The 288,358-nt window shown below is 39.2% G+C and overlaps 1 protein-coding gene, 1 long non-coding RNA gene and 1 other non-coding gene across 8 annotated transcripts; all 3 read right to left on the bottom strand.

Moving 5' to 3' along the window:
* Window positions 1-48,573: 48,573 nt before the first annotated feature.
* On the bottom strand, window positions 48,574-71,650 carry LOC143662932 (uncharacterized). Its single transcript, XR_013165674.1, has 4 exons — window positions 71,320-71,650; window positions 50,383-50,477; window positions 49,027-49,106; window positions 48,574-48,859 (listed from the first exon to the last, which is right to left on the bottom strand). It is a non-coding gene; the product is annotated as an uncharacterized LOC143662932 (long non-coding RNA).
* Window positions 71,651-143,174: 71,524 nt separating this feature from the next.
* TRNAK-UUU (transfer RNA lysine (anticodon UUU)) lies at window positions 143,175-143,246 on the bottom strand. The gene has a single exon. It is a non-coding gene; the product is annotated as a tRNA-Lys (tRNA).
* Window positions 143,247-153,808: 10,562 nt separating this feature from the next.
* On the bottom strand, window positions 153,809-269,259 carry OMA1 (OMA1 zinc metallopeptidase). Of its 6 annotated transcripts, none has more exons than XM_077149507.1 (9): window positions 269,216-269,259; window positions 258,891-259,418; window positions 256,636-256,864; window positions 254,019-254,192; window positions 253,813-253,920; window positions 250,638-250,766; window positions 247,851-247,925; window positions 182,904-183,053; window positions 153,809-154,255 (listed from the first exon to the last, which is right to left on the bottom strand). In XM_077149507.1, exons 2-9 carry the CDS (start codon window positions 259,397-259,399, stop codon window positions 154,043-154,045), a joined length of 1,587 nt encoding a protein of 528 aa, XP_077005622.1. In that variant the 5' UTR covers window positions 259,400-259,418; window positions 269,216-269,259; the 3' UTR covers window positions 153,809-154,042. The 6 variants fall into 6 exon arrangements, with proteins under 6 accessions (XP_077005622.1, XP_077005619.1, XP_077005620.1 ...); XM_077149504.1 differs by lacking the exon at window positions 269,216-269,259 and adding an exon at window positions 269,061-269,209; XM_077149505.1 differs by lacking the exon at window positions 269,216-269,259 and adding an exon at window positions 269,066-269,209.
* Window positions 269,260-288,358: the final 19,099 nt, after the last annotated feature.

Here is a 288,358-nt window from a genome sequence, read left to right as displayed (position 1 = left end):
ATAATAGATATGCAAATATTGGTCTTTTCTTAAAGGTCTTTCGGCCTACTCACACGTGTCTCTTATGTGTCTGAGAGGGTGGATTCAACCTGCATTTATAATCCAGGAGGACCTAGAGGAGAAGGAAGAAAAGGGAGGAGGGGGAATTGTCAAACAATCATAGAGGTTAGAGTACAGGAATATTGCACTTGAGTCCACAGCTGCAAAAACTCGTTTTGGGATAAGTACTAGGTACTCAACCCAATCATCCATGCCATCTCATTTGATCCCCACAACAATCTGTGACCCAGTCATGTTCATTGCTACATACGAGTGAGAATATCAAGGCTCAGAAAAGCCCATCATGCCCAAATTCACACAGCTGGAAATTAACAACATTGGAATCTGGGCCCTAGACTTCCCATCTTAAGTTAGTTAATTTTTTTCAACAAAAACTCACCTTGTTGGGCCACGGTGGCTCAGTAGGCAGAGTTCTCACCTGTCATGCTGGAGGCCTGGGTTCATTTCCCAGTGCCTGCTCATGTTATAAAAAAAAGAAACCCTTGTCAAGGTCTAGTTCTAATAATCCAATTGAATTGATTAATTAATTTTGTCATTAACTCAGTAGATAGTTATTGGTTTTCTCCTGAGTGCTGGGTCATGTCCTAGATGTTATTAAGAATTTTTAAATAACCAAAAAATGGTCTCTGCTCTAAAGTGTTCACGTGTCATTGGGGAGATATCACACAGACTTCAAAGAGACTCAAAAATGAAAATGAGGGAAGCAAACCCACAACTCAACTCACCTTAAGAAAAAAACCCACCAAAAGCCTTTACCCCAACTCACCAGCCAGTCTCCATCTATAACATGGGGCAGTTCTATTTCAGAGTTTTCATACAATGCTGTGTGTGAAATAGAAGGCTTGATTTTTCAATTCCTAATTACCTTTGGATAGACTGTACACTTTGTGGTCTGTCAGTGAAATGTGTAGCTGTTTCATTGACCTGATTAAACTTGATGAGATACAAACACAGGATTTTTCTTTTTCTCCCATCGTTATCTTCTCCCAACCTCTGCTGTGTCTATTCTTTAAATAAAATTTCTGGCAGATCCCTGAACTTTCTGGCATTTTCATGAATAAAAATATCCAGTACAGTTTTGTTCAGTGAAAACTTCAACTTCATTTCAGTTAGGTGCTTACTTCTCTCTCTCACTCCAGTACTAACCAAGGCTAGCCCTGAGGGACACGTGAGTGAAAAAGAGTCTCTACACTCAAAGATCCCTTTGTTTCCCTCAATCCCTTTGTCTTCTAGGATAGTGGGGTAGAGGTAGAGATAGTATGGGATAAGCACCTCTTCCCTGGGGCTGTTTTCTTCTTTTCTCAACTAACACTAAGTTGCCCACCTGTGTTGTAAGACTCCAAGTGATGACTTTATCATACATTTTGTATGATAATATTAATTTAAACTAATATTGTGAAATATTAAGAGTACCATACGTGAATAACCATGGGTCAGATCAGCTAATCCACTGTATTAATAAACAGTCCACCCATAAGTGTTAATCTTCCCTTCTTCAAAGCACCCTGATCTTTGTAATTCTCTTGGGAATCACCCTCACTCCCTTTGGGGAAATAACAAGAAACCTCCTTCCAAGTCGACAACTTCTGATCTTGGCCATCTTCTTCTCTTAGTAGTCTTCTAATTATACATTCTTTGGAGATGGGGAAAGAACTAAAATGATGGTTGTGGGTTCTAGAGTCCTCAAAGTAGTGCCTGTCCCTCCTTCATTTGGTACTAGATTTCTCTTTGTCCTCTAGTTGCCAATCTTGAGTAATCAGAAGTTCTATTCAATAACCTGTATGCAAGATGATAGTATTGACTTCATGTATCATCTAAAATCCTCAAAAATCTTGCCCATTCATTTATGGCTCTTTCCTTGAGAGTTAGAACATGATAGTTGATACAATCAGGCAAGGTCTGCTCATGAGAGCTTATATTCTAGGGAAGATGGACAAATATATGCATACATACATAGCAACAAATGAACAATACAGTGACATGTGTTAGGCAGATGATGGTCATAGAAAGTAATTGGAGAAAACTTTAGACTATGTGATGATGAAAGACAATTCTAAGGATGGGACATTTGATCAGGAAAGACCATTCCAGATGGAGAGAATGGTTTATGCAAAGACCCTAATGTGAAAGCCAGTGGAGTAAAACAGAAAATGGCGCAAGTGACACATTTGGGTCAAACAGGTAGGTAGGAGATAGATCCTGTGGGATTTTCCCACTAAAGCAAAGATTTTTATTGTATTCTAAATTAAATGTGAAGTCATTGGAGGATTTTAAGCAGAAAAGTGGCATAGGTAGATTGTACAGGGAAAGAAATTTAATTTTAATTTGTTTGGTAATTGAAACAAAAAATTATGACTGCTTAGGCTAGATTTATAGCAATGAGAGTATAGAGAAATGGGAGAATTTGGTATATGCTTAGAGGGATGCATAGGACCAGCTGATAAATTGAATGCTGGGTGAGAGGAAAGGGGGAAAATAAAATATAGGATGTATATTTCTGGCTTGAGGAACTTTGTAGATGGTGGTGCCATTTATGGGGAAGAGGGAGAATAAAGGAGTAGTTTGGAGTAGCTGTCAAGAGTTGTTTTTCAATCATGCAAAGTTTGAAATAATCTATTGACTTCCAAATAAGAAAATCCGGTAGGCAGAAGGCAGTTAGATATCTGAATTTAAAGTTCCTGGGAAGAATCAAAGCTTGAGATACATTTCAGAGACATCAGTATTTATTTGGCATTTGAAACTTTGAGAATGGATGAGGTTGTCTAAATAAGTGTGTTAATGGGCATTTGAATGCCTGGAGATCTTGTTAACATGAAGATTCTGCTTTAGTGGGTATGGGATAGGGCCTGACAGTGTGCATACCTAATAAACCCCTTATGCTGCTGGCCTTGGACCACATTTTGAGTAGCTCTTGGTAGAAAGAATGGGTAGATGGAGAACAGAAACCCGTGCAATCCAATATCTACAACAGGTGAGGAGGAATCAGTAAAGGAAAAAGTTCTTTGCTCCCTTCCTCCCTCCTTTCCATCCTCCACCCCTCCTTCCAGCCTCTTCCATTTCCTTCCACCCATAAACATTTATGAGACCAATTAGGTGTCAGAAACTATGTTAAACAGTATCTTATGTTCCTCTGTATACTAAAATTTGCGAAAACTTAATCCAGTCTCCTATTCTGCTGGTAAATTTCTCAGTTCCTGCTGCTAAGACCTTTCTGCTGAACTCAAAATCGCTGATTACCTGTTTCCAAAAATAACCAGATCAGAAATTTAAGAATGTAAACACCTGTTTGATAGGCTCCCCTCAGGAGCCTTAACTACCTCTGTGCAGATGGGGCATTGGGGCAGGAAAGTGGGAAGGTAGGAAGCTTTAACTAAATTTGACCTTGGGGATTAGAAGAGCAGGTCTTTTAGAAGTTCTAGGGTAAAACCCAAACATCTGGAAAATCAGTTGATTTTTTTACTTATTCAGCCATTGTCCAAACGCAGCCAAGTACCCCTTCTAATTTTAGGAAAGAAGAGTGTTTCCAAAGCCCAGCTTATACTCCATCAGAGACAATACTGACTGTGCTTGGCAAAAAAAAAGAAGAAATACAACAAGAAAAGATTGAGCACCACCAGCAACTAGTTAAGGGAAAACAACCCAGACTGAATATGACTCATCCAAAAGCAAACAAGTCAATTAAGCCAATGATGTCTCTGAAGCAACGTGGTCGGTCCCCCTCCAGCCCTGTTCGTAAATTGCATCTTGCTTACTTCTCAGCTCAAAGACAGAAAGCAAGCAGAAGGTGGGTATGCAGCCTGGATTTATGTATGAAGAAAACGATGGTGATAAAAAGACAGGGCTTTGAAAAGCAATCAGAGCTGCCAGCCTCCCAACTGAGAAATGTTTAAAATAGCACCATCAAATAAGAGCTGCACATATACCAGTCAAGTCCTAAGATCCCCTTTGGACATGCTTTGCTGAATTCCAGAATAATGTGGCTATCTCCCTGTATTATCTTTTCTCCCTCTCTCTCTCTCCATCTCTCTCTCTCTGTCTCTCTCTATCTCTCTGTCTCTCTCTATCTCTCTGTCTCTCTCTATCTCTCTGTCTCTCTCACACACACATACAGAGTCAAAGGATACTGGTGCTCTGAGACGGTTCTGTAGAGAGGAAAATGAGATTGAAATCTATGATTTTGCAAAAAATTGGGTAGGGTGAAAAGAGAAGACGATATATCATTTCAGTAACCCATGACTCCATTCCTCCTAATTTTAATAACATGAATGTTTTTCCCATGTGGAGGACTTACCAGAATGAAAAGCAATTTAATACACATGATCTTTTAAGTCTTCATACCACACCTTTGAAGGAAGTAAAAAATAGTATCCCTCGTGTTTTCACATATGAAGAAACTAAGAAATTTAAAAGTATAAAAGGATTTGTCTAACATTACTTAGCAAGTCAATGAAGAAGAAAAAAGGCAAATCAGTGGACTTTGAATCTCAAGTTCATGGTTTTTTCCACCATCCCTCACTAACTTTAAATTTTATTTGGGGAGATAAGAAGAGTGACAGCTTGGTCCTTGAAATATGGCCATGTTTATGCACCCACTTCCTTGAAGTGCAATGAGTACTCAGTTATCAGACTTTTTCTCATTCTAGATCTCTAATACCAGTGAGTCAAGTCAAGAAGTCTATTGCTTATGTTGATACACCAGAAGTGTGCTGACTCCCACTGGAGATACAGAGGAACATGAGATGCACCTAGCACACAAGCCAGTATGTTTTGGTAGTCAATATATGCTATGGAAGGAAGTATGAGAAAAGTTGTGTTAAGAAGGAGAAGGGGGAAATGAAATTAATAATAATATCAGTAGTACATTTATTCATTCAACCAATATTTGTTATGCTCCAGGCTCAGCACTGACACTGGGAAGATGATGATGATGACATTGATGGTTGTCAATCATGGCATTGAAAGAGCACAAGCTTGGGAATCAAACTTATCTACAACCAAATCCCAACTCCATCACTTACTACCTGGGGGATTTTAGGCAAGGTGACTCACCCCCTCAAATGGAGGTGATATTAACTGCCTTGTTTGCCTTTACTGAGTTGTTTATTTCATGTCAATCAAATTGAGAAACTTACATGTTCAAAAAAAGATGCTAACTAATGAGCACATAGAGATGCATAAGACACCTTTCCTGCCCTTGCAGAGACCATGTTCTAGTGATCTTACTCGGTGAAGGAGAGAAAACAGTGAATGCAAAGCCACAGGAGTTTGAAATAGTGGCTTATTGTGGGAAAAGCAAGCTGCTGTTGTGACTGTATGTTGTGAAGGTATGCTGTAAGCCATAAAGCACAATCCCTACACACTTAGGAGCGCATTACATTTATACAGATCCACAACTATCATGAATCACCGAAGCTAAGTCCTGTCTTACAGGCTTTTCACCTTTATATCTGCCTTTGGCTTACTCTTTGCTGCAGTTTCTGGAAAAAAACAGCCTCCTTTCCACAGCCACAGGACTGAACGCCTTCAAAGAAGGAGAGGAGGACAAAGAAGCAAAGAAGACAGAACACTTCAGGTTTTGTAAAAAGGATGCAAAGGAATGACTTAGAGACCGTAAAGAAGGTGGGCTGCTCAAATTGTCAACAGTAGCAATCAAGTATATTTGTGGAAAATCAAAAACTGCACCAATGAGAGCACATCAAGTTTATGAGTCATCACCTGAGGACCTATCATAATGTGTTTTTTAATTATAAAATAATACATCTTCTTTATAGAATATTTGGAAATATAGCAAAAATATACAACCTTATCACTTAGATAAATTATTTTGATTTTTTTTGTTTTTACAAAATTAGAATTATTCTAAATAAATTGCTTTTCTCCCCAATCTTATGTCAAGTAGTACTATTTTTTTATTTTTATTAATAAAACCAATTAACATACAACACAAACATTCTTAACGTGTGAACATCCCATACTTGGTGTGCAATCAATGACTCACAATATCATCACATAGTGGTATATTCATCACCATGCTCATTTCTCAGAACATTTACATCACTCCAGAAAAAGAAATAAAAAGAGAAAAGAAAAAACTCATATATCCCATATCCCTTACCCCTCCCTCTCATTGACCACTAGTATTTCCCTCTACCCAATTTATTTTAGCACTTGTTCCCCCATTATTTATTTATTCTTAATCCATATGTTTTAGTCATCTATCAATACCATAGATAAAGGAGCATCAGAACAAGATTTCAATAATCACACAGTCACTTTGTGAAAGCTATATCATTATACAGTCATCTTAAAGAAACATGGCTACTAGAACACAGTTCTACAGTTTCAAGCACTTCTCTCTAAGGAAATACTATTTTGCAAGCATTTTCCCATATTATGAAGTTACACTACAATGTGGTTTTGTAAATATTGAAATATTGCAGATATGAAAATATGGCTTAGGAAATAACATAATGAATGTCCACATACCCACCACCCAGTCCAAGAAATGAAATAGTGCAGACTCTGTTGAAGGTCCAAGTGTCTGTCATGACTGTTACAGCTATTGAGCTGTAAAGAAAACAGGCCATGATCCCATCCAACATACCACAGTCTCAGCCTTTGGTTTGGTCTTTTGGGGCTTGTTTACTCCTTCAATTCTGGGCAGCTCTCAGGCTGGTGCACAGTCAAGATATGTGATCATAGAGATAATAACTCTAAGGCTCACTCCAACAAGCTAGGTTGGGGGATGCCTCCATTAAGTGGTTTCTGATCATCTACAGACCACCAGGGAAAAGATTTCTTGGAAACTGCCCCTCCCCCATGTCTTGATGGATACTAAATAAGCTTTGTTTTATTTTTTTAATTCCATCCCCCACCCCATCCGCCTACCACCACCATCATAACTCGTTGGTCTAGAGATGACAACTGAGCCAAACTGGAATAATAACTCTCTTTCCTGAGATTTTGAAATTTAAACTCAGAAAATCAAGGTTGGTCTCTCCTGGTGGCAAATGCTCTAAGATGTGAAACCCATATTTCCCAAAATGTTTCCCACCTTGTGAATAAAAGCTGACCTATTATGAGATCAAGTGAAATGAACACAAGGAAAGCAGCAGAAGTGAGAGGTAGATAATCCTAGCTTTTGAGTACTTTTCTAAGTATTCCTGAGACCCAGTTGCATCTATAGTCTTCATGAATGTTAGTCCTTCAATCTTTATTGGATTATCTGGGCCAATAAATTTCCCTCTTTTCTTAGGTTCATGTTTGTTTTCTGTAAATTATAGTGAGAGAGAGACACACACACTTTAGTCCTAAAGAATTATTTCAATTCTTTAAATTAAAAGTACTCCTAAAAGGGGCAATGCACTCTGTCAGTGACATCTTAGATAAATTAGAATCAGAGAACTTCAAATGAGGAAAGGATCTCAAATCTAATATAATCCAACTCAATCTGCTCATTTACCAGTGAGAAAACTGCAATCCAAGAAGGGGATAAAACTTGCCAGGATTACTCTGTGGGAAAAGGCAGAACTTCATTAGAATTATAGGGCTGTGTTCTAGTTTGAAAGCTGCTAGAATGCAATATACAAGAAACAGAACAGCTTTTAAAAAGGAGAATTTCTGAAGTTGCTTGTTTACAGCTCTAAGGCTTTGAAAATATACAAATTAAGGCAAGGCTATAAAAATGTCCAATCTAAGGCATCCAAGGAAAGATATCTTGGTTCAAGGCTGATGAAGTTCAGGGTTTCTCTCTCAGCTGGGAGGACACATGGTGACATCAGCTAGTTTTCTTTCCAGGAATCTTCAACAGCTTCCCTGGGCCACTGTCCATTCTGTTGACTCTGTTCAGGTGGCCCTTGTGGCTCTAACGCTTTTTCCAAAATGGTTCCCTCTTAAACAGTTCCACTGAGCAACCCCATGTTGAATGGGGGGAGACACAGCTCTATGGAAACCATCTAATCAAAGTTACCACCCACAATTGGGCGGGTCACATCACTATGGAAACAATTTAAAAAGCGCCCACCCAGTAATATTGATTGAGGATTAAAGAACTTGGCTTCTCTGGGATACACAACAGATTCAAATGGGCACAGAGTGGAAATATCTTTTAAGTCCATCTAGACCAAATTCTTCATTGGTAAATGGGAAAATTGAAGTCCAGGGAGATATGGAGATTTACCAAGGTCCTATGGTGACCCAGTGGCATGTTTTGCCAAGAAAATCTAGGGGTGGCAAGATGTATGTAAAGCTTCAGGAAGACTACTAGTGTGGCCTGGAAATGGGGTGAGAGTAATGGTAAAGAAGTAAAGACAACTGAATACAACCAATTCTGCAAATTTCATGGTTTTTGAAATTTGGGTTGGTTGGTCAACACAAATTATTATACAAGCTAGAATACTTTGCAGGTCTTGCCCTTTTATTTCATCCTTATGCAACCAACCACTGGGCAGCAATTATTCCTTTGCTCCATGGCCCTGAGTATTTGGATACACAAATCAACTATGTCCATGCATAATTAAGATAGAAACTGTGCAAAGTTTCCTTTTCCAGGGGAAAGTCTGCCAGAAGGCTTGAAAGAAAAGTCAGCATGGATTGTCACCTTACTCTCTGGTCTCAGACTATGGGTTGAGGATAATGGCCTCCTTTCTCCCGCAATTTGTTATTTTCTGTTATCTGAATTGGAAGCCTCAGGGGTAGCCCTTGTCTCCATCCTAGGCTTGGTGAGACTCTGGGGCTCTCCATAAACCAGGCTGGAAGGGAAGATTTTATGCCTAAAATAGGAGCAAAAGGTAGGTAACTATATGCTTAGAAGCAGAAGTTACCTTCTTTCTGGAGTCAGCAGGCTCACTTTATGACCCAGGAGAAAGGAGTTATTTCTAAAGGACAAATACTTAGGGAGTATTTTTAGATTGCAAACTGTGAAGGTTATTAAGCTATTCACTCCCAATTCCAAGTAAACATTTAAAACTCTCTTCTGTGATGCTGGAATTGAGATTCAAATCTCTGAGAAAGGAAGCACCATCCATCTAGAGTTGGTACTTCTGAGAAGTTGTGAAATGGTTGCCTGTGAGAGTACGGAAAGTGTCTCAAAAGTGAAACCACTTTTCATTACTGAAGTCAATAGCTACTTCCATGATAATGAGTCATTGCTGGGGCAACGACGAGAAGAGTAAATACATTGAGAGGAGAAAGTCTTTCCCTCTCACTCAGTCTTCCAGATTGGCAGAAACTGGACTATAGAGAAATGCAGTTTGCATGGCCCAGGTCTTAGCATCGCAAAACAGAGTTAAAGATGGTAGATTTGGAGCATGAGGGATAATAATTGTTTAATCTCTGACACAGACCACTTTTTAGATACTCAACATATATTCCAATTTCCCAAGCTCTGTAACAGTTGCTCCTGGATGTTCTATAAATTAAAGACTACCTTGTAATGTTAACCACCAACATCAAACCTTATGTAAATTATTAAAAGGAAAGGAGAACAAGAAAAAGAAAGAGTGTGTGTGTGTGTGTGTGTGTGTGTGTGTATTCATAACAAACAAGGAAGAAAATTCTCATAGCCGCTACCATCCTTGTTTCTACAACAGGTGAAAGGCCATGTTGGCATTCGTTCCACTTTCATTTCTGTTACTCCTTGTTTCCTTTGCCCTCAGTCAGGACCTCAGATGGTTGGGTTTCTTACCTTACAGTGTGACCTAGATCCTCAATAATGAGGGGTCTGAATCATGGTCCTGTCTTACTTTGATGGCTGTCATTCCCCATTAGCTTTCAATATTGCATATGCAATTACCAGAAGGTGTTCCAGAGAATTTCCTGGCTTCTTTCACATCATTCTCCCTATCCTCATTTTGTAGCAGCTACCCAATTTCCCCTTGAAAATTAGGTTCAATCACCCCAATCAATGCATTGCCCTCTTCTTTTCCTTGTTCAGTGGTATGAGAAGACTAAAATAGACAAATGGCAGTTTCAACTTCCAAATCATAAGGTTATTATTTTGTCCTCTGGTAGAAGTGTTTCCGCAATAGGAACTATGACATCCCAACCAACAGAATGTGAAGTTACACAGACAAGAAGCACAAAGTACACAAGATAGCTATGGGAAACACGAAGATGTGTCACCCAGAGCCTCTTCAAGGAAGACTTGCTGCCCAGCTGTGAGGAATGTCATCTGCAGAGAATCTCAGGCTGTCATCTCCTCTAGAACCCACTGCAGCTTCAGAAAAGTCACAAGGTAACACTTCACAAGGTTACATCCTTCATGGGACAGCCTATATCTGGTGACAGAATGAAACATGACTAAAAAGACTTGGACACTTCTGCCCAACATAGGACAACTCAGATGAGCAATATTTGCTTTAGAATTCCCTGCCTGATTGGCTGAGGCTTTTTCAGGTCTGCACTGCCATTTAAATTCTCCCTCTGCCCAATTCTGCTCCCTCTATTTGTTTTTTGTTTTGTTTTGTTTTTCCCACAGGTATTGATCTTGCAACACAAACTCCATCTCAACATCAGCTTGCGGAAAACCCAACTTGCTAGGATCAGGACAAGGAGGAAGCAGGAAAAGTGTCTAGGGCAGAAAAGTTAAGGAGGCACTGACTTTCCAGTGCTAACCCTGCACTTGTCCAAACCTGAGAAAAAACCCTCACATTTTTTGCCCTAGGTACCTCACTTGCCTTACCATAGTCCTGGCCCTGCAATTTGTGACATCTGGTACTGAGAATAGCCCAAGAGAGTGGGAGATAAGATGGGTTTTGAAGCCAGCTCACTCACTGCCTGGCTGGTGGTAGATGGAGCAGATAGCCCCTGGCAAAAGACAGCAGACCAATTCTTTAAACTTTCACTGGAGATAAATTGGAATGGTGTTTCTTGAAATGAAATGCATTAGCAGTTGTTGAGAGATAAGGGAGATTTAGTATTTATAAAAACAAGAGCTTTAGATGGTTGCTAATTGCCCTACAAGACCATAATAAAAAGCTAAAGGTAACTAACAGGCAATTGAAAGCCAGGTGTGAGATCCAAAGGGCCTCTTTGTTATAGACAAAGAATACCGCATTGCCTGTGGCAGGCAGGGGAAGAAAGCTAAGGACCAAGTCGAGGTCTCAATGGTCCAGTAGGTCCTACTATGCCAAGATCAGAGTCCTAGTTGGAAAAACCTGGGACCTTAACATATGAGAAAAAAAAATCTGTGGGGATTCTCCAAAATATGTTGACTCCCAATATTTCCCTAGGTCTTCCGAGCCTACAGAAGTGACCCATTCCCCCCTAGTAAGAGTTACCAATAACTCTTGGTTATACGCCCCCCCACCCCCCACCCCCACCTTATGCTGGGAAACAATGCAGAGAGGCCTCTTTTCTCACAGAGCAATAAATCCTCCCTTTAGGGACTTCAGTTCTCCTCTTGGCTACTAGGCCTGTGATTACATTAAATCATAGGATAAGCTAGCTGGGGATGGCTAGGCCTGATAAGAGAGGAAAGGAACCATACCCCAAAGGAACTATAGGACTTTGCATGGACAAGAGCTGGGAGAAGATGCATGGAACTAGACTCTGAGGGGTCTGGTGGATAAAATGGGATAGGGAAGAGTTTATGGAACTGGAAGCATTCTCCTGAGATGTAGAATTTACACTTATTCAACCATCATCCAAATGCTGCCAAGTGTGAAGTAGAGGCAGTGAAAAAATGATGGCTTATGATGAGTAAAGCTGAAATACCAAGGTTGTCATGGCAGATAGTAAGAGAAAGTATTGAAAAGCTCAGGAAAGTGGACCTGCTAAAATAGACATACAATGAATGGCTAAAAGTTTCAGAAGATAAGTTTTCAGATGAAAGCCCAGAGAAGGCACACCGTTTACTGAGACCTTATGGAACGTACTAGTCAGAAGGGAATCAGCATCACCAAAACTTCAGTGAAGGTCTTTTTCTGTAGGCTAGAGGTAATGATAAGAGAGGTTTTACAAGTAATTGATTCTCTGATAGCAATGAGGATAAGACCCTGAAATAATAAATTCATGTGTCAACGTTACGCTGTCAGAAGCTGGGGATTAGAAACATATAAAGAGAAGGATTGAAAGATTGGGTGCAAGGAGTCTGGGGTATAGGCCTATGAATGGATATGTGGGAATAGGCATGAAGTATGAAGATCTTTGTATCACCACAGAAGAGGCATTGAATTACCAGGTAGAAAAAATGACCCAGACAATTGATGTCAGTCAATCTCTCTCTGCCACTGACCACCCACTTTTGGCCCAACAGGCACATGAACAAAGTGCCAATATGGCAGAGATGGCAGATATACATGTGTCCAACAGCATGGGTTCCCACTTATCAAGGCCTATCTCTAGTTATTGCTGCTGAAAAATGTCTAACTGATTATGACAGAGATCAATGCTGAGCTCCCAATATAGCACTATTCCTTAAGACCAACTGAATACTTTGGTAGCAAATGGACTATATTGGGCCGCTTCCTTTCTGGAACAGTTTTATCCTCACAGTGATTTATTCTGTGTATGTGTTTGCCTTTCTTTCTTGCAGGGCCTCAGCCAACTCCATTACCCAAGGGCTGAGTGTGTGATACCCCAGTATGGGATTCCACATCACACCACACCAGATCAGATAGCTATTTTATAGTAAGGAAGGTTCAGGACTGGGCCCATGATTAAAGGATCCACTAATCATATCACATAGCCAGAAGCTTCTGGCCACACAGAGCATTGGAATTACCTCCTAAAGACATAGCTAAAGTACCAGCTCAGAGGAAATACCTGGGAGGATAGTGTGCCATCTCCCAGAAGGTGGTATATGTATAAATCAATACTTTATATGGCTCTATGTCCCCAACAGGAAAAATACATGGATTCAGAAACCACAGAATGGAACAGAAGTGGCCCCACTTAACATTTCTCTCAGTGACTCAATGGGGATTTGTGCTTCCATCCCCATAATTTTAGGCTCTGAGGCTTAGAGGTCCTGGTCCCCAAATGAGCCACACCATTGCCAGGGGATGCAGCATAATGGCTAGTATAAGTTCAAGCTGCTGCTTGGGCATTTTGGATTTCTTGTGAGCAGGGACCAGCAAACAAGATGCAGAGTCACTGTCTTGGTAAAGGTAATTCATTTGAAACAGACAGTAGTATATTCATACAATTGCCCCAAGTTATGTTAGTTCTCCTCTTTGACATTATGTAGCCTGAAGGAAACTTGATCTTCTGTACCTTCCACTGAGTATCACACTGGTTCACTATATTGATAACCTTTTGTTAATCAGAATTCAGGAGTAGGAAATGCAAGTAATCTAGATGCCTTCATATGACACATGTATACCAGAGGGTAGAAGATAAACCTTGAAAATATTCTGGGCCTGTCACATCACTGAAGTTCTTAGAGGTACTGTTGGTTCTGCTGTAATGCTTCTTTTGAACCATGAATTTGTTCCAATGCAATTGATACATTAGGGAACAATGTGAGCATAACAGAAATTTCATGTTTGCTTATGCATGATTTCATATAGCAAGAAACACTAGATGAATGCAGAAAACTGCACCCAACTGAACCAGCCACATAGTGATAAACAAAATGCACACAAACACAAAACCTCAAATATGTAGCATGTGTCTTATTTCACTGCATGTACTATCAGCCACACCTATCCACATATGCAAACAACTCTGCATCCAATTTCCAATAACCTTCTACCACTTCACAATAATTCATAAGCTACACCTTTCCACTATTCATATCCATGAGCAAACGTAAAGTCTTTTTCAAAACAAGGTGTCATATTTTTTTTAGTAATTATGTCATCCCCCTCTGTATACCATATAGTATAATGAAAAACTTGGCTGGTCTTTGTCCCCAGTTCCTGGAGAGGTAACTTTGGAATTTCCCAATAAGAATGTCTTGTTATTTTTTGGTGGGCTTCGTAACACACCTGATAGTTCATATGCTATCAAGATGACAGGTGGGGGACAGCCATATCTGTAATCTTAGGGTGGGGACCGACTGCACCAGAAAGACCAACAATGTGATTAGAGGGTTAGGATTTTGAGCTATATCATTGCAGCCCAACTTTCCAGACAACTAGGGTGGGAGTGGGGGTAAGAGCCTGGGACCAAGTTCAACTATGTGGGCATGGATTCTACCAGTCATGCTTACATGATGGAACTCCATAGACAGTCAGGACACTCCAAGCTCCAGTGAGCTTCCATGATTAGGAAAACACATCACTGTGCCTGGAGGGTGACACGTTCTGACTCCATGTGGAAAGGACATGGAAAAAGCTTGCATTTGAGACCCTGCCAGATCGCACCCTATGTGTGTCTTCTTTTGGCTTCTTATTTGTTTCCTTTTATTATATGTATTAGTTTATTAAGCTGCTGGAACGCAATATGCCAAAATCAGAACAGCTTTTAAAAAGCAGATTTTCAAAGTTGTGAGTTTACAGTTCTGAGGCCATAAAAACATCCAAATTAAGGCACCAACAAGAGGTTACCTTCATTCAAGGAAGGCTAATGCTGTCCGGAACACTTCTGTCAGCTGGAAAGCACGTGACTGGTGTCTGCTGGTCCTGGGTCCCAATTCCATTGATTCCAGCTTCTGATGCCAAAGGTTTCCTCTCTAAGCATCTGTGTATATTCATTTACCTTCTCCAGGATGAAGCTCTGGTTTCATCTCTTAGCTTAGCATCTGCCAGGGCCAGAGAGTTCTTTTCTTCAGGTTCCGGCTATTTCTGTGAGTCCTTGCTTAGCACTTGGGTTATTTCTATCTTGATCTCCAAACGTCTACATCAGCCCTGTGGGCTCTGTCAGCTCTGTTCTTCAAAGGTCTGTATCTGCTTAGCTGTGAACTCTCTCCAAAATGTTTTCTCTTTTAAACGACTCCAGTAAACTAATAAAGACCCACCCTGAATGGATGGAGTAACATTTCCTTCTAATCAAAAGGTCACAATCACAATTGGACATGCCACATCTCTGCAGAGATAATCTAATCAAAAGTTTCTGCCCTATGCTATTGAATCAGCATCTAAAGAAACAGCTGCCCACACAAGATCTGATCAAACTTAAAACATGGCTTTTCTGGGGTACATAATAGATTCAAACTTGCACACTATAACTATAAATATAGCCCTTTCAGTGAGTTCTGTGAGTAGTTCTCAGCAATTGTTGAAACTGAGAGGGTGGAGGGAATCCCCAAATGTGTAGCCAGTTGGTCAGTAGTGCAGGTAGCTTTAGTCTGAACTTGCACCTGCTGCCTGAAATCCTGGAGTTGGAATCAGAGTTGAAATGAGTTAAAGTGGTCTTTGCAGTTGCTGATGGAACATCTGTACTTTTGTAGTTGATATCAGACACTATTGTAGAATTTGTAGAATTTTTTGATACGCACATGCACCAACACTTCTTTCTCAGCTCACATGTTTGGCTGCTTGGGGGATTCCCTATGCCCAACTGACAATTGGTAAATAAGAGTAGGTAAAGAACTAGACCTATTAGAAGAATGGATCAATTTCATATACTGGTGCAGGCTAGAAGATGCATTATTCCTGCTCTATAGAACTATCTGGGAGTCACATCAGTGCCCACCAGAAAGCATCCACCATAGAGAATTACTGCACAACCAGTTAGATAGGACAATTCATCCCAAGAGAGCAACCAGTTTCTGTTCTCAACCACCGTAGTGCTTGCCCAAAGAACCAATGTCAGGAGTAGAAGGCATGCCCGTAGCATAGGTTTCTCTCACCAGGCCTGATATAGCTACTGCCACTGCTGAATAACCAACCGATAAACAACAGAAACTAAATTTGAGCATTCAATGATGACACCATCCCTTGAGTAGACTAACCAGCCACTTAATTATGGCAAGTTAATTATATTAGACCTCTTCCATCCTGGAGAGATCAGTGATTTGTTCTAATTGGGATTGATTCATATTCCAGGTATAAGTTTGTCTTTCTTTCTGATAGAACCTCAGCCAGCCCCACTATTCAAGGGATGTATGAGGTCCTGCAAAATGTTATCTAGGAATAGAGGATATGATTTATGTCACAGAAGTAAGACAGTGATCATGTGCCCATGGGATTCACTGATACCACTATAATCAAATCACCCAAAGCTGCTGGCTTTATAGAATAGTGAAATACCCTCTTAAAGGCACAGATTTGGCATCAGCTTGGGGATGACACCTTATGGAATTGGAGCGGTGTCCTAGATGTAAAATATACTTTGAAACAATGCCTATTACATGGTGCTTTATGCCTGATAGGTAGAATACATAAGTCCAAAAACAAAGGAATAGAAGAAGGAGAAGCCCCTCTTAACATTACTCCCAGTGACGCACAGGCAATTTGTATAAGATGTCTGCTCTCTGGATATTTCTAACTCCTAGTGCCAGTAGATGAACAGATTTTAGAAAGAAGTTACTATTATGGCAGGGGTGATTTTCATAAAGAGACAGGGTTGGTGTAACATATTAGTGGCACGGAAAAGTATGTCTGGAACTCATAGGATTTACTGGGACATCTCTTAGTACTTCCATGCTTTTTGATAACTATGGATTAGCAATTGCAGCAGCTCAGCTTGAGAAAACCATGGTAACCAGACTCTCATTTTGACCTCTCAAAGATGAGAGTAGATGTCTCCAATGGGCAAACAACCTAGAATAGCAGATCCCCTTCCAGTGAGGGATTCTTGTCTGTTTTTAGAATTTCGACTGGCCACAATCTTGAAGAATCGGTGAAAAAATGTGGTGAACTTTGGGCAAAAGTGCACCTGAGCCATCCAAGGGGTGGATTTAACAGACAATGTTTGTGCCCTACTCCTATGTCTTCAGACTTATCATGTCCACTTCTATCAGCCTGAGTGCTACCACTTGCAACTCTGCTTGAGGGTTCGCTTTTACCATGGGAAACTTCTCTTTCCATACATGGGAAGGCTGGAAGTACCAAGGAATTAACAGCCCTCCCTTCCTAGAGGACTTCTCAACCAAGGACTATCAGAAGCTGATGCACAAGTACCCCAGCTTCCTGTATATTCAGCAGAATAAATCTGTGGTGCATAGTCAACACTGGCTCTTAGAATTTCCCAATGAAACTATGCACTCTTTTTCCACAAAGTAATTTGCTTGACTTCCTTCCCTTCCTTGTTTCGTATTACCTCTTCCCTATCAGTGTGCCCTGATACCATTTCCCAATTAAAGTATTAGTCTCTGAATTTCTGTCTCCGAGTTTACTTCTGGAGGAATGCAAACTAAGAAAATACTGTATTTGATTATAAGACACACATTTTTAAGTAACATTTAACATTTCTGAAATCTGGGTGAACCTTACAATTAAGGGCACTTCATAGATCAATTGGCAGCATCTTTTTCTATTTCTTAAAGGTACAAAAAAATGTACATCTTGTGACCCATTACATCTTAGAGTCAATGAATAACAGATAGTACTACATGTTCCAAAACCTCTAATATTATTTAGACAATTATAAAAAAAGAACAAACGTTTAGCTATCTTGTCACATGCCAAGCATGGGCCAGGTGCTTTCACATTTCATTTAGCCTTCTGAAATGACTTTGCTGAGATAGTAATATTTCTATTTTACAGAGTTAAAAGCTAAGGAAAAGAAATTAAGTACTTACCCAAACATTTGATGATATTAAAGTTCTTTCCAGTATACTGAAATGCCTTAAAGTGCATTGGTGAAAAGAAATAGAAAACTTTCTTCTGGTTAAGCAGAATTACTACTAATAACAAATGTGCAAAAATATTAAAAACCGATTATGATAAGTATTGTAAAGATGTGGAAAACAGGTATTATCATACAGTTAGCAAAAGTATAAACTGTTACAGCCTCTTAGGAAAGCAATTGGCAGCATTCAGGAAAATAAAAAAATGTGCATACTCTAGGACATGCTATTGCTAATTCCACTTTTAGGGGATATACCCTAGCTAAATATTGGCATATATACACAGCAGCAGCGTCAATAAAAGCAAAACACTGAAAACCCTTGAATGTCCATCAATGGGAGACTAGATTTTTAAAGGATGGCATAATCTTATAAAAGAGCAGTATACTAAAATTAAAAGTAATTTTAAAAATCCATACAAATCAATCTTGATAGGTCCCAAAACATAATGATGAGTGAATAAGGAGAGTAAAGTAGCATTTACACAAAATTTTACAACATAAAAGGATACTGTATGTTTACAACATAAAAGGATATACATGCATGTAAATGTATAAGATGGACTGGTAGGATCTATACCAATCTCATGTCGTCACTGCCTCTGGAGAGGAGGAGATGAAAATGGGGCTGATGGGGAAGGTCAAAAGTAACTGGCTGGGATGGAAGCATTATCTACTGTGCTTTGTCTCTCTCGCGCTCTCTTTTTTTTCGTTTCAGTGATAATCTATTCAAGTATCCTTTGTGTAAACACACACATACATGTAAGGAAAAAGCAACTGAAAGCAAAATTGAAAAAATATTAGCTCAATTCTCTGTGAAAGGAATAGCAGTATTTGTTATTAATTTTTGTACTTCTCAGTATTTTTAAGTTTCTTAAAATAATAAAGTTTACTAATACTTTCCACCTAAAGTATTTTCTTCCATAGCCATGGCTATCTGGGAAGTAGCAGTAACATGCTAGATCATACATGAATGCAATCAAATACTTAAATAAATATTTTTGAAATTGTCTTGTACTAGTTCTATGACTGAACAAGTCACTTACCCCCTTTTAACCTCAGTTTCCTCTTTTGTAAAATAAAAAGCATGATGTTAGACCTGCATGACACAGAGTGATCCATACTCTTCCTTCAAAGGTTGCAATGAACATCATGGGATTGCAAAGGCCTTTGAGACCAAAAGGGGAAAGAGAGAAGTGAGACACAATAAAGTTTCAGAGGCTGAGAGATTTCACACAGTCGAGAGGTTATCCTGGAGGTTATTATTTGCATTATATAGACATCCCTTTTTAGTTTATGGTGTGTTGACTGCTGGAGGAGAGTACCTGAAATTGTTGAACTATGTGCCAGAAGCCTTGATTCTTGAAGATGATTGTATGACTGTGTAACTTCTACAATGTGACTGTGTGATTGTGTAAACCTTGCATCTGATGCTCCTTTTGTCCAGAGTATGGATAGATGAGTAAAAAAACAAGTATAATAAGTAAATAAATAATGGGGGGGGGGGAATATAGGGTAAAAAAAATTAAGTAGATTGAAATACTAATGGTCAATGAGAGGGAGGGTAAGGGGTATGAGATGTATGATTTCTTTTCTTTTTTCCTATTATGTCTTTTTGTGGAGTGATGTAAATGTTCTAAAAATGATCATGGTGATGAATATACAAAACTATGTGATGATATGGTGAGTGATTATACTATGGATGGACTGTATATGCGTGAAGATTTCTCAATAAAAATATTTTTTTAAATGCCAAGTGGGAAAACCAATATAATTTTGCTTAAATAGAGAAAAAATTGCCAGGGAGAGTAAAAGTATAATGCACATGAAACTTTTTTGGAAAAGCAAAAGCCTGGATCAATGTAAGGGAATGTTAAGGTTGTTACTACACAGCCCAGTGCAAATTGGTGGCAGACACTGCTAGCTCCTGCCAATGTCCATTTTCCTTGTTTCTTTATCATGTGAACAGATTTTGTTTTAAGAGTCAATGTGTCTAGTTAAAAATACTCACATCCCAGTTTCCCTTATAGCCAAGTGTAGCCGTGTGACCATTGAGTGGGGTTTCCAGAAAATCTATTGCTTCTCTGATAAAAGGAGACAGACTCTGCTGTCATGTGCCTTTTATCCTGCACCCGTCTTCCTGCCTGGAGTGCAGACTTGATGCTTGGCAATAGGACAGCCATCTTGCAAACAAAGACATGTTTTAGAATGTCAGAGCAGGAGGCGCAACAGAGCCTGAGCTTTTGAGAACTTGCTCTAGCATTTGTGCTAGCTCTAGATTATTTGCTTGACTTCTTGTTCACTGAGAAAAATAAACCTCTAATTTATTAATCTACTGTGCTCAGTTTTCTATTGCATGCAGCCAAATACAATCCTAGTCGACAGCAAGTGTTGATTAGAACAACAAGTGCTAAAATTCATGCTCAGACTTTTTACTACAGTTTTTACCTTCAGAGTCATTAAAGAATGAGATGCAGTTTGACACAGTAAGAAGAGACAGATCTTTTTGAAGTAACCTTTAGCCCTGCATAAACCCGAGTATGGATTCTGCAACTGTTATTTACTTATTGTATAATCATAAGCAGGATATTTTGTAAAATTATGATAGTAAGATCCATTTCACAAAGAATTCTAGATGAAAAAGGCATGGTGCATACATATAAGCATTTAACAAATGTTTAGGGTGCTGTCCAAAGTTCTGATCTGGGCTGCAGAGTCAAGTGTTCCTAAAGCAAGAATGTGTTTTCTGTTTGTATGGTCAAATCCTATTTTGATGCAGTAATATAAAACAGTAAAAGTTCATTATTAGGCCAACAGGCCAGAACTTCAGGGCCCAAATTAGCACTGACTACTTAAGAGGCAGTGTGGCATAGGATTATGAACTCTCACTTTGGAATCAGGCATGTCTGGGTTTGAATCCTGACTCTACCACTGAGAACTCATCTAATCTGGGATGGATGACTTCATCACTCCAGGAGACTCAGTTTCCTTCTCATGTAGTACATTTACCTCACAGAGGTTGTCAAATGGTCCAATAACCTTGAAAATATACTGAATGAAAAAAGTCAGTCACAAAAGACCACATATTATTCTATTAATATGAAGACCAGAATAGGTAACTCTAAGGAGCCAAAAAAATAGATGAGTGGTTGCATAGGGCTGGAGGTGGGGTGGGGGTGGTGGTGGGGGAAGATAGAGGATAAAGCTAAGGGGTATAGGGTTTCTTTCTGAGGTGATGAAAATATTATAAATTTGATTATGGTGATGATTGCACATATCTGAGAATTTACCAAAACCATTAAACTATATACTTCAAATGGGTGAATTGCATGGTATGTGAATTAGATCTCAATAAAGTTATTTTTATAATGTGTTAAAACCAATAAAAAGTTTTACTAGTTTCACATTAAGAAAAAAAAAAGAGGCTTAAATGAGATAACAGCCATGAGCATGTTCAACCCACAAAAGCTCCTTATTATTATGGTTTGTATTATCCACTCTGGCTGATAGAGTAGTAAGCTCAGAGCTGGCAAGAAAGGGAGGAGAGGGCAGGGGAGAGAAGGAGTTGCTTACAGTTTTAAACTGAATGCCAAAGATGCGGAAACCTTAATCTGCAAAGAACCATGGAGCAAGTAATTTAGGTTAATGCCAGCCTTGACCACAAAGCTTGTGAGGTAGCAGCTGCCTGTCAGGCAGCAGCACTGGAAAGTATGTGGGAAAGCCATAAGGAGAGGGGTTCGAAGCCCTGCATAGCTCCCTGGCTCTTCTCCATGGTAGCCATTTCCCTGAGGGCCCCAGAAGGGCTGAAAACACATTCTTACTCCAATCCAGCTCAATATATTTTGGGCTACGAAGGGGGTGGGGGAAGAGACAGCTGAGCTGAGAGCTGCCTGTTCATAATGAAAGCTCTAGAATGAATGTACCTCCTCAAGGCAGAAATGAAAGGAAATTGCCTAGCAGGGGACAACCCTCTGGCTAGTGGCTGCTCACCTCTGTCAGGTGTTAGCCAAGGCCTTTCAGGGGGAACATATTTTTCAGGATCAAATCCATAGCACTCTCAGGGCACTGGTATCACTTGGGTTTAAATATAGATGCTATAGAAGGGAAAGGGAGAGAGAGTGAAGAAGCCAAGAGCTGCTTGATGCAGCCAACACTGGATCCACCCAAGTGAACATTCCCTCCATTGCCTAGGGTAGCAGTGCAAAGAGAACAATTTTAGAATCAGGGGAACCTGGGATCAAATCATAATTTATTGCCTCTGAGACTGAGAAAGTTGTATCACCTCACTGATCATCAGTTTCTTCAAGTTTTTTTTGTGAAATAGTAATAAAAGTAGAATCTAACAGCTAAAATGTATAATAATTAAAGCTAAGACAGAGTAGTTGGCATGTTCCAGACTGTTCCAAGCCCTTTGCATCCACTACCTTGTTCCATTCTCCCAACATTCCTATAAGATAGGCATTCTACTGTCCCCATTTATAGGTGGGGAAACTGAGGCACAGAGAGATTAAAATCAGCCATCGAGGTCCATATGGATAGTGAGACTTAACAAATAGTGGATGAAGCGTCTGCATGTAGTGGGGCTCAACCCCATGGTGGTTATCCCAGGGAGGAGGCCTAAGTGCATTGAGCAGGTCTGACTTGCATTGATTTCTCTTGCCTTCTTTTCCCTATAACCTTACTCTACCAATGCTGCTATGATAGACCCATCCTCTCACAATAACCCTGGGAGTTAGGTCATATCAGTCCCACTGTATAAATAAGTGTATCAGTCAGAAAAACAAAATCCACTCTAGCATCTCAGACAGAGGGAATTTCATACAAGGACCCCATTTCAGGCCACTGAAGAGCTGAAGTGGTAGCTCCGGGTAGCAATGGCAGGAAATCGATACCACTTCTAGGCCTTTTGTCTGGAACAAGGACCATGAAGGGAGCTACCAGCCAGCCAGAACCTGGGAGCGCTGAGGAAGAAGTTGTTCAGAGACAATCAGAGTCTTGGAGAAGATGTGGTGGGACAACAGGTAGAGCAGATAGCCTGGCTTTCTCTCTTTTCCTTCCTCCAGTCTTCTCTGTACCATGCATTGACCAGCTTCTTTGGAAGCCAATTGGCCTGGGAGCTTAAGAAATGTAGTTTCCTAAAATATGGAGTAAAGCAGAGGAGGGGTGAAAACAAATAGGCAAATGACTGACAGAGGGAAATACGTGACTTATCCAAAGCCACAGAGCTAATGTAGAATCAGAATTTCAATCTAGTCTCCTACCTTTTTCACTCCTCCAAGCTGCCTTCCCAATCCCTTGACTTATCCAACAAAAGGTTTTCTCAATTTTCAATTCTGTCTATTATAGCATATTTTCTAGAACTTTTCCAACAATGTCAAGCCCCTTACTCTACCCTAACCCCAGGCTTTTTCTGTAATTGACCTAGTTCCTTTCATCATATGACCTCAAAACTATGTGGCCTAAATTCCTTTTGATCACCTCCTATTCCTTCTCTGCACCTACTCTTACATTCTTCTCCCGATTCTGAATAAAACTGCCTCCAATAGTAGCCAGTGTTCAATCAGGGCAGCCAAAGCAATGTGTATCATAGAATAAAGGGTTTATCACAAGAATAACATATTATGTAATTATGGGTGAAACTGGAGAACTAAGGGCCCAACAGGGGGAGTTGGAGTATCAAATAAAAGTCACTAACCAGTCCTCCCGAAATACTGGAATGGGTAGGCAAGCTGGAGTTTGCAAAGGAATATGGGTAGCCAGGCATGTCCCACTAGAAGGGAGAGATCTTTGGGAGACTGTTGCTCCTGCATCTGGCTATGGGCCTGAGGTAGATGTTGGTTAGGGCAGGTGGGCATGAAAAAGAGGGAAGCACAGAGTGGAAGACAGTGAAAGTAAGCTGGAACTTTTCTGGCATTTCTGCATCTATCTTTACCACCAAAGAGAGCGAAGGCAAGTTGGAGTATGATTGCATCTCTGCATAAACTTCTCATTGCATTTACCCACATAACCTTTAGAAAGTAATGGCTTCTGCTTCACTTTCACCTTCCAAGTCTCACGCAAATTTCTCTTTTGACCAACCTGGAATTCTAAAGGAAACCATTGTTCCAGCATAGCCAGGTTGACGAAGGATAAAGCTACCACCCTCCCCTACCCCAGTGTGATCCCCCAACCTAGGATCTGGTTCCCATCCCTTCCCGCTACCTCAGGGGATTAACTCAATTATCCCCTTTCCTCTCCCTTCAAGGCATTCACTCTCATTATTTTTCCCTCCATCTGTTTAGGAACATGCTTCAGTTTCCCCCAAATTAAAAAAAAAAGAAAGAAAGAAAACTGCTACCTTCAAAAGAAGGCTACCACATCCTCTTCTCTCCTTTCCATGTCTACCAAAATTTGGGGGAAACTGGAATATACCATTGATGCTTCTAACACTTGACCATCTGCTTGCCTTTTAGCCTCTTTAATTGGATTTCTATCCACATCTCTCCACTGCAAGCGCAGGCTCATTGGGTAGTAATGCCTGCTCTTGGGCAATCCAAAGTACCCTACTTCAGTGCTCAGTACCTCTATTGTATTCGTCATTGATAACAGTTCCTTCCACCTTGGGTATTGTTCCTTCCTTCGCCTCTGTCTTAGTTTGCCAGGGCATCACAGCAGAGTACCACATATTAGTTGGCTTAAAAAACAGAAATGCATTATCTCATGGCTCTGGAGGCTGGAAGTCCAAAATTAAGGTGTCAGCAGGGTCATGACTCCTCTTAAAGAGAGTTCACTCCAGGCCCATCCCCGGCTTCTGGTGGGTGACTGGCAATCTGGGATATTCCTTGGCTGGTGGCATAACTCAATCTTTGCCTCTGTCATGTGGCCATGACTCTCTTTGTCTCTGTCTTACTGTATCCAAATGTCCTCAGTTTGTAAGGATTCCAGTCAAATTGGATTAAGGGCCCACCCTAATCTAGTTTGGCCTTAATTACAGGTATTTATTGGAGATACTGCGAGTTTTGTTACAGGCCACTGCAATAAAGGGAATTTCAAAATAAATCAGGTCACATGAATTTTTAAATTTCCCAGTGTATGTGTATGTTTACATTTACAGTATGTTTACACCTTGCTGTAGTCTATTCAGTGAGCAATAGCATTATGTCTAAAAAAAAAGTACATACCCTAAATAAAAAATACTTTATTGCTAAAAAATGTTAACCGTCATCTGAGTCTTCAGTGAGTCTGAATCCTTCAAAGTCATCCATTAGAGTTGGAATCAAGTTCTTCCAAACTCCTCTTAATATTGCTATTTTGACCTCCTCCCATGAATACCAAATGTTCTTAATGGCATCTAGAGTGGTGAATCCTTTCCAGAAGGTTTTCAATTGACTCTGCCCAGACCCATCAGAGGAATCACTATCTGTCACCTATGGCCTTATGAAATGCATTTCTTAAATAGTAAGACATTGAAGTTGAAATTATTCCTTGATCCATGGTTGCAGAATAGATGCTGTGTTATCAAGTATGAAAACATTAATTTTATTGTACATTGCCATCAGAGCTCTTGGGGGACCAGGTGCCTTGTCAGTATGCAGTAATATTTTGAAAGGAATCTTTTTTTTTTCAGAGCAGTAGATCTCAAAAGACCTGAATTGCTAAATATTCAATAAACCACGCTATAAACAAATGTGTTGTCATCCAGGCTTTGTTGTTCCATGTATGAAGCACAAGCAGAGTAGATTTAACATAACTCTTAAGGGCCCTAGGATTTTCAGAATAATAAATGAGCATCAGCTGGCACTTAAAGTTACCAGCTGCATTAGATCATAACAAGTGAGTCAGCCTATCCTTTGAAGCTTTGACTTCTCCTCTCTAGCTATGAAAGTACGAGATGATATCTTCTTCCAATAGAAGGTTATTTAGTCAAATAACATCAAAAATCTGTTGTTTAGTGTAGCTACTTTCATCAATTATCTTAGTTAGATCTTCTAGGGATAACTTGTTGCAGCTTTTATATCAGTATGTACTGCTTCACCTTGCATTTTTATGTGATAGAATCAGCCTAGTTCCTTAAATCTCATGAACAAGCACTGCTAGTTTCAATTTTTCTTCTTCAGCTTCCTCACCTCTTTCAGCCTTCAAAAAAAATTGAGGAGAGTTAGGACCTTCCTCTAGATTAGGCTTTGGTTTAAGGAAATGTTGTGGCTGGTTTGATCTTTTATCCAAACAACTAAAACTTTCTTCAAATAAGCAATAAAATTGTTTCTCTTTCTTATCACTTGTGTGTAGCACTTTTAATTTCCTTCAAAAACTTTTTCTTTGTATTCACAACTTGGCTAACCACTTAGTGCAAGAGGCCTAGTTTTCAGTTTATCATGTCCTTTGACATGCCTTCCTCACTAAGCTTAATCATTTCTCGCTTTTTGATTTAAAGTAAGAAATGTGAGACTCTTCCTTTTGCATGAACACTTAGAAGAAATTGTAGGGTTATTAACTGGCCTAATTTCAATATAGTTGTGTCTCAGGGAATAGGGAGGCCCAAGAAGAGGAAAAGAGATGGGGGAATAGCTGGCCAGTGGAACAATTAGAACATACACAACAGATAATTTCACTGGCATATGGGCACAGTACATGGCACCACAAAACAATTGAAATAGCAACATCAAAGGATACTGATCACAGATCACTGTAACCAATATAATAATAAGGAAAATGTCTGAAATGTTGTGATAATTACCAAAATGTGACACAGAAAATTGACATGAACAAATGCTATTGGAAAAATGGCACCGAAAGACTTGCTCAACACAGGGTTGCCACAAACCTTCAACTTGTAAAAAAAAAAACACACACACACAAGAAAACCAGAATCTGTGAATCACAATAAAGCAAAGGCACAACAAAACAAAGTATCCCTATAATAACATCTTCAAAGATCCTATTTACAAATATATTCATGTTTACAGGACCAAGGACTAGGATTTGAACATGCTTTTTCAAATGTTTTTTGGGGTACCCTGTTTATTCTGTAACAGCTTCTATGACTTATTCTCTCCTGGTTTTCCTCCTACCTCTCAGGCCATACTATCTAATTTCCTCCATGATCCTCTCTTCTTTTGCCCAGCCTTTAATTTTGATATTTATGGAAGTTCTAGCTGTGGCCATTTTACTATATACACACTTATTTAGTGAGCTCACCCAGGCTTCAAATGATATCTCTAATGGCATCGATTTAATAACAATAATTAGCAAATAATTTTTAAGCTCTCATTAATTTCCAGGTAGTATGCTAACAGTTTTATGTGGATTATCCCACTGAATCCTTACAACTCTAAAATGTAGATACATTTTAACACCATTTTAAAGATTAGATAACTGCATCTCAGAGGAATAATAATCAAACCTTAAGAATGACCATGATAAAATAGATGGTATTAGACTTTCCCTCTTGCTATACGTAACTATAAAAATTGGGCAAAAATATATGAGGCAACTCTTTTCAGGCATTGCAAAATAAAGGCAATATAGTACCATTAGCCTTTTAAAAGAGAAACCTACCAGCTGAGCCCTGGTTTTTCTGCCTTGGGGTACTTTCTGGACTGTGGTAAAGGAAATGGAGCCAAAGCAAAGCCCAGAAGTCTTGGTGAGTTGATGAGCAAAGATGTTATTTTTCAACTGCTAAGTAACTGGAATTTGTAGAGCACAATAATAGAGAGTAGAAAACTGTGTACATTTCTATGTAAGGATTTCTGTGAGTTCATAGTTGAGAATGACTCCTTATGCAAAGGGAAAGAATCTGTAAGTCCTTGAAGAGAATAGTTTCTGTGATGCTAAGAGCTGAATGAAGATGCCAGAGGTCTCAGAGTGCTGGGAGATTTGGAACTTTCAACACAGTAAAAGGGGAAAGCACTCTGGGCATTCAGTTGAGAACTCAGAAAAGCTATACTTTAGAAGTAAAGGTCAAGAAACAATAACAACTAAACTAAGTCTGAAAGGATCAAAACAACTCCAAAGAAATGTAACTGCTTGCCTGATGAAATTCAATATACTTTGAATGAAAAGAACATAATCCAAATTCCCTATAGCCCATCCTTTTTAGTATTCATTAGAAGTTCAGCATTCAATAAAAAAATTACTAGACATGTGAAGAAGTAGGAAAGCATTACTCATTATTTAGGAAAAAAAAAAAAAGGACAAACACAAAAAGATAACCCAGATATTGAATATCTCAGGCAAGGACTTTAAAAGAGCTATTATAATTTTCAAGGACCTAAAGAAAAAGATAAACACAATGTGTGAATGTACAGAAAATCTTGGCAAAGAAATGTGTTCTAGTTTGCTAGCTGCCGGAATGCAATATACCAGAAACAGAACAGCTTCTAAAGAGGCAAATTTAATAAGTTTACAGTTCTAAGGCCAAGATAATGTCCCAATTAAAGCAAGTCTATAGAAATGTCCAATCAAAGGCATCATGGAAAGATACCTTGATTCAAGAAGGCCACTGAAGTTCAGGGTCTCTCTCTCTCACGTGAAAAGGCACATGGAGAACAAGTCAGAGTTTCTCTCTCATCCAGAAAGGCATGTGGAGAAAATGGCATCATGTGCTAACTTTCTCTCTTGGCTTCCTTTCGTGAAGCTCCCCGGGAGGCGTTTTCTTTCTTCGTTTCCAATAGTCGCTGGCTGGTGGGCTCTCTGCTTCTTGTGGCTACGTCATTCTGCTCTCTCAGAATCTCTCACTTTCCCCAAAGTGTTTCCTTTTTTATAAGATTCCAATAAACTAATCAAGACTCATCCGAATGGGTGGAGACATGTTTCCACCTAATTCAACTTAACAACCACTCTTGATTGAGTCTCATCTCCAGGGAAATGATCTAATTACAGTTTCAAATATACAGTACTGAATAGGGATTAAAATAAATGGCTGCCTTTACAAAATGGGATTAGGATTAAAACATGGCTTTTCTAGGGTACATATATTGTTTCAACCTGGCACAAAATGGAAATAGTAAAAAGAAACAAAATGGAAACTAAAAAACTGAAAACTTCCATGTCACAATTTTAAAAGTCTAGAATGTTATAATGGATACCTTTGGAGAAAATATCAGTCAACATAGAGACCAATAAATATAAATTATTCAATCTGAAGAATACAGAGAACAGAGATTAGATAAAAATGAACAGATCCTCAGTAACACATAGAAAAATATCAGGTGATACAGCATATACATATAGAAGCAGGAAGGCAGGAGGGAGGGAGAGAATAGGGCAGAAAAAGTATTTAAAGAAAAAATGGTTGAAATTTTCCCAAATTTGGTGAAAAACATCCACCTATAAATCCAAGTTCAATGAACCCCAAAATACCCCAAAGAAATCTCAACTTGGCAAATAACAGCTGAAAAACAAAGATGAGAGAAAAAAACTCACCCCATCCCAAAAGAACATCAAAGAAGTGAGTGATGGCTGAATTCTTATCCAAATCAGTGGAAAGCCAAAGACAATGTAATAATGCTGAAAGAAAAACTATCACCCATTATTCTATATTTTGCAAAACCATCTTTGCAAAGTTGGGGTGAAATAAAGACACTTTCAGAGAAATGAAACAATTATAAAGTACTTTTTAAGAAGTGGAATATTTACCAAGATAGACCATATGCTAGGCCATAAAATGAGTCTCAATAAATTCACAAGGCTAAATAAACTCTTACAGAAACTGATAATGGCCATGTACCAAAAAAAATACAGATAACATCATTCTAGATAGTGAAAGGGTTAATACTTTCTACCTAAAATCAGGAATAAGACATGGATGTTTGCTCTCAGCACTTCTATTCAGTCTTGTACTTGAGGTCCTGGTCAATGCAATAAGGCAAAAAAAAAAAAGAAAAAAAAAAAAGAAACAATCAAAATGCATACAAATTTAAAAGGAAAAAGCAAAACTGTCTTTATTCACATATAATATGAATATCTGCATGGAAAACCCAGAGAAATTTACCAAACAAGTGCTAAAACTAATAAGTTTAGAAAAATCACAAAATATAAGCTTACTATGACAATATTCTGTGTAACAGCAATAAACAATGGGAGATTTGGATAAAAAATAGAATACCAGTTGTAATGCATAAAATTATGAAATATTTAGATATCAATTTAACAAAATATGTGCAAAATGTATATTCTAACACCTTCAAAACTTTGCTGAAATTAAAGATTTAAATAGAAAGACATATCATGCCCATTGATTAGAAGACTTCCCCAGTGAAATCTCAATTTTTGTAGAAACTGTAACCTAATTCTAAAATTTATTTAGAAATGCAAAGGATCTTAAATATCTAAAATAATTTGAAAAGAAGAACAAAGTTGGAGGACACACATTACCTGATTGCCAGACTTATTGTAAAACAACAGTAATCAACACAGTGTTTTGTGAACAGAAAGAAAGGTGTTTAGATCTACAAATCACAAGAAAGAGTTCAGAAAATGGACCCACAAATATATGACCAATTTATTTTCAAGAAAATACCAAGGTAAATCAATATGGCAAAGGATAGTCTTTTCAACAAATAAGGCTGAAACAATTCGATGCCCATATGGAAAATAATGAAACTTACTCCTTTCCACACATGGCATAAAAAAATGAATTTCAAATTAATCACAGAATACAATGTTAGAACTAAAACTATAAAACTTTATGACCTTGGGTTGGGCAAAGATTTCTTAAGATACACAAAGAACAAATCATATGAGAAAAGAACTAATGTTGGATTTCATTCAAATAAAAAAAAATCTTTTGTTCCTCAAAAGATTCCAAAAGCAAATGAAAAGGCAAGTCTTACATGGGGAAATATTTTTATCATAAAGAACTTGGATCACGAATAGGGAAAGACAACTCTATAAGAATGCAACAACCTGATAAAAATGGGCAAAAGATTTGAATAAATACCTTACAAAAAAAAAGATGCTCAAAATCTTTAGGCAATAAAGAAATGCAAATCAAAACTATAATGAGATACCACTGCACACTAGAGTGGTTAAAAATAAAAAGATTGACAAAGTCAAGTGTTAGGAGAGATGTGAAACAACTGGGACTCCCAAGCATTGCTACTGCTAACAGAAAATGATACAGTACTTTGGAAAATTATTTGGTATTTGGAAAATTATTTGGTATTTTCTTATAAAGTTAAACATACACTTACCATATGACCAAGCCATCTTAGTTCTGAGTATTTACTCAAGAGAAATGAATATGTATGTTCACACAAAGAACTGTACGTGAATGTTCTTAGTAGCTTTTTTTGTAAGAACCCAAAACTGGAAACGATTCAAATGCCTATCATCTGATGAATGCTTAAATAAATTGTCTTTATCCATACAAAGGAGAAAGGACAGAATTTTAATTAAATGGGACTGGAACAATTGGATACCCATTTTAATACAATAAAAGGAAGAAATTATTGATACATGTAACAACATTGATGAATCACAAAAACATCATGCTAAGTGAAAGCAACCAGATACAAAAGATTACCTACTGTATGATTCTAATTATATGAACTTCTAGAAAAGACAAAACTATAACAGTCAAAATCAAATCAGTAATTGCCTGGAGCTGACTATGGGTAGGTAATTCCCTAGAAAAGAATTTGAAGTTATTTGGGGGGCAAATGAAAATATTCTGTATCTTGATTGTTGTATATACATTATTGAATATATTTGACAAAATTCAATGGATTACACATAAAACTGGTGAACTTTAATGTATGCAAATTTTGTCAATAAATTTGATTTTTAAAATACTGGGAAATCAAAGAAAAGAAATGTACAGCATATAGAGGGAGCAAAAAATAGGTGCATATTACCCAGGATGTGAGGTGCCACAGAATATCTATGATAGTCTAGCTGAACTTGAAAGAATTAGTAGTCACAAGTCAGGCAGGAAACAATTCCTTGCAGATGGTCCTTTACAAATGGATAACCACGTCTTTTCCTACTGGGCAAGGGATGGAATGGCCCCATCATTAGATTGCAATTAGGAGGATGGGGGAGGATTGGTGGGTTCCATTCTTAAGAATAAAATGGAGAATGGGGATCAATGGAGCTTGTATTTGCCAATGGATAAAGTGTGCAGAAATAGAGACCAACGATGATATTTAAGGAACTTGGAGAGAGTTCAGAAGCCTTGTCTATTCTGATCTATTGTTTTGCTACTCTCCTCTGTAACACCATAGAAACTTAAAAATGTAAAGATTATGTGAGGATGGGACAGATCATGAACACGTCTCAGCTCCATTCATAGGTATGTGGTGTGACACAAGATGAGATCCTGCAAGCCAGGCTGTGTTTAGTGGGAAGACTGCTCTGGCATCCTAAGGCTTCATCCCCCAGTGAGTTCAGATGGGGAACCAGGAGAGGTGGTTTGAAGAATTTCATCCAGAAGGGACCAGATGGAGGTTCCAAAGAAGGGTCTGCAATCCAGATCAGCAAACTCAAAAGGGTGAATCTCAAAGGGATGAAGGCAGAAGGCCCTGGCACACAGTGAGGGTAGTCAATCCCTCCCACACTGAATCATGGTTGGTCTGTGTAACCTATAGAATAGGTCAGAAGTGATGGTATCTGACTTCTGAGGCTAGGTCTAAAAAACATTGCACTTCTGTCTTCCTCTCTGTTCCACTCTAACAAATCATGAGAACAGCCTGGCAGTCTTATGGAGAGGTCCACGTGGTAAAAGACTGAGGCTTCCTGCCAACAAGCAGCACCATCACGTGAGTGAGCCATGCTGAGAGCAGATCTGTCAGTACCAGTCAAGCCTTCACAGGACTGAAGCCTCAACTGATGTCTTGATTGCAGCCTCATGAGACCAGACACCAGCAATGCTACGTGTGAATTCCTGATCCACAGAAACTATGAGAGATGATAATGTTTATTGTGGTTAGTGTTGCTTTAAACCGTTGGGTTTGGATAATTTGTTTGGGGTAATTTGTAACACAGCAGATAGATAACATTACCAGGGAGAGGGACTCTCCTCTGGAGGGTCAGTGGCCCTACACAAGGGTGGGGAGGAACTCTTGAAAGGTTCAGGCAGGACCATCTGCTGACTAGATGTTTTCTCCCCCTGCAGGCAATCAGATACACCAAAGTGTTAGGTCAGGGGAATGGGGAAGGGCACTGCAACTGGAGCTGTGGAGGCTGTGTTGCCCCTCCCAACATGACTTCTGGAACTAATGAACTGCCTCTTCTGGACGTCACCTGACCTCCATCTTTAAAAGCTGCCCATGCCAAAGCCCACATGCACACTCACCTCCCACCATCTTGGGTTCGGTGAGTTCTGCCCGGGAGTGCAGAAATCACCCCTCTCCCCTGCTTTAAATTTCCTGGTATACCTTTCTTCTTTCTCACCCTTTCGCCTCCTAAACCTTTCATCTGGTGCCGGAAACCCGGGCGAGGAGCACGGGTGCCGCCTGCCTGGCCAGAGGTGCCCTGGCTTCCTCTCTCCTCCTTTCTCCACATAGCCAGCGACAAGGAATCCTTCGGCCTGCTGCTACATCCACCACAGATTGGGTAAGTCCCTTCCCTCCTAGCCCTGCTGCCGGGTCTCACAGTTCCAAGAGAGCCTGTCTGTTAATTACTCTCTGAAATCGTGAATTCATGTCAGGTTCTCTTCCAAGGGCTGAGGTGAACGGGGACACCCACAAGCCTCATACCCTTTTACAGGGACTCAAAAGGCTGTGGGGATGCCCCACTTCTCGTTTCCCTCCCAAATTCAGGTCCAGGACCTGAAAAGGCCTCAAACCAGGGTGAGACGTCCCCTGGGGAGACGAGCCCCCGCTCGTAAGAGCTCCGAGGACTCTCTCAGGGCGTTGGCACACCGACACCCCCTGGGCCAGTCCTTTCTCCTTTGAGACCTGTCAGTATGGGCAGTAGGTCCTCTCTCATGGGCCTGAGGATGGGACTTTCAATTTTAATATCCTTATGAACCTCCACAACTTTTGCCAGAGGAATGATAAATGGGCCAAAATTCCTTATGTCCAGGCTTTTTTCCTTCTGCGCTCCCGCCCCTCCCTTTGTATCGCTCTCCCCTCCCCTCCCTCCAGCGGCGCTCCAGCCACCATCTTGCCTTCCCCTCCCCCCTTCTGCTTCAGCGGCATCTCAGTCACCATCTTCTCTTTCTCTTCCTCCTTCTGTTCCGGTGACGTCCCAGCCACCATCTTGCCCTCCTCTCTCCTCTTCCATGCCGGTGGCACTCCCGCCGCCATTTTGCCTTTCTTTCCCTCCTTCTCCAATGACTCAACTGCCTATAGTAAAGAATTCCAGTATCTAGCTAATGCTTACGACCTCACCTGGCATGACATTCATGTAATCTGCTCTTCTTCCCTCACTACAGATGAAATGGACCACATTTTCAATGCAGCCAGGGCTCATGTTAACCAGGTGCATATAACTGACCACACCATGCTGGTAGGGGCTGAGGCAGTGCCACAGCAAGAGCCAGGTGGGAATATCAGGTTGACACTCCAGCGGGGAGGAATGGGCAGGCTAGATGGGACAAAATGCTTACATGCCTCATAGCCGGCATGCAGAAAGCTTCACATAAAGTAGTAAACTTTCATAAGCCAAGGGAAATTGCCCAGGGTCCTGATGAAAACCCAGCCGCTTTTCTACACCGGCTCACAGATGCCCTCTCCCAGTATACCTGCCTAGACCCCGACTCAGAGGCTGGTAAAACTGTTTTAGCCACACACTTTATATCCCAATCAGCTCCAGATATAAGGTGTAAGCTAAGAAAAATTGAGGATGGTCCTCAGGCCCTTATCTGTGACCTGGTAAACACGGCCTTTTTTTCATGATGAACTAGAGAGGGCAGAAAAGGAATCCCAGGACCGCCGAAAGGTGAATTTACAAACCCAATCCCTGATTGTGGCTCTGCGGCTCACATCAATGGAGAAGATGTCGGCTACGACTAATCCACCACCAGGAAAGTGCTTCAAATGTGGCCTTGACAGACACTGTTCCTGCCAGTGCCCCAATCCTCGACAGCCCAGGGACCATGCCCTCTCTGTGGTACAAAGGGACATTGGAAAAGTGACTGCCCCTCGGCCCCTGGCCATGGAGGGGCTGTCCTTCCAGCCCCTAACTCACCGCTGGCAGTCCTGGGCCTGGCCACCGACGACTGACGACTCCCGGTCTCAGCGAGCCCAGTCACCCTTGTCGAGCCCAGGGTAACAATCAAGGTAATGGGTAAGTCCACCTCCTTTTTAGTGGACACAGGGGCTACCTTTTCTGTCCTCCCCTCTTACTCAGGTCAACTCCTTCCTTCCCAGGTCATGGTTATGGGCATAGATGGCCGTCCTTCGTGCCCCTTAACTACTGGACCTCTTACGTGTTTAATAGAAGGGTACCCCATTACACATTCTTTCTTAGTAATGCCTTCTTGCCCCAGCCCGCTAATGGGGCAAGATCTTCTTGCCAAATTAGGAGCCTCACAACACTGGATAAAAAACCCTCAAACAAAACTTCATAGCAAGTGCCAGACTAACGTCACTATCCACAACACCACCCATGCCCCCAAAGGACAATATTTCTGCTGTAATGGAACTCTTACCAAGTGCCTTAACTCCACTGCCCCAGGACCATGCTTCCTGGTAACTACTGTTCCTCAATTGACCCTCTATGGGGAGTCCAAACTAACTTGGCTACTGCCCTCTCCTCGCTCAAAAAGGGCTCCTTTCTTCCTATCCTCGTAGGCATCAGCCTGACTGCTTCAGTGGCAGCCTCACCCACAGCAGGAGGGGCACTGGGACACAATATTTTAACCTCTCAAAACTTCGAAACTCGACTACAGGTAGCCCTGGAATCAACATCAGAATCCCTCTCCTCTCTACAATGCCAACTCACCTCACTAGCCCAGGTAACTCTTCAAAATCGACAGGCCTTAGACCTGCTGACAGCCGAAAAAAGGAGGAACGTGTATATTCTCCTAGAGGAATGCTGCTGTACGTCAACAAGTCAGGTCTGGTGGAACAAAATATTCACACCTTAAACAAACTAAGAGACGATCTCTACCACAGAAAACAAGGAACCAACTCTTCCTTAAGCTGGTTTTCTTCTCCCCTGGTGACATGGCTCCTCTCGCTACTAGGACCAATTATCCTAATCTGTCTCTTTTTCCTCCTAGCTCCCTGCCTCCTCAACTTCCTTCAGGAACACATGAAGGAACTATCCCGGGTAACAGTCAACCAAATGCTCCTGCATCATTATCATCACCTGCCTTCCTCACCAGATTCCTACAGCCAGCCTCCCCACTCCCCTGGCCATGACGGTTCCGGCCTATGACCCCACGCCACCCCATTACAGCAGGAAGTAGCCAGAAAGATCTCGGTGCCCTATTATCACAAAAAGGCTGGAATATTAGGTCGGGAGAACAGGGAAGGGCACTGCAACTGGAGCTGTGGAGGCTGTGTCGCCTCTCCCAACATGGCTTCTGGAACAAATGAACCACCTCTTCCAGACGTCACCTGACCTTCATCTTTAAAAGCCGCCCATGCCGAAGCCCACGTGTGCACTCACCTCCCACCATCTTGGGTTCGGTGAGTTCTGCCCGGGAGCGCAGAAATCACCCCTCCCCCCGCTTTAAATTTCCTGGTGTACCTTTCTTCTTTCTCACCCTTTCGCCTCCTAAACCTTTCACAAAGTCTCTAACATCTCTACATAGCAACATTCTGCCCTAGTTCACGTCTTACTAATCTGTCATCTGAATTCTTGCTATTGAGTTGTAACCAGCCTCCCTGATTCTGGTGTCAATTCCTCTGGTACATCCTTCTCTCTGGATTCAAGAGTGAGTTTTCTAACGTACAAATCCAAACATGTCATGTTAGTGCTTCACTCTCTTCCGTAGCTCCTGTTCCTTCCATAAGGGTCACCAAGTCCCAGGACCCATCACCTCTCCAGCACATCCACCCTCACCCCTTACTACCACCACGTTCGTACACTCAGTTCTCCAACCATGCCAAATTGTTCACCATTGCCTAGACCCCCATGCTTTGCCACACCTTCTGTTTCTCTATGTTTCTGCACATTCCTCTCTGTGGAATGTCATTCGTTGCCTAGGAAAAAAAAATGTCTTATGAACCCTTACTCTAATGTCTCCTTTCTCCATAAAAGGAGTTTTTGTTACATTTAGTGACCTGGGAAGTTCTTTGAATGATCTTTTCCCCTACTGCCTGATTCTGGGACTGCTGTAGCCAAAACATCCTGCCTTTTGGCTGCAAAAAGCAGGGTCAAGCAGCCTAAACCTGAAGACCTGATTCTAACCCATCACTGACACAGGGGCATGTTTGGGCAAGTCCTTTCCTCTGGGTACAATTTGATCACGAATGAAAGGGAAGGGGTAGACTTGATCTCGAAAGTCCTTTCGTTCTTTAACTTTCCATGCTACAGTTAGGGGCACTTTTTCAGTTGGTTTTCTTTTGTCCAGGAGGCCAGTGCTCTTAATTCCCACCTGTGCCACTCATCGTCTTTTCTCTTCATCCTTATAACATCAGATTGTCACAAGCATCTTTCCTGGGAAGGAAAGTAAAAAATAAACAAGTAGCAACAACAAAAACACGCAAAGAATAGAGGATATGACCAGCCAGGAAGGACAATGATCTGGACTCCAGTCTGGGGCTTAAGTTTTGGGAAATCAGAGGCGCGAGAAGCCAGCTGGGTATGACAGGTCTAGAAGCAGGTCGTTCCTTTCATTCGACATCTACTGTGTACGATATCACACAAACTTAAGCATCCCCTGTGTTCTTAGTTCAATGCAAGGTGCTGGGGATTGAGCAGTAAAAAAGGCAGACATCATCCATGCCCTGGAGGTTTAAGCAGGGCAGGCAGCGATCATATTTGCTGTTTAAGAAAGAAAGCAGGCTGCCTTGCCTAGAATGGATTGTAGGTATTAGTCTCCCTAATTTACACATGCAGAAATTGGGGCTTAGATTCATAGGGTTCATCCATCCAGAGCCCAATTCTTGCTCACCCCCCACAATATACCGGCTATCATCTGTGGCCTGTCCATTTTGGAGTCTCTTTCTATTCATGATATTGGTGAAGTAATGCCAAGGGGGAGGAGGGGAGGGGAGGGAGGGGAAAGAAAGTGATGGAAATGAGATGCCCCTGGGTCAGGATGTGCTGGGCTCACACTTCAAGTCTGCTCTGCTGTGATACACTCTGTTACAGCCTGGTCCAGAGGCCAGCCATTCCCAGGGGCTCTGGTCAGAGGGAACTGTCAGCTACAGGCTGCCCAACAAAGATGTCTCATTGCATCTTGTTCCTATCGATTACCCACCAAAGTGTCTCTCATTGTTAGGTGTTCCCCAGGGGCAAGCAGGAGAAAAGAAGTCCTTTCTCCTTTTTTGCGTTTAATGACATCCAATTGTACCCAGTGATCTCTGCCCTCTTCCTAGAGGCAGAAGAGGGGGTGGGGGTAGCAGAGGAGAGAAAGAAAACACGGAGACAGTGAGAAGGAGTCACAGGCACAAAGGCAAGGATAGAGAAGGAGAGACACTGAGAGAGACAAATGGAGTAACAGGAGCCGTATAGAAAGAGCTACAAGAAGAGACAGAGAGAGAGAGAGAGAGAAACAGGCACACAGAGACAAAGAGACATGCAGGCAGAGAAACCCAAAGAGACTGAGGAAGAGAGAGAGAGGAAAACAAATAGAGACAAAACAGGGTCAGAGGCAGGGAGACAGGGAGCGACAGAAGGAGACCCAAATAGAAAGAGAGAGAGAGAAAAAAAAGTAGACAGAACCATGGTAGGATGGAAACAAGAGGCAGGCAGAAACAAAGCAGTGAGGAAAGAAAAAACTGCAGATGACAAGAGAGAAATGTATTAAAAAAGGAAAAAAAAAAGGAGAAAGGAAGGAAGAAGGGAAGGAAGCTGTCAGGTTGGTGTTCAAACTCCTCAGCTGCATTAAAAGGTACTGAATGATGCAGCCTTTGCTACATCTCCCCTCTTAATTCCTGCCCCTCCTCACCTCTCTTCAAGATATACCTAAGCACCCTAGTCTGTTTCCAACCTGTTTGCTATTGCTGCTGCAAGCACTTTATATGTACCTGTATGTATGTGTATGTATACATATGTGCATATGTATGGATATAGATATGGATATGGATGAAATGTAGATATAGATAAATATTCTAATCTTCCCAAGATAGGCATTGTCAACTCTACTTTACAGAAGGAAAGGAAGCTCCGTGACTTACCCAAGTGACATGATCATAAGAGGCAGAACCTCGATTTAATCCCAGAGCCCTCTGCTTCCATGTCAGTACCCACTGCACTGCATCCTCAGCTCTTTGCAGGCGGTGAAAAATAACAACCAACACTTAGGGAACAATGACAGAGCTTTCAGCAGATGCAAAGCATTGCACTCATTACCTCGTTTAATCCTCCTGACCACCCCACGCGGTAGGTGCTATATAACAGAGGTAATCTTTCTGCTTTGTAGTTGAGGAAACTGAGGCACAGAGATACTGAGTAATTTGCCCAGGTGAATAAGTTAGTCAGTGGGCGGGTGGGATAATGAATGTAGGCAAGCTGAGTGCACAGCATTTTCCTTTGCCTGCTATAAAGGAGTGAAGGAAACACAGGCTTCCAGTTCTACCTCTACCACTGTTGTACAACTTCAATATCTCAGAGCCTGAACTTCATCAGCTATGAAATGAAGACACTGCCACACTACCCCAACTTCTAGACGAGGCTCAAGACCAAGTTAAAAAAAATAGCAGTGAAACTTCTTTTACAAAATCTGAAGGAGTTAGGAAGCCTGCCATGTACTGAGCTACCCCTAAATGCCGGGCACTGAATTGTGTTTTCACAGATCATTCTCATTTCAACCTCATCATATGTGTGTAATGTCAGCAGTATTAGTCCCATTTTACAAATGGAGATAGTCCTGACTGAATATTTGAAGGATATTTAATGAGCACTCCGTAAGTGCTTCACATTCATAAAGGATATTACAGTGCACAAAATGATGCATCATCTCTTTTGGACCCTTGGTGACCTTGTGACACAGGCTAAAAGACGTTAGTTCTTGTTTTGCAGATGAGCACTTACTTAAATCTTAGGCACACAGGAGCTTCGGGAGTTACTCCTAGTTGCACAGCCAGGGGCCGAGCCAGGGCTGGACTCCACCTCTTTGGCAAAGGCCATTGTCTTTATTTTCAGATGGGGAAACTAAACCCTTTCATTGGCAAATAGCTAGCAAATGGTCGGTCTGGAAATTAAATCGCTGCTGTCAGGCTCTGAAGCTCAAGCTCTACAATTAGCATATTATCCAGGTCATCTCTGGGTCAAGGAGGTCAGTAAGAATTCGTTAATTCTGTGATATACATCATAATAAGCAACTGTCAATTACTGAGCAACTCATTCATGCCAAACCTTTTATCTCTAATCCTGCAATAATCCTATGAAAAAGGTTTAAATATCCCTATTTTATAGATGAGGAGAGAGAGGCTCAAACTGTTGAAAGCAATCTCTCAAGTTAAGATTTGAACCCACATCTGCAAAATGATAGAACCCAAGAACTCTTGTGCCTGGGTCTGGAGTTATAAAAATGAACTAGACATAGAATTTTCTTGTACTCTTTGATTGTAAGTAACAGAAACCAACTCAATCCAGTTTAAGCCAAAATGAATTTATCATTAGATTACAGCATGTTTCATGGACCCTAAAAGCAGGAGTGCAGCCAGCCTTTCGAAAGGCTGAATGAAGGAAGTGGAGTTCTGTCTGCAATCCAGATGGAGCTTTCTCTCATTTCTGGTCTCTACCTTTCTCTGCATCTCACTTTTTTCTCTACAAACCATGTTCCCAGGTCCATGTGGCAGGCAGGAGATGGCAGTTTCAATGCTCTTGAAATTACACCTCCTTTGTTAAGAGTGCAGTCTAGACAGTCAGAATCACTGGGGCCACCACCAAGTTGCAGGACATTATCTGAAAGTCCCAGCTTGGATCAAGCACCCATCCCTGGTCCAAGCAACTGAGGACATTAGAAGGAAGACAAATTCTCAGTATTAGCCAGGGTTCTCCAGAGAAACAGAATGGGAACAGATAGAAATGATACGTACACATGTACATATAATGTGTTCATATATACAGAGTGATTTACTGTAAGAAATTGGCTCATGCAATTGTGGGGGCTGGTAAGTCCAAATTCTGTAGGGCAGGTTGAAGGCTGGAAATTCCTGGGGGAGTGCGCTGTTGAGTCTATGGTCCAAGTCTGCCAGGGAGCCCAGGTGGAATGAGGGGTGTAGTCTTGAGGCAGAATACTGTTCTTGCATTTAAGACCACCAAAAGATTGGTTGAGGCTTGCCCACATGGCCAGGAAAATTTACTTTACTTAAAGTCAGTTTACTGCTTGTAAATTTACTGTGCCCTTTTGAATCTGTTGTGTACCCCAGAAAAGCCATGTCCTTTAATCCTCATTCAATATTGCTGGGTGGGATCTTTTTTATTGCTTCCGTGGAGATGTGACCCACCCAATTGTAGGTGGTAACTTTTGATTAGATAGTTTCCATGGAGCTGTGTCTCTACCCATTCAAGGTGGGGTTGCTTACTGGAGCCCTTTAAGAGGCAACCATTTTGGGAAGAGCCGTCAGAATTGGCAGAACCAACAGAACAGACAGAGTCCCTGAGAAACCTGCTAACTTTCTGATGAGAAAGTTAGCAGATTTCACTATGTGCCTTTCCAGTTGAGAGAGAAACCCTAAACGTCATCAGCCATGTTGAACCAAGGTATCTTTCCCCGGATGCTTTAGATTGGACAGGTTCATAGCCTTGCCTTAATTTGTACATCTTCACAGCCTTAGAGCTGTAAACTTGCAACTTAATAAATAAATTATTAATAAATTCCCCTTTTTAAAAGCCATTCTGTTTCTGGTATATCACATTCTGGCAGCTTTCAAACTAAAACACCATCTATGAAATCCCTCCACAGTAACAACTAGACCAAGCAACTGGATACCATTGCCTAGACAAGTTGACACACATTAACCATTGCATTATTCAAACACAGCAGAGTTAGGGAACAGTCCCCAGAGTAAGGGAAAGGAATCATTAGGTCATGGGCTGTACAGATACCACATGAGCATTGACCACGGATGTGATCCAGGCCCTAAGAAACTGGAGTTTGTAAGGGAGACAGGCAGATACACAGGAAATCCCAGTCTAGCCTTGTAAGGACTCTAAGAGGGATGGTACATGTGTGAATGTATAACAAAAGCTATAAAGCAAGTTTTATTATGACTGCAATTTTAGATTATGAAATATTTATACATACAATTCTTTGAAAATCACAACTGAAGATTATTATTTGGGTATTTCAAGATAAGCACTGTAATGGTTTGCTATAACAAAACATTACTATATAAAATTTTAAAAGAAGACAGAAAAGTGCATCTTTTAATATTTAACCATGACAAAATAAGAGTGCAAGGACTTAGGGAGGTCTCATGGAAAGAGCATTGCTATCACAGATAAACTGCATTTGAAACCTGGCTCTAAAGTTTTCTAGCAGTGGGATGCTGGGGAAGTCATTCATCCTCTCTGATATAACTCATCACAAACTGGAGCCAATAGGACCAGACTGTTGGGTAACTACTGAATGACACGACTTATGAGTTAAATATGAACTCCTCAAAAGCCACCAAGCAAAGGCCAAAGTCCTTTCCCAGTAGAGCAAGGCCCAGTATGCTCTGCCCTGCCCCTGCCGTGTGTCCATTTCATATCTGCTTATCTTCTGCTCCCTCTACCTTTCCTTGCTGACTCCCCCCTCCCCCAGCTGTACAGGATTCCTTATTGTCTTGCAAAACTCAGGGGTTTGCACCTGCTGTTCCCTCTGTCTGGAATGTTCCACCCCTTGACATCTTTAAGGCTCATATCTCACCTACAATTCTTTGCTAGAGTGTCGTCTCCCCTGACCATCCTATTTAAAACTGCAACCCCTCTGCCCACACTCTCTATCCCCTACTCCTGCTTTTTCTCTATTATACTTATCGCCTTTAATCAACTATATAATTTACTTATTTTACTTATTGTCTGTCTTTCCCTATCAGACTGTAGCCTTCACAAAGATGTGGATTTTTATGTTTAGTTCACTGCTGTATCTCAGCACATAAAACAGCATCTGACACATAGAAGGCAATTCAATAGATATGTATACAATGAATGACTATGTGAAAGCATCTACAACAAAACTCAGCACATAGTAGGTATTCAATATTTATTCCTTCCTTCCTTCCATGCTATGCTGATTTGAGAGTATTATGTACCCCAGAAAAGCCATTTTTTAATCCTGAGTTCATCTTGTGGAGGCAGCCTTTCTTTTAATCCTGATTCAATAATATAGGTTGGAATCTTTTAATTAGATTATCTCCATGGAGATGTGACACATCCAGTTGTGAGCATGAACATTTGATTAAATGGAGATGTGGCTCCCCCTATTCCAAGTGGGTCTTGATTAGTTTACCGGAATCCTTTAAAAGAATAAACATTTTGGAGAGAGTGAGAAATGAGAGAAATGACAGAAGCCTCAGAGCCAACAAAAATGTGGACATGTGGAGAACAGAGACATGGATATTTGGAGATGCTTGAAGCCCAGCAGACATTGCCGTGAGATGTTAAGCAATTCAGAACCTGAAGAGAGCCATAGGAAATGAAGATACGAAAGCTGGAAGTAAAGTGAGAAACTCCCATAGGAACAGAGGCTGAAAGCAATGGAACCCAGGAGCAAGAGCCAGCATGTCTTCCAGCTGGCAGAGGTATTCCAGATGCATCAGCCTTCCTTGAATTAAGGTATCTTTCCCTGGATGCCTTAGTTTGGACATTTCCATATGCATATAACTGTAAAATTATAACTTATTAAATTCCTCTTTATAAAAGCCATTCCATTTCTGGTGTACTACATTCTGGCAGCTAACAAACTAACACACAGGCTTCTAAAATTATTGCTTTTCCTCAGGCTTAAGTTAGATATTAGTTGCATATTTTCTTTAATATGTAACATATCTCACATTCAGGCTAACCATATGTCAGGTTTCTTTCCTCTATTTCTATCCTTGCTTTTTTTTTTATATGCAACATGTACACAGAAGGCACTCCATAAATATCTGCTGAGTTGACTTATTTATCCAAGTCCTAGGAAAGCAAATAATATAAATATTCTGCCACAGCTGGCAATACTTGTAATTATCAATTCTTGATAAAGTCTTGATTATTACACTGAGGAATCCAAGCACCAAAAGAGTGAAGATGAGCGTGTAATCTGGCATCAAGCATGAGAAAGACCCTGTATTCATATATTCCCTAAGTGGACATCTGTTGGTTTTATCTGTCCAATTTTCTTAGAAGAGCTACTACTCTCCACTCTAGAAAAGTCCTTCTAGCAGAGCTGCCAATCTTCGGACCAGCACTGCCCCTGCCTTTAGCTCTGGTACTCAGGCCAGTCAGTCACAGTGTCCCTTTCCTCTGGCTCCACAGTGACCCAATTAAAGTCCCCTACCTCTTCTCCCCACCCCTTTTTTGGGGCTGGAGGGGGTGCATAGTCCGGGAATTGAACCTGGGTCTCCCGCATGGAAGGTGAGCATTCAACCACTGAACCACGCATGTACTCTCCTCATTTTTTTTTTTAGCTACCAGAGAAAGTTTCTTTTTTTTTTTTAAGTAATGAGATGGAAAGTTCTGCATCTATGGCCAATGGTAGCCATCTTTCTTGCTCCAGGGAGAAAGTCTGTCAGCAATAGAAAAGAGAGAGAAACACACAGAGGGAGGCAAGGACAAAAGATGGACAAGGAGAGAGGAAGAGAGGGAATATGAGCAAAAAGAAGACCTGCTATATCCCCCACACAGTTGCTGACACATAGCAGGCATTCAAAAAAATAGTTGCTGAATGAATTTGTTGAAAGGGAGAAGGGGAGAGAGAAAGAGAACTGGTAACTTTATTTGCATCCAAATGCAAACACTTACTTATTCATTTTTTCTTCATTTATTTTTGGAGTGCGCATCCTCTACTAGGCACTGTGCTAGGAGTTGATGCATATAATTTTCCCTGCATCACTTCCTTTTTAACAGCTGAGCATCCCAGGAAGAAAGCAGCATTGTTTACTCCCATTCATAGATGGATAATCCAACCCTCAACAATGTTAACTGTTAATTTACAGTTTTGAGGTTAGAGACGACTCATCTTAGATTCAAACTCTATCACTTATTACCTGCGTGATTTGGGAAAATTGTTTAACCTCTCTGAGTTTCCTTGTGGCAAAATGGGGAGGAGCAGTTACATCCCTCATAAAGTGTTGTGAGGATGAAATTGGATCTTGGACATGAGATTCTGAGCATAGACTTGGCCCTCCACAGCTGTCCAGGTGCTCAGGGTCCTCTCTTATTACCTTCCCACTTTCTGTGCAGTAGGTATGCTCACATAAGTGTGGTGCGTGAACACACCACACGCACACACATATTCAAGTGACTTGGACAGGGTTAAGTAACTGAACAGGGTGTTGAACGTCCACCTCTGACTCTAAAGTTGTTCTCTTTTTACTACACCCAAGTTGCAAACAGGATGGTGGGGACACTCAAATCTGCGTTGTGGGAAAAACCTGGACTTATTTGGTCTGGAGAAGACTCAAAGGACCATGTGAAAGGTCATTACAAGGAAGAGAAAGCAGACTTGCTCTGTGAGTTCTCAGTGGCAGAACTACAGCCTGGAGGAGGTAATTACCAGAAGTCAGAATTTTGCCTAGTAAATAGAATTTCCTGAGGGCCACCATGTGCAGCCTTCCAGAGAGGTGGTGAAATCCCTGTCACTGGTGCTAAGCAAGCAGGTCAGTGACCTCCCTGGAAGGCACGTCCGCAGGAATGCAGGCATGGGCGGTGCAATGGTGGCTTAGTGGTAGAGTTCTCGCCTGCCATGCTGGAGACCCGGGTTCCATTCCTGGAGCCTGGCCATGCCAAAAAAAAAGAAAAAGAAAAAAAGAATGCAGCCCTGAGGTGTAAGTTCCTTCAGACCGTGAGATTCTAAGGGCTTTTTTGGATACAATGTGTATATTTGAGATTGTCCGGCTAGACACCACTTCTGGAGGAACCAGATTTCATAAACATCAAGTTTCTGTTGAAGGGCCCAGGCCTTAAGGGACTGCTACATAGTGGAGTAGAGAGGCCAGGCCATTTGTTGTCCTTGACATGAGTCCTCGGTTTGTCATGTCTTATCTCTCTAACCATCAGGACTGTTTCAGTTTGCTAAAGTTGCTGAAATGCAATATACCTGAAATGGGCTGGCTTTCACAAAGGGAATTTATCAGCTTACACATTTACAGTTTTAAGATGTGAAAATATCCAAATTAAGGCATCAACAGAACGATGCCTCCTCTGAAGAAAGGCTGCTGGGACACCTCTGGCCACATGGGAAGGCACGTGGCCAGCCTCTGCTGGTACTTCTTTCCCAGGTTTTATTGTTTTCAGCCCCTTGTTCCAGTGCTTCCCCTCTGAGCTTCTGCGGGTTCTCTCAGCGTTCTAGGGCTCTTCTCTCTGAGCTCTCTCTAAACTTCTCTGGGTGTTGCTCTCTGAGCTCTCTGGGCTTTTTCTGTCTTTTATCCTCATAAAGACCCCACTAAAGGATTAAGACGCACATTGAAATCTAATACTCATCAAAAGTATCTAGGTTTATAGCAGCGTTATTTACAATTGCAAAGAGATGGAAACAGCCAAAATGTCCATCAACAGACGAGTGGCTAAACAAACTGTGGTATATACATACGATGGAATATTATGCAGCTTTAAGACAGGATAAACTTATGAAGCATGTAATAACATGGATGGACCTAGAGAACATTATGCTGAGTGAGTCTAGCCAAAAACTAAAAGACAAATACTGTATGGTCCCAATGATGTGAATCCACACTTGAGAATAAACTTGGAATATGTCATTGGTAACAGAGTCCAGCAGGAGTTAGAAACAGGGTAAGATAATGGGTAATTGGAGCTGATGGGATACAGACTGTGCAACAGGACTAGATACAAAAACTCAAAAATGGACAGCACAATAATACCTAATTGTAAAGTAATCATGTTAAAACACTGAATGAAGCTGCATCTGAGCTATAGGGTTTTGTTTTGTTTTGTTTTGTTTTTACTATTATGACTTTTATTTTTTTCTCTATATTAACATTCTATATCTTTTTCGGTTGTGTTGCTAGTTCTTCTAAACCGATGCAAATGTACTAAGAAACGATGATCATGCATCTATGTGATGATGTTAAGAATTACTGATTGCATATGTAGAATGGTATGGTTTCTAAATGTTGGGTTAATTTCTTTTTTTCCGTTAATTAATAAAAAAAAAAAAAGAAGAAGATAAGAAGAAGAAAAAAAAAAGTATCTAGGTTTAAATCAAACTTATAAATCCATGACCCAAACAAGTCACTAATCCTCTCCACACCTCAAGTTCTTCATCACTAACGTTCCAAGTTGTCACAAAGATGAAATAGAAGAAACACTCTTAGGACAATGCCTAAAGAACAGCGAGTGTGCAGTAAGTGGTGGCATATGTTATTGAGGCCTGTGCACCCTTATGAACCCCCTCCCTGCTACCTTCCCCCACTTTTCCTTCCTCCCCTACTTTTCATGATCCCTCAATCCTTATTAATCACCTAATTAGCTGGTGGTCCCAAACTAGGCCCAGATGCTCTCGCCATACTGCTCATCCTAACTCCCTGTGTCAGTGCTTTACAGTCTGCAAAGCACAATCCACAAGTCATACCTTTGAATCCTACAGGATCATTGACACTGTGTCCCTTCCCCTCACTCACTAACTCCCAGAAGCACCTTGATCATCTATTCTTCGGGCACAACAAGCCCTCTTATCACCTCAGGCCTTTGCACTTTGGTTCCTTCACCCTGGAATACTATTCCTCACCCTACTTTCTCCCAGTTGGCTTCTTATCATAGGGTTCTCACTCAAATGTCATGCCTCAAAGAGGTCCCCATGACCACCCATGTCAAACACATCCTGCCCAGTTCTCCCTGGTCACATCATCCTATTTTAATTGTTTCTGAGCCCTAATCACCCCCAAAAGTATTTTCTGTGCTTACTTGTTTATCTTAAAGCTGCCCTTTTAGAGTGCAAAATCCATGGAGAAAGGCCATCAACTCTCTGGCTCATTGTTGCATCCCAAAGTGTAGCAGAGTATGAGCACTCAGTATTTGATGAATGAATAAGTGTCTGAATGAACAAATGAACATCATCACCCTATTTTATTGATGAGGATATCGAAGCACAGGGAGAAACTTGCCCTATCTCTCTCATTGACCATGGCTCTATTCTAACCCTCTTTCCTTTGTTCTAGGACCCTGGGGACTGACCATGACCCGGGGAAAGAACAGATCAGACCTCTGGAGAGCCATTGCTGGACCAGGCCCTTTGAGGGGTGCCACATGGCCTGGCACAGTGCTACACACTTGATGTGCTTTATTTCACTTAATTCCCATGGTGGAAATTTTCTAATCATCTCAGAAAAGAAAATGAGGCCCCAAAAGTTTAAGTGGCTCGTTTAACGGCATAGCAGAGAAGTACTGCAAACCCAAGACCACGCACAGGGTGTCAGTGAGACATAGTGCCTCCTTTCCCAAATGTCTGCTCCCTCCTTTCTCCTCTCTCAGCTCCAGCTTTTGTGACCTGCAGGCCTGCGACAGATGAGATGAGACACAGGATTGCCTTTGAGTTTAAATAGAGATGGAAATTTTAAAATCTATAAAAGAAAAAAAAAAAGAGCAACCTCCTTTGAGAGGCACCCACCTGTAATTGGCACGGTCCAGTCACATCTCTCTCAATTTGTAACAAGGCAGAAATCCTGTTGAATTGTCAGGAAGGCCATCCCTGCTTAATGAGAACAGGATCCAGCCCTGGGCGTTTCCCGCCGCTTTCAAAGGCGAAGCCCAGAGCCAGTTTTAATGATCACGGAAGGAACTTCTGAGACAGTTGTAAGAGGGGGACAGGATAATTGCACTAGAAATCTATGCCACCATCACAATGGTCCGTTGGCCCCGGGCTCTTCAGGAAATGTGGCCTTCGAGGTCAGCTCCTCTGGCACCTTCTCTGATTCTCTCTGACTCTCTGCTCCAAGATAATTACAGAAGATGCTAGACTGCCTCCCCCACCACCACTTTCACAGTCCTCTCCCTCCCACCCTGAAAAAGCTGCGGAAAAGAAGGATTGTTAGTGGTGGAGTTAAATGAAAACACGATGGGTCTGGCAGGGGGTAGTTTGACTCTGCCCCTTACCGGCTGTCTGATCTTGACCAAGTTTCTTAGCTTCTAGGTACCCATTTTCTCAGCTGGAGATAGAGCTGGCTGGAGTTGGACTGAAAAGAGGAATTTTCAGGCTTAGCACTATTGACAATTCTTTGTTGTCAGGCTGTCCTGTGCATTGTGGCACATTTAGCACCTTCTCGTCTGGACATTTTCCCAGCCTCAAACTCATGAGTAAATAAATTCCCACTGTTTAAGCCAAACCACTTCATGGTATTTGTTTGAGCACATAGGAAGCTAAAAACACCATCTAATCTAGCACTCTAAACTATGCAGTGATGTGCTCTATCACATCGATATTCCCCAGGTCTCTGAGTAATTCCAGTGATGAGGAACCCATCACTCCCTCCTTATTCCATTCCTCCTTTGATTCACTTAACTTCTTTTATCTGTACAGCAGACAATTACTGGACAGGCATGGTGTTAAGCCTGGGAATACAATCCTAATCATCACATACTCAAACAATAGTGACTAAGAGAATGAAATCTGGAACCAGCTTGACTGTGTTCAGATTCCAGCTCCACTACATAGCTGCTGCATAATCTTGGTTAATTACATACTCTCTCTTGACTCATTTTCTGTATCCATAAAATGGGGTTAAGAATATTATCACCCTTGTGCATTGTAAGCACTAAACACATATGATACAGTACTATAGGTAAGTAAACAAGCATTTACAGTTCAGCAAAGTTATGTGCACAGAATTCTGTGAAACCATATAATTCATTTGGGGGGTGATAATCAGGGAAGACTTCTTAGAGGCAGTAACCTCTGAGACATTACAGCTAAGCAGGAGTTGTCTAAGCAAAGAGGGGCAAAAGTGTTTCTGGAGGAGGAAAGTGAACTGCAGACACTGTCCTGGAGTAGTGAGAAAACACAGAATTCTTTTAAGAATTCTAAAAGTTCATTATAGCTGTAGTAGAGTGGGTAAGGCAGGGAGATGAGCTAGCCATTTGCTTTTCAGAGAGCCTGATTATGCAAAAATTCTTTCTATGTCTGGAATCCCAGCATGGCACTTAAAGACCTCTGCAATTTGGCCCCAATCTACTTTTGCAAATTTACCTCTCAGTTCTGTACCACTCACATATCTATCGACAAGTATGAAACTTGTCCATGTCTAGCCCTTGGCTTATGCTGTGCTTCCTCTCAGAAATATTCCTATAGTGGACATTCGGAGTTCGGATATACTCAGTTCCCCTTCACACTATCTTTTGGTAACAGAATTATTCTTTCTTATGGTGGACTCATTCAGTGTGATTCAGGTTCACGCTAATCTACCTTCCCCGCCCCCCAGATCATGTCCCACAAAGAACAGCCCATTCTCTTACCATAGGGATGGGTTCAGAGATGGGTACACTATTCCTTCAGTGTTGCTTAGCTGGAAGGATCAGACCAGCTCACCTTCCCTGCAGAAGGAGTCATTCTAAGGAACAATGCAAAGTAGGGGTAAGCAGAACCTTTAGATGGCAAGAGACAAAGGCAAGATAATGTCATTGAGCCCCTGAATTGAGATGAACTTAAAAATCATCTGCATTCCTGGACTTTCCTGTTATGGTAAACCAATAATTTTTTTTTCTCATTCTCTTAAACTGCTTTGAATTAGTTTTTTGTCTAAAAGGGTCCTGACTAATACACCTTCTGACCCCTTCTTCATCTGGTATATGTTAGCACAATTATCAACTCTTCTATTACCATCTTAGCCAAAAGAATCACCCCACCCCACCTCCACTGCCTTCTTGTGACTCGTGGAATGCTCAGATTTGCAACAGCCAAAGGGCATTTATCACATCCTGCCCTTGATGTTAGAAATTGGAACATATGTCCTGTCTAGCATCTGAGAGGAAATCTTGCAGGCAGTCATCCTTATATCCCGTGGTGTGTGTTAGAGGCCACTATGAGCAGATGCTCATTGAATGTGTGCAGCATAAAAGAAAAAGAATATGGAGGAAGAGCACTGGACTTGAAGCTAGGACTGGATTCAAACCCCAGGCCTAATGTTTCCTAAAAGGGTATCCTCCGAAAAGCCATTTATCTCCCCTGAGACTCAGTTTCTTTATCTGTAAAGATAATATTTATTGAAGTCATTCCAGAATGAAATAAGAGAAGGCATGTTACATGCTTTTTTTAAAATGTAGAGAGAGACCTACATATGCAAATAAAAGCTTTGGTCCCTAGCCCTGGCCAAGGAGTAGGCGACTTGGATTCTGAGTTCATGTTATCTCTGAGTCTTTTGAGTTATTTGACAAGTCAAATATCTTCTCTGAGTCTCAGTTTACTCGTCTATAAAATAAGGTCAGGGAGGAAAGGATTAGGATAGATTTAGGAACATCCTATGATTCTGTGGCATTATTCTTGATAGCTTAGCACTTAGGATATTAGATTCCCCCTCACCCTGATTCAATGAAGGCAGCAAGGAGTCAGTCCAGGAATCTGAAAATAGGCAGGTCCTCCCTTTTGTTGACCCTTCCCATCAGTATAACCTTCCATCAAGGGCTTAAATTTGGCAGGCACCATGCTAGGTAATTGGCAACTATTATTTCATTTATTCTTAAAAATAACCCTGTGAGGTTATCCCCTCTCTAAAAACAGAGAAACTGAGGCATAGAAACGTTAAGCAACTTGCCTAAGCCCCCACGGCTAATAAGCGCTAATATTGTCATTCAAACATGGACAGCTAGTTTCCAAACCCGTGTTCTTAACCACTGAGCTGCACTGCCTCCCTATGGTTCCCACTGTATCACTCCGCAAAGGCTGGGAAAGAGAGACCCTAGCCAGCTCAGGGTGGCCTCTGCAGTCCTAACCATGTTAACAGTCTTGGATGTTGGGGGCCTGCCTTGAGCAGGAATGCCATGCTGCTAATAGAAGAAAATGTAATTATAGAGCATAATTACAGTGTATCATATTCTGTAATTACACTGATGGTATTTAATATAAAACATATTCTGAAGCTAAACGGAATGGAAACACCCCCCAAACAGAACAGAGTAGGAACTGCTAAGAACCTGTTTCCTTGCTGATATGAAGTCAGAGGACCTCTATATTGTATTTCCAAACCTTAATGGATAATACTGTCATCCACCCGGTGTCCCAAGCTCCAAACCTGATTCTCACCAGCCCTTCGTCCCCCAACATTCCCTCTCAAATCTCCCCTCCCTCTCCTACTCCTCTACTTCTTTCCTAGTTCAAGACCTCTCATCTCTTCCCAGGATTATTTTTTACAACTTTCCTCCAGGACTTTTTGCTTCCAGAGATGCTCTATGAGTCATCCTTCACTATGTAGGTAAGAAAATCATCCCAGAACACAGATCTGACCATGTCACTTCCTTCCTTAAAATATTGCCATTGGCTGCCCATTGCTGAGTCCAAAAGCCTTTGCTCAGCAAGCTGGCTCCTTTGTGGTCTGACTTGTTTGCCATCCCAGCCTTGCCTCTTGACACTTGCCCCCACACCCCTGCACTGGGGCCATTCTGAACTGTTCACGTGGATTCAGAATCTCTTGTTTCTCCACACATTTGCACATGTTTTCCTCTGCCTAAAAACCCTTCCCTTCATCTCTTTGCCTAACATGTCTTCATCCTTCAGGAGCAGTTCACATGCCGTCATCACCTGCAGGACTTCCTTGACCCCCTAAACTGGGTTAGACACACTGATGTGGACTCCCCTAGCATCTTCTAGCACAGAACTCACCCCATTGTGCTGTAATTTTTTTTCTCAGTCCCCCATCTACACTGGGAGCAATTTGAGGACAAAAACTATTATGTTTTACTTTGTTTTGTTATGTTTTACTTTGTTTTTTTTATTATTTCTGTATCTTCAATGCGTAGAATGATGCCTGGCAAGTGTTCCACAAATGAATGAATGAAAAGCATATTCAAAGAATCATGTGTAGGCAGTAATATTTTATTGCTATGATAAGCTACAGGAAAGATGTAGAATTATAAAGGGTCACAGACTGAGAAGCATTTTAGCTCTTTCTTTCATTTTAAAGATGAGGGGAAAAAAGGAAGTAAAAAACTTGTCCAAAGTCACACAGCATGTATGTGCCAAAGTCTAGGAAAGAAAAGAGGTCTTTCAATTCCCAGTTTAGTGCTATTCCACACTATGGTAAAATGTTTACCTATTTATAGCTAAAGATCTGAAAGAAAAAAATGCAAGTGTTAGAAAACATTCAGGTCCCAAATTTGACACAAAGCTGTGGGGGTTGTAAAACGTGGCTTCACAACTTTTATGACTTTGCTTATCCAAGTTTCAGTAAAAGAAATCTATACTTTCCACTTAGGTACAGGCTCCACTGGGCTTTTTTACAATCACTGTTAATAAATGTCACTGTACTTGGGGCATATGGTTGTCTAGAAAGGAGACAAAAATGTATTAATCAGACTCAGAAATCATGTCTTCAGTTCATCTGCAAATATGAACACATTAAGGAATTTATTTATTCAGAATATCAAACACCTGTTTGTACTTGTGAAACACCCCAGAGACTGAAAAATTCAAGACCTAAAATTGGACTAAGCATTGAACCCTCTCTTCCACCCTCCTTATTCATTTGTTTAGTCATTCAACTATTATTTGAGTACTAACTTTGTGCTAGGCACTAGGATCACAGCACTGAACAAAATCGACATTGAGTCTCCATTCCAGAGGCCGTGGTGCCTGCTAATAAAGCACCTGCCTCTGCAGCCACACTGCCTTGTTTTAATCTCAGCTCTGCCATCAATGGCCTGTTGAATTGGGGCGAGTCTCTAAGCACCAGTTTCTTAATCAATTAAATGGGTATATAATTAGTCTCCTCCTCATAGTGTTATTGTCAGGATCAATTAGGGCAACAAAAGTGAATTCTATAAAAGTACTTTGCATGTGGTAAACCTCAATCAACCATAGTTTGCCTTACATTCTGTTCCCACCTCTATTCCTTCAGAGACAGAGAGAACGCTAAAGCTACTAGGGACCTGCAAAAGGATGCAGGGCCACCCTCTTGTTTTACAGCTAGGAAAAAGAATTCACAGAAAAGTCAAGAGTGGATCTCAGGTCCCACAGTGTATTCAGGTCAGAGCCTCAGTTGTCCTCTGATCCGAGGTGATCCCTTAGGTGGATGATTTGAGAGAAATGCTGGCTGGGCACTGCTGGTCAGGCAGACCTGGGTTCAAGCTCCAAACCTATGCAGGCTTTTCCAGCTCTGCCATCCTGGTCAGGTTATATACCTCTACTTTCCCATCTGGAGAATGAATATGACAATGCTGCTGCTTGTTACTGGATTAATAATAGAAATAATTCTTCCCATCTACTTGGCAGGTTCAAATGAAGTACCAGATGTGACAAGGGTATAGTAACTGTGAAGCCATCATTGCAGGTAGTCATAAGACTTGGAATGTAGCTAGTGTGACTGAAGGACAGATGCTTTAATGTCATTTAATTCTTTTTTTGTTTTGGTTTGTTTTGGCATGAGCAGGCTCCTGGAATCAAACCCAGGTCTCCTGCATGGCAGGCTAGAATTCTGCAACTGAGTCACCATTGCACTGCCCAATTTTATTTAATTCTAATTAACATTTTTAACGGATACTCAATTCAGTTATTAGAAAACTCACGAGTATTCACTATGTAGGTATGTGAATTTACTTTAACTGTCTATTTTATGAACTCTTAATGTAGGTCAAGTGTTTGATGAAGATTTAGCATCCAAATTGAAATGTAAAAGTGTAAAATACATACAGGACTTTGAAGGCAGGATTAAAGAAAGAATGTAAAGTAACTAATTTTTTACTGGCTGAAGTTGAAATAATAATCTTTGGGATATATTGGGTTAAATGCATTTTATTTTTAAAATTAATTTCACCTGTTTCTTTTTAGTTTTTTGATGCGTCTACTGGAAAATGTTAAATTACCTGTGGTCTCACATGATAAGTCTATTGGACAGTACTGGTAAAACGCCGTGCACATGGGAGAGGATCCTTTTGCTCCTCTTTTCCTTCTGGCTGCTTTTAAGGGTATTGGTTGGGAGAGCAGATCTCTAGGGTTCTTTTGTCACAACCAATAAAAATCAACTCTGATATTCGTAACCAAATGAAGAAGGATATGAGGGTGGCCTTCTGAGGAAAAGTGGAAGAGGAAGGCGTGGGAGAGGACCCAGGGCGGGCCAGCTCCGGGGAGCTAGGGAGCAGGGTAGAAAGTTTATCCCTGCCTCCAGGATGTTTGGTATAATTATATTCAGTCTTTGTGCCACAAAACTCCAAATCCCAGCCAAAGAGAATCTGATTGCCTAGCTTGGCTTACTTTTTAGCTTCTAGCTGGAGGTGGTTGGGGTAAAGGGACATTTTTTTTCTTTTTGTCCTTTTCTTTTTTTTAAATTTGTTTATAATTTTATTTTTTTAATACCAAAAAACACCAAACAAATGCAAACATTCCTATTTTGATCATTCTGTTCTATATATATAATCAGTAATTCACAATACATAGCTGCATATTCATCATCATGATCATTTCTTAGAACATTTGCATCTATTCAGACAAAGAAATAAAACGAAAACATGAAAAAAATTTATGCATACCATACCCCTTACCCCTCTCTTTCACTGATCACTAGCATTTCAAACTAAATTTATTTTAACATTGTTCCCCCTATTATTTATTTTGATTCCATATGTTCTACTCGTCTGTTGACGTGATAGATAAAAAGAGCATCAGACACAAGGTTTTCACAATCACACAGTCACATTGCAGAAGCTCTATCTTTATACAATCATCTTCAAGAAACATGGCTACTGGAACACAGCTCTGCATTTTCAGTCAGTTCCCTCCAGCCTCTTCATTACATCTTGAATAGCAAGGTGATATCTATTTAATGCATAAGAATAAACTCCAGGATAACCCCTCAACTCTGTTTGGAATGTCTCAGCCATTGACACTTTGTCTCATTTCACTCTTCCCCCTTTTGGTGGAGAAGGTTTTCTCAATCCCTTGATGCTGAGTCTCTGCTCATTCTAGGATTTCTGTCCCACGTTGCCAGGAAGGTCCACACCCCTGGGAGTCATGTCCCACGTAGACAGGGGGAGGGTGTTGAGTTTGCTTGATGTGTTGGCTGGAGAGAGAGGCCACATCTGAGCAACCAAAGAGGTTCTCTTGGGGGTGACTCTTAGGCCTAATTTTAAGTAGGTTTGACCTATTCTTTGTGGGGTTAAGTTTCATATGAGCACACCCCAGCCTATAGCCTTGGTTGTCCACACTGCTTGTGAGAATATCAAGAATTCAACTTGGGAAGTTGAATTTTCTCCCATTCTCACCATTCCTTGAAAGGGACCTTACAAATACCTTTTTATTCACTGTTCAAATCACTCTGGGATTTATCGGGGCATCACTCTGGACAAACCAACAAAATCTCATGTCCTATTCAAGGTTCCATGTAGTAAAGGGACATTTTGATTGACAGACCCACTAAAACTGTATCTTGTGCAGAATAATCAATTCCCCAGAGAAGAATCAGAATAGTGCTGATAGAAGAAAGAAAATGGATCTAGGGCAGGCAAGAGCCACAGATGCTGGTACTTAAAGCATGACCTGGACACAGGTAAACGTTTAAGAGAGGTAACAAGGAATGGGAGTGTGTAATGCTGATTCAGTGCACCCTCAGAAGAATTACTCTGCCTCTCTGGTCTTCCTTTCCACAACTAGAAAGTGAAAGAAGAGTGTACATGGGTTCCATCCTCGATGCCCAACCTCACTGTGAAATTGTCACCATTGTTTAAACTCTTGTTCTTGTCCTTCTCGGGGCTTCATCCCACCTGGAGAAATTAGGTGGATTCTTCTCTTTTGGGAAGGAGAAGACTCAATTCTGAGTAACTGAGCTCAGCTGCAGCCCACCCCCAACCCCCAACCCCCACTCCTCACCATGGCACTGTGCTATATGCAATTCTCCCACTTGTGCCTAAGACCCTTCCTTTGCCATCTCCATGCTCTCTTGCCCTCTTTCATAGCTTTTATTGCAAAATAAAAATCAAGAGCTGGCATGTACAGGGAAAGCTCTTTAGTCTAATTGATCAGGAATTGTTAATTCAGCAAATCTAGAGTCCTGGGAAGAGAACTTAATTCCCTACATGATCTTTCCTGTTAAAGGGGAAAGAAAAGATGGTTTAAAGCTTTAAACAAACCCATTGTATCAGCCCCAATTACATTTCTTGATCAACAGCTTCCTTCTCTGCTTGCACAAGTGCTACTCCCGTATAAAGGTTAAAGGCAAGAAGGACTGGTTTTGCATCTTGGTTATATATCCATTCATTTATTCATCTTAGTGTTAGGAAAACAGATAATTAAGACCTAGTCTTTCTCATAAAGGAACATTCAGTCTACTAGAGGGGTTTGATAAGTAAACAATACAGCAGAGGCAAGAGCAAATCATTATAGGAGCAAGAGGATAAACCAACTAACTCAACCTGGACAAGTTCTTTAAGGAAGAATATCATTGTCGTAGTTACCACACAATGGGTTGTCTTAAGTAATAAGAGTTTATTGGCTACCAGTTTTGGAGACTGGAAGTCTAACATCAAGGATTTGGCAGGACTAACTTTCTTCCAGAATCTATAGAATTCTGGGAATCCTCTGTCACATGGCAATCTCTTTCTTCTTGTGTCTGCAATTCTGATTCCACTAACTTTAGGCTTCCACTGATTTCTGGCATCTCCTTCTTTGTCCAATTTCCTTTGCTTATAAGTATTTAAGTCATATGGATTAAGGCCCATCCTAATTCAACTTGGCCTCATCTAAATAGAATCATCAAAGATCCTACTGACAAATAATCCACACCTTAACTAATAATGACATCTTCAAAGGTTCTATTTACAGATGGGTTCACACTCTTGGAAACATGGATGAAGACCTGAACATGTCTTCTGTGGGGTACATGATTTAATCTGCAACAATCATTCTAAGCAGAAGAAACAACAAATGCAAAGTCACAGAGGCCATTATTTGTTTGGAGTCTGCTAATAAATTTGGCTGGAATGTAAGCTGCATGAGAGGATAGTAAGTGCTGTAGGATAAGTTACTTCCTCTCTCTAAGCCTGATTCACCACCTGTCAGAAAGGGACAATAGTCCCCAAAATGAAGTGTACTTGTGTTCAAGCATTCTTTGAAAATTGCAGTGTGCTGTGCAGATGGGATTAATATGAATTAAGAGTTGGCGTATCAGTCTGGAAGCCACCGCATCCTAACGGCCCCATGTAAACATGAGAAGAACATCAGTCATGCAGAGAATTTCCTTCGGCCAGAATTTGTCTTTACCAGCTCAGCTTATATTCCCACATTTTTGAAAATTCAGGGACCCCTGGATTTGACCATTCTCCTCCATCCTCTCCATGAGCTCCTTGAATTAGAGTTAAGATTTATCCAGAGTCAAATCCTCGTGCTGCCACTTGCCAGGTATGAAGCCATAAGACTCTTTAAGCTTCTATTTCCTCATCTATAATATAGGACTAATAATGTCTATCACAAAATGTGTAAGGATTACATGAAATGTTCTATGTGAAAATTCTTGGTAAACTATAAAGAACAATGTGAATATAAGCTAAGCTCATCAACATCAGCAGCAGCACCATCACCATTATTTCCCTCTAACTTCTTAATGAGAATCCCTCATAATGAATAAACCACACACTGGTTTCAATGTGAAGCTCACTGTATTGGAAATCAAGAAACCTGGGTTCTAGTCCCAGTTCTGTCCTTTTAAATCCGGTATCCTTTCAGATTCCTTCTCTGACCTTTCCTCTGCTCCTTTCTGTACGTCAGGAATTACATTTTCCAGGCTCCTTTTCCTACTGGCTTCCCACAAGTTGTAGCCAATTATAGTAGCGAATGCTCCACTAAAAGACTGGAGGGTAAGAAAAAGGGAGAATTGGGGGTATTTCTTCTCTTGCTCTGCCTTAGATAGTATATCTTGAAGCATCTGTTTATCTACCATCGCTCCTGGTTTGGGTTCCAAGATTTCTGAGGCTGTAAGGTTCCAAGGGTTCTGAGTTCTGCTCCACCATATGGTGCTGGCTTGATCTCTGATGACCTACTCTTATTGTCTCTGTAGCCCTAAGAAAAATTGCAGACACCTGTTTTTTCCAATCTCTAGACTGGTTCTCCATCCTGTTTGCCTTCTCAGTTCTTTCATTTCCTACCTAACAATTCCCAGTACTGAAAGAAATTCTGTAAAAGTTTTACCATGTAGACCCTGACTGATACTCTGGGTGAGATATTTCACTGGTAAAATGAAGGTAACGGATAATCTCTAAGACACCTTTTCCTTTTAGCATTCAAAGATTATTATCAAGAGAATTGCACAGCTGTTCTTATCTGTCTTTCCTGCTAAATTCTTTCCCTCTCTAGCTGTAGCCATCTCTCTGGCTCATCAATTTACCCCCAAATTGCAATTAACATCCAACCTCACCACCAATGCTCAAAACTTGGATATAAAACATCAACACGTTCCCCAAAGATTTAACTGTACCATTCTCTTTGCTCCGTATTGGCCCATTTGGTTTTTTCCCTCCTCCTTCTAGAGGCAGATTATAAACACCTTAGACAGGGTATGTTTGTGGAGCCAGTTGAAATCTCCTAGTTCAGAGCAAGGACTCATAGAAAGTGTCCACTTAAAGTTTGGTCAATAAATACTTGCTACATCATGTCTTCTCGGCCCTAAATTTTTGGATATCCTGGTTTGCACTCTTCTTTATGACCTATTGCCTTTAGACAGATTAAGGTCAAATCTTGTGTGATATTGAGCAACTTAAGTTAATTTCTCTGAGATGTGTCCTACTCTGCATAATCTGAGTACTAGATCCTACATTAAGGATGAATCTGATGGCCATTTTCTTGTCCCTTCCTTGGACCCTGACCTCCTTGCAGACTTCTGTCTGGCCTCATCTTCAATCCCTCTCCTGTTTCCTGGGTTCAACAGTGGCTCCTCTACTATGGTTTGGGAGAGATCAACCACTCACTGCCCTGCTATACCAACAACCTATAGGGTAGTTCTCCACTTGTGCCAGTTTGAAAGGACGCATGTACCCTAGAAAAGCCATGTTTTAATCCTAATTCCATTTTGTAAAGGCAGCTGTTTCTTCTAATCCTTATTCAGTACTGTATGTTTGAAACTGTAATTAGATCATCTCCCTGCAGATGTGACTTAATCAAGAGTGGTTGTTAAACTGGATTAGGGGAGATGTGTCTCCACCCATTTGAGTGGGTCTGATTAGTTTACTGGAATCCTATAAAAGAGAATAAGAGAAAGCCAGGAGATTTCTGAGAGAGCAGAGAATGAGAAGCAGAGTCTTCCAGCCAGCAACCTTTGGAGATGAAGAAGGAAAATGTCTCACAGGGAGCTTCATGAAACAGGAAGCCAGGAGAGAAAGCTAGCAGATGCCGCCGTGTTCACCACATGACTTTTCAGATGCGAGAGAAACCCTGGCTGTTTTCGCCATGTACCTTCTCACTTGAGATAGAAGCCCTGAACTTCATCAACCTCCTTGAACCAAGGTATTTTTCCATGGATGCCTTTGATTGGACATTTCTATAGAGTTGTTTTAATTGGGACATTTTCTTGGCTTTATAACTGTAAATTAGAAACTTATTAAATTCCCCTTTTTAATAGCTTTTCTATTTCTGGTATATTACATTCCAGCAGCTAGCAAACTAGGGCTCTATACACATTTTTTTTTTTAATTTTTTAATTTTTTACATGGGCAGGCACCAGGAATTGAACCCGGGTCTTCTGGCATGGCAGACAAGCATTCTTGCCTGCTGAGCCACCATGGCCTGCCCTATACACATTTTTATGGAATTTGCCCCAATTCACAAAACATCTCTCTCAAGGGCTACAAACTAAGAAATTAACTCCTATTTCCAGACCACACATTCCCCAGGTCACATATAACCAATCCACAGTCAGGTCAGCCATTCAGATTCCAAAGACACTGACATTTCTCTCCACAATTTGCAAGCAAAGCAATAATGCTCTAATTATGTGTCTATTATCGTCATCATCATAAATGCACCCACATGGATGGTGGCAGCAAGTCTGGGTTAATGTATTCATTAGGAACAGGCACGAGCAACATGACATTAATACTGCTAATAATATCTAATTGAGCTTAATTACAATGTGATGCCTAATATATTGTGATGAATTTATTCTCAAAGTATTTACATATTTGTAGTTAAGTAATTAGCATTCTGCCCATAAATAACTCCTCAAAGTCCACTCCAGCTCCACAGTAGAAGGGAACCTGAACACATCCTCCTGCTTGGGATGGCCTGGAAAGAAGAGCTCCTAATTTGTGAGGAAATCTATATGTCACGTCTTCCTTAAAGGCAAAGTGAACAGGTCTCATTAGGAAGGCATTTGGGGGAAGGTGGCTGCAGAGGAGAGATTTGCTCCTCTCACCTTCAAGAGTCTGCCTTAGATTAAGAGCTTTCATGCTGGGAGTGTTGCAGCGCATGTCAGGCTTCACAGAGAGCTCTGTGATCTATCCTGGGTGACAGACTTGAAGGGGGTCATTCACAATCTGGGGGAGGGTGACCAGGTGGAGAAGGGACTCAGAGGAGCAGGTGAAAGAACTCAGAGTGTTTAACTTGCAGAGGAGAAGAGTCATTGAGATATGAGAGCTGTCTTCCCAGTTTTGAAAGGCCGTCATGGGGCAAAAGAAACACACTGTGAAGTGGACAATAGCATAGATTTTGAAGTCAAGGAGATGTGTTTGAATACCACCCCTTCCACTTCCTATCTGCTTGACCTTGGGCCAACTACACAATGTCTTTAGGCCTTTATTTCCTCATTGAGTTGCTTTAATTATCTCTTAAAAAAAAAAAAAGGAGGCAAGGCTTGTGACCTGGAGTCCCAGAATCCTCAGCCTACCAGCATCATAGGACAAAAGGTATATATCACAGGCACTAGAACCCGACTGCATTCCATACCTATTTCCACCATGTAAAACCTGGTGATGTTGGACTGGCTATTTGTTCCCTGGGCATCCCAGAGTCCTCACTAGAAAATAAGGATGGATATCACACCAAACACTGTTGCAGTGAGACTTCAATGAAATGATTAATGTAAAGTGCTTGGAGCACTTGGCGCATAGTGTGCACTTAATGTTTGCTAGTATTACTGTTCCCATAGCCTTCACTTTTGTTCAAGGTTCAGCTACAGAGAAAAATATCCACCCTGTAGAATTTAGGCAGAACTGGAATTTATCACAGTTATTAAATGGCCAAGAATATCAATGAGTTCTGAGGACAAGTTCGAGGTTGAATTTTCAGGAACAAAATCCCAAAGCCACCCCAAAGAAGAAGGCCCCAAGAGAGTTGCTGCCTCTTCTGTGATCGGGAAGCCGCCAGTTCCAAATCTACACCTCCGCAGCCATGTCAGGTAACCACTGCGATCAGGAGACTGCAGCTTTCAGGAAGCTACCACTCTCACTATTAGCTGCAGAGCCATGTTTTACCTATGACAATTGGCAGCAGCTACATCACCACCCAACACTCCAAGTCTCAACACCTCCTATTATCACTCCTGGACAACGAGCCTTCTATTAATGTTGCTGCAGAAAAAGTCAAGCCTTCATGACTATGGTTTCCAGTAGAATTAGCAGAAGCAAGGTCTCCCTTCACTTCTTTAAATCTCACACAGTGAATCTGATTGTCTGAACTCCAAACATATATGGATCCCCATTGCAAAAGAGTTTGAGGTAGGTAATTTTTACTGGCCAGGAGTCTGCAATGCAAGAAAGCATGATAAAAGTAGAGTAGAGTAGATGCTGAGTTCTAATGCACTTTGTTCATCATGCCACCTCTATCCTGTTCCAGAGGTGAATAGTTAACCTCCAAGGAAAACACACTGTTACTAACAGAATTACAGCCTCAGATCCCCATCTGGTTCTGCATATAAGCTTGAAAAACTCCTTTTGCTCCTTAAGAGACAGACAGGAATTTGGGCAAATAAATATCTCCCTCAGCCTTTTCCTTGACCACATCCCCATCTGAGACCACCAGGCTATACATTTCTCCTGCAGGAAGAACCTTGCAAAATCCAGCCCCTCAAAAGAGAGCCCTTCTGTCTAAAGCACAGAGCTCATCACCAAGGAGTGGCAGTTAATCTTTTTGTGGTCCTATTTGTGCTTCCAAGAGAAGGGAGAAGGAGGGAATCTCATAATTGGAGGCAGACTTAAGCTTGTCTTATGGCCCCAACACGGGGTTGGTTTTCTATTTTTGCCAGACCAAGTGTAGTAGCATCACTTGTTGTTTCTTTTTAATTCTGTACACTGCTATATTCAACTCTATCATTGAATATAGATGATTATAGAATATGATACAATAATAGAATAGAATATAGCAGTGGGCAGTTCAGTTCAGTTTAACTTCAGTTCAGTTAAACATTATTTCCTGCAGAGCTCCGCACTAATACAGGCCCCAAGAAAAGAATGTCTAAGAGAACTGATTTAAAAATATTTACTGTACATAAGAGAGAGTAAAAAAAGGGAATTTCCCCTCTTCTCAAGACTTATTTCATTTCATGCTCTCTATTTCTCCCACTAAGATCTCCATTCCCTCCTAAAGGGTCATTTGCCACTTTCTTGGGTCATATCAGAGGTCTTCTCTCTTTGGAGTAGAGTGAGGGGCGGGGAATTAGGGGAGCAATGCCTTAGCTTCCCTTGGAAGTTAGAGTGTGCAGACAATGAATGATCAGAAGAGTAACATGAGATGACATATGTGGCATTCTTTGCAGACTTCTGGAACACAGCCAGTGTTCAGTGGATGATAGCTCTATGCCCCCTTTCATTTCTTCCCTTATCCCTCAGTCCAGAAATCAGACCATGAGAATCAGAATGATATGATGATTAAACATCGTACTCCATAACCAAAGAATCTCCGTCCAAATACACAGCACGAATCCAACAGCACATGTGATGTTGGGCATGTGACTTAGCCTCTCTATGCTTAATTTCCCCACCTGAAAATAAAAGTGATAATAGTAACCTCTACTTTTAAGATTACTGTGAGGATTAAATGAGTAAATATATACAAAGTATTTAGAACAGTCTTGGCATATAGTAGTGTTCAATAAAGTGTAGCTGTTTTAATTTGAACGCATTGTATGGCACATTCTGGCTAAGCGAAGGGTGCACATGACATTTTGTATACTCTGGGCACAATTTTCTTTTTAATAGATGGGTAAGGTCCTTTAAGTCCAGGAACTGATGATAGTGCAATTACTAAAAAAGTTTTTTTAATCTAGAACTTTCTAAAGGATAAAAGGATGAGTTGAGAAAAAACCCTCATTCTGAAAGGAGAATTGTACACCTGTGTATATGAGAAGATACAACAGACACAAGAATTGGTCTCCACACTCCCCTCACTAAGCAAATGATCAAGGATGATTTGGGTTTCATCCTCATTCTGCCACTCAGTAACTACTGACCCTGAGTAAGTTACTTAACTACGTAAATCTTAGGTTTTCTCATCTTTAAAAACTGGATCCTATGATACTTCCTCATAGGTTATGAAGTTAAAGCAAAAGGACCAGTGTAAAGTGCATAGAAAAGCGGCTAACCCAGATGTTCCCTCCATACCCCTCCCTTATGGACTTATTCAACTTTTAGTTCTCAGATATATAATCTACCACCTTTGAGCTCTTTGGAGCTTGGCTTCTGCCAACAGGCTACAGAAGGTGGCTACTTTGTCTCTGTGACTTTGGGCTCTGTGGGCTCATTACCTTCTTATGCTGCATTCTACTTAGATCATTAGTGTTGTCACTCTCAATAGAAGGGGATTTTAAATCTCCTTTTTGGGGGGAAATGGATTTTCTTACTTGAGACTATGCAGAACAAAAGCTTGCAGACACTTTCATTCCTTGTGCTTATTATTGAACAACTTTAGTGACCATTACCCCTAAACCATTACACTAAGCATTGTATACTTTTCAGCAGGTCCATGGAAGAAAAGTTAAAAGCAGCTGAGCAGTCCAAAGTCAAATAACCACGTATTGTTGGGATTCTCCTAGTTTTGCTGTGTCTGCACTTTATCTGGCTGCCTCCCCAGATACTGTGGCCTTCCAGGAAAAAAAAAAAATGGATAAGGGATTCTCTAAGGCAAATATACAATTTTTACCACTGGATTTATTCCCTGACTTATATTTCCTCTGTTTAAAAAACTAAAGTCATTTCTGCTTTCTACCTGGACCTGACAGGAATAGGGAGCAAGATTGGAAACAGGGAGATGAGTGAGGAGTTGTGGCAATTGTCTTGGGACAAAGTCATGGGGGCTTAATCTAAAATAGTAGCAGACAGATAAAGAAGAGAAGTCAGGAATCAAGAAGCATTTTGGAAATAGAACAAGAGGACTTGGAGACCGGCCAAACATTAATCATCATGAGGCAGAAAGAGGCACCTACAATAAGTTCTAGACCTCAGGTTTCAGGAGCCCTGAGAAAATCATGTCATTCGCTGAGATTAGACATAAACTGGGCATGAAGCAGAGTGTGGATGGCGAATACAGTTAGGGAGCCTTTTTCTATGCATGCTGTACCAGTTTGAAAGGATTACATTCCCTAGAAAAACCATGTTTTAATCCTCATCCATCTCATGGAGGCAGCCATTTCTTTTAATCCTTATTCATTACTGTAGGTTGGAAACTTAATTAGGTTATCTCTATGGAAATGTGATACATCCAGTTGTGGGTATTAACTTCTATGTTACATGGAGATGTGACTCCACCCATTCCAGGTGGGTCTTAATTAGTTTCCTGGAATCCTTTAATAGAGGAAGCGTTTTGGAGAGCCATGATAGAGTCACAAGGGAGAGTCACAAGGCCCACGAGAGCCCACACAGCCAGAGACCTTTGGAGATGAAGAAGGAAAATGCCCCTGGGGGAGCTTCATGAAATAGCTGGAATGAAAGCTAGCAGATGATGCCATGTTTGCCATGTACCTTTCCAGCTAACAGACAAATCTGAATTTCATTGGCCTTTCTTGAGTGAAGGTAAAGTCTTGTTGGTGTATTAATTTGGACATTTCTATAGATTTGCTTTAACTTAGACATTTTCACAGGTTAGAACTGTAAACTTACAACTTAATAAATTTCCCCTTTCAAAAGCCATTCCATTTCTGGTATACAGCATTCCAGCAGCATTCTAGCAAACTGGAATACATACCTAAAGGAGAATTCAGTATATGGCTCTGTAATGGACATTTACCATTTGTACTCTGGAATTCCTTCCTGCTGGGGACAACAGACCTTCTGTTTATACATATCGCTTTAAGTACATGATCTGAATAAAAGTCATCTTTGTATGAGATTCTGCTTACTTAACCAAATCAATTCATAGAAAAGAAGTACTCCTGACTCAAAGCCAATCCAAATTCTTCACTAGGATTTTCCAAGGATAAGGTTGTTACTTTGTTCCCTTTTTATAAAGGTTGTAAGCCTAGAAATATAGGCAGCCAAAACCTCATGGAGAAACCCATCCAAGAGAATGAAGCCAAAACGAAGGGCAAAGCAGAGTTCCAGTACTTCTTATGTCCTTAATTCCATTACCCTTTGGCCCAGCTGTGTCTCTGCCCTTCCCTAGGTTGGTTCTGTGAGCCAGTGCCTTCCCTTAGTATTTGTCTAAGTTAATTCAGGTTATTGAGCTGTCACTGAGTTCTTTGGGATCTGAAATTCAGAAGAACATCCATGATAGAGGCAGATCTGAGTGACATCAGCAGAAAAACTAAAGTCTTTATGGAAAAGAGATTGCCTAGGACAACCATGTAAAATGAAGGAAGAAGGAATCAGGGACAGAATTTGGAGAATTGGCAACATTTCAGGAATAAGCAGAAAAGAAATCCAGAAAGGAAAGTGGCAAGAAGTAAAGAAATGGAAGAAGAATTAAAGGAATGTGGTCACTGAAATGAAAGTAAAAGAGATTTCCTTAAAAGACTAGTCAGCAGAGTCAAGCAGAGCAAAGATAGTCACTAAAGGACATCCATTAGATTTGATCAAGAAGATTGGCTTGGGAGAGGTGTCCTTGTCTGAAGCCTAAGGATGAGTAGGAGGTGAAGAATAAGAGACAGAAGTGAGGAATAAGAGACGGGAAGTGAAAAGTGTAAGATTGGTGTAAGATGATGACTGTGGTGGTGGTATGTGGAATTAGAAAAGACCTTTAAAACAATGTCTGGAGCTTGTTTGCATGCTAGTGGGAGCCGTGAACAGCTGGCTAGAGGAGGGTCCTTGTGAGGAGCAGTGAGGATCCAAAGGATTCTCACTCATTTTCTGTTTCCCTCAATACCCCTGTGAAGTTATTCCTGGGAAATTATCATCACCCCATTTTGCAGTGATAAAACTGAGGTTTAGAGAAGATACGTGAAATTACACTATGCACAGTATTTGTAGACCTCAGGATCAGAGATATCTTTTGACCTCATATCCAGTGCTTTTCTTATGCTCCATGTTTTTTCTCACTGCTCAGGCTAGGCCTAAACTCTGACCTTGATTTAGAAAAAGGACTTTAGGAAATAGGAAAGAAAGAGAGCTAACTCATAACTCATACCTGCTAAAAAACCAAACACCATGCCAGCAAACAGGGTCATTTGGCATGCATTTATTAAGTGCCTACTATATACCAGGAATAGGACCTGTAATATAGCAAGAAACAAGGCAAAACCTTGGCCTTGTAGAAATGACATTCTATCAGGGGATAGAGAGAGAAATATAAAGCCTTTTACTGAGACCATTCTATGTGCCAGACTCTATTTAGGATCTGGAAATACATAGATAAAATAAAATTCCAAATAAACATGAAACCAAAAGCCAAATAAAATATACACTTTTACACACTTTTATACATTTTGTACATAATGATAAGCACAATGGAGAAAATGTAAGGGAGGGAGATAGGAACTATCAGAGTGAAAGGATTGCAATTTTTAAAAGGATCACTAGAGAAGGCCTCACTGAGAAGAAAAGATTTGAGCAAAACTTTGAAAGAGGTGAGGGAGTGGACTGTGGGAATCTCTTCACCAAGAGGAAGCAGGAAGTTCAAAGGTGAGCTCATGCCAGGTGCGTTCAAGTAACACCAGGGAAGCCAGTGTATGTGGAGTGGGGTGGGTGGAATGGAGTGGGGGTAGGATGGGGCAGGCTGAAGTGGGGTGTAATGGGGCGAATAGGAGTGGGGTGTGGTAAAGTGAAGTGGATTGGGATTTTGTGGATTGGGATGGGATGGGGTGGGGTATTAAGACAGGGGTCATGGGGTGGGATAGTGTTGAATAGAATGCTAGGGCCTTCCAGACATTATAAAGACTTTGGCTTTTACTCCAAATGAGAAGAGGAACCCTTGGAGAGTGTTGATGAAGGAACCCTTGGAAAGTATTTAACAGATCAGCAAGGCTGCTGTATTGAGAACAGACTGTATGGGGGAGAGGATGGAATCAGGAATACCTATTAGAAGACTACGCAGGGGATTATGGATTTAATTCAGATGAGACGTACTGGAGGTTTGGACTGAGGTGATAGCGGTGGAAGTTGTTTAAAATAAAAAAAGAATGATCAGACTCTGGATATATTTTGAAAGCAGTGGCATCAGTTTGTGCTTGATTGGGGATGTGAGATGTCAAGTATATTCCCAGGTTTTTAGACTGAGCAACTATAGAAACACAGTTGCCATTTAATGAAATTAGGAAGACTGCAGGACTAGAAACTTTGGGAATTGGGGGATTTAGAGTCTGACTTGGGAAATGTTAAGTCTGAGGTGTCTATTTGATATATTGGTTATAAAAGTCTGGATTCAGGGAAAGGTCCAGAATAAAGATAAACATGTAATAGTCATCAACACAGTCAACACAGAGAGGTTCCCAACAGCCAAAGATGGGACGGTTAATTCAAGTAAGAATATTAGCTGCAACTGATCAACACAACACACATCAAAAGTGTTTTAAAATCCATGTATCATAATGATACCAAAAACAACCATCGATCCCTTTTATAGTCTATTAGATAACTAACTAATGCTGAAAACTGGTAAATAAAAGAAAATAAGAATTCAAACTGCCTTTCCTTTATGAATTACATTTCTAGATAGTCATATAGTTGATGAGAAAATATTTCTTCTTGTAGAAGTATTTTAGTAAATTAAGAAGAAATAATAGAGCTGGAGCAGCCCCATTTTGCAAAACCCTGATGAAATATTGATCTCAGACAGTAATCATCAACTGCTGACAGTATCACAAAACCATGAACAGAACATCATGTGTCTCCTGACAGGTACCACACATAAAAGTATTCTTGTCAAGAAAAAGAAACTGACTCCAAATAAGTCTCCAGATCTATTTCCTAGTTTTCAGGAGATATAGGAGATAGAGGGACATATTTAAAGACACCAAGCAAATACAATCAGCAAAATCTAGAATGTGAAAAACAGCACAAGCCACCCAGTTTCTTCAACAAATAAACTGCAATAAAATAAAATACAAAGACAGAAGTATCCATAAATTAAGAACTAAACTAAAACCAAATGGTATGTGTATTGTTTTTGTTTGAATCCTGATTCAAACAAACCATTGACCATAAATTTGATAATATTCAGGAACTATTATTATTTTTTAGGTGTGTTAATGACATTATGCTTGTGTTTTAGAAAAAGAATCCTAATCTTTAAAAAATATATTTTAAATCTTTACAATTAAAAAATATATATTAAAACACTTAAAATGATTTGCTATCTGGGATTTTCTTCCAAATAATCTTTTGGAAAAAGGAGAAAGCAGATGGGGGTGGGAGAATGAAACATAGGCAAATATCATATTCTCACTACTTTTATAGGTTTGAAATTTTCCATAATAAAAAAAATGATGTAGGGCAGGCCATCATGACTCAGTGGCGGAGTTCTCACCTGCCATGCTGGAGACCCGGGTTCAATTCCCAGTGCCTGTCCACACAAACACACACACACACACACACATGCACATACAAAAAAAAAGTAATAAAAATAGTTTTTAGCATAGTGGATGATATATTTCAAATGTGCCACAGGCTACCTATAAGAAATTCAGGGACAGTCAAACTCATTTACAATAAAATGGTTCCCTATTGGAAGAGGGATGCTATTGACTGTAAAGGGGCAACGAGGGAAATTTTTGGAGGGATACCTTGATCTAGGTGATGGTTACATATATTATGTAATCATATATAAAAATTCATAAAGCTATAGTATTTGCACATTTTACTGTATGCAAAATTATACCACAATTTTTAACAAAAGAACAAAGAGTCAGCACATAAAGACATCCAAAGTTCTGAGACTGAATGAGATTGCCAAGAGAACGAGTAGACAGGAAAGAGGGCCAAGGGCTGTGTTTTGGGGCACTTGGACCTCAGTGGTCTGGAAGATGAGAAGAAACAAGCAAAAAAAGATCAAGAAAGGGCGGGCCGCGGTGGCTCAGCGGGCAAAGTGCTTGCCTGCTATGCCGGAGGACCTCGGTTCGATTCCCGGCCCCAGCCCATGTAACAAAAAACGGAAAAACAAAATACAATAAAAAACAAGAAAATGTTTAAAGATGTTTCCCTTTCTTCCTTCCTTCCTTCCTTCTATCCTTCCTTCCTTCTCTCTGTCTTTCCTTTAAAAAAAAAAAAAAAAAAAAAAAAAAAAGATCAAGAAAGAGCAGTCAGTGAGGTGGATGGATAAGCATGAGAATGCAAAATGAAGAAATTGACAAACACTGCTGATGGCTCAAGTAAGATGAGGACTGAGACAGGCTTTTCTGTACATCCTTGAAATTGCTTCAAGAGTAACGAGTGAAGCAGACAAAGATAGGTTATGCTATGGAGACAAGTTGGATAGGTGAGAGAAAGAAAGACTGCATGGAGGAATGGAGAGAGTCTGACAGTTCTGGATGGTTCTGTCCAGGTGCCAATATTTACAAGCCCGGGGACCAGGGGCAAGTGACCCAACTTCCCTGACTGTGTTTCCTCAGTTGTAACATGAAATAATAGTGATGTTTGTCTTGGCGGTGGTTATGGGTGCAAAATGAAGTCACGCATTGTGAGATGTCTATATGCTATGCAATATGCTATGTTGACTGAGCATACAATCTGTAAGCTTTGGTGGAGTTCGCAGAGGTGGCTAAAGAAGGACTAGATGCTTTCAGTGCAGGGGGAAATAGCATTCCAATTGGGTTTGAAGGAGGAGTTGGATTCAGAACTGGGAGCACTGATTATTAGGAATCTCAGGAGTGAAGAGGCACTGAGAGTGTGTCTGTGTGGACTCACCTTCTGAAAGCCTTCCTCTCCAAAGGGGTTAGAACAAGCCACCTGCCCCACACACTCACACAGCAGCCAAGACCTTGCCAGACCCTGAAGAGTGACAAGAACTGAGCTCATAATTATTAACCTTGCCACTTATTTCTGTAGTGCATTGTGACAAGACAATGCAATAAGGAGGAAGGTAATCAAAAAGCAATTTTGTAGCAGTAAGCGTAAAGTGACAAACTTTGCTTTTCCCAAATAAATCACCATTATTCCCATTTGGCTCAGAACTGACAACTTGGGTTTCCTTAGTAACCGAGTACTTGGCTAAACCTGTGGCCCAGTGTGAATGAGAGAGAACTGCATCTGGAGAGAGGATCTAGTTGCCAAGTCTTTCCCGCAGGCCCCCGCATATCTTACAGGTGATAGCGTTCACCATTAGCATTCCCGGCTTTAACATTCTCAGTTTGCACCATTCCCTGGGGATCCCTGAAATCTATGACACATAGTAATTTGTCATTTTGCAGCATCATTAATTCAGTTTTTGAAAGCTGTTTGCTTTGTTGGTGAGACGGTCTGGGAAGCCCAGCCTCTACATCTCAGCGTGGCTTTTGTAATTTACGGGTTGACGGTCATGAAGTGGTTTCTAAAAATGTACAAAACTGGTTTCCCTGTAAATCATGGTCCAAAAAAAGAAAGCCAAGAGCTAATGCTGGTGATGGAAGGAAAGAAAAAGCAAAGACTAAGAAAGCCATAGTTCTTAATCAGAAAGTAAAAGTTTTTGTGGCAAAAACAATATATTCTATGTTGACATTTGCAAATATCTGAATTTACAATGATTTCTGAATATATTGGAAACTTTTTTTTGGTGAAAGTTAAATATCAACTGTTTTAAATTTTAGCCCCTTCCTTCCATCCTTCCTTCTTCTTTCTCTTCATCCCTTCTTCTTTCCTTCCTTCCTTCCTCCTTCTTTGAAAACACAACGAACATTCATTGAGCACATAGTCTGGATTGAGCTATGACTCTGACAGCCTAACAGGTTATATAGACTTGTGAACTGATGAGTTACGGCTCCAAGCTGGGAACTCAGAGGAGAGTGTAACCATGTCAGGCTGTGGGCTTTAGGGAAGGCTTCATGGAGGTGACAACATTTGAACACAGCCCTGAAGGATGAATGAGAATTTGGCATATTGGTTGCTGCCCAGACTGAAGGAGACATGAACCAATGGCAAGAGGTGGAGCATGTGAAATTGAGCATGATGAGAGCATAGAAACCATAGCAGCTCTGGAGGGATAGGTCTGGGATACAGGTGAAAGGACCCAGATTCCACACTCAGAGCTCCGTCTTGGAAGGAATGCCTCCTCCAGGTAGGCTCCTGCTAATCCTCTGACTCTTCAAGTTCTCCCTGTCTCAAGGTCTCTGCCTGGAATTCTCTCCTCCACCCCATTCTTGGCCTGACTTCTTCATTGGCATCTTACAGCTCTCACTTTAAATCTCTCTTCCTTGGGGATAGGAGAAAGCCTCCCTTAAACACTCAGTCTAAATCCTCTATTGTTTTTCTTCATGAAATGTGGAAATTTTCTAGTCTTACATTTATTTGTCTTCTCATCTAGACTTCCCAGTTCCTTTCACCATGCCTCTGTGTATATGACTGATCCTCAAACAGTACTGGTTGAATGAATGAATGAAGACGTTGACTCCTCCCCTCGACAACTAAGGGCCCCCTAATGGCAAGGGCCATATCCGCCTTCCCTTTCCAGTGCCTGGAACTCATGTTTGTGGAACTGACACTTTGCCCCAATAACAGGAGCATTCTCCTGTTTGGTAAGAGGAAGCTGGGCACTTTCTGCGAGCTTTAAATGATTGGAGGAGGGGTGTAGATGAACTGGACTTCCTTTAGAGCTTCACAGTTGTGGTTCCTGCTCTGTGATATCACCCCCCCCAATCCCCTTCACATTGGTGACACCCAGAAAACAGGGCTGGTTCCTCCTGCTGGCTGCCAGCTTTGCTTCAGCATCCTGTCTGCTTCACAGGCACTCTTCTTTGCAAGCTGACTTGTTCCCTGAGGCAACTGCCTGGGCTCCAGCATGTGGATAATGAGGTTGTAGGCTGTGTGGAAAGCAGAATTTGAGCAGCCAAGGAGGCCTCCCACCCCCCACCCCACCCCCCTTTTTCATTCTCACCATGGCACCAGCCAGACTGGAGGGTTTCTCTCACGAAGGTTGACAGGATTGCACATTTGCTGGGCATTTTGCATGGGTGATCTCAATTACTCCTATGTGGAAAGAAGGATGAAGGATAAAGCATATCAGGCACTTGAGGAAGGGGAAGAGAAGGCAGTGACTTTTGAAAAGGTGGTCGGGGTAGCTTCAATGAGAAGCTTTCGGAAAAGTCAGGAGGTTAACCTTATGACTATCTGGGAAGAGCATTCCAGGCAAAAGGGACAGCCAATGCAAAAGTCCCAAGGAGGGAACTTCCTGGAACTTCTGAAGAATAGCAAGGAGATTAGTGAGGTCAGACTGGGGTAAGTGTGAAAAAGAGAAGTAGGAGGCAATGTCAGAGGTAAAGGATGGAGACATGTCATGTAAATCATTAAAGGACACTGGCTTTGACCCTGAGGGAAATGGAGTCATAGTAGGTTTTTAGCAGAGGAGTGACATCGTCTGATGTGTGTCTAAAGGATCGCTCTTGCTACTGTGTTGAGAATAAACTTCAAGGGAGCTAGAAAAGGGAAAACTAGTTAGGAGCCTACAAAATAATTCAAGCAAAGACAGTGTGAACTAGAAAAATGAAAGTGGAGATGGTGAGAAGTAGTAGGATTCTGGATATAGAAGTGTGAGCCAACAGGATTTCCTGAGGGATTCGAAGTGGGATATGAGAGAGAGAACATAAGGATGTCTCCGTGATCTGGGAAGAGAACAGCAGAAAGGATGAAGTTGTCATTCACTCTGATAGGAGGAGGCTGCTGACGGAACAGATTTCAGAGAGAAAATCAAGGTTCAGTTTTGACTGGTTGGATTTGGGTTGTCTGTGAGTCTGGAGTTTAGGGGAGAAATCTAAGTGGGAGGTATAAAATTGAAATCATCACCATATAGATTGCATCTAATGCCTGCTATAAGAATGGATGAGGTCACCAACGAAGGGAGTGCAGATGCAGAAAAGAACCAAAGTTCTGAGTCTGGTGTACTTTAATGTTGAGGTTGCTTTGACACCCCAAAGAAATTAGACTTATTAAGAAAATTAAGCAGCACATTCTCTGCATTCCTTAGCTCATATACTCCCTTCTCAATCTGCTTGAAAAATAAGGTAATTTTAGTCTCTACTTTCTCTCCATCCAGCAATCTAGCTTCTGCTCCATTCCTTCCACTGAAATTTCTTCCTCCGAGATCAGCATGAAGGATTTCAGTATCAATCGACACTGCTTTGTGAGCACTCCTACTTTCTAGATACTCTCATATCTATTGGCTTCCTTTTCTGGTTCTAACTTTTCCATTTCAGTCTCCAACTCTGGATCATTCCCTGTCAACTAAATACTGGTTTTCCATCCTCACCAATTTTCTCTTCTTTTCTCACCTTACATCTTCTCCTTGGCCTCAAAATATCCCATGGTTTAGCGACTAATCATATCTTATGCATTATTAAATACCATAGCTATAGCTGCAGCTCTTTCCTGTAACTTACCAGTGAAATGGTAGCCTGTGAGCCCATCTACTCACTGGACACCTCCACCCAAATGTCCCACAGACATCTCCAAGTCACCATGTCCACTAGCAAACCAAGCTTCTTCTTCCACAAAACATTTTCTCTTCCTGAGGGCCTATTTTCCTTTGTCTGTCCTTCCTTTCATGTGACATTTCCCCCTTGCTAGGCCCCTTCTCCTCTACTTTCCTCGTGGCCCTCCTCCCTGCCAGACTTCTCTTGAAAGAGGGAGATGATCACCTTTCCTGCCATCATACCTGTGTGTTTGCTACCTCCAACTTTGTGTTCTGTCCCTGGGTAGAGAGTTTCTGTTATTTATGCATCGGGCCTAACTCAGTTAATCTATTTCGTACTTTATAAGACAACCAACCTTAGCACTTCTGAGTGATCACTTCTGAGTGATTGAACAAATATCTGAGGGAATTTAGATTTGTGCCTGATGAGCACAGGATGTACAGTATGTGAATCTGGGCAGGGCAACTACAGAGGAGAGAATCAGATAGCTGGCTCAGCTTCTAAAATTAATCATGGTCTTCCTCACTGAAATAGAAGCCCATCCCTGACTCCAGCTTATTTAACTGAAGTTCTGACCCCCTGCCCTTACCCCCTGCCTGTGGTGAAAAACACACAAACTTTGGAATCCAAATATCAGGATTTGAAGCTAGATCTTCAACTTGACTGTGTGATCTCCAGCAAAGCACTTTACTTCTCTGAGCATGGAAAATGAAGCTAATAATATTTGCACAGCCTTCTTCACTGAGTAAATAAATGCCTGGATTATGCTAAGTGCCAAGAATTTTATGTGCATTGTCTCATTTAATCTTCATATCTGATTGATAAGTAGTTATATATAGGGCATACATATTAGAATTTGAATTGTGAGTGTGAGAAGGGGAGAGTAGAGGGAAATAAAGGAATATTACCAAAAAGTCTCACATCTTCAACCCAATCTTTATCCTATAATATTTTGTATGGGTGTATGGGGAGGGAAGCCATCCTTCAAATAGAGCAACCTACCTCATCTAAGATTCCCAGTTGGGATAACCAGAGATTTTAGCCATTTTATTTTTAATCCTTCAAATTTCTTAGTGCTTCAGCAACATCCAACATATCCTGCTCCCAGGTCACAGAGATAAAGGTGGTTCCTTCTTAATGGCCTTTCCTTGGCAAAGGAATCATACCTGAGACAGAAATGACAAAGATAAGTGGTTAATACCAATCTCTCTCAGACAAAAGCCAAGAAATTCAAGAAAAGAAAAATAAAATCACTGGGGGAAAGAGAAAAAGAAACAATTAAGGGTTTTTAAAAAATCATCTGTTGGATGTAATCAAACAGCAGCATTGTAATATATAACTCTAAAATCACTTCTTGGATAAAGAGTACTTTTAAAAATGAAATGCACTGTCAGTGATGTCCACAGTTCCTTTCTGTTTGGGCAAATAGTACCACTACCCTCCAGCCACTCCAGTCAGAGCATGGGAAGCCTTTGAATCTCTCCCTTCCCTTCACTTCCACACAACACTAGTCACCAAGTCCTGTCAAATCTACCACCTAAATCCTCCCTCCTGTTCCACCATCTCCTGCTACACACTCTCTCTGTATCAGGGATCTCCACATCAGTCCAGGCTCTAGGCCTCGAGACCATTTTCCATATTGCCTTCAGGGCTATGTTTGTAAAACACAGATGAAATCAGCTCCTTTCCCTATCCAGAGCTTTTTTTGTTTCTCTACTGCTTCGTGCAGTAGTTTTCAACTTCGAATGTGCATAAGAATCAGAAGGAGAGTTGTTTAAGGTACAAACTGCTACACTTCACCCCAGAGATTTTGAATCTGTGGGTCTTGGGATAGGCCTGGGAACCTGAATTTTTATTAAATACGCTTCCTACCCATCTCCACTCAGCGTTCTGATACATACTGTCTAAGGACTACATCTCAAGAAGAATCGCAAGGGAATGAAAGAAGAAAGGAAGGAAGGAAGGTAGGGGAAAGAAAGAAAGGAGAGAAGAAGAGAAGGAGGCAAAAAGGCCTAGCATGAGAACTCAGTTAAAACTCCTCAACATGTGCAGAGGATTCCACACCATCTGGAGGAAGCTCCACCTTCTATGACGCCTTGTGTGCCAGTTTGAAACTGCCATGTACCCCAGAAAAGCCATGTTCTTTAATCCTCATTCAATACTTTCTGGGTGGGATCTTTTTTATTGTTTCCATGGAGATGTGCCCCATCCAATTGTGGGTGGTAACTTTTGATTAGTTGATTTCCATGGAGATGTGACTCCAGTCATTCAAGGTGGAGTCACTTACTGGAGCCCTTTAAGAGAGAACCATTTTGGAAAAAGCTTTAGAGTCAACAGAGCCCACATAGCCAGAGACTTTGGAGTTGCAGAAGGAAAATGCCCTGGGGAAGCCTTATGTAATGAAGAGAAAAAGCTACAGACATGGTCAGGTGTACTCCCAGCTGAGGGAGAAACCCCAAACGTCATCAGCCCTTTGTTCGGAGTTAAGGTCTGTTTCTCTGGATCCCTTAATTTGGACATTTTCATGGCCTTAGAACTGTAAACTTGCAACTTAATAAATTCCTTTTTTTAAAGCCATTCTATTTTTGAAATATGCATGCTGGCAGCTTACAAACGAAAACACCTTCTCTGACCATACTATAGCCTATAGCACCTACCCCCACCAAAGAACTCCCTGTCTCTGTAACTTGTTTGTTTTTCTCCAGAACATATACCATGACCTAACACAGTTATAATTATTAACTTGTTTATTTTGTCTTCCCCTATTACAGTATATACTCTACTGTAAGCAGGAACTTAATGTATTTTGTTTGCTTTTCTATTTCCTATCATCTAGAACAGTATATTTATATAATAGATAATATCTGTAAGTATGTGTTGGGGACGTACGATGAAACAAAACAGAACTGTTGTTTTGTGTGCCCAGTCCCTCACCCACACTTCCTCTAAGGAGAAGCACCACTTTTTGGGTCATGGGACTCTGGGGGACCTAACAAAGGCTATGCCCTGCCTCTGCCCTACTTGAGTGAACACATGACCAAGGGTCAACAATCACAGTAGCCCATCTCCACATCCCATCCACTGATAGTTTTAGATGCTGTGCATGTTGCCCAAGCAGGTCACTCAGCATTCTTCCAATAACTTTGTCATATAATCGCTGGGAGAGAGAGAACCTGTCTGTCTTTGGATCTTGAGCTATGGGTATATGGATCTGGAAATGTCAGGACCACAACCCACCTCCACCACCATCACCCATCATTCCCCAATTGCAGTAACAGAAAAGGTGGCCAAATAGAAACAAGCTGAGCTAAGAAAAAAAAAAAAAGAAAAAGAGCTTGGCTGTGTGGAGACCTCAGGTCCAAGCCTTGAGGCCCTGGTGACTGCAGTCAGTTTGTCCATTCATTCTTGGATCACATCCTACAATTTTTCCACCTGTAGGAGCCAATGCATTCCCCTTTTTTGCTTCACTTAGTTTGAGTCGTATTTAAGTGGTAGAGTTCTGCCTAATACACAATAAGTAATTACCTCTGTAATTGGGTAAGTGCTATGAAGGGAAGTGTTTGGTGCATTTTGAAAACAAACAATAGGTGGCCTGACCCAGCCTTGTGAGTCAGATTGCTTCTCTGAGGAAATGACACTAAACTGTGATCTAAAGGATTAGAGGAGTTATCAGAGGAGGAAGAAGTCTGAGCTGTGAAAGAGATAGGTATAAAGGGCCTCAGGTAGGAAGGAGGGAGCTTTCAGGATAAGGAAAGTAGGCCAGAGTAGTAGATACTTGGTCTTTCCACCTATCAGCCTCTGCCAGGAAAATACCCTTCCCTCCTCTCCTCTGATATCCCTTTGGTTCCCATGCACAAGAGGCTTGCTCCTGGGCACTGGAGACACCTCACCAATGTAGAGAGCCAGAAGTGCCTGGGAGTTTCCTCCTTCTCAGGTGCCCACACCTCTAACTTACTGATGTGGGAGAATAAAAGCAGGAGAAATTTAGATATAATTTATACTCCAGAGCTCCCTGTGGGATCAGGTTGAGTGTGGAACTTCACCTGAAACTGGGTCTTTATTTGGCTTTTCCAATTCTTTATCCTGCTTTCTCACCTTCCTTATTGGTTTCTCCTGGGAATACTATAAGTGTCCAAATCTTCGGCACAGAGTCTACTTAAGGGAGGACTTGACCTAAGGACACTCAGTGTGACTAGAACAGAGTAAGGTAGATGAGGGTGGCATGGGGTGAGACTAAGAGAAGTATGGGGCTCAGAGCATGGCACTTTAATGGGTTATGTACAGAAATTTGGTCTATATCCTAAGAATAGTGGGATACCACTGAGGGACATTAGGTAGCAAAGTAACATTTCCCTATGCACTTCCCCAGTGCAATAGCTATACAAATCATTTCAACAATCCTCAAAAAATATCCTTCACAACCCATTTGCCAGCACTGGCCCAAATGTTCCTCTGCCTGGAAACCCCCTTTCTACCTTCTCTACCCAATTTATTCTGATGTATCTTTTGAGAATCACTCCAACTATTGCCTCCTCCTGGAATAGGTGTTGCTCCTCCATGCTACCCCAGCATTTTCTTTCCTTTTTTTTTTCCTTTTTTCCATGGGCAGGCTCCAGGAATCGAACCCAGGTCTCTGGCATGGCAGGTGAGAATTCTGCCACTGAACCATGACTGCCCGCCCAGCGTTTTCTTTTTAGCTGTTTTATTTTAACCTTTTACTTTTAAATACTTTCAAACTTAAAAGCAGTTACAGAAATAACACAAATCCTATCCAAAGAACTGCGACATAATCCTATTCCCCAGATAACACATATCAAATGATATTAACACTTCACCACAACTGCTGAATCATTCTGTTTATCCATCGATCCATCCAGCCATCTACCCAACTATCCATTTTTCAATCTATTTTCTGAACGCTTGGGTGTAGTTTGTATATATCATGCTCCTTGAACACTTAATGTTACCATGTACATTTCCTAAGAGCAAGGATATTAACTTATATAACTACTTTATGTGCAGTTATCAAGCTCAAGAAACTTAACATTGATAAAAAGTTTACAGTCTATATTCCAATTTTTTCATATGTTCGTGGTAATGTTCTCCTCCCTTATCAGATCCCATCCAGGATCATGTGTTGCTTTAAATTGTCATTGTCTCTTTAAAAATATAGACAATTTTTTAAAATAAATTTTTGCATGAAACACCTTATCTCAAATATCCCTAAGGATACCATTCAGTGTGACTGTGAATTGTATTCACAATGTTTGGTATTCAAACCACCGTTCATTAGTAAAACTTTGTCCACAACAGAAACCCTACATTCATTATGCATTAAATCCCCATTCTGCTGCCCCACCCTCCTGCCTGGCAACCTGTACTCTAACTTGTTTCACTATGAGCTTGCAAATTCTCTGATTTTTCTTCTTTATAGTTCCTATAAGGCTTAACTTTAACATCTTAAACCTATAACCATCTTGTTTGCTTTGATACCAATGTAACTTCAATAGTACATACAAACTATGTTTCTGTACAGCTCCATTCCCCTACCTTTATGTGGTTTGTGTCACAGATTATGTGTTTGCACATTATGGGTCCAAAATCACTCATTTATTGTTCCATTTAAGCATTTGTCTTATAGATCCTATAGAAAGTAAAAAGTGGAGGTACAAACTAAAAACGCAATAGAATTAGTGTTTGTATTTTTCTAAGCATTACACCTTACTGGAGAGCTTTATTTTTCCATGTAGCTTCAACGATTGTCTAATGTCCTTTTCTTTCAATCTACAAAACTCTTTTTAGCATCTTTTAGGGCAGTCTAGTAGTGATGGCCTCCCTCAGCATTTACTTACCTGGGAATGTCTTAATCTTTCCCTAATTTTTGAATGACAGCTCTGCAGGATATAGAATTCTTGGTTGGCAATTTTTTTCTTTCATAAGTTTTACATAATCCCACTGCTTTCTTGCCTCCATGGTTTCCAGTGAGAAATGAACACTTAATCTTGTTGAGGATTCCTTTTATGTGATGTGTTACTCCTCTCTTATACCTTTCACTATCTTGTCTTTGTCTTTGGCATTCGATGGCTTGATTATAATATGCCACAGTACAGGTCTATTTGGGTTTAACCTCTTTGGTCTTTGTTGAGCATCTTGAATGTTTGTATTTATTTCAGTAAATTTGGAAAGTTTTAGCCATTATATTTTTTGGATATTCTCTCTGTCCCTTTCTGTCTTTGTTTTCCCTCTGAGAATCTCACAATGTGTATATTTGTATGTTTGAAGGTTTCCCACAGATTCCTCAGGCTCTGTTTGCTTTTCATCATTCTTTCTTCTTTCTGCTTCTCAGGCTGGATGATTTTAATGGTCTTATCTTCACGTTTATTAATTCTTTATTCTGCCAGTCCCAAACAGCTATTGGACCTCTCTAGAGATGTTAAAATTTCTAGTTCTGTGGTCTTCAGCTCTGGTTGAATCCTTTTCATAATTTTCATCTCTGTATTAATATTCTTTTTTGTTCATCCATAATGTTCTCAGATACTGCACTGTATGTCCTACAGCCAGCAGTCCCTCACCCCAAGCATCTATGACTTCTGTTCTCCCTCTGTGTTCCATAGAATAGATATATGAGTTGCAGGGAAAGTTCTGGGATGATAAGCCTATGACAAGGGTTCTGCTTTAGTCCCTCAGGCCACTACCAGAGATTGGGTCAGATATACATGGTTCCAGAATGTGCATGAGGATTACTCAATACCCTCTGAAACTAGGACCAGGGGCCCACACTGGTAGCTCAGGACATTCTTCCAAGTGCTTTTCTTGCTAATTTATTTATGGGGATCCTGTGAGGTGTGTATTCCTCCCATTTGACATAGGAATCAGCTAAGTCACAGAGAAATGAAAAATTGTTCAAGAACATACAGTTACGTGCTTAAATGCCAGAACCTGGACTCTTAAATAAAATGCTGAGGCTAATATATAGCATAAGCACTCAAATGAGATGGGCATTATTATCATTATCAAATCGCTGTGGGAAGTTCAGAGTCAGCATTCCTCACCACATTTTGGTTTTCTTCTCCTTTCCTGTTGTACATCATTCCAGTCAGATGAACTCAATTTCTATCATTTGCCCACTTTTTTTCATACTTTTTAACAGTCCTTGAAAGCGTCTGTCATTTCATCATGACCTCCTGTACAGAACAATTACTGTGATTAGAGCCTTGTTTATTTCAGTGGGTAATGTGACATCCTTATCTTCCTGATAAGATTATAAATTTTGGAACCCCCAAGAGGCCCACAAGCCACATTTATGAATTCTCTCTGCTGCAGAAATGAGAAGAGAAGAGAATTTCCAAAATGTTTCCACTTGAAATCTTTAGACCTTGAGAAATATGCACAGACTTGCCCTTGGCTTTGTCTCCCCAACTTGCTCACTGCCTAGATTTGTGTGTTTATTTATTTCGGCACTCACTAGAACCTATGGTATGCTAGGCACAAGCTCGACACAAAGATTCCAGAGATTCCTAAGGCAGGGTCCTAGTCTTCCAAGAGCTCCCCAACTAGGGAAAAAGTCTCACAGGTAGGTAGTCCACTTTAATACACTTGGAAAAGTGTTGTGATGGAGGTCACAGGAACACAAGAAGAAGGATCTTGATCCAGATTTAGAGTACCATGGGAAACTTCTTGGAAAAGACAAAAACAAAGTGGAAGAAACTTTGATGATAGATTTATGTTTGAACCTGGACCCTGTTCCTTATTAAGCTGCATGGCTTTGGGGAAATTATTAACCTCTCTGAGCTTAAACAATCTTATATGTATAATTGGAGTAATAGTGTGTAAGCTTAGAATTAATAAGAATATTGATGAGATAAATATTTAACAGCTTCTTAATAAGAATCTACATTTGTTGAATTCTAATTAAGGGTCAGATACTGTTCTTTGCATCTCTTTTGATTTAACCCTAACAACAATCCTTTGATATAGGCACTGCTTATATGGATGAGGAAACTGAGACACTATCTTAGCTTGAATTAGCCACCCAGAGGCAGATCCTAAGCCAGGGATTCTAAAGCAACCAGTTTATTAAGAGGTGAAAAGATCACAGGTAGAAGTGAGAGAAAGACAAGGCAAATGCATTATTAAGCCAGCTACCACAGTGGTTGACTGGAGAGTAATACTGCAGAGAAACTCTGGAAAATGGTGCAAAGCACACACTGCCATATTATCTTGGCCAATAGGCAAGGGAACTGGGGTATTTATATTCTCAGTCCATCAGTCACTAGTTAAAATCTACCTTAGCAGACCATGGTCTGCAATGCACATGCACACAAAGTGGGCTCCGTCAGCCCAAGAGCAGTTCTCCAACAAAGATGCAGGTGCTAGCTATGGAAATTACACTAGAATAAATGCAAATGCTATGGGGACATGAGGAAATGGGGCCAACAACTGACAATGTCCACTAAGGGTCCCAAAGGTTAACTTGCTCAAGGTCACATAGCCATTAAGTGACACAATTGGGATTTGAAACCAGGGAGCCTAGCTCCAGAGTCCATACTATTAACTCCACACTAAACTGCTTCTTTTACAGTGCTGGTCACATAAAGTGTAGCTCTTGTTGTTGTGGTTGTCACTGTCACCATGATTGTTGCTATTCGGTCCCACTTCTAGAGATTAAGACCCAGAGGCAAGAAGTTGGGTCATTCATTTAACCTTGCATTGTATTGGAAAGGGCAAGATTGGGAATTAGGGCTCTTCATTCAAGCCCTGCCTACCTAGACAGTTCATTTCTCCTCTCTTGCACTGAATTTCTCATTTGTAAAAAGAGGTTTCAGATTAGATGATCTCTAAGGGAGTTTCCCTGTCTAACATTCTTCAGTTCTCTCATATGGTTTTTCCACTAAAGTGCAGGGCACCCTTCTGGTAAGCCCAGGTCAGTGGGTGTCTCTAGCCTGGCCATCTCCACCCCTTCAGATGGCAGGCTTCTAATTAACCAGCACCGATAGTAATTTATGTACTTAGAAAATCCTCCTCTTTGGGAGCAAGGAAAAATTAAACTGCTCAATGGAGTCGGTAACAGATGGTTGGCTCCAACTTCTTTCTGGGTTGGGTTCCCCCCAGAGAGAGTAATTGAGGGCATCTTTTCACACAAAAGGGACCGAGGGGAGAGGGAGGCTGAAGGACGGTCGGGAGTCCTCTCCTTGGCACATAAGTCATTCTGATGTCTCCCATTTCTCAGTGAAGGAGGAAATAAAAAACAACCCAGAAGAAACTAAAGCAGTTTGTAAATAAGGCATGCTGAGGGCCTTCAGCTTTTTAATTCCACTTTATTTTCTTTTGGAAAGTGTGCAAGTGTGTATGTGTGTGTGTTTTACCCCCACGCCAAGTTGGAGGCTTCCCAAGCACTGGCTCAGTAAACTCAACTTGGCCAATTCCAAAGGAACCCCAGGACATTTCTGGAGGGCTAAGTGGGCCCTTCTCACTCCTCAAATGTTGCCCCCCCCCAAACTCTCTAAAATATTAGTTTTAACCAAGAGTTCATTCAAGATTCCTTATTATTGTTTAACCGAGGAAGAGTGGAGGGAGAGGTTGAAATCTCTAGTTCAGGCAAATAACTTGCCCCCAGCAACTCCACTGACAAACATCTACTTATGCCTCCTGAAGTCTTCATATACCCTCCTTGGGTATTTCTTCAGTCCCCTTAGCCAAATACTCAGCATATTATCCTTGATCCCAAGTTTCAAAGAGGCTTTTTTTAGAGGAGATTCAAAGAGGTACAATTTTGAGCATAAAATAACAACAACGTCAGGTAGACCTGGGTTCTAATCCTTGCTCTGCCACTGACAAGCAGCATATCTTTGGGCAAGTCAAGGATTTATTCTTTTGATCTTTGAAATGGGAATAGTAACACTATTCTGAGGATTTCAAGACACGACATATGTAAGGTAGCTAGAAGAGAGCCTGAAACACTTATAGATGTTTAATAAATGTTTGAAAGATCACAGAAGTTCAAATTTGGAAAAATTTGAAGTCACTCTTCTAGATTTGCCAATCACTGGACTATAGACCCACAAGGCAGAATTTAAGTGCACATGCCCTCTTTCTTTCTGTTCCCTCCTTTTTGACAATGGTGGTGACTTGGCTTCCCCCAGATCCTGCCTCCCGCCAATACACTCATGCATACATTTTTTTTTCCTCACTCCATGAACACAGTAGATAATTTAGAGATTTTTCAATCCATTACCCAGTTTGAGCTGGGAAATGCTGAACTTCCATTGTATAGGATTCTTCTCTGTAATAACATGTCCTAAATTGTTAATATAACTAGAGTGTTAAAGTATTAAACATAGATAAAAATCACCTATAATTCTACTGTCTTAATACCAAACCCATATCCTATTAGCAAACAAACGTTATTTTGGCAGACCTTATTGTCAAGTCTTTTTTTTTTTTTTTTACATGGGCAGGCACCAGTAATCGAACCCGGCTCCTCGGGCATGGCAGGCAAGCATTCTTACCTGCTGAGCCACCGTGGCCCACCCTGTCAAGTCCTTTTTGCATTTAAAATTCAGTAACCCCTGGATTAGATATGGAAATAAATAAGGACAATAGTGGAAAAACTGGTGAAATCTGAATAAAGTCTGTAGTTTAATTAATAGTGATATGCCAGTATTTATTGGTTTTGGCAAATGCATCATGGTAACAAGATGTTAAAATTAGAGGAAACTGAGTGATAGTATACGACAGTTCCCTGAATAAGTCTTGCAATGTTTCTGCACATCTAAAATTATTCTAAAATTCAAAACTCATTTTATGAAAAAGCAATGTGTAGAATAGTGTATATTGCATGTAACATGTAAATAAATGAACCGACATGTTTGCCCTTCAAAGAAAAATTAAAATACCAATACTTCGCATTGCTTAAGCATAGTAATTATAGCTTTTTTTCATTGCTAACTAATAGTTCATCCTAAAATATCTCACTTTTATTTCCCCCCAACTCCTCTACCACTTCCTACTTGTACTACCGTATTTACCTCTCTTACCTCTATTTTCATACCTGTAAAATTGGGTTTATAATTATTCCCAGCTCAGATGTTTTTGTGAAAATAAACAGAAATAACATAGTGCCTGGAAAACAGTAAGTATTGACCTAGTGTTATTATCATAATACCTAGTATTATTATAAATATCTACATTGGTTCTCATTCTAGTTCCACTATTAAGTTTCACATGATACTGAAATAACTGTTCAGCAGCTCTGGGCTTTGGTTTCTAACTTGTTGCTTAAAACCATGTTTTGAGACAGCTTTAGCACACTTGGTATGGGTTGTCAAGCTACACTAAAGGAACAGAAGGGAAATTCACTCAAACTCCTGTAAACTGTAAATGTTATAATTCCTAAGGTCTTTAGCAAGCATACACCCAGGAAAAGAAGCAGGTTCCATGGCTCCATGCAGGCTCAGATAAGACAGAAAAGACCCTGCACTTCACATATGCCTAGGGCTTATATTCTTGACAGGAAGGCTAAGTTGTAAAGGAGAACACTCGCTACAGAAGAGCCAATTTGTAAAGCCAGTGAAAGGTGTTTTCTGCATTAGAAAATCTCTGTATATCACAATTAAATACAAACTTCAGAAACAGCTCAGGCACTACATCCTAGCATTAACACTTTAAAATATATATTTTTAAACATTTAAAAATTTAAAATATTTAAATACACAGTGTGCAAAAAAAAAAGATTACAAGACAAAGAAAATGATCCTCAATATGCTCAAGCAGATTAAAAGAAAACACATAGAAAGAACTAAAGTACATGAGGAAAACAATTGTGCTGGTTTGAAAGGATGTATGTACCCTTGAAAAGCCATGTTTTAATCAAAATTTCAATTTCGTAAAGGCAGAATAATCCCTATTGAATGCTGTATGTAACTAGATCATCTCCCTAGAGCTGTAACCCAATCAAGAGTGGCTGTTAAACTGGATTAGGGGAGATGTGTCTCCACCCATTTGGGTGGGGCTTGATTGGTTTATTGGAGTCCTATGAAAGAGGAATCATTTTGGAGAATAAGAGAGTCAGAGAGAGCAGAGCAGAATGACATAGTCATGAGCAGCAGAGCCTACCAGCCAGCGACCTTTGGAGATGAAGAAGGAAAATGCCTCCTGGGGAGCTTCATGAAACAGGAAGCCAAGAGAAGAAGCTAGCAGATGATGCCATGCTCGCCATGTGCCCTTCCAGATGAGAGAGGAACCCTGAACTTCATCGGCCTTCTTGAACCAAGATATCTTTCCCTGGATGCCTTAGATTGGACATTCCTATAGACTTGTTTTAACTGGGACATTTTCTTGGCCTTAGAACTATAAACTAGCAACTCATTAAATTCCACTTTTTAAAAGCCATTCCATTTCTGGTATATTGCATTCCAGCAGCTAGCAAACTAGAACAACAATGAATGAATAATATGGGAATCTCTTTGAGATTCTCAATAGGATCCAAACAGAAACACCAGAGATGAATAACACAATAACTGAAATGAAAAATTCCCTACAGGGTTTCAACAGTAGACTGGAGGTGACAGAAGAAAGAACCCATGGTCTTTAAGACAAGACAACTGAAATGATTCAGGCTGAGGATCATAAAAAAAAAAGAATTAAAAACAACAAACAGAGCCTAATAGACCTATAGGACACCATCAAAAGTACCAAAATGTACACTATAGGAGTTCCAGAGGAAAAGAATGAGAGAAAGGGACGGAATATTCAAAGAAAAATGGCAGAAAACTTCCCAAATTAAAGGAAGACATGAATACGCACATTCAAGAAGACCAGTGAACCCCAAACAGGATAAATTCAAAGACAACAATGTCCAGACACATGGTAATTAAATTGTACAATATTAAGTACAAAGAGACAGCTATGAGAGCTGAAAATCAATGAGTAATATACAAGGGAATCCCAATAAGATTGAGTATCAATTTCTCATTAGAAACCATGGAGGCAAGAAGACAGTGATATGACATATTTAAAGTGCTGAAAAAAAACCTTTGCCAAACAAGAATTTTATATCTGACAGGATTTCTTTCAAAAAATGAGGGGGATAGTAAGACATTCCCAGATAAATAAAAGCTGAGGGAGTTCATTGGACTTAACTTGCAAAAAAAAAAAATGCCAAAGGGAGTTCTTCAAACTGAAAGAAAAGGACACTACACAGTGGATCAAGGCAGCATAAAGAAGTAAAGACCGTGGTGAAGGTAACTGTTCTAGTTTGTAAGCTACCAGAATGCAATATACCAGAACTGGAATGGCTTTTCAAAGGGAGAATTTAATAAGTTACAAGTTTACAGTTCTAAGGAAGTGAAAGTGTCCAAATTAAGGCATCAACAAGGGGCTGGCTTCACTCAAGAAAGGCCGATGGGTCAGGAACACCTCTGTCAGCTGGGTAGTCATGTGGCTAGCATTTGCTGGTCCTTCGCTCCTAGGATCCGTTGCTTTCAGCCTCTGTTCCTGTGTAGGTTCCTCACTTTACTTCTTAAAGATTAGCTTTCATCTCTTGGCTTCGTTTGACTCTGTCCAGGTTCTGGCTTGCTTAATCAGCAATGAATGAGTGTTCCTATTTTTCCACATCTTCTCCAACATTTATTATTTCCCATATTTAATAGCCATTCTAAGGGGTGTGAAATGATATCTCATTGTGGTTTTGATTTGCATTTCCCTGATGGCTAATGATGGTGAGCATCTTTTCATGTGATTTCTGGCCATTTGTATACTTTCTTTAGAGAGATGGATTCTCAAGTCTTTTGCCCATTTTTAAATTGGGTTGCTTGTCTTTAGTTTTTGTTAAATTGAAGGATTTCTTTATATATTCTGGAGATTAAGCCTTTATTGGATATGTGGTTTCCAAATATGTTCTCCCATTGTGTAAGCTGTAATGCTTACACAATGCGTGTAATGGTACTTTCATGATAAAGTCCTCTGAGGTGCAAAAGTTTTTAATTTTAATGAGCTCCCATGTATCTATTATTTTTTCTTTTGTGCTTTGGGTGTACAGTTCAAGGAACCATTGCCTACCACAAGATCCTGAAGATGATTTCCTATACTTTCTTCTAGGAGTTTTATAGTTCTTTTTCCTATATTTAGGTCTTTGATCCATTTTGGGTTGACTTTTGTATGTGTTATAAGGTAGGGATTCACCTTCATTCTTTTGCATATGGAGATCCAGTTTTCTAACTACCACTTGTTGAACAGCCTATTTTTCCCCATTGAAAAAGAGCCATTTTTCCCCATTTGACTTGGCATTTTGTCAAAAATCAGTTGGCCGTAGATGTTAGAGTTTACTTCTGAAGTCTTAATTTAATTCCATTTGTCTATGTATCTGTCCTTGTGTCAGCACCATGCTGTTTTGATTACTGTAACTTTGTAATAAGTTTCAAGATTTGGAAATGTGAGTCCTCCAACTTCATGCTCCATTTTCAAGATGGCTATAGCTACTTGGGGCACCTTATTGGCATTATAATTTGCCCAAATTATTACCTTATACTGCAGGTTTTTATTTCTTTATGCTGCATTGAACCACTATCTAGTGCCCTTTCCTTTTAGTCTGAAGAACACCCTTTAGCATTGCTTGCAGGGCAGGTTTAGTGGTGATGAACTCCTTCAGCTTTTGCTTATTAGAGAATGTCTTCATTTCTCCCTCATTTTTGAAGGAGTCTCACCAGATAAAAATTTCTGACTGGCAGTTATTTCCTTTCAGCACTTTAAGTATTTTAACTGACTGCTTTCTTGCTTCAATGGTTTTTTATGAGAAATTGGCACACAATCTAATTGTGATTCTTTTGCCTGTCACACGTTGCTTTTCTCTTGCAGTTTTCAGAACTTTCTCCTTGTCTTTTACATTTGATAGTGTGAACAAAATATGGCAAAGTATATATTTTTCCTCTTCATCCTGTTTGGTGTTCTCTGATCTTGCTAGATGTACATATTTATGTCCTTTGCTAAGTTTGGAAAGTTCTCTGTCATTATTTCTTTTAATATTCCTTCACCCCTCTCTCTTTCTTCTTCTTCTGGGACTCCCTATGTGTACATTATTGCACTTGATGGTGTTCCAGAAGTGCTTACTCTATTTTTTTCTTTTAACATTTCTTACTTTTTTCTGCTCCTCAGTCTGACTCATTTCAAGAGTCTTGTCTTCAAGTTCACTAATTCTTTCTTCTGTCAATTCCATTCTACTCTTGAAACCTTCCTGGACATTTTTCATTTCAGTTATTGTGGTCTTCAACTCCAATAGGTCTGTTTGTTTTATTTAAAATCTCTCTTTACGTAGATGCTCATATTGCTCATTCATTATTTTCCTGATATCCTTTAGTTCTTTATCTGTACTTTCTTCATCTCCTTGAGAATTTTCAAGATTATTTTTATAAAATACTTGTTCAATATGTCTATATTCTCATCTTCCTTGTTGGTGTATTTGGACTTTTATCCTCTTTCTTTGATGGGCCATAATTTCCTGTTTCTTTGTTTGCCTTGTATTCTTTTGTTGCACACTGTACCTTTTAATATTTTAAATGTTAACTCTAAGATTTATTCCAGCTGGTGATAAGACATAGATTTTCTTGAGCTTCCATCCTCCTATCAGAAAGGTCTGCCCCTTTCTGAAAGATTCCTTTATGGGGTGGGAGATGACTCCCAGGGATGAGTCTGGCCCTGGCACTTGGTGGGATCAACAATGCCACCCTGACCAAAAGGGAGAAAAGAAGTATAACAAGTAAAGTATCAGTGACTGAGACAGTTCAAATAGAGTCCAGAGACTACTCTGGAGGTCACTCTTATGCAAGCTTCAGTTAGACATTGCTACTTATCATAACTTGCCAAACCCCACCAAAACTATTCCTGCCATCCATAAAGAATATCTCAGACATTATGAGATTCTACAACCTCCAGCTGGGTCCCTGGGCTAGACAGGTTCTGAAATGCAGAGAGGCCAGCCTTTCCAGAACATCAGCTAGTTCCATCCCCCATCCCATATTATTGGCCACACCTTCCAATGTGAAAAAGTTAGAACAGGCATAAAGAATTGGAGAAAAGTCAAAGGTTATGGTGGAGTTATATAGAGAGAAGTTAGAGATTAACAAATGGGTATGAATGCTGAATCATTATATTGATATTTATTTTAGTCTCCAGTGTCTTGGAGCAGCTAGTAATAAAAACCTAAAATTGTGGAATTGTAACCCATACCATACTCTTAAATATTTCTACAACTAATTGTTGCAGTGTGCTTTGAAATTTATTGCTTTTTTTGTATAGATGTCATATCTCACAAAAAAGAGAGAGAAAAAATCGATTGTTATGATAAATGCATGGCTATGTGGTATCATGAACTATTAATTGTACACTTTGAATGATTACATGGTGTGTTAGTTAGATTCAGTTGTCAACTTGGCCAGGTGCACATACCTAGTCTTGTTGCTGCGAACATAAGCCAATGGTACGTGAAACTCATCTGTTGCTAATTACATCTGCAGTTGACTAGGAGGCGTGTCTGCTGCAATGAGTGACATTTGACTTAATTGGCTGGTGCTTAAATGAGAGATCGCAACATAGCACAGCTAAGCAGTTCTGCATTCCTCATCTCAGCACTGGCAGCTCAGCCCAGGCCTTTGGAGATGCAGAAGTCACCCCAGGGAAAGTTTTTGGAACCCGGGGGCCTGGAGAGAAGACCAGCAGAGACAATCCTGTGCCTTCCACGTAAGAAAGAACCTCAGTGGAAAATTAGCTGCCTTTCCTCTGAAGAACCAACAAAATAAATCCCCTTTTATTAAAAGCCAATTCGTCTCTGGTGTGTTGCATTCCGGCAGCTAGCAAACTAGAACACATGGTATGTGAATATATAATATATATCAACAAAAAAATGCTTAAAAAAGAGAAAGAAAGATCTGCCCAAAGAAAAATGCAGTGGTGGATTTTCCTTATCTTTCCGGACCTCTGCCTTGTCCTGGGCTTATGCTTGTTAGTTGTTTTGGACTTTCCTTGTTTACAGGAGTTTATTTGTCCCCTCAGTTTCCTAGGAAACAGACTTCCTTATCCCAGGTGTTTGAAGCCATCAGGACTTTGTCCCAGATGGTCTGCCTCTATAAGCTTTTACAGCCCTTTCACTGTCTCTAGCTGTTTTTGCCTGGAGGGCACATCGTGGCACCCTAGAGAGGACTTTCCCACGTCAGCATTTCCTGGCCAAAACAGCACCAGGGACCATAAAGGGGGCACAGGCTCATGCCAAAGTCCCCTGGGGAAGGGATCAGGAAGGGTGCCAACAGCAGCCTGCTTAGCCTCACCAGTGATGAGTCATGTGAATATCATGTACTCCCTGGTACGATATGATGAGACAGGCACGTTCCCTGTGGTCTTCTTCCCCAAACTCATAGCCCCAGTCTAATCAAAAGAAAGCATAGTTAAACCCAAATTGAAGGGAATTTTACAAAACATCTGACCAGTACTCATGAAAATTGCAAAGTAATGAAAAACAAGGAAAGGGTGAGAAATTGTTAGAAATCAGAGGTGACTAAGGAGACAGATTACTCAATATTATGTGGAATCCTGAATTGGATCTTAGAACAGAAAAGAATGTATTAGTGGAGAAACTGATGAGTCCAGATAAAGTCATTAATTAGTTAAGATTATTCTGTCAATGTTAATTTCTTAGTTTACAGTGTAGCATGGTAATTTTAAGATTACGGAAAGCTGGGTGAAGGGTATATGGGAAATCTCTGAATACTCAAAATTTTTCCACATTTAAAAAACATTTTTTAGAAAAGGTTGAAAAATATATACTATGTAAATACTGATCATAAGAGAGCTAGAGGGGCTATGTTAATATCAAAGTTGACATATGGTAAGATAAAGAAAGAGGGAATAAAGAAAGAGAATGTCCGTTATGATTGAAAGGGCAATTAAAAAAAAAAACCTGAAGACTAGAAGAAGATATTTGCAACTTATATACCCAACAAAGGATAAGTGATATTCAAAATATACACTCAAATTTCAACAGTAAGTAACCAAACACCCATTAAAAATGGTCAAAACCTATATATTGGGGTTGACCCCTATGAAACTTATTCCTGCAAAGGATAGGCTAAATCTACTTTAAATCATGCCTAAGAGTCACCCCCAGAGAACCTCTTTTGTTGCTTAGATGTGGCCTCTCTCTCTAAGCCAACACAGTAGGTGAACTCACTGCCTTCCCCTCTACGTGGGACATGACTCCCAGGGGTGTATGTCTTCCTGGCAACATGGGACAGGACTCCTGGGATAAGCCAGGACCCAGTATCAAGGGATTGAGAAAGCCTTCTTGATCAAAAGGGGAAGGAGAGAAATGAGAGCAAATAAAGTTTCAGTGGCTGAGAGATTTGAAACAGAGTTGAGAGGTTATCCTGGAAGCTATTTTTATGCATTATATAGGTATCCCTTTTTAGTTTACGGTGTTTTGGAGTGGCTGGAGGGAAGTACCTAAAAATGTTGAGCTGTGTTCCAGGAACCTTGATTCTTGAAAACAATTGTATAAAAATACAAATTTTACAGTGTGACTATGTGATTGTGAAAACCTTGTGTCCAATGCTCCTTTTATCTGGGGTAAAGACAGATGAGTAAAAAATATATATGGATAAAAAAATAAATAAAAATAGGAGGGATAAGGGATTCAAAATATGGGTAGATGGGAATACTAGAGGTCAATGAGAGGGAGGGATAAAGGGTATGGAATGTATCAGTTTTTCCTTTTTTCTTTTTATTTCTTTTTCTGGAGTGATGAGAATGTTCTAAAAAATGATCATGGTGATGATACACAACTATGTGATGATATTGTGAGCCACTTTTTGTGCACCATGTATCGACAGTATGTGTGTGAAGATTCAGCAATGAAAATATTTTTTTAATGGGCAAAAGATTTTATCAGATACTTTATCAAATAATTTATTTATATGCCAACCATACAATGAAAAGATGTTCAGAATTATTAGCCTTTAGGAAAACACAAATCAAAACCACAGTAAGATACCTTTAGGCACCAACAGAATGTCTAAAAAGAAGAAAATATGACAAATACCAGGTGTTGATAAGGATATGAAGTAACTGTAATCTTTCATTCATTCATTAAATCTGGAAATTATGTGGTAATTTTTTAATAAAGTTTAACCTATGCTTCGCATACGTTCTAGCAATCCCACTCCTAGGTATTTACTGTGGATAAATAAAAATTATGTTCACACAAAGATGCATGTATGAACAGTATAGATACTCTATTCATAATTGCAAAAAATTGTAAACAATATGAAATGGATAAACAAACTGTGGTACATCCATACAGTGGAATACTACTCAGCAATAAAAACAAACCAGCAGAAAATGGTTGGATCACAAAGATGAGTGAAAGAAAGTCTCAAAAGTTTACATACTGTATGATTCCATTTTTTTGACTTTCTGGAAAAGACAAAATTCCAGTGATACAGAGTTCTGTGTCCTGAATGTGCTGGTGGTTGCATGCATATATATATATATGTGTGTTTGTGTGTTAGAACTCATAGAACTATATACCGAGGAAAAGAAAGTCAATTGTCTCGTATCCAAATGTATGTAATAATAACAATAGTGAATGAATAAGTTCAAACTCTCATGCCTTTATCCACAGTGTCCCCACCCTGAAAGGATTTTCTTCCCTCCTCTTGGCCTATCTAAATCTATAGTGATCTCCAACGAATACCTGGAATATTTCGCACCTAAGCTGTCACTTGTAGCCTGAGGCATGCTGCAAAGGCTTGGTGAAGCACTAGTGCAATAGGTCACTCTGGAGTCAGCTTCTCTAGTGTGCTTGTAAGAAACCACCCCCACCTCTACAGATACATCCTCACCTCCTCCAGGCTGCTTTCCAGTGGTGCTGCATATCAGAGAAGGAAACTACCATTGGGTCCTGTTTCCATAAAGAATCTTCGGACTGGATGGACTAAAAAAACACTCAAGCTAGCTGAAGTAGAAAGCATTTATTGTGGGGTTTCAGAGAGGTTTCACCGAACCTATAAAAGGAAATAAAGTGGGGTCAGACCTCCAGGGAGCCCAGAACTGACCTCTACCTGATAGGGACTGCTGGTCTCTACTTCTCTCAGTGGGTCTGCTTAACTCTCCAACTTCTCTCTCACCTCTTTCTTCTACTTTCGTCAATTTGCACATGCTCCACCCCTTCCCCAAATTCTCCAGTTTCTGGCTTACATACTCAGCTGAGCATTCAAACTCAAGAGTCCACCAGATTCTAGCAGCAGTTTCAAAGTTTTCAGCTCCAAATCCTGGGGAGAAAAATCAATTGGTCTAGCCAAACTTTTTAAGTCTAGCTACACAATTTTGGGTTGGACTAGGTGTCTATCTCTTGTTCAAATGGCAGTAGGAAGTGCAGAACAAAATGGCTCATGAGCAGCTCCTTCTAGAGGCCGTGGCAAGGGCAGGCACTGTGAGAGGTACCTGTTGAGTTAATTCACTAGGTATGTCAGGCTACAGGCACAAAACTCCCTCTTGGGGATAAAGTCAGAGTGGAGCAGTAGAGCCTGAGCATTAAGACAGGTTGTCCAGCTGCTTGACCAGTGACCAGAAATTCTTCTCAGACCAAGCAGGATAAGAGGAGGATTCAGAGATGGTGAGATCAAGAGGTCTTCTGGTGCCAGAGGCCTTGGAGGAGTGGCTGAGCCAGATTCAAAGTTCACCTTGAGCAAAGTGGCCACAGCAACACAGAGCAGCTTTGTGAACAGATGAAGGGGCTGGCAAGGGGAGGAAATAGGAGCTGTATCTGTGAAGGGCAATTAGTTGCTGTGGCACTTAAGAAGAATGGCATAACAGAGCACATCTCCTTGCCTTCAGAGTGTCAGCCCCACCTTTCTCCCCATTACCTTGGGGGTCCACCCTCTATACCAGTTTTGATAAAGAGGCCACTGCCTTCTTGCCTCTCTTTCAAACTTCCTAGCAGCACCATCAGTTCTGCCTGTGCCTATACAAAACAATTCTTAGACCTGGTTGTGACAATTAAACACGTCCCTTCTTTTTTGGAGAAAGAAAATATTTTGTCACACACCCTTCCTACATTCAAGTATTTATTTATTCCATAAACTTGATTTCAAATTCATTTATTTGGGAAAAGTAAAAAAATTCCCTCTCCTTCCCCACCACCTAAAAGCAGAGCAAATTGAGCTGCCCTTGTATTGTCCTTGGGCCACATTTTAACAGTGACTTGCACAATCCTGAGCAGCATTTCTGTGTTTCCTTCTCCATCTCCATTACTACATCATGAAGATAATGTGCCTTTTTCATCTATTTCCTACCATCTAGCACAATTCTGAGTAGTTATTCGCATTTGGATTTCTCCAGAAGCTACTTTGAGATGTGGATCTGAGGGCAAGTAATTTATGCGGGAGGGGATTCCAGGAAATGCCTGCAGGGAAATGGGAAAGAGAGAGGAAAGAGAAGGCAGCCAAACAAGGGTGCAATATCAAGACAGTTAGTACTGTAGGATTTATCTTACTGGGAAAAACCTAGGAGTATAGAATATGCACCTTAGGGTTGTTCTACTAGTAGAGTGAGGAAACTGGGGTAATCGCACAGTTATCATTCATCATTGAGGGCTGCTTCTATGGAAACTTAATTCCCATTACATGCCCATCACTTAGACAGGCAAGGCAGGCTTTGCAGCCAGAGAAATCCCTCAGCAAAGAGAATGCAAACACTGGGAACTTCTGGGAAAATGGCAGAATAGCAAGCTCAGGATTCAGACCTTCCACCAATATAGCTATTAAACAGACAAGAACCCTCTGAAACAACTCTTCTGGGACTCCAGAGGCCAAAAGAATACTGCTAGAAGAGGCTGATAAATTATGGTAAAGAACAGTGAGCTGCCCTTTTTGTGCAGCTGGTACCAGTGCCCATCTCCCACTCTCATGGCAGGCCACCTTGGAATCCAGTCCTTGGCTAGCTCACTGCAGACAGGAAGGGATATAAAAATCCTCTTTCCCAAGGAAAGAGATGGCATGGTGGATCATTGATCACAGCTTATGATTAGCAAATTTGGATCACTGAGTCCCAACTCTGAGCTAATGTTTCAACCCACCACAGACAAAGGTGTCAGCAATCATTACTTAAACCCTGCCCCAGATGTGCAGCAGAGGCAGTGGACACTTAAAGATGCAGCACTTCTTTGGGGCACTGGTTGGTGGGTAGCAAGAGGGCTACATTTGCTGGGCAGGCCAGGGAAAGCACAGATTTGGGGACCCATCAAAAAGGACTTTGGTGTCCTTCGTGATCCCCTCCTCAAGGCTCTTTGGAACCAGTTTGTGCCTCCTTTGTGGATCTCTGACCCTGTTTTGGCTGGGAAATTAGCCTTGCAGGCAAAAGAAGCTAGAGACAATTATACACTAAAAGGAGTATAAAAAACTGCAGAGGCTAAACAAAACAAAGCAAACAGAACAGCTCAAGATTCTCAGAGAAAGAACAGAAAAGGAAGCTTTCTCCTGAAGGTGACACAAATGCACAAAAAGTGTAATCTTAAAATTTGTACTGCATTTCCAGGGAAAGAATCAGATGAAGAAGAACTGAAAAAAATGTGATCAGTTACACATGGGCTATTCTAAAAGTATAGAATAAGACAGACTAAGCATCAAAGAAGAGCCTTAACACAGAGCCAATCAACAATAAAACCATAGACAAGAGGGAGAAACTGACCTTCAGAGTTAATTCATCAAGATAATCAGATGCCTAGATATCAGCAAAAAATTACAACCCATGCTAAAAAATAGGAAGACATGACCCATCAGGGAATGAATTAAAACTTATGAAGAGGCACAGAATTTGGAACAACTAGTCAAAGGTGTTCAAAAAAATCTTCTAAATAAATTCAAGGATATGAAGGAAAATGTGGCTAAAGGGATAAAGGATATTAAGAGGATAATGTGTGAGCATAAAAAGAATTTGAAAATATAAAAAGAAACAGAAGAGGGATGTAAGAGTAGTTCAGTGGTAGAATTCTTGCCTGCCATGTGGGAAACTTGGGTTCAACTCCTGGTCCATGCACGGCCCAAACAAACAAGTAAACAAATGAAAAACCAAACAAACAAAAAATTCAACAAATGGTGCTGCAATAAGGGGATACTCACATGGAAAAAGAATGAAATGTGACGCCCGCCATACAGCATACAAAAAGAAAAAAAGGAAGGAAATTATGGTGATTAAAAGCACAATAGAAGAGATTACATATACACTAGAGGCATACGGCAGCAGATCTGAACAGGTAGAAGAAAGAATTGGCATACCAGAGGACAAGACAATTGAAATCTTATGGACAGAAGAGCAGATAGAGAAAAAAATTGAGCAGGGTCTCAGGTATTTGAATGATAGTACGAAGCTCACACACCTACACATTATGGGGGTCCCAGAAGGAGAAGAGAAGGGAAATGGGCAGAAAGACAATTTGAGGAAATAACAGCTGAAAATTTCCCAACTCTTATGAAAGACATAAATATCCAACTACAAGAAGTGTAAGAAACTTCAAAAAGAATAAATTCTGAAAGAACAACTCTGAGACTCATACTAATCAGAATATCAAATGCCAGAGACAAATAAAGAATTCTGAAAGCAGCAAGAGAAAAGCAATTTGTCATGTACAAGGAATCTACAATATGACTAAGTGCTGATTTCTCATCAAAAACCACAGAGGTGAGACGGTAGTAGTATGATATATTAACGGTGCTGAAAGAGAAAAATTGTCAGCCAAAAATTATTTATCCAGCAAAACTGTCCTTCAAAAATGAGGAAGAAAAAAAAATGAGGAAGAGTTTAAAATATTCAAAGTTGAACAGGAGCTAAGAGAGTCCATTAACAAGAGACCTGCCTACAAGAAATATTAAAGAGAATCCTTCAGGCTGAAAGGAAAAGACAGGAGAATATGGCTTGGAATAGTGTGAAAAAATGCAGATTATCAGTAAGGGTAACTTGAAAGAGTAAGGAGAGGGGCAAAAAAATATGACATTTGAAAATCAAAGGATAAAATGGCTGAAATATTTCCTTTACAGTGAAAAAATTAAATGTTAATGGATTAAACTACCCAATCAAAAGACACAGATTGGCAGAATGAATTTTTAAAAAGTATGATCCAACTTTATACTGTTTACAAGAGACTCATCTTAGATTCAAAGACACAAATGGGTTGAAATTGAAAGATTGGAAAAAGATATTCCATGCAGATAGTAAGCAAAAAAGAAGTGGGGTAGCTATACTAATATTGGACAAAATAGACTTCAGATGCAAAAACATTATGAGAAAAAGAACACATTATATATTAATAAAAGAAGCAATCCACCAAGAAGAAATAATAATCACTAATGTATGCCTGGATAAATCCAAAAGTATATTAACCATATAATAAAAAACTATTGGCAAAGGGTGGGCAATGGTGGCTCAGTGGCAGAGTTCTCACCTGCCATGCTGGAGACCCAGGTTCGATTCCCAGTGCTTGCGCGTGTCAAAAAAAAAAAAAAAAAAAAGTATTGGCAAAGTCCCTTGAGGGAAGGGAGTAAAAAATATGGAACTATTAAATTTTACCACCAAGGAAATCCCTGACACTGTGTCAAACATTAGGGACACCTTGATCTTGAGGCTTGCTCTTGTGAAGCTTATGTATATAGTGGAGAAGCTTAGCCAACCTACAGGTATGCCTAAGGGTTACTTCCAGAGGACCTCTTTTGTTGCTCAGGTGTGGCTTCTCTCTAAGCCCATATCTGCAAGTGAAATCATTGCCCTCCCATCTATGTGAGACATGACATCCAGAGGTGAAAGTCTCCCCAGTGGCATGGGAGATGACTCCCAGGGTTGAGCCTGGCCCTGGCACTGTGGGGTCAAAAATGTCATCCTGACCAAAAAGGTGAAAGGAAGTGTAACAAATAGGGTATCAGTGGTGAGAGAGTTCAAATAGAGTCAAGAGGCTAATGTGGAGGTGACTCTTATGCAAGCTTCAGTTAGACATTGCTACTATTATAGCTTTCCAGACCCGAACCAAAACCATTCCTGCCAATCCTAAAGAACACCCAGGGTGTTAAATAAGATTAACAAAGGTTCCATGCACTAGGGTAACTTTCCAGAAACCTACAACCTCCAGATAGTTTCCTGAACCAGATAAGTCCTGAACTGCAGAGGGACCATCCTCTCCAGAACATTGACTAGTTCCATTTCCCTTCCCCATATTATCAACTGCCTTTTCTAATGTGAAAAAGTTAGAATGCGCATAATCCAAATACCCCTAAAGAGTGAGAGAAAGATCAAAGGTAATGGTGGAGTTACACAGAGAAGGGAGGGTTAACAAATGAGTTGCAGAATCATTATATTGATACTTCTTTTAGTCTCCTGTTTCTTGGGGAAGCTAGAAGTAAAAACCTAAAATTGTGGAATTGTAACCCATACCAAACTCTGAAATCTGTTCTACAACTAATTGTTGCAATGTGCTTTGAAATTTATTGCTTTTTTGTATATATGTTATTTTTCACAAAAAAAGAAATAAAAATAGTCTTAGGTTTAGCTATAGCATTTTAATCAGGTATCAGTTCAGGGATGGTCAACTGGTGGTCTAACAGGAAACTCACGTTATAGAGGAGGCAACTAGAGTTTATTCTGTTTTCTGTATAGCAAGATCAATAACCTACTTCCCGCTAATCAGAATGTCAGAAACAAATCTCTAGTGTTTACTGGTATTGGTTGGTATGGTGAATGTTTTATATTTGAAATCAAAAGTGATGAAATTTTTTTTAAAAAAAGTTTCTACAATAATAGTTGGAGACTTAATTCACCACTCTCATCAATAGAGAGAACATCTAGACAGAGCATCAATAAGGAAATGGAGATCTTGAATAATATGATAAATGAACTAGACCTAACAGACATATACAGAATATAGCACTCCAAAGCTTATTGCAAGGCTATAGTACTCAAGACAGCATAATGCTGGCACAAGGATAGATATATTTACCAATGGAATTGAATTGAGAGTTCAGAAATAGACCCTCACATCTATGGCCCATTGATTTTTGACAAAGCTGCCAGGTCCACTCAACTGGGTCATAATAGTCTCTTAAACAAATGGTGTTGGGAGAACTGAATATCCATATGCAAAAGAATGAAAGGGGACCCATCTCTCACGCTATATACAAAACTTAACTCAAAATGGATCGAAGACCTAAATATAAGAACCAGGAATATAAAACTCCAAGAAGAAAATTTAGGTAAACATCTTCAAGATCTTATGGTAGGCAATGTTTCTCAGACTTTACACCAAAAGCACAAACAAAGAAAGAAAAAAATAGATAAATGGGAGCTTCTCAAAGTTAAAATCTTTTGTGCATCAGAGGAATTTGTCACAAAAGTGAAGAGACAACCTACTCAATAGGAGATAATATTTGGAAATCACATATCTGATTAGGGTTTAATACCCAGAATGTATAAAGAAATCCTACAATCCAATTTAAAACAAACAACCCAATTTAAAAATGGGAAAAAAAACTTGTGTGGTAGTTAGATTCAGATATCAACTTGGCTAGGTGAAGGTGCCTAGTTCTGCTGCTGTGGACATGAACCAATGGCATGTGAACCTCATCTGCTCCTAATTACATCTGCAGTCGTCTAAGAGGCATGCCTGCTACAATGAATGATGTTTGATTTAATTGGCTGGTGTTTAAATGAGAGAGCTCAACGTAGCACAGCCCAAGCAGCTCAGCCTACCTCATCTCAGCAGGTGCAGCTCAGCCCAGGCCTTTGGAGATGCAGAAAGGAATCACCTCAGGGAAAGTTGTTGGAACCCAGAGGCCTGGAGAGAAGGCCAGCAGAGATCACCCTGTGCCTTCCCATGTAAGAAAAAACCTCAGTTGAAAGTTATCTGCCTTTCCTCTGAAGAACTATATGTTAACTAAATAAGCCCCCTTTTATTGAAAGCCAATCCATCTATGATGTGCTGCATTCTGGCAGCCAGCAAACTAGAACAATTTGAATAGATATTTCTCCAAAGAGGAAGTACAAATGGCTAAAAAGCACATAAAAAGATGCTCAACATCACTAGCAATTAGGGAAATGCAAGTCAAAATCACAATAAGATATTTCACACCCACTAGAATGGCCACTATTAAAATAAAAACAGAAAACTCCAAGTGTTGGGGAGGATGTGAAGATATAAAAATACTCTTTCATTGCTGGTAGGAAGGTAAAATTGTGTAGACATTGTGGAAGACGATTTGACAGTTCCTCAGTAAGGTAAATAAAGAATTACCATATAATCTAGCAATCTCCTTCTAGGCATATACCCAGAAGAATTAAAAGCAGAGACTCAAATAGATATTTGCACGTTGATATTCATAGTGACATTATACACAATTGCCAAAAGATGGAAACAAACCAAGTATCCATCAACTGATGAATGGATAACAAAATGTGGTATTTACATACAATGGATTATTATTCAGCCGTAAAAAAGAAAAGTCCCAATGTATGCAACAGCATGGATGAATCTTGAAGGCATTACTGTATGAAATAACCCAAGCACAAAAGGACAAATATTGTATGATCTCACTGTTACGAGTTCATCATAATAAGCGTACGGAAAGAATTGAAATCTAGCATATTGGTTGCCAGGAGATAGATTAGAATTAGAGAATGGAGAGTTGATGTTTATTTTGTATATAGTTTCTATTTAGGTTGATAGTAACGGTATGGAAAGGATGGTGGTGATGGTAGCACATTATTGTGTAATCAACAGCACTGTACTGCAGAGGTGAATGTGGTTAAAGGGGAAACTTGAGGATGTTTATATTACTAGAATAAAAATAAAAGACAAAACATAGGACTGTACAACACAGTGAACTCATCATAGATGATAGACTATAGTTTATAGTACAAGAATGTATAATACTTATTGTAGTATAATTCTTATTGTAGTATAATTCATGAATAGGGTAATATATTGGAAAAATACATGCACTTTAAATTATGGATATAGATAATAGTATGATTTTAATAATGTTTTTTCAATTGTAACAAAGGTAACTACTATTTTAAAAAGGAGTACAATTATTTTTAAAAATGCTATCCTCCATTGTAACAAATATTCCACACCAATGCAAGGTGTTGGGGGTTGGGTGATATAAGAATCCTGTATTTTTTGTGTGATTGTTTCATAAACCCACAACTTCCGTAATAAAAAAAAAAAATACAGACACTGGCTAATGGAATATGGTATGACTGAAAATGAAATAGCATAGAAGGGATATAAGTGCAAAGGTCTACTGACTTAAGTATAAATATACTTTGACCTCTTTGGGAATTGGCTATATATCTTTTGTATAATGATAAAGTGATATACAAAAGAAGGAATTAACACTATTGCATTTAATTCTTTATTAGTTTATTGGGATCTCTCAAACCGATTACTTAAGTGCTCTGTTCCCTCCTAACAGCCCCGTCTTTTTCTCTTCAAAAAGAAAGCACTCCACAACTATATCCCTTGCTTTGAAATCTGTCATCTCATTGGACAGTTGATTCAGAAGCTGTGGTTGAGCAAATGGGTGGGTATTTCCTTCCTCTCCCTCTCCATGCCTCCCAAAATGGTGAAGTCAATCAGAGCAGGAAAAGGCACCCAAAGGGATGCACACACATAGTACAGGCTCTGAAGTCAGATTTGGGCAGGACCCTGGCTCTGCCTTTACTTGCTGCGTGACTTTAGGCAAGTTAAATAACCTCTCTGTGTCTCATGTTTGTTATCTATGAAATGGACATGTTCACCTTGCTTAATTTTGTGGGAATGAAGTAAGGTATGGAAAGTATTGTGCTTGATACTTCTAATTTCTCAATTTTCTTCCATTCCTTTAATGCAGGGTAATACTGCAAGAAACAGTCAAATAAGGGAGAACAACTGATTTCAAACAAAGATTGAGATCTTTGGGATCTTCTTTAAACAAATGAGGGAATAAAGCACAGAGAGGTTAAGGCAATCATTCAAGGTCACACAGGTAGTAAATGGCACAACCAAGATTAGAATACCCAGATAGTCTGTCTCCAGAGTCCATGACAATCATCACTATGTTTTACTGATTCATCAGAAAAAGCCACGTGTTAAAGTGAATTCTAGAAGTAGGAAGATAATGTAAGAAACTATTGAAATAATCTAGCAGTGTGATGAAAAATGTCCAAAGCAAAGCAAGCTTGGGTAGGAGTAGGATGGAGGCATGAATGAGAGAGATACGGCAGTAGAGAAGTATGAAGTCTTGGCAACTGATTACAGTTAGGGGAGGATGGGGTAAAGAAAAAAGGGAGAAATCAATGGTGATTTGTGCTTTGCAAGCCTGGGGCTGATTTTTAGCATGTGTAACTTAGGGCCAGAGAGCTGGAAAAATGATGACAGAAATAATCTAAAAAATATCCATTAAGTCATCGTCATCAAATATTTACTAAACACCTCCTATATACAACCACCCACCCACCCCCACACTCACAATTTGGCCTTAAATATAATTCAAAAGCCCCTGAGAAGCTTATTTTTAAAATCCCAGTGCTAAAGGTCACCACAGACGATTAAATCAGAATCTTTGGGGATGAAGCTATGGGCATTGGCATGGTTTAAAATCACCCCAGGTGATCCTCATATGCAGCCAGGGTTGAAAGACACTGGAACTGGATGGTGCCACAGTAGCTCAGCGGCAGAATTCTCGCCTGCCATGCTGGAGACCAGATTGGATTCACAGTGCCTGCCCATGCCAAAAAACAAACAAATAAACAAACAAACCACTGGAACTCATTACTCATTCAATCCTCATAGCATCTCCATGAGGTTCTATTACTGTTGTCTCATGGAGGCTAAGTAACAGCCGATAAGGAGTAGAGACTGCAGTCTATATAACTGCAAAATCCACATCTGTAGCCACTATGCACGCTTAGAGCTGAAACAATCCTAAGGAATGCAGAGCCCTGGCCCCTCCCATTTTGCAGAGTAGAAAACTGAGGTTCAGAGGTGGGAAGGGAATAGCCAGTGATCACCCCACCAGTACTGGTGCAGTCCAGACACCAACCTCGGTCTCCTGATCCCCAGTCCAGAATTTGTTGCTCCAAGCCATGCTGCATTTTCTTTTAGGCTAGAATATTGATCTCGAGAAGAAGTAGGAAAAAAAAACACCCGAGGGCTGGGTCAAGATGTCAGATGGTGCTCCTTCACTTCCAACACTGAAGAGACAGATGCCATATCACAGCAAGGGAGCCCCAGCAGGCAACCCTCACCCCGCCATCTCCTCACATCTGCACAATAGCTCGGGCTCAGTGACAGCCAGACCCTTAATAAGCAGCCTGTGCCATCTCGCCTCCTGCCCCTGCTGAACTTACACAGCTCATGTTGTAGGGATTAGGGGGAAAATATCCCTCAGCCCTGAGGCAGAACAATAACAACATGGAAGCCAACTGGGAAAGCAGTCGCACTGGCTTGAAAAATAACGAAAGTGACATTTAGGGGGCTGCACTGGCCTCCCTGTCACTAAGCCTCATCATTAATTTAACCATCTCTGTTACAGACAAACTTTCTCATCAGTCTCAGAGGGATGGAGAGGGGGCTTCCAGTCCTCTGTGGCCTATTAGAGATGTAGGGGCTTCTTTCCCTCTGTCCCCTCAGTCACCTGAAATCTAGTCTCTGTCCAATTCTTGGAGTACAAATGCCATTTCTGCAGGAGAGCATAATTGGCTGCTGTTGATGAGGGAACAAGAAGCAAAGAAGCACACACGGGCAGGGAGCGGTCTGCTGGGCATCAATGCTCTGCCTAGCTAATAGTGCGATTTGTTGAACAACCACCATGCATACTTATTCATTCATACACTCCTTCATTCAACAATTAATTACAGGTGCCTCTTTTGTGTCAGGTGCTGTGCTCAGGTACTGAATGTGCCACTGTAAGGGAAATAGGAGTGGACCCTGCCTTCTGGACCTTAGTCTAGCACCGTGTGGTCCAGTGCGGTGGTCACTAGCCACATGTGGTTATTTAAATTTAAACTGATTTAACTTAAATGAAACCAAGGTTTCAGTTCTCCATGCACACTAGTCACATTTCAAGTGCTCAATAGCCAGAGGTTAGAATTACTGGACAGGCAATGAGCATTTCCACCATCGCAGAAAGTTCTATTGGGCAGCACTGGACTCGTGAGACAGGCAGACACTTTCTATATATGCATGTATCCATCCTTTATAGGGCCTTTTGAAGTGGATGCACTTTAAAGAGGAGGAAACTGTGACCAGCTGGTCATTTGTGGAGCCAGGATTTGAGCCCAGGTTCATCCTACGTGAAAACTATAAATATGTGAAAGACATTTCAGGGCATAGGAGCCCGGATCAAAGCTGCTGGTAGACTAGAAAAATGGTTAAGAGTACATTTTTAAAAAGCATATGACTTGTAGTATGACATATCTCAGTTTTGTAACCTCTCTGAGCCTCAGTTTACTCATCTAGTGGAGGTAATATGGTCACTTCACAGTGGGGTGGGGATGAGCAGTGACATGCACAGCTCCAAGAATGGAGTTAACACTCAATATATGTTGGCTGTTGTTGTCTTGAGCTTCAAATAACAGAAGTGGCCATAGTAGTTTAAGACCAGAAATAGGAGAAAAACCCAGAAATCATTTGTTTGGAAAACTCAAGAACAGAATAGAAGGTCCACCCCCCCACCCCCCCAAAAAAAAACAAATTGATGATGAACAGGAAAAAGGGCCCAGGATTTTGAATATCATATTAGTTTTTTATTGCTGTGTATCAAATTACCCAAAAACTTAGTGCCTTAAAACATCAAACATTTACTCTCTCACAGTTTCTGAAGTTCAGGAATCTGGGATCAGTTCATCAGGGTGGTTCTGGCTCAGGATCTCTCATGAGGTTGCAGGCTGGGACTGTATCACCTGAAAGCTTTACTTGGGATGGAGGATCTGCTCCCAACAGGACTTATTCACATGACTATTGGCAATGGGCCTTGGCTTCTCACTGACTGTTGACTGAAAGTCTCAGGTCTTCACTACATAAGACTCTCCACAAGGCACCCTGAGTGATCTTAAGCAGCTGGCTTCCCTCAGGGCAGATGATCTATGAAAAAGAGAAAAGGGGCAGGATAGACTAAGGAAGAGAGAGAGAAACCAAGATAGAATCTACCTTATTTTTAATAACTTTATCTCATTAGTTTTTTTTAATAACCTAATAATATGTCAAATGGCATATCAGCAGTTCTACCATATTCATTAGAAATGGTAAAAAAAAGCAAGTCACTAATTCCAGCCCACAATGACTGGGAGAGGAATTAAGCTCCGTATCTTGAAAGGAGGCATATCAAATAATTTGTGGACATGTTTTAAAACGACTACAAACATGAACTGGGTGGAATGCCCAGAGCTCGCTTTGAGCATGTGGCATAGATGGAGCAACCAGAACTAAAGGCACAAAGTCTAGACACATAAACACCATTTTGGCATCCAGGAGGGAAACAACAGTCCTGATCTTACCAGATGAAGAAACTGGCACCAGTGGCACATATCGGCAGTGCAGAAATATATGGGTCGGGCAGAGAAGGGAAGTGCAACAACCGTAATCTAATAGGATATGAACTCACTGTGCATAAAGCCTTCCTCTTAAGTGGGTTTTGTGCTTGGGGAAGGGGGTGTGGGAAACCTTACTACTCAGAAACTCTTCCAAAATTGCTTTGTTTTTATTTTTGGCTAAAACATCTGCTCTGAAAACCCACCTCCTCTTTATCTGGGCCTCAGGTTGAACAGCCAAGAAAGGGCAGTTACTATGCCACCATATTTATTTCTCACAAGAATACTATAAGATCAGATTTAAAGGCAGGTTACTAAAGGTACATTGTCCTCCCACATGTGCATATACATGTCCATAGTCTTGAACCTCATTGTATTAGTTAGGGTTCTCTAGAGAAACAGAATCAACAGGGAACACTGGCAAATATAAAATTTATAAAAGTGTCTCACATGACTGCAGGAATACAGAGTCCAAAATCCGCAGGGCAGGCTGTGAAGCCAACGATTCTGATGGAGGGTCTGGACGAACTCCACAGGACAGGCTCACCAGCCTAAGCAGGAAGGGCCTGTCTTCTGAATCCTCCTTAAAAGGCTTCCAGTGATAAGATTAATCATCACTCATTGCAAAAGACACTCCCCTTTGGTTGATTACAAATGGAATCAGCTGTGGATGTAGCTGACATGATCATGATTTAATTCTATGAAATGTCTCATTGCAACAGACACACCAGCACTTGCCCAACCAGACAAACAGGTACCACCACTTGGCCAAGTTGATACATGAACCTGACCATGACACTCATGGTTCTTTGGCTGAGAGGTTTCCAAAATGAGGTTGACCTTCCAAGACAGTAAGCATAATGGTGTGCTGAGGCTGCAGAAACAAAACATATTAGCCCTTCTATTTACATACTTAAATTTCAAATAAGAGGATATTAAGGTACACTAAGATATACTATATAGATGGACACTGATGCCCTTACCCAGCCTCCTTGTTACCTATTCTCTCTGTGAGGGATCCTGAGGAAAGTGTTAAGTGTCCCACAATACAGAAGGGTAACCATGGAATCCCCACTCAAGTTTTGGCTTTCAGCGTATCATGGTATTGCAGGTGGCATGTGTGCGGTTAACTAGATTTACAGACTATATTATCTGAAATACTAGACTTGGGGAAAGATGATGAAATTGTTCTGTACCAGATAGAGGTTTACTGGCTATTCCAGGGTCAGGTACTTAAAAGAGTAGTCTAAAATAAAGATGAGATATGCAACTGTCTTTCAAAAAGGCAAGGGTTTCTAATTTGCTGACCTTTTCTATGATAAAACTAGCTTTTGGTCATCTCTTATAACTAAGACAATGATTAAATTCAATCCCTGAAATAAATTGAACTTTGGACTAGACTCCTGAGTAGTAGTTTCAGAAAGTGTCCAACCAGGGCTTTCAGAAACATCATAATCTTGTATAAGCAAAATGTTTGTTCCAATAATAAATATGACAATTTTAAAAAATATTGTTTATTTTATCTCACGTTTTTTAAAACTTACGTTTTGGATGAATCCAGCTCTGGCACCATGGGATCAACAATTCCATCCTGATCAAAAGGGGAAAAGAAGTGTAACAAAGTATCAGCAGCAGAGAGAGTTCAAACAGAGTTGAAAGGCTACTCTGGATATTTCTCTCACACAAGCTTCAGTTAGACGTTGCTACCTATCGTAACCTGCCAAACCCCAACCAGAACCATTCCAGTCAATCCTAAAGAACACCTAGGACCATATACAAGATTCCATAAGGGTTCCATGCACTAGTGTAACTTTCCAGAAACCTACAACCTCCAGATGGGCCCCTAGTCCAGATAAGTCCTGAAACCTAGAGGACCCAGCCTCTCCAGAACATCAGACAGTTCCATCTCCCTACCCCATATTGGTGACAGACCCTTCCAATCTGACAAGTTAGAATGGCCACAGCCCAAAGAGAGGGATGGAAAGATCAGAGGTGATAGTGGAGTTATACAGAGAAAATAGGATTTAGCAAATGATTATGAATGCTGAACCATTAAATGGGTATCTCTTTTAGTCTCTATTATTTTACAGCAGCTAGCAGTAAAAATTAAAATTGTGGAACTGTAACCCACGTCAAACTCTGAAATCTGTTCTACAACTAATTGTGGTACTGTTCTTTGAAATTTATTGCTTTTTTTGTATATATGTTATTTTTCACAAAAAGAAAGAAAAAAGTCGATTGTGCTGATAAAAAAAAAATATTTAAGCCTTCTAGCCTCCTATATTCTGGAACAGCTAGAAGGAAAAATTTGAGAAGATCATATGGTAGCCCATGACAAACTCTGGGATCTGTCTTGTAACTACTCGTTGAAGAGTGCTTTGAAAAGTTTTCAAAAACAAATAGTTTTTTATTATTTACTTTGTATAAATGTTATACTATACAATAAAAAAGTTTTAAAAATTAGGCTATAAAAAAACTTACCTTTTAAAATCTCCATTCTATATGAGTTTTATACATAAGATATTAGTATAAAAGTACAATGTAAATTTTTAAATAAAGAATTATGCATCCACTGGCACTGGGTGCTCAAAATTTTCTTTGCTGGTAGATGATCAAAACTGGTCAAAAATGGCGGGCCGCGGTGGCTCAGCGGGCAAGAGTGCTTGCCTGCCGTGCCGGAGGACCCCGGTTCGATTCCCGGCCCCAGCCCATGTAAAAAACAAACAAACAAACAAAATATAATAAAACAAGAAAATGTTTAAAAAATGTTTCCCTTCCTTCCATCCTTCCTTCCTTCTCTGTCTTTCCTTCCTTTCCTCCCTCTCTCTAAAAAAAAAAAAAAAAAAAAAAAAAAAAAAAAAAAAAAAAAAATGTTTGAAGGCCCCCACTCAGAGCCCAGTGATTTTTCATAACATGGCTTTGAAGCTTGAGTTCAGTATCTTGAAGCAAGTCTAAGTAAGGAAAAGGCAGCAATGGGAGAGAAAGGAGAGGGCAAAAATAGAAATCCACAGAGAAAGAGGTGTTGGAAAGTTAGCACTAAACAGGGATTGCCAAGGGAAATTGTTCGGAATTTGCTTTCACATAATCGCGGTAATTAAGGAAGAAACCACAACCGACCCCAGTCAAACAACCAAAAGTGAGTAGAAAGGTGTACAGTAAGGGACACTGGAACAGGCAAGTGTCGAGTTGTAACAATACTGGTGTGCAGACACTCCCAGAGAATGTCAAGGAAGCTCTCAGCTCTCATGGAGTCTGAGTTATTCCAAAGAGCTCCTGGTTTTTCTTTTGTTTTTTATTTTCCATCTTGGTGAGAAATGTCCTGATGTTCACCCTGTCTCAGGACAAATAGAACTTTGACATATGGTTCGCAATTTATGTAACTGATTTCATGTACTTCTGCTAGCTTTATCAGATTTCTGACAATTACAAAATACTCTTTCCTCATTTGGAGGAGATGTGGGGCATCCACAACTGGTATTCCCTTGATGCTACAGTTATGAGTGCTATTGTTTCCATCTTACATTGCAAGTAACAACCAGGGTCAGGAGGGTAATGCCACTTGCCCAAGGACGCATGTGGGGCAAATGGCAGAGGCAGAATTTGGACCCAAGTCAATCAGAAGAGATAATGTAGATAAATTTCCTTTTATAGGCCAAAGACCTCCAGCTTCGATCCCCTTGAACCTAAGGTATCTCAGCCAGTGATGATATTTTGGAATTTGAGGGTACACCCAAACTATTTTCAAGACTTTAAAAAGCCTTGAGAAAATGGCATAAAACAGGCTATTTCTTAATGAACGCAGTGTTTCTGTTGGGTAAAATCTTTCAAGGGTGGAATCAATGATACATGAAGACCATAAATGGGGCCACTGGTCAGATTATAGGAAGCTGTAGATTTTTACAGAAAAACCAATGTCTGGTATCAGGTCCCTTTACCTTGATACAGCATACTATAAACCACACTGCCAACCAGGTCTATGCCTTCAGGCTGTTAATTTGACCTGATTGTGCTTCAGTTTCCTCATCTGGAAAAGAGCGATTAAAATAATCCTTAGCTATTAATTAAGGTTATTGCAATTATTAAATAAGATGAAACATGTCTAGCCCTTAAAATAGTGCCCAGCACATAGCAGGAAGTGTGACTCCCACTTATAATTCCTGCTATCACCTCTGTTTCCTCATCTGTAAATTGGGGATAATTCGTGCATCAGGTGGCCTACTGCCTTATCGTGAGGCACAAATGATATGATACAAAAGTGTTTTATAAACTATAGCATGTTCTTGCAGCTAAGAGAGCATGCTGGAAATTTTATGCTTCTGACTCACCTAAGAAAGAAATCCAAGAACAGTATATTCCAAATGACAAATCAAAAGCTTCGTTCCTTTGGAGTGAGAGTGTGGTCCCTGTATAGAACAAGGTTGCTGGAGTGAAGAGCAAGAGATTTAATGACCCAGAGCCTTTGTGACTCCCCACTGAGTGTAGAGAGCCTGGTGAGAGCAGTGGCCAAGTGCACTGGCCACCATGTGGGCACCTGGGGAATCCCAGACCACAAGCTCCAGCACCTTCCTAAGGTCAGACAACTCAACAAAGGCAGAACTAACCCTGAGGAGAAGGTGTGAACCTGTGTCTTCAAAAAGGCCATGAGCTGTGAGTGAATCTGTTTAAGTGTGGCACGCTGGGAGGATAAGACTGCCTTCCCTGCCTTGGAACGGGAGTGTCTTCATGCACAGGGCATGTAATATTGTTTCTGTACACAGTGGTACTCCCCAAATATTAATGGGTATGTGCACCCACATGCTGAATCCGATATGTATGCAGTCACGTGCACACCTGTGAATCTGAGCACATCCTACACAAAAAATGTAAACGTTTTCATGTGGACACTGTGTCTGCCCTCATGGGCACAAATGCACGCCTGTGTCTCTGTGCTTGATCCAGTGGACATGGATCTGTACAGCCACATGGACCCAACTGAATAAGGACCAGAGTTCCCAGAAATGTGAATCTGTATATGTCCTCCCAGTGTCCCTGTAGTTCCCAGGAAGCTGAGACAAAACAGGCTGTGGGCCTGTCCAATGGAACTATCACAGAACTGGGTCTTGGAGATTGTGGGTGACACCCCTAAACTAGGAAGGGACAGAAAAGTTAGTATGGGGGGAAGCTGAGCTCACAGCTGCAACCAAAGGGATCCTGTATCCAGTCAGAGGAATCAAGGAAAATCAGAATATTAAATGACAGGAGATAAAGAGCCTGTGCTATGGAGGATAGGAAGGGGAGAACGGAAGGAGCATGGTGCAGAAATGAGGTAGCCTAGTGTTCTGGCTAACAAGTCACAACTGGTGGGCTGGCACAGGCCAGAGAGCTTCTTTTGTGTGTGAACCAGACATATCTCCTTAAAAGTGTCATACCAGCTATATCATGTGAATGCATGAGGATCACTTAACCAGTGCATACGCAGAGGTCTGTATTTGTATGGGTTTTTTCTGTTTTGCTTTTTTTTTTTCATGTGTTATGATTGCATCTCGAGGATGTTGGCTTTTACTCAAACAGCATTTAGACAGCACCCTCTGTGTGCATGGGGTGCTTGGGAAGAACTAAAATGAAGTGGAATCTTGTCTCCAGTCTTGAGGTTCTCACATTCTAAATAAGAAGGAAACATGGAAATTGCAATGCAGGGCAAAATCATAAGCAAGGTGAAGGTGGGTAACAATTCTAGCAACTAGATTTGTGTTCAAGTCTTTTATTAGCTCTGTGGCTTTGGGCAAGCCATTTAACCTCTCTGAGTTACATTTTCCTCCAACTTCAGATGAGATGATAATGCCCATATCACAGGTTTGTTATGAGAATTGAGGGAAGTAACATATGTGAAGTCTCCTTATAAAACACAAAACCTATATAGTGGATGTGGGCTTGGTCAACAGTTTCCTTGGAGGACGGAGGTGAAAACAAAGCAGGTTGATAGCCAACCCTAGCTGACCCCATGTGGGGCAGCCCTTGTCCTCCCTCCTCATCAGGATCCACACACCCGGCTCCTGGAATCTTGAGGGTTAGGGCAGGAGAGGACCTTAGAGAGACTCTAATCCAACATTAAGGCAGAAAGAGATTCAGAAGAGACTTGTCCAAAGCCTTTCCAGAAGTTTGTGGAGTGAGGAGCTATGGCTGAGCTTTCGCCCTCCTTTGGGTAGACACAGGCCCCTGAGCCCGACTCAGCTACTGACATGAGCTACACTGCAGCCCCTACTTCCCCTCTCAGACCACCCTGCAGAACCAGGGAGAGTGGCCCTGGGCTTTGAGCCTTGCTATGGTAGGGACCAGTCAACTTGCCAAGAACTGATGATGCAGCAGTAAATCCCCAAAGGAACTCGCAGTTTAGTAAAAGAAACGTCAACAAAACACATCCATCCATCCAATCATTATGAAACGTTCCATGGGAGAGAAAAGCTGTAGAATCAGAAGAGGACCTCAACCTGAGCCTAGGGGCAGGAGAAGCTTCCCAGAGAAATGGGAGAAGGGTCAGGGACAGAGTAGGTTCAGATATATCTGTATATAGCAGTGGTAGGGGTTGCAGAGCTTTTATACTTTGAGGCAGTCCCATCAAACTCATGCATTGAAATGGTCCCTAAATCAGAATAGCTCCATTAAAACAATAGATAACATTTAAGCACATTCCACATATTTTAATTCATTTGATACTACAATGATTCAATGAGCTAGGCAACAGTATTATCTACAGTTTCAGATGAGAATACTTGAGTTCTAAGTAACCTACATAAGGTCACCCACCTGTTAAATCACACAGCCAGGGGGTGGGAATGGGGTGCTTCAAGCTGCATTCCTAACCACTGCCATACACCACCTCTGCTCAGGTGTGTTTCCCTTGTCAGAACTGGGTAATGGGGTCAAAGCAGTAGCCTATACTTTGGGATGGTGTGAGGCCAGTGAGAATGTGCCTTTCAGGTCTCCAACCTCAGATTGCAAATTGACCAATGGGCACAAACGCTGCTCTCTGAAGTCTAGCACAGCCTTTGCACCACACTTGCCCCTGGCCTTTCCAAGTCAATGAATGAGCAGGGCAGAGATACTCAGGCAGGTCTGGTTTTGGGGAAGGCGGAACTACTTTCATTAGCAACTTTGACTCAAGGACTCCCAAACTGTATTTCCGAGCTTTGCTTAGAACTGGCCTGTAGTCTACGACACTTTGACCCAACCTTCCTTCCTTCCCACTCTCCTTCAAGCAGGGTCAGACCAGCAGCATTCCTAACCCTGGCCCCACCCAGCCCTCCCTGCTTCCTCCCTATTTTCTCCCATAGGCATTTCCCCTGACATAATTCTTACATGTTTAATTAATCCTGCCTTGGCTTCTGCTTTCTCAGAAGACCTGGACTAACTCAGATGGGGTGAGTAGTTCTGAGTTAGAGGCAATGTGAGTGCCCAGGGCAGATCCAAAGCATAGCATTCTGAGTCTGGGAGGCAGACAAAAGGAATATTCAGGGAGAATGAAGATGTGGTTGTCATATGAAGCCCTGTCACTTTACTCCTCATCTTTGGACCATTGAGAGAGATGTTGTTTTTTCCTGAAAAAATAATGACCCTCCTTTACTCTCCCTTCCTCTTTCTTCTTCCTCTCTTCCCCCCATCTGGCTCTTACTTGGGTCTCATCTGGAGGTAATTTCTCTCAGGAAGCCATGACACACTAGACCAGGTGATGTGCCATTTCTTTGCATAACCACAGCCCCCTTGATCTTTGCCCAACACAAAACTCATCACGCTGCACTGTCAACCCTGTTTCTGCATCTGACCCCTATTAGGTAGGGAGCTTCTTAGATGGGCCTGAGTTTGTGCTGTTTATCACTGTATCGTAGTGCTTGGTGTGATAATGCCTGGAATGTGGAAGGTGTTGAATCATTGAACACATGAATAAATGAATGAGTAGCCACAGAGTAGCTACATCACTTGTCTCGTGTAAAGCACACACAACACCTGGAGGCAGTGTCCTGCAGCGGTCAGTTGGGACTAGAGAGACTTTGATGTAACCTGACTCTACTAATTAACAGCTGAGTGGCACTGGAACTTCTTCACTTTACTGAGACTTAGTTTCCTTAACTGTGAAAAGAAGAGAAAACCCCCAACTCTCAAAGTTGTTGTGCAGATTAAAAGTAAAATGCATGAAGCTTAAAACAAAGGCTGGCACAGTAGTAGGAATGCAGATACATCAGACCCTCTGCCCTGGCTCTCTGGACCACCCCACTGCAGACCTATCACCCATATCTATTTGTGCTCAAACAAAGGCAGACTGACTGCCTTTCTGGCTATATTGAAAAAATAGTTACTCATGCTCTGCCATCTGCTCTACCTGCCTTCTTTCTTCCCAGACCCCAGTTTTCTCATCGCTTGATTATTAAAAACATAATAAACACATATTGCTCCTCTGCTACTGTCACAGCCACTGGGGATTCAGAAATAAGGAGATGACAGTTTTCTTTTTAAGAGCTCATGGCCTAGTGAGGGTCAGGGGGAGAAAAAGGGGAGAAACAGGCATTAAAATAAGTAATTGCTACTCAGTGCAGTAAAAGCCACAAGAAACCAAGATTCAAGTGTGGCATGTGAAAACATATACCCCAGATTTTCTAGAACAGAGCCAATTTCAAATCATTTTGTCATATTTCGATAGAGACAATTTGTTGTGTGTGATTGAATACACCTTAATTTTTTCTGAAATACTTTAGGCATATCAAAAGCATAGGTACAATGAATACCCATATACCAACCACCCAGCTTAAAATACAAAACCTGATTGCATTCCCCTTTTTTACTCTGCCCAGTAGTAATCTCTCTCCTCAATTTGGTGTTAATCATTCCCTAGTGTGTTTTTATACTTTTATTATGTATGTATGCATGTAAAAAAGATATATTACATTGTTTATGTTTTAAAACTTTATATAAATATTACATACTATATGTATTGTCTGAAACTTTTTGTTTTTTCTCAACATTATGGTTTTGAGATATACCATGTTGATGCCTTTATCTTTAATTCACTGCCCTATAGTATTCCATTGCATGAAAATGTCACAATATTGATCTGTTTTTCCAATGATAGATACTTCCTTTGTTTCCAAGCATTTGCTGTTTCAAACATTGCTCCAGTCAGATATTCTTGAACATGTTTTCCTGGCACATGTGCCAGAGTTTCCTTAGCACATGCTTTATATGCCTAGGCATGTAATTGGTGGCTGTACAGTTCTTCATCAAGCTTATTAATTGCTATCAAATTTCTCTCCAAAGTCGTCATTTTAATTTTTTCTCCTATGATTGAGTTTTTATGTTCATAAATTTTTTTCATTGAAACAATTGCATATCAGAATTTCTTTTTCTTTGTTAGACCAGTTTTGGGTTTGGGAAATAGAATCACTGTCAGTCAACTAGAGTCCTCCGAAAGGCAGATACCAAGATAGGATTGGATATATAAGAAATTTATTGGAGATATCCCTGTGGATGACAAAGGGGGGTAGAGCAGGACTAGGCAGGGAGTGCACACAGACTGACACCTGTGAAAGGAGAATGAGAAGGAGGAAGAAGAGCTTCTGACCACAGTAGTTCTAAGAACTCTCAGTCAAGCCAATGGGGAATCACCAAGCCAAGGTTGTCCATTAGATGAGTCCCCGGTCAGGCAGGACTAACCCAGGTCTAGTTCCCCTGCCATATGCAGTCACTGGCTGGGAGCAGTCCAGGTGAAGCATTGTAGTGGAGGTGAATGTGTGGTGACTGGAGCATTGGACAACCACACTCCCCTCTGTGGGTTCTCTCAAAGGGCAATCTGAGTGGTGCCCCTTCCTTGCAGCAGCCATGCTGTGTTTGGCAGAGAGGATGCAGTAACTCATTCTGCCTGGAGGTGAGGTGGGGGGAGGACTTTCATTTATTCATTCGTCCTCTGTCTCCTTTGTTTGAAAAGTGATATGCTGAAAATGTTGAATCCTAAAGGATTGTCTAGGCATTATTTGGGGCCAGCAATCACAGCAAACCACTTCCATTTATTTCTTGGTGTCTACATTGATCTCAGTTGCCAGGGATCTATAGTCAAGATTCCAAGAGTCCCAGTGATAAAATTTTGAGTCACACAGACCTGCATTTCAGCTTCATCTTGGCCACTTAGTCATTGAATAGCATTGTGCAAGTCATTTCACTGCTGTGGCCCTCACTCCTCTTACTGTAAAATGAAGATAACTAGACCTATCTCATGGAGTTGCTGTGGGGATTAAATAAGATCATGTAAGTATTATGCTGGGTACACATAGTAGGTGCTTTAAAAAATGTTTTGTTTTTTTTTTTTTCACTGATCCCTCTAGGCCATGGTTTTGGGTAAAGAAATCTATGCCTGGATACATTGCCTTTCTCAAACTGAGAAATGTTTTAAAACTTAGAACACTAGTTCTGCAAACAACTGCTATCGCTAGCAATTGGGGTAAATTGGAATGATCTCCACTGAACCTTCTTATTGACACCAATCACTCTTTCTAAACGAGCATTTGTGATTAATCTCACTCTAAGGATAAATCGGTCCCAAGCGCTTCCAGAACACTTGATAAAGAATCTCTCTGATTTATAGCAAACACCATTATTGAGCAGTGGCAGGGACTGGCCATTAGGAGATTTGTCTCGTTGGAAACTCTGACTGGTGGAGCCATTTCTTCTATTTTTCTTGATAAGAGCTCAATTTACTTCAAAATAGATGGATAGGTTCCTTTTTTGTTCCCTTGGTAGGGTATGAGGGAGAGAGGAATTAGACAATTAAAAAAAAAACACCCAATATTTTTAATTTGGGATGCTCTTCACATTTTACAGAGATATCAGGACTCACCAGAATGCTAGACTATAGTAGGTCCTCAATAACTACTTGTGGAAGTATAAGAGCATCTCATTTAGTCCTCACGGTGGTCCTGTAAAGTACACTGATACCATTCTCCCCATTTGACACAGGCAGAAGCTGAGGTTCTCAGCTAGGAAATGGCAGAGCTAGGACTCAGGTGTAGCCCCAGACCTGACCTTTCCCATTTATCACACCTCCACCTTTTGCAGTCCAGGGCAGAGCTATTGAACCCATTCTTCAAGAGTGAAAACCTGGGGAGCCAAGGTTGCAACTTCTTTTTTACCTATGTTTTGGGTACATTTAGTTCTCTTCCAGGACACATTTATGGAACATTTGACTCTCACTCCAAGTCCATTCGCCTCACTTCTACCTAAGTAGAGCCTGAACCTCCTCTCCAACAGCTCTTCATCTTGCCTTTGCCTAAACATTGCCAGTGATTAAGAGCTCCCTCCTTGGCAAAGCTGCCCACTGTCAAGAGCTCTTCTTATTTGGCTAAGCTATCATATTCTCCCAGGAATGTAATCCCTCTTGACCTTAGACCTTGCTCCCCAGGTAGCACAGTAGCACTGCAAAGCTTAATTTCAGGCAGAACTGGTTTGATGTTTGGGCTTTCCACTTCCTAGCTGTGCGTGAGAGTAGAAAAATTACTTAACTTTTCTGAGCCTCAGTTTTTCTCACTTGTGAAATGGAGATAATAATTTGTCAGTGGGAATACTTTTGTGTGCAAGTAAGAGGGTACCCCCATTATTAGCAGCATAAGGACAGTTAATTATCTCACTTCACAAAGAGTTTCAAGGGAAGCAGTGTCAGTGTTGGTTCAGCAACTCAGTAGTGTTAGCACTCTGGGTTGGTATATCTATGCACCTCTTGACTTTCTCCTCAGGTTCATTAGAAGACCACCCAAGCTCCAAACATCATATCTTAACATGATATTTGCAAAGCAAGGATAGAAGGCATGGGTTAAAAACAAAAGCAAAAGGCTTCTCCATGGCCTCTCATCTGGAAAAGATTTTTTTTGCCATCCGTGGGAAATATTTGACTTTCTTTATTTCTAGCATTGGCTAGATCTGGTCACATATCTGCTCCTAGACCAATCTCTGGTCACATACCTGCTCCTAGACCAATCTCTGGCTTACAGGAACAGGACTGACTTGGACAATCAGGACTTATTCTCTGGGGCAGGGCACACGGCCACCTAAACCAAATGAAGCTTTGCTGGGAAACAAGGAGGAAAAAAAATGGCTGTTGGCTGGGCAACAGTCGTGTTATAGTGAGGGTAAAATGGAACAGTACACAAAGTGGTTAGTAAAGTCCCTGACACATTTTACTCCCTGAGTGTTAACTAGCACCCTGACCTTTATTATTGTAAACATAAATACAAGTAATCACTTTCTCTCTGATTAGCTCTTCTCCCATCCCAAACTTCAGTTCACCTTTAATTACGTTCTACCTTGAGGATCATGCCCCTTGACAGAAAATTTAAAGGCACAATAGATAGGGTTGTCTTGTTGCACAAACCCACAGGCTGTTATTCACATTACAGCCTGGGTGAACAGTGCCCTCAGGAAGTGTGCAGTACACCTCTTGTGTGGCCATTAGCAACAGCCCTGAATAGGAGTAAAATAGGAGTCTTTCTGAGTCATCTCTCTTCACCATACCATCTTCTCCTGTCCTCATTGTATTTGCCCCTGACATTACTTTAGTTTATGTGTTTGTCGTCAGTCTCATTTAGAGACTTAGCTTGAATCACTGCCAACATCTCAGCTAAAAAGAGAGAGATGCAGTTCCCGGTAAGGGAGAGAAGCAGGGATGAGTTGTGCCTATTGAGTTTGATGACGGGAGGTCTGCCTACACTTCATAAGTCAAGGGGCCTGCAAGTGAGGACAGTGCCCCAGTTCTGACAGACATATGAAATAGTTCAAAGAGAAAGATCTCATCAATTAAGGGGAAAAAAATCAGGGTAGGTAATATGTAAATATTACTTAATGTTATCTCAAGGAGCAATCTAAAGAGTTTGTCTCTTGGTGTTCTCTGCCTTAAATAAGAAGGCTCTTAATTAATTTGACACCTAGCAAGAAGTGAGGTTTGGGGTCCAAACTCTGCTTTGTAAACCATCTTCGGAAACAGGTGGAGTTTTAATCACATTCATGAGGATTAAGGCCTGCTCTGATTCAGTTTGGCCTCATCTAAATAGGATCTTCGAAGATCCTTGATTTAGTCAGGGTTCTTCAGAGAAAGTAGAACCACCAGGATAGAGATAGATACATATATAAATATTAAGAGATTTATTAGAAGGATTGGCTCATGCAACCACCAGGATTGGCAAGTCTGAATTCCATAGGCTTGGTCACAAGTTGTAAACTCGATGGAAGTGATGCATTCCCCAGGGGAAGCTGGCTGGATGAATTAGAGATAGAAATTCTTTCTGACTTCTAAAATCCTCAGGTTTTTCCTTAAGGCCTCCAACTGACTGGATGAGGAGACTCCTGTCATTGCTGAAGGCAATCCCTTTTGTTGGTTGTGGATGCAATAATCAGCCACAATGCAATCAACTGACTAATGACTTGAATCCATCTATGAAATATCCTCACAATAACAATCAGGCTAGTGCTTGCTTGGCCAAAAAACTGGACACCATATCCTAGGCAGGTTGACACATGGAATTGACTATTTCAAGCCTATTTACAAATGACTCCATGCACACAGGACTGGGGGTTAGAACTTGAACTTGTCTTTGTGGGGGACATGATTCACTCACTCTATCACAGCAGGATAGGAAGCAGCCCCAGGGAAGGGAATTAATTTGACTAAGATATATCTGATTCAAAAGACATTTCACTATATTACACCATATTTTCAGGCATTAAAAATCAATCAAGGGTGGGCCACGTGGCTCAGCAGGCACCGTTCTCGCCTGCCATGCTGGAGACCCAGGTTCGATTCTCAGTGCCTGCCAATGCAAAAAAAAAAAAAAAAAAAAAATCAGCCATGAAGCTGAGTGTGAGTATGGTTGAGGGAGGAGGATTGGTGGAACATATGACACAGAAGGAAAGATAGAGGATAGGGACTGAGAAAGTATAACTTAAAAATGCCTAGAATGAATAATGATAGCGATTAAATGTAAAAATATAAGAATCTTTTTGCATGAAAGAGAACAACTGAATATCAACATTGCAAGGTGTTGAAAATGGGATGGTATGGGGCGGAATACAATCAATGCTTAACTAGGGTCTACAGTTAACAGTAACTTTAACAGTAACAACAGAAAGTTGTAATGTGCTTTCATTGAATTTAACAAAGGCAATAAGCCAAAGCTAAATGTCAATAAGGGGGAGATGTGGGGAGGGGTCGGTAATGTAATTCTTTGTGGGAGAAATGGAAATGCCCTCAGGTAAATTATGGTGGTGAAGGCGTGGCTATGCGACTATACTGGGAACCATTGACTTTTTTACTTAGATTGGATTTTATGATGTGTGAATAAAACTGTTTAAAATAAACAGAGATAAAAGTGCTGGAGAAAATGTGGAGAGAGAGCTGTACCTATTCACTGCTGGTAGGGGAGTAGAGTGGTGCAGTCTCTCTGAAGGACAGTGTGGTGGTTCCACAGGAGGCTAGAGGTGGGGTTGCCATGTGATTCTGTAACCCCATGCTTAACTCAGAGGAACTGAGAGTGGGGACACGAATGGACATTTGTATACTGTAGTTTATGGTGGCATTGTTTGCATATTGCAATGGATGGAGAATGACCTAAAGGTACATCAACTGAAGGCTGGAAGAAGAAAATACGGTGTATACATAAATGACCTATTGAGCAGCTGCAAGAAGGAATGAAGTTGCAAGGCATGCAACTAGGTGAATGAAATTTGAGGAGAGTAAGTTGAGTGAAATAGCCCAAAAACTAAAAGACAAATATTATAAAGCCTTACTATTATACATTAACCATAATGTGCAAACTCTGAGTATTGAACTTGAAAGCATAGGTTATCAGGTGAAGGTCTATGGAATGGTTCCTAGATTGTAAGCTCTTACAGCAGTCACATCTATTCCAGAATTGTAACTGTTATTTCTAAATTCTGAGATGCTGAGCTCTTTGGGTGTAACCTGGTCGTTCCATGGAACTTTGAGTATTTGTATGACACCTGAGATACAGAGCTAGAGTTCTGTAGCTATGAAAGTCTGCATTACCCCCATGCAGCAACTGTTAAAAACACTGAAAAAGTGATCAGACTTCAATTAGAGATATGAATGCAACTAATCTGGGTAGGACCAAGGTAAATCAGTCTAAAGGTTAAAGGATGATACTGACTGTATTTTAAAACTGCAACTGTGTAAGACCAAGTGTATTAGTTAGGGTTCTCTAGAGAAACAGAACCAATAGGAAATATTTGTAAATATAAAATTTATAAAAGTGTCTCACATAACCGTGGGAATGTAGAGTCCAAAATTTGTAGGGCAGGCTGTGAAGCTGACGATTCTGATGGAGTGTCTGGATGAACTCCACAGGAGAGGCTCGCCGGCAAAAGCAAGAAGAGAACCTGTCTGTTATAAATCCTCCTTAAAAGGCTTCCAGTGATTAGATTAAGCATCACTCATTGCAGAAGACACTCTCCTTGGCTGATTAAAAATGGAATCAGCTGTGGATGTAGCTGACATGACCATGATTTAATTCTATGAAATTTCTTCATAGCAAAAGACAGGTCAGCACTTACCTAACCAGACAAACAAGTACCACCACCTGGCCAAGAAAAGAGGTGAACCTGATCATGACAGGCCACCTCTTTTCAACTTGGCAGCTATACTCATCACCTTAAACCTTACCTAATTTCTAAATAGAAAACAATAAAAGACACATTTTTTTTCTCACCTAACAATACTCAACTGTCCTGCATATAACTGGGAACACATTAAATCTCTCCAGAATAGGGTGAAAGCCCTTGGGTAATATTCATTCTTAAACTTGATATCTTACAGCTTAAATAGTATAACATGATCAAAACAGCATTACAGTCCTTGTTTCTGTAACTGATCATGTGGTCCTAGGTCATATTTATCACTACCTTCCTCCACTACCCATTCCATGTTCCCTTTACTCTCAGCAAGCACTTCAGCTGGCTGTGGTTCTTTGCCTGGTGGGGTGACCCAAACCTTCATCCCTGAAGTTTCAGAGCCATTGATAGTCCTGCCTGGATTGAGTTATTGCAGTTTTCCATTGGTTTTAATCACAGAACATGGTAATACTAAAAGACGCTCTAGGGGATCGCCTAAATTCCAGGAAAACTCTTCTGTACCTCCATTGTGTACTTGCAGTCCTATTTCCCTCTGATAGGGTCAATCACCCCAACCATTAATGTAACTACCCTCTTGGCTTGTTTATCAAGGGGCTTGAGTAGCCCAAAGTGACCAGGTGGCAGTCTTAGATTCCAGTTCAATAGAATCATTTTCCCTTTTGGAACTAAAACCTGTAGACCAGCAGAGCTCAGGGTCGCAGGGATAGGAAGCAAAAATTTTCCTAGTGGTACACTAAGGGTAATAGTGACAGGTGCCACTCCCATTTCCACCCCTTGGTTCCTGGACCTATGGGTCCTGGCTATGGGAGAAACAGCATCATACAGCAGACACTGATTCAGAGCATATACAGTTTCCTGGAGAACATTACCCCAGCCCTTCAAGGTATTGCCACCTAATTGGCACCATAATTGCGTTTTCAAAAGGCCATTCCACCGTTCTATCAATCCAGCTGCTTCTGGATGATGGGGAACATGGTAAGACCAGAGAATTCCATGAGCATCCGTCCATTCCTGCACTTCATTTGCTCTGAAGTGTGTTCCTTGATCAGAAGCAATGCTATGTGGAATACCATGATGATGGATAAGGAATTCTGTAAGCCCATGGGTGGTAGTTTTGGCAGAAGTATTGCATGCAGGGAAAGCAAACCCATAACCACAGTATGTGTCTACTCCAGTTAGAATAAATCACTGCCCCTTCCATTAAGGGAGTGGTCCAATGTAATCAACTTGCCACTACGTAGCCAGCTGGTCACATTGGAGAATGGTGCCATATCAGGGGCTGAGTGTGGGCCTCTGCTGCTGGCAGATTGGGCACTTAGCAGTGGCTGTAGCCAAGTCAGCCTTGGAAGTCCATGTTGCTAAGCTCATACATACATGTTGCTAAGCCCATACATAACTTCCATCCCTAATACCATGACCACTTTGTTCATGGGCCTATTGGGCAATGACAGGAGTTGCTGGGGAAAGAGACTGACTGGTATCCACAGAACAAGTCATATTATCCACTTGATTATTAAAACTTTCCTCCACTGAAGTCACCCTCTGGTGTGCATTCACATGGGACACAAATATCTTCATGTTTTTAGCCCACTCAGAAAGGCCTATCCACATACCTCTTCCCCAGACCTCTTTGTCACCAATTTTCCAATTATGGTCTTTCCAAGTCCCTGACCACCCAGCCAAACCATTGGCAATAGCCCATGAGTCAGTATACAACTGCACCTCTGGTCAGCTCTCTTTCCAAGCAAAATGAACAACCAGGTGCACTGCTCAAAGTTCTGCCCACTGGGAGGAATTCCCCTCACCACTGTCCTTCAAGGACACCCCAGAAAGGGGTTAGAATGCTGCAGCTGTCCACTTTCGGGTGGTACTTGCATATCATGCTGAACCATCTGTATACCAGGCCTGAGCTTTCTCTTCCTCAGTCAATTCGCTGTAAGGAATTCCCCAAGAGGCCATAGCTCTGGTCTGGGAAAGAGAAGGTAATGTGGCAGGAGTGAAAACCATGGGCATTTGGGCCACTTCTTCATGTAACTTACTTGTGCCTTCAGGACCTGCTCTGGCTCTATCTCGTATATACCATTTCCATTTTACAATAGAGTGCTGCTATGCATGCCCAACTTTATGGCGTGGCGGGTCAGACAATACCCAACTCATGATAGGCAACTCAGGTCTCATAGTTACTTGGTTACTTAACCATGGTTAAGCATTCAGTCTCTACTAAGGCCCAGTAGCAGGCCAAAAGCTGTTTCTCAAAAGGAGAGTAGTTATCTGCAGCAGATGGTAAGGCTTTGCTCCAAAATCCTAAGGGTCTGCATTGTGATTCTCCTATAGGGGCCTGCCAAAGGCTCCAAACAGCATCTCTATTTGCCATTGACACTTCCAGCACCATGGGATCTGCTGGATCATATGGCCCAAGTGGCAGAGCAGCTTGTACAGCAGCTTGGACCTGTCGCACAGTCTCCTCTTGTTCAGGTCCCCACTCAAAATTAGCAGCTTTTCTGGTCACTCAACAAATGGGCCAGAGCAGCATCCAAATGAGGAATATGTTGTCGGCAAAATCCAAAGACACCAACTAGGCATTGTGCCACTCTTTTGGTTGTAGGAGGGGCCAGATGCAGCAACTTATCCTTCACCTTAGAAGGGATATTTCGACATGTCCTACACCACTGGACACCTAGATATTTCACTGAGGTGGAAGGTCCCTGTATTTTTGTTGGATTTACCTCCCATCCTCTGACACACAAATACTTTACCAGTAAATCTAGAGTAGTTGCTACTTCTTGCTCACTAGGTCTAATCAACATGATATCATCGATATAATGGATTAGCGTGATGTCTTCTGGGAGGGAGAAATGATCCCCAGGTCCCTGAAGACAAGATTATGACTTAGGGCTGGAGAGTTGATATATTGCTAAGGTAGGACAGTGAAAGTATATTGCTGGCATTGCCATCTGAAAGCAAACTATTTCTGGTAGTTCTTACCAACAGCTATTGAGAAAAAAGCATATAGCTGCATATGAGGTACCAGGGGATGTATTGATTTACTCAGGCAATGATACCATATCTGGAACAGCAGCTGCAATTGGAGTTTACCACCTGGTTAAGTTTATGATAATCCACTGTCATCTTCCAAGACCCATCTGCTTTCTGCACAGGGCAAATAGTAGAGTCGGATGGAGATGTGGTGGGAATCACCACCCCTGAATCCTTCAAGTCCCTAAGAGTGACAATAATCTCTGCAGTCCCTCCAAGAATCTAGTATTGCTTTTGATTTACTATTTTGCTAGGTAGGGGCAGTTCTAGTGGCTTCCACTTGGCTTTTCCCATCATAATAGACCTCACTGCACAAGTTAGAGAGCCAATGTGGGGATTCTGCCAGCAGCTCAGTATTTCTATTCCAATTATGCATTCTGGAACTAGGGAAATAACTACAGAATGGGTCTGGGGACCCACTGGACCCACTTTGAGATGGACCTGAGCTAAAACTATTTCTATCACCAGACTTCCATAAGCCCCCACTCTGGTCGGCCAGAGTGACATTTTGGGGCCCCTGGAATTAATGTCACTTCTGAACTCATGTCTAATAATCCCCCAAATATCTGATCATTTCCTTTTCCCCAATGCACAGCTACCCTGGTAAAAGGCCGTCAGTCTCCTTGGGGAAGACTTGGAGGATGATTAACAGTATAAATTTGTGGCAGTGTAACAGGGTTCTCCCCCAAAGGGACCTGGCCTCCCCTTCATTCAAGGGGCTCTGGGTCTGTGAACTGTCTCAAGTCTGAAAAATGATTAAGGGGCTGTGACTCTGTTTTTGTAATTCAAGTTAGATTTCTGTTTGCTATACCTAGAACTCCTTTTGTTTATACAGCTCAAACAAGAATTTAGTAGACTGCCCATTTATTGTATTTCTAGGTACCCCATGATTTGCTAGCCAATGCCACAATTCTCTGCAAGTCAGATTATTTTGACTCCTGCTTTGAGTTTGCTGTCTATTATAATAGCCACATCCACCCTGTCTTTGGCGATTAAGTGCTGCCACCTGGCTTTTGCCAACTCGGGATCTGGTCATCCCATTATGTTTAAGGATTCCAGCTCAGTGACAGCAGTTCCCATGGTAATATCTGACTACAGAGAAGTGCAACTACAGAGCTCTTTAGGGATGATGACACTAGTCTCACAAATTTATTTCTCACTGTTCTGGTAAAAAGTGCATCTTCCAGACATTCCTGGGGTGTAAGAGCAGGTTTGCATGATAAATTCATTCTGACATTCCAGTCTCTCTAAGCCTCTGGATCCCCTCATCTACAAAATACTAGGGCAGTTCTGGTATTTCAACCTCAGGTAATGTCAGCCACCTTTTGATCCATGTTTCAGCCAACCATCCAAACAAACTGTTAATGCCTTTTCTAACGCCTCGAGCTATAACATTAAATGCAGAATCTCTGCTTAGTGGGCCCATATCAATAAATTCAGGCTGATCCAGCCTTATATTCCTCCTGCCATTACCCCACACCCTTAAAATCCATTGCCACACATATTCCCCTGATTTCTGTCTATATAAATTGGAAAACTCACACAATTCTTTCAGAGTATAACATACTTCCTCATGTGTGATACTTTGTACCTCACCTTTAGGGGCCTGTTGGGACTTTAGTCTAGTTATAGGTCTGGAAGAAATGAGGGGTGGTGGGGGTAGGTCATGAAAAGAATTAGAAGTATCTTTCTAGCCATTTGCTTCAGGGCCTTCATTTACAGTTTCATCTGGTAAAACAGGATTATGCATTCTAGGGATAATCCCTTCAGGTGGAGGTTGAGTGGGTAGCCAACTCTTCAAGCCAGACTGGAGGTGCCCTATGTACTCAGGGCAGACTAAAACAGGTTTACCTAGAGAAAACGCAACATGACCTAGGGTTTCAACCTCACTCCGGACATCATTATCAATCCATATGTTGTCATCCCATTTTTCAGGGTCCCACTCCTTTCCAATCAATGCCCTCACTTTAACAGCAGACACCATGCAACATTGAGATTTCAGTTTACATTGTAAAGTTGCTACTGTAACAATAAGATTCTGATCTGATTTTCAGAGATCTCAAGTCTATGTCTACAGGAAATGAGATTTTCCTTCAGGATACTCACAGAAACTTCTATATCTGTCAGACGGTGCTTAAGCTTGTCATTTGAAGCCTTAAGCCCACCCCTTTCACTCATTAAGGTATACAGTATCTAACAACAACCAGCCAACACCTTTATACTTATTATTTCCACAAAACCCCATAAAGGTGTCAAAAACATAATCCCCCAGAGCCTGACTTCATACAAGTCAAAATCGTGATATTTTGACTATCCCTTTTGCCAACTCACCAATGGATTGGCAATGTCATTCTGATTATGGGAATCAGAGTCCTTAGTACCTTTGAGTCCAGTCAGAGTAGAAAACCATTCATAAAAACCCATTTTTAAGATTCTTTTTCTTAAGAACCACTCCTGGCACCAAGTTGTATTAGTTAGGGTTCTCTAGAGAAAGAGAATCAGCAGGAAATATTCGTAAATATAAAATTTATAAAAGCATCTCACATAACCGTGGGAACGTAGAGTCCAAAATTTGTAGGGCAGGCTGTGAAGCTGACGATTCTGATAGAGGGTCTGGACCTACTCCACAGGAGAGGTTCACTGGCAGAAGCAAGAAGAGAACCTGTCTGCTATGAATCCTCCTTAAAAGACTTCCAGTGATTAGATTAAGATCACTCACTGCAGAAGACACTCCCCTTGGCTGATTACAAATGGAATCAGCTGTGGATGTAGCTGACGTGGTCATGATTTAATTCTCTGAAATTTCCTCATAGCAAAAGACACACCAGCACTTGCCCAACCAGATAAACAGGTACCACCACTTGGTCAAGTTGACACATGAACCTGACTATGACACCCAGGGACCCTTGATCTTGAGGCTTGCCCTTATAAAACTTGTTCCTGCAAAGAGAAGTTAATCCTATTTATGATTATGCCTTAGAGTCACCCCCAGAGAACCTCTTTTGTTGCATAAAACTTGTTCCTGCCAAGAGAAGTTAATCCTATTTATGATTATGCCTAAGAGTCACCCCCAGAGAACCTTTTTTGTTGCTTAGATGTGGCCTCTCTCACTAAACCAATTCAGCAGGTGAACTCACTGCCCTCCCCCTACATGGGACATGATTCCCAGGGGGTTAAATCTCCCTGGTAAGTGGAACCTGACTCCTGGTCCTGGTATCAAGGGATTGAGAAAGACTTCTTGACCAAAAGGGGGACAATAAATGAAACAAAATAAAGTTTCAGTGGCTGAGATATTTCAAATAGAGCCTAAAGGTCTTTCTAGAGGTTATTTTTGTGCTGTATATAGGTATCCTTTTTCAAGTTTTGGTGCATTCGAGTAGCTAGAGGGAAACACCTGAAACTGTTTAACTGTAACCCATTGGCCTTGATTCTTGAAGATGATTGCATAACTACAGAGCCTTCAAGGTGTGAATGTGTGAGTGTGAAAACCTTGTGACTGACACTCCCTTCATCCAGTGTGTGGACAGATGAGTAAGAAAAAAAAAAAGACAAAAAAATAAATAAATAATAGGGGTACATGGGATATTTTGAGTGTTCTTTTTCACTTTTATTTCATTTTTTCTTCTTATTTTTCTATTTTTGGAGTAATGAAAATGTTGAAAAATCAATTGTAATGATGAATGCACAGCTTTATGATGATACTATGAACCACTGACTTTACACTTTAGATGATTTTATCTCAATAAAAAAATCATTGAAAAGAAATCAACCAACCAACCAAAGAGCCACCCTCTTAATATCTAAGACCTTCAAATGGTGCTAAATCTGGGGCCTTTGAGCTTGGATGTGTGAAGGATCTGAACTGTGATGTCTGGGTCAGATCCCTTAGGCTTTCTGGGCTCTGATTTCCTATTCATTCATAAATAAAATGAAACAATCATATCTCAAACAGCTAGTGCATGTGAGGTGTTCTCAGGGCTTGGTTTGTAAGAGGTCTCAATAAATGGTAGCTCATATTACTGCTCTTGTTACTGCTCTAATTATTAGTGATTTAATCTTACTGAGCTCCAATAACCTCATCTCCAGAACAACCTCACCTAAGTGCTCTCTGCAGAGGGGTTTAAGCGCTGCTGAACTTGCTTTGCCAAGACTGGTTTGTCTTCCCAGCTGTGTTTCCTTCATTTTCAGATCCAACAGATTTCTGTATTCTGGATGAGGCCATTGAGTATTACTCTACAATATGTCCTAGATGTTTCATAAATTTCTCCAGTTCCCAGATGAGCTGTCGCGTGTGTGTAAATGCTACCTTATGCCTGGACTATGTGATTTCCAAGTCAAAATTCTCACTTTATGGGTGGTGTTGGGGATCAAATCATGTAGCTCACAAAAGGCATGTTTAGGTCCCAAACCCTGGTCCTGTGAGCATGAACCCATTTGTAAATAGGACTCCTGAAGATGTCATTGGTTAAGATGTACTCAAACTGCATAAGGGTGGGCCTTAATCCAATACGACTGATATCCTAATAAGTAAAGAAAACTGGATATGGAAGGAGAAGCCACAGGGAGCAGCCAGAGACTGGAAGTAAATGGAACCTAGAAGAGAAAGGAGATGGCCTTTTGTGCATTGCCATGTGATGGAAAAGCTAGAACTAAGAATTGCTGGCAGCAGTCCCAAAACGCCACAGTTATCAGAGAGAAAGCATTGCTTTGCAGATGCCTCAATTTTGAACTTTTCCTAGCTTCAAAACTGCAAGTCAATAAATTCCTATTGTTGTAAAGGATGATAGGATTTACATTTTAAAACTTCAACTTCTGTGTGAGATCAAAGGAAGAGATGTTTATTTGGATCAAGAATTATATTTTAGGTAGTGCATTATTTAATTTAACTTGTATGGTCAGTTTATTAGAACACATAATTACATGGAATCTTGAATAGAATATGAGCACTTGTTGGTTTGTACAGGTTAGTGTGATGTCCCAATACATCTCAGAGTAATTTGGGCAGAGAATAAAAAAGTATTTGCAAAGTCTCCTTCAGGGACTGGGAAGAAGGAAGAAAATATTAAACTTCCTCATCTGGGGAATTCCTGATATTCTCCAAGCAGTGAGGACAAACTGGGGCTTGAGTCCTCAATCTTGAGTCCTCAATCTTGGGGCTTGCCCCTATGAAACTTACTCTAGCAAAGGAGAAGGTAATACTTATAATTATGCCTAAAAGTCAGCCCCAGAGAACCTATTTGTTGCTCAGATGTGACCCCGTTCTCTAAGATAACTCAGCAGGTGAACTCACTGCCCTTCCAGCTACGTGGAACATGACTCCCAGGGGTGTAAATCTCCCTGGCAATGTGGGACTTGACTCCTGGGGATGAGCCAGGACCTAGCATCATGGGATTGAGAAATGCTTCTTGACTAAAAACAAGGAGAAATGAAACAAAATAATGTTTCAGTGATGGAGAGTCTTCAAACAAAGTGGAGAGGTTATCCTAAAGGTTATTCTTATGTATTATGTAGATATCTCTTTTTAGTTTGTGGTGTATTGGAGTGGCTTAGAAACCATTTAACTGTATTCCAGTAGCTTTGACTCTTGAAGATAATTGTTAACTATAGTGCTTTTACAATGTGACTGTGTGCTTGTGAAAACCTAGTGGTTGACACTCCCTTTAAGCAGGGTATGGACATATGAGTAAAAAAATAAAGACAGTAGGTAGCAAAGAAGTTTAGACTACCTATAAGCATGCCTAAGTGCTACTTCTGGAGGACCTCTGTGTTGCTCAGGTGTGGCCTCAGTCTCTCTAAGCCCAACTCTGCAAGTGAAATCATTGCCCTTCCCACTACATGGGACATGACATCCAGGGATGAAAGTCTCCCTGGCAATGGGGGAGATGACTCCCAGGGATGAACCCAGACCTGGCACTGTGGGATCAACAATTCAATCCTGACCAAAAGGGGGGAAAGAAGTGTAATTAATAAAGTATCAGTGGTAGAGAGAGTTCAAATAGAGTTGAGAGGCTACTCCGGAGGTTGCTCTAACCCTGCTATCTATCTTAACCTGCCAACCCCCAATCAGGACCATTCCAGCCAATCCTAAAGAACACTTAGGGCAATATATAGGATTTCACAAGGGTTCCAGACACTAGAGTAACTTTCCAGGAACCTACAACCTCCATTTGGGTTCCTGGTTCAGATAAGTCCTGAAACCTAGCCCAACCTCTCCAGAACATCAGATACCATCTCCCTACTCCATATCAGTGACAGACCCTTCCAATATAAAAAATTTAGAATTGCCATAGTCCAAACAATCCCAAAGAGAGGTATGGAAAGATCAAAGGTGATGGTGGAATTATACATAGAAGATAGGACATAACAAATGAATATGAATGTTGAATCATTAAATTGATATCTCTTTTAATCTCCAGTATTTTAGAGCAGCTAGAAGCAAACACCTAAAATTGTGAAATTGTAGCCCATGTCAAACTTGAAAATATGTTCTACAACTAATTGCAGTGCTGTATTTGGAAATTTATAGCTTTTTTGCATATATGTTATTGTTCACAAAAAAAAAAAAGAAGAAAAAAAAAGCCAATTGTGATGATAAAGTATTTAAGCCTTCTAGCCTCCTATATTCTGGAGCAACTAGAGGAAAAATATGAGAGGATCATATGGTAACCCATGGCAAACTCTGGGATCTACCCTGTAACCACTTTTTGAAGAGTGCTTTAAAAACTATTCCTTTTTTATATCTTTGTTTTGCATATATGCTATACTATACAATAAAAAAAGTTAAAAAGGGGGGGCAAAAAAATAAATAATGGGAGAATAAGGGTTTAAAACAATTTGGTAGATTGTAATACTAGTAGTAAGAGGGAGGGGTAAGGGATGCGGGATGTATGGGGTTCTTTTTTTTCTTTTTTCTTGTTATTTCTTTTTCTTGAGTGATGCAAATGTTCTAAAAATGATCATGGTGAGGAATACACAACTATGTGATGATATTGTGAGCTATTGTATACTTTGGAGGGATTACATGAAGATATCTCAACAAAAATATTTCGAAAATAAAAGATAACAAATTCCCATTATTTAAGCCAACCTATTGTATTGTATGTGTTTTTGCAGTTGGTAATGTAAGTCATGCGGCTATGAAGTTCATTTGGATCCAGACGCTATGAATGACAGTTAATAGCTTCAAAATGGAAGGCTGCTCCAAGGATTGTGTGGTCCAAAAGGGGAATGATTAGCTATTGCATGTGGGCATGTTTATCGCAACTCTGGGCATCACAAAGGATCAGCTTGTCACCATCATCAGGAGGGGTGGCACTATGAAGGGACAATAAGCAACTTTTACACAATACTACGGTTTATAAAGACCGTTTTATATCTGATAATTGAGTCATGACTTCCTCAAAACAACCCCAAGAGGCAAGAATAATTAGAACTATTTGCTGCATAACCATGGGCAAGTTATTTTACCTCTCTGAATGTCAGCTTCTTCATCTGTAAAGTGGGACAGTTCTGAGGATTCAATAATAATAATGTTTGATAGCAGCTTGAACTGTCATAGTTTGAGTTTCCCCAAAATCAGACCCTGAGACAAGGAGTAGGGTGCAAGGAGTTTACTGGGGAAGTAATCATGAGATGTACAACTGAGGGAATGGAGAAAGTGAGACAGGGAAAGGTGAAAATATGTATGCATTAATGAGTGGATTAAAGCTGTGGGCAACTGGGGATCCTCTGAGAAACCATGGAACACACCCCAACATTGTCCCACAGAGGGTTGGGAGGCTGAAGTATTTATCCATTAACTTTGATCCCCAACTGGCTGAGAGATGCTTCTGGGGGAGTTACTTCTGTACTTCTGGGTTGCCTCTGCCGTGGGTGAGCAAGCCCTGATGGTGCCAGAGAAATATCCCTCAGAAGAGAAGAAAGAAGCAGGTCGGTCAGGGTGGGAAGAACACTGGAAACAGACCACTATAGCAACAGGTAAGTTCAGTGGATCAAGGGGATCTGTGGAGTGCATTACCAGCCATCCTTACACTAACTCTTAATGAGTATGTATTATGTGCTGGGAAATGTGAAGGCTCCCATGAAGCAGCAACTATATTATCTCCATTCTTTAGCAGAAGACAACTAAGCCTTATAGAGTAAAATACCTTCACCAGAGTTCATCCAGGTCAGTCTGACTGCAGAGGCTGAACTCTTAGGGGTAAACCTCTAGGGAAAATCTAAAAAGAAAATCTGCCAGTTTATTAGTACTGTTGAGACTCACACTGTGAGAAATGTATCTAGATAACATTAAAAGGTAATAATAGGACTTCTGGAGAAGATAGCAGCTTAGTAAGACGCGCAGATCTTAGTTCCTCCTCCAGAACAGCTACTAGGGGAGTAGAAACGATACAGAACAGCTCCCAGAGCCACGACAGAGATCAAAAAGACAGCGCACCCCATCCTGGAATGGCTGACTGGCTGAGAGAACCCGCTCCAGTGAGATCACCAAGGGGCGCGGGCTTCACCGGGCGGGGCGGCAAGCGGCCAGAGTTCCTCCATTCCCCCTTCCTGGGCCGGCTGGGAGAATTGGACAGGCGGTCCCCTCAAGCCCGCGGCGGCTGGTGCCCACACCACATGTGGCCCCCCGGACCAACTGAGAGAGTTGGATCGGAAATACCCAGGCCGTGGAGAACGGTGACGGGGGTGGGGAGCCCCTTCCAAACACGTGACTCCCCGGGAACGGTGCACTCTCCCGGGCAGGCAGTGGCGGCTGGCGCCCTCCCGCCATGCTTGGTGCCCCGGGCTGACTAGGAAATTCGGACGGGCGCTCTCCTGGGCTGCGCGGACGGTGACCCTCCCCATGTTCGGACCCTGGGCCGGCTGGCACTCTTTCAAGCCGCTTCGGCTGGTGAACCTCCCCCACAGTGAGAGTTTTCCAAAGTTAAAGGACCCACAGCACCTTTTACTGGTGGGACCCACAGACAAACGTGTGCCACGAGCGCCACCTACTGGGCAGGATAAGAAAAACAGATCCCAGAGATTTCACAGAAAAATCTTCCAAATTGTTGGGTCCAGCACCCAGGGAAATCTGACTAAATGCCCAGACGCCAGCAGAAGATAATGGATCATGCTCAAAAAATTGAAAATATGGCCCAGTCAAAGGAACAAACCAATAGTTCAAATGAGATACAGGAGCTGAGACAACTAATGCTGAATATACGAACAGAAATGGAAAACCTCTTCAAAAACGAAATCGATAAACTGAGGGAGGACATGAAGAAGACATGGGCTGAACAAAAAGAAGAAATAGAAAAAGGGGAAAAACAAATCACAGAACTTATGGAAGTGAAGGATAAAGTAGAAAAGATGGACAAAACAATGGATACATACAATGATAGATTTAAAGAGACAGATGATAGAATTAGTGATTTGGAGGATGGAACAACTGAATTCCAAAAAGAAACAGAAACTATCGGGAAAAGAATGGAAAAATTTGAACAGGGTATCAGGGAACTCAAGGACAATATGAACTGCACAAATATACATGTTGTGGGTGTCCCAGAAGGAGAAGAGAAGGGAAAAGGAGGAGAAAAACTAATGGAAGAAATTATCACTGAAAACTTCCCAACTCTTATGAAAGACCTAAAATTACAGATCCAAGAAGTGCAGCGCACCCCAAACAGAATAGACCCAAATAGGCGTTCTCCAAGACACTTACTAGTTAGAATGTCAGAGGTCAAAGAGAAAGAGAGGATCTTGAAAGCAGCAAGAGAAAAACAATCCATCACATACAAGGGAAACCCAATAAGACTATGTGTAGATTTCTCAGCAGAAACCATGGAGGCTAGAAGACAGTGGGATGATATATTTAATTTACTAAAAGAGAAAAACTGCCAACCAAGACTCCTATATCCAGCAAAATTATCCTTCAAAAATGAGGGAGAAATTAAAACATTCTCAGACAAAAAGTCACTGAGAGAATTTGTGACCAAGAGACCAGTTCTGCAAGAAATACTAAAGGGAGCACTAGAGTCAGATACAAAAAGACAGAAGAGAGAGGTGTGGAGAAGAGTGTAGAAAGAAGGAAAGTCAGATATGATATATATAATACAAAAGGCAAAATGGTAGAGGAAAATATTATCCAAACAGTAATAACACTAAATGTTAATGGACTGAATTCCCCAATCAAAAGACAGAGACTGGCAGAATGGACTAAAAAACAGGATCCTTCCATATGCTGTCTACAGGAAACACATCTTAGACCCAAAGATAAACATAGGTTGAAAGTGAAAGGTTGGGAAAAGATATTTCATGCAAATAACAAACAGAAAAGAGCAGGAGTGGCTATACTAATATCCAACAAATTAGACTTCAAATGTAAAACAGTTAAAAGATACAAAGAAGGACACTATCTACTAATAAAAGGAACAATTCAATAAGAAGATATTACAATCATAAATATTTATGCACTGAACCAGAATGCCCCAAAATACGTAAGGAATACACTGCAAACACTGAAAAGGGAAATAGACACATATACCATAATAGTTGGAGACTTCAATTCACCACTCTCATCAATGGACAGAACATCTAGACAGAGGATCAATAAAGAAATAGAGAATCTGAATATTACTATAAATGAGCTAGACTTAACAGACATTTATAGGACATTACATCCCACAACAGCAGGATACACCTTTTTCTCAAGTGCTCATGGATCATTCTCAAAGATAGACCATATGCTGGGTCACAAAGCAAGCCTTAACAAATTTAAAAAGATTGAAATCATACACAACACTTTCTCGGATCATAAAGGAATGAAGTTGGAAATCAATAATAGGCAGAGTGCCAGAAAATCCACAAATACGTGGAGGCTCAACAACACACTCTTAAACAACAAGTGGGTCAAAGAAGAAATTGCAAGAGAAATTAGTAAATACCTCGAGGTGAATGAAAATGAAAACACAACATATCAAAACTTATGGGACGCAGCAAAGGCAGTGCTAAGAGGGAAATTTATTGCCCTAAATGCCTATATCAGAAAAGAAGAAAAGGCAAAAATGCAGGAATTAACTGTCCACTTGGAAGAACTGGAGAAAGAACAGCAAACTAATCCCAAAGCAAGCAAAAGGAAAGAAATAACAAAGATCAGAGCAGAAATAAATGAAATTGAAAACACGAAAACAATAGAGAAAATCAATAAGACCAGAAGTTGGTTCTATGAGAAAATCAATAAGATTGATGGGCCCTTAGCAAGATTGACAAAAAGAAGAAGAGAGAGGATGCAAATAAATAAGATCAGAAATGGAAGAGGAGACATAAATACTGACCTCACAGAAATAAAGGAGGTAATAACAGGATACTATGAACAACTTTACGCTAATAAATACAACAATTTAGATGAAATGGATGGGTTCCTGGAAAGACATGAACAACCAACTTTGACTCAAGAAGACATAGATGACCTCAACAAACCAATCACAAGTAAAGAAATTGAATTAGTCATTCAAAAGCTTCCTAAAAAGGAAAGACCAGGACCAGACGGCTTCACATGTGAATTCTACCAAACATTCCAGAAAGAATTAGTACCAACTCTCCTCAAACTCTTCAAAAAAATCGAAGTGGAGGGAAAACTACCTAATTCATTCTATGAAGCCAACATCACCCTCATACCAAAACCAGGCAAAGATATTACAAAAAAAGAAAACTATAGACCAATCTCTCTAATGAATATAGATGCAAAAATCCTCAATAAAATTCTAGCAAATCGTATCCAACAACACATTAAAAGAATTATACATCATGACCAAGTAGGATTCATTCCAGGTATGCAAGGATGGTTCAACATAAGAAAATCAATTAATGTAATACACCATATCAACAAATCAAAGCAGAAAAATCACATGATCATCTCAATTGATGCAGAGAAGGCATTTGACAAGATTCAACATCCTTTCCTGTTGAAAACACTTCAAATGATAGGAATACAAGGGAACTTCCTTAAAATGATAGAGGGAATATATGAAAAACCCACAGCTAACATCATCCTCATTGGGGAAAAATTGAAAACTTTCCCCCTAAGATCAGGAACAAGACAAGGATGTCCACTATCACCACTATTATTCAACATTGTGTTGGAGGTTCTAGCCAGAGCAATTAGACAAGAAAAAGAAATACAAGGCATCAAAATTGGAAAGGAAAAAGTAAAACTATCACTGTTTGCAGACGATATGATACTATATGTCAAAAACCCAGAAAAATCCACAACAAAACTACTAGAGCTAATAAATGAGTACAGCAAAGTAGCAGGTTACAAGATCAACATTCAAAAATCTGTAGCATTTCTATACACTAGTAATGAACAAGCTGAGGGGGAAATCAAGAAATGAATCCCATTTACAATTGCAACTAAAAGAATAAAATACCTAGGAATAAATTTAAAGAAAGAGACAAAAAACCTATATAAAGAAAACTACAAAAAACTGCTAAAAGAAATCACAGAAGACCTAAATAGATGGAAGGGCATACCATGTTCATGGATTGGAAGACTAAATATAGTTAAGATGTCAATCCTACCTAAACTGATTTACAGATTCAATGCAATACCAATCAAAATCCCAACAACTTATTTTTCAGAAATAGAAAAACCAATAAGCAAATTTATCTGGAAGGGCAGGGTGCCCCAAATTGCTAAAAACATCTTGAGGCAAAAAAACGAAGCTGGAGGTCTCGCACTGCCTGACTTTAAGGCATATTATGAAGCCACAGTGGTCAAAACAGCATGGTATTGGCATAAAGATAGATATATCGACCAATGGAATCGAATAGAGTGCTCAGATATAGACCCTCTCATCTATGGACATTTGATCTTTGATAAGGCAGTCAAGCCAACTCACCTGGGACAGAACAGTCTCTTCAATAAATGGTGCCTAGAGAACTGGATATCCATATGCAAAAGAATGAAAGAGGACCCATATCTCACACCCTATACAAAAGTTAACTCAAAATGGATTAAAGATCTAAACATTAGGTCTAAGACCATAAAACAGTTAGAGGAAAATTAGGGAGATATCTTAGAAACTTACAATTGGAGGCAGTTTTATGGACCTTAAACCTAAAGCAAGAGCACTGAAGAAGGAAATAAATAAATGGGAGCTCCTCAAAATTAAACACTTCTGTGCATCAAAGAACTTCATCAAGAAAGTAGAAAGACAGCCTACACAATGGGAGACAATATTTGAAAATGACATATCAGATAAAGGTCTAGTTCCAGAATTTATAGAGAGATTGTTCAACTCAACAACAAAAGACAGTCAACCCAATTACAAAATGGGAAAAAGACTTGAACAGACTCCTATCAGAAGAGGAAATACAAATGGCCAAAAGGCACATGAAGAGATGCTCAATGTCCCTGGCCATTAGAGAAATGCAAATCAAAACCACAATGAGATATCATCTCACACCCACCAGAATGGCCATTATCAACAAAACAGAAAATGACAAGTGCTGGAGAGGATGCAGAGAAAGAAGCACACTTATCCACTGTTGGTGGGAATGTCAAATGGTGCAACCACTGTGGAAGGCAGTTTGGCGGTTCCTCAAAAAGCTGAATATAGAATTGCCATACAACCCAGCAATACCATTGCTGGGTATCTACTCAAAGGACTTAAGGGCAAAGACACAAATGGGCATTTGCACACCAATGTTTATAGCAGCATTATTTACAATTGCAAAGAGATGGAAACAGCCAAAATGTCCATCAACAGACGAGTGGCTAAACAAACTGTGGTATATACATACGATGGAATATTATGCAGCTTTAAGACAGGATAAACTTATGAAGCATGTAATAACATGGATGGACCTAGAGAAAATCATGCTGAGTGAGTCTAGTCAAAAACTAAAGGACAAATACTGTATGGTCCCAATGATGTGAATCGACATTCGAGAATAAACTTGGAATATGTCATTGGTAACAGAGACCAGCAGGAGTTAGAAACAGGGTAAGATAATGGGTAATTGGAGCTGAAGGGATACAGACTGTGCAGCAGGACTAGATACAAAAACTCTAAAATGGACAACACAATAATACCTAATTGTAAAGTAATCATGTTAAAACACTGAATGAAGCTGCATCTGAGGTATAGGTTTTTTTTTTGTTGTTGTTGTTGTTGTTTTGTTTTTTGTTTGTTTTTGTCTGTCTGGTTGTTTTTTTTTGTTTTTACTATTATTATTACTTCTATTTTTTTTCTCTATATTAACATTCTATATTTTTTCTGTTGTGTTGCTAGTTCTTCTAAACCGATGCAAATGTACTAAGAAACGATGATCATGCATCTATGTGATGATGTTAAGAATTACTGATTGCATATGTAGAATGGTATGATTTCTAAATGTTGGGTTAATTTCCTTTTTTTCTTTTTTCCGTTAATTAATAAAAAAAAAAGGTAATAATAGTGACTATTCTTTATCTTAACTTGAAAAACATGAATTGAACAGTGCTTTGGATTGAGGATAAAAGAAGACGACTCTGGGAGAGTCCCTGCCCTCTAGGTGCTCCTAGACTGATGGTGGCCATTGGGTCCACCCAAGTAAGTACAGTAATAGAGCTCTTCCACAACACACAGGTGAGTATGGACTGAACTTCCGAGAGGTAAAATGACTTGCTGCAGCTGGTAAGAAAGGCAGGATTTGAACCTAGATCTTTTGTCCTCAAATCCTCAGTGTTTTCTAAATTAGTAAAGTACTTTCCCTCAGAGGAGGAGTGAGTTAACTGTGATTAGCTCAAGTCAAGCTGATGGCCCTAATGTCTTAGGGTAACTAGTAGGGCTAAATAAGTGTATGGTTTCATATGGAGATAAGTACTGTGAAGAAAAATGAACCAGAGAACAGGGTTAGTGGGTGACTGGAAGGCATAGAAAGAAAAAGGGCTTTTTCTATGCCCTGCCCTTGAGTGTTCATGGTGGAGCCAAAGGTTACAGAACTCTGGATACTTGGGTGAAGTGATGCAAAAATATCCCTGACTACTTGGACAATGCTTTCTCTTTGTTGTGTTAGTAAGTAAAGGTGACCCCATACCTATCTTGAATATGCATATAAAGCCTATCGCTTGATTATGTGCATTAATAATACACGCGTACATTAACCCATTCTTTCAATCTTTGCACATGAACTCATTGAGGACCTACTATGTGCTCATCTATATTCCTGAGGGCTGCTGAGATGTTTTCATGAACATCTTTCCATTATCTGCTCAGCTAATTGCAAGGGGAGCTGGTGTTGAGAGCTAATGGAAAACTTCAGGGATTATGGAGCAGGAGAAAAGCCCTAGGTGCTAGAACAAAAGAAGGACCCCAAATAAATGTTTCCTGCATTGCCCTGCCAACTGCTCTCTTGTTCCACCTGAGAGAGGAAACATGTTAAGTCAGTAAATGCTTCTGAGTGACAAAAGAACTAATTAAATTCTGGGATTATCTATGTGACCTTGGGCAAGTTACACAGCCTTGAGTCCTATTTCCTTTCTGTAAATTGTGGAGAATAACCCACACTTCATGGGGTTGTTGTGAAGACTGAAAGGAGAGAAAGGTGAAATCTTGCCCTTCATAAACTCAATAAACATTGCTTCCCATTCTCTAAGCCAATCATCTGGAGAATGGGCTGCCAATTTCAGGAAGAGGCTAGCCTTATTTCTCTAGACTTAAACACCGGAGTATAGAAACTGATGGAAATTAGGAACTCTCTCCAGACAACAGTGTAATGTTTTCTGAATGGGTTAGATTAGTCACAAATACACACACACACAAACACACACACACTTATAACCAAAATATGCTACAAATAATAAGCTTCCTTTTTTCTCACACTTGAGTGAGTGTAAATAAGCATGAATTTTGGGTTGTGTCAGATCAAGTAAATGGCCGTTTTTTTGGAAATGACCTCTCAATCCATAATACTATATCTAAGATTAAGACTATGCTAGATTATAAGAATCAGCTAGGGTCTGACATTTTGGATGTTGTACAATGCATATATGTGTTACTATATTTGAAACCCATAATAGCTCTGGGAAAGAGGCAAGGTAAATGTTATTATTCCATGTCCTCAAAGTAAAAATAAGACCAGTGATGTTGCTCTTGATTCTCTCAAGGCTTCAATAACAACAGAGCAGAATAGTTGTGGGAAAATTAAAATCAATTTTTTCTGTGCAAAAAAAAAACAATAGTTACTTTAAAATATGTACTTCTATTACTATAGTCTTTATAGAAACCACCCATAATATCCAGCTTACAAAAATACAGTTATACTCTTATATACCAGTCAAAATTAACATGAATTGTTTTATGCTCTTTTAAAATTGGAGGTATGGGAGCAAAACTAATTTTAGACCAGTGCTGCCACTGATGAGCTCCTAGGACCCTTAGAGTCTGTAAAGACAGTATGGATAATATACCAGTTATGCTAAATATTTCAAGGAGCCTAACTAAAAATTTTATATTTTCTCTCACATAATAAGGCCATCTTGCTTAATTAAAATCACAAATTTATTTTCTTTTTACTGGAATTTTGCTACCACCAGAGATAACACATGATCAGAGGCCAGAGTTGGTCTTTGATGGGATCATAGAAATTCCAAGACCTGGAAACAGGACCACACTATGACTCAGGCTACATGTCCAGCCATCCCAACTGCTAAATAGTTGATGCAACAATAAACCCTGGACTTGAGTATATAAAGACACTCTGACCCTTCAAGACAGAGAAAACTTTTTGGTTCTCTTGAACACAGAGCCAGGCAATGTAAAAGGAGTAATTGGGGATTAAATTACTGTGAGCCACTTGCCTAAATTTGAAGGTATACACATGGTAGAAAACTGATAGAATTTTCTTTGTTTGTTTGTTTGGTGCACAGTCCAGGAATCAAACCTGGGTCTCCTGCATAAAAGGCAGGTATTCTAACCACTGAACTACCTGCGCAGCCTTGATAGAGTTTTTTTTCCTAATAATGAAGTGAGAGATATTTTGCACCAGTGTTGGGGTCCTGATAGGTCCAAAGCAATCAGATAATCCCATCCCCTGCCATAATGGTTGGGTCTGGGTACAATTTAGATGGTTCAGTTAGAGTGCTGAGGGCTTTGTTTCCATAGGTGCTAGATGAGTCACTCTTCCCACCTGGATGTGAATGAAAAAGCCTATAGCCCTGGGAGATACTAGTAGCCATCTTGGTATCACTGAGGAAGGGGGAAGTCAGAGCTGAGAAATCAGAGAAAAAGAAGCATTGCTTTCATAAAATCATAATCCTCTAGATTAAACTGCATCCAAAGCAGTGTACTTTGGGGCTTTTCTGTTAGGTGGGGCAATAAATTCCCCTTACTGATTGAGTTTGAGTTGGTTTTTCTGTTCTTCATAGAAAAACAATCTTAAACACACCATGTAATCTTCTGCAAGCTGCATAACTCCTCTAAACTTCCGTTTTCTAATCTACAATGTGGGACTAAAATAATACCTATCATATACAGAGTTGCAGTGAAGTTCAATAAAGCATGAAGAATGCTTAGCATAGTGCTTGGCACAAAGTGTGCATTTTATAAATGGTGACTATTTTTGTTATGTTCGGATCTCTAGACTTGGTACTAAATACTCTAAATACATCATTTCACTTGATCATAGTAGCGCCAACCTATGTGATAGGGTTTATCATTCCCTTTTTACAAATGAAGAAATGAGGGCTAGAGAGTTTAAGGGATTTGTTGAGGGTCCCACAGCCAACAAAAGGCAGAGATTTCACAAAGTATGATTGTTTTTCCCCCTTCTTATTTTGTATCCTTTGACCAGATGACTGATATTGATTGTATGTAAATTAAACATTAACTGAATGCCTACAAACTGTTAAGCACTATTAGATATTGGGGATATAGTAGTAAATATACATAGTCCTTACTCTCTTTGAGTTTTTAGAGGATAGTTTTACAACTCTCTGGATTATAAAAGAGATAAGATTAGTTTTGTGCCTTTATTAGCATCATGCTCCTAACAACTATGCTAACTAGCCAACATCATCTAAGCCCTACAGATTCAAAGAAAGCACTGACAGTAAGTTATGGATCTGCTGCAGGCAGACCCTGTTTGTTAAAGCCACTTCCTGTTGCAGCAGGCAGGCCCCTATTTACTCCGGTCATTTCCTCTTTAAAAAGTCTCGCAGGCCCCAAGGACAGTCAAAACTGCATGTAGGCAGGATAAGACAAGTCCCTGTGAAGCCCCATCCCCTGTAACTGCCCATCTGCTTCTGTAAACTCAGCTTTGCAATCCTTCCAGGTCTGATTGCTGGCACACAGCCAAGCACTTCCCTTAAAACCCTGTAACAACCCCTGTTGGGGGCTTAGATTTTCAGAGGCTACTCAACTGAACCCTATGGCCATAGATGAATAAAACATACTTCCTGAAATTTTGGGGCCTCAACCCTGGCTTGTTCTGTTTCCGTGTAATGTTCCTGGAGGCTTGCAGCCTCATCCCTGGTTTCACGCAACATTTCTGGGGGCTTGTCCGGGATTGAGAGGCTGGTGATGTTCTCACCTTCCTCACCTGCGGTGGCAGCATCACCCAGACCGAGACTTGACAGAATCTAGTGTCGGCACCAGGGCTTTTCCCTGTCTTTCAGATTCCTGACCTCCCTGGCTGGGGCACTTGTCACTGCCAGAGCTGTGACAGATCCGGGACAGTTTCTGGAATCAGGTTCCTGGGAGCATTGCCTGTCTGAACTGGTAAGTGCCTGGGTGTGTCAGTTCCAGCCCACTTGTAAAAGGTTAGGGGAGCCTGAGTGGAAGGGGAGCTTGATCATCTCCCAGAAACTCTGTGAGTACCAATGTCCAGTTGGAGAACCAGGGGAAACAGAAGTCTTCAGGTTTGGTTCCAGGAAAGGCGGTGCAGGAGGGGTGTTAGAGTGTGTGCATGTGTCGTTGTGAGTGAAAGGAAGTCCTGGGCCACAGGAGCCATGCACCAGGCCGTGATTGAGTTTGGACCCATGGTTTACAACAGTTCCTGTGGCCCTGCTAAGGGCCATGACAGACTGAACAAAGTGACAGTTTGCTCAAAACCCTTTGTTATGTCTGTAAGCCTCTCCCTAATCATTGGTACCACCAACATGGGAGGGGAAGTCAGTAAGACACCGTTGTGGTGTGTGATGTCTAACTTTAAGAAAGCTTTTACTGAAGACTGGGGGATCAAGCTGACCCCTGCTGACTTAGGAAACTGTGTGAATTAAAGTGGACCACTTTTGGGGATGATAAAAAGAAATTCTCTTGTATTATGGCTTATCATTACTCTGTCTTATAAATTAACATTTTCACATTTCACAGTAAGAGGAGGACATCTGTGTAGGGATTTTAAAAATTTATCTCATTCAGAGAGTCTGTTCTGTACAATCGATGTTGCCATTGTGTGACCTTGGTAAGAAACAGTTGAAATGTGCACTCTAGCTGGGAGGATTTGCTCATCTCCTGGAAGGAGGTGTACTTTAATAAAAATATCGAGGTCCCAGGAAGCTCCTCTTGGTCCCTAGCCAGTTCCCAGAGGACCAAATTGGGCCCAATCACATAAGGTAATTGGAATTTGGCCACTATTATGTGAAGATATTATAGAAAGAGGGGAAAAAACTGGATGCAAGCAGTTGGAGAAAGAAAGAGGAGAAACTTAGGAGAAAAATAGAGAAAAGAATCTTATGAGAGAGGGAGAGCACCTCATCAGAATCTTATGCTCTGCTATGGATCTTAACTAAGGAGACTCTGAATGCTGTCCCTAAATTTGGCTGAATTTTACTAATGAGAGATAAAATGCTGCTTCTGAAACTCCCCAGCACTACTCTTCAGATGTTGGTGCCATCCTATCTGGTGATGTAACTATGTTTTATTTTTGAAAACTATTTTAATTATTTTCTTTAATTACTTTTCTAATAAAAGCTGTTTTTACATTACTGAAGTCTGTGTTGTCTGTGCATCTGAACCTATAAATTAAATGGCCACAAATATCACATTGCCTTTCATGTGACAAAATGGTGCTGTGAGCAGGATTCATATTTGAGAATGGCTTCACAATGGTAAAGGTCAGTAAGGCAAGCTTTAGAAAATTTGTGCAGAAAATATGGACTATGTTCTTCTGAATATTGTAATGCTTTATTAGGACCATCTTTGATGAATTTATACTGACTGGTTTCTTGTTCTTTTCATATGCGGAATGTTTTGGATTTAAACATTTTGTCTCCCAGTTTGAACTTTGTAATGCTATAAGACATTTGGGAATTTTAAAGTCAGTAACCCCTCTTCAAGATTTACCTAAGATAGATTAATAGTGGGCCATAAGCTTTGGACATAAATTAGGAAATAATGTCATTTTTTAAAAGACCTCTAAGCCAAAGTAAATTTTAAAAAAAGATTCCAGGATGGGATGATTTACCTTACCCTTCACTTGCAAAAGAATGGGGAAAATACACAAGAACCTCTGAAGATTGGGGGAACAGAATTAAACAGGGAGAGCCTATTCAAGTTGCTGTGTGTCTAGAAAACATTCCATTAGAAAAAGGGAAAGGAATGATTGGAGTGTGTAAAAGAGGATAGGCTTTGTTAATGGAGTATAGAAAAAATGTGTGCATAGAAAGATTGAGAAATCTCTGAAAAAGTAAATTATGAAAAGGAATTGGCAGAATTACAGGAAAAACTGTCCATGCGGCAGAATCAAAATTTTGTTTTGGAAAATCAAATTTGTAATTATCAGTCTATAGCTGAGAGGGCTGCAGTCCCTGTGGCCCAATATAAATATAAAAAGAGATGAGGTAGAGTGAACAAAGGGAAAGTACTTATGGTACTAGCCACTGCCATTGCTAATTGGGACCCTGATAAGTGGGATGGTGATGTGTGGAATGAGGAAGATGATGAAAAAAATAGGAATATTTTAGATGAGAAAGTTTGTCAGGAAAAAAAAAGAGTAAATATCCTCCAAAAATAGGAGCTAGCCCAATATAAAGGCAAAAAGAAGAGAAACAGGGCAATCAAGTTACTTACAAAATCATTATAAAATAACAATAAAAAAAATAACAGACATTCCTAGGCATTTTACTCAGAAAATTGGTGAGCCATTAATTACCTGGATGGTCAGAATTGTTGATGCAGAGGCTGGAGAAGTGGTGCTGGACTATGCTTACTGCATAAAACTGTAGGAATTAGCACCAATCCCTTTATGCAAACTGCTTTTCAGGAGTTTAGTCAGCAGTGGAAAAAGTTCTAACTTGCTGGCATTGTCTGCACAAAGGTGTAATGAACAATGCCCTGCTGACACTATGGAGCCGTGAAATAATCAACCTTGGTACACTTTGCAAGATGCTATGCAAAAATTAAAAAAGGAAGTTATGAAGTCAGCAATTGTATTGGGAAAGGCCAACACATACCATCTCCTCCCTGTCAATGCTTCACAAAGAAATGCTATCATTAAGGCAGCACCTCCAGCATATAAACATTTGATAATGACTTTATTATTAGGAAAAACAGGTAACCCACTTAACAGTGTCTTAAATAAAATGGCAGAGCTGGGAGACATGGTGACTGGAAAACAGGGAAAGGAAAGGCCAAAAGATATAATGGGAAATGGTTCCCCAATACCAGTAACAGGATTTCCCACAGAGACATGTTCCAAGCCCTCCTGGAAGCTGGGGTCAACCAAAAAAGTATTAACATTTTGTCAAATAATGAAATAAAAAGAATGTATGAAGAAAAATACAAACCAAGTTATAATCATAAATTGAAGAGTACTCCTACTCCTGGCAAGGCAGAAGACCTGTGTCCAGCTCCCTTGGCACCTCTGTACTCTCATTTAGTCCCTTTCTTCCAAACAAAGAATTATCTTTTTCCCATTATCTTTGACTCCAAATTTGTGGCTCCCCTTTGGTTTTATGTTTCATCTTTTTAAATTGGGGGTGCTGTTTAATATTGAGAAACTCCTTGCTTGCAAGTTTTATCCTTACAGTTTTTTGAAAGTCTTGATATGTGCCATTAATTATTATTTTAAAAATTGTATATTGATGTTTCAAATATGCATTGACTAAAGTATTACAAGTATTTAACATTATTCTGATAAAAATCGATTTTGATGGTAATTGTATTGGTGAAATGTTTGTTTGAAGTAATGACTTAAGTGTGAAGGATATAAAGGATGCATTTTTACTAAAGGGGGAAAAAAGTAGTTTTGTTCTAAGATAAAAGGCTGTTACAAAATAAGGAAAATGTAAGACAAAGCCTGAACAAATAAAGTAAGTTGCCGAAGGTTTGTGGAAAAAGGAAATTATGGTCAAAGTTAGAAGTTTTAGGTGAACTAAAAAGGAAGGTGTTGAAAGCAGTACTGAACTCTTTAGCTACCTCCCTTACAAGAATTTGAGCCAGAGGACTTGGTGTGGATAAAAGACTGGAGAAAGAAAAAAAAAAAAAAAAACGCTCCCTCCAACCTCAAAGGAGAGGTCCTTACCATGTTGTTTTAGTAACCCCAACAGCTGTCAGAGCCGTGGAGATCATCCTGTGAATTCACCACTCTTAGGTCAAGAGGGCCACCACAGATGACCCCTGGGAGTGCACCCCTGACCCTGAACACCTGACACACATCATTCTCCGGAAACCACTGTACCCTTCACCAAGATAGCTGACCTGTCCATGAATGAAGCCTAAATGACCATCATTGCCCTGCTCTAGCTCACGGGAAGCAGGTAGTTAATGGACGGCTGAAGCCTGAGAAGACCTCTGGGCCCTGCCTCAGTCACCACAAAAGTTGACTGATCTATGCATGGCCAAAGATTAAGGAATTGAAACATGGACATCCGGGTCTGTGGACTAATTGTCTTGACTTGCTCTTTGCATTTGTCTTTTGTTTAGTAGTTTCAGCCCTCTTGGAAATAGGTCGCCTGGAGTTCTTCCCGAAAACCAACTTTACTTCAATTTAGTGGGATCCCTCTTACCCGGGTAACTTCCCCCTTCCTATCTGCTGTCCGGAGTGTCTCTATTCCTTCCCTGAGGCTAATTGTACATTGATATAGTGGCACTCCCTATAGCCAGCACTGTGCTCCTCACTCCTCTGTTTCTGCTCGGCATGGTCATAAACTCTTCCAAGGGGAATGGCACATGCCCGGCATGCCTCAAGACCACCTGTGTTGGGACAGAGGTGAAAGCTATAACCAGTATTCATGCTAGGGCCAGTTCTCAGAGTTGCATTATTCTGTATGCACCCTAAAGGAAGGTCCCCCAGCATGCTATAATCCCACCTCACCAGGTTCAGTACTGCTGTTTTTGCTACTTTAGGGTGACATGGCTATTGCCATAACCCCTAGAAAGGGAAGCAGTTCCCAAGTCCACCTGACCTTCAACACATGTACAGTTTTACCCCCCACCAAATCCAACACCTTTCCTAGTGCAGCCCTCCTGATAGTGCAATATGTATGAGATCAGTGGGGGAGCTCTTGGCTGCAATGAGGTGGAGGCCTCCTAGGAGCTGGTGCCATGTGGTTTGTCTCTTGCCCAAAGCTATGAGCTGGGCCCTCACTGGGAAAAAAAAAAAAACAAAACACCTGGTTTCCCCAAAACAGGTGCCATAGCTGGGGCCCACCAGCAGGTGAGGGAATCCCAAGGCAGGTGCTGGATGTGGAGGCCAGGGGGCATAGGCTGTTGAGGAGAGAGATCAGACCCTCTCAGAGGGCATTGCCCCTCCCTCACTTGCACACCTCACATCACCCTGTTTGGCCCCTGAGGATGATTGGTTAACCAAAGATGGGTAAGATTCCTTAGGGAAGGAACAACCTAAGACAGGCACAGTTTCAAAGGGGCCATCAGGAGAAAAATTGGGGCCAACAGAGGTGGGGCACAGACCCTCACCACCACCCTCAACTTTGCAGGGGCCTAAACCCTGCATGGCTACCTTGTTTCCCACACCCAGCTCAGATTGGGACATACCAACACCTGCAACAAGAAGAGGATGAGATATAGGTGATGCTATTGCCAACCGGCATGAGCAAGCATCAGAGGGAGGAATGTTGCAGGCAGCCCATTTGTTAAAGCCACTTTCTATTGCAGCAGGCAGGCCCCTGTTTACTCCAGCCATTTCCTCTTTAAAATGTCTCCCATAATCCCCTGATACTATGTCAAACTTCAGGGACACCCAAATCAATAGGCCATGCCCTCGTTCATGAGGCTCACTTTTGTGAAGCTTATGTAGGTCGTGGAGAAGCTTAGACTATGTATAGGCATGCCTAAGAGTTACTTCTGGAGGACCTCTGTTGCTGCTGAGATGTGGCCTCAGTCTCTCTAAGCCCAAGTGAAATCATTGCCATCCCCTCTATCTTAGACATGACATCCAGGAGGTGAAAGTCTCCCTGGAGATGTGGGAGATGACTCCCAGGGATGCATTCAGACCTGGCACTATGGGATCAACAATTACATCCTGACCAAATGGGGGAAAAGAAGTATAATTAATAAAGTATCAGTGGCAGAGAGAGTTCAAATGGAGTCCAGAGGCTACTCTGGAGGTTGCTCTTATGCAAGATTCAGGTAGACCTTGCTACCTATCATAACCTGCCAACCCCAAACCAGAACCATTCTAGCCAATACTAAAGAACACCTAGGGCAATTTATAAGATTCCACAAGGATTCCAGGCCACTAGAGTAACTTGCCAGAAACCTATAACCTCTAGATGGGTCCCTGGTCCATATAAGTCCTGACACCTAGCCCAGCCTCTCCAGAACTTCAGATAGTTCCATCTCCCTACCCCATATCAGTGACAGATGCTTCCAATATCAAAAATTTAGAATTGACATAGCAAACAACCCCAAAGAGAGGTATGGAAAGATCAAAGGTGATGGTGGAATTATACATAGAAGACAGGACTTAAAAAATGAATATGAATGCTGAATCATTAAATTGATATCTCTTTTAATCTCCAGTATTTTAGACCAGCTAGAAGTAAAAACCTAAAATTGTGAAATTGTAACCCATGTCAAAGTCGGAAATATGTTCTATAACTAATTGTGGTGCTGTGCTTGAAAATTTATCTTTTTTGTATATATATTATTGTTCACAAAAAAAGAAGGAAAAAAAAGTCGATTGTGATGATAAAAAAGTATTTAAGCCCTCTAGCCTTCTATATTCTGGAGCAGCTAGAAGGAAAAATATGAGAAGATCATATGGTAGCCCATGACAATCTCTGGGATCTGTCCTGTAACCACTTTCTGAAGAATGCTTTGAAAACTATTGCTTTGCTTTGTATATGTTACACTATACAATAAAGAAAATTAAAAAAAAAAAAAGTTTCTCAGGCCCCGAGGATGGTCAAAATTGCACATAGGCAAGATAAGAGAAGTCCCTGTGAGCCCTGCCCCCCCTAACCGCTCACCCACTTCTGTAAACTCAGCTTTGCAATCCTTCTGGGTATGATCAGACATGTAGCCAAGTGCTTCCCTTAAACCCTGTAACAACCCCTGTTCAGGGCTCAGACTTTCAGAGGCTACTCAACTGAGCCCTATGGCCACAGATGTATAAAACCTACTTCCTGAAATTTCGGAGCGTCAACCCTGGTTTGTTCTGTTTCCACGTAACATTCCTGAAGGCTTGCAACCTTGTCCCTGGTTTTGTGCAACATATCTAAATGCAGAACATACATATTCTCACATAAAATTTGAAATATATGTCTACACATTACATTCCAATTGCCATTTAATTTCTCCTAAAACTCTGCGCTGAAATGTAACATTTTACACACTTTCTGTACATTTTAAAAACAAAACTTTTTCATACGTGCTATAAAGACGTTATCCCTGTATTATCTCTGCTCTTCCTGACATCATGTCACCTTGTGTATTTTTACTGTGTTGTTGGAACAACACAATTAGATGTGACAATGGGATGGAACTAAAAGTTGACTAGTGTCTCCACTTAGCTATTTAGTAAGGAAATCTGTTGTCATTTTACTTTACCTCTAGAAGACATTCTCCAAATGTCTTTATGTGTTATTGAGTGCCTCTTACAAAATTCCAATTACTAGTAGTGTAAAAATGACTATATGGAGAACAGTTAATCTGTTGTCTTGTGTGCAGATCAAGAAGCATCTCATAGTTTATGGGAAACCCTGAAATACATAAATAGGCTCTGATCTTGTCTTCTTAAAGACTGAGTAAATATTTTGTCTAAGGAAATTTAACTGTGTTAAGACACATCCCAAAGGAGATCTCGTTCTGCCTTGCCCCAGGCTTTTCATATAAATTTTGATAAAAGTCTGAGAGGAAGGCCTGGAAAAATGTCCTGCAAACAACATAAGGCATCCCTGGTTTTACGGTTATATGATGTTTGACTGTATTCAAGCCATACATGAGGAAGCTAACAACTGATAATAGTTTTTCTTGTCTTTTGATAGCTTACTTTTAGATACCAGCGAGTAAGCTAGTAGAAAACGGTCAGCTTTGTAGTTAAGACAGGTTAGGTCAGAGTATATTAACCTCTCTAAGCCTATTTCTCACTGTAAAGTGAAATAATAAAACCTACCTCATAAGGTGTTGGAATAAATGAGATAACTGTAGGGCTCCAGTTCACACTAGGAACTCAATAATCTTTTATTTATTTATTTTATTATTAGTTTTTTTTACATGGGCAGGAAATGGGAACCGACCTGGGTCTACAACATGGCAGGTGAGAACTGTGCCATTGAGCCACCGTGGCCCTCACTGATCTTTTAATTCTCTAAAAAAAGTATTTATTTAATATGTTTCAATAGAAATGTCCCTCCTTAGGAATGTAACTGAAACATCACTAGGCCTCACCAGTTTGGGAGTACAAGTACTACACATTGTACTGAGGCACTGCCACATTTACATACTATGGTAGTCATTTCTGGATATCACTAGGGATATGTCTGTGCTTCTTCTGTCTTCCTCCTCCAGCCCCTTTGTTGATGACTGCTACATGGGGAAAATAACTTGGGGGCAGAAACTTGCCCCTGATTTTCTTGGTGGTATGTCAATGAAAACAGGCAGGTCATTTCCCATGAGGACCCCAGAGATTCCAAATTGCAAAACCATCACGGAGCCAAAATGATGTGACTTTCTGTTAAGACTTCATTATCCCTGTGTCTGCATGGAAATGCCCTTCTCCCCACAATTTGTTTCTCACTTTACCTGTGCCACAAACAGCATTTCTATACCTCCCTGTGAAAACAGCTTCTCCAGCTTCTGTTTGCTAGGAGCCTTTTCTTCCTCATCATCCATGGGTAAGGATCAGGGAATTCTCTATCTGAACAAGACCCTTTCCATCTAATCCCACTCTACTGCACACCAGTTCCTGAAACAGATGCCTTCAGACAGTCAGTTTTGCAGTTCTTCATAATCACTCAGCCTCTGAAACCTGGTTTAGGCTCAACTGGGACCCTCTTTACAATTAAACAAGTACTGCATGTTCTGATTTCTCATTCACTGATTTGATTTACCTTCCAAATCAAAGGCAAATATGAGACAGGGTAAAGTGTATAATATAAATTTATTATCTGACATTTTGCTCATTGAAGATATTTTAAAATAGATTAAAATACAACAATATTTCATGAAAAATAAATACCCAGTAGAAGAATTTAGATAATACCTATAATATACATGATTTGACCTTGAGAATCCTTTTTTTTTTATTTCAACATTTTTTTAAAAGTAACATAAAAATGATAAGGATTGCTGCATTCTTCACATATCTTGTGTCTCAAAAATTTTAATTCAACTGCCAGCTCTTTTCTCAACTATATATGTTAATGGTATTTGCTCCTGTTTTTGAGTGGGAAATGTATCCATTTTCTCTTTCTTAACAGTGATATTTTGGTCTTTTCTCTCTGATTCTTCCAGAAAATGCTTCATGCTGAGTCTGAACAGTAATCGAGGGTCTGGTTCAGAAAGTGGCGGGCATTTACAATTCTCTCTAATTTTGAGAGCCTACAAAAAAAAGAATACAATTTTAAAAAATGTGTTAAGATTGTTTCAGTAATTCCTAATACACTCCATGTAAAACAATCAAATATGAGAATACATGCTATATTTTTGGAATAATGGATACCCTATTTATAAAGCACAGTAAATAACCCTCGATAAATTCATGATAATGACATGTTCATGATACACTCATGATATATTAGAAAAACAATTGCTGAATCTGTTATAGCTGCCCAAATACCCTATTTGAGATAAACGAGCTTTCTTAGAAATATCCCCATAATTTCAGTCAAATTCAAGCAGACTCTGAGAAAAACTGTCCAGATTATAAAAGATCTGAAGTTGGTGAGAGATGTTTTCGAAAAACAGAAAACAATATATATGTCTAAACATACTGAAAGAAGATATACATAACTGGGATCATCAGGGGTGGAACTGATGATGACTTAGAAAGGTAACCAAATCAAAATCATGATAATTTTTAAGAAAATGCTGCAGGGAAAGGAAAATTAATCACAGCATACTGCATCACTCAGTTATATCTAGTGTTTACAGTTTTTTAAAAATACTGAAACTTGGCCTAACCAAAATCACACTTTAACTACACTGGGAAGGGGAAGGGTTGGATGTGCATATACGTACACACGTGGTGCGACAGAGATAGCAAAGGGCTGAATTCTCATCCTCTCCGCTGGAAAATCCTCAGACCAAAAGGCTGGGAAGTAGGAATATAAGCATGTTATTTAGATATGGTGGGAAATACCAAAAAAATAATGTAAAGGACTTAGAAATGGTTATAACATCTGGAGAAGAGGGAAACAGGGCAGGGTAAGGGGATTGCTGCTTTACGTAATTTAAGTAAGCCTTAGAGAACTATTTGACTCTTTGAAGTAGGTACATGGTGAACTTTAAAAAATAACAACTAAAATATTTTTTTAAAGAAAACTATCTTATTCCTTAAGGAGTTTTAAAAGAAGGATATTTAGGTGAAAAGCTAGTTTAGGTTTTTACTACTTCTGACTTTTTTGAAATAAAATATTTCTGGAGCTTCAAATCTGAGATGTTTTATTTTCCCTTCCTCCTGTATTTTTAACTATGTTTAATGTCATAGCAAATGTGAAGAATTTCATAAGCTTCTCCAGTAAGGCTCTGCAAGACCTTGCTCTAGAATCCTATGAGCTTAATATTTTCACAATAAGTAAAATTTAATAGTCCAACATGATGCGCTATCTTGCAGTTGCTTACTGAGATATTCTTCATCCAAATTTCACAGAAAATGAACCACAGGCTAATTTATCAAATTTATTTGGAAGGGTAAGGGCTCTCTAATAGCCAAAAGCATCTTGAAAAAGAAGAATGAAGTGGGAGGACTCACGATGGCATAAAGATAGAAACATTCATCAATGGAATTGAATTGAAGGTTCAGAAACAGACATTCACAACTATGGCCAACTGATTCTTTTGTTTGTTTGTTTGTTTGCTGTATGGTGGGGTCACATTTCATTCTTTTTCCATGTGAGTATCCTGTTATTGCAGCATCATTTGTTGAATTTTGTTTATTTTTGTTGGTTTCTTTGTTTGTGTGTGAAGTACATTTAATATTATTTTTAAACCCCCTTTAAAGGCTGCATAAGGAGGTGCTGTCAGCTTCCAGAAAGTGCTGATGTACATAATTTAACCAGCATTTTGGTCTCCAGGGGGTTTTTTTTATTTATTTTTTTATTGACAAATCTTTGCACACATATAGTTTATATATGGTATACAATCAATGACTCATAATATCATCACATAGTTGTGTATTCATCACCATGATCATTTTAGAACATTTGCATCACCCCAGAAAAGAATTTCCAGGCGTTTTGATATAATAAATGATACTCTGAAAGTCTTGGCTCTCTGATGATATTTTTTCTAGGCTAGATTCCTAGAAGCAGTATTACTGAGGCAAATGGTATGGATATTTAAGACTACTGATACAGAAAGATAAGGCCAAATGCAAGAGGGAGTCCATCTCACCACATTTAGTCAGCACCGAGTGTTAAATATCTTTGCTAATTTGACAGATGGGAATATGTTTCATTTTGCATTCTTCCACCCTCCCTCCCTCCCTCCCAAGTCCACTCAACTGGGAATGAGCCATCTCTTTGATATATGGTGTTGGGAAAAGTGATATCCATATCACTTTCATACCCAAAAGAATAAGACGACCCCTATCTCACTCCCTAGATAAAACTTGACTCAAAATGGATCAGACCTAAATATGAGAATAAAGACTAGAAAACTCCTGGAAGAAAATGTAGGGAAACATCTTCAAGACCTTGTGGTAGGCAATGCTTCTTAAGACTTTACATCCAAAGCACAAGGAAAGAAAAACTAGATAAATGGGCCCTTCCATCAACTATTGTGCATCAAAGGAATCTGTCAGGAAAGTGTAAAGAAAACTACACAATGGGAGAAAATATTTGGAAACCACATATCTGATAAGGATTTATATACAGACTATATAAAGAAATCCTACAACTCAACAACAAAAAGTCAAACAACCCAGTTAAAAAATGGGCAAAAGCAGTGCAATGGTGGCTCAGGGGCAGAATTATGGCCTGCCATGCCAGAGACCTGGTTTGATTCCCTGAGCCTGCAAATGCAAAAAAAAAAAAAAAAGCCCTTCCAGAACATCAACTAGTTACATCCCCCTATCTCATATCATCAACAGCTCCTTCTAACATTAAAAAGTTAGAATGGGCATAGCCCAAACACCTCTAAAGAGTGGGACAGAAAGATCAAAGGTGATGGTGGAGTTATACAGAGAAAGTCAGGTTTAATAAATGAGTATGAGTGCTGAATCATTATATTGATATTTCTTTTAGCCTTCAGTACCTTAGAGCAGCTAGAAATAAAAACCTGAAATTTTGTAACTGAAACCCATATCAAACTCTGAAATCTGTTCTATAACTAATTGCTGCAATGTACTTAGAAATTTGCTGCTTATATATATATATGTGTGTGTTATTTTAAAAGGAGGAATATAACAAAGAAGATAGGATTTAACAAATGAGTACAACTGCTGAATCATTATATTGATATTTCTGTTGGTCTCCAGTGTCTTGAAGCAGCTAGAAGAAAAAATGAAAAATTGTGGAACTGTAATCCACCCCAAACTTTAAAATCTGTTCTATAACTACTTGTTAAAATGTACTTGGAAATTTATTGCTTTTTTGTACATACATTATATTTCAGAATTTTAAAACAGTTTTTAAAAAATGGGCAAAAGACTTGAATAGACATTTCTCCAAAGAACAATTACAAATGGCAAAAAAGCACGTGAAAAGATGCTCAGCTTCACTAGCTACTAAGGAAATGCAAGTCAAAACCACAATAAGAAAAGAACTAGCAAAACAACAGAAAAAGATATAGAATGTTAATATAGAGAAAAAAAATAATAATAATAGTAAAAAAAAAAAGAAAAGGAAAAAGAAAAAAAAAGACAAACAGACAAAAAAAAAACAAAAAAAACACAATAAGATATCATTTCACACCTATTAAAATGGCCACTACTCATATCCACTGTAGATATGAATGAAGCTGATCTAGGATCCTACAATAGGAATAAGGTAAATCAGAATACTGGATAAAGGATGATTTGGTCCATATTTTACAACTTCAACTTCTGTGTGAGACCAAAGGGAGAGATGTTTATCTGGTGCAAAATTTATATTACATAATATAATTTAACTTCTTTGGTCACTTTATTTGAACACCATAACTACATAGAGTCTTGAATAACTGGGGAGAAAGGAGGAAATATTAAACTTCCCCATCTGGGGAATTCCTGATATTCTCACAAGCAATGGGAACAACCAATTCAATAGGCTGAGTCCTTGATTTTGGGGCTCACCCCTATGAAACTTACTCCTGCAACGGAGAAGCTAAGCTTACTTATAATTATGCCTAAAAGTTACCCCTAGAGAAACTTTTTTTGTTGCTCAAATACGGCCTCTCTCTCTAAACCAACTCTGCAGGTGAACTCATTGCCCTCCCCACTACATGGGACATGACTCCCAGGGTCTAAATCTCCCTGGAAACATGGGACAGGACTCCTAGGATCAGCTGGGACACAGGATCATGGGATTGAGAAAGTCTTCTTGACCAAAGGGGGGAAGAGAGAAATGAGACAAGATAAAGTTTCAGTGGCTGAGAGATTCCAAACAGAGCTGAGAGGTTATCCTAGAGATCATTCTTATTCATTGTATAGGTGTCCCTTTTTAGTTTATGGTGTATTGTGTCTAGTACCTTATTCCCTCAGGTACTAGAGGGAAGTACCTAAAACTGTTGAACTATGTAGAACTGTGTTCCAGTAGCTTTGGCTCTTGAAGACAATTACATAACCATACAGTTTTTACAGTCTGACAGTGTAATTGTGAAAATCTTGTATCTGATGCTCCTTTTATCCAGGGTATGGAAAGATGAGTAAAAAAAAAAAAAGGATAAAAAATAAATAATGGAGGAGGGATAAGGGATAAAAAAAAACTGAGTAGACTAAAATACTACAGGCCAATGAGAGGGAGGGGTAAGGAGTATGGGATATATGAGTTTTTTCCTTTTTCTTTTAATTTCATTTTCTGGATGCAAATATTCTAAAAATGATCATGGTGATAAATACACAACTATTTGATGATATTGTAACCACTGATTGTATAATATGGATGAACTGTATGTGTGTGAAAATTTCTCAATAAAATTTTTTTTTTTAAACTAGCCACTATTAAATAAATAAGAAACTGCAAGTGTTGGAAAGTATGTGGTAAAACAGAAACATTTACTCACTGCTAGTAGGAATGTAAAATGGTACAGTGCTGTGGAAGATGGTTGGGCAGTTTCTCAGAAAGGGTAAGTATAGAATTTCCTTATGATCCGGCAATCTCACTACTTGGTATATATCCAGAAGAACTGAAGGCAGAGACATGAACAGACATTTGCACACTGATGTCCATGTGTGTGATGTAAATGTGGCATATACATATGATGGAATATTATTCAGCAGTAAGAAGGAATGAAGTCCTGAGAATATCGTATGTATGTGCTCACTAACATGAACTAATTATAATATATAAATTCATAGACATAAAATCTAGAATAGACGTTACCAGGAGATAGAATGAGGCTAGAAAATGGGGAGAGGCTGCTTAATATTTGCAGAATTTTAAACCAGATTGAATTTAAACATTTGGGAATGGACAGAGGTGATAGTAGCATACTATTGTGAGTATAATTAATAGTGCTGAATTGTATGTGAACATGGTTGAAAGTGGAAGTTCAGGGTTGTGCATGTCACTAGAAAGAAAACTAGATGATAAAACATGGAATTGTGTACCACAGTGAATTTTGTGGTGGCCCATGTCTGTTATTAACAATACAAATATAAAAAAGCTTTTTCTCATGAACTAGACCATCAATACATCACTATAACAAGGCGTTAACAATAGGGTGGTATACGGGAAAATAAACACCTAATGCAAACTATGGATGACAGCCAGTTAACAGTAATATTTTAATATTCTTTCATCAACAGTACCAAATGTACCACACCAATGCTAGGGGTCAATGATAGGGGAATAAGGGGTATGGGATGTTTGGGGTTCTTTTTTCTTGGAGTAAAGAAAAATCATCTAAAATTGATTATGGCGATGAATGCACAACTAGGTGATGATGTTGACAGACACGGATTGTACAATTTTGGGTGGATTCTACGGTATGTGAACGTATCTCAATAAAATTGCATTAAAAGAAAAAAAAGTAAAAGTCTCTTCTGGTATGCCCAAAGATTCTTTCTCTTTTTCTTTGGATGGGCCATCATTTCCAGTTTCTTTCTTTGTCTTATAATCTTTTATTGCATATTGTACATTTTGCTGGATATAGAATTGTTAGTTGGCTTTTTTCTTTTAATTTCAGCAATTTAAATATGTCATCCCTACTGCCCTTCCATGGCTTCTGCTGAGAAATCAACACTTAAATTTTATTGAGGTCCCCTTTACATCATGCCCTACTTCTGTGTTACAGCTTTCAGAACTCTCCCTTTAACTTTAGCATTCAACAGCTTGAATATAATATGTCTCAATGTGGGTCCACTGGAGTTATTCTGGCTGGAGTTGGCTAAGCATCTTGGATGTGTATATTCATGGCTTTCATTAAATTTAGGAAATTCTTTACCATTATTCCTCTGAGTATTCTTTCAGCCCTCTCCTCTCTCTCATCTCCCTTGGGACTCCCATAATGTATATATTGGTACATTTGATGGTGTTCCATAGGTTACTCAGGCTTGTTTATTTGTCTTCATTCTCTTTTCTTTCTGTTCCTCAGACTGAATGATTTCAATATTCTGTTTGTCACTTTTGCTGATTCTTTCTTCTGCCAATTCCAATCTAATTGCAACTTCTCGAGGGATTTTTAAATTTCTTACTGTGGTCTCCAGTTCTAGTTCATCATTTCTATTTCTTTATTAATATTTTATGTTCATCTTTTCTTTTTCTGGTTTCATTTAGTACTATGTCAGTGTTTAGTTTGCTTGCTTGTTTTAGCTCTTTGAGCATAGTCAGATACCACATTTTAAAAGTATTTTTCTGGTATGGCCAAGATCTGGTTCTCATCATTAATGGTTTCTAATGCTTTATCTTGCTCCTTTGCATGTAATCTTTTGTTGCACGCTGAATATGGTGATATTGTAATGTGTTATCTCTAGAATTCGGACACTGAGGTTCTCTTCCTTAGTGTCTATCCACGTAGTATTATGAGATTTCCTTGAATGTCAGGGGAAACAAAATGAAACAAAGAAAAGAAAAAGCGAACACCTTCCCCAGTCTTTGCAGATTGGCCTTAGTGCTCTGAACATCCCGAGGCAAAAGGAACTTTTCTGAGCATGTGTCTTGCTCTGGGCAAGTACACATAGCTCTGGAAATTTCCCTGTTAACACAGATGCAAACATTCTTTTTCACCTGAGAAAGGGTTTCCTCACTGTCCCAATCACTATCCCACAGTTGGCAATCCTCTGCCCTGGCAACCCCGGACAGTTGACTTTTGTACAGCATTCTGTAGGAGCAATCTGTGAACCACCTCTACCTGCAGAGTAAGTTCTGGGTCAGTGAATCTGCAATGAGAATCCTGGTTCTGTCCTTCAACTACCACAAGACAGACTGGCAGACATACATACACCCAAGTGGTACATAAGAGTTACTTTGCTCCTTTCAGAAACTGAACCATGGACCTGCACTAAGAATGTGGGCCAGCTCTGAACTGAGCTGGTGGGGGAATAGGGGAAAAGCCAGCAAAGGCACCAAGAGATTTTCCTGTTTTAAGTTTGTGCCTTTTTGTTCACTCAGCACTCATCTTGTTACTGCAGTCCTTTAACTGTTTTCCAGAGTTTTGATAAAGATGGCTCTGCCAATTCTTTCTTGTTGCTTAAGGCTTCCTCAGCTTAAGTTCTGAATTATTTAATGGTGCTTCTTTGATGACATCACTTGCATAGTAAGCTTTAGTTGTTTTCATAAATATTTTTTCTGTTTTTTTGCTTTCTCTTTCACATATATTCTATCAGTGTGCCAACATCTGAAGAAACGATGTTTCAGGGAGAGGAACCAGCAAGTAGAGAATATGTAAGGATGATACAAACTCAGTGTGAGAGATCAACAGATGGCTTATATAACTGGATTCAAGGAAAACCTGGGTAGGGGAGAGAGTAATACATGATAAAAGTTGGAAAGGAAAGGAGACACTGAATTATGTCATTTTACAGTAAGGAGTTTGGATTTTCATCCTAAATTAGATGAGAACCCATGGAAGGTTTTAAGCAGGGGAATGACAATAAAAAAGATCATTCTAGCTATTGTACTTGTGGTAGTTAGATTCAGGAGTCAAGCTGGCAAGGTGAAGGTACCTAGTTCTATTGCTGTGGGCATGAGCCAATGGCATGTGAACCTCATCTCTTGCTGATGACATCTGCAATTGGCAAGGAGGCGTTACTGCTGCAATGAATGATGTTTGATTTAATTGGCTAGTGCTTAAATGACAGAGCTCAACGTAGCCCAGCCCAAGCAGCTTAGCATACCTCATCTCAACACTCACAGCTCAGACCAGGCCTTTGGAGATGCAGAAAGGAATCACTGCCGGGAAAGTTGCTGGAACCCAGAGGCCTGGAAAGAAGCAAGCAGAGATTGCCCTGTGCCTTCCCATGTAGGAAAGAACCTCAGTTGAAAGTTAGCTGCCTTTCCTCTGAAGAACTATACACTTTTAACTAAATAAACCCCTTTTCATTAAAAGCCAAGCCATCTCTGGTGTGTTGCATTCCAGCAATTAGCAAACTAGAACAGTATTGAAAATAGATTGTTAGGGGTTGAAGTGAAAAATGTAAACAGGAAAATTAAATTAGGAGATGCCTAAAATAGTCTAAGGGAGAGATGATGGTGACTTTTAGTAGGATAGTAACAGTGGGGATGGAGAAAAGGGAATATATTCCTAATGCATTCTAGAGGCAATCACCAGGACTTTCTCATAGACAGGATACAGAGGAAAAGAGGAATCAAAGATGAGTCCTAAAATTCCTCCTCTATATTAATAGCTTTTCTTTTGTTATACTGCCCATACAACTGAAGATAACTTTTCTCGTAGTGAACTATTATTGTACTGTTGTTGGTTAATGATTTAACGCTGGTTTGAAGCTGTTATGTACCCCCAAAAAGCCCATGTTCTCTTAACCCATCCTGTGGAGACAGACCTATTGTTGGGTGGGACCTTTTGATTGGTTTGGCTCTATGGGGATGTGACTCAGCCCATTTTAGGTGAGTCTTGATCCTCTTGCTGAAGTCCCTTTGTGAGAGATAAAAGATAGATGAAGTTCAGAGAAACTCAGAAAAACTAAGAAGTGAATCTAGAGAAAAGCCTCTGGAGGAAGGAGAGAGCCATTGAAACCAACTCAGGAGAGAAGGACCAGCAGACATCGCCATGTGCCTTCCCATGTGACAGAGGAACCCTGGATGACAGCAGCCTTTCCTTCAAGAAGTTATCTTCCTCTTCATGCCTTAATTGGGACATTTTAATGGGCTTAGAACTGTAAATTTGCAATCTAACAAATCTCCATTGTAAAAGCAACCCATTTCTGGTATATTGCATTCCAGCAGCTTTAGCAAACTGAAACATGACTTCAGTACATAAATTCTTTTTAAGGTGTTTTTTTTAATCAAACTGTCAAAATTATTTGTGCTCATAAAATGAATTAAATAATTAACAATGTCTCTATTTTGAACCTAGAATTTATTTATTCACTGAATAACTGTTCTCTGCTATTTTTCTGTTCTCTGAACTTTTACATACATTCTCCAAAGTAAATCCTCATAAGGGGTAGGTACCCTTTTCTTTCCTAATTTATGACCTAATTTCAAATGCCATTGCTTTTAATTACTTAATTTATTTATACCTTGCCTCTTCCTAAGACTAATTTGAGGAGGTTCATTTTAGTAACAATTTCTACTGCTAGTCACATCTACTTTGGCAATATTCAAATACACACAACATACAAATTCACAAACTTTAAATCTGATTTTGATCTGGGCTAATAATTAAGACCATCTAACTAAATAATATTCTCCCAAATATTTTGGTCTTCTTGTATGTTAATTATTGTAGCTCTTCTTCTGACCCTATTTATATTTTATTCTTTGACTAATGAGCTGACCCAATGATTATCATTTTGACTAAATTTTCCCCAAAATCAACTATTGTTATTATTTTATCAAAGTCCCATGTACAATGGATTCTGGAAAGAGCATCACTGCTACTGAGTATTTCACTGACAAACAGCTCTATGCATTTCATCATTAAAGGAAGGGATCATCTATCTTACAAAAAAGAAAATTTGGTTTGGCTAGATTCCATACCTAAGAGTATAAGCTCCATTGTTTTCTGTTTCTTTCCTCTTAAATCCTTACACTTCTTAAAAATCCAAAAAGTAAGGTCCAAAGTCATTCTTACTCCTGTGTAGGATTCAATTTTCGTTTTAACGTCGGCAGCTTGTAAGAGAGTCTGTCTTTGGGATGAAGAGCAAAGACTTGACAAATTTTAAATATCTAGGCTTCATCATTTCAGGGCTTTTCATGATTGATGTTCTAGGAAATGTCTAAAAACTCATCTTGAGAAATGTGATCTAAACCAAAAAATATGTAAATAATCCACACCCAAGTAAATGAAGATATGAATAAACAAGATTACACTGGTCTTAATCAGCTATATGCAGCTTGGTTTCCTTATGTCTTTTCAATATTTTTCCATTTTTTAGATGATTTTTCAACCTTGAGTGTTTTAATTTAGTTGTGCTATGTTCCTCCATCTACAGCATCAATGAGTCTTTGCTCTAGGGAATCAATTTTGCTCTTTACACCCTCCACTGAAAGTTTTACAGTATCTCTGATATATTTACAAGTTTAGTAATTTTACAAAATGGATGTATCTTACATTTTAAAGTCATTCTTTCTTCCTCTGTCACTTTCAATGTAGTTAAATCAGCCTTGTCATACCAGCTTCAGGTGATGCTGTGCTAGGAAGCTATGCTCTCTTCTCCAATGGAATAAAACTTTTAATTTAGACCAGAGATTTGAGAGTTGGTTTAGGTTTTTAGATTTTTCTCTTAAAAATTTATTTTACTGGGGGTCAATGAACATTTCAGAGGATTTGTTTTTGTAGTTATTGACGGATTTAGTTTGGATGATGAGTCTTGTGATATTATTAATTAAGGAAAGTGCCTAGAACACAGAAGAGTCTCAATAAATCTTTTTAATAAAGTTACCTTCTTTGCCCTTCTTTTCAACTCTCTTTCCCAACTGTGTAAACTCATTATCATCTTGATTTTTAATGTCTCTCTTGCCCACCTCTTAAATCTACTCTTGAATAGGAGAAAATCTGGCTGCAGCACATTTTACTCCATTTATGTTGGTTTGGCATGTCTGAGTACTTCTTCATTGCTTTACATATGTTTCTCCTGAAGGCACACATTTAATTTAGCCTTTTGAGATAAAGGAGAAAGACAGTTCCTCAATCAAAAACACAACCTGAAAAGGTTGTTGGAATACTGGATATTTTCAGGGTATTAATTATTACTCCACAATCAATTGCTGGCTGTAAGAGGGGAAACCATCTACACAAAGGAGCAGTCAGGTTGCTACCATCCAGACCCACTCATCAACTTCAGCATCACTAAATGTGTGGCAACTAGATAGTAAGAGCCTCCTCAAGTGCAGCAATATGAAGAATAGTTGCACCACTTATATTATTGCCAAACTTAACTTCAGTTTATACGGATATAGAGAAACCAGTTAGGTGATAACACAAATAGCAATCCAATAAAACCCAGAATGTGGGACCAGGTCTATTTTAAAAAGTCGATTAAATATTTACAAACAAGCAAAACAAATGGGAAGGGGCACAGAGACCTATGGGACATAACAACCAAATGCAATGTGTAGAACTTGATGGACTCTTTCTTGAACAAACCAACTGAAAAATGTATTCTGAGATAGGAAGTTTTGAATATGGATAGGATGATAGGATATTTACTTTTATTAAGGAATTATGATGTATTTTTTTAGCCATGATAATGGTATGATTATGGAAGAAAATGGCACTACCTTCTGAATTTCATATCGAGGTAATTAGGGATGAAATGCTCTGATGTCTGAGAATTTGCATTAAAAGATCTTTTGGAAAAAAAAGAAAATAGGGACAGATGAAGTAAGTGTGGCAAAATGGTTATAGTGTTGAATCTCACTGAATGGGAAATAAGGGTGCATTAAACTGTTCTCTACCTTTACATGTTTTTAAAAAATTCATAATAATAAATAAAACTAAAAACAACAAAGACCAAAATCTCTCTCCTTTATTCCCTTCTTTCTCTTCTGTCATTTTTGCACTTGTATGATTTCATCCTATTTTAGTTTATGAGGCTGCTGAATGAAAGCAGATATCATGAAATGGGTTAGCTTAACAACAGGATTTATTAGCTTACAGTTTTGATGCCAAGAAAAACGTCCAAATTAAGATATCGTCAAGGTGATGCTCTCTTCCTGAAGACCAGCTTCTGGTGGTCCCTTATTCCTCTGCCACATGGCAGGGCAAAGGTGGCTGTGTGTTGCTTTCTGTAGAAACAGAGCTCGAAGGATATTAAGGAATGATGAGAAAAAAAGAAAGGAAGAAAGAAAGAAAGACACAGACGGGCTCAGGGGGTCTGAAGTCTGTCTGAAGTAAACTCAAGCTTCAGACCCCCTGAGCCCGTCTGTGTCTTTCTTTCTTTCTTCCTTTCTTTTTTTCTCATCATTCCTTAATATCCTTCGAGCTCTGTTTCTACAGAAAGCAACATTTGGTGCCCAACGTGGGGCTCGAAAAAGAAGACTCCAAATCAATATTAAGGAACCAAGGAAAAGTCTCATTAGAGGCACGTGTGTCCAGCCGATAGAAGAGGACTCGAGTCATATTGGTAAAATAAGCATTTTCCTTGGATCATCAGGGTAACGGGTAATCATAACAGGCGGCTGGAGGAGTATGTGTGTGTGTTAAAGCTACTGGGGTGCCTGTTAAAACATCTAAATTAGTAAGCTTATTTAAGCTCATTCAAAAACATTGTTGTTGGTTTCAGCCTTAAGGCCATAATGTTTTAAATCTTAAGTAATGGAAATTCGTTATGAAGGCTTTGCAGTGAATAAACGACGGGGAAAATATTCCTGTTTCTATTTGGTTATTGTGTTCAGTCAGGCAATGAACTACCTGGCTCATGCTTTGTCTTAAACTCTAAGTTGTATTTCTTCTCAATCTCCCACTACCACTTCTTACCCTGTTTTGACAGTTGCTTGAGCCGGACTCGGCAATTGGCGCCCAAACAGGGATCTAATAAGGGAACTCTTAAAGCATAAAGTGAGGAGATTCTCCAGGGACATCCACTACAAATACTACAGGTGGGCCTTTTTGGGTTGAGCAGTGACCCTTATCTGTAGAGAGGTTTAAGGCTCTGACTCGGTTGATTTGGGAACAGTTTGGAGCAGGACGTTTAGAGGAGTCTCGGGGTTCTTGGAATTCTCCAATATTTATTGCAGGAGGGAGGTCAGGAAAATGGAGAATATTGACTGATTTGATAAAAGTTGATACTGTGGTTCAGCCTATGGAGTCATTGCAGCCTGGCTTGCCCACACCAGTTGTAATTTCTAAGAACTGATTTATTATGATAGATTTTAAAAACTGCTTCTTTGCTGTGCCTTTGGCAGAGCAGGATAAAGAAAAATTGGTTTCTGGGCTTGTTCTTGATGGGCTGCCTTTATATAGGGATTCATGTACACCTGAGTCAGAAAGTATTCAGTGAGAAAGGTGCCATACCAAACGGGGGTCAGTGCTCATTGATGGTTCCTGTGGCAGGTTGGTCCCCAACGGGGTGTGCAGTTCAGGATTGTAGTTCTGACTCAAGGTATTCTGTTAGGTTACCTTTGTTTAGTCTGAATGATTATTCTATGAAATTTATACCAATACTACAGGTAAAGTCCTATGACTCAGAATGGGAACGGCAACCCCATCTTCTTTTGTTAACTTAAATCCTCAATAAACAGCAATTTGGAAACTGGCCATGAGTTTAGCTCCTATTCATGTTTGAAAAGAGAAATATATTTTAAGAACTTTAAAACTAAAAATTCTTGTTAATGCATATTTGAAACATTAAAATATTTTAAATATTTAACATTCTAACAAATTTAATTTTAATGGTAATTACATATGTGGTAAAATATTTGTTCAAAGTAATGATTTAAGTATGAAAAATATGAAAAATGTATTTTTATTAATAAGAAAACAGAATAGTTTTATCCTAAAATGAATAACTGTTACTAAGCGAGAAAAATATAGGACAAAGCCTAAACTAATATAATAAGTGCTGAGGGTTTATAAAAATAGAAATTATGGTTAAAATCAAGAAAGATTTAATGAGTTTATAATAACAATGTTTTCTTGGACTTTTAGCCTGTTCTAATGAAAGGATATAAAAAATTCTAAATAATTAGTTAGAAAGCAAAGAGTCTGTGTTTTATCAAAATAACTTTTATTAACTTTTATCATGTTGTTATCTGTATAAAAAATACTGATTTTCTCCTGGGTATCATTATACTGGCAGCCAATGACGGGTAAGACCCATCAGAGCCTAAGGGCAACCTAAAACAGGCGCTGGCCACCTCTGCTTATAACAATGTGATTCTTGTGAATCAAAGTCAAAGAGCTTGACTGGCAGCCAATGACGGGTAAGACCCTTCAGAGCCTAAGGGCAACCTAAGACAGGCGCGGTCACCTCTGTTTATAGTCACCCTAAAAAGGTAATTCTTGTTTTCCTCGGCTTATAAAATAAAAAGGAGGAAATGTAGAAGCCAAGAGTTTAAAGCAAGACCTACAGAATTTGTTGCAAGCTGCTGGCCTCGGGATGGCAGCGGTAAACTGTGGCGATTGTTATGTAGAGCAGTCTGGGAGGAAGAGAATGTTTACCCAAAACAGTTATGTTAAGTATGAAGAACACTGGAAGATAAGAATCTTGCTCCCTCAGGAAATGCCTGCATATCTACTGACATCCTGTGGTATATAACTAAGATCTGGTTGAAAATAAAGTTGTCTGATGTCTGATATAGATTTAAGCTTCAGACCCCCTGAACCCATTTGTGTCTTTCTTTTTTTCCTTTCTCTCTCTCTCCTTCTCATCATTCCTTAATATCCTTCGAGCTCTGTTTCTACAGAAAGCAACAGCTGTGTCTGCTAGTCTGTCCCTTCTCTTCTAGGTCTCACTGCTTTCAGCTTCTTGCTTCCAAGGCTTGCTTTCTCTCTCACTCTCTCTCTCTGCATGTATCCCGTTTATAAAGGATTTTAATAAGAGGATTAAGACTCACCCTCGGCCATGCCTTAACTAAGTAACTTCACCAAAAGGTTCTACTTAAAATAGGTTTACACCCACAGGAATGTATTAGCTTTAAGAATATAATTTTCTGGGGTACATACAGTTTTAAACTACCACACTCCCAATTTACATCTGCTTTTGTTCTAAATACCAATGGCTCATGAAAGGTCTAAATGTTTCTCCTGAGAAATGAAACCAGTTCCTTCATTACCCCATCAACTTCCAATTCTATCCCTCTTAATTTCTTTAGGCAAGCATATACTTTTCAAAAATGCTGTTTGATTTGTGTATTGGTTTGCTAAAGCTTCTGGAATGCAATATGCCAAAAATGGAATGGCTTCTAAAAAGAGAATTTATTAAAGTTTATAGTTCTAAGGCCATAAAAATGTCCAAACTAAGGCATCCAGAGAGAAATACCTTGTGTCATGGTTAGGGACAGGTGTCAACTTGGCCAAGTTGTGGTACCTGTTCATCTGATTGGGCAAGTGCTGGCCTGTCTGTTGCAATGAGGACATTTCATAGGATTAGGTCATGATCACATCAGCTACATCCACAGCTGATTCCATTTGTAATCAGCCAAAGGGGAGTGTCTTCTGCAATTAGTGATGCTAAATGCAATCATGGGAAGCCTTTTAAGGAGGACTCAGAGGAGACAGGTTCCATTCCTGCTTTGGCTGGTGAGCCTCTCCTGTGGAGTTCATCCAGGCCATCCATTGGAGTCATGGGCTTCGCAGCCTGCCCTGTGGATTTTGGACTCTGCGTTCCTACGGTCATGTGAGACACTTTCATAAATTTTATATTTGCAAGTGTTCCCCGTTGATTCTGTTTCTCTAGAGAACCCTAACTAATACACCTTGACTCAAGAAAGGCTGATGGGTCCAGAATACCACTGTCAGCTGAGAGGTACGTGGTTGGCATCTGCTGGGGTCTTTCATTTCTGGTTTCACACAATTTCTGCAGGGGCGCTTTCTTTCTGCATTTCCAAGCATCTGGGTCTCAAGTTGGCTCTTTTTGTTGGCACTCCAAGCATCTGAGCTTCCTCCAAAATGCTTCCCCTTTTAAAGGGGTCCAGTAAACTAATCAAGACCCACCTTGAATGGGTGGAGTCATACTTCAATGTTCAAAAGTTCATACTCATAATCGGGTATGTCACATCTCCATGGAAGTAATATAGTAAAAAATTCATGCCCACAATTGGGTGAGTCAATCTCCATGGTCTGACCCCACAAGATTGGACCAGGACTAAAATATAGCTTTTCTGGGGTACATGATAGTTTCAAACCGGCACAGTTTGCTAATGCTGCCAGATTGCAATATACCAGAAATGGACTGGCTTTAACAAAGGGGATTTATTAGGTTACAAATTTACAGTTCTAAGGCCAACAAAAGTATCCAAATTAAAGCACCAAAAAGAGGATACTTTCACTCTAGAAAGGTTTAGTGCATCCAGGATTTTTCTGTCATGTGAGAAGGCAATGCCTGCTGGCCCTTCTCTTCTGGGTTGGTTTCCAAAATGGCTCTCTTGGCAACCTGGGCCCATCTGCATCTCCAAGCTCCTGTGCCCTGGTGTCATCTTTTTGCTGTGTTGGCTCTGAGTTATGAGTTTTCTCTCATAAAGAGAGAGAAAGAATTAATCCAGGAAAAGATTAAGACCCACCTTGAATTGACGGGGTCACATCTCCATGGAAGTAATCTAATCAAGAGGTTTCACACAACAAAATAGGTCTGCCCCCACAAGACTGGATTAAAAGAACATGGCTTTTCTTGGGTATATAACAGCTGCAATGTACAAATGGCTAAGTGAATTTCTGGTCAACCAAGATGGCAGTGTAAGACACTATAAGTTGTTGTCTCCCCCACCTTAGTTCAAGAGGATAAAGAATAAGGAAAGAACTAAAGGATATGAAACCAATAAACGAACAACATAAGAATCTCTTTGAGATTCTCAATAGGAACAAAACAAATATTGGAGTTGAAGAACATAATAACTGAAATGAAAAATATGCTACAGTGTTTCAACAGCAGATTGGAATTGGGAGAGGAAAGAATAAGAGATCTCAAAGACAAGACAATTGAAATGATTCAGGTTGAGAAGTAGAAAGAAAAAAGAATTTCAACAAATGAACAGAACCTAAGAGACTTTTGACACCATCAAGTGAACCAATGTATGCATTATGGGGTGGTAGGGGTCAGGCAGAAGGAGGAGAAATAACGGCAGAAAACTTTCAAAATTTAACTAAAGACATGAATATACACAGTCAAGAAGCCCAATGAACCCCCAAAGGATAAATTCAAACAGAACCACACCTAAACACATAGTATCACACTATCCAATGACAAGGACAAGGAGAGAGTTCTGAAAGGGCTAAGAAACAAAGCAACAAGTTATGGACAAGGCAATCCCAGAAAGATAGAGCACAAATTTCTCATCAGAAAGCATGAAGGCAAAAAGGCAGTGGGTTGAAATACTTAACGTGTTGAAATAATACAACGGTCTACCAAGAGTCTTATAGCTGGGGAGACTTTCTTTTAAAAATGAGAGTGCTGTAAGACATTGACAGACAAACAAAAGCTGAGGGGGTTCATCACCAGTAGATCTTCCCTATAAACAATGTTAGAAGGAGTTCTTTAGACTTAAAGGAAAAAGATGCTAGACAGTGATTCAAAGCAATATAACGAAATAAAGACCTCCAGAGGGTAAAGGAAACCATTTAGGTATTTATAAAATGCCAATACTAGTGTTTTTGTTTTGATTTTTGTTTTTAGTATGTAACTCTACTTCTTCCTACTGGTGCTAAAATAAATGCAGGCTTCTGGGTCAAGAAGGTGGTTTAACAAGGTGTGCATTTTAGTTCATCCTCCAGAACAACTACTAAATAACCAGAAACAGAACAGAACAGCTGCTGGGGTCATGTCAGTGACCAGACACACAGCGCACCCCACTCTGGACCAGCTGGACCGGCTGTGAGCCCCCAGAGAACCCAGGGAGAGTCTGCCAAAGTTAAAGGTATCGCATCATCTTACACTGGTGGGACCTGCGGCAGACAAGCACCACCTACAGGACAGGAAAGAAAAACAGAGTCCAGAGACTTCACAGGAAAGTCTTTCAACCTGCTGGGTCTCACCCTCAGGGAAAACTGACGCAGGTGACTCTTTCCTCCTGATAGGAGGCCAGTTTGGTCTAGAAAAATCCGGCTGTGGTCTATAATATCTAAGTAGACCCTCCTAAGGCTGGGGGTGGGGGTGGGGGGGGCACCATACAAGCAGGCAAGAAACAAGAAAACAAGAACTGAAAAATTCTCCTCTGTTAAACAAAACTTAAGCTAGAGGTCCAGATAAAGCTGAACTGAATGTCAAAGAACAGACAGACAACAAATTCATCCAGCAAGAAAACCCTAGGTAAAAGAAGTGAAAGCAATCTCTAGAATAAACTAATTAAGGTAATTAAATGTCTAGACACCAGCAAAAAAATAACAAATCACACCAGAAAAACTGAAGATACGGACCAGTCAAAAGAACAAACCAACAATTCAAATGAGATACAGGAGCTGAAACAATTAATTCAGAATATATGAACAGACATGGAAAACCTCATCAAAAAACAAATCAATGAATTGAGGGAGGATATAAAGAAAGCAAGGAATGAACAAAAAGAAGAAATTGAAAGTCTGAAAAAACAAATCACAGAACTTATGGGAATGAAAGGCAAGGTAGAAGAGATAAAAAAAAAAAACAATGGAAACCTACAATGGTAAATTTCAAGAGATGGAACATAAGATTAGTGAACTGGAGGATGGAACATCTGAAATCCGGCAAGAAAAAGAAAATATAGGGAAAAAATGGAAAAATATAAGCAGGAACTCAGGGAATTGAAAGACAATATGAAGCGCATGAATATACATGTTGTGGGTATCCCAGAAGGAGAAGAGAAGGGAAAAGGAGGAGAAAAACTAATGTAGGAAATTATCACTGAAAATTTCCCAACTCTTATGAAAGACTTAAAATTACAGATGCAAGAAGTGCAGCGTACCCCAAAGAGAACAGATCCAAATAGACATACTCCAAGACATTTACTAATCAGAACGTCAGAGGTCAAAGAGAAAGAGAGGATCTTAAAGCAGCAAGAGAAAAGCAATCCATCACATACAAGGGAAGCCCAATAAGACTATGTGCAGATATCTCAGCAGAAACCATGGAGGCAAGAAGACAGCGGGATGATATATTTAAATTATTAAAAGAGAAAAACTGCCAACCAAGAATTCTATATCCAGCAAAATTGTCCTTCAAAAATGAGGGAGAAATTAAAACATTTTCAGACAAAAAAAACACTGAGAGAATTTGTGACCAAGAGACCAGTTCTGCAAGAAATACTAAAGGGAGCACTAGAAACAGATACGAAGACAGAAGAGAGAGGTGTGGAGAAGAGTGTAGAAAGGAAGATTATGAGTAAAGGTAAAAAGAAGGAAAATTAGATATGACATGTAAAATCCAGAAGGCAAAATAGTAGAAGAAAGTACTACCCATGCAGCAATAACACTGAATGTTAATAGATTAAACTCTCCAATCAAAAGACATAGTCTGGCAGAAAGGATTAAAAAACAGGACCCATCTATATGCTGTCTCTACTCAAAGGACATGACAGCAAAGACACAAATGGACATTTACACACCAATGTTTATAGCAGCATTATTTACATTACCAAGAGATGGAAGCAGTCAAAATGTCCATCAACAGATGGTTGGCTAAACAAACTGTGGCATTTACATAAGATGGAATATTATGCAGCTGTAAGACAGAATAAAGTTATGAAGTATGTAACAACATGGATGGACCTTAGGGACATTATGCTGAGTGTGATTAGCCAGAAACAAAAGGACAAATACTGTATGGTCTCACTGATATGAACTGACATTAATGAATAAACTTGGAATATTTCATTGGCAACAGAGACCATCAGGAGATAGAAACAGGGTAAGATATTGAGTAATTGGAGCTGAAGGGATATAGATTGTGCAACAGGACTGAATATAAAAACTCAGAAATGGACAGCACAATATTACCTAACTGTAATTCAATTATGTTAAAACACTGAATGAAGCTGCATATGAGAATGATAGAGGGAGGAGGGCTGGGGCATAAATGAAATCACAAAGAAAGATAGATGATAAAGATTGAGATGGTATAATCTAGGAATGCCTGGAGTGTATAATGATAGTGACTAAATGTAAAAATTTTAAAAATGTTTTTGCATGAGGAAGAACAAAGGAATGTCATTACTGCAGTGTGCTGAAAATAGATGGTAATTAATACTTTAAAATTTCAACTTATGTGTGAGACTATAGCAAAAAATATTTATTTGGTACAAAATTTATATTTTGACAAGTGTATTTCCTAATACAACTTATGTAGATAGTTGGTTGAACACCTTAAGTACATAGAATTTTGTATAAGATATGAGATTTTGTTGGTTTGTCCAGGTGATGCCCTGATGAATCCCAGAGTGATTTGATCAGTGAGTGGAAAAGTATTTGCAAAGTTCCCTTTGGGGAATGGTGAGAATGGGGGAAAACTCAACTTCCCCAAGTTGAATTCTTGATATTCTCACAAGCAGTGTGGACAACCAAAGCAATAGGCTGAACCCCAGTCTTGGGGTTTGTTCATATGAAACTTAACCCCACAGGGGATAGGTCAAGCCTACTTAAAATTAGGCCTAAGAGTCACCCCCAAGAGAACCTCTTTTGTTGCTCAGATGTGGCCTCTCTCTCCAGCCAACACAACAAGCAAACTCACCACCCTCCCCCTATCTACATGGGACATCACTCCCAGGGGTGTGGACCTTCCTGGAAACGTGGGACAGAAATCCCAGAATGAGCTGAGATTCAGCATCAAGGGATTGAAAAAAACTCTAGAATGAGCTGAGACCCAGCATCAAGGGATTGAGAAAACCTTCTCAACCAAAAGGGGGAAGAGTGAAATGAGACAAAGTGTCAATGGCTAAGAGATTCCAAACAGAGTCCAGAGGTTATCCTGGAGGTTATTCTTTTGCATTAAGTAGATATCACCTTGTTAACCAAGATGTAATGGAGAGGCTGGAGGGAACTGCCTGAAAATGTAGGGCTGTGTTCCAGTAGCCATGTTTCTTGATGATGACTGTATAATGCTATAGCTTTCACAATGTGACTGTGTGATTGTGAAAACCTTGTGTCTGATGCTCCTTTTATCTACCTTGTCAACAGATGAGTAGAACATATGGAATAAAAATAAATAATAGGGGGAACAAATGTTAAAATAAATTTAGTTTGAAATGCTAGTGATCAATGAAAGGGAGGGGTAAGGGGTATGGTATGTAAAACTTTTTTTTTCTGTTGTCTTTTTATTTCTTTTTCAGAATTGATGCAAATGTTCTGGGAAATGATCATGATGATGAATATGCAACTATGTGATGATATTGTGAATTGCTGAGTGTATGTGTTGGGAATGTTTGTGTTTCTTTCTTGTAATTTTTTTTAATTAATAAAAAATTAAAAAAAAATAAAATAAATGCAAATCCATAACAAGTAATGATGAATTTATGATTTGGGACATATAAGATATAGTTTGTAACAGATACAAAAAAGGTAGGGGTACAGAGGCATACATTAAAGGTGTTTATGTATGGGCATTGATATCAAATCAAATATGATTGTTACATATTTAGAATGTTAGATTTTAACCTTATAGTAACCACAAGGAAAATACATCCAGATAGAAGTGAGAATGGACTCAATATGGTACAAACAAAAAAAAGCAAATAAATATGAAAGTAGACATTAACAGAAGAACTGAGTGACAAAAAATATATATAATTCTTATAAAGACTAAAGAGTAAAATGGCATTAGAAAGTCCTATATTATTAGTAGTGACTTTAAATGTAAATGGATTAAATTCTCCAGTCAAAAGGCAGAGAATGGCAGAATGGATGAAAAAGCATGACCCATCCAAATGCTGTTTACAAGAGACTCACCTTAAATTCAGATATGTAAGTTGAAAGTAAAAGGACAGAAAAAAACATACCATGTAAGTAGTATTCTATTAACACCCTTCTGAGACATCTTTACGTTTCAAGGTCTTTGACCTCTTTTACAGCTCTGCAAATTGTTGAAAATGATAATAATGCAAACAATACTTTTTTTTTCATGGAAATGAACTATGTCTGGAGGAATGCAACTGATTATTGCCCTAAGATTGGATCTGTTCTGCATCTACTTGAAAATTCATTTCAACCTTCCTTGCTGCCTATGTTCCAGTGGTTCTCTTAATTATTCTTTGAATTAGCTGTAACATAACACTTGTTCCCTCATTAATTAAATAAAATCTTAGACATATGTTCATTTTATATTTGAATGAGTCATGATTTTACTTTTAAAAAAATTTACCCTTTAACTCATCTCATTTCCTTTCATAAACTGCAACAGGAATTGGAGTCTGGACTAGTTTTTTGATGTGGCCTAAAGTAAATAAATATTCTTTAAAAATATTTAATTTTTAAAAATATTCAAATATTTTTAAAAAATAAGTAATTCAAAATTTAAAGCAAACAAACATATAATTGAAAATTTATGACTACTTTAACACAGGTTCATTTGTCCTGTGGATTGATAAAATAATTTTTAAAAGGTTTCAAAAAAAAAAAACATTTTATTATCAGCTTATAATGTTGAACTTCACCTGAGCCCTGTGATCCTGGAAAACAAGGAAGATTAAGAAATCCCCCACTCTGTTCCAGAAGAAGGTTTGACAGCAAAGAGCCACCCTTCCCCATATGACTTAGATAAGAGTCAAAATGACCCACTTGTTTACCTATAACAAGGCTGGGCAGAGACCTTTAAAATTTTCATTTTTCACCTCATAAATGATTAGCTGAACTGTCTTATCCCCACTGATCAGTCAGAACAAAACTCCTGTTAACCAAAGTCTGATTAAGCTACTCTTCCCATAGGTCCCTGAACTTGGGCCAACCCTTGGCCTGAGCTGCTTCTTAAAGAGAACAGGCTGGCCCCAGATTAAAACATTTCTAAGCTACCATCTGATCACACCATCCTTTCATCATTTCCTCACTCTGCTACAGCTGGTTCTTTCTAGCCCCTTTATAAAAGTAAAATCTTTTTTGCCTAATCCTTGAGAAGAGTACAGATTTTATGGTCAATGTGTTCTCCCTATTGCAACAGCCCCTTTCCTCCTCTTGTAATAATCCTTAAAATGACTCCTTACTATGTCCAGATTTATTTATTTTTAACATACCACTCCTAACAAAGAGAATAATGTATTAAGAAATGCTTATGTTTATTCCCAGAAACAACAAAAGTATTTATCAACAACTTGTAGTACACAAAGGATTCTAGGCACTACAAACGGAGTAAACCAGCAATTACTGCTTTAAAAAAATAAAGCACAATAAAGTTTAAAAAAAAAGAAAAAGAATTAATGCCAGAGAACCTTCATGACTGGATTAAAAGCTTCTTTTGAAAATAGAAGCCAAGACATTTCAAGGGGAAAAAAAAAATCACCAACATTTTTTTAACGTGCTTTTCTAAAAGTATCATTACTTTTCACCCCTTTCCCCCCAAAAGCAATTTTTCCTAATAGCCCATTCATTTCAGCCTCAAGTAGAGACACATCACATGCTCCATAATGTTTTTTTAAGGTTTCAGACAATGTTACTGTCAGGCTTTCTGGCTTTATATGATTCAGAGGCCAATTCAATTACAGTAGTTGCTATGATATTTGCCTTTTCCTCAACACTCTCCATGTCAGGCAAAATGAAATTCTGTAAGGTGAACAGTGTATGTTTGTGTATACTGGCCAAGAACATTTCACTTCAATGCTGTACACTCATATTTTCTACTCATGAGAAGTATAATACTGATTTAGGAATATACTTTGTCCAATTATAAACATATAAGAATAATTTACACGTGAATCCCAACTCTCAGCTTCCTGAAAGTTGAAAGATTCAAAATAAAATGAGATTAAAATGAAGGCATTTACAGCCTGCTACTGAATGTGCCTGATAGCTAAAAACTGAATGTAGTAAATTAGAACATCAAGATTTTTTAATTTACAAATAAAGCTAGTATTGAGTTCTAAAACCATTAAAAAATGAATCCTACTCAAAATTATAATTTTCATAGCATAACCCATTCTTCCTATATATTCTATCATTCTCCATTCCCCTCACCTACCAAGGATGGCATGGCAGAAAGAGAGAATTGGGGAGAGAAGTACAGAATTAAAAATCCAGTCTAAATGCTCTCAGTTTTAAATCACTCAAGTACATTTCTACCCTGGGTTACCACATAATTTCCCTTACATCTATCCATGTTGCATAACAAATCTTATAGAAAAAAATAGTTTTAAAAGGTATTTCTTTCAAGGGCAAATTATGGTATTTATAAATTTAAAGTGGAACAGCATAACTATAGCGTAAATTTAAAAACTGTCATACAACTAAACATCAACAGGTTGATATAACATCTGTTCTTCAATTTTTCACCCAAGTTGTTATGGTAACCAAAATACGTTGTATATGTGTTTCCCAAATCTAACTGATCATTTCAAGTAAGTAGAATTACAACATTATCAGCTTATTAACTCTAATAATATTATTACTACAAACCTATATTTATCCTTCTTAAATGTTAGCTGATCACAGGATTAGATTTAACTAAGTAATTAGACATGTTTTATCTCAGAATTTAAAAAGCATGACAAGGGTATATTGTTTTCTAATTTGGGGGCATTTCCTGGATTTAAAATCAAAAGGAAATAACCTATTTTCTGAACAATATACTGTACTGAAACACTATGTGACTTTACTGCTTTGTAGGAGCTGTCCAATATGTCCTTTTAAAATATGTCAAATGCTATCACTCTATTATTCTGCTCCAAACCTTCTCTCATGACCCATTGCTAAGCAAAACCCAAAGTTCTTGCAGTGGCAACAAGGCCCACATCTTCACCTTCCCCTTGCTTCTCCCACTCCAGCCACAGTGGTTTCCCTGTTGTTCCTCAAACATGCCACGCTCACTCCCACCATAGGGCCTTGTACTTACTACTGCCTCTGTCTGGAAGGCTCATCCTCCAGATAGTCACATGGCTCACCCTTTTATTTATTTCAAGTCTTTGTTCAAATATCATCTTCTTAGAGAAATCTCTTTCTGACCAGCCCTATTGTATTTAAACCACTACTGTAGCAGCCCTCCCATCCTTGCTTGCACATTACCTATCCCTTCTACCTTATTTTTCTAACACTTATTACTTACTAATATACTATACAGTTGTGATTTATTCTGTACATTACTACTTCATTATTTATTATCTTACTGTAAAATAAGTTCCAGGAGGAGAGGGATTTTTTCTATTTTGTTCATAGCAACTATAAAGCCTATAACCTGACACACATAAGTGATCAATAAATATTTATTGTAAGCATGAAGTATAAATTTAAACATCTTAACTGCTTATATGCTGTGGTAAGAAAGAATACATTTCTGTGATGATATTCAAGGAATCCAGTAAGAAATAAAGATATACAACCTGTGAAAAGTTAAATTAAAAAATGAAAATTATCAAAATTTTTGTTCTCATTATAGAATAACAGAATTTGGCTTTCACGGCTCTCCTATGAATCTGATTCACTATAAAGTCTGTCTTCCTCCTACCAATTAAATGCAAACACCACCCAATAATGTTACTCTGTCCTGGCTCTTTTTCCCTATTCACTTCCTGAGTGAACTCATTCACTCTCATTGCCTCAGTTATTACCTCCTTTTGGGTTACTGAAATACTCATTTGGCCTAGAGTTATCAGTGATCTGATACTGCATCCCCAACCGCCTCTGTGATATACATCACTTCACTGTACTCATTTGAGTAAAAAAAAAAATCTTAAATAAAATGTAACAAAAAATTTAGTCTTGAGTAGTATATATACACATAATTCTAAATACCGCCTGAGGAGCTGCTTTCTTTCATTATAGAAATTAGACCTAAGATAGCAGGGAATACCAATCTCTGAGTTATGACTATGTATTATAATTAACAATATACCCTTGCACTAACTATCAGTTTCACTTCAACCACTGAATTATTCCCAGTATTGTAATAGAGTTTTATCACTTTCAAATTGAATTTAATCACTTGGGGGTAAAAATGTAAGAAATTATACGAGGTTTCCAAATTAAGTTTCTGAACTAGACTAGTTTATTTTCAGAAGAAAAATATCTCCATATTTTTCTCTTCATCATCAGTTCCCAAATAACATATTTGTTTCTCAAACCGTTTTTTTTCACATTCATTAATCAATTCATTATTACTTTAAATACTTTTCTAAACCACTTTTTTTTTACTCTCTGAAGATTCTCAGTAATATGGTGATGAAAATGACAACTCAGAATGTAGGAAAGGCTTCAGATGGCAGGTGGCTAGTAGAATTCATTATCTAGCTTAAGCAAAATAGATATTTTTAGAATTTCATTAAGCAAACATTTTAAAAACTGAAATGAAATCCCAAGAGAAAATTATGGCTTCAGAGACAGACTAAAGCCTCCCAGAGTGGTAAAAGGTCCCTGGGCCTTGGAGGACCCTAAGGAAGCTCTTATAGTCACTGATCTCCAGTATATCAGTTACTAATGAAACATATTATCCCAATCCTATAATGCTCCTTTAAGAAGAATGAATCCTATATGTTATACCAAGTAACTTTTATCGCTATTCTTTCTTAGATATTTTTCCTTCAAATTAAGGTTAAAAGTGAAATATATTTAGGAGAGTCATTAAGAACCCATTTCTGGCTGTTCCCAATCTCATGAAAGGGGAAAAATATACCAACATACCAACAAATCCTGTCACCTTGACTTTCAAAATATATTCATAATCTGATCACTTTTTCCCTTTGATCTACTACCATCATACATCTTATTCCAAGAATTTCCTAAACAGTCTCCCTAATTCCATCCTTGCCCCACTAAAGCCAACATTCTATACAGCTAATCCAGTGATCATTATAAAACATGAATTAGAGCAAGTCATTCCTTTGCTCAAAATCTTCTACTGGCTTCCCATATCACTTGAAGTAAAAATTAAGTTCTTATAATGGCTAAAAGAGCCTTCATGGTCTGGTTCCCCCATACCTCTCTGACTTCATTCTCTCCCTTCCTTGCTCCATTCAGTCACAATTTCTTTCATGGTGTTCCTTGAACACACTAAACATACTCTCATTTCAGGTCCTCTGTACCTTCTGCTTCCTTAATCTGAAAAGCTATTCTTCCAGATAGCCATAGGACTTGCTCCCTTGCTTTCTTCCAGATTCTGCTCAGGGAGGCCTTTCTTGACAATATTACATAAAAGAGCATGTCTTCTCTGATGCCTAGACCTCTCTACTACCCTTAACCTGCTTTATTCTTCCTGTGTGTCTATCATTAGTTGATATACTATATATTTACTTGTTTATTTCTATTACCTAATTAGAATGTTCATTTCAAGAAAGGGAAAAGTGTTTTGTTCCTTGCTCATTCCCGAGCAATAAAACACATAATAGTAGATTATCAATGAAGGTCAATAAATATTGATGCAAAGAATGAATCTTGTGATAGTTTCTTATCCCAAACTAGATGTAGACTTGTCTTCCTTCAAACCATTTACTTCTATTCTATCTCTACTTCTCTTAAGATAAATCATATATTCTGGGTATTAATAATGATTTTGTAATTATTTTAGCACTCTAATATCAATAACCAGGCCTTATTTCTTTTTGTATCCCCTGCATCTAGCATCATGTATTTCTTATAGTAAGTGTTCAATACCTATTAAGCTGAATTTGAAGTTACACTAGAAGATACTTCTATAACTTTGATCTGTTGTGTCAACCTTTACCAAGTAGTCCAGCCCAGTACCAAATCTTAAATTGCTAAAAAATGTTCAGCTTTCCTTACCAATCAGCAAGCCTAAGGCAAGTGAGATAGAAGAGAAAATATAAGTCTGTCTCAGAGATGCCTGACATCCATTTGTTCTGATCTAGAAACCACAGAAACATTCTGATGATGTTAACAAATCAAAAGATTTTCAGAGTATTGTGAAAACTACTTGGGAAGAAACGGCCACAGCTTCATTCTTTAATGAATTCAACAAAGAGAGAGCCAGACAGCACATGCTTTGCTCTATCTTTATAAATAGATAACCATAAAACAAACTATATGAAGGGGTTTTTCCTAAGAAAACATATTTCAGCATCACTAGTGAAGTTAATATCCATTTGACCCATATATTTTGCACAATTCACTAAGTGGTATTTTTAACCATAAACTTATATCACCAAGGAAAGATTAAATTATGATAATGTTTGAAAAAAAACAATATGCCTTCTGTTTAAGAAGGCAAAAAAGAGTTTTAGACATCCATTAAGTCAGTTAAAATTAAAGGTATGAAACAAAAACAGTTAAACCTTCACTATTGAAAAAAATAATTGTACAGCAATTTATTCCTCAAGACTCATGGACAAACATGATTTTATTTTTCAGTCAAATCCTCTGAAAAGTGATATTCCATAATTATAGTACTCAAAAGAATTGATAGACTAGACTCGCCTTCTCTAAAAAAAATAACAACATTAAAAATAAATGATAGAGTAAAACATCATATCTTGCTTTATATATGGTAGCTCACCTGAGGTATAAGTCTATCCAAGTTCTCAGTTCTATGTACATGAGAAGGGTGTGTGGATAACCATTCTGGCAACTTGGGGTGACGATGAAGGCGATCTACAAACTCCATCTGCTGCCAAAACACTGAACTGGCTCTGACGTCCACACATGCCTAAACGCAAAATTAATAACAGTACAAAATAAGTTTAGTTATGAGGACATTCATAAAAATTTATACTTTTGAATGTGGTTAAAAGTGGAAATTTCAAGTTGTATATATATTACTAGAATAAAGTTTTTTAACCAACACAGTGAACAAAAAATTTTTGTCACTACATATTTTAAAAACATAGTCTAACATTACTTTAATAAAAGTAAAATGTGCTCATTCCTTAAAAGAAAAAAAATCTCAAACAATATGGTATATTATAGGACACAAAAAGAGAATACCCAGCCTCTCTACCTGTCCGTCCCCCTACACAACAAACACAATAATCCCACTCGCTAAGGATAATACACTATTTTCAGTGTGATGGATATTAAAACTATGTATTAAGGGTAAAAAATATTCCTCACAAATTAAAATTTTCTATGTTTTCATAAAATTAAGGTTTTAAAATGTAATTTGTTATAAAACTTCAATGGAAAATAATTAGGTAGAAGATTTCAAATAAACAGGCAAAAAGAAAAGGCAGTTATATTTCTCATATGTACATTTATATATCCTCTTTTCCTTAATGCATATGCTGGAAAATACATTGAAAAGTCATTCAAAATACTTTATAAAGTATTAGTATTTTTAAAGGATATATTGGTTTCTGTCTGTCTGTTAAATTCCATACACACACTCATACACATACCTACACACATACACTTGTATGGGCATAGGACATGTCTGGAAGCTATTTAAGAAACTGTTAACTGCAGCTGCCCTAAGAATGTAACTGGGATGTTTGATGGGGAAGAGGGACCAGGACCTTTATATTTGAATTATATTAAAATATATTATTTTTATAACAATTAATTTCAGATCCTAAACAAGGGGACTTAATAACGATTATTATAAACCTACTTAACTTATTCACATTCCCTAAATAGAACTTTTATAAGAAGTGACTGGAAAAAAAATGATTACATGTTATTTCCCAACTACTTGGCTTTTGATTAAAACTATTTAGAAAGGGAGGAGAAAAAAACGAGTGTACTGACAAAAATTTGCTATCAAAAAGTCCTAATGTGGTATCAAAAAGCTTTAACAACAGTACAATAATGAAACCCAAAAAGGCAAATATAGAACATTCATTACATGCTGATATAGGTGGTCAACTATGATGTTATATTAATATTTTTTGAAGATTTTAAATTCTTTATTTTTTAATGCAGTGTATGATTATATTGATTTTCATCATACAGCTGTGAATTTATCATCACAATTGACTTATTTTTTTCTTTTTTGTGAAAAATAACATATACAAAACAGCAATACATTTCAAAGCACACCACAACAACCAGTTATAGAACAAATTTCAGAATTTGGTAGGGGTTAAAATTCCACAATTTTAGGTTTTCACTTGTAGCTGTGCTAAGATACTGGAGACTAAAAGAAATACCAATATAATGATTCAGCAATTATGCTCATTTGTTAAACCCGACTTTCTCTGTATAACTCTACCATCAACTTTGATCTTTCTCCTAATCTTTAGGGGTATTTGGGCTATGCCCAGTCTAGCTTTTTATGTTGGAAGAGGCTGTCAATAATATGGGATAGGGAGATGAAATTAGTTGACATTCTGGAGAGGCTGGCCCCTCTGTTTCAGGACTTATCTGGTCCAGGGAACCATCTGGCAGTTGTAGGTTTCTGGAAAGTTATTCTAGTGCATGGAACCTTTGTAGAATCTTATATAATACCCAAGAGGTTTTTTTTTACGATTGGCTTGAATGATCTCGGTTTGGGGGTTGGCAAGCAATGATAGGTAACAGTGTCTAACTGAAGCTTGTATTAGAGTGACCTCCAGAGGGTGCACGTGGTTCAGTGGTAGAATGCTCGCCTTCCATGCAGAAGACCTGGGTTCAATTCCCGGACCATGCACCCCCCCAAAAAAGAAAGAGTGACCTCCAGAGTAGCTTCTCAACTCTATTTGAACTCTCTCAGCCACTGATACTGTATTTGTTATACTTCTTTTCCCCCTTTGGTCAGGCTGGCATTGTTGATCCCATGGTGCCAAGGCCAGGCTCATCTTTACTGCTCTGGACTAAATGTGACTGCTATAAGAGCTTACAATCTAGGCCCCTGTTTTCTTACACGTATTTTCTAAATAAGACCATATAATATTTGCTCTTTCATTTCTGGCTTATTTTGCCTCACCAAATGTCCCAGACATTCTTTTACAATGTTGCATGTCTCACAACTTCATTCCTTTTTGTAGCAGCACAAAATTCAATCATATGTATACACTGTCGTTCGCTAATTAATTTGTCAGTGCATCCTTCAGCCACCTCCATTCACTGGGTATCACGTATAATGACCAAAATCAATAGTCTATCAACTCTCTCAATTTTAGATAATTTTATTGTTCCCAAGAGAAAGAAAACCAATAAACAAACCCTCACCAAAGAGAAAATGCAAACCTCCCCTTAATTCTTGTCCCTCCCCCCATTTACTCCTGGTGTTGCTGTGGTACTATTGATGTTTTCCTATTAAACAGCCCATAGTATGCAATAACAGTTTTCTTCCTATACCCTGAACTTACACACTTTTTGTACAAGATTCACACCTTTGCAATAATTCATGCAAGAACTTAGTTACATCTGTACTGTTAATCAGTGGGACACATGGGTCTAAACAATTACGTTCACCTTCAATATGGTATTACTTATAGACCCACTAGTGAACCGCCTTCACTATTTATTCCCTTACATTTAAGTTCAACTTCATTAGCTAACCATTCACTCTTCTCTAGCTTTCGTGTATCTCTAGGCCTCTTATATTCTGTAGTATAAGCTTATAATTTTACCTTCATCGTGGTCATAAAAGTGGAATCATACAGTATCTATCCTTTTCTGTCTGGCTTATTTCACTCAGCAGTATGTCCTCAAGGCTCATCCATCTTGTCATGCGCTTCGGGACATTATTTTGTCTTATTGCTACATAGTATACCATCGTAGGTACATATCACATTTTGTTAATTCCCTATCTGTTTATGGGTACTTAGATTGTTTCCATATCTGGTGATTGTGAATAATGCTGCTATGAACATTAGTATGTAAATGTCTGTTTGTGTCACTGCTTTCAGCTCTTCTGGGTATACATCGAGTAGTTTTATTGCCAGGTCATAAGGCAACTCAATATTTAGTTTTCTGAGGAATCGCCAAACTGTCTTCCATAGAGGCTGTAGTATCATACATTCCCACCAGCAGTGCATAAGTGTCCCAATTTCTCCACATCCTCTTCAACATTTACAGCTTGTTTGTTTAATAGCAGCCATTCTTATAGGTATGAGATGATATCTCATTAGTTTTGAATTGCATTTCCCTTATGGCTAATGAAAATGAGCATCAATTCATGTGCTTCTGAGCCATCTGCATTTACTTTTCAGAAAAATGCCTATTCATGTCTTTAGCCCATTTTATATTGGGTTGTTCATTCTTTTGTTGTTGAGTTGTATGATTTCTTTATGTATACAGGATATCAAACCTTTATCTCATGTGTAAGATTTCCAAATATTATTTCCCATTGAATTGGCTGCCTCTTCACCTTTGACAGTCTCTTGAGGCGCAACAGTATGTGATTCTGAGGAGTTCCCATTTAACTATTTTTTCTTTTGTTGCTTGTGATTGGGTGTTAAGTTCAGGAAAGTACCTCCTATTATTAGATCTTGACGATATCTCCCTATATCTTTTTCTAGGAGCTTTTATGGTACTGGTTCTTATATTTAGGTGTTTGATACATTTTGGGTTAATTTTGTAGGGTATAAGGTAAGGATCCTCTTTCATTCTCTTGGCTATTAACATCCTATTCTCTCATCCCCACTTATTGAAAAGACAATTTTGTCCCAGTTCAGTAGATTTGGGGGCCTAGTCAAAGATCAGTTGACCATAGATTTGGTGGTCTATTTCTGCACTCTCAATTTGATTCATTGACCAATACTTCTATCTTTGTGCCAGGATCATGCTGTTTTGACCACTGTGACTTTATAATAAGTTTTAAAATCTCAGGAAGTATTAATCTTCCCACTTCATTCTCCTTTTTAAGGATACTTTTAGCTATTTGAGGTCTCTTTCTTTTCCAAATGAATTTGGTAAATTGTTTTTCCAAGTCTTCCAAGTAGGTTGTTGGAATTTTGATTGGTACTGCATTGAATCTGCAGATCAATTGGGGTAGAACTGACATCTTAACTAATTTAACCTTCCTACCCCTGAGTAGGGAATGTCTTTCCCCCTATTTAGTTCTTTTCTTTTTTTCAGCAATATTACGTTGTTTTCTGTGTACATGTCCTTTACATCCCTAGTTAAGGTCATTCCTAGAAACTTGATTCTTTTAGTTGCTATTTTGAATATAATTTTTTTCCTTAATGGAATCCTAAGTTAGGTCACTGCTTATGTGTAGAAACATTACTGATTAATTTTATATCCTGGCACCTTGTTGAATTTGTTTATTGGCTCAAGTAACTTTGTTACAGATTTCTCAGGATTTTCCAAGTATAGCATCACATCATCTGCAAATAATGAGAGTTTTACTTCTTCCTTTCCAATTTAGATGCTTTTTATTTCTTTTTCCTGCCTAATTGCTCTAGCTAGAACTTCTAGTATACTGTTGAATAAGACTGGTGACAGAGGACATCCTTGTCTCATTTCCGATCTTAGGGGGAAAGCGTTCAGTCTCTCTCCATTGAGTATGATGCTGGCTATCGGTTTTTCATATATGCCCTTTATCATATTGAAGAAGATTCCTATCTTTTGGAGTGTTTTTATCAGAAAAGGATGTTGAGTTCCGTTGAATGCTTTTTCTGCATCAATCGAGATGATCATGTGATTTTTTTCCCTTTCTGTTTGTTATTGTACTGTATTACATTAATTGATTTTCTTCTGTTGAACCATCCTTGCGTTCCTGGTATAAACCCCACTTGGTTGTGGTATATAATTCTTTAAATGTGTTGCTGGATTCGATTTGCTAGTATTTTGTCAAGAATTTTTGCATCTATGTTCATTAGGGAGATCGCCCTGTAGTTTTCCTTTCTTAGAGCATCTTCACCTGGTTTGGATATTAAAATGATAATTAACTTCATAAAATGAGTTCGCAAATGGTCCTATTTTCTCAATTTTTTATGGAAAAGTTTGAGCAGGACTGGTGTTACTTCTTTTTGGAATGTCCCATAAAATTTCCCTGTGAAGTCATCTGGCCCTGGGCTTTTCTTTGTAGGAAAATTTTTGATGACTGATTGAATATCTTTACTTGTGATTGGTTTGTTGAGAACTTCTATTTCTTCTTGAGTCAGTGTCGCTTGTTCATGTATTTCCAGGAATTTGTCTATTTCATCTAAGTTGTCTAGTTCACTGTTAATTTACTGTCTAACAGTAAACTAGACAACTTAGATGTTGGAGAGTTGTTCATAGAATCCTTAAGATTTTTTTTATTATTTCTTCATGGACTTTGGTAACGACTCCCTTCTCATTTCTGATTTTGTTTATTTGCATCCTCTTTCTTTTTTCTTTGTCAGCCTTGCTAGTAGTCCATTGATTTTATTGATTTTCTCAAAGAATCAACTTTTGATTTTGATTCTTTCTCTTGTTCTTTTGTTCTCCCATTTATTTACCTCTGCTTTAATCTTTGTTATTTCTCTTATATTCTTCTTATATTTGCTTTGGGGTTAGTTTGCTGTTCTTTCTCAAGTTCTCTCAGGTGAGCAAGTAAGTCCTCAATTTTTGCTCTTTCTTGATTTTTAAAATGGGCATTTAGGACAATAAATTTCCCTCTCAGCACAGCCTTTGCCACATCCCTGAACTTCTGATATGTTGTATTCTTGTTTTCATTCATCTCCAGATAGCTACCAATCTCTCTAGCAATTTCTTCTTTAACTCTGGTTGTTTAAGAGTGTGTTATTTAATCTCCATGTATTTGTGAAAGTTCTGATTCTTTGGTGGTTATTGATTTCCAGCTTCATTCAACTATGATCACAGAAAGCGCTTTGAATGATTTCAATGTTTATAAATTTATAAAGACTTGTTTTGTGCCTCAGTATATGATCTATACTGAAGAATGTTCCATGAGCACTAAAGAAGAATGTATGTCCTGATATTCTGGGGTTTAATGCTCTATATATTTATCTGTTAGGTCAATTCATTTATAAAATTGTTTACATTCTCTATTTCCTTGTTAATCTTCTGTCTGGTTGTTTTATCTATAGAGGAGAGTGGTGTATCAGAGTCTCCTATTATTATGTTGAAACGTCTATTGCTTCCTTCAGTTTTGCCAATACTTGTCTCATGTACTTTGGAGTTCTTTGATTGGGAGTATAAACATTTATGATAGTTATTTCTTCTTAGTTATTGCCCCTTTTATTAATATATAGTATCCTTCTTTGTCTCTTATGATGTCTCTACATTTAAAGTCTATTTTGTCTGATATTAGTATAGCTACTCTTGCTTTCTTTTGGTTACAGCTTGCGTGGAACATCTTTTTCCATCCTTTCACTTTCAATCTATCTGTACCCTTGTGTCTAAGATGAGCCTCTTGTGAGCAGCATATAGCTGGATTATATTTCTTAATCCATTCTGTCAATCTGTATCTTTTAATTGATAAATTTAGTCCATTATCATTCAAAGTCATTACTGTAAAGATTTTTCGTATCCCTTGGATTTTATTTATCAGCTCTATATCTTCTTTTCTCTCTTTCTCTGTTTATCCTTTAAGTTGGCCTTACTGGTACTTTCAATTCTATGTCCTCCTCCAGACCTCCCTCTTCTGTCTTATTTCAGCTGGGAAAACTCCCTTAAGTATTTCGTGAAGGATTGGTCTCTTGTCAACAAATTCTCTCAACATTTATTTGTCTGTGAAAATTTGAAACTTCCCCTCAGTTTTGAAGGACAATTTGGCTGGGTCCAGAATTCTTAGCTGGAAGTCTTTCTCTTTCAGGATCTTAAATATTTCATACCACAACCTTCTTTCCTCCACAGTGCCAGCTAAGTAGTCCGAACTCAGCCTTATGTGGTTTCCCTTGTATGTAGACTGTTTTTCTCTTGCCGCTTTCAGGATTTTCTGCTTCTCTTCAACATTTGACAGAATGTTTAGTACGTGTCTTGGGGTAGGCCTATTTGGATATATTATATTTGGAGTTCATTGGGCTTCTTTGATTTGCATAGTTATGACTTTTATACAGGTTGCGAAGTTTCCCCCCATTATATGCTCAACTAATCTTCCCCGTCCTTTACTCTTCTCTTCTCCTTGTGGGACACCAATGGTTCTAATATTTGTGCACTTTGTTTTGGCTACCATATCCCTGAGATCCAATTCAGATTTTTCCATCTTTTTTGCCATTTGCTCTTTCATGAATTCAAAATCAGTTGTCCTGTCCTTTAGTTCACTTATTCTTTCTTCTGCCTCTTCAATTCTGCTGTTCTGTGTCTCTAGTATATTTTTTATTTTGTCCTCAGCATTGTTAATCTCTGTGATATCTGCTATTTTTCTATTTCTCTTTCAAATTCCTTTTTATGCTCTTCTAGAGTCTTCCTGATCTCCTTTATGTCATTAGCCATCCCACTGATTTTATTCAGTAGAGTTATATGAATATCTTTAATTAGTTGTTCTAAAATCTGTATCTCCCCCAACATATCAATTTGGTCATTAGGCTGGGCTACATCTGTCTACATCTTCAAATGCTTAATGATTTTCTGTTGTTGTCTTCAAGGCATGTAAATATTGTAATAGGGTGACTTTGGAAGTTTATTTCCTTCAGTAGTCTAAAGCTTTGAATTTGCAGAATGGATGTGAAGCAGGATGTGGGGCATTGAGTGGGGCACAATAGTGTGATGATGGGTTGTGTTACAGATATAGGCATGGGTTGGGGATGCTACATTGGTACCTGTGAGCATGGAGTGCATGGTATAGGCTCATGGAGGTGTGGTGTGGGGGCCATGGGGTCAGGGTACAGTTCAGGCCAACCTTAGAGCGCAGGAGCAGGGTGTGGTGTGGGGGACACAGAGGACTCAACAGGAGGTGGATGGTGGGGGGCTGTGCAGATGCACAGGGGCTGGTGCGCAGGCAGGATGTTGGTGTGCATGTAGACCATGGGGGTCATGGGTATTGGTGTGGGGTACACGGCACAGAGGTCAGGGCATAGGGAGGGCAGGGCACAGGGGTGTGCTTGCATAGGGGGAGGGGTCTAGGAGGCCCAGGATGCAGATGTACGAGTGTGTAGGAGTGGGCCATAGGTCACGGGAGTTGTAGGACGTGGGTCAACAGCAGGTGATGGGTGGGAGAGGTCCTGGTGCAGGTGCAGGGGGTGTTGTGGGGCTGGAGCAGGAGTGCATGCATGTGAAGGCGAGGGTTATGTAGCACAGATGTGCACATGAGTACCTGCTAGGTGTGGGAGCTGGTCACTTGTGCTGGGGATGGGGCAAAGTGTGCATATGTGGGAAAGGGGGGGTGGGGTACAGGGGTCAAGATGTTGGTGCATGGACGCATGGGTGCTCGGCAGGGAAGATGTGGCTGTGCACATGCACGGATCTGGGGAGCAGGCCCCTGGTGTGTTCATTCAGAGCTCAGGGGCAGCAAGGCCAGGATGCACTTGTGTGGGTTGGGGATGAGTGTGGCCCAGATATGCAGAGCTGGGAGCATGGTGCGGGTACACACATGCACGGATTTGTAGAGGATGGACGCTGATATACTCATGCACAAAGCTCAGGGGACAAGGGACAGGGTTGTATAAGTATATGGGCTGGGGAAATGTGTGGCCCCAGCAAGAAGGTGAGTGCCTGTAGCCCGAATGCACAGGCAACCACCTGCAGGGGGGAGAGGGTGGGAGGTGGTGGCCGAGAGGCTGGGTGCGGATGTGCATGGCTAGAGAGGGGTGGGGGCAACACTAAATGCTTGTGTGGAAGAGGCTGGGGCAGGCATGCATGCTTGTGTGGGGCAGGGATATAGGCAGGTGTGCACAGGGTGGGGGGTTGTGGTGGGGGTGTTTGGAGTACAGTGTGAGGGCAGGTGAGAGGGTTCAGGTGCGTGGTGTGTGGGGAGAGTCACGGGTCCTGTAATGGGGCAGCACACATGAGGGTAGCGCATTCAAGGAATGCAGCTTGGCTTAATTCCTTGTCCTGTGTCCCTGTCCTTGCACTTGTGAGGGTTCTAGGCTTCCATTTGGAAAGGGGCATGTTAGGCTGTTTGCACTAGCTGGGCAGTCTCTGGTTCTTTGGATCTCAGTGCTTCAGCTATTGCACCTCAGTTCTTCAGGCCTTCCTATGTGGTGCAGAAGACCCTTCCAGGTCACTAACACCCTGGAATTGCTGTCCCAGTCGCCTTTCCAAGTTGTTGCTTGAAGCAGAGGCAAACTCGACCTATATTATTCTCCCATATTCCTGGAACCAATCTACATTAATTCTTAATACACCATTAAAATATTTTCAAATGTTTGGAAAATGAGGAGAGAAATAATTTGAAATTGTAGTAAATTTTACTCAATTTTTATAGTAACATAATTCTTCAAGACCTCTGAGTATTCTGACTTGAAAAGCAAGTAAATTACTTTGTCATATATATATATATATATATACATATATATGTATATAAATAGAAATATATAACATAAATGTATACAAAAATGGAAGTATGGACCAAATAGAGTAGCTTAAGATTAGCCCTGCCCCATGGAAAAATTAGAGAAGGAACAGGAAGGTGAGTGAGGTGGTGATTTGGGAGTGTGGCTGTTCTGGGAGAGCCTTCTACACCACAAAGGGCAGCCCTAGTTGCAAAGGCTGAGGAACTGAGAGGGAGAAAGCTGGAGCCTTACATGAAGGAGTGGAGCCCATGGGAGTGCACAGATGGGAGCCAAGGACTAGGAAGTAAGCCAGGCCACATTCCTCAGGCGCACTACCCTCACCAGCACAGCCCCATGACCAGTGACTCAGCCTATACTTCACACACCCAAACCCTGTTACCCACTCCCATTCCCCATCTTCCAGGCAACCCCACCCCACCAGCCCCCAAGACACGTACCTGCCCCACACCCCTACCCCAATCGCAACCCAATCTACCTCTCCTGCAAACCTCAAGCACTACTTCCTCCTCCCTGTTCTCTGCAGGTTGTTGCCAGCACATAAAGGCTGCGGGCACTAACCTCTGTACCCCGGCTACCCCTGCCCCTCTGCCCATGGTGTCGCACAGCCTCATCCCCCACCCCCACCCCGAGCTCTGCGCGTCATTTATGGCACTCCTAGACCCACACATGTGCATGGGCCCCATATCACATCATTCAGCTCTGGGAACCTCAGTTTACAGCAGTCCTCAGCCACACTTCCCAGCTCTGAGAAAGTGCTGACCTGTGCAGCCGGATCACATCTGCCCCCAATCCATGAAGGTTGCCTGCTGCCACAGCTCTACACATGCACAAAAGGGCTCCATGCCTTAGACCAGTGCACATCAGGGTTACACCCCCCAGGCTGGTGCACCCACACACCAAAGGTGACGCAGACTTTGGAACAGCTAATAAAAGATGGTCCTACAAATCTACTTCATAAAATAAGTGGGATAGCAAATGACATAAAGGAGATCAAGAAGACAGAAGAGCATAAAGAGGTTTTTGAAAGAATAAAGAGAAAAAATAGCAGATAGCACAGAGATTAAAGACTCTGTTGACCAAATAAAAAACATAATAGAGGCATACAACACCAGATTTGAAGAGACAGAAGAAAGAATAAGTGATATAGAGGACAGGATAACTGACTTCAAAGACTCAAAGCAGCAAATGGCAAAAAGGATGAAAAAATATGAACTGGATCTCAGGGAAATGAAAGCCAAAACAGAGTACGCAAATGTAAGAATCACTGGTTTCCCAGAAGGAGAAGAGAGGAGTAAAGGGCTAGGAAGAGTACTTGAGGATATATGGTGGAAATTTTCCCAACCTTCATAAAGCACATAAATATACAAGCCAAAGAAGCCCAACAAACTCCAAATAGAATAAATCCAAATAAGCCTTCCCCAAGACACATACTAATCAGTCTGTCAAATGTTGAAGAGAAGCTGAAAATCCTGAAAGCAGTGAGGGAAAAACAATCTATCACACACAAGGAAAACCAAATAAGACTCAGTTCAGACTACTCAACTAGCACCCTGGAAGCGAGAAAGTAGTGGTATATTTTAAGTTCCTGAAAGAGAAAGACTTTCTGTCAAAAATTCTGCACCCAGCCAAACTGTCCTTTAAAACTGAGGGAGAGATTAAAGTTTTCACAGACAAAGAAGTCCTGAAAGAATTTGTCAACAAGAGACTGGCCCTACAGGAAATATTAAAAGGAGTTCTGCTGGCTGAAAAAATAAGACAGGAAAGGAAGGTCTGGAGGAGGGCACAGAATTGAAGAGTATACTAAGGGTAATTTAAAGAATACAAAGAGAAAGAGGAAAAAGAAGATAAAAATCTGACAAATAAAATTTTAAAAAATAAGATGATGGATTCAAGAAATGGCTTTCAGTAAGAATTCTGAATGTTAATGGACGAAACTTACCAATTAAAAGATACATATTGGCAGAATGGATTAAGAAACATAATCCAGCTATATGTTGCTTACAGGAGACTCATCTTAGACAAATAGCTACACTAATATCAGACAAAATAGATTTTAAATGTAAATACATCATAAGAAGCAAAGGAGGACACTATATACTAATTAAAGGGTCAATTCACCAAGAAGATGTAACAATCATAAATGTTTATTTTTTTGGAATTAACGTGTTCCAAAGTACATGAGATGGACATTGGCAAAGTTGAAGGGAGCAACAGATCTTTCAACAATAATAGTAGGAGACTTCAATACACCACTCTCCTCTATAGAAAAAAAACAACCAGACAGAAGATCAACAAGGAAATAGAGAAGTTAAATAACTTGATAAATGTATTAGAACTAACAGGCATATATAGGTCATTGCACCCCAAAGCACAACGATATACATTCTTCTTTAATGCTCATGGAACATTCTCCAGGATAAAAATATGCTGGGACATAAAACAGGTCTTTATGAATTATAAACATTGAAATTATTCAAAGCACCTTCTCTGAACACAATGGGGGATGAAGCTGGATCTCAATAACCACCAAAGAACAAGAACATTCACAAATATACAGAGAATAAATAACACTCTCTTAAACAACCAGTTGGTCAAAAGAGAAATTCCTAGAGAAATCAGTAGCTATGTGGAGATGAACGAAAATGAGAATACAACTTATCAGAAATTATGGGATGCAGCAAAGGCTGTGCTGAGAGGGAAATTCATTGCCCTAAATGTCTATATTAAAAAACAAGAAAGAGCAAAAATCGAGGACTTAACAGCACACATGAAGGAACTTGAGAAAGAACAGCAAATAAACCCCAAAGCAAACAGAAGAAGAGAAATAACAAACATTAAAGCAGAGATAAATGAAAGGGAGAACAAAAGAACAATATAAAGAATCAATAAAACCGAAATTTAGTTCTTTGAGAAAATCAATGAAACTGATGGACCACTAGCAGGACTAACAAAAAGAGAGAGGACACAAATAAACAAAACAGAAACAAGAAGGGGTGCATTACCACAGACCCTGAAGAAATAAAAGAAGCCATAAGAGGATACTATGAACAACTAAACATCAACAAACTAGATAACTTAGATGAAATGGACAAATTCATGGAGACACACAAGCTACACTAACTCAGGAAGAAACAGAAGATCTCAACAAACCAACCACAAGTAAAGAGATTCAATCAGTCATCAAAAATCTTGTTACAAAGAAAAGCCGAGGGCCACATGGTTTCACAGGGGACTTTTATCAAATACTCCCAAAAGAAATTATACCAATCCTGCTCAAACTTTTCCAAAAAAATTGAGGAAATAGAAACTCTACTTAACTCATTTTACGAAGCTAATATCATTCTAATGCCGAAACTGGATAAGGATGCTATAAGAAAGGAAAACTATAGGCCAATATCCCTAATGAGCATAGACGCAAAAATTCTCAATAAAATATCAGCAAATCAAATCCAACAACACATTAGAAGAATTATACACCATGACTGTGGCAGTTAGATTCAGGTGTCAACTTGGCTAGGTGAAGGTGCCTAGTTCTTCTGCTGTGGACATGAGCCAATGGCATGTGAACCTTCTCTGTTGATGATTACATCTGCAGTCAGCTAGGAGGTGTGCCTGCTGCAATGAATGATGTTTGATTTAATTGGCTGGTGCTTAAATGAGACAGCTCAACGTAGCACAGCAAAAGCAGCTCAGCATACCTCATCTCAGCACTCACAGTTCAGCCCATGCCTTTGGAGATACAGAAAGAAATCACCCTGGGGAAAGTTATTGGAACCCAGAGGCCTGGAGAGAAGGCCAGCAGAGATCACCCTGTGCCTTCCCACATAAGAAAGAACCTCAGTTGAAAGTTAGCTGCCTTTCCTCTGAAGAAATAATGAAATAAATCCCATTTTATTAAAAGTCAATCCATCCCTGGTGTGTTGCATTCCGGCAACTAACAAACTAGAACAATGACCAACTGGGGTTTATACCAGAAATGCAAGGATGGTTCAACACCAGAAAATCACTTAATGTAATACAGCATATTAACAAATTGAAAGGGAAAAAATCACATGATCATTTTGATTGATGCTGGAAAAGCATTCCACAAAATTCAACATCCTTTTCCAATAAAAACAATAAAAAGATAGGAATCAAAGGTGTCATGGTGAGGTTCATGTATCAACTTGGTCAAGTGGTGCTACCTGTTTGTCTGGTTGGGCAAGTGCTGGCCTGTCTGTTGCATGAGGACATTTCATAGAATTAAATCATGATCATGTCAGCTGCATCCACAGCTGATTCTATTTGTAATCAGCCAAAGGGGAGTGTCTTCTGCAATGACTGATGCTTAACCTAATCACTCCAATTCATGGAGTGAGTTGGCAAAAGAGATATTCAAAATATCACCATTTGATTCTTCTAATGCTTCAATTATATGAAGTCAGGCTCTGGGGGATAATGTTTTTTACACTTGTACAGAGTTTTGTAGAAGTAAGTGGTATAAAGATGTTGGTGGGTTGTTGTTAGATACACTGGCTACATTAAGGAGTGAAAGGGATGGGCTTAAGCTTCAAACGAGAAGATGTAGACATTTCTATTAGTATCCTGAAGGAAAATCTTATTTCCTGTAGCCGTAGACTTGAGATCTCTGATAATCAGACTCAGAATCTTATTGTTAGAGTAGCAACTTTACAACATAAACTGAAACCTCAATCTTGCATGGTGTCTGCTGTTAAAGTGAGGGCACTGATTGGAAAGGAATGGGACCCTGAAAAATGGGATGGTGACACATGGATTGATAATGATGTCAGGGGTGAGGTTGAAACCCTAGATCAAGCTAAGTCTTCTCCAGATAACCCTGTAATAGTTTGCCCTGAGGACATAACTACCCCATCTCCAGTCTGCCTTGAGGAGTTGGCCACCCAACCTCCTCCTGAAGGGATTAGCTCTAGAGTGAGTAATCCTGTTTCATCAGATGAAACTGCAAATGAAGGCCCTGAAGCAAATGGCTTGGAAGATATTTCTAATTCTTTTTATGACCCACCCCCACAACCTCTCATTTCTTCCAGACCTATAATTTGACTAAAGTCCCAACAGACCCCTAAAGGTGAGGTACAAAGTATCCCACATGAGGAGGTACATTATACTCCAAAAGAACTGTGTGAGTTTACCAATTTATATAAATTAGGGGAATATGTGCGGAAATGGATTTTAATGGTGGGAGGAATATAAGGCTAGATCAGGCTGAATTTATTGATATGGGCCCACTAAGCAGAGACTCTGCATTCAATGTTATAACCAGAGGAGTTAGGAAAGGTATTGACAGTTGGTTTGGATGGTGGGTTGAAACATGGATCAAAAGGTGACCAACATTACCTGAGGTTGAGATGCCAGAACTGCCCTGGCATAAAGTAGATGAGGGGATCCAGGGGCTTAGAGAGAGTTGAATGTTAGAGTGGATTTATCACGCAAAGCCTGCTCTTACACCCCAGGAATGTCCGGAGGATGCACCTTTTACCAGAACAGTGAGAAATAAATTTGTGAGACTAGCACCATCATCCCTAAAGAGGTTTGTGGTTGCACTTCTCTGTAGGTCAGATATTACTGTAGGAACTGCTGTCACTGAGCTGGAATCCTTAAACACAACAGCAATGACTGAATCCCGAGGTGGCAGAAGCCAGGTGGCAGCACAATTGCCAAAGACAGGGTAGACGTGGCTATTATAATACCAAACTCAAAGCAGGCGTCAAAATTATATGACTCACAGAGATTTATGGCATTGGCTAGTAAATCATGGGGTACCTAGAAATACAATAGAAGGAAAGTCTACTAAGTTCTTGTTCGAGATGTATAAACAAAAAAGTTCTAGGTCAAGTGAACAGAAGTCTAACCTGAATTACAAAAACACAGTCACAGCCCCGTAATCAATTTCCAGACTTGAGACAGTTTACAGATCCAGAGCCCCTTGAATGAAGGGGAGGCCAGTTACCTTTGGGTGAGAACCCTGCTACATTGCCACAAATTTATACTGTTAATCTTCCTCCAAGCCTTCCCCAAGGAGACTAATGGCCTTTTTTTTTAACCAGCGTAACTGTGCATTGGGGAAAAGGAAACAATCAGATATTTCGGGGATTCTTAGATACTGGTTCAGAAGTGACATTAATTCCAGGGGACCCAAAACGTCACTCAGAATGACACCAGTCAGAGTGGGGGCTTATGGAGGTCAGGTGATCAATGGAGTTTTAGCACAGGTCCGTCTCACAGTGGGTCCATTGGGCCCCTGGACCCATTCTGTAGTTATTTCCCCAGTTCCAGAATGTATAATTGGTATAGACATACTGAGCGACTGGCAGAATCCCCACACAGTGAGGGCTATTATGGTGGGAAAGGCCAAGTGGAAGCCACTAGAACTGCCCCTACTGAGAAAAATAGTAAATCAGAAGCAATACTGGATTCCTGGAGAGACTGCAGAGATTACTGTCACTCGTAAGGACTTCAAGGATGCAGGGGTGGTGATTCCCACCACATCCCCATTCAACTCTGCTATCTGGCCTGTGCAGAAAACAGATGGGTCTTGGAAGATGACAGTAAATTATCGTAAATTCAACCAGGGGGTAAGTCCAATTGCAGCTGCTGTTCCAGATGTGGTATCACCACTTGAGCAAACAGTACATCCCCTGGTATGTGGTATGCAGCTATTGATCTGGCAAATGCTTTTTTCTCAATAGCTATTAGTAAGGACCACCAGAAACAGTTTGCTTTCAGCTGGCACGGTCAGCAATATACTTTCACTGTACTACCTCAGGGGTATATAAACTCTCCAGCCCTATGTCATAATCTCGTCCTCAGGGACCTTGATCATTTCTCCCTCCCACAAGAAATCACACTGGTCCATTATATTGATGATATCATCTTGACTGGACCTAGTGATTAAGGGGCAGCAACTACTCTAGACTTACTGGTAAGGCATTTGTGTATCAGAGGATGGGAGATAAATCCAACAAAAATACAGGGACCTTCTACCTCAGTGAAATTTCTAGGTCTCCAGTGGTGTGGGGCATGTCAAGATAAACTTTCTAAAGTGAAGGATAAGTTGCTGCATCTGGCACCTCCTACGAACAAAGAGGAGGCAATCGCCTAGTTGGTGTCTTTGGATTTTGCCGACAACATATTCCTCATTTGGGTATGCTTCTCCAGCCCATTTATCGAGTGACTGGAAAAGCTGCTAATTTTGAGTGGGGACCTGAAAAGAGGAGGCTCTGCGACAGGTCCAAGCTGCTGTACAAGCTGCTCTGACACGTGGGTCGTACGATCCAGCAGATACAACAGTGCTGGAAGTGTCAGTGGCAAATAGAGATGCTGTTTGGAGCCTTTGGCAGGCCCCTATAGGAGAATCACAATGCAGACCCTTAGGATTTTGGAGCAAAGCCTTACCATCTGCTGCAGATAACTACTCTCCTTTTGAGAAACAGCTTTTGGCCTGCTATTGGGCCTTAGCCGAGACTGAACACTTAACCTTGGGCCACCAAGTTACCATAAGACCTGAGTTGCCTATCATGAGCTGGGTGTTGTCTGACCCATCAAGCTATAAAATTGGGTGTGTGCAGCAGCACTCAATCATAAAATGGAAATGGTATATACTAGATAGGGCCAGAGCAGGTCCTGAAAACACAAGTAAGTTACATGAAGAAGTGGCCCAAATGCCCATGGTCTCCACTCCTGCCACATTACCTTCTCTTTCCCAGACCAGAGCTATGGCCTCTTGGGAAGTTCCTTACAGTGAATGGACTGAGGAAGAGAAAACTCAGGCCTGGTTTACAGATGGTTCAGCACCCTATGCAGGTACCACCCGAAAGTGGATAGCTGCAGCATTCTAACCCCTTTCTCGGGTGTCCTTGAAGGACAGTGGTGAGGGGAAATTCTCCCAGTGGGCAGAACTTCGAGCAGTGCACCTGGTTGTTCATTTTGCTTGGAAGAAGAACTGGCCAGAGATGCATTTGTATACTGACTCATGGGCTGTTCTTAATAGTTTGGCTGGGTGGTCAGGTACTTGGAAAGACCATAATTGGAAAATTGGTGACAAAGAGGTCTGGGGAAGAAGTATGTGGATAGACCTTTCTGAGTGGGCTAAAAACAAGAAGATATTTGTGTCTCATGTGAATGCACACCAGAAGGTGACTTTAGCAGAGGAAGGTTTTAATAATCAGGTGGATAAGATGACCCATTCTGTGGATACCAGTCAGCCTCTTTCCCCAGCAACTCCTGTCATCACCCAATGGGCTCATGAACAAAGTGGTCATGGTGGTAGGGACAGAGGTTATGCATGGACTCAGCAAAATGGATTTCCACTCACCAAGGCTGACTTGGCTACAGCCACTGCTAAGTGCCCAATCTGCTAGCAGCAGAGACCCACACTCAGCCCCTCATATGGCAGCATTCCCCAAGGTAACCAGCCAGCTACATGGTGGCAGGTTGATTACATTGGACCATTCCCTTCATGGAAGGGGCAGCAATTTGTTCTAACTGGAATAGACACATACTCTGGATATGGGTTTGCTTTCCCTGCACGCAACGCTTCTGCCAAAACTACCACCCATGGGCTTACAGAATGCCTTATGCATCATCGTGGTATTCCATGCAGCATTGCTTCTAATCAAGGAACACACTTCACAGCAAATGAAGTGTGGGAATGGGCACATGCTCATGGAATTCTCTGGTTTTACCATATTCCCCATCATCCAGAAGCAGCTGGGTTGATAGAACGGTGGAATGGCCTTTTGAAAACGCAATTACGGTGCTGATTAGGTGGCAATACCTTGAAGGGCTGGGATAATGTTCTCCAGGAAGCTGTATATGCTCTGAATCAGTGTCTGCTGTATGGTGCTGTTTCTCCCATAGCTAGCATCCATGGGTCCAGGAGCCAAGGGGTGGAAATGGGGGTGGTACCACTCACTATTACCCCTAGTGACTCACTAGGAAAATTTTTTCTTCCTGTCCCTGCGACCCTGAGCTCTTCTGGTCTACAGGGTTTAGTTTCAAAAGGGGGGGGTGCTTCCACCAGGAGAAGCAACAATGATTCGATTGAAATGGAATCTAAGACTATCACCTCGTCACTTTGAGCTACTCATGCCCCTGGATCTCAAGCCAAGAAGGGGATTACATTATTGTCTGGCATGATTGACCCTGACTATCAGGGGAAATAAGACTGCAACTACACAATGGAGGTAAAGAAGAGTTTTCCTGGAATATAGGAGATCCCCTAGGGCGTCTTTTAGTATTACCATGCCCTGTGATTAAAATCAATGGAAAACTGCAACAACCCAATGCAGGCAGGACTACCAATGGCTCTGAAACTCCAGGAATGAAAGTTTGGGTCACCCAACCAGGCAAAGAACCAAGGCCAGCTGAAGTGCTTGCTGAGGGTAAAGGGAACACGGAATAGTTAGTGGAAGAAGGTAGTGATAAATATGAACTATGAGCACATGATCAGTTACAGAAATGAGGACTGTAATGCTATTTTGTTCATGTTATACTATTTAAGTTGTGAGATATCAAGTTTAAGAATGAATATTACCCAAGGACTTGCACCCTATTCTGGAGAGATTTAATGTGTTTCCAGTTATATGCAGGACAGTTGAGTATTGTTAGGTGAAAGAAAAAATGTGTACTTTATTGTTTTTTATTTAGAAATTAGGTATGGTTTAAGGTGATATGAATAGCAGCCAAGTTGACAAGGTGTGGACTGTCATGGTCAGGTTCATGTGTCAACTTGGCCAAGTGGTGGTACCTGTTTGTCTGATTGGACAAGTGCTGACCTGACTGTTGCAATGAGGACATTTCATAGAATTAAATCATGATCATGTCAGCTGCATCCACAGCTGATTCCATTTGTAATCAGCCAAGGGGAATGTCTTCTGCAATGAGTGATGCTTAATCTAATCACTGGGAGCTTTTTAGAGAGGATTCAGAAGAGACAGGCTCTCTTCCTACTTCAGCTGGCAAGTCTCTTCTGTGGATTTCACCCAGACCCTCCATCAGAATCATCGGCTTCACAGCCTGCCCTGTGGATTTTGGACTCTGCATTCCCACAGTTATGTGAGACACTTTTATAAATTTTTTATTTGCGAGTGTTTCCTGTTGATTCTGTTTCTCTAGAGAACCTTAACTAATACAGATGGTGTATACTTATGAATGAAGGTTGTGCTGCTACAAAAGGGAACAAAGTCATGGGGCATTGAACAATGTAAAGGAACATGTGGGACATTTGGTAAGACAAAATAAGCCAGAAACAAAAGAACAACAATGGTATGGTCATCTTTAGAAAATGCTTATAAAAAAAACAAAGTCATGGGGCATTGAACAATGTAAAGGAACATGTGGGACATTTGGTAAGACAAAATAAGCCAGAAACAAAAGAACAACAATGGTATGGTCATCTTTAGAAAATGCTTATAAAAAAAACAAGGGCCTTGATTGTAAACTTTTACAGCAGACACATTAAATGCGGAGTGGTGATTCTTATTTCTGGATTTTGAGAGGCTGTTTTATATATATAACCTGATTTGTAGAGTTGAGAACAAAGCCAAACAGGTTCGGGTTAAAGTAATCAGAACACAGGGGTAAGGAAGACAACGTCTATATTTTAGAACTACACATACTCTTTGAGACTAATGGAAGAAAGGTTTATTGGGTCTGGAATTGAAAATCTCTGTAGTACATAATTTAATTCAACCTATCTGTATAGCTCATTTGAACAGCTGAAACACAGGGAACACAGAATAAGAAAGAAGTTCTTTACATGGGGCCAAGATGGCGGCTTAGTAAGGTACGTGCGTCTTAGTTCCTCCTCCTCCAAAGCAACCACTAGGTGAACTGAAACAGTGCAGAACAGCTCCCGGGGCTACGGCAGGGAATGGACACACAGCGTACCCCAGTCTGGACTGGCTAGTCTGACTGCGAGACTCGGCTGCAGTGAGATCCCCGAGTGGTGCGCGATTTCCCGAGCAGCGGCAGCTGCGGCGGCCGGAGCTACTCCCTCCCTCCTTCCCGGGCCGGCTGAGAGTCTCGGAGAGGCATGTTTCCCAAGCCGAGGCGGCCGGCGCCCCTCTTTTGCAGGCGGCTTCAAGTCTCGGCTTCGAGTCCACGGCTACGAGTCTTGAATCAGAGGGCTATCCAAGCCGCGGTGGCCACCCACCACGGGCAGCTTCCTGGTCCAGTGGGGAATTTCCCAGGCCACGGCGGCAGGTGACCGACGCCCCTCCCCTGCGGGTGACTTCCTGGTCCGGTGGCGAATTCCCCGGGCCCACTGCGGCCGGCGACCAGCCACAGGGTCCCCTCAAGCCGCGGCGGCTGACGCCCCCACCACGCGCGGCCCCTGAACCAACAGAGAGAATTGGATCAGAAATCCCCAGGCCGCGGAGATCGGTGACCGGGGGGATCCCTTCCAAACACGTGAGACAAACGTGTGCCACGAGTGCCACCTACTGGGCAGGATAAGAAAAACAGAACCCAGAGATTTCACAGAAAAATCTTACAACCTTGTTGGGTCCGACACCCAGGGAAATCTGACTAAATGCCCAGACGCCAGCAGCAGAAGATAACGGTCCATGCTCAGAAGACTGAGAATATGGCCCAGTCAAAGGAACAAACCAATAGTTCAAATGAGATACAAGAGCTGAGACAACTAATGCTGAATATACGAACAGAAATGGAAAACCTCTTCAAAAATGAAATCGATAAATTGAGGGAGGACATGAAGAGGACATGGGCTGAACATAAAGAAGAAATAGAAAAACTGAAAAAACAAATCACAGAACGTATGGAAGTGAAGGATAAAGTAGAAAAGATGGAAAAAACAATGGATACATACAATGATAGATTTAAAGAGACAGAAGATAGAATTAGTGATTTGGAGGATGGAACATCTGAATTCCAAAAAGAAACAGAAACTATTGGGAAAAGAATGGAAAAATTTGAACAGGGTATCAGGGAACTCAAGGACAATATGAACCGCACAAATATACGTGTGGTGGGTGTCCCAGAAGGAGAAGAGAAGGGAAAAGGAGGAGAAAAACTAATGGAAGAAATTATCACTGAAAATTTCCCAACTCTTATGAAAGACCTAAAATTACAGATCCAAGAAGTGCAGCGCACCACAAAGAGATTAGACCCAAATAGGCATTCTCCAAGACACTTACTAGTTAGAATGTCAGAGGTCAAAGAGAAAGAGAGGATCTTGAAAGCAGCAAGAGAAAAACAATCCATCACATACAAGGGAAACCCAATAAGACTATGTGTAGATTTCTCAGCAGAAACCATGGAAGCTAGAAGACAGTGGGATGATATATTTAAATTACTAAAAGAGAAAAACTGCCAACCAAGACTCCTATATCCAGCAAAATTATCCTTCAAAAATGAGGGAGAAATTAAAACATTCTCAGACAAAAAGTCACTGAGAGAATTTGTGACCAAGAGACCAGCTCTGCAAGAAATACTAAAGGGAGCACTAGAGTCAGATACAAAAAGACAGAAGAGAGAGGTGTGGAGAAGAGTGTAGAAAGAAGGAAAATCAGATATGATATATATAATACAAAAGGCAAAATTATAGAGGAAAATATTATCCAAACAGTAATAACACTAAATGTCAATGGACTGAATTCCCCAATCAAAAGACATAGATTGGCAGAATGGATTAAAAAACAGGATCCTTCTATATGCTGTCTACAGGAAACACATCTTAGACCCAAAGATAAACATAGGTTGAAAGTGAAAGGTTGGGAAAAGATATTTCATGCAAATAACAACCAGAAAAGAGCAGGAGTGGCTATACTAATATCCAACAAATTAGACTTCAAATGTAAAACAGTTAAAAGAGACAAAGAAGGACACTATATACTAATAAAAGGAACAATTAAACAAGAAGACATAACAATCATAAATATTTACGCACCGAACCAGAATGCCCCAAAATACGTGAGGAATACACTGCAAACACTGAAAAGGGAAATAGACTCATATACCATAATAGTTGGAGACTTCAATTCACCACTCTCATCAATGGACAGAACATCTAGACAGAGGATCAATAAAGAAATAGAGAATCTGAATATTACTATAAATGAGCTAGACTTAACAGATATTTATAGGAGATTACATCCCATAACAGCAGGATACACCTTTTTCTCAAGTGCTCATGGATCATTCTCAAAGATAGACCATATGTTGGGTCACAAAGCAAGTCTTAACAAATTTAAAAAGATTGAAATCATACACAACACTTTCTCGGATCATAAAGGAATGAAGTTGGAAATCAATAATAGGCGGAGTGCCAGAAAATTCACAAATACGTGGAGGCTCAACAACACACTCCTAAACAATGAGAAGAAATTGCTAGAGAAATTAGCAAATACCTCGAGGCGAATGAAAATGAAAACACAACATATCAAAACTTATGGGACGCAGCAAAGGCAGTGCTAAGAGGGAAATTTATTGCCCTAAATGCCTTTATCAGAAAAGAAGAAAAGGCAAAAATGCAGGAATTAACTGTCCACTTGGAAGAACTGGAGAAAGAACAGCAAACTAATCCCAAAGCAAGCAAAAGGAAAGAAATAACAAAGATCAGAGCAGAAATAAATGAAACTGAAAACATGAAAACAATAGAGAAAATCAATAAGGCCAGAAGTTGGTTCTATGAGAAAATCAATAAGATTGATGGGCCCTTAGGAACACTGACAAAAAGAAGAAGAGAGAGGATGCAAATAAATCAGATCAGAAATGGAAGAGGAGACATAACTACTGACCTCACAGAAATAAAGGAGGTAATAACAGGATACTATGAACAACTTTACGCTAATAAATACAACAATTTAGAGGAAATGGATAACTTCCTAGAAAGGCATGAACAACCAACTTTGACTCAAGAAGACATAGATGACCTCAACAAACCAATCACAAGTAAAGAAATTGAATCAGTCATTCAAAAGCTTCCTAAAAAGAAAAGTCCAGGACCAGACGGCTTCACATCTGAATTCTATCAAACATTCCAGAAAGAATTAGTACCAACTCTCCTCAAACTCTTCAAAAAAATCGAAGCGGAGGGAAAACTACCTAATTCATTCTATGAAGCCAACATCACCCTCATACCAAAACCAGGCAAAGATATTACAAAAAAAGAAAACTACAGGCCAATCTCTCTAATGAATATAGATGCAAAAATCCTCAATAAAATTCTAGCAAATCGTATCCAACAACACATTAAAAGAATTATACATCATGGCCAAGTAGGATTCATCCCAGGTATGCAAGGATGGTTCAACATAAGAAAATCAATTAATGTAATACACCATATCAACAAATCAAAGCAGAAAAATCACATGATCATCTCAATTGATGCAGAGAAGGCATTTGACAAGATTCAACATCCTTTCCTGTTGAAAACACTTCAAAGGATAGGAATACAAGGGAACTTCCTTAAAATGATAGAGGGAATATATGAAAAACCCACAGCTAACATCATCCTCATTGGGGAAAAATTGAAAACTTTCCCCCTAAGATCAGGAGCAAGACAAGGATGTCCACTATCACCACTATTATTCAACATTGTGTTGGAGGTTCTAGCCAGAGCAATTAGACAAGAAAAAGAAATACAAGGCATCAAAATTGGAAAGGAAGAAGTAAAACTATCACTGTTTGTAGATGATATGATACTATACGTTGAAAACCCGGAAAAATCCACAACAAAACTACTAGAGCTAATAAATGAGTACAGCAAAGCAGCAGGTTACAAGATCAACATTCAAAAATCTGTAGCATTTCTATACACTAGCAATGAACAAGCGGAGGGGGAAATCAAGAAACGAATCCCATTTACAATTGCAACTAAAAGAATAAAATACCTAGGAATAAATTTAACTAAAGAGACAAAAAACCTATATAAAGAAAACTACAAAAAACTGCTAAAAGAAATCACAGAAGACCTAAATAGATGGAAGGGCATACCGTGTTCATGGACTGGAAGACTAAATATAGTTAAGATGTCAATCCTACCTAAATTGATTTACAGATTCAATGCAATACCAATCAAAATCCCAACAACTTATTTTTCAGAAATAGAAAAACCAATAAGCAAATTTATCTGGAAGGGCAGGGTGCCCCGAATTGCTAAAAACATCTTGAGGAAAAAAAACGAAGCTGGAGGTCTTGCACTGCCTGACTTTAAGGCATATTATGAAGCCACAGTGGTCAAAACAGCATGGTATTGGCATAAAGATAGATATATCGACCAATGGAATCGAATAGAGTGCTCAGATATAGACCCTCTCATCTATGGACATTTGATCTTTGATAAGGCAGTCAAGCCAACTCACCTGGGACAGAACAGTCTCTTCAATAAATGGTGCCTAGAGAACTGGATATCCATATGCAAAAGAATGAAAGAAGACCCATCTCTCACACCCTATACAAAAGTTAACTCAAAATGGATTAAAGATCTAAACATTAGGTCTAAGACCATAAAACAGTTAGAGCAAAATGTAGGGAGATATCTTATGAATCTTACAATTGGAGGCGGTTTTATGGACCTTAAACCTAAAGCAAGAGCACTGAAGAAGGAAATAAATAAATGGGAACTCCTCAAAATTAAACACTTTTGTGCATCAAAGAACTTCATCAAGAAAGTAGAAAGACAGCCTACACAATGGGAATCAATATTTGGAAACGACATATCAGATAAAGGTCTAGTATCCAGAATTTATAATGAGATTGTTCAACTCAACAACAAAAAGACAGCCAACCCAATTACAAAATGGGAAAAAGACTTGAATAGACACCTCTCAGAGGAGGAAATACAAATGGCCAAAAGGCACATGAAGAGATGCTCAATGTCCCTGGCCATTAGAGAAATGCAAATCAAAACCACAATGAGATATCATCTCACACCCACCAGAATGGCCATTATCAACAAAACAGAAAATGACAAGTGCTGGAGAGGATGCGGTGAAAGAGGCACACTTATCCACTGTTGGTGGGAATGTCAAATGGTGCAACCATTGTGGAAGGCAGTTTGGCAGTTCCTCAAAAAGCTGAATATAGAATTGCCATACGACCCAGCAATACCATTGCTGGGAATCTACTCAAAGGAATTAAGGGCAAAAACTCAAACGGACATTTGCACACCAATGTTTATAGCAGCGTTATTTACAATTACAAAGAGATGGAAACAGCCAAAATGTCCATCAACAGACGAGTGGCTAAACAAACTGTGGTATATACATACGATGGAATATTATGCAGCTTTAAGGCAGGATAAACTTATGAAGCATGTAATAACATGGATGGACCTAGAGAACATTATGCTGAGTGAGTCTAGCCAAAAACTAAAAGACAAATACTGTATGGTCCCAATGATGTGAATCGACATTCGAGAATAAACTTGGAATATGTCATTGGTAACAGAGTTCAGCAGGAGTTAGAAACAGGGTAAGATAATGGGTAATTGGAGCTGATGGGATACAGACTGTGCAATAGGACTAGATACAAAAACTCAAAAATGGACAGCACAATAATACCTAATTGTAAAGTAATCATGTTAAAACACTGAATGAAGCTGCATCCAAGCTATAGGTTTTTGTTTTGTTTTGTTTTTACTATTATTACTTTTATTTTTTTCTCTATATTAACATTCTATATCTTTTTCGGTTATATTGGTAGTTCTTCTAAACCGATGCAAATGTACTAAGAAACGATGATCATGCATCTATGTGATGATGTTAAGAATTACTGATTGCATATGTAGAATGGTATGATTTCTAAAAAAAAAAAAAAGAAAGAAAATGGACAGCACAATACTACCTAATTGTAATGTAATTATGTTAAAACACTGAATGAAGCTGCATCTGAGCTATAGTTTTTTTTGTTTTTTTTATTTTTTTCTTATATATTTTTGTATTTTTTATTTTTATTTTTTCTCTATATTATCATTTTATTTCTTTTTCTGTTGTCTTGCTATTTCTTTTTCTAAATCGATGCATATGTACTAAGAAATGATGATCATACATCTATGTGATGATATTAAGAATTACTGATTGCATATGTAGAATGGAATGATTTCTAAATGTTGTGTTAGTTAATTTTTTTTAATTAATAAAAAAATGTAAAAAAAAAAAAAAAAGAAAGAAGTTCTTTAATCCTGTATAGATTATTGTAATGCCTGGATACATCCTAGAGTATATTAACCAGAAGGTATTGGCAAAGTCCCCTGAGGGATGGGAGAAAGAATATGGAACTATTAAACCTTTTCATCCCCTGATACTGTGTCAAAATTTAGGGATACCCACATCAATAGGCCATGCTCTCGTTCATGAGGTTTACTCTTGTGAAGCTTATGTAGGTAGTGGAGAAACTTAGACTACCTACAGGCATGTCTAAGAATTACTTCTGGAGGACCTCTGGTTGCTCAGATGTGGCCTCACTCTTTCTAAGTCCAACTCTGTAAGTGAAATCATTGCCTTTCCCTATCACATGGGACACGACATCCAGGGTGAACGTCTCCCTGGCAATGTGGGAGATGACTCCTAGGGATGAATCCAGACCTGGCACCATGGGATCAACAATTACATCTTGACCAAAGGGGGAAAAGAAGTGTAATTAATTATCAATGCAGAGAGAGTTAGAGTCGAGAGGCTACTCTGGAAGTTGCTCTTACACAAGCTTCAGTTAAGACCTTGGCTACCTATCAGAACCTGCCAACCCCCAACCAGGACCACTCCAGCCAATCCTAAAGAACACCTAGGGCAATATGTAACAAGAGTTCCATGCACTAGAGTAACTTTCCAGAAACCTACAACCTCCAGATGGGTCCCTGGTTCAGATAAGTCCTGAAACCTAGCCCAGCCTCTCCAGAACATTAGATAGTTCGATCTCCCTAACCCATATTAGTGACAGACCCTTCCAATATGAAAAAGTTAGAATTGCCATAGCCTAAATACCCCTAAAGAAAAGATCAGAGGTGACGGTGGAGGTATACAGAGAAGACAGGATTTAACAAATGAATATAAATGCTGAATCATTAAATTGATATCTGTTTTAGTCTCCAATATTTTAGAGCAGCTAGAAGTAAAAACCTAAAATTGTGAAATTGTAACCCATGTCAAACTCTGAAATATGCTCTACAACTAACTGTGGTGCTGTGCTTTGAAATTTACAGCTTTTTTTGTATACATGTTATTTTTCACAAAAAAGAAAGAAAAAAGTCGACTGTGAAGATAAAAAAATATTTAAGCCCTCTAGCCTCCTATATTCTGGAGCAGCACACATGAATATATTTATGTAAGATGGGTGTTCCATATGTTTTATGGTGTAAAATATGTACGTAACATGTAAGTCATATACAGAAATAATTATTTGATGCTGATTCTAAAAACCCAATAGAATATGACTCTCAACAGCAGATCAACATATCCACAATATAAATATAAGCTGAGAAAAGCAAGTAAAGTATTATTCTAAAATAATTCATAAAAATACAAAATGATTTGAAAGAATCCTAACTAAAATTGTACGTTGTCATTTTTTTTTAATACCACTTATTGAGCAGAGTTAAAAAAAAATTCGAGCTCTGAAAACTAGGGAAAAACATTTCAATAAATAGACTTTATAAAGGTATACATTATTTAATTATACAAGTTTATCTACCATATACACTGTACTGGTTTGAATCTGTTATGTACTGCAGAAATGACCATGTTCTTTTGATCCATTTTTGTGGGGGAAGACCTATTGTGGGTGAGACCACCTATTTCAACTGGGATGTGACCAAGCCCATCCAAGGTGGATCTTAATATTTCATGGAGTCATTTATGAGACGATAAAAGGCAGAGAAGTTTGGAGAGCGAGAAATACTCAGAGACATTTGGAGACAAGCACTCAAACAAGAACCAGGAGAAAAGGACCAGCAGATGTCTCCATGTACCTTTCTATGTGACAGAAGAAAGCCTGGATGCCAGGAGCCTTTCCTCAGGGAAGGTATCTTCCTCTTCATGCCTTAATTGGGATATTTCCATGGCCTTAGAACCGTAAATTTGTAACCTAATAAAGCCCCTGAAAAAGCCAACCCATTTCTGGTATATTGTATTCCAGCAGTTTTAGCAAACTGAAACACATACCAAAAACCATATTTATATGAAACTTCTTTAGCCTAAAAGTGTTAATCAAACAACAACTAAAATATTTCTGTTTGATCTCTAAGAAACACCACTGTAGACAATCTTTAAAGCAATACCTGGCATGTAGAATAGAAGAAACTAAACTAATCACGGGATTAAATGTGCTAACTATTGTAAACCTACAGCCCAGAACCCAGCATATAATAGCTGCTCTACTCTTCCTTTCCCCTGGTAAGCAATCAAAAGAGTATCATGGTTATTGCAGGATGCTATGCTTGATCATAAGGGATGATATCAAGAATTTACAAGTAAAGAACAACCTAGTTTAATTCAACCTATAACATCAATAAACATGAATATGCATTAAAGGACATTAATTGACAAAGAATTTGCTATGATTCAAATTTGAAAATCAGTAGCATATGATTATCATTTACAGTATAGTAGTATCAACTAGCATCCAAGAGCTGTTCTTATAATTTAAATAATTCTCAATGACAAACAATGCTACAAATAACTTTATAAATAAATCTAGACCAGGAATACCCTATTCGTAGTCAAAATTTTCATTAAAAATACATCTTAGAAATACAAAGATAAAAAGAATCTCTGAATTTTGCTGCTTCTATCTACCTAGACTTCCCAACAGAACTCCTGCCCATCACTGCTCCTCCATAAGGTAAATTCTGACATTAGCAGTATCTTTTCTTGGAATGCCATTAACACCCTACACTTGTAGAGGTTTTTTGGCATTCTGTCCTGTATTCCACAGACATGTAGTAGGTAAAATAATCATAATGAGATAATAACACAAAGAACTGTAGCAGAAAGCTAGAATATGCTAAGGCTATTAGAAGATGAGATTTAAATGGACCAAAGTAGATAGAAAAATGGTCATTATTCTAAGGGCAATGCTGCAGGAGACCAAAAATGTTTCCATCAAGTTAAAATATGGTAGAAAGTTCCATTTCAGAAATGAATGTACCTCTACCTTAGGAGGAAGACTTTACTATCTATGAGATCTTTGACAAAATACTTAATTTCTGAATCCCTTAGTTTCTGCAACTGTACAATGAAGACAATAATAGTATCCATACCTCACAGAGTTGTAGTGAACGATTAAAAGAGCAAACATATGTAAAACACTCAGAACAGTGTCCAGCACATCAAAAAATATTAGCTTTATCATTGTTATTGCTGTCAATATTAGCATTAGAGTCATCATCTACCTGGAAACTGGCTCAATTCTGGCCTCACAAATTTTCATAGGTTCATCATTTTCTTAATACTGCTGATGGCAACATTTATTAAAGTTTACTTTATTTTGTAACCCATTGCTTCTCTAAACAATATTTTTCCAATATATAATTAGAAATTATTCTTTTCCAACTGAATAGGACAGTTTCATGATGGCTTTAACAAAACCATCCTCAATATTTGCCCCCCTTTCACACAAAAAACAATTGAATTATCAAAACTACTTTACATGCCCCAATATAGAGAAGAAAAGGAAGACTTAAATTATTGTAGTTCATTTCACTGTAGTTGAATGTTCTTTACCCAATCTTTCTGTTGATTGCCAACATGTCAGTTCATCGCCAATATAATTAAGTTTTAAATAAATGTTCATGTATAATTTTTTCTTCCTTGTTAGGTAAAGTTTTATCATAAGACTCAACACTTAGACCTCAAATCATAGTAACTGAAAATTTTTAATGAATAAAATAAAGCCTGTCTCATTTCTCTGAGTGATACAATTTGTTTTAAAATAAGATGCATGCATAATCTGTGCACTATAAAAGTTTACTTAATAACATGCCTATTAAATTAGATGTTCTCATTTACTACTTTTTTGTTTTTTAAATGCATCACTAAACAAAGAAGACATTAACTTAAGTAAAACATAAGACAATCGGCTTGTTGTGATGAAGGCTCAGACTACTAACCTGGAAGACTGTGAGACCCAAGTTGTGGCTACTAACTGGGTTATGTATTATTGGTCAAATCACTTCACCTCTTTAGACTCTAGTTTACTTATCTGTAAAAGGAGATGGTGGATTGAATTATCTTCAATTCTCCTCCCTGTTCGAAAATTTTATATTACAATCTATTATTTAACAGAAAGTATAGAATTTTGAATTTTCTCTTTTTTCTGTGATGAAAGTTGACTTTGCTTACTACCTAATTCTCTCACTAGATGGTGCTATCTGCATGGTTATCTGATGTTATTTGAAGAACCCAGCAGGCAGTGTTTCTCCATATAGACAGTTACAGGTTTGGGGGACTTGACAATTCCTCCCTGTAGGAATCTGTCTAGACCACTACAGGGTATTTAACATCCTTGCCCCTCATCTGGCCCATTAAATATCAGTAATCCCCTGCCTCCCCAATCACTACGACAATCAAAAGCAATCATATACAATGCCCTACTAGGAGACTGCTGTTTGCCCCAGTTTAAAGAAAACTGGTTTTCTTTTTTAATTTAAAAAATAGATATATTCAAAAATAAAAATGGGTAGTTTAATTGCACGTAAAATCAAATAAACAAGTCATTTCTGCAAATGACTAGGAAATGTCAAAGTCTCTGCTCTGACAAATGAATCTGCACACCCAACAACAAACGCTTAACAGGATATATTTTTATCACTGATAAAAGGACAAGAATGGATAGTTATTCTGGGCTTAATTCACACTTTTTACTACCCCTATATTAATCTTTCTGTATATGCTGATAAATAACTTCTAAAAGAAAAAGTAAAACAATTATAAAATGTAAATATGCAAAATAAACTCACTCACAGCTAACAGTAAATCCGAAGCACAGAACACCTAGGGAAAGCCAGCTCCTTGTTTTTAGAGAGGCCTCTTGAGTAATTGTATTTTAGTGAATTTTCCATTGTCTAAGTAGCCTTGAAAGCTCAGAAATCATCAGGTAGTACATTAATAATAGATACATTTCTCAGGATAAGTCACAATTAACCAAGTTCACAAGATCGCCATAAAATTAGAATGCCAACAACAATTTTCAATGACAACTATAACTGTCAAAACTATTAAGGGCACAGGGTATTAGTGTACTCACGACAACACATTCTCTCCCTTTTAGGCAAACTACAAAGGAACTAGGCTATAATCAGAAGGTTCCCTAGTAAGGCTAGAATTAAGAAAAGGAGATTTCAAATTATATAATTTGAAAATTGTATGACAAGAAGTCAAGAGAGTCTTGGACATCAATGTACAAAAATAGGATAGACACCACAAATAAGAATCAAGTCTAGGATATTCAAAATAACCTGCTGAGGTATGCACTGTCATTATTCCAGTTTCTCAGATTAGAAAACCGACCTGAAGAGGTTAGCGATTTGTATAAGGTCATACAGAAGAGACAGAAGTTCAAACATAGGTCTGTTTAACTCTGGAGCCCAAGGTCCTAACCACTAAGTCAGAAAAAGTTTAAGATCCTTAAAAATGCTAATAAAGAAGTCTCTACCTACCTTTTCAGTTTTATTTCCTCCTGACCTCTCTACATTTTATTCATACTAAAGGATCAGTTCCTGGAAAAGGCTATCATTTCTTTTGCCTCTGAACATGCCAATAACCTTGCCAAAAAAATCCCCACCAACATCTTCATCAGGATAATTACTATTAATCTTTCAGATCTCTACTTTATTTCTTCCTCAGGGAGTTATGCTTTATAACTTAAATGACTTCTGATCCCTAAACAAACTTACATCTCTGCCATATTCTCCCATGGGATGTGCCATGGCTTTATTATAATACTTCAAATTTTGTTAAAATTATTTAATGTCTCTGTTCTTAAATTGTGACCTCCATAAGGGTATTATGTATCCCTAAACCTGGTAGATCAGTAGGCACATATTAAATATCTACTGAATTAATAAATGAAAATATAATAAATCTCAAAAGAGCTTTCTATTTTAACTTAAAGAATGGCAACTGGGTTTTTTAAGACGTGTCTTCTGCTTTACTATATTAACAAATATGAAAAAGAATGTGTCAATAAGAAGCAGGGGGTTGGTCAGTCCAGAAACAAAAAAGCCCAGAGGCAAATGTCAGCTAATATCCATTTAGGTCTTATTTTGAGGAAGTAGATATTCTGGCTGACTATATATGAGTCTTATTTGTGGTAGGATAGAGAATGGAATGGAAGGAAGTATAAGTGGAGTCAATGAAACCTGTAATAAGGATAGTGCAGAAATCCAAGTAAAGATACTAGCAGTTAATATAGAAACACATGAGATATATTTTATAGACTGCTTGCCGAAAGACTAGATATAAATCATAAGAGGAAGAAAGGTATTAAAGAAGACCCCCAGGTTTTTCCCAAAAGCAACTGGTATATTTATTGGGAAAAGGAAAGCTGGAAGAGAAATATATTGGGGGGAGGGGTTATGAAAAATTTAATATTGAATATATCAGGTTTCAATACTTAAAGGAAAATAACAGGCAGAAATTTGGATATAAAATATTAAAAGACCAAAGCTCTAAGAGTCTAAGGACTTCAACTGTAGTAATTAAAATAGATCCTATTATTGCTCCAGTCTTGCAGATGAGAAAACCTGAGGCACAGAAAGGATAAATGAGTTTCCCAAGGTCACACAGCTAGTAGTGTTTCTAGTAAAGAAGTTTCTCAAAGTTCGGTGGTCTAGTTCCAGAGCTCACACACAGTATTACTATACTGCTTCACACACATTATGGCTACAATATGCTACTTCTTTGATAGCTGATTTAAATACCCACAGTTCAAGGACCCCAAAAAGGTACAGCATTTGGTACTCAGGAAAGAAGGATTGAAGTATATGGTTCATAAGAAAGAATTAAGTTCAAAATCTCTACAATGAATGAAAAAATCTCCACATCCCCTACCACTCCCAGCCCCAAAACAATGGCAGCCAGCTTTACAGGCTTCTTCTGCAAAAATACTTGAATGGCCACAGAGAAAATGACATTCCATTTGAGGTTTCCTCAAAGAAAAAACTAGCTCACTGCCCCCACTGTATTGCAGTGAATACCACTCTCCCATTATGTACATAAAGCTTCTGAGAAATGTCTTGGTGTCTTCTTATAAAATGTGGACAAAAAATCATGAATCACACATGTGGGGACTTCCACTTCCAGAATGACAGAATAATTGGCATTGGGCATTCCCTCCCACCATAAATAACTACAAAACTGGACAAAATTTATGAGGCAAATGTTTTCAGGTATCAGAAACAAGCAGTACAAGACCACAATTCTTAAGAGTAGAAAAACCTATAAGATGATCCCCACAGTCTTTTGATCACAAAACAGGAGCTTTCTGACCAGAAATGGACCCCAAGCAGAGAACAGCAAGCCTAGTTGAGAAAAGGAATTAAGTGCTGCAGAAGTGGATGGAATTTGTGAGGTGAAGTACTAGAAAGAAGCAAAGACCTAGAAATCAATGTAGAGGCTCCTTGGAGATCCTCGGTTGAGGGTTAAGTTGTCTATGCACCTGAACAAAACTCTGCTAAGCCAAATAGAGAGTAGTGCTGAGAGGTAAATAAATACATGTAAAATTACACTGGGACAGGAAATACTGGAGTTGAGCCCAGCCAGAATGGAAAAACCTCACTGAATAACATAGGCTTTTGACTGAGACCAGAAAGAAACAAGTCTTACGAATAAAGACCACACACTAGAGTAGGGTAATGTCTTATGTCTATGGGGAAATGAAGGGTTGGCAGAGGAAGAAAGAAATCAATCAGAGGCCAGTGCTAACAAAGGAAAAAAAAAAAAGATTGACAGGATCAAAAGGATCTACTGCCTATCAAAACAAAACAGAATACCCTTTAAAAGAACAGAAGTCTCCTGACAACATATCTTCCACATCTGTGTAGCATAAAACAGGAAAAAAAAAAAAACCCTAGATGTAAAAAGAGCAAGAAAAAGGGAAATCAATGGTGAAAGACCTCAAGATAACTCAGATGTTAAAACTATCATATAAGGACTTTTAAAAAGCTATTATAAATAGCTTCAAAGATTTAAAGGAAAAGAGGAACATAGTAAGTGGACAGATAATAAATTTGAGTAGAAAAATGTAAAGTATAAAAACAAGGGGGGAGGGGAACCTGAAAAAGTACAATAATTAAAATAAAAAATTCACTAGTGGGCTTAACAGAAGATTATATACCAAAAGAAAATGTCAGCAAACATAAAAACCCATAAATAGAAATGAGCTGATCTGAAGAGAGGGAAAAAAAGACTAGAAAAATGAACAAAGACTCAGTGACCCGAGGAATAACATCAAGCAGTCTAACATATATAATTGGAGTATTATATGTAGAAGAAAAAAATGATTGGATCAGAAAAAAATATTTCAAGAAATAGTAGCTAAATATTTTCAAATTTTTAAAAATGTAAACCCACATATTCAAGAAGCACAATATAAGACAAAGAGGACAAAAACAAAGAAAACCACACCAAGGCACAATACAGTCAAATTTCTAAAAATCAATTAACATTTAGATATAAAAGACATTATATACAGAATAGTAATGAATGAAAAAAAAATTACTATTTATTTCTCATCAGAAACAATGCAGGCCAGAAGATACTGGAACAATATTATTGATCCTGGGATTAAAGGGAAAAAATCCAGCCTGAAATTCTACATTTAATGGGAAAAAAGGTTTTCAAAAATGAAGGTAAAGTCAAGTCATTTTCACACTACCAAAAGCTTAAAGAATTTTCACTTGAAGACCTACAATACACAAATGTTACAAGATTTCTGCAGACAGGAAGAAAATGAAATCAATTACAAAAATATTGTATCACACAAAGGAATGAAGAGCTCTGGAAATATTAAATACAGGCATAAGTATAAGAAATTTTTTATACTGAATTTCTTTAAAGGTAACTGAACTACTTAAAACAAAAAAAATAACAAATGCATTGTGGGGGTTATGACAGATGTGGAGTTAAATATAAAAAAGACAGGAAGGGAATAATGAAAGTATACTGGTGTAAGATTCTTATGTTATATGGGAATTGTTACAATTTTTATATGTGAGATTAAAGACGCAAATGTAAACAATAGCCTGCCGGCTAAACAAATTTTGTAAAAGGTAGAACTAATAGGGTAATGAAATACTAAAATATAATCACTTCATCCAAAAGAAACCCATAAAGAAAAAAAAATAGCAAAGAACAGATGGAATAGATAGGAAACAAATAAAAAGATAAGAGATTTATACCCTCCCATATAAATACCTTATATAAATGGATTAACACTCAGCAAGACCCAACTATATGATGTTTACAAGACAGACATATTAAATATTTAGACACAGTTGTATTAAAAGTAGAAGGATGAAAAAATATACCATACAAACACTAATCATAAGAAAACAGAAGATGAAATATTAATAATGGACTTCAAGACAAACAGCATGATTAGAAATAAAAAAGAATATTTTACAATGATAAAAGAATCAACTCATCAAGACAACAAAACAATTCTAAAAATATGTGGACCTAAAAACAAACATCAATATACATGAAGCAAAAACTTACAGAACCAAAGTAAAAAATAAACAATCTACAAGTATAGCTAAAGATTACAGCCTTCCTCTCTTAGTTATTGATAGAACAGGAATAAGAAAATAAGTGAAGAAAAAGGAAACTTCCTCTTACAAAAGGCATCCAGGAAAAATCTATAGCTAATATCATGTTCAATGATGACGTATTTTCCCCTCAGATCAGAAACAGAGCAGGATGTTCACCCACAGCACTTCTACAGTTAACACTGTACTAACTTCTTAGCCAGTAAACTAAGAAAAAGAAATAAAAGTCATAGAGATTGAAAAACAAGAAACAAAACTGTCTTTATTCACGATAACATCACAGGTAATACAGAAAACCTTAAGATATCCTAAAAAACATACAATTTGGCATGGCTTCAAGATTCTTGGTCAATATAGAAAAATATCCTGAACAAAAATTCATTGCATTTCTATATACTAATAGCAAATCATTAAAAATTTAAATCACAATTCTATCAACAGCATCAAAAAAACATATAATTTCGTGATGTTTATTAACAAAATATGTGCAAGACCCCCAAATCAGAAACTACAAAACATGGCTGAGAGAAATAAAAGACTGGAATAAATGAAAAGATACACCATGTTCATGGATTTGAAATACTCAATTTTTTGTCAATTCTTCTCTGATTCTAAATTTTATATGGAAATGGTAAAAATCTAGAATATGAAATAAAACAAAATTGGAAGGCTCCTACTTCTAGATTTCAGCAATTACAATAAACCTACATTAATCAAGAAAGTGTGGTGTTGAAATATTATACAAATAGATCAATAGAGCAGAAGAGAGTACACACACACATGGTCAACTGTTTTCAAAAAATACCATCACAGGAATTTCAGGGTGTCTAATTTCAGAGTGTTATTCTTGCCCTCTGAGTCAAAGACTGGCAGAATGGACAAAAAAAGCATGACCCAACTATAAGGCTGTTTACAAGACACTCATGTTAAATTCAAAGGCACAAATAGGTGGGAAGTGAAAGGATAGAAGAAAAAACAAACAAACAAACATAAAATCAGTAATGAAAAGAAAGCTTGGGTAGCTAAAATAATATCAAATAAAATAGACAAGTCAAAAACTGTTATGAGAAAAAAAGATTGTGTGGTAAAGTGGTAAAGGGATCATTTCAACAAGAAGACATAACAATTATAAACATTTACGCATATAACAACAGCAAGGCCCAAAAATTTAAGAAGCAAATACTGACAGATCTGAAGACAGAAATAAATGGTTCTACATTAACAGCAGGAGACTTCAACACACCGCAGAACATACAAACAAAAGACTGATTAGGAAATAAATACCTGAATGATACTATACACCAACAAGACCTCACAGATATATCTATAGAACACTCCGCACACAGGAGAAGAATACATTCTTCTCTAGTGTACACAGGTCATTCTTTTTTTTTTCTTTTTTTTGGTAAGTATTACACAGGTCATTCTTGAGGACAGATTAAATGTTAGGTCACAAAACAAGTCTCAGTGAATTTAAAATACTGAAATCATTCAATGTATCTCTTGCAACCATAATGGAGTGACCCTACAAATCAATAACAGAGGGAGAAGTGGAAAACTCACAAATATATTGAAATTAAACAATGCACTTTAAACAACCAATGACTCAAAGAAACAGGGAAATTAGAAAATACCTTGAAGCAAATGAAAACAAAAACCCAACACAAAATTTTTGAGATGCAGCAAAGGCAGTGTTGACAAGGAAAGATATCAAATCAGAGATGTACTCTCACTACTAGAGGACATAGAAAAACAGGAGAAATCTAAACCCAAAGTGAGCAAAGGAAGGAAACAACAAAGATCAGAGAGGAGATTAAATAAAAAAAACAACAATAAAGAGAATCAACAAAACCAAAACTTGGTTCTTTGAAAAGATCAAAAAAAATCAACAACCTTTAGCTAGACTGACACAGGAAAAATAGAGAGAGGGCACAAATAACTAAAATCAGAAATGAAAGGGGGGGACATTACTGGCTCCACAGAAGTAAAGAGGATTGTAAGAGGATATTATGAACAATTGTATGCCAACAAATTAGATAACTGTGATGAAATGGAAAAATTCCCAGAAACACACAAATTACCTAAACTGACTCAAAAAGAAACAGACCTCAAGAGATATTTGTCAAGTAAAGAAATTGAATTAATAATCAAAAACCTCCCAACAAAGCAAAGCCCAGAATGAGATGGATTCAGAGGGGAATTATACCGAACATTCCAAGAAGAATTAACACCAATCCTGCTCAAATTCTTCAAAAAAACTGAAAGGGAAAGAGCAATCCCTAATTCATTCTAGAGGACACTGTCACCCTCATACTAAAGCCAGATAAAGATACCACAAGAAAAGTACAGACCAACACAACATCTCTTATAAAGATGCATAAATCCTCAACAAACTACTAGCAAACTGAATCCATCACATTAAAAGAATTTTATACACCATGATCAAGTAGAATTTATCCCAGATATGCAAGAGTGGTTCAACATAAGAAAAATCAATTAATGTAATACACCATATTAATAGAAGGAAGGGAAAAAAACACACGTTCATAGAAATGATGCAGAAAGGGCATCTGACAAAATTCAGCATACCTTCTTGATAAAAATACTAAGAAACCTAGGAATAGAAGGAAACTTCCTCTACATGATAAAAAGCATATCCACTGCTAACATCATACTCAATGATAAAAGATGGAAAGGTTTCTCTATAATACAGTTCCAAAACAAGACAAGGATGCAACTCTTTTAGTTTCCTAGGCTACTCAAGCAAATACCATGCAACAGGAGGGCTTAAGCAATAGGAATTTAATGGCTCACAGTTTTGAGGCCAGGAAAAAGTCCAAATCAAGCCATCATCAAGGCGATACTTTCTCCCTGAAGACTGACGTGTTCTAGGGCTGGCTGCTGGTTATCCTCGGTCCTGGGGTCTTCTGTCATATAGCAACATGCATGGGTAACCTCTCCTGGTCTCCCCCTTTTCTTCCACATTCCAGTGACGTTTAGCTTCTGGTTGCAAGCTTTGTGGCTTTCTATCTGTCTGAATTTTATTCACCTTATAAAGGACTTCAGTAGTAGGATTTAGATTTGTCCTGATTGAGGTGGGCCACACTTTAACGGAAGTAAACTGATCAAAAGGTCCTACTTACAAAGGGTTCATACCCACAGGGATGGATTAAGTTTAAGAACACACACCCAGTATCACCAATGGTATTCAACACTGTACTGAACTTCTTCTTGCCAGAGCAATTAGGCAAGAAAAAAACAATAAAAGGCATCCAAATTGGAAAAAAAGAAGTGAAACTTTTCCTATTTGCAGAGAGGACAATCCTATACACAGAAAATACACAACAAAGCTAATGGAACTAATAAACAAATTCAGCAAAGTGACAAGAACACAATCAACATGCAAAATGAATAGTGATTCTATATATTAGTAATGAATCAGAAGAAAAAATCAAGTAAAAATTCCATTCACAAAAGCAACTCTAAGAATCAAATACCTAGGAATAGATCTCCCCAAGGATGTAAAGAATTTATACAGAGAACACTATAAAACATTGCCAAAAGAAATCAAAGAAGACCTAAATAAATGGAAGAACATTCTGTGTTCATGGACCGAAGACTAAATATAAAGATGTCAATTCTACACAAAGTGATTTACAGATTCAATACAATCCCAATCAAAATTCCAACAGTCTTCTTGGAATAATGGAAAAGTCAATCATCAAATTTACATGGGACAGTACATGTGAAAATCTTGAAAGAGAAAACTGAGGTTGGAGGACTCATTTCCCAACCTTAAACATGAGTTATAAAGCCACAGTGATGGTACTGTATGTCATATGACAGCATGGTATCGGCACAAGGACAGAATTATAGATGAATGGAATCAAACTGAGACTTCAGAAATAAACTCTCACATCTATGGCCAACTGATTTTTGACAGGGATGCCAAGTCCATTCAATGGGGAAAGAATAGTCTTTCCAAGAAACGGCCCTGGGAAAACTGGATATGCAAAAGAACAAAGGTGGACCCCTAACTTAAGCCACACACAAAAATCAACTCAATGTGTATCAAGGATTTGACACCAGTTCCAAGCTTGCGTCAGAGGCCCTCCTTTCTCTCTGCCTTAGAACTATAAAATAAAGAAATTAGGATTTAACACATGAACATGACTACTGACTCATGATACAGATATTTCTTTTTAGTTTCTAGTGTATTAGAAGAGCTAGAAGAAAATACCTGAAATTACTGAACTGTAACAATAGGCTTGATCTTTGATAATGATTGCATAACTACATAGCTTTTATTGTGTGACCATGTGATTGCAAAAACCTTGTGACTGATACTCCCTTTATCCACTGTATGAGTGAATGAATAATAAAATAAAAGCAAAAATAATTAACAATGGGGGGAACAAAGGGGTATGGGATGTTTTGGGTTTTTTTTCTCAATTTTCTTGTTTTTGAAGTAATGAAAATGTTCTAAGGCAGAGAGAAATATAAGAACAAGAACTATAAAATTCCTAGAAGAAACCATATGGAAGTATCTTTAGAACCTATATTAGACAATGGTTTCTTAGACCTTACACCCAAAGTACAAACAACAAAAGAAAAAATACATAAATGGGACTTCATCAAAATTGAAAACTTTTGCCCATCAAAGGAAGTCATCATGAAAGTTAAAATGAAAATCTACAGAACGGGAGAGAAAAAAATTGAAACCCCCATATCCGATAAGGGTTTAATATACAGAATATATAAAGAAATCCTACAATTCAACAACAAAAGTCAAATAGCCCAGTTAAAAAAGGAGCAAAATCCGTGGGGTTGAGAATCTTTTCTTGACCAAAAGGGGGTTAGAGAAATGAAACAAAATAGTTTCAGTGGCTAAGAGAGTTAAGAGGTCATTCTGGAGGTTACTCTTATACAAGCTTAAGCCAGATATTGCAAATTGCCTCAGTATGCCAAGCCCCAACCAATTGTATTCCTGAAAAACCTAAAAAATACCCTGGGCTCTATCTAAGACTCTAAAAGTTTTTCTTAATACATTTATTTTTTCAGAAACATTAGGCCCCCGGATTGTTCCTATACCAGATAAGCCCTGAATCCCAGAGGTACCAGTATCTGCAAGAAAATTAACAAGTTTCATTCCTCTACCCCATTAGGTCAATGCTCCTTTCCAGCACAAAGAAATCAAAATGTCATTAGCCAGATATCCCCGAAGACTGAGAGAATGATCAAATGAGAGGGAGGAGGTGTAATAAAGAAATTAGGATTTAACACATGAACATGACTACTGACTCATGATACAGATATTTCTTTTTAGTTTCTAGTGTATTAGAAGAGCTAGAAGAAAATACCTGAAATTACTGAACTGTAACAATAGGCTTGATCTTTGATAATGATTGCATAACTACATAGCTTTTATCGTGTGACCATGTGATTGCAAAAACCTTGTGACTGATACTCCCTTTATCCACTGTATGAGTGAATGAATAATAAAATAAAAGCAAAAATAATTAACAATGGGGGGAACAAAGGGGTATGGGATGTTTTGGGGGTTTTTTCTCAATTTTCTTGTTTTTGAAGTAATGAAAATGTTCTAAAATTGATTGTGGTGATGAATGCACAACTATACGATGATACTATAAGCCACTGATTACATACTTTGGATGGCTTATATGGTGTGTGAATATATCTCAATAAAATTGCATTTTAAAAAGGTGGGCAAAAGACTTGAATAGACATTTCTCCATAGAACATACATGAATAACCATATGTACATGAAAAGATGCTCAACATCATTAGCCATCATGGAAATGCAAATCAAAACCACAATGAGACACCACCTCATATCCATTAGAATGTCTATTATTAAAAAATGGAAAATAAGTGTTGGAGGGGATGTGGAGAAATAGGAACACTCATTTATTGTTGGTGGGAATGTGAATGGTGAAAACAGTTTGGCAGTTCCTCAGAAAGTTACATAAAAAATAATCAGATGATCAGGTAATACCACTCCTAGGTAAAAGAACTGAAAATAGGGATCTAACAGATAAATGCATAAAAACATTCAGAGCAGCATTTATTCACAACTACCAAAAGATGGAAGCAACCCAAGTATCCATCAACTGCTGAATGGACAAACAAAATGTAGTATATGCATATGATGGAATATTATTCAGCCATAAAAAGGAATGAAATTCTGATATATGCAACAGCATGGATGAACCTGGAAGATATCAGGTTGAGTGAAATAAGCGAGACACAAGACATATATTGTATGATTGCAGGGACATGAAATAATCAGACTAAAAGAACTCACAGAGTTAGAAACTAGAATATAAGTTACCAGGGGCTAGGGTAGGGGAAAGGAATGGGGAGTCATTGCTTAAATTGTACAGTTTCTATTTAGGTTGATGGAAGTTTTAGCGATGGATGATGTGCTGGTTTGAAATTGTTATGTATCCCAGAAAAGGCCATATTCTTTTAATCCATTCCTGTGGGTGTGGACATGTTGTAGGTGGGACCTTTTGCTTAGGCTGTTTCGATTGAGCTATGACCCACCCAACTCAAAGTGGATCTTAATAATTTACTGGAGTCCATTATGAAAATAAAAGACAAAAAAAAGCCCAGAAAGCTCAGAGAAAAACACCCAAAGAGAGCTGAGAGAGAAAAGCCCTAGAGATGCTAAGAGAGGACCCACAGAAATTCTTCTGGAACCAAGAACTGAAAGTAACAAAAGCCAAGAGCAAAGGACCAGCAGACACTGGCCATGTGCCTTGTTATCTGACAGAGGAATCCCCAGATGCCAGCAACCTTTCTTCAGAAAAAGTACTGTCCTGCTGATGCATTAATTGGGACATTTGCATGGCCTTAGAAATGTAAATTTGTGATCATCACTGTAAAACCCATTTCTGGTATGTTACATTACAACAGCTTTATTTAGCAAACTGAAACAGAAGGTGTGATGGTTAGGTTCATGTGTCAACTTTGACAGGTAATGGTGCCTAGTTATTTACTCAGGGACGCTCTGGCCTGTTACTGAGGTTTTTTTTGTTTTGTTTTTTGGCATGGGCAGGTTTCAAGAATTGAACCCAGGTCTCCAGCATGGCAGGTAAGAATTCTGCCATTGAGCCACCGTTGCACCGCCCTCTGAGGGTATTCTATGGACTTAAATATCAGTAAATTGATAGCTATCTATGGCTGATTACAACTACAATCAACTGAGAAGACTGCCTTCAGCAATAACAGATGATTCATCCAATCAGCTGAAGGTTTTAAAAGGCAAAGCCATAGTTTCAGCAGTGTAAAAATCAAACTAAGTTTAGATCTCACACAAGGTGATGCAGGCAGAGAGAAAGGAGGGCCTCTGACACAAGCTTGGAACTGGTGTCAAATCCTTGATGGCCAGGGTCATTCAAATGTAAAATATAATCAAAGGTGGAAACTCTGGTGGGAAGTTCAAATTAGATTATCCAGATAGGCTGTAACCTCTGGAGTATCCAATCAGCAGAGAAACAGGGGAGGTTCTGTGAGCTAGGCATAGGTATAATTTCAGCATTCTATTGTTAGGCACACCAGCCACCATTTTGTGTTTGGCTAGACTCCTGCTCTTGCAAGACCGTGAATAAATTCTTTTCCCCTCCACCATTAGATGAGTGTTTGTTCTCCTTCAAGTACAGCATTCTTTCTAACAACTTTGGGGGCTGGCCCAGGATCCAAGGCTTCAGACGAGGACCTCCAGGAAGGACAAAGGGAAGGTGTGCCCCACTGTTGAGCGGTCTCAAACTCTGCCGTTGGGGGCATGCCTTCAACAGCCAGAAAGACCCAAGACCAGATGCTTGAATCCACCAACTGTGAACGAGAAAAGGGAAAGGCTGCCTCACAGTGATCAGGCAACTCTGTGCAAGGACCAAGGTAAGAAAAAAGGCTGTTAAGTATTGCCTTGGTGGTTGGGAAGGATCCTGATGAGTCTGAGGTGGAGTGTGTGTCTGAGATGTACAAAGCAAGTGCTGAGTCCTAATCCATGGTTAGCTTTTCTTTTTCTGTGAGGAAAACATGCTGGAGACGGACGGAAATGGAATGGTGCTGAGGAAATGCAATCTAGGCAAGACTCAGGATGGGAAATAGAGGCAGTAGGCCAGCCGGGGAAGAAAAGGAGGGGTTACCCAAGTCCCCCAGGGACATTCCCCTGGACAGTCCACAAGGGAAAATGTTAAAATATTGGGCTAATAATGATCAGACAAAGGGGAAGGGCAAAACAGAAGTGATTAAATATTGTTGTTGTATTTGGACCAAAGAAAGCATTGTGCTACCTGATGTATTCTGGCCAAAATACGGGACAGATGAGGATTGGCTTTGTACCAACCTAGTGCTTTATGTTAATGATAAGAAACCCTTCTCTAAAGAAGAGTCTGGTTATGCGATATGTTGGCTGAAGAGAAGGGGGATTCTTCTTTATCCTGTAAAGGTCAAAACCCCAGAGGCAGAGGCCTAATTTTTAGAAGCTAAAGCCTGGGATCCTTTACTGAGCCTTTCCCCACCCTATGCTCCTGCACTGTTGGACCCTGAAGGCCCAATGAAACTAACTCGCATTCCCCGCAGGGAGCAGGAGGGGCAATCAGGGCCAAGTGCTCCACCAGTGGCAATCCACTAACTACTGAGGGAGGAGTTGGAACAAGATATATAGAAGAAAGAAGAATGGGATTTTCCATTGCCAGGGGCTCCTGAAGGAAAAAGGGTGAGAAAAAAGACCTGTTGATTCCCTGTACCTTCTGAGAGAAGTACCTATTGGGTACTTTCCAGGGGATATTGGTTATGTAAATACCACCTTAACGAGTACAAAGGTGAGGAACTTTAAGAAAGAAATGAAATTATTAATAGATGATACAGCAGTGCTAGACAAACAACTGGATCAATTTTTAGGGCCTAGCTTATATACTCGATCCGAACTTATGTCTATCCTGAATAATCTCTTCATGGGGGAAGAAAGAGGAATGGCGAGGAGGGCAGCTATGGGAGAATGGGAGAGGCAGCATGTACTTGGGTAAGGGGTGATGGCAGCAAAGCAGAAATTCCCTAATGTAGATCCCAATTGGGATAATAATGATCAGGAAGATGGGCACAAATGAGGGATCTTAAGAGATCTCATTATACAAGGGATAAAACTGGCTGTTCCCAAATTTCAGAATTTAAATAAGACCTTTGAGGTGGCTCAAGAAAAAGATGAGACTCCTACTGCTTACTTACAAAGGTTGAGAGACCAGGTAAGGAAATACTAAGGAATGGATACACAGGATAGTCCCGTGTCCCAAAGAATATTAAAAGTCAGCTTTGTGAAGGGGTTTTGGCCTGACATTCAGAAAAAAATCCAGAAAATAGATGGATGGATGGATAAACCACTGAAATAGTTATTGAGAGAGTCTCAGAAAGTATTTGTGAGAACGGAAGAGAAAAGAGAACCAGAAAGCTAAAGTCATGATAAGCATGATCAACCATAAGGTCAAGAAGAGTTTAGAGATAAAGCAGGGGGGAGAGGCTAAGTAGAGAAAGAGTCTGGGGCAGAGGGAATAAAGGAGAGAGGAGGGCACAGGACTCTGCAGGATGTTATCATTGTGGGAAACCTGGTCATTTTAAAAGGGAGTGCCCAAGTTTAACGAAAGAAGATTGGGTGATACCCCTGACGAATTTTGAAGATTAGGGAGGTGAGAGGCTCCTTGTCTCAAGAGCCCACCAGGACTTTGGTAAATATAAGGGTTGGCCCCCATCATGAAGAAATTACATTTTTGGTAGACACTGGGGCAGCTCAATCTTCTATGAAGCACATCCCAAAGGGGATCGAATGCTCTGGTAGTTCCCTCACAGTGTCAGGAGTAAAAGGGGAAGGATTTAAAGTCCCCATTTTCAAACCTACTAATATCTGTTGGGAAGGGAACCAAATTATAAGACCCCTGCTATACATTCCAAAGGCTGGGAGTAACTTATTGGGAAGAGACCTGATAGTACCCATGGGACTGGACCTGCAGGTAAGGGATGGCCAAATAGACATCATCTTAGCCTTGCTTACCAAGGAAGATGAGAAAGATATCCAAGAAAGAGTATGAACAATGGAGAGAAACAGGGGCAGAGGGGATGTTTGCAAGTTCCCCTTATAAAGGTTAAAATGAAAAGGGGGAGGGGTTTGTCAAAAACAGTAACCCATCCCATTGAAAGGGAGAGGATTTCAGCCCATTACTGAAGATCTCCTTCGAGATGGGCTCTTGGAAACCTGTTTGTTCCCCTTCAACACTCCCATTCTTCCCATCCAGAAAGCAGATGGCAGTTGGAGGATGGTATAGAACATGAGAGCCAACAATCAAATTGTTCAAGTTAGACACCCCATGGTCCCTAACCCTCATACTCTCCTTAGCAGGATTCCCTATCATCATAAGTGGTTCAGTGTAGTAGAACTGAAGAATGCCTCTTGGGTCTGCCCTCTTGACCCAGAGAGCAGGGACTTGTTTGCCTTTGAAAGGGAAAATCCCTTCACTGGAAGGAGGCAGCAATATAGGCAGACAGTCCTACCCCAGGGCTTCACAGTCTCCCAGTCTCTTTGGGCAGGAACTAGAAAAGGTGCTGGAAAGGTTTTCAATTCCATCTGAAATTACCCTTTTACAGGACATAGATGATCTGTTAATATTGGGTAAAGAAAAACAGGTGGTTACCCAGGCTAAAAAGACCTGCTGAACTTCCTAGGAGACTAAGTACTAAGGGTATCAAAAAATAAACTACAGTTTGTGAAAAGGGAAGTCATCTAGTAAGTGAAGGAAAAGGGAAAATAAATCCAGAGAGAATTCAGGCCATAGTTGGATTGCTTCTTCCGCAGACAAAGAGAGAACTAAGGAAGTTCTTAGGATTAGTGGGGTACCATAGGTTGTGGATAGTTTCTAAAAGGTTATACCAAAAACTGTTAGAGGAAAAGCCTGACAAATCAGAATGGAGGGAGGGGCAAATAGAAGCTTTAGAAGGCTCAAACTGGCACTGGTACAGGCTCCTGTTCTGGCCCTCCCCTCCATTGAGAAACCTTTCCATCTATTTGTTAGAGTAGATAAAGGAACAGCATTACAAGTACTAACCCAAACCTAGGGAGGACAAAGGAGACCCGTAGCCTTTCTTTTTAAACTTTTGGACCCGGTCTCCAGACAATGGCCCAGGTTCATTCAGGCGGTTGTGGCAACCACTCTCATAGTAGAAGAAAGCAGGAAACAAACCTTTGGAGGGGCATTAGTGGTCAGCACCCCTCATCAGGTCAGGACTATTTTATCCCAAAGGGCAGGGAAGTGGCTGACTGATTTCCAAATCCTGAAGTATGAGGCAATCTTAATGAAGAAGGATGACTTGGTTTTTGACTGTAGACAATAGCTTGAACCTAGACGCCAATCTTTGGAAAGGGCTTGAACAGACGGAAGCCTCTGCACATGAATGTTTGGATTTAATTGGGTAGCAAGCCCAAGTTTGGCCTGACCGAGGGGATCTCCCCTTACATTCAGGGGAAAAATTGTTCACAGATGGGTTTTCTATGGTCCTAGAGGGAAAGAGGCACAAAGGTTATGCAACTGTGGACAGACTAATTTGTGAAATAAGGGAAGTTAGTTAGTTGCCCAATCATTGGTCAACTCAAACTTGCACACTGTATGCGCTAAACCAAGCCCTCAAATTATCTGAAGGAAAAGATAGTAAAGATAAGCAAGATTTCACTATCTGATCAGGTGCCAAGATAGCAGATTAGCGAGGTGTGGGATTTAGTTTGTCCTCCATAACAGCTACTAAATAACTAGGAAAACTACAGAACAACTTCTGGGGCCATGTCAGTGACTGGACACACAGCGTACCCCAGTCTGGACCAGCTGGACCAGCTGGACCAGCTGTGAGCCCCCCAAGATCTGTGAGTTCCCCAAGCCATGGCAGCCAGCACCCCTCCCCCACAGGCTGCTTCCCAGAGGGGAAAGGAAAGGGACTTTACCAACAGCAGGGGCTGAGTGCAAAGAAGCTTCAAGTGCTGAATTAACTCACAAATTCTGACTACTAAAAATAGGTTCCCAGCTCAGGTGAACCTGGTCAAAGCAGAGGTTGCTGATTTTGCCCCCATGCCGAGGGGGCAGGGCTAAAAGAAAAAGAAAAAAAAAGAAACAGGTTTTCGTGGCTGTGTTTCTACAAAGGCTTAACTGCCTTTGGATACAGTGGTAGGGTTTATCAGGCTACAACTGCCCCAGGCATAGGCAGAAACAAGCTTGTTTGAGAGTCTGTCTGGAGCCTGTGCCTTCCCCAGAGGAGGAGTGAAGCCCAACTCAGGTGGAATCCCTCCCTCAAGGAATTCAGACACCAGGGCCTGGAAATTCAAAGCCATTAAAGCCAGCCTATAAACTCTCCTCTGTCTCTACCACACCCCCAGCAGGGAGAGTCTGCCAAAGTTAAAGGTACCACATCATCTTATGCTGATGGGACCTGCAGGGAGACAAGAGCACATAAAGAGCAGGATAAGAAAAACACAGCATCCAGGGACTTCATACGAAAGTCTTTCAACCTGCTGGGTCTCACCCTCAGGGAAAACTGACACAGGTGACTCTTTCCTCCTGACAGGAGGCCAGTCTGGTCTGGGAAAATCTGGCTGGGGTCTACAATGCCTAAGCAGACCCTCCTAAGGATGGGCGGGGAAAGGCACCATACAGGCAGGGCAAGAAACAAGAAAACAAGAACTGAAAAATTCTGCTCTGTTAAACAAAACCTAAGCTAATGGTCCAGAATAAGCTGAACTGAATGTCAAAGAACAGGCAGACAACAAATTTATCCAGCAAGAAAATCCTAGGTAAAAGAAATGAAAACAATCTCCAGAATAAACTAATTAAGCTAATTAAATGCCAAGACAGCAGCAAAAAATAACAAATCACACTAGGAAAATTGAAGATATGGCCCAGTCAAAGGAAGAAACCAACAATTCAAATGATACAAGAGTTGAAACAATTAATTCAGAATGTTTGAACATACATGGAAAACCTCATCGAAAATCAAATCAGTGAATTGAAGAAGGATATAAAGAACACAAGGAATGAGCAAAAAGAAGAAATTGAGAGTCTGATAAAACGAATCACAGAATTTATGGGAATGAAAGGCACAGTAGAAGAGATGAAACAAACAATGGAAACCTACAATGTTAGATTTCAAGAGGCAGAAGACAGGATTAGTGAACTGGAGGATGGAACCTCTGAAATCCGAGAAGCTAAAGAAAATATAGGGAAAAAATGGAAAAATGTGAGCAGGGACTCAGGGAATTGAATGACATTATGAAGTGCATGAATATATGTGCTGTGGGTGTCCCAGAAGGAGAAGAGAAGGGAAAAGGAGGAGAAAAACTAATGGAGGAAATTATCACTGAAAATTTCCCAACTCTTATGAAAGATTTAAAATTACAGATCCAAGAAGTGTAGCATACCCCAAAGAGAATAGATTCAAACAGACGTATTCCAAGACACTTACTAATCAGAATGTCAGAGGTCAAAGAGAAAGAGAGAATCTTGAAAGTAGCAAGAGAAAAAGCAATCTATCACATACAAGGGAAGCCCAATAAGATTACGCATAGATTTCTCAGCAGAAACCATGGAGGTGAGAAGACAGTGGGATGCTATATTTAAATTACTGCCAACCAAGAAATTCTATATCCAAAAAAATTGTCCTTCAAAAATGAGGGAAAGATGCCTTTGTGGAGGTATGGCCAAGATGGTGACTTAGCAATGTGCGCGTTTTAGTTTGTCCTCCAGAACAACTACTACATAACCAGGAACAGTACAGAACAGCTCCCAGAGACACATCAGTGACAGGATATACAGCATACCCCAGTCTGGACCAGCTGGACCGGCTGCAACCCTCCCCAGAAGAGTGAGTTCCCCAAGCCGTGGCGACTGCCCCTCCCCCACAGGCTGCTTCCCAGAGGGAAAAGGAAAGAGACTTTAATAGCAGCAGGGGCTGAGTCCAACCAAACACCAATTGTGGCATTAATTAACAAATTCTGACTACTAAAAATAGGCCCCCAGCTCAGGAGAACCGGGTCAAGGCAGAGGTCGCTCACTGGGCTCATGGAAAAAGAGGAAAGGGGAGGAAATGGAGGTTTTTGTGGCTGTGCTTCTACAGAGGCTTGGCTTCCTCCAGATTCAGCAGCGGGATTTCTTGGGCTGCAACTGTTCCAGGCATAGGCAGAAACGGGCTACTTTCAGGGCTTCTTTCCCGCCTGTGCCTTTCCCAGGGGAGGGGTGAAGCCCAACTCAGGTGGAATCCCTCCCTCAAGGAATTCAGACCCCAGGGCTTGGCAATTTGAAGCCATTAAAACCACCCTACAACCTCTCCTCTGTCTCCACCACGCCCCCAGCAGGGAGAGTCTGCCAAAGTTAAAGGTGCCACATTATCTTATGCTGGGGGGACCCGCAGGCAGACAAGCACCACCTACTGGGCAGGATAAGAAAAACAGAGCCCAGAGACTTCACAGGAAAGTCTTTTAACCTGCTGGGTCTCACCCTCAGGGAAAACTGATGCAGGTAACTCCTTCCCCCTTATAGGAGGCCAGTTTAGTCTGGGAAAACCCGGCTGGAGACTATAATACCTATGTAGACCCTCCTAAGGGGGGGGGGGGTGGAGGCACCATACAATCAGGGCAAGAAACAAAAAACAAGAACTGAAAAATCATCCTCTGTTAAACAAAACCTAAGCTAGAGGTCCAGAAAAAGCAGAACTGAATGTCAAAGAACAGATAGACAACAAATTCATCCAGCAAGAAAACCCTAGGTAAGAGAAGTGAAACCAATCTCCAGAATAAACTAATTAAGGTAATTAAATGTCTAGATGCCAGCAAAAAATAACAAATCACACCAGGAAAACTGAAGATATGGCCCATTCAAAGGAACAAACCAATCTTCAAATGGGATACAAGAGCTGAAACAATTAATTCAGAATATATGAACAGACATGGAAAACCTCATCAAAAACCAAATCAATGAATTGAGGGAGGATATGAAGAAGGCAAGGAACGAACAAAAAGAAGAAATGGAAAGTCTGAAAAAACAAATCACAGAACTTATGGTAATGAAAGGCACAGTAGAAGAGATGAAAAAAAAACAATGGAAATCTACAATGTTAGATTTTGAGAGACAGAGGATAGGATTAGTGAACTGGAGGATGGAACATCTGAAATCTGAAAAGAAACAGAGACTATAGGGAAAAATGTGGGAAAATATGAGCAGGGACTCAGGGAATTGAATGATAATATGAAGCACATGAATATACATGTTGTGGGTGTCCCGGAAGGAGAACAGAAGGGAAAAGGAGGAGAAAAACAAATGGAAGAAATTATCACTGAAAATTTCCCAACTCTTATGAAAGACCTAAAATTACAGATCCAAGAAGTGCAGCATACCCCAAAGAGAATAGATCCAAATAGACGTTCTCCAAGACACTTATAATCAGAATGCCAGAGGTCAAAGAGAAAGAGAGAATCTTGAAAGCAGCAAGAGAAAAGCAACCCATCACATACAAGGGAAACCCAAAAAGACTATGTGTAGATTTCTAAGCAGAAACCATGGAGGCGAGAAGACAGTGGGATGATATATTTAAATTACTAAAAGAGAAAAGCTGCCAACCAAGAATTCTATGCCCAGCAAAATTGTCCTTCAAAAATGAGGGAGAAATTAAAACATTTTCAGACAAAAAATCACTGAGGGGCGGGCCGCGGTGGCTCAGCGGGCAAGAGTGCTTGCCTGCCATGCCGGAGGACCTCGGTTCGATTCCCGGCCCCAGCCCATGTAAAAAACAAACAAACAAACAAAATATAATAAAACAAGAAAATGTTTAAAGATGTTTCCCTTTCTTCCTTCCATCCTTCCTTCCTTCTATCCTTCCTTCCTTCTCTCTGTCTTTCCTTCCCTTCCTCCCTCTCTCTAAAAAAAAAAAAAAAAAAAAAAAAAATCACTGAGAGAATTCTTGACCAAGAGACCAGCTCTGCAAGAAATACTAAAGGGCGCACTAGAGACAGATACAAAAACACAAAAGAAAGAGGTGTGGAGAGGAATGTAGAAAGAAGGAAAATTAGATATGACATATAAAATCCAAAAGGCAAAATGACAGAAGAAAGTACTACCTGTACAGTAATAACATTAAATGTTAATGGATTGAACTTCCCAAACAAAAGACGTAGACTGGCAGAATGGATTAAAACACAGGATCCTTCTATATATTGTCTACAGGAAACACATATTAGACCCAAAGATAAACATAGGTTGAAAGTGAAAGGTTGGGAAAAGATATTTCATGCAAATAACAACCAGAAAAGACCAGAAGTAGCTATACTAATATCCAATAAATTAGACTTCAAATGTAGAACAGTTAAAAGAGACAAAGAAGGATACTATGCACTAATAAAAGGAACAATTCAGCATGAATACATAACAATCATAAATATTTATGCACCAAGCCAGAATGCTCCAAAATACATGAGGCAAGCACTGCAAACACTGAAAAGGGAAATAGACACATCTACCATAATAGTTGGAGACTTCAATTCCCCACTCTCATCAATGGACAGAACATCTAGTCAGAGGATCAATAAAGAAACAGAGAATTTGAATATTACAATAAATGAGCTAGACTTAATAGACACTTATAGGACATTACACCCCACAGCAGCAGGATACACCTTTCTCTCAAGTGCTCATGGATCATTCTCAAAGACAGACCATATGCTGGGTCACAAAGTAAGTCTCAACAAATTTAAAAAGACTGAAATCATACAAAATACTTTCTCAGATCATAAAGGAATGAAGTTGGAAATCAGTAATAGGCACAGCACCAGAAAATTCACAAATATGTGGAGGCTCAACAACACACTCTTAAACAACCAGTGGGTCAAGGAAGAAATTACAAACGAAATCAGTAAATATCTCAACACAAATGAAAATGAAAACACAACATAATAAAACTTATGGAACACAGCAAAGGCAGTTCTAAGAGGGAAATTTATTGCCCTAAATACCTGTATCAAAAAAAAAGAAGAAAGGGCAAAAATTCAGGAATTAACTGTCCACTTGGAAGAACTGGAGAAAGAACAGCAAACTAACCCCAAAGCAAGCAAAATGAAAGAAATAACAAAGATTAGAGCAGAAATAAATGAAATTGAGAAGATGAAAGCAATTGAGAAAATCAATAAAACCAGAAGCTGGTTCTATGAGAAAATCAATAAGATTGATAGGCCCTTAGCAACACTGACAAAAAGAAGAAGAGAGAGGATGCAAATAAATAAGATCAGAAATGGAAGAGGAGACATAACCACTGACCCCACAGAAATAAAGGAGGTAATAACAGGATACTATGAACAACTTTATGCTAATAAATACAACAATGTAGATGAAATGGATAACTTCCTAGAAAGGCATGAACAACCAGCTTTGACTCGAGAAGAAATAGATGGCCTCAACAAACCAATCACAAGCAAAGAAATTGAATCAGTCATTTAAAAACTTCCCAAAAAGAAAAGTCCAGGACAAGACGGCTTCACATCTGAATTCTACTAAACATTCCAAAAAGAATTAGTACCAATCCTGCTCAAATTCTTCAAAAAAATTGACGAGGAGAGAAACCTACCTAATTCATTCTATGAAGCCAACATCACTCTCATACCAAAGCCAGACAAAGATATTACAAAAAAAGAAAACTACAGACCAATCTCTCTAATGAATATAGATGCAAAAATCCTCAACAAAATTCTAGCAAATCAGATCCAACAACACATTAAAAGAATTATACATCATGACCAAGTAGGATTCATCCCAGGTATGCAAGGATGGTTCAACGTAAGAAAATCAATTAATGTAATATACCATATCAACAAATCAAAGCAGAATAAGCACATGATCATCTCAACTGACGCAGAGAAGGCATTTGACAAAATTCAACATCCTTTCCTGTTGAAAACACTTCAAAGGATAGGAATACAAATATATGAAAAACCCACAGCTAATATCATCCTCAATGGGGAAAAACTGAAAACTTTCCCCCTAAGATCAGGAACAAGACAAGGATGTCCACTATCACCACTGTTATTCAACATTGTGTTGGAAGTTCTAGCCAGAGCAATTAGACAAGAAAAAGAAATACAAGGCATCAAAATTGGAAAAGAAGAAGTAAAACTATCACTGTTTGCAGATGACATGATACTATATGTCAAAAACCCTGAAAAATCCACAGCAAAACTACTAGAGCTAATAAACAAGTATAGCAAAGTGGCAGGTTACAAGAGCAACACTCAAAAATCTATAACATTTCTATACACTAGTAATGAACAATCTGAGGGGGGAATCAAGAAAAAAATTCCATTTACAATTGCAACCGAAAGAATAAATTTTTTAGGAATAAATTTAACTAAAGAGACAAAAGAGCTATACAAAGAAAACTACAAGAAACTGTTAAAAGAAATCACAGAAGACCTAAATAGATGGAAGGGTATACCGTGTTCATGGATTGGAAGACTAAATACAGTTAAGATGTCAATTCTACATAAATTGATCTACAGATTCAATGCAAAAATCCCAACAACTTACTTTTCAGAAATAGAAAAACCAATAAGCAAATTTATGGAAGGGCAAGGTGCCCTGAATTGCTAAAAGTATCTTAAGGAAAGAAAATGAAGCTGGAGGTCTCATGCTGCCTGACTTTAAGGCATATTATGAAGCCACAGTAGTCAAAACAGCATGGTACTGGCATAAAGATAGATACATTCACCAATGGAATCTAATAGAGTGTTCAGATATAGATCCTCTCATCTATGGACAATTGATCTTTGATAAGGCAGTCAAACTCACCTGGGACAGAACAGTTTCTTCAATAAATGGTGCCTAGAGAACTGGATATCCATAGGCAAAAGAATGAAAGAGGACCCGTATATCACACCTCATACAAAAGTTAACTCAAAATGGATCAAAGATCTAAACATTACGTCTAAGACCATAAAACAGTTAGAGGAAAATGTAGGGAAATATCTTATAAATCTTATAATTGGAGGCGGTTTTATAGACCTTACACCCAAAGCAAGAGCACTGAAGAAAGAAAGAAAGAAATGGGAACTCCTCAAAATTAAACACTTTTGTGCATCAAAGAACTTCATCAAGAAAGTAAAAAGACAGCCTACATAATGGGAGACAATATTTGGAAATGCCATATCAGATAAAGGTCTAGTATCCAGAATTTATAAAGAGATTGTTCAACTCAACAACAAAAATACAGTCAATCCAATTGCAAAATGGGAAAAAGACTTGAACAGACACTTCTCAGAAGAGGAAATACAAATGGCCAAAAGGCACATGAAGAGATGCTCAATGTCCCTGGCCATTAGAGAAATGCAAATCAAAACCACAATGAGATATCATCTCACACCCACCAGAATGGCCATTATCAACAAAACAGAAAATGACAAGTGCTGGAGAGGATGTAGAGAAAGAGGCACACTTATTCACTGTTGGTGGGAATATCAAATGGTGTAACTGCTGTGGAAGGCAGTTTGGCGGTTCCTCAAAAATCTGAATATAGAATTGCCATATGACCCAGCAATACCATTGCTAGGTATCTACTGAGAGGACGTAAGGGCAAAGACACAAACGGACATTTGCACACCAATGTTCATAGCAGCATTATTTACAATTGAAAAGAGATGGAAACAGCCAAAAATGTCCATCAACAGATGAGTGGCTAAACAAACTGTGGTATATGCATACGATGGAATATTATGCAGCTTTAAGACAGAATAAAGTTATGAAGTATGTAACAACATGGATGGACCTTGAGAACATTATGCTGAGTGAGACTAGCCAAAAACAAAAGGACAAATACTCTATGGTCTCACTGATATGAACTGACATTAGTGAATAAACTTGGAATATTTTGTTGGTAACAGAGACCATCAGGAGATAGAAATAGGGTAAGATATTGGGTAATTGGAACTGAAGGGATACAGACTGTGCAACAGGACGAATACAAAAACTCAGAAATGGATAGCATAATACTACCTAACTGTAATACAATTATGTTAAGACACTGAATGAAGCTGCATGTGAGAATGATAGAGGGAGGAGGGCTGGGGACATAAATGAAATCAGAAAGAAAGATAGATGTTAAAGATTGAGATGGTATAATCTAGGAAGTGAGAGTGTATGATAATAGTGACTAAATGTACAAATTTTAAAAATGTTTTTGCATGAGGAAGAACAAAGGAATGTCATCATTGCAGGGTGCTGAAAATTGATGGTAATTAATATTTTAAAATGTCACCCTATGTGTGAGACTAAAGCAAAAAATGTTCATTTGTTACAAAATTTATATTTTGACTAGTGCATCTCCTAATATAACTTATCTAGATAGATTGATTGAATACCATAAGTACTTGGAATCTCAAGTAGGACATGAGATTTTGTTGGTTTGTCCAGAGTGATGCCCCAATGAATCCCAGAGTGATTCAATCAGTGAGTGGAAAAGTATTTGCAAAGCCCCCTTCGGGGAATGGTGAGAACAGGGAGAAATGCAACTTCCCCAAGTTGAATTCTTGATATTCTCACAAGCAGTGTGGACAACCACACTGAGCCCCCAGTCTTGGGGTTTGTTCATATGAAACTTAACCCCAAGGGGCTAGGTCAGGTCTACTTAAAATTTAGGCCTAAGAGTCACCCCCAAGAGAGCCTCTTTTGTTGCTCAGATGTGGCCTCTCTCTCAAGCCAACACAACAAGCAATCTCACCGCCCTCCCCCTGTCTACGTGGGACATGACTCCCAGGGGTGTAGACCTTCCTGACAATGTGGGACAGAAATCCTAGAATGAGCTGAGACTCAGCATCAAGGGATTGAGAAAAACCCTAGAATGAGCTGAGACTTAGCATCAAGGGACTGAGAAAATTTTCTCAACCAAAAGGGGGAAGAGTAAAATGAGACAAAGTGTCAATGGCTGAGAGATTCCAAACAGAGCCGAGAGGTTGTCCTGGAGGTTATTCTTATGCATTAAGTAGATATCATCTTGTTATTCAAGATGAATGGAGAGGCTGGAGGGAACTGCCTGAAAATGTAGAGCTGTGTTCCAGTAGCAATGTTCTTGAGGATGATTGAATAATGATAAAGCTGTCACAATGTGACTGTGTGATTGTGAAAACCTTGTGTCTGACACTCCTTTTATCTACCTTGTCAAGAAATGAGTAGAACATATGGAATAAAGCTAAATATAGAATTGCCATGTGACCCTGCAATACCATTGTTAGGTATCTACTAACAGGACATGAGGATATGAGGACATGAGGGCAAGGACACAAACGGACATTTGCACATCAATGTTTATAGCAGTATTATTTACAATTACCAAGAGATGGAAATAGCCAAAATGTCCATCAACAGAGGGGTGGCTAAACAAACTGGTATATACATAGGATGGAATATTAGGCAGCTGTAAGACAGAATAGTTATGAAGTATGCAACAACATGGATGGACATTATGCTGAGTGAGATTAGCCAGAAACAAAAGGACAAATGCTATATGGTCTCACTGATATGAACTGACATTAGTGAATAAACTTGGAGAATTTCATTGGTAACAGAGACCATCAGGTGATAGAAATAGGGTAAGATATTGGATAATTGGAGCAGAAGGGATACAGATTGTGCAACAGGACTGATTGTAAAAACTCAGAAATGGATAGCACAATATTACCTAACTGTAATATAATTATGTTAAAACCCTGAATGAAGCTGAATGTGAGAATGATAGAGGGAGGAGGGCTGGGGGCACAAATGAAATCAGAAAGAAAGATAGACAATAAAGACAGAGATGGTATAATCTAGGAATGCCTAGAGTGTATAATGACAGTGACTAAATGTACAAATTAAAAAAAAAACGTTTTTGCATGAGGAAGAACAAAGGAATGTCATTACTGCAAGGTGTTGAAAATAGATGGTAATTAATATTTTAAAATTTTAACTTATGTGTGAGACTAAAGTAAAAAATGTTTATTTGGTACAAAATTTATATTTTGACTAGTGCATCTCCTACTATAACTCATGCAGACAGCTTAATTGAACAACATAAGTACATGGAACCTTGAGGAGGGCATCAGATTTTGTTGGTTTATCCAGAGTGATGCCCCGATAAATCCCAGAGTGATTTGAACAGTGAATAAAAAAGTATTTGCAAAGTCCCCTTCGGGGAATGGTGAGAAAGGGGGGAAATTCAACTTCCCCAAGTTGAATTCTTGATATTCTTATAAGCAGTGCAGATAACCAAAGCTATCGGCTGAACCCTCAATCTTGGGGCTTATTCATATGAAACTTAACCCCACACAGGATAGGTCAAACCTGCTTAAAATTAGGCCTGAGAGTCACCCCCAAGAGAACCTCTTTTGTTGCTCAGATGTGGCCTCTCTCTCTCCAGCCAAAACAACAAGCAAACTCACTGCTCTCCCCCTGTCTATGTGGGACATGACTCCCAGGGGTGTGGACCTTCCTGGCAACATGGGACAGAAATTCTAGAATGAGCTGAGACTCGGCATCAAGGGATTGAGAAAACCTCTAGAATGAGCTGAGACTCAGCATCAAGGGATTGAGAAAACCTTCTCGACCAAAAGGGTGAAGAGTGAAATGAGACAAAATAAAGTGTCAAAGGCTGAGAGATTCCAAACAGAGCCAAGAGGTTATCCTGGAGGTTATTCTTATGCATTAAATAGATATCACCTTGTTAGTCAAGATGTAAGAGAGGCTGGAGGGAACTGCCTGAAAATGTAGAGCTGTGTCCAGTAGCCATGTTTCTTGAAGATGATTGTATAATGATATAGCTTTCACAACGTGACTTTGTGATTGTGAAAACCTTGTGTCTTATGCTCCTTTTATCTACCTTATCAACAGATGAGTAAAACATGTGGAATAAAAATAAATAATAGGGGGAACAAATGTTAAAATAAATTTAGATTGAAATGCTAGAGATCAATGAAAGGGAGGGGTAAGAGGTATGGTAAGTATGAATTTTTTTCTGTTTTCTTTTTATTTCTTTTTCTGAACTGATGCAAATGTTCTAAGAAATGATCATGATGATGAATATGCAACTATGTGATGATATTGTGATTTACTGATTATATATGTAGAATGGAATGATCCAAAGTTAAGAATATTTACATTTGTTTGTTGTTATATATTAATTTAAAAATTAATAAAAAAAAATAATGGTACAGTCTACACTGACTCTAAATATGCCTTTGGGATAGTCCACACCTTTGGAAAGATCTGGGAAGAAAGGGGACTAATAGCAAGGGGAAGGAATTGGTCCATGGAGAATTAATAAAGCAAGTATTAATGAATCCACTCTTAGCAAAGGAAATATCAATGGTGCACATACACGGATGTCAGAAAGGCCATACCTTTGAGGCAAAGGGCAACAGGTTGGCAGATGAAAAGTCTAAGGAAGCTTCCCTTTGTCCACCGTCGAAGTTAATGGTCTTAATACCCTCCATTCCCAGAGAATTTGAGGTCCCTATATTCTCTGAGAAGAAAGTAAAGGATCTGGAACAATTGGGAGCAAGCCCAGACAGTCTGGGGAGATGAGTCCTCCCGGATGGCAGGCAGATGTTGAATAAACAGGTAATGAGGGAAATACTAGCAGTCTTACATCAGGAAAGTCACTGCGGAGTACAGGCCAGTGTGACCTGGTTCTTAAACATTTTGGGTGTGTGGGTCTCTATAACATAACCAAACAAACATGTGAACGATGCATAATTTTCCAAAAGATCAATAAAAAGGTTCTAAGGAAATAGGTACAAGAGGGAAATGAACCAGGCCTCAGGCCATTTCAGAACATTCAAGTTGATTACAATGAGATAGATGCTTCCAACAGACTAAAATACATTCTGATTCTCATAGACTACCTAACAGGGTAGGAGGAGGCATATCCTTTAGTCTCAGCTACAGCATTAGGAATTTCCAAGATTATCCTTCAACAAATTGTTTCCCACTATGGGTTGGTAGAAAATATTGATTCTGACAATGGTAGCTACTTTACCTCCCGTGTACTGTGAGGTGTTATGCAAAGCTTAGGTATTGCATGGGATTTTCACACACCCTGGTATCAGCCATCCTTGGGAAGGGTACAGAGAATGAATCAAACCTTAAAGAAGCATCTTTCTAAACTGATCTTAGAAACCAAGTTACCTTGGACTAAGTGTCTACCCATAGCTCTGCTAAGAATCAGAACTGCCCCTAGGAAAGAATTAGGAATTGCCCCTTACGAAATGCTCTTTGGCTTGCCTATTCCAGAAATAACCAGAGCTCTCCCTTTCTTAGAATCAAAGGACCTCTTCTTTAAGAATTACATATTGGCTTTGTCCTCTGCTCTGTCATCCTTCAGACACCGTGGCTTGCTGGCCCAGACTGCACCTCTTGAATATGCTGTCCATCAACACCAGCCCGGCAGTTGGATCCTCATCAAATCATGGAAAGAATCCAAACTCCAACCATCCTGGGAAGAACCCTATCAAGTTCTGCTGACATCTGAGGCAGCCATCTGTTTGGCAGAAAAAGGTTGGACCCACTATACCCGAGTGAAAGGACCAGTACCTGAGCCAGACGATGTTTGATTCCTGGGGAGTAACTCCAACTTTGGACTCTTTAAAAATTACACTAAAGAGACAATAGTTGGAGGATAAAGGGGGTTTTCAGATTTGGGTTTTTTTTTTTGGAATCTATATTTTAACCTAACATAATTAATAGTGACACTGGTCAACGGACAGATGAGGGATCTGAGCCCAATCTAAAAATAAGAATAATTATATTAGTTATGACACTCCAAATTGGGGATGTAATAAGCCCTGTCAAGTCGGTAGTGAGTATAACTGAGGGTTTGGAGCCCCGAACTGTGCAATTTGATGCTTGCCAAGTGTTGGACCATGGAAACTTGGCAAGTCAGCAACAATTAATTTGGGAAAACAGGTAACTGTGTCTAGAGCCAGTAAATGATCCCAAATACTCCCCTCGGACACAGGGGACTTGCCACCCCTGGGTTTCTGTGTGGTAGACTATCCAATATAAGGGGTTCACAAGTATGGCAGAACCTCCAAGATAAAGTACCCTCTTACAAAGAAAATTCCCCACGAAACTGCCAAGATCTCCAATACAACCCTATATTAATAATGATCAAAAAGGCAGAAAAAAGCAATATTGCCACTCAGGATAGAAAATTCAGTTTGGGCTCAAACAGGTCCACCTCCCCTGATTGGGTATATGGAATATGGGTAGAAATTACTGGAGGGAAGTATCTGGGAAGGCTGTGGATGCAGGTCCTGTCCCCAACACCAATAACGTCCTTTTCAATTGGCCCTTCGATAGCACCTAAGGACACACAGTTAGAGATTAGTTCCCTAAAACAGAATGATCCCAAAGTTGTCAGGGTGGACAGGACAGAAGAATTGGAGCAAACCGCAAGGGTAAGGACAGGGTACAGAGATACCAATGATTGGGTGGAATGGATCAAATATATAATCCAGAGGCTAGATAAAAACTACAGTTAGGCTTACACAACAGGTCGACCCACTGCTCTTGTCATATCCTCTCCAATGGTTATAGAGGAACAGTCAGGGGCAGAGAAGTCAAGACCATACTGGCTTCGCCTTGGTTCAGGAAACTACTCTGCCTGTCTCTCTAGATGGGAAGAAGGGCTCCAGGACCTTGGGAGCATGGTCTTACATACCCAAACATGGTATGTGACTGATGATGGTGGTGGCAATTTCTCCAATTTAACCACATCACAAGAAGGCCATTGGTGATATTGTGGAAAGGGCATCCTCCAACCAGTTTTACCCAAGAAGTGGAAGGGGACCTGTGCTCTGGTTCAACTGGCCATCCCATTCACCCTGACATTTGAAAAGGAGGAGGATCAAGTTGATTTAGACAGTACAAGGGTGCCAAGTGAAATCCCAGATGAGTTTAAGGCTAAAAACCAAGTAGCTGCAGGATTTGTGTCATCCTTATCCTGGTAGGTCACCTTCAGCAAAAATGGGATTGGATTAATCGGCAAAGATTTATCAATTACATCAAGGATACAGGTGAGGGAATAGCAGAACAGTTGGGTGCTACTAGCCAAATGACCTTGGAGAAAAGGATGGCCCTAGACATGATAGCCGAAAAGGGAGATGTTTGTGTTATGGTCCAGGGTAGTTGTTGTATATTTATCCCCAATAATTCAGCCCCAAATGGAACTATCACCAAAGCTTTACAAAGTCTGAGGGCCTTATTTAAAGAATTGGTGAAAAATCCAAGCATTGAGGACCCTCTCACAAAAACCAGAAAACTGGTTTGGGGAATGGAAAGGGGTGGCACTGTCCATGCTAACTTCTTCAACCATCATAGCTGGGGTAATCACAGTACCTAAGTGTTGCATTATTCCATGTACCCAAGGGATAGTTCAGAGACTCATCAAGAACCCTCTTAAAGAGGAAGATCCCTATGATGAAGAGTGTGAAAAGACTCTTATCAGGTTTGAGGAGAGACTAAAATGTGAAATCTAAATGTATGAAAAGACAGAGAAGGGATTTGTAAGACTCAAGCTAAGTTTAGCTTTCACATAAGGTGACGCAGGCTGGGAGAAGGAAGGAGCTCTGACACAAGCTTAGGACTGGTACCAAATCCTTGATGGCCAGGGTCACTACAATGTAACACATAATCAAAGGGGGAATCTTCAGCAGAAAATTCAAATTAATTAGATTATCTGGATAGGCTGTAACCTCTGAATCAGTGAAGAAATGGGAGCGTCTGCAAGCTAGGCATAGATATAACTGTATTAGCATTCTATTGTTTGGAGCACCAGCCACCATTTTGTGTTCGGCTGGGCGCCTGCTCTTGCAAGATTGTGAATAAATTCTTTTCTCCTCCACAATCGGATGAGCGTTTGCTCTCCTTAAGGTACGGCATTCTTTCTATCAGCAGGGATGAGTCCAGGCCTGGCAATGTGGGATCAACAATTCCAACCTGACCAAAATGGGGAAAAAGAGTGTAATCCATAAAGTATCAGCGGCAGAGAGAGTCAAGAGGTTACTCTGGAGGTTGCTCTTACGCAAGATTCCGGTAGACCTTGCTACCTATCATAACCTGCCAACCCCCAACCAGAACCATTCCAGCCAATCCTAAAGAACACCTAGTAAAATATATAAGATTCCACAAGGGTTCCATGCACTAGAGTAACTTTCCAGAAACCTACAACTTCCAGGTGGGTCCCTGGTCCAGATAAGTCCTGAAACCTAGAGGGTCCAGCCTCTCTAGAACATCAGATAGTTCCATCTCCCTACCCCATATTAGTGACAGCCCCTTCCAACATGAAAAACTTTGAATGGCCATAGCTCAAATACCCCTAAAGAGTAGGATAGAAAGATCAAAGTTGACTGTGGAGTTATACAGAGAAGGTAGGGTGTAACAAATGAGTATGAGTGCTCAATCATTATATTGATATTTTAGTCTTCAGTATCTTAGATAGCTAGAAGTAAAAACCTAAAATTGTGGAATTGTAACCCATACCAAACTCTGAAATCTGTTCTACAACTAATTGTTGTGCTATGCTTTGAAATTTATTGCTTTTTGTATATATGTTATTTTTCACATGCAAAAAAAAATCAATTGTGATAATGATAAAAATATTTATTCCTTATACCCTCCTATATTCTAGAGCAGCTAGAAGGAAAATCTGAGATGGTATGGTAGCCCATGACAAACTCTGGGATCTGTCCTAAAACCACTTGTTGAGGAGTGCTTTGAAAACTATTGCTTTATTCTTTCTTTGCTTTGTATATATGTTATATTATACAGCTAATAAAAAAGAAACAACTTAGTTTGTTCAGCTAGGAGCATAGCTACAATTGGATAAATTTTCCCCAAGTGGGGGAAATTAGTTACATATGACTTTATTAATTGAACAACATTCCTTAGATCAGAGAAACAAAGGAGAGGGATAAAATAAAGAAAGCATTAGCTTTCCAGATGGCATAGGTTAAAAAAAAAGGTGGGAAGGGAGGGAGAGAGGCATTACATATCTCTGTTTTTAAATTTTAGTTTATATATTCATACCCTTAATAAAAAAATCATATAATCACACATATAGAAAATCTCACCAATTAAAAGACTAATAGTTTTTTATATAACCTGAAAATTGCTATAATCTTATATATTCTGTCTAAAGTACAACATAGCTTCATATAAACAAGGAGGTTAAATAAGTCTATAATCTTAAAATTTCTAAAGATTAATGAAAATTGCATAAAAGGTTAATACAGTTCAACTCTCATCCTCTGCACATGCCAAACATCATTAAGAGGACACACATTTATCTTTAACTTACTATATGAAGGACACTGCATTTTCTGAACTATTATACACTTTACCTTTGCAGCAAGTTGTAGTCCAACTTTGTCAGCCTCAGCTTCCAATGATCTACTGTATGGTCTATGAAACATATACTAAAAAGAAAACAAAAAGAAAAGCTAATTAAGGCAATTAATTTCATGACAGAGTAAATAAAATGAGATTTTTTATTAAGTTCATGGAGTTTGTAAGATAAAGGTTTTATACTCTCTCCTGATGAACATTTAAAGAACACTATGGAAAAAACCCAAAGCATAGCCTTTATTTCCTCCACCAGTGGTTAAAATTTTTTAAAAACCAACTTGATCCACAGTGATACGGCTTTCTTCGTTCTCAATCACATCTAGTTTAGGCTGATGAAATATATAGTCTTCACTCCCAAACAGTTTGCTGATAGTATCAGTCTGTTGATAGTACAGTTATTAAAAACATGGTCTTTAAAAGGAAAGAAATTTATATTCAAGTGCAATTACAGACATATATTAAATGCTTACACTTAGCTAATTGTTTAATGCCTCTAAGCTCAGTAGCCTACATAAAATGGAGCTAGTATAACAGTAAACCTAGTTATGGAGGATTAAATGAGCAATAATAATAATAGTTAATATTTATTGAGTCCTTACTTTATGACAGGTATAAATGCTTTAAATGAGAGTTTCTCAATCAGGTGTGATTTTGTTCCCTGGGGGACCTATGGAAATGTTTGGTGACAACATAAACATAAAGTGCTACTGGCATCTAGTGGGCAGAACTAAACATCCTACAATGCACAAGACAGCTCTTCAAAACAAAGAATTATCCAGTCCAAAATGTCAACAGCACTGAGGTTGAGAAAGCCTTGTTTAAATGTATCATTTAATCCTTGTAATAATGCTCTGAGTCTGCCTGAATTATTATCTGAATTTTGCAGATAAAGAAATTAAGGCCTATATAAGTGAAGCAACATACCCAAGTTCTACAAAAGCCAGAAGCTAAATTCTAACATAGGTATATCTTATGAGAACCTACATTCTTAACCTACATATAATTAAAAAATCTCTAGTGCTTATCCTAGTGCCCAGCATATGGTAAGCACTCAATAAATGTTAGGTAATAAATTCTTACTAACAGCTCTCAAAATCCTATTTGCTAGAGCTCTATGAGACATTATACCCAAATGTTTTTGTTTTCTTTGTATGCTGTATGGCAGAGGTCACATTTCATTCTTTTTCCATGTGCAGAACCCCTTATTGCAGCAACATTTGTTGAATTTTTGTTTGGTTTGGTTTTTCATTTCTTTGTTTGCTTGTTTGGGAAGTGCATGGGCCAGCAATCGAACCGGGGTCGTCCACATGGCAGGTAAGAACTCTACCTTTGAACTACCCTCACACACCTTATATCCAAATGTTTTAAGATGACAAAAATAAGAATCCTCAGTGGTGAAATGAGGGCCCCCAGCAGTTGTACTTTCTTCCTTCTACTGGCAAATGATTGTCAGCAATTCCTTTTGTTATTCAGTTTACAATTAGCATTTTCCTCTGCTTTCCTCTCAGAGTAAGCAAGGAATTCCAGGGAGAAAACAGCTACTGTTCACCAAAACTAGAAGCCCTTGATTTAGGAAAAAAGAGTCTAAAACAATAATACCTATTTTATTTTCAGTTTAATTAGTAAATAGAAGAATTATAAAGACGTGGCAGGATTCATCAAGTATTTGAAGGGGGGGAAGCTATAAGTTATCTTTCTTTCTTTCTTATAACCAAATCATCTGATTTCATTAGAATTTCAATGGAAAAGGTATCTATTGATAGATAGGGAAAAGACTACAAATTCCTTTGACTTCCCAGCAGGTCAGTAGCAGAAATCAAATTCAAAATATGAAGTCTTATAACCTAAGCCTCTTTCTTTCTCTCCTTCAGAACCTTAACCTTCATATAAATTAAGCCAAATGATATGGCAGCACTGAATGAAAAACAAATTCAATTTCAAAGGAATTTGTCTCAAAGAATTTTGCACATTAGATTTAAATACCACCCAGATGTCACTGTAATGAGTGTTCCACAAATCATTAAACAAATAACAGATTGTTCCTAAATAACCAAACCTCCCAGGACAAAAGGAAATATTTGGAGAAAGATGTAAAATAAAATAATTAATTATAGTTAACAATCATCAAGAAAGCAAAACATATATTCAGTAGTACAGTGTTTTTGAACAAATGAGGGACTCAGAGGATTTTATGAAATTATTATCATTATATAAAAGGGCTAAAAACAAGTTTACAAACATCTAATAGGACTATCCTGTCTGTATTTTTCCAGGCAATACTCATTTAATTGGAGTGAGGAGGAGAGATGGTAAAGCAGCTTCAGCCAACCCTGTACCCAAGAACTTTACAGGCTGTAATTGTTCCCCCATCAAAATGCAAATATTTTTCCAAAGGAATCATTCAGTTAGTACACCACCAAACTATGAAAAAAAGAAATGGAAAGGTGAAAGGTAAAGTAACTGTAGGAAAGGAAAGGACAGTAACTGAGTCTCTGTAAGACCAGTAAGTTTGTAAAAAAAAAAGAAAAAAATTATGGTAATTAAAATTGCCAAGCCCTTTTAATCCATCCATATCTGTTATTTGAGAGGTATAGTATATCTTCATCTGAATGATAATATATAAGAATATCTCCTAAAAATGAGAAAAAAAATAAGACACTAAAAATTAGTGCCAATATTTCTTGATAAAATGTGAAAACGACTCTAGTATTATCTGCTTTACAGCAATATTAAATGTCCTCACCATGGACTACTGTAAATCCAAGTTATTGTCTCAGACTTACCTCCTGCAGTTTAGACTGTATCCACTGTCCCACAAGTGCCAAACTATCTCGAGGACAAATGGCCCAAATCATTGTCAGAAAAATCAGACCAAGAAAATCCAATAAATGAACCAAGCTAGCCTTTTCTGCCTGAGAATAATCAAAACAGTGAAAATTATGTTTAATAAATTTAGGCAGCTTATGCTTATATTTTCTAGTTCATCAAGCATAATCACATCCAATAATTATATAATTGACCTTCACCAACTAAAATCACAAGTTCTATTTTTCTTCTTTATGCATTATGCTTTTCTGTTCTGTTTTCCCCTTTCCTTGCTTACGTACTTATTCATTCATTCATTTAACTAATGTTTACTGAGCCACTTACTATCAGTCAGATCCAATGACAGGTTCACTAACCTACAGTTTCTTATATTAGCAAGCATAGCAATTTTGTGAAATACTATTGTCCCTATTTTAAAGATAATGAAACTGAGCTGGAGAGATTAAAGAGAATTGCTCAAATTCACAAAGCTATTAGTAAAAGGGGCAGGAATCAAATACAAGCAGTTTTAGTTCATAATATAGTCACTACATCTTTCTTAAAATTAAATAAATGTGGTTATATCTCTACTTTTAGATAATGACAAACACTATTTAAGATACAAAGTGGTTAGAACAAGGAATAACTTACAAATTCCATGTGCCCTCTATTTAGAAATAGATTGGAAGTTTATTTTAAATAAAAGTCTTTTGGCCTTGATATACTGGATAGATGGAAATACTAGTGGTCAATGAGAGAGAGGAGTAAGGGGTATGGTATGTATGGGCTTTTTCTTTTTTCTTTTTATTTCTTTTTCTGGAGTGATGCAAATGTTCTAAAAAAATGATCATGATGATGAATATACAACTATGTGATAATATTGTGAGTCACTGACTATACACCATGTATGGAATGTTTGTATGCTAGGAATGTTCATGTTTGCAAGCTGTTTTGGCATATCAATTAAAAAAAATTTTTAATAAAATTAAAATAAAAGTCTTTTGGCCTTGATGATTTCAGATATAAAATATGATTCATTTATGCAGGTATGCATTTTATAAGTCTGGTATTTCACATCAGGGAATTGTGATATATGAATTTTTATATAATTAGAACAGTAACCAAAAAGTATTTTAGTTAAAATAGTTATTTGGGGTAGTAATATATAAACAAATATAAGTTTTATTCACTGAATTGTTCATTGTCATTAAAGTTGACTAATAAATGTTAATGTAATGCTGACACTGTCATTACCTGAATATATGGAACGTGGCTATAAACTAACAAGATATAGAACACTTCTCTTAATATAATGTGCCCTCACGGAACATACTTTGTTTCATTATAAGAACTGTATGTTATGAAAAACAATTCAGTTATGGAATTATTTTAGCATGAAAGAGTGAAACCCCAAGTCATCATGGAAGGTGAAGCCATTATGGAGAAAATCTTTTTTATTAATTATTAAAGAATGGCATGTTATTGCATTATCTTAGAAAACTAGAAACAAAAAAAAAATCTGTACATATTTATGAAATAAAGAAAACACAAAAGCCAAAGTTATTAAATTAAAATTGAGACTCCTAAAAGAGGAAATACTGTGTTGATAATGTCTAAGACCTCTGTCAAAGAAATATTACTATTTTCTATTTTTAAGACTATTTTGCTTTTAATATCTCCTCTAATTACTGCTCTTGCACTGACTATACTCAGCACAAATATAGCAAAATATGCTGAATATAAGGTACTGAACTAGATGTCAGAAAAACAAATGTACTGAATATAACACCTTTTAAATGTTAAAAATGGCCAAAATTCATTGATTTGCAGCTAGGAAGCCATTATTAGAGTACATTAATGACACTATCTCAGCTACTTAGAATATTTATTCTGGTATATATTCAAGAAAAATATATCTTAAATTTTCCTGTAACTCAGAAGAAATAAAGGAGATAAATAATCACTATTTTTCCCTCAGAAAAGCACAACTTTGGCCCATCTCATTTTATTAAAATTCTAAGGAATAGGTAGAATTTGAGGTGACATTTAAGAAAGATTATTAATATAATCTTTTCTATTTAAAGTTAATATCACTTGCATTTTCAATTTCACAATCCTGTTCCTATTTACTTTCATGTTTTCAAACAAAGTTTTCTTTCTGTGAGGACAAAGAGCCATTTATATATTTTTTTCCAGTACATTACCTTACATTTATTTATTTTTTTAACTTTTTTTATTAATTAAAAAAATTAACAAACAAAACATTAAGATATCATTCCATTCTACATAAACAAACAGTACCATTTATATATTTTAATGAATAACAATAAAATATCAGTAAGTTAAATATGTGTTGCTTTCCTGAACTCCCAACAAGTCAAACAGAAGTGTATTTGAAGGAGCACAAATCAATGTGAATTCTCTGATCTATAAGAATAAAGTGCTGCCAACAACTGTAACTATGATAAAAGGAAGTAGTGTAGGACTTCCATACAAGAGACCTGGGTTTAAGTTGCAATTCTCCCACTTCATCATATTGGTCATGTTACCTAAAGTCATTACATCTCTTATATATAAAATAATGCTATTAAGTACATACCTCATGAGATTGGTATAAAAATTATGAATGAAAAAGTTCATAATAAAAAGCCAGAAAACTATAAAATAGTAAGGTATCATTATTATTATGCATTCATTAAATATGGCATTTCATTCTAGATTTTCCAAAAAGCTCTAAGCTACCTTTTGAGAATATATAAAAAAGTAAGAAAACTGATTTATCCATTGAAACAGTAATAGCACTTTCCTGCCATTAATTTTATGACTAGAGTACAGGTATGTTAACAGCTATGGAAAATTAAAAATCTAACTTGAAATAATTAGAGGTTGAGAACAATTATTTTTTAGCAAGAGACAGGTGATAAAAACAGTATTTAAGAAAAACGCTAATTATCCAGTACCAAATACCATAGACCAGAGAAATTCTCAAAATTGGCCAATCATTTTTTTAAGCTAAAAGAATTAAGCAATTCATAAAAATTAAAATTTCATTATTTTAAAAAAAGAAAACAAAAGATTCAGTTATTTAAAAGATTTAACTTGCTAACTTCAAAACAATATTTAAACTAATTAACATTTATTTTAGGTACTTACAGCATGTCCAAGTACTGCATGAGCTATTTCATGACCAAGAAGGAAGGAGAGTTGATGAATATCTGTTACACTATCTAAAAGCCCAGTGAATATAAACACTTGTCCATTCTGCACCATAAAGAAAAAAAATGCAAGCTATTAGAACACCATAAAAAATAAGTATGTTAAATTAAATGATAAAAATTATTTAAAGAATAGTGACTTACTGGAAGCACAAAGGCATTTATATCTGGAGAATCAACCACATGTATAATCCAATTGATTTCAGAAATCCCTGGGATATCTTTATTGCATTCAATTAGATGATAAACCACTTCTTTCACAGTCAAGTATCGAGAGTCTTTCTCAGTTAGCATATTGTTTTTAAATTCTTCCATCCACTGAAAGACCAAAAAGAAAAATATTCTTTATTTTAAAAGAGTAGCTCAAAACCTAAAATCATGGAATCATAACCCATACGAAACTGTGAAATTTGGTCTATCACTAATTGTTGCTATGTACTTTGAAATTTGTTACTTTTATGTATATGTGTTATTTAAAGAGAAGGAGGAGTATAACAGAAGATAGGATTTAACACATTAAGTATAACTGCTGAATCATTATATTGCTATTTCTGTTGGTCTCCAGTGTCTTGGAGCAGCTACAATAAAAAATGAAAAATCGTGGAACTATAATCCGTACTAAACTTTAAAATCTGTTCTATAATTATTTGTTAAAATGTACTTGGAAATTTATTGCTTTTTTGTATATATGTTCTATTTCACAATTTTTAAAAAATTCAAAAAAAAGAGTAGCTCAACAAAACTGTTCATACTGCTTCATGGAGAAGTAGTTAATGGCTACTTATCATTGAACATTATAATTTTCAATTATATAAAAACCTACATATCTTAAGCATTCAAATTTCTCAAATTTGAAATATTCCTTCAAACACAATGTGGTTTCTCACAAATGAAATAAATACTAATAGGTAAGGGTTTTTCATATCAACTGGTTGAAATCAAGATTTAACTCATCTTTTGCCTATAAACAAATAAAATGTTTAAATGTTATTTCTACTTGGCTAAGTATTTTATAAACCAGAACACTCCTAAACAACATAAAGATTTCATATAAAAATTATTTTCATAACCTATGAAGAAATAAAATACCCTATATTTGATAAGGTTAAATTTTTAGATAAAAAGGATATTTCATTAACTTTAAGGGTCTGATGCGTACAGTCTGAAAGGAAATTAATGAAATTTCAGAATTAATGGGCATATAACTTTCTCTATATGATGTTGATTAAAACTAGCCACCATATGAAGACACTTTTTCTGAAGCTATATTCATGAGCGACCCTTTCAAGTGTACTGAAAGAATTAAGGCTGTTCCCTGAAAATATTACTTTAATTTCAATAGGAAATCTCTCTCACATATGAATCAACAAGTTTGTAACCTTCTTCCTTGAGATGCATTAAAATACCTGATTCATAGAACATAAATTTGAAATATTCTTTACATCAATTTACATTTAAAAAGCCCAAGTAACCAATGTAAAACTACTTGAAACAAAAACATTATTAACCCTTCTGAAGCAAATAAAATAATGCTATATATAGCTATAATGCTTTATAATATTCCCATAGGAACAGTTTGAATTTTCAGATCAAAAAGGTATTATTAAAGTACATTAAAAATAACAAAAAAGAAATATACACATACAAACACAGTTTTAGCTTCTTAGCAATATGAATGGAAGAAGATACACTAATTTAACACCAGGACTGCTTTAACCTTTCTAGGATGCTTTTCACAAACTAGCCTTTGACCAGACTATATTGTAAAACATATTTCAAATCTTTTATTAACTCCATTGGAAGAGACTGGTCTGATCTTCATTGAGAACAATCTTTTCAGTGAAAACTATCATTGTTTATCTTGTTTATGGTTACTTTCCATTGATAAACTCAGAATCTCCCTTGGAATGAAAAGACAAAGTTTAACCATGCCAAAGTTGTCAAGTGAGGCTATGAGATGTAAAGTCAACAAATATTGAGCACATACTATGTGCTATAAAATGGAGAAAGAAATATAACCTATATTCTCAAGGAACTCACCACTGGTACAAAATGTTTAACTACCTAAGTTGTTATACATCTAAAGAGTTAAAGCTTTTGATATCCAACTTAATTTCCATTCAGAAAATACTGTAAATTGCCAAATTTATTTTTCCCCCAATTGATGTTGGGGAGAAAAATATCTTATTCTATATTATTACTTTCAAAGTATAAAAATTCAAACTATACATCTATTTAGTCAACAAATATGTACTAAGTACCCACAATGTGTACTGTGCTAGTATTTAAGATAGAGCATAAACAAAACAGACAAGGTCTCTATTACCATGGAACTTAGTCTAACAAGGGAGACAGAAGAGCAAATAAATAATTATATAGTGTTAGCTTCATGTTAAGTCTTTTAAAGTAAAGTACAGTAAGTAAAGAGAAAATATGACACAGATACAACTGCAATATAACCAAGCACTAGGCACAATTGCAGATGAGCTGATTCAAATTCAGTCTGTAAGAAGAATACCCTCCAGAAGCTAATGTAGGGGCCATGCCTAACCCAGTCTGGATAGGAGTAAGCTGGATGAATAGAAGGAAAAGTACTATAGGCAGCAGAAATACTAAGTGTGAAAGATCTAATGCCTTTTAGGAAAAAAATGCTAAATTCATAAAGACTAAAATTAAAAACAAAATCTTTCATATTCAAGAAACTTTCTTGCTTTGAGTGGTATACTGAACAATCTAATTAAAAACAATTCTTATTACTTACTGTTTCATATTCCAGTTCTGCTAAAAGTCTGAAATGTTCTTTTCCCAATAACAGTAGCTTGCTCCTTCCTGTGACTGGACTTACTTCCAGGTGAGTAAAATAAAACACTATGAATAAAAATCCAAAACTACTCAAACCAAGGAATAACTTCCATTTATTCTTCCTTACACTTTCTTTAACTAGTTCCTTTTTGTTAGGAGGAAGTGCCTGCCACCATTTCCTTATGCCCCTAGAGCAAAAAGAAAATTCAAAGTTCAGAATTCTGGATTTCTCCAACTTATAAGATTCTTAGCTAAATTATGAAAAAAATCATCAATGATAGATATAATGTTATAGTTAAAAACTCTAATGCTCATTGAATTTTCTTCTTCAGCTATTTTAGGCTACATTACTTCTTTACCACTATTACCATGGCTAGCAGTTAAAATTTATTGACCGTTTACCACATACAAAGTACTCTTCTAATAAACCTAACTTAATCCTCATAAAAACCCTGCTATAGACAAGAAAACTGAGACAAAAAGAAGTTAAGCATACTGTCCAAGGTCACATGTAATAAGAGGAACAACCAGGCAATGAGGGCAATCTGATTGCAGAGTCTGAGCCCTTAACCACTACTTACTTAATAGGGATGCGCTGCTTAAATAAACATCTGATGGGGCTATGGTACAATAAATCTGTGCTTTTAACCACTATTATTCCCACAGCTCATCACAACTCAGGCATAATCTGCAAGTGCTTCAGCAAGTTATAGGGAAACCACCTCAGCATTGATTTGGGGAATAAATACCGTTCAGTAGAGAAACTCCACCAACCTCTCTAGAACATGAAAAAGGAAAGGTACTTAGAAGAGCATAAACCCTATAAATAAGGAAATGGGGGATTTTGCAGATAACATCTGAGGAGGTCCAACTTCTACCATGCAACAACAGTTCCTACTGTTTATCAGAGACAAACAGTTTTCCTTGTGAATTTACCTGTAGAATCACAACAAAAGTTTTTTAAATATACATCATTCTCTGAACAAAATTTTATTTTATAAAATAAGTTCTTAAAAAAAAGAAAATAAGTTCTTAAAGTATCTTAATTTTGTTAAGTGACACATATGAAATGTCTTCAGACAAAAAATTTCAATCTGAAGTGAAAATAAACCAAACCATGAACTACACTTTTTTAAACATTTTATGTTATTTAAAATGTATGCAAAAACATATTCTTAAAAGAAATTTTAGGTCACTTACTACATTAACAAAAAAAATTTAAATAAATAAATCATAAAAGGGATGAAAACTCTATAGAAATCAGGAAAAACTATTGTACCAAGAACCTGATATAAGTTAATTACTTAAATTGAGAATTAAGGTAGGTATGTAATTTCTGGATGCCAAAGTTAAATCATAAAGAAGAATACAATAAATTACAGAGTAGAAGTTCTCAATTTCTGGTAAAAAGCAAATTGGATTGATTAGTATGGAAGTAAGAAAAGAGCTAGAAGGAGCTTGACAAATGTCAAACAAAACTTTATGAGGTGAAAATGATTTTTAGCTTTCTTCACTCTTTAAGGATCAAATAAGAGAAAACAGGATTACAGTGGAGTGAGGATAAATTAAGCAAAGTACTGTTTAGGTGTAAAAATATTCATTATCATAAAGGACTAACAAGAAAATAAGGATTAGTTGGAAATAGAATAGAAAGAAAATAAGTATTAAGGACTTAAGAGTTAACTTGGCTAGGAATGAGCCTATTCTTAAATGAACACTCAAAGTTCCTCAGTCTCATGATTCATTGCCTCAAATTCCAAACTAAAAAGGAGTATCAGTAAGTACTGTTCTTAAACCTGAGTTATATCTGACATTTCCAATTTTTCTTATAATCATAAATATATCAGTCTTTCATAAAGTGTCTATCTTATACAATATATAAAAGACTACTTTTTAAGATCATATTTCTATACTATATACTACTATACAGCAAATTGTTTCAAGATTTATTAAATCATACATAACAAAATTAGACATTACCAACTATTTGGAATTGTAATTTTGGACAACTAGAGGGAAGGAAATCTAACAAGTTTTCTTTAAAATTGTAGTTTTAAAAACAATCTTCAGGGCGGGCCACGGCGGCTCACTAGGTAGAGTTCTTACCTGCCATGCCAGAGACCTGGGTTTGACTCCCGGTGCCTGCCCAAGGGAAAAAAAACAAAACAAAGCAATCTTCAAAGCAAAAGCTTATTTTATTAAAATGTTTTTTACCTGCCTACGATGATTGCAAGTAGCTTCTGAACTGGCTTAAGAATGATCAACAGGAGAGAAACTGGAGCAGCTTGAACTCGTGAAGAAGTGTGGAAACTCCTGATATGTCTTGTGGGAAAACACTTTACAGGGTGCCATACTGAAAGAAGAGGAAGTACAACAACTTCTTTCATCAGTAGCTGTCTTGAAAAAGAGTCATTTACGGGTAACTTTGCAGTGCATTTGTGGGTAATCATCCAAATATCCTTACTTTTGGTATCAGAGAGACATCCTGTTCTTTTGTTATTAGAAGTCCTAAGGAAATCAAAGTTTCCAGGCAGAAAAGTAAATCTATCACAGTTTTTTACTGTCAGTCCTTGATACTTATTTACTGTATGATTCATTTGTGCTTGATGGCAGCCCTGTAAGGGTATAGCTAATGTGCTGTATTTTCTCCAGTTGGCCAGGGAATTAAATCCAAGGAAAATACAGTTTCTTGTAGGAAACCGCACTCCACAGATGAAGCTCATCTTTCTTTTGCTTGATTATCTGGAATACAAAATGTAAACTATAAATATCTGTGAAAATATTGATTTACCAAACTGAGAATATAATACTTATAAAATAGGTATGCCCGTTGTTCTTCCTTTAACACCTCTCAGACTAAATTATCTTGTGTTTCTCCCCATATTCCCTACAGCAATGCCTTTAAGCAACACAAACCAACAAGGAATATATATAATGTTACTTTTACTCTGCAACATGCAACTTTAGGAAATTGAAATTTTTTCATTTCATTTTTTTATTTTTAGTTGGGGGAGTCTATTTTTATTTTAACAGTTAAATTATTTTGGGAATAAGAAACTGATTAGATCGATAACAATAAAATGTTATAATTTGGCAGTAACTGGGCAAAAGAGGCCTGTAATGAAATAGTAAAATCTAACTTATGAAATATCTATTTTTAAATATACATGTATTCCTTTCAAATACAAATCTGGGACTTGTAATTGGAGTCAAGATAGAGTAAGAGAGACCAGATTTACCCTCCAACCTAAAACAGTTAAAAAATCAGACAAGATACATAAAACACTGGTCTCAACACACTGCACATCAGGCAATGGACAGTCCTCCAAGAGACATAGGGAACAAACAAAATGAATCCTAGGATGGCCCCAGTTTACTGCCTGGAGAGTTTCCAGGGCATGATGCAGGGAAAGGGAGCTTAGGCTGAGCCCAACAATCCCCCTAAATTGAAAAGATGAGGTTGAGAATTCAAGCAGGTCAAAGTAGCTAGAGCTCACAGAGCAGAATGCAAAAGAACACAAAGCTACACAAAGAAAGGACTCCAGGAATCCACAAAGAATCCCTCTCAGTTGAACCCTTATCAGGGCATATATGTGAAAAATTCCCTGCAATAGGAAGAATCATATACAAACTAAAGGGAACAATATTCAAGGCTTACACGGGGTGAGGTATAGTGCAGTTCCCACCTGTCAAAATGGAAAATCTTATAATTCATGAGGCACAGGGCAGAGTATTGAGAAGATTTTCACCTCACCGTTACGGAAAAATCTAGTGCTGGACCAAGGGCTATTCTGATCCACCTAACACAAATTAAAAGCAAGATTCAAAAAGACCAAACTGTTTCTAAGTAACTTAACTACTTCCTGAAACAAAGCTCAAGGACAGTTATAAGAATACAAAAATATCCAGCACTCAGTAATGTAAAATTTACAATTAAAAACTTCCAAGGATGCCGAAAAGCAGGAATATATGAGCCAAAATTAGAAGAAATATCTATGAATGGAAACTAATCCCTAATTAACACAAGTGTTATTATTAGTAGATAAGGATACTAAGCAGTTGTTATAATCATGTCCATATATTGAAGAAGCTAAAGGAAAAACTGAGCATGCTCTGTAGAGACACTGAAAACTTAAAAAAAAAACATAAATTGAATTTCTAGAGATGAAACTGCAATGCCTGAGGTGAAACCTAGCAACAGATTAGACACTGTAGAAGAAAAGATGTGTGATCATAAAGATGTAGCAGTAGAAACTATCTAAAATGAAATGCAAAGAAAATAAAGACTGAAAAACAATATGAACAGAGCATCAGTGAGCATGGGGTATCTCCAAGTGGCCTAAAATATGTGCAAATGGTGTTCCCTAAAAAGGTATTAGGGACATAGACAGAAAAAATATTTGAAAAAAAGAATGTTCAAAGTTTTCCCAATCTGATGCAAAGTGTAAACCCACACAAATTCAAGAAGTTTAATGAACCTCACACACAAGAAACATCAAGGAAACTACTCTAAGGCACATCATAAACAGACTTCTTAAAACCAATGAAAGAAAAGAATCTTAAATTTTGAACATCAGATAAAATGGACAAGTTCCTTGAAACACAAACTAACACAAATTCACTCAAAAAGACATAAAAAACCTGAAGAGCCATATTCTCTATTTTTTAAAACTGGATTTATTTACAAACATTCCCTTAAAGAAAGGTTCAGGCCTCGATGGCTTTGCTGGGGAATTCTACCAAACATTTCAAAATTAATACCAATTCTACTCAAACTCTTCCAGAAATTTTTAAAGGAACAATAGCTCCCAACTCATTCCATAAGACTAGCATCACACTGAAAAATAGAAAAGTACATATATTTAAAATAATCTAACTCAACAACATATAAAAAAGGCTAACACATGACCAAGTAAGGTTCATCCCAAGAATGCAAGGTTGGTTAAATATTCATAAATCAGTCAATGTTAGTCACCATATTGAGACTGAAAAAAGAAAAACAACATACTTACCTCAACAGACACAAAAAAATCATTTGCTAAAATCTAAGATCCACCACTGATAAGAAAGCTCAGTAAAGTAGGAACAGAAGGGAACTTCTTCAACCCAGACAAGAAAAAAAAAAATACAGCCAACATGACACTTACTGGTGAAAGGCTGTACTTTTCTCCTAAAATCAGGAATAAAGCAAGAATATCTACTCTCATCACTTCTATTCAGCACTGTACTGGAGGTCCTAGTCAGTGCAATAAGATTAAATAATAAATCACATCCAGATTAGAAATAAAGAAGTAAAACTGTCTTTATTCCTAGATAACATCATCATCTATATAGAAAATCCAATGGAATCTACAAAAAAAGTTACTACAGTTATGAGTTTAGCAAGGTAGCAAGTTACGAAATCAGTATACAGAAATGATTGTATTTCTATATACCAGCAAAAGAGAGACCAAAAAAAGAGGACATACGATAAGATTCCAGCTCTACAATAAATAACTGTAGAAAGTTCAAATTAATCTATAGTGACAGAGAGATTAGTGCTTGCCAGAGGATTGGGGGGCAGGGATGAGGAGGGGCAGGGGGAAAGATTACAAATTTGGGGGGATAATGAATATGTTCACTATCTTGACTGTGCCACTGGTTTTATACATGTAGACATGTCAAAACTCATCAAATGGTACACTTTATGTGTGGTTTATTGTACATCATTATACATCAATAAAACTATTGAAAAAACACTAAAATGACAAACAATCAAATGCAAATGTGAACTTTAATTGGATCCTAGTTTGAAAGAGAAAATCAGCTGTAAAAGAAATTGGAACTATTGGGAAAGAATGAATATGAATTTGCTTTTTCATTATCTTAAGTAATTATTGCTTATTTTCTTGGGTGATGATTGTAGCTTTATATGTGAATAGCTTATATATAACAGATACTTGAAATATCTCTTCATAATTAATAAATTTACTTTCAAATTATACCAAACAAACGTATACTCACATATAGAAAGATATAAAGCTAGTTTAGTAAAACATTAACAATTATTGTACCTAAACTTTTAGATGTACTATTCACTAATTTTTTGCTCAATTTTTCTGAATGTTTCAAAATCTACATAATACAACTCAGGGGGAAATATGTACACCTAATTTAACCTATGCTGACATATTATCTATAAAGATGCTTCAAAACACCAATTTTAACAAAAGTGTTATCTACATACCAAACTATTTGAAAATTCAATTTATTTTTAAATGAGTCACACATATGCCCTTTTATTATTAATGTATAATGTGAATAAAGGGTATGCCAAGTAAACATTAACTCCAAGTTAATCCTCTGTGAATTACTACCAATTTCAAATCAATAGAGTTCAAACTGGTATCTAGTGGTTATTAACAAGACACTTTCTAGTTTTCACTCTGTTTTTGAACCAAACTAAAAAGCAATAAATTAAGCCTGAAATCACTTCAAAATTGTATTTGAGTAGCTAGTAAGGTTCTTCATTGGCTAGGTGGCAAAGGAGTTAAAGATGCCACATAAAATGTAATCCTTGCCCTCAGAAAGTTTATATAATCTGGTTGAAGAGAAAAAAATAAACCTAAGTAAAACTATTAGTGGATAATAAAGCACAGTTCCTCATTAAGTACTAGGTGCTATGTAAATAACTAAAAAAAAAAAAAAAAAAAATATCCATAAGTATGGAATAGCTCCAGAAGGCAACTATTATTTTGTATGTCACTTGGACAGATGAAGGTTAAAAAAAAAAAAAAAATTAGAAAAAAATTGTTTCAAATGGGAAAGTATACTTAAGGTTTAAATATATAAAATCTTCTATCACCAAGTCAAACTACAGAAACAACACAAACCTTCTTTCTTTTCTTTACTTCAAATCTGATTATTTACTGTTATAGATAAGTATCAAACACTTGCCAACCATACCCTCTTTTACTTTAGGTCTCAATATAGGGGGTGAGCTTAGACTCTCAAGTTTGTATGTAGTGACTTCTGCCACTGGTCACAGAGGGGATATCTGATACTGGAAAGACACTATCAGGCATAGGAATATAAGGAGATGGATAAGTTGGGACTAAAGTTGATGCTCTGGAAACATAAAGCAGTATGCAAGAACTACAAAGCAGAAGCCTTGCAAAAGAAGTAAATCCACAAAATGGACAATGGAACATATGTGCAGAAAGAAGGTAGGACGAGAGAACATGCAGCTTCAGGGGGAGAGACAGAGAAAGAGAAAAACTGCCCAGTTTCCTAAAGACCATAATACAGCCTCAGGGAAAGAGATGAAGAGAATGCCCAGTTTCCTAGAGACTATTACATACTCCCCACATTTATTTTAGGAGACCTATATTTATTCGGGCGTTACGCACTTTTATTTTAACCATAAAACAGTTCCCCATCTTCGAAGAGTTTTTGTATTTTTGAACAAATTATCTCTAAGACCTTTATATGATTTAAAATAAATTACATATGTTCATATACAAGTTGATAATATTTTGAAACTAGATGACGGTTTCTTCTATACTTTGCAAAGCCAGATTTCTAAAATTTCCCAACTTTCAATATCCAATCAGTTCCAGAGAACGCTAGATTATCTATACAATGAATTTAACATCCTAATGATCTCAGCCCACAACAAATCAAGTCTACCTCCTGAACATCTCAATCTACTTCATGGGCCCTGTGGCCTTAATCCAGGCCCATGTCATTTTCCCCTCTGGCTTAATTACCATTTACCCTCTTTATTAATCTGACTTATTTCACCACCAATCCCTATCTCTCTAGTTCATTCCCCTCACTAGAACTAAGGAACTCTTTCTAAAACGTAAATTAGACAATAGGAACCTACCCCCACAATCCACATAACCTACACTGCTAAATAATGTGCAGCCATTTTCTTTAAAATGGAGATGAGTGATTACAGTGAGATAAGCAAATTCAAATTAATAATAGATGCTACTTCCAAAATTCTGCATAGCAGGGGTGTCAAACTCTAATGTCTAAACCAGTAAAGCACAACAGAAATTTACACTATGATGGAAATGTTCTGTACCTGCTCTGTCAACAAGGTTACACCTACATGTGGCTATTGAGCATCTGAAATATGCCTGGTGCAATGGAGGAACAGAATTTTTAACTAACTTACTTTTTTTTGTAATTTATTTTACTTATTAGATGTACCAACATACAAACACAAACATTCTTACCATATGATCATTCCATTCTACATATATAATCAGTAATTCACAGTATTATCACATAGCTTTATATTCATCATCATGATCATTTCTTAGAACTTCTGCACCAATTCAGAAAGAGAACTAAAAAGACAAGAGAAAAAAATTCATACATACCATAGCCCTTAGCCCCCCCCTTTCATTGAGCACTAACATTGCAATCTAGTAAATTTATTTTAACATTGATTCCACCTATTATTTATTTTTAGTCCATATGTTTTACTCATCTGTACATAAGGTAGATAAAAGAAGCATCAGACACAAGGTTTTCACAATCACATAGTCACATTGCAAATGCTGTATCATTATACAATCATCTTCAAGAAACATGGCTATTGGAACACAGCTCCACATTTTCAGGCACTTCCCTCCAGCCTCTCTGTTACACCTTAGCTAAAAAGGAGAAGTCTATTTAATGCGTAAGAATAACCTCCAGGATAACCTCTCCACTCCGTTTGGAATCTCTCAGCCATTGATATTTATTTTGTCTCATTTCTCTCTTCCCCCTTTCGGTCAGATGGTTTTCTCAATCCCTTGGTACTGAATACCAGCTCACTCTAGGATTTCTGTCCCACATTGCCAGGAAGGTCCACATCCGTGGGAATCATATCCCATGTAAAGAGGGGGAGGGGAGTGAGTTTGACTGTCACGATGGCTGACAGAGAGAGGCCGCATCTGAGCAACAAGAGATTCTCTTGGGGGTGACCCTTGGGCCTAATTTTAAGTAGGCTTGACCTATCCTTTGTGGGGTTAAGTTTCATATGAACAAACCCCAAGATTGGGGGCTCAGCCTATTGCTTTGGTTGTCCCCACTGCTTGTGAGAATACCAAGAATTCTCCACTTGGGGAAGTTGAATTTTCCCCCAAGGGGACTTAGCAAATACTTTTTCGTTCACTGTTCAAATCACTCTGGGATTTATCAGGGCATCACTTCAGACAAGCCTACAAAATCTCATGCCCTACTCAAGGTTCCATGAATTTACGGTGTTCAATTAAGATGCCCACATCAGTTATATTAGGAAATGTACTAGTCAAAATATAAATTCTGTATCAAATAAACATTTTTTGCTTTAGTCTCACATGTAAGTTAAAGTTTTAAAATATTAATCTATTTTCAACACCCTGCAGTATTGACATTCTTTTGTTCATCCTCATGTAAAAACTTTTTGAATTTGTACATTTAGTCACTATCATTATATACTCTAAGCATGCCCAGATTATACCAGGTCAGTCTTTATCATATATCTTTCCATCTGATTTTATTTGTGCCCCCAGACCTCCTCCCTCTATCATTCTCACATTCAGCTTCATTCAGAGTCCTCACTTTGTCCTATTACAGTTAAGCCGCATTGTGCTATCTATTTCTGAATTTTTACAATCAGCCCCGTTGTACAATCTGTATCCCTTCAGCTCAAATTACCCAATATCTACCCTATTTCTATCTTCTGATGACCTCTGTTCTTAACTGAAATTCTCCAAGTTTGTTCACTGATGTTAGTTCCTATCAGTGAGATCATACAGTATTTGTCCTTTTGTCTCTGGCTAATCTCACCCAGCATAATGTCCATAAGGTCCATCCATGTTGTTACATACTTCATAACTTTATTCTGTCTTACAGCTGCATATTATTCCATCGTATGTATATATCACAGCTTGTTTAGCCACTCCTCTGTTGATGGACATTTTGGCTGTTTCCATCTCTTCGCAATTGTAAATAATGCTGCCATAAACATTGGTGTGCAAATGTCCGTTTGTGTCTTTGCCCTCATGTCCTCTGAGTAGATACCTAGCAATAGTATTGACAGGTTATATGGCAATTCTATACTTAGCTTCCTGAGGAAACACCAAATTGCCTTTCACAGCGGTTGTACTATTTGACTAACTTAATTTTGATTAATTTAAAGTTAAATAGCTATATGTGGCAAGTGGACACTATATTGGATAGTGCTGACATGTAAGGTGAAAGCAGGTGAATATCAGCCAAGTCATACAGACACAAATGTAGATTCATGTCCATCCCAAGGACATGCTGCTTCTCAGCAACCTATCTGACAGAATTTGGGCTCAGTGTAGCCAAACAATTCTAAATTTCAAGGAAAGCCTAAAAAATTCAGATAGTGTGAAATATTGGCAACCACATTAAAGAAAAAAAAAATGACCATCTTGACCAAATAGAACATCAAGGTCACATTCAGCTTCTAAATCTTTTGAAATATACATACTTATTAATTCATCCAGTAAATATTTAATGAGTGCCTACTACATGCCACACACCATTCAAGGCAGCAGAGATACTGTACAGAACAAGAGATATGAATCCTAACCAAATTTGGAAAAATTGCAACAATAAAATATATTCATACATATAAGAAATAAATCTAAAAGGAGATACATCAAACTATTCATAGTAGTCATTTTGGGTGGTGGGACAGTGGTTAGGAGGGCTTTATTATTTCCATCTTACATATTCTGTGCTGTTCAAATTTTTACAGGATGTACTACTTTTGTAAACCCTAAAATAAAGGCAACATTTTGTGTGTAATTTCCACAGGTTTTCCACCAGCTTCAAAAAACTTCTTCATGTTAGAAGAGCCTTTCAAATGTACCTTCTACTTCCCCAAGCACCTCTTTCTAGGCTTTCACCCTTTTCTAAGCTCAAGACACTCTGATATACTCATACCACACAAAAAAGAAACACTCTCATCTATTTCTATGCCTATGCATATCTCTTCACACTGCTTAGTTCCTCCTTATATATCAAGCAAACTCCTGCTCATCTCTCATGACTTGAGAAAAATTTTACAAGTATTCTACTGACAAAGGAGGTGTAAGTAAATATTCCAAACACTTTATGTAGATAAGTAAAAACATTATCATTGATACCACTGACAATCAAATGTCATTTTAGAACAGCAACAGTGCCTGATACTTCATAAACCCTGGTTAATCCTTAAGAAAGGGTAAAATAACGGGAGAAGAAATCTATTTATACATTTTCAAAGAGCCAATCACTAGACTACACAGACCATAAGAAAGAATCAGGCCGACATATCCTCTTCAAAGAACTCTGGCAGGTCAACAAACATAGCTGGCAGACTTCTAGGATTACTAAATTAATGATGTGAGAAAATTAAACAATTTGGATTGTTAGCCTCTAAGAGAATTTCAGATCCTTAATTCTTTAAGTACTATCTCAGAATGAGCAAGTGCAGCACTCGCTGGCACTCACAGCTGAAGCCTGCAAGACAGTTTTAACAACTCTGCTGAAAATGACTACTTCTCTAGTTTCTATGGAAACCACTGTCAGTGTGGCAAAAATAGGACATGTACTTTTAAATAATCATTCAAGCAAAGTACACACATGATGGAAGGCTTAAAAATATATAATAAATTGGAAGCCAGCAGACTTGGTTTTAAGCTTCTAAATGTCAGACTGCACCCCTTCACCAAGGCTGAGAATGACGGATATGAACCTAAACCCTTTTAAAGGGTTGCACGGCACTGGTGAAACTCACTTCACTTGATTAATCCCTGAATTTACAAATGAGATAGTTTCATCTCCTTGCACTAAAATTCTCGTGGAGGATTGCATGGCGCAATACACAGGCAGGCAACATAACCTAAGGATTTTTGTAGACGTTTATGAAGAAAGTATCAAAAACTCCCTAGAACTATTTAGACAGGAAAATTTCTATCTTTCACTGCCTAGTTCAGGCAGGGAAACTTTTTTCCTCTACTTCAAAAGTGAGAAGGTAAGGAGAGAAATTGACTCTCAAAAAGCCTTAAGCTGCAAAAAGCGGTTTTCCACAGGTGAAGATGTCTGCGCGAGGTGCACAACACTCCATTAATAACAAAAAGACTGCTTTTAAAAGGAAGCCACTAACAACGCTATCTTCCGGAAAGTGACTAAAAAACGCGGCCACTTTGCAACCCCCCGTGAAGCTAGAGCACGAGTTTCCTGCGTCTCTCCTCTCGAGTGGACAGACAGGACGAAGCGGAGAGAATGAGGCTTTACTAGTGCATATTCCTTTCCATTAAGCCGTCTCCTTCTGATTCTACCCGCCAACTCTTCCCATATCCTCCCAGGCGGCCCCCTCCTTTACCCCTCCCCCAAACCTCGTCACCCCACCTCACCCCTCTCCTCGTCCTCACAGGTCGCCGTCCCTCACCCTAAGTTCCCCGTGAAGTTCTCTCCACCCCAACTTCCGCACCCTGCTCCCTCCCCTCGGCCCGACCCTGTCCAACTCCGGAAAGGAGGGCACAGGCGTCACCGAGGGCACCGACCCTAGCGGTGGCTAAAGCGATGACGACGCCTTCGTCCTGACTTTGCGCAAGCGCACTCCGCACCGCACACACCCCGCCTCCTCACTTCCTGCCCTCTCCTAGGGCCTGGGCGCCTTTTGCTCCGCCCACAGAGGCCGGTCTGTGCCACCGCGCAGTGTTTCTCCCAGAAGGTTGCGGGTCCTGCACAGACGGTGGCGCTCTGACGCCTCCCCGTGGATGGAAGAGGGACGTGGCCTTGGACTGGACTGCTTCTCCGGGAACATCTTGCTCCTTTTGCTGAGAACCTGACTTAGCCGAGTTCGGTGCTCTAAAAAATGGTCCATAAAACGCTATGACCGCTGTAGATGGTACTGATCAAAGGGAAAGAGACTCTCGGGCTTCGAGAAAGCTAAGGCTTAATCTGAAGCTCCACTGATAGAAGTAAAGCCTTTGGAGTGTGAAAACCATTGGTTGCAGATGCGTTTTGGAGTGACACACCGTAAGAAAGATAAAGTATAGCCTGAAGTGTCTGGAATTTAGCTGAAAACAGCCTGCTACAAAACAATGTGTATAGTATGCTTCATTCATTCCGCCAAAAATATATATTGAGCCCCAACTGCATCCTACATACGAGGGATGCAGCAGTTAACATGACAATGTCCTCACTTTCATGGAGGTTATATCACAGTGAAGGAAGATAGGCAGTTAACAAGTAAATAAAAATAAAATAGTTACGAATACTATGATTCCATTTTAGTCAGTCATATTTATATTCTGTGCGCAATGAAACATCCGGAAGGACGTAAACACTATGAACAAGGAGTTTTTTTTTCTTTTATTTTACTTGTCTATATTTTATAATTTGTCGTTTGCCTCCATGGAGATACCCTGGCAGCCCCTTGACCACTGAACCCCTAACAGCGTCACTGAAGTGGCAAGTCTGTGATTCTTCATAGGGTTTTTCTCCCCTGCTCTAGAGTGCATGTGTCTTACTAGGTCACCACTGTGTTAGCCACTTCTTGCTTGTCCTGTCCAATTAGCATGATGTCATCGATGTAGTAGATCAGTGTGATGGTTTATGGAATGTCCAGGTGGTCCATATCTTTTGGGACTATATAATGACTGAGCTAGCAAAAGAGTTGTGATCAAGTAGACTACTTTGTTAAGTCTGTGGTAGTTTACAGTCCTCCTGGGTCCAGATGGTTTCTGAAGAGCCAGTATGGAAAATTAAATGAAGATATGATGGGAACCATCTACATCCTGTAAGTCTTTGATGGTGGCACTAATTTCCACCATCACCCCTCCCCCCATCCCTGTAGATGCGTAATTGGTTTTGATTGCTATCTTGACTTGGGAATTGGGGGACAGATTCAGAGGCTTCAGTGGCCATGATAACTCAAGGCTTGAGCTGCCAGACTCACATAAGCTCCTACTCTTCCAGAGAGACCATGATAGTACTTTGGGTCTCTGGTTAACAAGATCATCTCTGACCAGATCAAATGTTTGGATATTCCTCTTACCCCTCTGCAGTCAGCAGAGAAAATAGCTATAGGCCATATGTTAATCATTAAAGCAAATACTCATTCCATGTTGCAAGGTCCTTCTTTCTAGGTACCCAGCCACCTCATCAACCAATGGCTTCCAGATCTGAAAATAACCTCAGATCTGTAAATCAAGCAAGTTGCACAGAGAAATCACCCTCAGCTTCCTCCTCCACTCTTGTCCACTTCTTTTTATTTTTATTTTTTTCCTTGCTGAAGTTTGATCTATTACTATCCTCTGAGGTGACTACATACAAAAGGGATGGAGTGAGGAGCCACTGCCAGCACACAAGACACCTTTATGTAAAGTACAAAAAAGGCCTTTACCTGGTTATAAATAGGTTCCCCTTCTTTTTTGTAACCAGGGCCAGGACTTGGAAATATGTGGAGAAAGAACACAATCTCAGCTACCAATCTTCCCTTTGTGCAGGGAAAAATTAACAAAAATATTTGGGGCAGGAATCATTTGCATATATAAATATTGGCTTCATGTTAACAATGATATCGGTAATATTGGTAATTTGATGACCATTTTTGTCCATTTCACAGTAAGCTGTCTTGCCTTCTTCTGGTTATAGATGTTAAGCCGAACCATAGTTGACTGCCCATTTATTTCATCTCTAGGGACATTATACTCAATTAAGCACCTCCACAGTTTCTATGGATCAAGCACCATTGGCTGCCTATCTGACCTTGCAAGTTGTTACAGTAATAATAATTGTTATAATAATTGTGGCCATCATCAGACCTCTCTTACTTCAGGATCCCATCATCCTCATGGATCTTATCCAGCCCAACCCTGTGATCCCACCATTATCCCTGGCCAACAGAAGAGAGCCACCTCTGAATTGCTTAGTGATGCTGCTACCCCTCTCACCAGTGCATTCGTGATGGCTGTGGTGAATGGTGTGTCCTCTCAGCTACGTGTGGAACATAATCCTTTGGATGGTCTTCTGACTTCACATGGTAAATTCATTCCAGAAGCCCACTTCCCTCAACCTTTTCTTTCCTTCCTCTTCTGTCTGCCAGAGCAGCTTACATTTCTCACTTGGCTCTGCAGAGACCATTGCTTTCTCCCAGCTTCTACTAGTCACCTTAGCAGTGAGATTTCCCCAACTCCTAGGGTCCTTGACAGTGTCCCATGTCCCAGGAAAATTCTCCCAAGTCAAAGAATTTTTACTTAACCAATCTAATGACCCTGCATCGATGAGCAAACACCCTCAAAAACCTAATCTCGGGAGTGCTCCCCCGGTATCTCCTGGTACATGCTAGCAATTCTTCCAGCAACTTCATTGTGCAATCGTTTTCCTCCCTTAACAGGCCCAGTATGTTCCCAGATGGGTGATGCTGGGATTTAATCCTAGTTATCATCTTGGCAGATAACTAGAACAAAAGGTGGAAGTAGCTCCTGAGGGCTTATCTTTCCCTTGTGGGAGAGAGGCGTTTGCAATGCCTTCCAACATGGAGGAAGTGTTAGCTCTTCTAGGGAGGAGTCAAACCTATGCAATCTCAGACCTATGCAAACTCTGAGGATCTGTAGAGGCAAAATCCATAGGGGTCCATCTAGATGTCCCACTCCCAACCAGGACTCAGACCTGCCTTGGCCATTTATTTAAACATCTCTGAGGCCCTGTGACTCATATAACAAATTCTGTGTCTGCTCCTTTGCTGCCCCACTCTTCCACTGCAAATAAGAGCCTCTTTGTTACCTACCAAAGAAACTCTCTGACAACACTCAGTCTTAACTGTTTATTAATGGACCACAGTTTCTCATTATCTCACTGCAAGGTGTTAGGTTTTAGATGGTAGCCGACTGAGAAATCAGAGAAACTGAGTCCGAGTTAAAAATGTTATTGACCCGGGGTGAGGTTCCCTGTCCGAGTGCTCAGGGTGCGGGCCGGGGAAGTTGCGCCCCCCTAGGAGTGGTGGGGTTAGATATAGGCTAGCTAGTGGGGGTGCTGACGATGCCTACAGGACCTCCTGTGGTAGGTTAGGAGTTTTGCGTGCTTTAGGGCGAGGGGGCATATCTACGGGCCGGGCTGTGTGCAGTGGGCATAGCTACGGGTCGTGTGCAGTGGGGTCCTTTGTTTGTCAGGGCAGGTCCTGATTGGCTGAGTTTGAACCACTGTATGCCCGGATGTTCACGGGTTTTAGTTCGGGTGGGGACCTTCCAGCCAGAGGCTACCGGGCCGGGCCTTACACAAGGCATCAGTACAATTTAGCAATAACCAGCTGACTCTACTGTTCTTTCAAGTATTGTGTCCTCCTTTACCCCCCATGTCTTTCAAATGCCTGAATCATAACACCTGAAATGACATTTCCCTCCACTGGGTCACTTTCTCACATCAATACCATTGAAATCTTCTGCAAACGGGCCACTATCTTGTGCCAGAGACTACCCATATCCCGCATACCACTCAGGATGGAATCCTCTTTGCCACCTGGATAGTGAGGGGGCCACTCTCAAAAACCATATGGAGTGAGTTGGGTATTACCTCAAAATTTGTGTACATTCAGAACCTCAGAATATGCTTTAATTCAGAAATAAGGTCTTTGCAAATGTAATTAAGGTAAAGATCTCAAGAAGAAAGCATCCTGGATTAGAGTGAGCACTACATCCAATGATTTGTGTACTTTTAAGAAGAGGAGAGGACAAACAGAGAGATTCAGAGGGGAGAAGGCCATGAGGAGACAAAGGTAGAGATTGGAGTGATGCTGCCACAAGCCAAGGACTGCCAGGAGACCAGAAGCTTGTAGAGGCAAGGAAGGATCCTCTTTTAAAGCTTTAGAGGGAACATAGCCTTTCTGATATTTTGATTTGGGACTTCTGGCCTTCAGAATGGTGAGAAAACAAACCTCTCGCTCTCAATTGCCCAGTTTGTGGTAATGGGTCATAGGAGCCATAGGAAATTTATACACCATCGTACTGCTTTTTTTTTTTTTTCCCTCAGACCATCCCACTGCTGATATGACCTGGATCAGTTCAGGTGCTCTAAGAAACAGAAGCCAAGATAGCATTAGACATGTGAAATATTTACTGGATGGAAACTCCTGTGAAGGATGATGGGGAGAGTCTTCAGATCACAATGCATTTCTGACATTTGTTAAAGGAGAGAGGGATGGAAGAATATCAGATAAGAAGAATGTCATACTGTAGCACAGTTCTAAGAAAGTTTTGGAAACGGGGAGTCCTCGAGTCCAAGTTGCCTATTAGAGGATTTCCTTATTTTGTAGAAATGGGCCTCCATTAGTACTCACACCACGCTCAGTCATTGGCTACGAGCAGCCTGAGCAAAGCATAATTGTTTCAAATGTGGTAGGGGATCCAAAAGGGCAGCAGCTGGGGTTTTCAGTCAACTATACTCCCACAGCAGAAATCTGGGCAGCACATTTCCATGAGCACAGCATCTCTGGAATTGAGAATTTCAATGACTCTTCTGTTTGGCTGTACATTTCCTTTGTGCTGCCCATAAGAAAAATCTTTAAACCACATGACCAGATTTCCTTTCCCAGAACCAACATTCTTGTTTTGACTTGCTCTTCTTGTATTTTTGTTTTTGTCAAGTCTCCAAAGCTTTTTGCCCCATATGGATTCGTGGGGCTGATATCAATATTTTCCTCTGGATAAGCCCTTGAAAAAAGTGCTCCATTTTGAGCATAGTTTGATGAGGTTTAAGCAACTTCTGAGGGTGTTCATTCCTGAGTGTTCAGTAAGAGAGTTGTCTGAAAGGTTACACTAAAGAATCTGCCCTTTGACCCCATGACTGAGGTCAGATCTCTGGGGATTAACCAGTGTGCTGGTTTAAAAGGATATATGCCCCCTAGAAAAGCCATGTTTTAATCAAAATCCCATTTCATAAAGGTAGAATAATTCTTATTCAATAGTGTATGATTGAAACTGTAATCAGATCATCTCCCTGGATGATGTGATTTAGTCGAGAGTGGTTGTTAAACTGGATTAGGTGACGACATGTCTCCACCCATTTGGGTGGGTCTTGATTGACTTATTGGAGTCCTATAAAAGAGGACACATTTTGGAAAATGAGAGATTCAGAGAGAGAAGAGAGTGCTGGAGCACCATGAAGCAGAGAGTCCACCAACCAGCCACCTTTGGAGATGAAGAAGGAAAACGCCTCCCGGGGAGCTTCATGAAACCAGAAGCGAAGAGAGAAAGCTAGCAGATGATGCCATGTTCGCCATGTGCCCTTCCAGCTGAGAGGGAAATTCTGACTGTGTTCACCATGTGCCCTTTCACTTGAGAAAGAAATCGTGAACTCCATTGGCCTTTTTGAACCAAGGTATCTTTCCCTGGATGCCTTTGATTAGACATTTATATAGACTTGTTTTCATTGGGACATTTTCTCAGCCTTAGAACTATAAACTAGCAATTTATTAAATTCCCCTTTCTTTTTTTTTTTTTTTTTAGAGAAAGGGAGGAAGGGAAGGAAAGACAGAGAGAAGGAAGGAAGGGAGGAAGAAAGGGAAACATCTTTAAACATTTTCTTGTTTTATTGTATTTTGTTTGTTTGTTTGTTTTTTTTACATGGGCTGGGGCCGGGAATCGAACCGAGGTCCTCCGGCATGGCAGGCAAGCACTTTGCCCGCTGAGCCACCGCGGCCCGCCCTAAATTCCCCTTTCTTAAACACCATCCCATCTCTGATATATTGCATTCTGGCAGCTAGCAACAGTTTCAGTAGAATGCTGGCTTCTATCACCAGACCCCCAGTCAGGACTGAGGCACCCATTCCAGTAGCTGCCTTCCTCCCTGGAGAGCACCCTCAACCGTGCCTCACCCACAACTACACCCTCACCTCAAGGACAGCCTGCATCTAATTACTGTCCATCTAGGAGTACAAGGGCCTGAACCCTGTTTCCCAATTGAGGAGAAGTCTGCAGGGCTCAGAGACTGGGTTAGCTGAGAGTTAGCTGAGAGGTTCCACTTCTCTCCCAGCCCAGTGCTACATCCCTTACTCTCTCGTAAGTGACCTTCCTCCCAGTAACCCTGCACACAAATCTCCATCTCACAATCTGCTTCCAGGGAGTCCTAATTTTTTTTTCTATACACGGAAACCATTTAATACAGAAAGACTCTCAATCATCGATCCTATAGAAAGGCCTGGAAGATGAACACTGAGTTAAAGGACAGAGTAACCCTGAAGAATCATGACGTATGGTTTGTTTTATAATCGGGTTTAGCCAGAAGCTCAACAAATAAAGCTCTCTGCTGATCTTACTCAGGATGAGAATCAGGTGAGATGGCCAAAGGATTTAACCAGAGGCCGCATTAGTAGGCTGCAGTGTATGGGCGGTACCTTGCCTGAGGTAACCTTTCATTTTTCTTGACTATGTGCCAGGCATGACTGTCCAAAATAAGTGAAATTGCTAGTTTTTAATTTGGAATCAACCCATCATAGTGAATTTCTTCATCTTCATTTCCATGTTCTACTCTGTGCTGGTTTGACACTGTTATGTACCCCAGAAAAGCCATGTCTTTTAATCCAATCTTGTGGGGGCAGACCTATTATGGGTGGGAACTTGTGTTTTTTTGCATGCTGTATGGCGGAGTCACACTTCATTCTTGTTTTCCATGTGAGTATCTCCTTATTACAGCACCATTTTGCTGAGTTTTTGGTTGTTTGGTTTTTCATTTGTTTGCTTGTTTGTGTGGGAAGTGCATGGGCTGGGAATCGAAGCCGGGTCTCCTATATGGCAGGTGAGAATTCTACCACTGAACTACCGTTGCACCCCCTGGTGGGACCTTTGATTAGGTTGTTTCCATAGAGATGTGACCCCACCCGTTTAAGATAGGTCTTATTCTGCTTGCTGGAGTCCTTTAAGGAAGAGAGATTTTGGAGAGAGCCCAGGGACAGAAATGCCCCAGGAGAAATAGCGAGGACACACACAGAAGCTCAGAAACATTTTGGAGAGAAGAGGGTCAGCTAACATTGCCATGTGCCGTCCCATGTGACAGAAGAACCCTGGATCCCTATGGCCTTTCTTCAGAATCAAGGTATCTTTGTCTGGATGCCTTAATTTGGGCATTTTCATGGCCTTAGAACTGTACATTTGTAACCTAATAGATCCCCTTTGTAAAAACCAATCCATCTCTAGTATATCGCATACTGGCAGCTTTAGCAAACTGAAACATACTCCAACAAAAATCAGCTCAGCAGTTTCCTCATCCACATTTAATTTTTTTTATTTTCTCCTTCAGTCATCCCAGTCTTTTTCTTCATAAAGCATGAACAGACCTTCATTTTAAGAATTTTTTTTTTTTTTGCTCTAGGAGAGTGCATACGTCAAGTTCCAGTGTATTGTTTATAAATTGCCCCCTGGTTATTACCCTAGCTTCCTGAATGATCTCCCCACCTCCAGCTTCATTCCTCTCATCTAAAGAGCAGCCACAGTGATTCAGTTCCCAAAGCTAGCTGCCAGGATGATTCAACATGGCTCAGTAGGCTCCATTCTTAGCCAAAGGAGGCGGCCACAGCACGGAAACTGAAAATGTCCTTGCTTTCTCCCCTGAGATTAGTTCTTTTCTAAATGCCAGTGCAAACTATTATTTCCTTATTGCACAAGTAAAATATTAATACCATAGAAACATCAAATAAAAAAGAGAAAATAGCCCTAAACCCCATAAAGGCAGTCACTGTTAACATTTTGATGTATAACCCTCTTGAAATCTGCTATGCAAGATTAAAATTACTTTAAATATTTAACCCTTTGACAGAATGAAAATGTCCCTCACTGTTGTTTCAGTGCACATTCTTTTGATTCCAGTGAGGTGAACGTTTTTTCAGGTTTATATGTTGTCAAGATTTTTTTGGTCGCAAATTTCCTGTTCATGCTCTTAACCCATTTTTCTACAAATTATTCATTTATATTTCATTGATTAATAAATTTTTTTATATTTAATAATTGTCTGTCATTTATATAGCAAACATTTCCCCTGGCTGACATTAACCTTTTAACTTTAATTCATATATATCTATATATAATTTTTAAATTTTTGTTAAACACAAGTCTGTCCATCTTTTCATTATGGTTTCTGCCTCTATGTCATATTTACAGTCTGTCTCAACCCCAAGATTATAATTATTTTCTCGTAGTACTTTAATGGTTTTATTTTAAAGTCTTTTAAAATCTTTAACCTACCAGGAATTTATTTTGATGTAAGGTATGAGAGAAAAATATAACCTAAAATATTTTCTGATTAGGCCAGTAAGCTCTTACAAAAAAACACATGCGTATGTCCTGCCTACAGTAAGGAGTACCAAGGTAACTATTTCTCCCACAATTTTTTGACTAATCCATCATTTCCTGTCTGACTTGAAGTGTCACTTTTGTCCTATGCTAAATTCTTATAAAGACTTACCCATGTTTCTGGATTTTCACTTTTGTTCCCTTGGACTGTTTGGCTGCCTGGCACTAGTATAACATGATTCTAAGTATTGTAACTTTATAAAATAGCTTTTATTTTCAGATATTTTCTGGCTATTCTTGCACATTTAACTTTTAGAACTCTTTTCAAGTCCCCCACCCAAAAAAATGCTTTGAGATTTAGATTTGATTATTTTTGTTGTTTTTAAACTTAAATTGCGTGGGGGGGTGAATTATATCTTTGCAATGTTGACCCTATCAATCCAGAAAGCTGGCATGTATCTCCATTTTTTCAGATCTTCTTTTATGACACTGTGAAATGTTGGTTTTCTTATATGGGAAAGCCACATTTTTTAAAGATACTATAAACATGGGCTTTTTAAGATTGCAGATTCTCAGAGCTGGAAGGGCCTTAAAATCACTTCATCAACCCTCCTTCTGTTGCCAATTCCCCCTCTCAAATGACCATGATATAGGGTATATTTTTGGTGTTTTTCTTAACATGATTACATCATACTCGACATATTTCCTGTGACTTCCAGTTTATCACAGTATGCCTTGGAGAAATTTCTATGTCAATTTCTATGTCAACAGATCAACTTAATCCATTTTAATCATTGCGTGGCATCCTGTGCAATGGATATTGCATCATTTAATTTACTATACTTCTATTGGTGGACAGTTTAACTCATTTCTTTTGCTTTGCTATTCTGAACAACTCAGTTTGCAACCTTACGTCCTAACTAACATCAAAGTCCCCCAAATTCTAGGGCACACCACTGCCTGCAAATTCCCCCTTTTCAAAATCACCACCAGGTGACACAATGCCTGCCCAAGGAAAGGCATTTCTTAAGCTTTCCTCGGTGTCCTCCAGTTCTGTACAGGGTGCATTATATAGTAAACAGTGGAATGTACGCTATATGCCAGGCATCGTGTGAGACCTGGGGCTCCATGCAACATTAGCCATCCTCCACTCTTCTGAATTCCAGCATTTCCCAAAATACCATTCTATTATGGTATCCATTTATATCTAAGCCCCACTAGATCAACAGACCAGGCAGCAGATCCCCAAATAATTTGGACAGGCCTTAAAATTCAATGTGAGATTTCCACACTTACATTTCCATGCACACGCTACTTCTATATGAAATGCCATCTCATGTGGGGTTTCCCCAGAAGGAGATGCTGAGACAAGGATTCAAATTCAAGTAATTTATTTGGGAGGTGAATCCACAAAGCACTAGTTGGGGAGTAAAGAAATGAGACAGGGAAGGGAAGGAAGCCAATACAGGGTACATGAACAAACTAGATTACAAAGCGGGGCAGATGGAGTGTCCCTCTGAGGAACACTGGGACAATGTGTAAAACATGCATTGAAGTCAACCCAGCTGGGAGACGATGGAGCTGGGCTATTTATCCTTCAACTTCTGCCACTCAGTGTTGGAGGGCTGTCCTGGGGGTGATTGGTTCTCTAGCACTTCTGACCTCCTGCATGTTCAGGCAAAGGGGGGTCCTGTGGGCCAGAGAAAGCCTCAAGTGATAAGCTTCAGGTCTGGCTGTTGCAAGTTGGACCAGCATGTGCAGAAATGTGGGCCAGGCACCACCATGCAGAGAGATATGAGTGGGCGGCAGGGGCATCTGCTCCTAATGCCTTTTCTACAGTCACCTGACTAATTCACCCTTTGAAACATAGGGCAGAAATTGCCTTCTCTGGCAAGTCTTTCATGTATCTGTACCAGGCCTGTTGAGTTGCTCCACTTCTGAATACCCGGGGTACTTTGTGCTTATGTCAATCCTATTTAGCATTTATAAGTGATGGGGCAGAATCACTAAAATGCCCCCATAAAAGTGAGCCCCTTGGCCCTGGGTATTGTTTCAGGTTCTACTATTTTCTGTCTGGGTGATCTTAGCCACACCCATCCAAGTTCATACCTCCAACCAAGACTTCCGTCCCACTTATCTAGCTGTGTACTGAGCATTTTTAACATCTCCCAGGCATTTCAAATTCAACCCCACCAACAACTGGCACCACATCCAGTGATCCCACTTTGACCTAACTGCTTCATTGAGAATCCTGGCAGTCATTTTTGACCCTTCTTACTTCCTCAGTTTGCCCCCTCCCACCACCATGCAATGATTCACAAAGCATTGTCAATTCTCTCCCCGTATTTCTCTCAAACACATTTACTTGTTTCTAGCCCTATGGCCACACTCTAATCTGTCCAGGCCATCATCTAATCTAATTTGAACTTTTACAGCAATCTCTTAAATGGTCTCCTTGCCTCTAGCCCTGACCTCTTCCAATTCATTCTCCACATGGTAGCCAAGTTGATCATCTAAAAATAAAATGTAACCACGCCATTTCTCCCTTTAAAACTCTTCAGTGGTCTCCCACTGCCCTTCAGATGAAATCCGGTCCAGACTCCCAAATAGGACCTATAAGGCCCTCCACATTCTAGTGCTGACGGTCCTCTCTAACCTCATCTTTCACCTCCCTCCCTCTCTTCTTTCACTCTCTCTAATGTACAGTGCGCTTTCTGGCTTTGAGTGTAGTAGATTGAAATAGCTCTAGTTTTGATCTACTCAGGATGTTTCCCCATCCCTTTTATTCTGACTCATTTTAGAACTTCCCTTCTCCCACTCTGTGTTGTCCTGGCGGGGCTGCCAAACATGTCACTCTGCAACCTTCACTCCAGGGTGAATGTATGACCTAGGATGCTGTGCTGGTTTGAATCTGTGGTGGACCCCAGAAAAGCCATGTCCTTTAATCCTTATTCAATCTTGCTGGCTGGGAGCATTTTAATTGTTCCTATGGAGATGGGACCCCCCCAAATTGTGGGTGGTAACTTTTGATCAGATGGCTTCCATGGAGTTGTGACTCCACCCATTAATCCTTCAAAAGAGGAAACATTTTGGAGGGAGCCCTTTTTTAGAGCCACGAGAAAGCCACAGCAGAATGCTGCAGAACCACGGAGCAGAGAGTCTACCAGTCAGCGACTTTTGGAGATGAAGAAGGAAAACGCCTCCCTGGGAGCTTCATAAAACAAGAAGCCAGGAGAGAAAGCTAAGAGACTTCGCCATGTGCCCTTCCAGCTGAGAGAGAAACCCTGAACTTCATCAGCCTTTCTTGAGTGAAGATAACCTCTTGTTGGTGCCTTAATTTGGACATTTTTATATACTTGCTTTAATTGAGACATTTCCTCAGCCTTAGAACTGTAAACTAGCAACTTATTAAATTCCCCTTTTAAAAAGCCATTCTGTTTTTGGTATATTGCATTCTGGCAGCTAGCAAACAAGAACAGATTCCAATCAAAGTAAGTTTTCCCTTTGAGATTGGTTCAGCCATCAGTATAGGGACCAAAAAGACCAGTCAGACCAGTATCATATTTGGGTATTGATGGAGTTAAATTTCCTCCATGACTCTCTTAAATTAGGAGAATATAAGTCTGGGATTGCTAATGGCTATCTTGCCCATAAGAAGGAGAAAACTGGCCAAAAAATGAAATCAAGAGCAGAATAAAGATATTAAGAGAGAAATAAAGACCTGAGAACATCATTTGAACCCAGCCATGCCTGAAGCTCCTCCCCTTGACTTCCCAGGTACAGAGTGAATAAATATTTTTTTGTTAAGCTAGTTTGAGCTGGGGTGTTGACACTTGCAAATGAAATAGATCTTGGGAATATACCCAGTTATTGGACATGTGGCTTCCTCCTCAGTCCATTTCCCCTTCCTCTTCTTATTCCTGACAAACTCCTATTTGTCCTCCAGACTTCAGCTTAAATACAAGTTTCTCAAGCAGATCTTCCCTAAACTAATCCCTGTCTCCTCACCAGAGTATACCAGTTCTCCCCACTGATTTTTTCAGATGGCCCTTATAACACTTAGCCCATGTTATTGTAACTACCCCAGGCCCTCCTCACTGAGTTATAAGTGCCTTGAGGGCTAGAAAAATTCTGTTTATTGCTATATTCCCATTACTAACACAATGATGGAACACAGTAGGTGGTTAATGTCTATTCATGCATAGCTTTGAATCTTCATTTGCTTTTCAAAATATAATAAATTATGACCAAATATGAGTGTTTTTATATGGCTACTAGACAATTGTAGTATGTTCTGATTAATATTTTAGTATAAGAACAAGTAATTGCTTGTACTTAGGGATTTCTTAATGAAATTATAATAGTATTTGTGCAAACTTCCTGGGCTGATCAAGGGGAATACTCTGAAAAGGATAATTATACTTATAGAGGATGACGATTATTGCTTTAATAGTATTTAGCTGCCCGATTAAACTAAAGAAAGAGGAAACCCAGTTTGCCAGATCTATAAGCATTTTCTGAAGATCTGGATTCAAGTCTAATTATACATAACCTTGAACTGCCTTTCTTTTTTTTTCTTTTTTTCTTTTTTTTAAGGTGCATAGCCTGGAAATCAAACCCGGCTTTCCCACATGGAAGGTGAGCATTTTACCACTGAACCACCCATGCACCCTCCCTTTCTTTAAATAATGTGTTTTCCCTGATTATTTATTGAGGAAAATTTGGAAAATCCATAAAAGAATAGTTGGAAACAACAAAAAGCACTAGTAATCCGATCAGTGAAGCTTTGTCTTTTTTTCTGTGCAAATCTGTAACCAGAAGTTAGCTCAAACCCCCATCCTTGCCTCCAGGGACACCTCAGCATTTCCCAGACATACTTGTTTCTGGTCCCTCCTCTGGGATTCCTACTTAGAATTCCTTTTCATCCCACAGGAACACAGATAGGTCTTTTCTTTGCTTTACACACAAACAACACTACCCATAAAACAAATTTATATGGCAGATTTATACTGAATATTTAGGGATAAAGGTAAAGGAAAATTAAATTGATGTCCCATATTCATCATTCATCAGACCCTTAGCATTTAAAATAAATGGAATATTAGAGTTCCATTTTCTCATCTAAGTCACACACTAAGGGGTAAGCATTCAACTAAATGATCCTCTCTATCCTCTCAGCCCCCAGACCCCACCCAAATCCAAAACCTCTCCAACCACCTCATAGAGCAAAGCAATTCAGCCTTTTTAGCTACTCAGCCAGCCAGAGGTCATATCCTTTTGCATATTCAAAGGCTCATACTCTACTCTACCAAACAAGGGTTGCCATTGCAGGCTATACCAGCAGGTTCTGGAAAGAATAAAGTAAGGATTGACCTCACCATTGATGAGAATTTTACCATTCCATTTGAAGAATTTAAAAAAAGTGAGAAAAAGAAAAAAATGAAACCAGTTACAGTCATTTGAGTTTAAAACAACCAAGTTTGCATTTAAAATAGCAAATTTGTCCTCTACCCACTCCTCACCCCTCCCCATGGAATGGGGTCATCGTGTAACTTTCTCCCCCTCACTTAACTCTATTGTACGTTGTAAACATTTCTCCACATTAAAATATCCTCAAAGATTAGAACTTAATTTACACAGATCCATAATCTCTTAGCCGTGAATCCAAAAAACTCAGCAAACCTAATGCTGTTTTAAAAGTTTGGCACAAACTCATTTGGCAAAGTTGATACGAAGAGACCTAAGGCTGTTTATGGTCTATTTATGCCGCTCAGTGTTAACTATTCATAAGTTTCATGGCAAAAGTCTGAACGTGTTGATTAGGGGATGCTGCCACAGACTGCACTGAGGGAGTTAAGTAATACATGCACCAAATTATCCTTTCAAAATCTGAAAAATTCTGAATTTTGAAATACCAGGTCCCAAGGAGTTGTGGGCTTGTTTAATCATCCCCTTGTTGTTGGATATTTAGATTTGTTTCAACCTTTTGCTATCATAAAAAATTTCTATACAGAACATGACTTATATGCGAATCAATGTTTGCCTTACCATTCATTTCTTGTAGATTCCTTAATATAAATTAGGAAATCAAAGAAAAGAAACATTTCTAAGTTTGGTGGATATTGTCAACTTGTTTCCCAGAAAGATTATACCAATTAAAACTCCCTTACCAGCACTGAGTAATATCAGTTTTATTAATTTCACAGAGAAAAAATTGTCTCCAATTTTGCTTTTAATTCATTTTATAAGAAATCGGTGATATTAATAAATTTTAAGATGCTTATTTGCCATTTCTAGTTTCTCTTCTGGAACTGTCTATTCATGTCCTTTGTCCATTTCCTACTGAGGTCAGGGCCATCTCATAAGGATGCTCCATGTATGTGTTACATAAAGGCCAAGGAGGCACAGAGACCAAAATCAAGCCTGACTCAGACCATCTGAAAGTATACCTTTAGTCAAGGAGGGGGCACATTTTTCTTCTCACAAAGGTACCAATCAGCACTCTCCAAGAACTGTACTGCAGGCTTAAATCCAACTAGATGAATTGCCTTTTTCTAATTTGTCTATCAAGATGGGAGCAATTTTTTCTAATTTGCACAGTGTATTGGTTTGCTAAAGGTGCCAGAATGCAATATACCAGAAACAGAATGACTTTTTTAAAAGTCATTAAATTAAGAGAATTTATTTATTTATTTATTTATTTATTTATTTATTTATTTATTTATTTATGTATTAAGTTGCAAGTTTCCAGTTCTGAGGCCATGAATATGTTCAAATTAAGGCACCAACAAGAGGTTACCTTCACTCAAGAAAGACTGATGCCATCCAGAATACCTGGGAAGGCACATGGCTGGTGTCTGCTGGGGTCTTTGGTTTCTAGACACCTCTCTCAGTTGGGAAGGCACATGACAATGTCTGCTGGGCCCTGCATCTCCAAATATCTGGGTCTCATGTTGGCTCTGTCAGCTCTGAAGCAACTGTTAGCCAAGCATCTGCATCAACTCTTCCAAACATCTGTGTCTGTGTCTGCATCTGAGTTTTCTCCAAAATGTTTCACCTTTTAAAGGACTCCACCTATTCAAGACCCACCTTGAATAGGTGGAGTCATATCTCCATCTAATCAAAAGGTCACACCCACAATTGGGTGGGTCACATCTTCATGGAAATAATCAAATCACAAGGTCACACCCACAACTGGAAGTGTCACATCTCTGTGGAAGCAACGTAATCAAAACTACCCACCCAGCAATATTGAATTAGGATTAAAGACTATGGCTTTTCTGCATAACAGTTTCAAGCCCACACACACAATTACTTTGCTGAGGATTTGATTGCACAATTTTTTTTCCTGATCGTTTCAGATTTATGCTCTTTACATAACAGAGCTATTAACTTTTACAGAATATATTGTGCTGATTGTTGTTTCCTTGCTTATTCTTTTACTAGTTGTTCTACTCATAAATTATTTAAATGTGTTCTATATTGTTTTTCTTAAGAAACCTTCATGGAGTCCTAAGCAGTTTCCTTTTTCTTTATTTTGTGTTTTCTCTATTAGTTTGAGTGGTGAGATAAGGGTAGAAACATGAAATCTGCCTCCTTGAACAGTTAATTCCAAATGTCCTAAAAGGACATATTTGGGATTGTCCCTTTATGACAGTTAAGAACAATTGTTGTCTCTCTCAGGCAGAGCTAGTCCTTCTGGGAGACATCTACACCCATCTCATCCCTCCATTCATTTAATCAGTATTAATTATTGAGAACATGCTATGTTCTAGGCATCATGCTAGACACTGGGAATACACAGGTGAACTCAAAACAAAACAAAAAAATAGCTCCACTCCATGCTTGTCATAGGCACTGTGTGTTCAAGTTTAACGTAACCATAACTCTAGTTAGCACTTATTGAGTGCTTACTGTGTACCATGCACTAGTCAAGTGCTTTACATGTACTAATATATTTACTTCTTCTCACTTACCCTCTGGGGCAGGCATACTATTTTTCCCATTTTATAATCTAATTGGGATGTTCCCCTGCCACTGCTGCCAGTGGACACTGGGCACCCTTGGAACAGCTGGACTCCTGGCAATGTCAATGGTGCTGTGAGTATTTTCTCAACTGGCCAGATGTTTGGCTTCACGTCCTCTAAATGTTCCAGGCAGGAGAGTTCAACCGGTTGAGCCAGGTCATGTGCCCATATCTCACAGTGAGACCATCTGGTCTCCCACAAAGATTCACACAATGGGGGTGTTTCACCATTGAGAAAGTTGTTGGAATGCCAGGTAGGCAAAAAAGAAACAGTAAATGAACATCAGAGAAACCATGTCAACTCACCGTATATTCCCCAAACTAATGCAGTATCTGGCATAAAATAATACTTACAAAATATTTGAATGAAGGAGTGAGTGATCAAACCTAAGGGTCCATAAGAACATGCTTTCTAACTCATGATGTCTTCAAAGTAACCAATCACAGTTACTCAGGGCCGCTACACTCCTGCTAGACCCAGTTCTGTTCAAGCTGGCCACTTACCTCGGTGCCCTTAAGGTGACATCAGAAGACAAGAGCTCTGCAAGTTAGAATGGGTGGGTATTATTAGACCCAATTGATAATGCAAATGTGAGGTTCAGGGAAGAGAACTCAACCAGTGAGAAAGAGAATCAGGACTTGAAGTCTCAACTCCTGAGTCCTAGTTCAGTGTTTCCCATTGTCCCCTTTCCATTCTGCACCATAGTGTATCCCAGTAGCATATGATAATGTGCTTCACATCAAAATAGCTGGGTGACTAGAACATTTCCTTCAACACTGCCAGGAAACAGGGCACTTGAGAGTACTAGAACTAAGACTTAGCCACTTACTCTGTGGGAGCTATGAGGAAACAGGGCTTCTAAAGAGTTAAACTAATCTAATCAAGGCTTTCAGGTCCCTGTCCCTCCGAAGGGAGGCCTTGATAAGCTGAGCTGCCTACTGTTAAATTGCTGGTTAATGTATTCTGACTGTCATTCTGAATCATTTTTCTTTCCCTTCATATGAAGTCAGTTTGGCCTACTTCTATGGCATTGGCCTGAGAGATTTCTACTGCAATTATGGAAACATGAATTACCAGGGGACACAGCTCTCCTACTAGTGTAATTTCCTAACAATGAATGGGCCTATCCATCCTGCCCATCCCCATCCACCCAACAATTCTTTCCTAGAGCTCAAATACGAAAGCAATAATGTGGGTGCATGGGTGGTTCAGTGGTAGAATGCTCACCTGCCATGTGGGAGACCCACCATGTTTTGATTCCTGGCCCATGAACCACTCCCAACCCCCCACAAAAAAAAGCAATAATGCATGCTGATAAATTAGATAACCTAGGTGAAATGGAAGAAGTCACAGAAACTCACAAATTACCTACACTGACTCAAAAAGTAATGGAAAATCTCAACGGATCAATAACAAGAGATTGAATGAGTAATCAAAAACTTCCCAAACAGTACAGAGGGATGTACTGGTCCCTCTTCGCTGTTGGTGGAGAGGGAGAATGGAGCAGCCATCTGGAGGACAGTGTGATGGCTCCACAGGAGACTAAGTATAAGATTTTGACATGATCCAGCAACCCCATTATTAGGTATATACTTGGAATAACTGAAAGCAGAAATATGAATGTCCATAATTTCACGAATGGACATTTGCACACTGGTGTTATGGTGGCAGTATTCACAATTTGCAATGGATAGAGGTGTACATCAACTGATGAATGGAGGGCAAACAATGGTGTATACTGTGGTAGTTAGGTTCAGGTGTCAACTTGGCTAGGTGAAGGTGCCTAGTTCTATTGCTGTGGACATGAGCCAATGGTAAGTGAACCTCATCTGTTGCTGATTACATCTGCAGTCGGCTAGGAGGCGTGCCTGCTGCAATGTAAGATGTTTGATTTAATTGGCTGGTGCTTATGAGAGAGCTCGATGTAGCACAGCCCAAGCAGCTCAGCATACCTCATCTCAGCACTCGAAGCTCAGCCAAGGCCTTTGGAGATGCAGAAAGGAATCACCCTGGGGAAAGCTGTTGGAACCCAAAGGCCTGGAGAAAAGACCAGCAGAGATCGCCATTGCCTTTCCACATGGTAAGAACCTCAGTTAAAGTTAGCTGCCTTTCCTCTGAAGAACTAGATGTTAACTAAATAAATCCCCTTTTATTGAAAGCCAATCCATCTCTGGTGTGTTGCATTCTGGCAGCTAGGAAACTAGAACATATACATATAATGGAATATTGAGCAGCTGCAAGAAGGAAAGGAGTTGTGAGGCATGCAACTAGGTGAATGGACCTTGAGGATAGTATGTTGAGTGAAATAAGCCAGAAACAAAAAGACAAACATTGTTAACACCTCACTAATATAAACTAACTATAATACACGAACTCTAAGAATTGAACCCGA

Source organism: Tamandua tetradactyla, chromosome 2 (assembly GCF_023851605.1).
Source record: "Tamandua tetradactyla isolate mTamTet1 chromosome 2, mTamTet1.pri, whole genome shotgun sequence".
NCBI lineage: Eukaryota > Metazoa > Chordata > Mammalia > Pilosa > Myrmecophagidae > Tamandua > Tamandua tetradactyla.
Note: the sequence above shows the minus strand (reverse complement) of the source record. Positions and strands in the feature narration are given on the sequence as shown.

What these genes read in the sequence shown, in the direction of transcription:
- OMA1 (XM_077149507.1), bottom strand. Translation starts at nt 259,399, where the DNA reads ATGAGCTTCATCTGTGGAGTGCGGTTTCCTACAAGAAACTGTATTTTC. An exon ending in CAGAACTGGAATATGAAACA is followed by an intron (nt 254,193 to 256,635) that starts GTAAGTAATAAG and finishes TTGGTCTTTCAG; the next exon opens with TGGATGGAAGAATTTAAAAA. An exon ending in GACTACAACTTGCTGCAAAG is followed by an intron (nt 183,054 to 247,850) that starts GTAAAGTGTATA and finishes TTTTGCGTTTAG; the next exon opens with GCATGTGTGGACGTCAGAGC.